Source organism: Electrona antarctica (assembly GCF_951216825.1).
Source record: "Electrona antarctica genome assembly, chromosome: 15".
NCBI lineage: Eukaryota > Metazoa > Chordata > Actinopteri > Myctophiformes > Myctophidae > Electrona > Electrona antarctica.
Window position 1 is genome coordinate 26,145,989 of NC_136796.1, and position 288,358 is coordinate 26,434,346.

Sequence of the window (288,358 nt, forward strand, 5' to 3'; positions counted from 1 at the left end):
ATTCCATCCTGATTGGCTAAGATTGCAGGAGTGCTCCATTTTGAACAAAATACCTCAAATCATGAAGACAGCCTGCAATTTCCATGACATTTTGCACGCACATTCCCACTAGGCCGAGGAAGAAAGGCCACTTGAACAATTTCAAATCAGTTTGTTTTGACTTTTAACTGCACCGATCTGTGTAAAACACTCCCTAGATGACAAGATGACTAGATGTGTGTGTGTGTGTGTGTGTGTGTGTGTGTGTGTGTGTGTGTGTGTGTGTGTGTGTGTGTGTGTGTGTGTGTGTGTGTGTGTGTGTGTGTGTGTGTGTGTGTGTGTGCGTGTGCGTGTGCGTGTGCGCAACAGTGACACTTGGTTGTGAAAACAAACCAAACGCTATTTTCCTGCTCGGACAGACCCACCCAGGGACAGACCCACATAGCTCCTTAATGAATTGGTTGCACCACTTAAAATCCTTTGCCCTGCAATTTTCACATCTGCCTTTTATAGCGCCACCAGGAGGCAGATTTATGTAATCCAAATTTCACATATGATCTCTATAGTCATGTGATCGAGACAGATCTGTTAGATTTTTCATATTCTATCCTGATTGGCAAAACATTGCTGGTCCACAATAACCTACCTGACCTGGTGGAGACCTTTGCCCCGAGGAGCACTTTTTTCTAGTTGGTGCTCAACTGGTCTTGCACTTTGACATCGCTCTAAGTAGAATCTCATTGCAATGCTTTACCATGTCACGGTGCGATGCATTGTGAGCTTTAATCTTTTTTTTCCACATTTAAAAAACGCTTTGTTTTTTTGGTGGTTGTTGACATTTTTTTCACCTATAATATCATGCCCAAAATGGAGACGACACCAGATTGAAACTGGATAATGAAAAAATAAGATTGACCTTCCTATTATATCAAGTAGACCTCTGCAGTGCTATGCATTGTTTTTGTTTTTTTCATCCACCGCACATGGCCATGACCTTGACAAAATGGGACCATGACCCAGTTTTGAGTTGTAACTCACTCGTTGAGAAACCGTCTGAATGTAACACTCCCTCCTCCAAGTTCCACTGTGGCAACATTTCAAGTAGAAATGTTGAAATATCTAAATGTTCCACACGATGTATTCACGGAAATAATTAGTTAATGTATGCGGTTTGTTTCATTCTGTGGAATTGATCCAAATTTTCCTGATTGCTTTGTAAACACCAAGGCCCCAAAGTATGAGAAAGTGATAACACGCACATATGTCTGTAGACTGTAGCACATTAGATGTGAGTGGGTGCTGTTATGTGTGATTTTACCTGGCTATGTAATGTGTCCAATAATGTTGTCTCTGATCAAACTTAAGACATCCAACACACTCCAATGGATATTTTATTTATTTACGGTAGTGTACGTTGCATAGAGATGAAATAAAAACATTATTTGTTCTTAATTAATGCTAGGTGTGCATCTAAACAGATACCTGTTGGCTCAATAGCAATATGATATCATGATACAATATTCATATACAGCATGATTGAATAGTTGTTACATTAGTTTGAAACAATCTGAAATGGATCCACAAAATGAATAAATGGCAAGTCTGAAATAGACAATAGATTAGCAACATAAATTGTATGACCTTTTGGCGATTGTCTTCAGAACTGAATTCCAGCATGTGGTTGTGTTATCAAACTGGGGGGCCCTTGAAATAAAATACAAAAGGTTGAGAAGTGAGAACCAGTGTAGTAGGAGGTCTTTCAGTGTGTTAAATAGAATCAACTTAGAAACCTCCTTGTGGTTGTAAACTGGATGAAGTCTGTCAGGATATGGATCTCATTACATACATGTTATGGGCATGTTTACATTCTTTTACACACATGCATGTACAATACACATATAAACTGTGCCTCTCTGCCCTTCTCCTTTAAATACATGCACACAAACGCATGCACAATCATGCATGAATGCATGCAAGCATGTCACATGCCACCCTGATCAATATCATTGCCAGCATATGCGAGTATGAATAAAGTATTTTTCCACACTTTACACACATTCAATTTCCTCTTTGAGTGGTTCATATTTGTAGTCCATTTCCTCTGATATCTATTTCCCTGTTGAAGATGACTCCCAGACAGCCTTTCCAATCACAGTTTCCTTGCAGGAAGACCCCATACTGTACATGTACTGTAGCTGTTCCAATATGTCTTGGAATCCACACTCATCTCAGTCATTTCCTTCAGCTGTAGTGACTGTAGTCTTTGAGTGTACAGTATATTGCCAGTAGATAGATAAATAGATTCTTTATTTATGTGTCATGCACCCGAGGGGCCCAGCCCACATGGACTTATAGGACACACCATACAAATCATTGCTTTACTATTGCATAAGTGTACAATAAAATGAAAACATTCTTTTCTTCTTTTTTTACACAAACAAAACATTCAGCCTTTTTTCCCACGCTTTGCATAAAAAGTCTGCTAAAGCAAAAATACCTTTCCTAAAGCAAAAGTTTTTAGTAGTCCTCATACCATCTCCACAGATGGTTGTCATTTTACAAAATAAAAATATGTCTTAATTCATCATATAATGGGCAGTAAAACAAAAAATGAATTTCATTTTCAATTTCTTTCAAATCACTCACTAAACACAGAGTACCAATGAATCTTCCTGTTCATCTTCCCGTTTCTATGGTATATATGGTATCTCTTCACTATTGTCAGAATCTGTGTAAATGTCACTTAATTGATTCCTAATGCTTAATTTATACATCATTTATACAAAAACTATATACCAAGCTTGTAGATTGGCTATTTTTGTCATCCAATAACAAACTCTAAAATCAGGCTTTACTTTCCCACAGTTAGGAAATCTGCATAGAGAAGTGAAACTTGGATGCTGTAAGAAAAGAAAATAAGTCCTTTCACTTTTTGTTGAGATATAGGCTATTGGCAGCAGAGGACAATTCCCTTTGCAATTCAATCAGTTCAGGAAGCAAGTTTTCTTCAGCATTCAAAAGGAATTGAACTGCTGTTATCATAATAATGTTTTTATGTCCAAAGGTAGTTCTTTCTAAGTCAACTGTTCCCAATCCTGATTGACAGGGTTGTTGCTTTTGGTCGGCTAACATTTGTAAGTTAGCTACAGCATTTGGTAGAAACCGAGTAATGTCAATTGACACAGTAATATAGCATTGACTGGAGTTCCGCAGGGGTCTATACTAGACCCCCTCCCTTTTCCAAATATGGTTCATTTATGTACATAATACACGACACCATCTATTCTACTCCAAATCCTTTTGCTGAAAATAGCCCTTTTTGCTGTCAATGTTTGTTTTCCTCTTAAGTTGATAGCATGATGATAGTAGTCGCCTAATGCTGTGGTTTAACCCATTAAAACTGGGAAAGCATCTGTGTCATTAGCTTTGGCTATTCAAAAATAGCTGATAAAGTGACGCGATGTACGCTTGTACATCTGCTATTTTTGAACATTTAAAATAAAATCTTGAAAGTGTTGAATCATTTTGAATTACAAAAAAGGTTTGAGAACTACTGATTTAAGACTGAGTCTTAATGGTTTAAACCAGGACAACTACAGTTATTGTTGCTCCAGTCAGGGTTCTCTCAGCTTTAGAGGTGTGGTCTTCTGGCATCAAACTTTACAATCTGCCGTCATCCTGTTCTGGGAATAACACATGGTTTTGAAGAATACAATATTGTGTAGGCCTAAGTGTAACCTTTTATTATTATTTTCTTTTAAGCTGCACATAGCCATGCCCATGATGCGCCAAACCTGTCAGTTTCCCCCCTGTGTAATCAGAACTCGTATAACCTTCCATGTAGTCATGCTCAGTCATATGCTCCTGCTGGTGTGCACTGCAAAATCCTCAGTATCGATTTAACTCTGAAGGTTCCATTGTTGCACTCTCTCTGAGTTAGGTTAACTGTGTAGCCATGTGTGCCTTTCTCTTGTTTTGGGGTGGAGCTGAGTTTGTGTGTCTGTGTGCGCGTGTGCGCGCGGGGGGAGTTGCATGGTGCCTGTGTCTCTCTCCTAATATCAGACCCTGTGGTCTGTGAGTCTCTGTGCCTTTAAGGAGGAGGGTTTGACGTGTGTGTTGGTATTTCTCAAACAGAGAGGAGGGGTGCAGTGGTGGTAGTGGTGGTGGTAGTGTTGGTGTGGTGGAGGTGGGTGGTGGTCCGGAACTAAATCCACTGCTTTAGAGGGAATACTCTGTAAGTGAGTGTTGGTCAGAGAGAGACAGACAGACAGAGAGAGAGACAGAAGGAAGGGACAGACTGAGAGACACACATGCTGACAGACAGACAGACAGACAGCAGGGCTGGGTGATCTCAGAGCAGAAGGGCAGCAGTTAGAGTGAGTTGGGGAAAGTGAAAAGTTAAAGAAGTTAACGGAAGGACCCGGCGACTTTAAGGACAGAAGTGGTACCCAGACTGTCAGGCCATTATGTCCATGTTTGACCCGGGCCAGCGTCTCCCAGAAGAGCAGGACTATGTGCAGGCATACGAGAACGTCAGGGAGAAGTATAAAGGTAACAACACCACACATGCTCCACCATGACCACCTCTTCCTTCTCTCTCGCTCTTTCTCATCACACCACACCTCCACCACCTCCTCTTCTGTCAGCCTTCAGTGGCTGAACTACTGGTAAATGGCATGTCAATGAGAATCATTTAGAAGTGTGTGTGTGTGTGTGTGTGTGTGTGTGTGTGTGTGTGTGTGTGTGTGTGTGTGTGTGTGTGTGTGTGTGTGTGTGTGTGTGTGTGTGTGTGTGTGTGTGTGTGTGTGTGTGTGTGTGTGTGTGTGTGTGTGTGTGTGTGTCAAAGATCATACTTTACTTAGTACATACTTGGCTAAGTGGGAGGTGTGTATGAGAGAGAATAATCTTGCAGGGCTTGCAAGTGGGAGGTGTGTATATTGTATGTGTGTGGGGGGTTCTAAAACCTGCCTGGCTGTCCAACATTAATTGGTTCCATATTGATTTGCACAGATGTACTCTATTTCAGGAGGGCCCTCAGTCAAATGGGAACCATGATGCTTCTGTAATGGAAGTGACATTACATACAATGAATAGTGAAATGTTTGTAATGGTAGCAATGCATGAATAAACTTGGGTAGTTCTGTTAGTTTGGTAGAATCTGCAGGAGAGGAGAAGCACATGCTTTTTTTTTTTTTTAATTATTCTTTATTTACCCAGGGAAGTAGCTGAGCACAGGTGCTCATTTTCAGCAACGCCCTGCACATAGAAACACAGACAGACACACACACACGCACACATTAAAACCTGGGAGCTGACCAGTACAACCACAGTCTTATACTGTTGGCCACTAAGCAGCTCCAGGGGGAGCAGTTGGGGGTTCAGTGCCTTGCTCAAGGGCACTTCAGCGGTGTTGGGTGACTGATGACAATCACTTCCCCACCCAGATCTTTCCTGCCCGCCCGGGGAATCGAACCGGCAACCTTTCGGCAACAAGGGCGCTCCTCTAACCCTTAGGCCACCGCTGCCCCCTTTGCCCCCTATGCTCTGAAGGAAAGATATATAGGTAAAGAGAGAGAGAAGGTAAACACGTGAAAGTACTACCGGCCAGTTCTGTGTCCGAAAAAATATCTCACAGGGTTTGCTAGACTTTACAGTAAAGTTGTCATTTAACCAGGGGTCTATCCTAGGGACCTCCTTTTTCGTTCTACACCAAATCTCTTCACCAGAATTATCAGAATTTTCACCCCAGAATGGGGTCACCAGAGGAGCGTTGATGCCAGTATTAGAAGCCGGCCTGTGTATCTATAGCACACAGAGGAATCCTGTTGCGCCTGATCTGGTTTTGTTTCTACTATCAACCTCACATGTCTCAGTGGAATCACTGTGGCTATGTGGGCACAGAGAGGTGCTACATTTGTTTCCCTGGTTGAATGGCACAGGGCCCATGCCCACAGCGCACTTTAATTAAATGGAGAGTCTTCAACGAAGGTAGCACATACTGTATCTGTGTGTTCACCTGATAGTAGTTCTGTGAAGGTTAGCATTATTTATTGGCTGGGTTTGCTGTCTGTTCAGAAATGTATAGGGACAGACAGTTGTACTATCACTTGTTAATGGATATTTCAGATTAATTTACCGTAGGAATGATTTGTTTTCTACTAGTGGAGCTGCACCATGACCAACATGTTCCAAAAAAATATCCAATCTGGGAGCATGTATAACTACAGTATATCAATTCAAAATGGGGCTTTGGATTAAAACCAAACGAGCAAACATAACAGTCAACAGTTATGTTCAGTAGAGATAGAGATATTTTACAACTGAAACAAACAAGTGATCTTGGCCTTGAATCTGCTGTGCTACTGCTGGGAAACAGAATCCATCCATGCAGTTTCACTGGTCTAGTCATTTTCTTCCCATGCAATCCCCCACAGTGCAGGTCACTGTGGGTGACAACCCCTCAGAGCCCGTCTGGAACCAGTCTGTTGTTCCATGTCCCCAGTCAGACCCTCTGCTCTCTGCCAACATCTGACTTCCTGCTCCTCTTTTTGGTGGTTGGTTCATTGCTGCTGAGAGAATTGTGAGCATCCCACACCACCATCCTACACTTGCACCTGATGCTGTTCCTGCCTTGTAAAAATTAAATAATAACAAAGCGCATGCTTCTCTTTAGCTCTCCTCACTGAGTCACTTCTGTGACGGGAGCTCCTGCTCTTCTGGCAGCCGCTGGCCCAGGTCAAACATGGTCACAATGTCCTGACAGTCTGGATTGCCATGGAATGGCTGTTTGTCATAATAGTAACTGTAGACATCTGTTCATGTTAAGCATGGCTTGGCTTGAAATACTCACCTCAAATATATCATTTGAGTTTAGCCTGTCACTTTTAAAGTTATTCTGGTTGAAAGGACATGACATCTAGGTCAGGTATCTCACGTAGAGAGACTGTAGTTTTCAGATGGCAGTATGAAAGACTGTGAAGATAGCAATGAGACAAGAAGTTGGTGTCATCATACAGAATTTAATTCAAACTTGTGCAGCCACAATCCGTGAGTTTCTCACACAACATTTAAGCCTAGTTTAGTCCAAAGATTCACAACAAGACCAACATTTCCGGTATGTGAGACCTTCGTATGAATTAAGCATTTGAACATTGAGGAGAAACATTGAAGTTGTCCGAGTTTCCCCATAGTTGAGTTTCCCCTTAGTTGCAGTACCTACGTGTGTGTGTGTGTGTGTGTGTGTGTGTGTGTGTGTGTGTGTGTGTGTGTGTGTGTGTGTGTGTGTGTGTGTGTGTGTGTGTGTGTGTGTGTGTGTGTGTGTGTGTGTGTGTGTGTGTGTGTGTGTGTGTGTGTGTGTGTGTGTGTGTGTGTGTGTGTGTGTGTGTGTGTGTGTGTGTGTGTGTGGTACTGCACCTGCCAACCATTAATTCCAGTGACCATAGCACAGTGTGGAGATGACCCCCTGAGTGGGGTTATTTCAGGTCTTACCAGATATCCTCCCTGATGATGTCATCCCTCAATATGCTTAAGGGTCAATGTTTCAGAGAAACACCCTGGGAAAAACACAACATCATTGTTGTTGAAACCGGTTGACGTTTGCACTGTGATATCTACTAGAAATGCAGCTCCACACAATTCCACATCTTTCTTCGTCATTTTTACACAGTGATAAGTTAAATCTTAGAGTCTTAAGGTAACATTTTCCCACAGGTCATGAGTTTATTAGACTGCCTTTCTCTGCAATTCAATAGCTTTAACCTGAAATAGTCTTAAAGGGAACAATGCAAACTATATTTTTGAGTAATAATGGAGGCCAACCATCTGCAGAACCTAAGTTAACAGAAGACCCATTGCAGAACCTACCTGTGTAAGTGCTTTGTTTACGCTGGATGTGGATTAAAAATAAAATAAAATCAGACCCGTCTGAAGTGAGTGGTACTGTACTGTACTGTACTGTACTGTACTGTACTGTACTGTACTGTACTGTACTGTACTGTACTGTACTGTACTGTACTGTACAAGCCCTCCTCCCTGGCCTGTGTGTGTTAGGCTGTGCAACAGTGACACAGTGGCTATAACTGTCCGAGTGGCTTTTGCACTCGGACACATTTTCGTGCTCGGACATAGACACACACACACACACACACACACACACACACACACACACACACACACACACACATAGAGGTCTATAGGAGTGGTTGCACCACTCAAAAATTTAAGCACCTACAATGAGTGAAGACATTTACACATCATGCAGCTATACCAGACGCCTGCTTAGCAGAATGCAATGCATGCATGTCTGAAGTTATAGAGATCACTTCTAAAAAGGTTACGAAAAACTTGTCTGATAAGCCACTGTCACTACAGAGACCCCACCCTCCCTCCACTCTTTACTTCCAGTACATTTTCAGATCGGTTTCATGCAACATGACCTGGCATTCATAAATAGAATCTCAGTTGTGCATGTTCATGCACTGTGTTATACAGTGTATGCACAAGTACTATACTAGTACTAGTAGTAATAATAGTAGTAATAATATGCAGTACACGTGGCAAACATACACACAGCTGCTCTTTGGGGAATGGAGTGGACTTATAGTGAATCTGCACACACAATGATACACGAGCAGCTCTTTGGTTGGCTTGGATGGGCAGCAGTAGAGAGGAATTAGTCTGAGGATTGCAGCTTTAAATACACAGTGAAATCCTCTGGGTTCATTTCACAGAGAGTATACAAATGTTACCAAATGGGTGGGCGTGTTTGGTTACACTTGTATACTCTGAGTTATTAATGGATAAATTAACAATTTACTGTGTACACAGAGAAATCATGTGTTAGGAATCGGATATTATTATTTTTATTATTACTATTACTATTTGTAGTACTATTTGTGCGTCTCTGTGCAAGTAGTTTATATAATTGCCCTTTGGCCAATGGGCCAACAACTTATAAACTATTATGGCTGTAATATCGTGGCTTAATATATTTTGTTATTATATTTATATACTGTTGTTAATATACTAGAATAAGGCCATCACAATAAAGTAGTACTGCAATGCCCAGTTGCTTAAAACCTGGCTTTGTCCCATTTTAAAATGCAATACAAAAGTACTTATATTCTTCTCACAGTGATGGCAATTGTGACTAAAAATCTAAACGCACAACTTAGTCAGTGAACTTGTCAACAAGTTCACTTGTCAACAGGTTCCTGGAGTCCATGCTGCTCCTTACACCCAACTTGAAATTGGTCTACATTTGTGGCGATAGAAGAAAATCCATCAGGTTACCAGAATTAGGGGTGCACGATTATGAAATTATGACCAATATCCGATCTCCGATTATTTGCAGGGACATATCTGCCGATACCGATTCTGACCGATTCTGATATTATACAGAGGACCACAATGGAAACAAGCCTAGGCCTTATAGGGGCTTGGCCCAAAGTGACAATAATGTATTCAATCAATAAATAAATATACTCTTTTTCGAGTTTTGAGAGTACACAAATTAAATGTAGAATTTAGCCATTGACGGTCACATTATTATTGCATCATCAATATCGGTGAAAATAATATGGATTATTTTGAGACCAATCCAATACCGATATGGTATTTATATGGCCGATTCCTATTACACTACCGATTATATTGTGCATCTCTAACCAGAATACGTATGGTTCATCCTGGAATCTGCAAAGATATTTTGGCATGAGGGTGGTGGAAAGGCGCCACCAGCAGTATCTTTTGTGAACCTATCCATTTAGTTCATTCATCAGAGACTTAATAGTCCTGATGGTCAGTCCTATTACTGTCAACCATGTATACAGAAAGTCAGAAACCCATGAATGAGTCCCCAGTTAATAATGGAAAAGCGTCACATGTCTTTTGTGAGTGGGCTCCAAGCCGGCCAATCATTTGCTGACATAATCCCATTAGTATCAACAGAGGCAGTGTTCTGACATATTGTCTGGTGCAGACACTCACAGAAGAGATTGTCATACATCATTTTCACTTAATATTCACATCTAGACTCTACCTAAACCTTGGCCCAAGGTGCAGCACTTTCTCAGATATGGGTGACTGTCCAGAGTTACCTGAATAATGGCTGTCCTAGGATTTATAGGGGCCTTCTCACCTATGTGCTATTTCACATAGTTTTGTAAGGTTCCCTGTTTTTGTCTCCATTTGTTCATATGTTCGACTGATGTGTGTTTTACCACATAATTCTGTCATTTTGTACTATTCATGGCTACACAGCACTGGAGGGTCTATTATATTGTGAGCATCTGTGTTTCCCATGCTGTAATGCTTGTATTAGTCTGAACAACTCCTGGGCAAAGCTGAGCATGGTCACACCACTTTACCTGGCAGTAGTATCACAGTCTTTCATCAGGTCACAAGCCTTTCTGAAGATAAACTATACTGGATAAGTTCATTTCATTAGTTTGTTTGTAAATAAGACTCCAATGAAATACCTAGACAATCTAATTGTTCAAAATAAAGTCTTGGCAAAGCCTCCTTGGGGTTAAAAGTAGACTGAAAGTTGAATTGTATTTGCAGTGGCCTCTTTCCAAACTCAGAACGACAGTAAAGGGTTTGTTTCCCTTGTTTGCTGAAATAGTTTTGACATGACAAGAAGTATAGTCTGACACATCTTTTAGCATGGCTTCTCAGAAGAATGCTGAAAGCAAACAATATTATTGATGTCATTTTGTTGTTATTTATTTTGCATGTACTGCATTTTGGACCACAATTGGAGTATTTATACAGTAGGTGACAGGTCTGACCTACATATTTCTTGTTGTGCACAATGTACATTGTGGTGCAAATTATTTCTTGTTGTATGTTTCTGTTTGCTACCCATTCTGTCTGATATGAACAGAGCACTGATTATTATTTGAGTGTACTGTATCACCTGTGGTGTACTATAATTAATTTTGTGTTGGGGTTAGGCATCAATTAAGACGTCACCACTTCTGTCCAAAGTGTCTGATGGTGATTGTCTTCAACGGAAGCAATTAGGCAAATTAACAATTAACCTAATGATGCATGAGTGCAATCTCAGTATTTACTTTCCCACAGTGTGCACGGAGAAATAGTTGAAATGGTTGTTCAGTGTGTGCTACGCTGCTCTGTTAGAATATTGACAGAGAGTGGAGGTGACTCAGGAAGGGATGTCTTTCTAATCTGCCTGTGAGGGTGATGTCATAGATAGACAGACAAATCTGTCTGTGCACTGTGCAGTGGGAGATTCTGGTCTCCAAGCTACAGTTGGGCACAAACTGTTATTGTAGCCAAACTAGCCATCTAATCCTCAGTTCCGCCAGGCTGTAAAAGGTGATGAGTAGATACTTTGATAGATTGAACTATCACTTGAAAAAGTAGGTTGTATCTAGAGGCAACCATAGACAGTGAAAGTGGTTAATTTCAGTAGAATGTGCCTATATATTGGGACATCTGCAAACACAAGTGCTGATGTAATAAATTACAAAATAATTCATAACCTTCTGTATAGTTGTATTATATAGAAATTTCACGAAATACCTTTCGTTTATGGGTAGGTTTCCTTCAAAACCTAGCTGCAGCTGCAGAACATTATTTTATGTACTCCCAGGACAGAAAATTCTAGAATTTTCGCTGTCCTGGGCTCTAAGGGTGACGTAGGAAGCCACGCCTATCCCGTATAGATACCTGCGTGGCTACGTCAGCCCTCATTCAACTTTTCTTCTGCTAAGCTGCGAGAACGAACTTTAACATTCCAGTGTGTGCAGGGTAATATATCTCGCAAACTCGGCCGAGAGATTAATTCTTTAGGACCGTGAGATCTCTGGCACACTCTCGAAGCAAACAGAAGGATACTTCTCGAGAAAAAAAGCCGAACTTCGACACAAGTGAGTTCTAGGCAACCCGTTGCTACGCTAGCTTGTCGAAAAAACAGCTCGCGCCTCTTTTTCTCTCTCGCTAAAGCTAGCGTTTGTTAGCTTAAAGCTATCCATAGTTAGCTTAGCGCTACTAGGCAGATACGCCTGTGGTCTACTATTACACGCCACGAGGAAGATAAACCTGTGGCTGTTAAGCACTCGGACTCCTCTCTCTACAAGCAACCATGTCGCTGACGAGGGAGACCCAGCCCGGGGAAAGACGCCATCGAGGACAGCCGGTGCCCGCCGACTGTCAAGAAGGCCCCAAACAAAAGACGTGCTCCACCTGGGGATGCGGGAACACGATGTCGGGCAAAGACGGGCATCACGAGTGCATGTATTGTCTCGGCCTCACCCATACCCGTGAGTCCATGGAGGAAATCGGTCCCGTTTGCCTCCATTGTGAGAAAATGGACGACGACGTCCTAAACAACAGGCTCGGACGTGTCCAAAGGTATTATGACAACTTTGCCGCCCACGGACTCCGAGAGAGGAGCCCCACTCCTCCCCCGCGACGAGCTCGCATACAAGTCCCGCCAAGGGGACAACGAGCTACCCCGAGACAGAGGCTCGACTACTCGGGCAACAGAGCCCCAACCGGAGCCTCTTCTTCAAGAGCAGCACCTGCCGGCGCTAGCCGAGACAGGTACGCTACTTCAGCCTCTGCAACCAGGGCTCACGAGGCCACTGATTACGAGGCTCATGGCGCGAGGCCAAGGGATACCTTCGCACCGCGCCGCTCTTCCCCAGCTCCACGTGCTCGACAACACGTCGTGCAGGCCACCATTGAGTGCCCGCCCAGACATACAGCTAGACGCAGACAGCCTGCTGTTGCACCCAGCTATATGGTGGACCGCCTGGACCCTTCCCCAGACCGCGCAATGTCTCCCGGTGGGGAGCATTGGACTACCAGGGAGGAAGGGGAGCTTCGTGATGACGAGCTCCCTTCCTTCCAGGAGCAACTCCAGGACTACCACGTCCTGGACGAGGCCTACGCGGACGAGCGAGATGGCCATGATGACCTCTCCCCCGGGGACTACGTCAGCACCACTCGTCGCCCCTTCGACGACCTGGATGCCATGGAAATACAGGAGCACCAGCAAGCCAGGGCTCCTGTCCCCCCGCCTCCTGTACCCCCCATGGATGACTCCAATATTTACGAGATATACAGGAAGGCTAGTGCACGTTGTAACCACACATGGCCTAAGTCAACTGTCAAGGTACTACCATGGGAAGGCAGGACTGATGAGTCCGCCCCCCCCCCTGCACCTAGAAGACAGAAGCTCCCTATGGCACAGGGCTTCGAGGAGGCCATGATGCACGCCTGGGACGAACCCCTCCTGAAGGTGGATTTTCCCAAGGCCAGCGCCAAGGGGCCCAACGACATACCAGATAAACAAACCCTCGCCATAGACTTCATGCCAGCTATGGACAAGGCTATAGCGGCCTACCTGGCCAACCCTGCAGCTCCTAGAGTGGATCACCACGTAAAGGAACCGCAGCTCCTGTCCAGCAGCGTGAGGGAAGCCTCAAAACTGAACAAGTGGCAGTATGCACACATGTCATTCGTGGCGAAGGCCCTCAATGCAGGAGCACTTCTCCAGGGTTCCATGAAGAGCCTCCTCATTGAGATGGGACAGAAGTCCATTAAAGTCCAGCTAGCGGAACTGCCAGAAGACCTGGCCGAGTTACGCCGCTTGAATCACGAGATGGCCACCCTCCAGAGGGACTCCACTCTCCACAACGCCAAGGCAATGGCATGTTCCATCCTCCAGGAGAGATGGCGTTGGGTCGATCAGACCAGCGCCATCTCCCTGGAGACAAAGAAAGAGTTTGTGGCTGGAAATATCCACCCAGACAGTATGTTTAAGGACGCTCTGGCCAAAATGTCAGAGACCATCCAACAGCTCGAGTCCTCCACCAAGACGATGAAGGCGCTCGAACCGCTGGCCAACCAGGCCGCCCCGGTAGGCCGCCCCAAGGCTAAGAAGGCACCCTGGAAGGCCAAGACCGATGACAAACCCAGGTCCCAGGACCGGAGCGGAGATAGACAGCGACAGCCTGCAGGCCGAGGCAGAGCAGACCGCCGCACCTCTCCGCCGCCCTACAAGGCCAGGAGCGCTCCCAGAGGCCGAGGCCAGGGGAAGCGCAAATGACCTGCCCGGGCCGGGTCATCTTCCCCACCACACTCAGAGTTCAAGGCCAGAGGTGGGGATCACAGATCTCACCTCAGAGCCTGCGCTGAAGCGCTTAAGGGGGCCTGTACACAGTGCTGTGAGCACCGTTGTACAGACCCCCAAAATTGTTATGTGCAATTCACATGTGTATGTTTTTCCACGTTGTTCAATAAAGAAAACAAAAAAACAAAAAACACAAAAAACAATAAAACCAACTCTGAAGGGCATAGGCCCAGTGGGAAAGATAACCCACACTGTGACAGCTTTAGCTGTCACATTGGCCAATTGGCCAGAGCGTCCTTAAACAGCTTTAGCTGTCACAGTCCAAAAACTCCACGCCAATTTTTTCCAAACTCAATACCGAAAAAATTCACTAGAGGGAGACATTTCACACAAAGTAAGTCTTCCCCTAGGCAGGCAATGCACCACGCTGACAAGCACAGGGAACCCTTTGTCACGTCATCTGTCACAATGGCGGATATCCGGGGCTTCCCCGTGGATAATCCGTACAATTCAGACAGGATACAGGCTTCAGTTCGCCTCGAAACCGCCCACTTCCAGGAAAATTATTTTCTCAGAAGCGAGCGGGCAAAAGGCCGCCATTCTGCAAGAGGAAATCAATTCATTAATGCAGAAAGGCGCCATCACAGAGGTGGCCCTCGACCAATCAATGAACGGTTTTTACTCCCGCTATTTCTTGGTAAAGAAAAAGGGGGGCGGACTCCGTCCCATTCTAGACCTGAGGGCATTGAATCGTCACTTAAAAAAGCTGCGATTCAAAATGCTTACTCCACCAGTCCTCCTACGCCTAATTCGCGAAGGGGACTGGTTTACGTCGATAGACCTGCAAGACGCATATTTCCACATTCCGATTTACCCGCCGCACAGAAAATTTCTGCGCTTCGGGTTCAGAGGAAAAGTGTACGAGTACACAGTCCTTCCCTTCGGAATGTCACTGAGTCCCAGAGTCTTCATAAAGTGCACCGCGGCAGCTATCGCTCCGCTCCGACAGCAAGGGATCCGTCTCGCTACATACGTAGACGACTGGATCCTACTTGCAGACTCTCCACGAGAAGCACTGTCGCACACACATCGTGTGCTCAGCCACCTCGACTCGCTTGGGTTTATAATAAACCACGAGAAGAGCATGCTTATGCCAACACAGTCAATAGACTTTATAGGCATAACACTGAACTCAATCTCTTACACGGCCCGCCTGAGCCAAGAGAGAATAGACGCAACACTGCAGTGCGTGACGTCATTCAAAAGGGGACGCTCGATTCCTTTTCATGCATGCCTCCGGATGGCGGGGTTAATGGCCTCTGCGGTCTATTTAATCCGCCTAGCAAGGCTACATATGAGACCTTTCCAACGATGGATAGGCTCTCTACATGTACCAATGCACCGTCGGCACCAGAAGGTAACAGTAACATCACAATGCATACTAGCCCTTCAATGGTGGTCAGACAGGAAAACCCTCTCAGAGGGCGTCCCCATGGGAAAGCCTCTGATCAGGAAAGTCATCACTACAGACGCCAGCATGACAGGCTGGGGAGCCACGATGGAAGGACTCACAGCCAGAGGTTTATGGTTGGGGCCACTACGTGCCCTTCACATAAATTACTTAGAGCTCATGGCAGTCTTCCTCGCCCTGAAACACTTCGAGCAGCGCATCCTGGGTTGCCATGTCCTAGTCAGGACAGACAACACCACGGCCATGTGCTACATCAACAGACAAGGTGGACTCAGGTCCCCTCGTCTTCATCAACTGGCTCAGAAACTGATCCTGTGGTGCAACACACGCGTCCTCTCAATAGTAGCGTGTCACGTCCCAGGTCTTCTGAACACAGGGGCAGACCTGCTGTCCAGAGGACCTCTCCGCTACTCAGACTGGTCACTACACCCTCATGCAGTGGCCCAGGTCTGGAGCAGGTTTGGGAAATCCAAGGTGGATCTCTTTGCCACAGAGGAGAACACGAAGTGTCCCCTCTTCTTCGCAATCAGGGGACCATCAACGTTGGGGCTAGACGCTCTGTCACACCAATGGCCCAAAACCCTTCTCTACGCCTTTCCCCCGCTATCCCTCATCAGCCCCACTCTGGACAGAGTGAGGACTCAGGGTCTGAAGGTGCTCCTAATAGCCCCGTCGTGGGGGGTCTGGAGGTCGGAAATAACCCCTCTCCTCTACGACCAGCCGTGGAGAATTCCCCTTCGAGCGGATCTCCTCTCTCAAGCGAGGGGGGAGATCTTCCACCCTCACCCCCAGGACCTAGACCTATGGGTCTGGCCCGTCAAAGGGTGATGTTGACTGCCGTGGGTCTACCTCCGAACGTAATCGAAACGATTCAGAAAGGCAGAGCCCAGTCAACAAGGGACCGTTACGACACAGCCTGGCGCGTCTTCGAGCATTGGTGCTCACGAAGACCAGACCAAACAGTCCCCTACCAGGCCTCAGTGATCGACGTCCTGTCATTCCTGCAGGAGCTCCTAGACAACGGTCTAGGCCTCTCCTCAGTCAAGGTCCATTTGGCGGCAATCTCTGCCTGCCACCCAGGCTTTGATAACCAGACGGTGTGGAAGCACCCGCTGGTAAAACAATTCATGAAGGGTGTACGCAGGGAACATAGGACATGCAGATCCCTCGTTCCCTCGTGGGATTTGTCCCTGGTTCTAAAGGCGCTGGCTACAGCACCCTTTGAACCACTACAAACCGTGAGCCTCAAGCTCCTAACCCTGAAGGTGGCTCTCCTGATCGCACTCACGACAGCAAAAAGGGTCAGCGACCTACATGCGCTCTCGATCTCTCCAGACTGCATGAGGTTCGATGAGGGGTCGACCAAGGTCACCCTAAAGGCAAACCCCGCCTTCATTCCCAAAAATGCTCTCTCAGTGTGTGTGCCAGTGAACCTACAGGCTTTCCATCCCCCGCCGTTCTCCTCTGACGAAGACAGCAGGCTTAATTGCCTCTGCCCAGTCAGAGCTTTACGCATATACGCGGATAGACTGGCTCCCTTCAGACAAGGAAGCCAACTCTTTGTGTCCTGGGGTGCCAGGACCAAAGGAAAGCCCGTCACGAAGGTCACTATCTCTAACTGGATAGTGGAAGCCATCCGTCTGGCCTACACTAGCCAAGGCGTGGATTCCCCTCAAGCCCTGAGGGCCCACTCCACAAGAGGTGTGGCAGCTTCCTGGGCACTCTACAAGGGTGTCTCCATTCAGGAAGTCTGCACAGCAGCAAGCTGGTCTACACCCTCGACTTTCGCCACATACTATAACCTAGATGTGGCAGCGCCTTCGCTAGCGCACGCGGTCTTGGGGGCCGCTGCTCAGTAAGGCATCAGGGCAGCATAGCGCTGCCTCCTGCCCTCCACAAGGACTAGGTTCTGGACCCAAAAGGGTCCGAGCCCCTCCCAAAAGGTTTACCTGGGACCCACTGGAAGTTCAGGTCACGGGAGTTCATAAAGTCCCATAAACGAAAGGTATTTCGTGAAATTTCTATATAATACAACGTTAAAGGTTACTTTAGTAACCACGGTTGTATATATAAATTGAACGAAATACCTTTCGTGGAACGCCCTTCTGTTCTCTAAAGCAGAAGAAAAGTTCCGAATGAGGGCTGACGTAGCCACGCAGGTATCTATACGGGATAGGCGTGGCTTCCTACGTCACCCTTAGAGCCCAGGACAGCGAAAATTCTAGAATTTTCTGTCCTGGGAGTACATAAAATAATGTTCTGCAGCTGCAGCTAGGTTTTGAAGGAAACCTACCCATAAACGAAAGGTATTTCGTTCAATTTATATATACAACCGTGGTTACTAAAGTAACCTTTAACGTTGTATTTCAATAGTGTGTGGTTGTGACAAAATACCAAGGCACACTTGGACTAGTCTCATGGCATACCAGTAAGTGAACCCATGCACACTGTGTGGGAACCAATGGACTAGGGCACACATCCCTGTTTCTATGTCTATATTTTAGCCTCTTTGTTTATCAGCCAGGCTTGCAGGGTGCAGCAAGTCAGAGACATCCTGGCTTCGCTATGGTTCTGGGATGTAGAACAATAGTACTAACACCCCTGATGCTGGCATGCTAAACCAGACTAATGCCAGGAATGTCATGTCAAGTCTGTTGGCACATGCTGTATGTTGGTACTGGGCCTGGGCTGGGGTGCTATTGGTAAAGTCTATGTGCCCTGCCTGCTACTAGTGCCAAGATGGACACTAGATTATGGGCTTCTACGTTATGGAGTTTATTACAGTAGCAACATTGAAAAATATTTTTGTTTTGAGCTTATTTCTACTGAGATAGAGAGCCTGATGAAAACTTTTTTGATATTTAATATGATATTAATGCCATTTGATTCATGATTAAGTCTGACATAGTCTGCTACTCTGCAGACCTACAAGCTCGTAGCGCGCCACCGAGTGGCGCGCTACGAGCTTGTAGGTCTGCTATTTTTGACAAATCGTAAAAATGCGGCGCAAATCTTTGGATATATATTCTTTCAGAGCGAACGTTTTTTTTTATTTTGACGTCAGGTCTGAATGGGTTAAGTAAAGTTTATGCATGTACTATGTGTACTATGTAAACTCTTCATTTCCATTTTCCAGCCATTCAGTTGCAAAAACCCCCACCCCAAAAAAACATAATTTTTTATAATTTGGGAACCTGTCATGAGTGTATTTGTCCATACAGAATAGATGTGCAGGTACAAAACATTGTTCCTGGTGACCCTAGAACAGCCTCTAGTGGAGCTTTGTTAGTGTTACAGTACACACTCAAACTTTTAATAGTTATTTATTTAACCAGGGCAGTCTGTCATAGATGGAGAAGCAATGATAAACAAATATTTTGGTAATGGTCAGAGGAAGATTCCCTCAGGCTCTTCGTTTATTTGTGGGCAGATGAGACGGAGCAACTGTGCTGGGTTTTTAATATCACTTTAATAAAGTTAGATTGTGTGGCATACAAGCAGTTATCGCCTGTCTCTCTCACAGGCTTCTCAGACTGTCTAGCACAGTCAGGGAATCCAATGTCGAAGCTTGGCGTGTCCAGCATCCAGACACCCCTACTCTCAGAAGCTTGATAGCGTGTTGGGCCTAGTCCAAGTTCTAATGCTGGAACCCCACTGGGTGGAACCACATTTCCATCTGGGGGGTTAATGGCACATCATGTCTACTTCTTATGATGTCGTCACTGTCTGGTGGAAACTTTGCATTTCCAAACGAATTCAGAAAATGGAAACATAATCCAATTGAGTTAGAATCCATGGACAGACTTAGTCTGGTGTCCCTATTTTGGGCATGTAATTATACGTGAAAATATAGGTTTAAAATAATTGTCAAAAATAGAGAAACTAGCCAGTCTACAATCTTGTGGAGCAACACATTGAGAGCTTCCAGATTTTTAGTTTTCACTACTTTGACTTAACACTGTCATAGGACAAATTATAAAATAGGGCATTCATTCATGAACAAAATATGAAAAGATGAATATGGAGATACAAGGTTTCTGCCTGTGAGTGATGATATGCCCGTGGCAGAAAGAAAATTGGCAGTGTTTCAGAGTGAGTTTTGATACCAAGCTCCTCAACAGCTGCATGTAAACAGCAACATCGACTGACCAGGCAAGGGAGTCATGTTTGCTGCACTCAATGCTATGACATTTCATATACAGATCATTTCAGGGCATTTCTTAGGTAATATACCACGGGTGACCAGGGTGAGTGACAGGAAACGAAATATATGCAACAAAGGTAATGAGCCAGTTTCAAACCCAACAACACTGCAAGTGCCCGCCACGTATCCCTAACATGCTATACCTCCAGGATGTATGTATGTGATAGCTCTTCTCTGTCAGTCTGTTTTCTATCTCATCAGCTTAGACTGGGTTACGCAAGAAAGCACATTTGCCATAGCAACATCCCACTGATTAAGATAATATTTCAGGTGTTGCCTTCCAGTTGCTACATTAGATTTACCATCTGTCATCACTAGAGGGTTTATTTCCTTGGTCTGAAGCCCTGAGCATTAGTGGAGGTCCTCTGCAGTGCTGTTTTCTCGGCATGGATACTTTGGGTGTGATTCAACAGGGGCATGTAGTTCCAGTAGTGGAACTGTTAGTAACATCCCGTTGCACATTGCATCACATAATTGATGAGTTATTATCACACATGGCAGGATAGCTTCAAATGCATTTCTGTGCTGTCTTTTTGGTGCAACATTTGTGCTGTTGAGAGAGACCTCATGAAATTCGGTGTGTGGGCACATTTGCTCTGAAACTATTGGTTTCTTGAAAATGCAACGTTTTACCTATCCTATGACACTTTTCTTTACACTATAGCTTTTCTGTATTGCATTCCATCGCTGTCAGGCGGAAACATTGTAATGTAGTGATTATTTAGCCACAAGCTCTGGTTAATTACCTATTGGCCTGAATATAAGACTGTTTTTTTTCCAATGGAAATATCCTAAAAAAACAGGGTTGTATTGTATGACATTGTATGACATTCAATGTTATTTTTCCACAAATGAGTCTTGAAAAATGGGGGTTGTCTTATAATCAGAGTCGCCTTATATTAAGAATCCACAGCGGTGCATTGGGATCTTTTTAATCTACTTTTTTGCTACTTTTGTGTGACACTCAGTCATACAATTTTACAGTATGAAAAAAAAGGTGAAATATAGATAAGGTTTCTGCCTGACATCCACTGTAACTGCATCTGTGCAACAACCTCTTCTTGATAATCAGTTATTGATCAGGTATTGATTGGAGGAGAAACAGTGGTTCCTCTCTCAATCATTTCTCAGCTGACTTGTGGTGAAGGATGTAACGTGCACTTGGCTAAATAATCTGTTACTGTACACAAACACGTACAGTCTGCTCACTGAATCATCCATGTGGACAGAAGGACAGGATGAGAGATCAATGTTGAAAGAGGTGAAGGTCACAGTGACTGTTGAATTCAACACGGCCCTGCGAGAGGATAAAATAGGATTTTTAACCAGGTGGCCCTTGAATTCTTTTTTTAAAGGATCTGAAAAAATGAAAGTAAAGCCTCTATCCTAGCCTGGAATCAATACCATTTTTGGTTTTCTGATCCCTTCTGGAGCAGATGCCATGCACCTCCAAAATGATTTCCCTAGATTAACCCATTTTGACCTGAGATCAGATTCTAAAAATGTCTTCTACATCCTGACAGTTTTCTGAAAAAGCTATGTTTCTATGTCAGTCGTTCTTCGATTTTTCAAAAATAGCAGACCTACAAGTTCGTAGCGCGCCTCTCGGTGGCGCTCTATGAGCTTGTAGATCTGCTATTTTTCAATAGCTAAAGCATAACATAATGCTAACACCAAAAGGGGTTCCCGCCCAAAATGGGACATAAAATGTGTTTAGTTTGGTATAATCGTTTTGTTTTCTTTGTTATAATAATTGTTAGCGTGACTAGCCGCGAGACTAAACTAATATTGATCTGGACAAAAAAGCAAGCGAAACGCACCACCAGAACACGGTTTGTTTTCTCCCTTTTTATAAACTGAATCACACGACTCAATGAATACCAGGCTTTCGTCTGTGGTGGCAACCCTGGTGAGGTGAGGTTAATGCTTTCCTAACTGAAGTCCAACTTTATAAGGCTTGCATTGACTGAAGTCCTCAACTGACTGTCTCAAGTCACTTAGCTGACGATCAGACCCAAAGTGTATAACAGGCGTTTCAAATTGTTATTTGCCTCAAACAACTCGGCTTTGTTTTGCTCATCATAGCCTATAAGACAGTGGTAACTTACGAAATCCTATTATAATTTGGGGTTATTTAGTTGGTTTCCAAGCAATGTGGAATATTTCAGTTATTATAATGAAAAGCAGCTGTGAAACATTTCTCTTTTGGGATGTTATAAAACTTAACCATACTGAGTACTGTAGTTACAATCTACACAGCATTTAATCATAACAGCTTCTTTTAAAAGCATTGGCCTTTAGTGGTCTGACCTACAAACACTTAATTATGTTGATAATATACTGTATATCCTTGACTATGAGTGCTATACAATAATGTTCAACTCCCATTCATTCTGAAAGAGATTTGTTTGAACTTGATACTTTATTGTAGGTACAGTATCTGCTTCTAAGACAACTAGCAGGACACTAGCAGTTTCGATGTCAATACATCTTCGTCACATCATGTGACTCAGCTGTCACCTGGCCCGCCTCAACCTGGGTCGAGGTGCGGTGGACCTCTAAATTGGCAGGTTGACAGCAGTAACTGTTATCGTGAAGGTCCAGATCTTGATTTTCACTTTTTCAGTAACACCCTTACACCACATCCGAGCCAAGTCCCAGAGCCACAGTCATTTTGATTTGCCAAGTGTCATCATGGAAATAAAAAAATACCCTCAAACCATTGCTGTAGTGGAGCAATGATTAGGATAAATAGCAAACTATTGTTTTATCCTGATCAGATTGGTAGGGTCTACTGCAACTGAAATTTGGATAATGTGTGGTGTGCTAATTAAATGGTGCATTTATACAGCACCTTTATCCAAAGCTCATTCACACACTGACAGCAGAGTAATCCCTCAAGACAGATTCTGCTAACATCATAACCTGTCAGCACCACTGCCTTACACAGGTAGTGTTTAAGGTAGGATCAAGGAAGCTTACAGAAGGAAGGGACATGGTCACGTGACTGGGCTGCGCCATGACACTTTCATGGACACTTTCATGGGAGGCAAATCTCGCACCGGAAGGTCAATGAATACATGGCAGTGAATGGAGCCTGCTGGACCAGCTCGTGAACAAACACTATTTCTGAACAATTGAGACCTTTGTCATATAATCGGTTCAAGAATATAAAAGAAGACGTATCACAGGTTGTTTCCTAATCACTTGCTTTTCAATGTCCACATTTTATTCAGCATCTAAACAGCCCACCCTTTAGGGCAAGGTCGCTTCTCGCCCTCAGGGCGTCTTACTGGTAATTATAGAGATGGGCTTACCAAAAAGTGTTACCAAATAAAATAATTAAAGCAACTGGTATTACACGACCCACTTTGGCAATGGCATTTTTGGTGCTCCCAAAAGTTCATACTGTGTAGTAGTGTGTACAAGTGTCCCCGTTGCCAAATTAATGCCTGTGATCTCATTTAATGTAAGTGTGCCAAACGGTATTAGAAGGATTAGCTTGTGGTATTATGTGCCAATGAATAGGCAGTTGTTTTGAGGAATGCTACTTGGCCCCTTTCTATTACTGCTGTTCATTGTTTAAATACCTGATTAATATATGTTGCCTGGTTAGAATAGCATATGCCGCCCTCACATACTGTACACAAATAAGTTATGTGTTGAACATTTAATTACACAGTTAATTGTCTTTGTCTGCATGATATAAATGATGCTTACAGTAGGTTTCAACTTATCACTTGAACCTTGTCAAGGTTCAAGTCAACATCACTTTCACTGTCATCTGCTGAACTGGGAATACATTCTGCCCCATAAACATAAACTGTCGTAGGATATGGGGGGGATTAAATACATTAGACTTTATTATTTAAATTTTTTTTGTGTACATTACGTATATAATTTAAAGGTGCAGTAAGTGATATTTATTTCTTAAAGTGTTCACCGCTCTATATTCTGTGTTTGTTCAGTAACATGGGGTCTTCCTTTATCTCAAGCTTTTCAGTAGGCCTACAGTATACAGAAAATGCATTTTCAGGTCAGCATAACAGTTTTATCCAACCAGGAGAGATAACTCATACAGGATAAACAAGTGAAATGGAAGGGCACAAAATTGTAACTAGAACACAACACTATACAATGAAGCTGATAAATGGGTGCTCTCTTCTAATTTAATTAAATTGGCAACCCACCTGAAAATGTATTTTATGTTTATTAAAGAAATGGAGAGACGGAGAGACGCCAGCTACTGAACACACACTATAGCAATGATTAAAATCCGAATATAGAGTTTTAAAGGGATAGTTTTGTCTATCAATTACTCACCCCATGGAGACATGAATTCATGGATTTTTTCATGACCAGCAGTGGTTCCCTATGGAGACACAAAGGAGACTCTTTGTGTCTCTATAGGGAACGCTGCCTCAGCACAGCCGGTTATCAAATTATTGGCTTAGGAATGCGACAAAAAAATGATATCCATGAATTCTCTATGTGGTGTGTAATTGATAGAAAATAAGTAATGTTTTGGGTGAACTACTCCTGTAACCTTTTAACAATATACGCTTTGTTTTAACCAAAACATTGCACTACCTTTTTATTTTGTTTATTTGAATTGATCAAATAACCAAATTATTAGTTGTGCTGTATTGTCACAAAATCACAGTATTGTACTGTGATCTTATATCACTATACTATTGATTCCCTTTACCTGTCTTTATTTGGCTTTGTTTGTAAAGATGAAACCTTCCCCCCCTAAAAAAGTGCTGTGTCATGATCCCCACTTACGTCAAGGTCCTTTCCCTCTGCAGCACTTCTATGAAAAATTGAGTAGTCTCAACGCTCTGTGCACCAGTGGTGGTAGACTGTCTGAAGCACATGTATTCCTGACTCAGATTGTGACGCTGTGTATTTCAAACTCAACATTGTATTTGATTTTTGACTGACACGATGGGTCTATACTTGGTCAGCTCCTTTTCCCCTCTACACCAAATCTCGTTTAGAGAAAATAGCCGAGCTACAAGCTCACAACGCAAGCTTTTTTGCGCATTTATAATTTTTATGTTCAGACTTGGTGTTCCCTCCTAAGGATCAAAATGCATTCTTCACTTTACAATAGCCGCATTGGCTGGCCGGAGCCAACTCGTGTTCAATGTGATGTGATGGCTGAGCGTGACTGTTATTGGTTAAAGGCACCTCCCTGTGAACCACGAGAGGATGGGTTGGGATGGGACAACATCAGGAAGGGAGGGGGGAAGTGTGCTTTTTTTCTTTCACAGTTTTCTCTCGGCTGACAAGGATTGTGTGTGAGAGAGAGAGAGAGAGAGAGAGAGAGGTGGGTGGGAAGACAGAACAAGCGGCTGAGGGAGAGAGAGAGAGGACCCAAACACGAAGCTGTCAGCTACTGTAGCAGCAGCAGTAAAACGGGAGGCGTACAGAAAATAAACGGCTGCAGTTTAAGAGAACAGAGAGGGTTTCCATCCTCTGACGTGCTGCTGCCTCAGGGCTGTGTCTGCAGCACTCTGCCGCCACTGACCACGGCCTCAGGGATTGGAGCAGTGAGAGCGAGATCATGGACTCCGGGAGGTCTATTCAGCATGAGATCACCTCTCTCAAAGGTACCCCTCTCCTTCAGTTTTCGTCCTCAAGCAGACATCTGCATGCTTGTCCGGGCCGCCTCGGTTTCCCACAATCCCCTTGCTGTCTTGAGGATGTGAGCTGTTCAAGGATGTGAGCTAGGAAAAAGAAAGACAACTTTTAGTTTGAAAGGGTTCCGTGCTGACGTTTGAAATGTTGGAGGAATTCTAATCCTCTGCTCTCGCCCTCTGTTTCTGCTGGTTGTTTTGGATAAAAGGAATGAAAGGCTTTTGTTCCCTTTTGTGCCCAAGCATGACCGCAGGGGCTGCGGCCAGCCGGTTTGGTCGTAGGGGGTCAGTGGCAGCGATTGTGTCAAATGTTGGTTTTATGAGCGTGTGCGTTAGAGCTGGGTGAGTGCTGTGGGAGACTGGTGCTGCATGCGGCACACTGAATGCGTCTGCGCTGGGAACTGCAAAGTGGCTGCGATGCTGCATCACCGCGGTAACAGTTGAGCTGAGCGTAGCCCTGCCCCTCTGCTCAGGATGGGACCGTGGTTGGAGAGAATCGCAGGATAAAGAGAGCTAGTGGGACAGTAGTTGAAATGAATCAATGATACGTTTCACATATTGTATTCTGCCCTCTATTATATCATCCCTCCCCCTGCATTGTAAAACTTTGTTTGACTACCTTGTTGACATCATTGGAGTTTACTCTGCCACAGCCATTCCTGTTGGACTTTTAAAATACATTATATAATAATCCAAGATGGAAAATTTTCAGGAAATGAAAAATATTTTTTTTTCAGGAAATGAGAAAACCTTATATTTTTGAGTGGTGCAACCACTCCAAGGAACAGCTTTGTCCCTATGTCCCAACCTACGGTATGTGACTATGTCCTAACATATGTGACTATGTCCCGATGTTTAGAGTACCGATAGGGTTGCACCACTCGCTTCAGACTGGTCTGATTTTTAAACAATACGTTGGTGTTGTGACTATATATATTGTCAATGATTTGCATGAGCGGGGGAGATGTGGTAGAGTTGGATGTTTTTTTGTTTTGTTTTTCGGCTTTCGCCTTTTATTTTATATTTTTTATAGAGGGACAGACAGTAGGCTGACAGGAAATGGGGGAGAGAGATGGGGGAGTGACATGCAGTAAAGGCCGTCGGGATCGGGAGTCGAGCCCGCGGCACACTGCCAGACTCGGACTACCGGCCAAGGTGCCTGTACCCCTGAGCCACGGCCCAGGCCAGTTCAATATATTTTTAACCAACACAGAGACGTAAAGGGTGTTCAATGGCAGTGATCTTTAGGAAAAATATCTAAAACTTCAAAAATTGAGTTAGGTGGTTTCCTCCCGACAGCAATGATGACAGTAGTGACACTATTCAAATATCTTTGCTCTCAGTTCAAAGCAAAACAGCTGTAACATGAGCGGTGCTGTAGAAATCAATATTTGTCTGGAAGATTAAATGTGGTATGTTGAACATTCATTCACTACATTCACTGGGACATTCCAGATTATATTAAAAATAAATATGTTGAACATTCCTTCAGTACATTGGCTCACTGGGAGTCTGGGACATTCCAGATTATATTAAAATAAGTATGTTGATCATTAATTGATTAATTACATTGGCTCACTTGGACATTCCAGATTATATTAAAATAAGTATGTTGAACATGAATTAATTAATTAATTGGCTGAGATCACTGGGACATTCCAGATTACTGGTATATTAATTGCCCGGTATCTTAATTGCCCACTTGCAAATGGACAGGCCTGAATACAATCATGTAATTTGTAGTTAAAGGGGAAAACCACCCATTTTCAACATTTTACTATACCTTAGAGCTGTTGTGTGGAAATAATAAAAAGTCCCCCCATTTTGTGTTTCCTAGAACTGTAATTATGAAAAAAATCATTAACATGGTGAAACACATCTTGATGATGTCATCAAGATGTGTTTCACCATGTTAATGATTTTTTTCATTTTTTTCAGACCTCTAGTTCTAGGAAACACAGAATGGGGGAACTTTTTCTATTATTTCCACACAACAGCTCTAAGGAACATTAATGACATAGTAAAATGTTGAAAATGAGTGGAATGCCCCTTTAAAGTAAGAAATGTCCATAATAGCCCTAAATTATGAGCTGGCAGCTACTCAAGGCCTTCTGGCTACTCCCTGGTTGAATCAGGGTTATTGTACTTAATTAAAAGTAAAACTCTTCTCCTCTCTTGCCATTCGTATCTGGGGAGGATTGCTAGGTAGTAATCTCATTCTCCAGTTGTTTTGCTGGTATTGCTGGCTTATTAGAGTGCTAGAGTGCTAGAGTATTAGAGTGCTTATTCATGCAATGGCAAACACTGCTCCTTGTATACATTTCTTTTTATTATTAAATTGTGTCAATGTAGGTATACCACAATGTAGAAATACTCTCTTACAAGTACAAGTTCTGCATTCAAATTTGAGTAAATGTACAAAAATATTGCCACAAACATAAAACCCCTTTAGCAGAATGTTCCATTTCACAATCATCTTATTGGAATGTAATTAGTAGTACATTAGAGTTCATGAATGTTTCAGCTGGTAAAGGTAGGGCTGATTTGAATCACTTAACCTATAATAATACATCGTCATTCATCAGTTAATGTATGTTTTTGAATTAATAAACAAAATCTGCAAACTAGTAACAAAAGCTAGATAGAGATAGAGTAGTAAAAAAAAAAGTACAATATTTTCCTCTATGATGGAGTGTAGAAAATGGAAATACTCAAGTAAAGTAAAAATAAATAAATATACACTTTATTTTCTACCACTGCCTACATCGCCTGACTAACATTTTACATGGACAAAGCCTTGCACACAACTCAATGTGCTGACACAGCCAGAAGGGAGAGAGACACCTTCTAAAAGCTTATGGTGTGTGGTGCTGAATTTTGTCTGTTTTTCTTTTTTTTGCGGCATGGCAAAATGTTTGCACCAGTTTGGCTGCAGTTTTTTCCATAGGGAGGGGCATTTATGAGACCCTGAAGAGGGATGGAAGACAGTCCTACTGGTCTGAATAGGGCTGAGAATGTTTCCCCCTGTGTGGTCAAGACAAAGGCCTCCCTCGCTCCGTTGAACACTCCCAATGGAGTTACTTAATATGTTTGACACCACTACTAAACAGTCAGTCTCAGTTCATTGGTAAGCATGTCCTCACCACAAGACCATTGCTTTTGTTGTCCACTATTGTCAGCTATATTCAGGGCATTCTGTGTACAGAAGAAGCTCTTTTTCTTAATAATCATTATCATCAGAAGGTCAGAACCTCTGAAATGAAACTAAACATTGTCAAATTACCTTGCTGTTAGATATGATTTGACCAATTTCTGTACGTATGTCATGGCTGACTAGGACCATATTGACCATTAACATGCTGTTAAGGTGTTTGCATATAGGACGTGTTTTTCAGGACGAATGTCGGAGCATGGAAAGAAATAATCAACCTCACATAATGTCAATCACGTTTGCACACTGTCGCCGAATATTGTGTCTGTATAAAATGTTTTGTGTATTTTATCCGTTTTCCGCAACTGTCTTTCACATAGCTAAACATGGTCTTTTACCCTTTGAGCAGTGCTTTTCGGATTCAAAATGCAGCGATAAAACACATATTGAGTGCAAATACTTTCTGTACATTACATTTTGAATCAATATACAATATTTTGCCCCCTCTCCTCATACAGACATGTGAATAAGCGTAGACATGCTGTGGCCACAGTGGGTGTTGTTCTTGATTCATCCGATTCCTGTGTTTCTAGTTTTGGAAATGGTGTCTAATTAATAATGAATTGCATTTTTTATAGCGCTTTTCCAAGTGCGCAAAGCACTTTACAATGGTTCATTTATTCATACATTGGGAGGTGAAGCGGCGAACAGTCGACACCAGCGTCCTCACTTCCCACATTCAGACACCAATGGTGGCAAGCTAACACTGACCAACTCATTGGAGGCAATGTAGGGTTCAGTGTCTTGCCCAAGGACATGTGGACAGGAGGAGCCGGGATTCGAACCGCCGACCCAGGGATCATTGGACGACCTTCTCTACCTCCTGAGCCACAGCCACCCGATTATTAATGCTATTAAAGCGATTTCCAGTGTGGGTGATGGAATTAGAGCCACTTCCAATTCCTGTATGCAGAAATTAAGCTTTCTTCTTTATTTTTCTTTAGTTCTCTCTCTTGTTACAATAACATAGCAGCCCAGTTCATACAAGCACACACAGACTTTCTCACTTATACGCGCATGCATACATGCACACACAACGTTATCCAACTCTCTCCGCCAACACGTACAGTAGCTTATCTATCAATGTGCCGGCACTCTTAACCTCCATCACCCTTGACCTTTCTGGGGCCCTTCCATGAGTTGTGTCTGTCTACTCTGGGTAAATGACCCTCCCGTACTGTCAAATCTCAGTCCTGACAGCTTGTCTTTTCTTGCCTCAGCAGTATTGATTTCTAGAGCTGTTGGTCACATGGTCATCAACTGCACTACTCCATGTTCAAGTCATATACAGCAGTGATTTCAAGCACCCCCAGTTTGATATGAATTTAGTTAGGCCATGGACCCTCATTTGATACTATTTATTTTTTACAATGTGTGTTCTACCGTTATGCTATATACGTACTAGTATGTTGTGCCGCAGGTTTTGGGGGAAATGGCGTATACCGTCTCCTAACCATTTCATCCTGAAATAAATAGCCTATACGTGTGCAAGGTTCCGCCGGGAATATTTATGGTATAACGTCTGAAAATTCCTAGAGCACAGTACTATCTGGAACCCCATGCAGTCTACACTGTTAAATCCTCATTTTTAGTTTAATCCTGAATGTGGACCCTTACATGTCCATTTGTTTCCTAACTATGAATTATTTTACTGAGACTGAGAACCACTGGAATTCACCTTATTCCTGGCCACGCCCACCGTTTCCTAACGTAAGGGGGTGGGAGCCTTATATCAAAGGGTTTCCTGTTCACCATTATTGCCATGTCTGCTTATTCTAAACGACTTTGGGATTGTTTTTCTGTGAAGTCTCTCTGTGAAATTGTGGTAGTTCTGTGCTGCTTGTTGGGCTGGCTAATAGTTCTTTCCATTTGATCCTAAAATTAATAAGAATTTGTATGAGAACCCCATCTGAAAATATTTTGTGCCAGGGACCCCATACCACTGGTATGTCCTCCACGGCTATATACTGTACTAGGTCCACTCCTTCTTTGCCCAAAGCTTCTTTTCCATACCAAAAATAGCTTGTACAGTTGATTGCCTATTTTCACCGGATGTTTGCCCAAGAATAGGGACTAGGAGTTCAATTAGTTTTAATCACTATCATGCTTCCAGAAGAAAATATACTGTTCAATATGTTTGTACGTACTTTGTTTGTACTTTGTTTTGTTTTGAGATAATACTACTCATTGTGCTTAGTGCTGTTTGTTAATTAAATCTGTAGTTATGTGTATATTATTTAAGGTTAGCTTGCTCATTTTCTACAAGTGAGCTTGTAGACTGGCAATTTTCTGCAAAGGTATTTGGTATAGAATGAAAGGAGCCGACCAAGAACAGGGTTGACCCCCGTCAACTAAGTAATAGTTTACAGTATAGAGGGTTTAAGTGACCAGCGTTGCAGGGTTGGACTCATTTTCCATACATTTTGGTTTACAGTTTTTGGTTTAGACTAGTCATTGGTTAGACCAGTCATTAGTCCTACAACTACAACCTATCTCAAACCCTCACACCATACCTAACCTCCCACGGGACAGCACACCTAAACCTAACCTTAATCTGTTCATCCATCCATGTCTATATAGAATAAAAAAAACATCCAGAATCACATCACAGATAATTTTCAGTTTGTGAGTTGTGAGTGAGATCCACTTTCTGAATAAGGACCCCATCACTGCAGCATGTGGTGTCATATGAATGCTGAGGCCTTGGCAGGAAGTAATCCATGGTATTTAGTAGCCTGGCTAATAAGCCAGACTCAAATCACACTGTCGTGTGGTATTTGAGTCTGGAGGTGCTGTGTATGGATCTTGTTTCCTGGGGGGCGGGTTCAAACATTTTCTCTTTGACGCAATTGGTCAGAGCTACTGTCAGTCAAAGGTCTCAAGCATTGAACGTCACTGTACCAAAGCCCGCCCATATTGCATACCGTGTCCCGATTGCCCACACCAGTTCTCTGGTGTAGGAAATGGGCGTACAATTGAGCCTCTCCAGACCGTAATCCGCCGGCAGGCAATTATTTTTTTGCCAACGGCTGATGTATGAGAACCCCATCTGAAAATATTTTGTGCCAGGGACCCCATACCACTGGTATGTAATGTCCCCCACGGCTATATACTGTACTAGGTCCACTCCTTCTTTGCCCAAAGCTTCTTTTCCATACCAAAAATAGCTTGTACAGTTGATTGCCTATTTTCACCGGATGTTTGCCCAAGAATAGGGACTAGGAGTTCAATTAGTTTTAATCACTATCATGCTTCCAGAAGAAAATATACTGTTCAATATGTTTGTACGTACTTTGTTTGTACTTTGTTTTGTTTTGAGATAATACTACTCATTGTGCTTAGTGCTGTTTGTTAATTAAATCTGTAGTTATGTGTATATTATTTAAGGTTAGCTTGCTCATTTTCTACAAGTGAGCTTGTAGACTGGCAATTTTCTTAGTTGACCCCCGTCAACTAAGTAATAGTTTACAGTATAGAGGGTTTAAGTATAGAGGGTTTAAGTGACCAGCGTTGCAGGGTTGGACTCATTTTCCATAAATCTTGGTTTACAGTTTTTGGTTTAGACTAGTCATTGGTTAGACCAGTCATTAGTCCTACAACTACATCTCAAACCCTCACCCCATACCTAACCTCCCACGGGGCAGCACACCTAAACCTAACCTTAACCCATGTCTAACCACTGACTATTCTAAACTAAGTACATTTCAGTTTTCCTATCTGTTCATCCATCCATGTCTATATAGAATAAAAAAAGGACCCCATCACTGCAGTGTATGTGGTGTCATATGAATGCTGAGGCATTGGCAGGAAGTAATCCATGGTATTTAGTAGCCTGGCTAATAAGCCAGACTCAAATCACACTGTCGTGTGGTATTTGAGTCTGGAGGTGCTGTGTATGGATCTTGTTTCCTGGGGGGCGGGTTCAAACATTTTCTCTTTGACGCAATTGGTCAGAGCTACTGTCAGTCAAAGGTCTCAAGCATTGAACGTCACTGTACCAAAGCCCGCCCATATTGCATACCGTGTCCCGATTGGCCACACCAGTTCTCTGGTGTAGGAAATGGGCGTACAATTGAGCCTCTCCAGACCGTAATCCGCCGGCAGGCAATTCTTTTTTGCCAACGGCTGATTCGGTCTGGCTTATTAGCCAGGCTAGGTATTTAGTGCAATGATCCGCATGACATCATTGTTTTGAAGGAGGCTGAGACTTGAATTGAGGATGACTTCACTAGCATCAGAAGGATGCTGGTGAAGGATACATGTTATTCACATGTTTGCCCAGATGGTCATGATGAGCGTTCGGGCAGGGGCTGTTAGAGGTTTATGTTGCTCAGGGACACTTTGACACATAATGGGCAGGCCGGGAGGCTATTCAGTGAACTTCTGATGACCTGATGGCCTCTCTACCCACTAAGCTACTGCGACCCCATAAACTACAGGAGTACAGTACAGTACATACAGTATACAGGCTTTTCTATAAAATATTCTTGAGAGTTCATATACTCTGACTGTAGATGAACGTGTTTGCTCCTTTTATATTAGTCTCACAAAAAGAGTCTGCTATATTAAGCACATGACATGTCAGCGTTACAGTCGGAAGTCTGGATGATCATGCTGGGGAAATGGTTCTGTAAATCAGGCCTTGAGCCACAGCCCCTACTTAGCACCCAGCTGGCCTGGCACACACACATGTCACTCACACACGTGCACGCACGCACGCACGCACGCACGCGCACACACACACACACACACACACACACACACACACACACACACACACACACACACACACACACACACACACACACACACACACACACACACACGCACACATTTACAGTGTACATTGCTACTGGTATAGTGACAGTGCCATTTCTTCTTCGTCAGTGTCGAGTGTGACAATAGCCGATCTACAACAATTTGTTGTAATTTTGGCACGCAACCCAGTATAATTCAGTCATTACAGTGAAGACAAGCAAATTAGCAAGTCATCATGGCTAACCGCATGCCAGATGAACAAATATGGCAATAGGATATCTAGTAGATAATCTAGATTTAGTTTTATACATTTATAAGTAGAAGGTACAGTATGTGCCTCTCTTGTTTTGTTTGTTTGTATGTATGTATGTTTATGCTATTTTTTCGATATGTTAATTACTGGACATACATTCTTGAAATGCCTGTAAACCAAAAATCTTAATAAACAGATTTAAAAAAAGAAGGTATGTGCCCCGCCCCCAAAATGTAAGTCCCGTCAAGCATACATACTGTTTATGATGCCTCTATGAGCCCTGTGTCATCGTTCACTGATGATCTAAAAATACGACATTTGGCTGAGAATCTACAAGCATGGTCACAGGCTACAGTAGCTGTGCATAATAATCTGTAGTCATTCTCCACTTGCAGCCAGCAGATAAGTCCCCAGTCTAGTCCAGTATCTGATCAGCTCTAGGCTTTTCTCTACCACTGCAGTTCTTTGCTTGCCAAGTGCTTTACCAGCATAACACGAGAGGACAACACAACACTGGGCTGGATGACTGCTGTCAATGGGACAAAGCTGAAACACGTGCGTGTGCATGTGTGCACGCATGTGCGCAACGCGCGCATACACGCACTATAAAACATGCAGACATGTATAGCCTATTTAGAAACAGGGTTTACAATGCCTAATCGTATCTATAAAAAGTCAAAAAACATATGTTTGCCCAAAATTAATTTTAGGCGTGAGAGAGGTGGGGGGATGGCGCTCCCCCGCGTCCCCGTCCCCCCGACTACACCCCTGCTTTTAAGAAAGCTGTCTGTGTGTACTGCAGGCGTTGACACTAACGGTTGCCAGACTGCCCGTGGCAAGTAAATAAAATGTTCTGGCAGGTGGAGTTTGCTTTCAGGTTCCCAGGTGGGCAAGTGCGTTTGAGTGGGGAAGCAACTGTCTTTAGTTCGCTATAAACACAACACAATATGTCAGAGGAAGAGGTTTGCAAATAAAGTTGTTTTTTTAAATGAACGGTAATTCAAATTTTACCTATCACAATTTACTTTTTGGGTAAGTGGACATGACCTTTGGGAAAGTAGAACATGACCTGTACTTAAAGTGCCTCTGAGACCTTAGTTAGGCCTTAGTTAGTACCTTATGTTAGGCCAGAGGGTGAAAACAACTTAAAATGCAAAAATGTAAAACATGTTCAAGTCAAGTACGCAACCCTATTAGACCCCGTTCAACAGAGTATGGGTTTTAAGTGTTTAATTTATACCCCAGAGGCTGAACAGGATTAGTGCAATTACCTTCAGAAACATTTAAAGGCTATTGCAGGGTAATCATTTCTCAGATTCCATACCTGCTTCTCTCTGGAGATATGATCCTTCCAGAAGGAATGTCTAGTGTCATACACTGTAAGATCCTGAGTGTTCATTTATTCCTTGTAGTGTACAGTACAAATGTTGTACCTAGTTCCTTGCTAGTTGTTTGACAGTACCTTCAGTACTGAACGATAAAGAATATGTGTCAAATACTCCAACTCATAATTACAGAGCAAGATTAATAAATACAATATGCTGTTTTTTGGGGGTATTATTGGTGGTGGTCCTAAATATGATCAGTTGTAGCATGTAAACTTGTACCACATCAAAAGCCTATAGTATAAAGGCTTTAGTTTACACACACCGTCCAATGCATTTTTTAATTGATTTTAACACATTGATTTAAAAAATGCAGGAATTGTGTTCAAACTGTGTACTTTTTCATAATTTGGACTCTGTGCAAGGAGAAGATACTGTATGCTATGCAACTTTCCCTTTTACTGACCTCTATGACCTATTGTAAAACTCCTGTATGGCTTAAAATAAGTTCAAAGAGGAATTCTCTTTGCTGTGAGCTATCTCCCTCCCACTGCTGAGCTCCTACAGTAAATGCAGTGAGTGATATCAATAGCTGTGCACAGTTGATCTATTTTCAGACTTATGAACTTGCATATCGCATAACAGCAAGACACGTGGGAAAAAGTCCAAATGCATTGTGGGTAATGTATAGGTGGCCTGTATATGAGCACAGTTAATTTCTGGAAATTACATGGTTGCTTGAGCAAACAACAGCACTTCGTAGTATATCCTTTAAGCGGAAAACCGTAAAATCAGTAACTCTTTCCTGATTATTATCTCTATCTATGGAGCAGCTATTAAAAAAGTATAAGCTTTTTCTACTTCTGGAGAAGTTGTTCATGTTCATAAATAATTTAGTTGACAGTAGAATTAAATGACATACAAACAGTAAAATATGATGATGTTCACAAAATTGTAATGTGTGAGTGTGAATAGCCTACTTGAATAAAAGCAAAATCAGACATTCTTGCAGCATTCCTCTTACAGTTAGCAGGCCATGTGGGTTTGACATCTGCCAATGTCTCCTTTTACACATTCTTACACCCACAATTGAGAGCTATCATGCTGTATGTGTAGAGTACAGTCTAGTAGTGTCTTTAAACAGATTTGGGTCTTGTTGGTGTATAATCCGGTTAGTAATTGTCTTTCATGTTGGTTGATATGTCTGGCCACAGTCTCAGCTAGGTGCATTCCTAACGTATACTATAGATGATTTGATGTGATTACCTAAATCTCATTAACCCGAGGTTTCCTGCTCTGTAATTCGACACATCCTCTGTTAATCCTCTGTCCGATGGGATATCATTGTGTACTTTGTTCTCCTTTGCCTGGGAGAGAGAGAGTGGGATCAATTCGGGAATGAAAACCAGGTGACTGTCAAAACTAACACTTGTTGTAAGAGTCTGAAGACATTGAACAGCTGGGTGTCTGAGTGGAATTTTATCTGAAACGTCCATCAGGTGGCACTGTTAGCAAAGCCACAGCAAGCTGATTTCCAGCTCCTCAGACTGAGCTAGTTTATGGTTTACTTTTTTCAGATAATTCATGAAGCGAAAATGTGATGGTATAGGCCTACACAGTGTTAAATCTCTTATTTCAGTTTCCTTTAAGTTTCCATTGCCATTTCTGAGAATTCTTTTTCCACTGGTTTTTATAGTTGGCACATTTCACTGGGTCAGGGTGTGTATATGTGGTGAATGTTATAAAACATATTTTTTTCCATTAGAATTGCACCGTCCATTAACACTTCAATAATAGCACTTTCATTAATTTCACTGTTAGGGTGCTGCTTGCAACGTGGTTTTCAGAACCAGAACCAGACACATAAAGACATATTAAAGCTTTTGAAAACATTGTTATATTCCAAACCACTATAAATACCTTCTTAATTTTTCTTACTGTAACTCACTGTATGTTTTCTTTCTTGTCTTTTTATTCCTTCTGTAGGTAAGGTTCCTGTTCCTGTTCTTTGTGTTGTTTCACCGTGCTGGTAGGGTGGGAGCTTCTAAAAAGGTAAAGCAACTGTGGCTTTATATTGTTTTCACTGGCTTATTTATGCTGAATAACTTTCTGATGTCTGATTGACATTTCAGGCTGGTGGGTGGCCTATATGCTGATACTAGATTCAAAGAAATGTTTCACGGTTTGCATATGACCTGGAACTACACTGAAAGTTCCAATCTGGTTGTAACTCTTGAATACATAGTGAGTGGTGTGTAGTGGTGCTCAGTAGCTTGACTGACAAATGCGGCCTGGAGACAAATTTCATACCTGAATTGTATTATGAATGGCCTGCACAAAAGTATGGGACATTTTTACATTGAAGTTTTGTATTAACCTTTCCCAGAGTATAATTTGTCAGGATCCCTTGATCCTTGTTGTCTCATTCTGAAAGAGTCAAAGGCTATTTTATTTGTTTTTTTACCTTGCACATCTGGTTACATTTTGTAATGTAAAATAAGGCTGAAGGCTGTGTTATGTCTCTCATTGGTACGTTGAGTTGTCAATCAAAAATTCACCAGGAAGTGAAGCGATGCTCGATGAGTTCTCCACGTTTGAGCTTTTATTTCACGGAATATTGCCTCTGCTAGTGAAAAAGAATTCTGTATCAATTAGTAATTAGCTCTTCGCTAAGTCCCACCCAAGCCCGTTGTTGGCCAATACCACGTTAGCGACGGTTACTAAGGTAGAAAACTGGTCACGCTTGCAATGCTGGTCAAAATGTTTAAGCAGTGTCAATAAATATATTTGCTGTACAGCATGTGTGGACCTCAGAAAGAGGGTTTGTTTTCTTACCTTGTTATGAGCAAACTAGTCCGTTCCATGAATTATTTCGCTCCGTTGTGCAGTTTAATAGTACATATTAGAAATAAAAATAGGCTCTCATTGACTTCCATTGTAACGGGGGAACAGCTCTCAAAGTCACTCTTTTAGAACACTAAGCTGATTCTGACCGTTTATGACATCAGGAAAACTCACTCACTTTTATTTTTAATAAAAAATGTCAACGTTGTCTTGTCTGTTTTTGTTTTGACTTCAGTGTTGCCACATTGTGTGAGAGAAATAAGCCAACCCACCTCCAAAAACAAGCCAACTCTTAAAGCCAAATCAAGAAAAACAAGCCAAAACAAACACAATAATATGACCATATATAATCATAATAAAAAGATTGTATGCATTTATCATTATAAATACTATGTAGGCCTATGTCTATGATAATTAATGTTTTGGTAATGTATTACATACACTAATTATTAGCCTTAAGCCAAAAGTAGCGGGAAATAAGCAGACCTGGCAACCCTGACAAGTTAGTGTGGAAAGAAGTTCCGGTTTGCCTACAAAACGATCTGATTGGTCCAAATCTGTACACACACTTCTGAAGTAGCCTCGGTCTAGCCGCTGCCACACTATGAAAAGAGCTGCGCACGTTCTCGGCTGCGCGTAGCTTAAAGCTTGAGTTTTTAGACAGCTGGTGGATGGAAAAGAAGCTCCACCTCCGCTGAAGACTTGAGCGGAGGAGAGCGTTTCCGGGAATCTGGCCGTCGCGCAAGAATTCAGCGGAGGTGGAGCTTAATTTCCATCCACCAGCTGTCTAAAAACTCAAGCTTTAAGCTGCGCGCAGCTTAAGAAGTGCGCAGCTTAAAACCTTTTTGCGCTCAGGTGTGGAGACGGTGTCTAGCCGCTGCCACACTATGAAAAGAGCTGCGCACGTTCTCGGCTGCGCGTAGCTTAAAGCTTGAGTTTTTAGACAGCTGGTGGATGGAAATTAAGCTCCACCTCCGCTGAATTCTTGCGCGACGGCCAGATTCCCGGAAACGCTCTCCTCCGCTCAAGTCTTCAGCGGAGGTGGAGCTTCTTTTCCATCCACCAGCTGTCTAAAAACTCAAGCTTTAAGCTGCGCGCAGCTTAAGAAGTGCGCAGCTTAAAACCTTTTTGCGCTCAGGTGTGGAGACGGTGTCTAGCCGCTGCCACACTATGAAAAGAGCTGCGCACGTTCTCGGCTGCGCGTAGCTTAAAGCTTGAGTTTTTAGACAGCTGGTGGATGGAAATTAAGCTCCACCTCCGCTGAATTCTTGCGCGACGGCCAGATTCCCGGAAACGCTCTCCTCCGCTCAAGTCTTCAGCGGAGGTGGAGCTTCTTTTCCATCCACCAGCTGTCTAAAAACTCAAGCTTTAAGCTGCGCGCAGCTTAAGAAGTGCGCAGCTTAAAACCTTTTTGCGCTCAGGTGTGGAGACGGTGTCTAGCCGCTGCCACACTATGAAAAGAGCTGCGCACGTTCTCGGCTGCGCGTAGCTTAAAGCTTGAGTTTTTAGACAGCTGGTGGATGGAAATTAAGCTCCACCTCCGCTGAATTCTTGCGCGACGGCCAGATTCCCGGAAACGCTCTCCTCCGCTCAAGTCTTCAGCGGAGGTGGAGCTTCTTTTCCATCCACCAGCTGTCTAAAAACTCAAGCTTTAAGCTGCGCGCAGCTTAAGAAGTGCGCAGCTTAAAACCTTTTTGCGCTCAGGTGTGGAGACGGTGTCTCAGCCTTCCATCCAGGCCGTTGGATGTAAACAAATGTATTTGATCTCGTCCACTTGTCGCAAACACCATACACAATTTTGGACGCGTTTGAGGGAGACACTTTAGGAGAAATGTCTGGGACTGCAGCTGGGTGCTCAAACAGCATGGAGACTTGTTTACAAACGAGAGTTGGGAACACCAGAACCGCTTCACTGTATATCTCCAACCAAAATAGTTACTTTATAAATCTATCAAAAGACGAAAAGTTTTCCTGATGTCATAAACTGTCAGAATCAGCTTTTGTTGTGTTCGCTTATGTGCTAACTGACTGACTTTGAGAGCCAGGTATTTGACCAGCATGCAAGCGTGACCAGTTTTCTACCTTAGTAACCGTCGCTAACGTGGTATTGGCCAACAACGGGCTTGGGTGGGACTTAGCGAAGAGTGAATTGTTGCAGCAAACAGTGTTGGAGACACTTTGCATTATAAGATTGAGGTTTCTTACATGTGTTTATGGGAGAAGTACATTAAACACGATGTTGGTGGTCAAGTAGTTTTCTAACGAATGCAGGGAGACATATACAAACCATTTGTGTAGAGGGGCCATTGTGTAGAGGGGCCAAGATGTACCCAAAACAATTAATGAATACTGTGTGTGCCATAGCAACTTGACTCTATGATATTATTCAGATGGTTAGATCATATGAGGCCAAAGGTGAACAACATACAATAATAATAATAAATAATAAAAACAATATCTGGTGTAATTAAGTCCCCCACATACTACATATTACAATGTCCCCTTTTTTGTCGACTTTCACTAGCATGTTTCCCTGGGGAATATAAACACTAGAGTATGAGGAGGAAATGGAAATCCATTAACACCACACTGGAACATTTTATCTTAAAGTTGTTCCAAACATTGGAAACCTTTGTCAATCCTGGTCTAAAGTCTTCTCTCTGTCTTCTCTCTTTCTTTTTTTCTCTCTCTCTCTCGCTCTTGTCCTGGAATCTTTACTGACAGTTTAATCCCTCTGCTGAGACAGCAGACTAACTTCTGCCAGTCTCAAGGCATTTAAAGGTCACAGGGTCAAGCAACATGTATGATTACTGATGGATTGAATTTAATCTTTGTCATCTTCCTGTTGATTAAAGATGGAGTGCAGTGATTTTTTTCCCACCCTAAAACATGATCATCAGGTATTATTATATAAGGAGGAAGATTCTTTTTTGTACAGTATTTGTTAAAATGTTGTTTATATGTGGACACGCCCACCAGTTCATTAAGTACGCCTGATTTGCCTTGTGGGTGGTGATCCACCTGAACTGAAGCCGCACCCACAGCTGTTGTTGTATGATAAAGGGGGAGGAGTTAGGGGAGCGGATGATATTGTGATGTCACTCTATTACAGTTTTTTTTTAAATTGGCACGTTTGACTGTCAAGGTTTCAGCTTCCAGGAAAACACCACATAACAACCACACAAGTACTGTCACCTCATGAGCACATGAAAAACTGGAAAAAAATACAAAAATCATGGCACTCCATCTTTAACATTAAATTAATGCGTGTTGTATGTAATCAAGTCTATCGGTTAGACTGCCTGCAGTTTGGTAAATGGTGCATTTATATAGCGCCTTTATCCAAGGCGCTTTACATAGATTGTGCATTACATTCACCCATTCACACACATATTCATACACCGATGGCGGCGGAAACCATGCAAGGCACCAACCAGCACATCAGGAGCAATTAGGGGTTCAGTGTCTTGCTCAAGGACACTTCGACACCAACTCTGGGGGAGCCCGGGTTCGAACTGGCAACCTTGCGGTTACTATCCAGCCACTCTACCCCTGAGCCACCGCCGCCCCCAGTTTGCAAAAATAACTCCAACATCTGATGTTTTCTACATATCTTATGTGTTCTTTTTGCAATTATCTAGGCCAGCTGTTTTTACTTCTAATCTCTTATAAGAGGTTTATACATGCTGTGTTGCATCACATTTGTTTTCAATTCCTCCTCACTGACATTTCAACTTTCCCAGTAACATTTAAATTTATATAGCCTTCATCCTTGTGCCATTTCCAGCACTCGACTGGCATGAGATGAAGTTATATAAGCTTTAGGGACTGTTTGTTTGCCAGCCTCAACCACATGTGCAGCATCCGGCAACAGCCAGGGAGGCGCCCCAGCAAAAGAAGTTGTTTGTGATGCCTTCCCACTCTGCTCCTATGTTCTGGAGCATAGGCTATTGTGGCGCAAAGTCTGGGAGTGAACTGCAAACGAAGAAGATTAGGAGAGGAGAGGTATTGGTGCAAAACATTGCTCAGTAGAAAAGGAGGTAGGCCACTCAGTGAAAGGGCTTTCAAACCAGGGGGCTCTCTCACACTGTTAAGGCTGGGTTTACGAGGAGGGCAAACTGTTATATATGACCCTGCCGATTTATGGTCCCCCTACACACAACATGCCTATAAGTAGGCCACATGGACATTCCTACAGCATGAGCGTAGCATGCTGTCCAGGGTTCTTCCAATTGTGCTCTTTCGCCAGTCTAACATATGTGGTCCACCATGGTAGATATATGACCCACATTCCCTTGATTTGAATCCTCAAGTTCACTAGAGTAGTAGTAGTAGTTTTGTGTTTACGTCTACTGTTAGTGTCAATACCTCTGGAGAGAGATGATCTCTGATACAAAGACTGGGTCTGTTTTAATGAGCCGTGAACAGATTCCCAGTGAAGAGAGAGAGAGACAATGAAGGCGGGTCTAAGGCAGTAGTAGCTCAAGTTTAAACTATGTGCTGTGAAAGATATACAGTACCAGGACGTAAACAGACACCGAGGTATCTGCTCTGATCTGTATGACTTCTGCATGATTGAGCAGTTGCTGTAGTTTTTCAACCTACAATGGTAACTGTTAGTCTTCGACAGAGTTAAATTGCTAAAAAGAAAAGTACCCTGCTGTTGTTAGAGTGAATTTATGTGTGGGATGTGCCTTGCTGAGTGTTTTGCTTTGTGCTATGTTCAGGTTTGCATTATTTAGTTAAAGGTGATTGTATTCCTGAAGAAGAGTGATTGAAACGTTTAATCTTAAAAAAACAGTGGAGCTAAGTTTCTTTAACAGTGTTGCAGACTCTATTTTTTCCTATTATTCTATTATTTCCCCTTTCTATTATTTAGTTGCCATTCAGATTTTTGGACCACACAGACGACTTAGTCTTCACAGCTAATTAGCAGAGCCAGCAGGGTAATGACCCTTGACCACGCTGAATGTATTTGAAAGATTATGTGAATGATGCCTGCCCCCTATATTTGAACAAAGTCATCTGGGTGGACTTTAAAGACATAAAGGGGAGACGGTGTGGTTCGCCTTGCAGTCACAAAACATGGAAAAGTCTTCTTTCCCCACCTGAATTGTATTGATTGCAGGAGAAGTCGGTATAATGCTTATTAAGTAAGTAGTAGTGTATGGTAGTGGTTTAACATTCCACAAACGTATAGAGTACGTACACAAACTCACCACTAGAGCTTGACCCATGGCAGATTTTCGGGTCCGATCTCCATTTTCTTCTTCTCCCTTCTGGCTCCAAAACTATGGAATGCACTTCCCATCACAAATAAAACTGCAGCCTCACTCCCAATCTTCTGCCGTAGTCTGAAAACCCACCTTTTCAGACTCCACCATGGCCCGTAGCACTTGCCCTAGCCCCTTAGATAGCACTTTATGTAGACTTAGATAGCATTTTAAACAGACTTATAGCATGTTACATAGACAGCACTAGAATTGCATTCTATGTAGTCATAGCACTTTATAGTACATATGTATAATATAATATAGTATAGTATGTATAGTTTACATACTGTATATAGTTTCATGATATAGATAAGCATGGCATACTGTATGCCATGCTTTTTGCTATTGCTTAATGTAAATTGCTCTGGATTAAGAGCGTCTGCTAAATGCCTAAATTGTAAATTGAAAATTGATTTTAGAAAGTCCTAGGCATTGCTGATGTTTGACCGATATTCCGTTAAAATAAAACTTATATATTATTATTAATATATATTTTTAAATAAATGTTGCTTGCGGAGTTAGTTCAGTCAGATAAACTCGAGGGGTATCATGTTGTGCTCAAGGGCGCATACATATACTCAAGGGGTTAATATGCTGCATTACTATGTGGGTGTATTCAGTGTCTGCAAGACCCACATGTAATTCGCTGATGTGGCAGTCAGCTGACCAATTAGGCGGGGTACTTTAGCTCACTAGACGGCATGCTTTGAAAGTGGTTAAAAACAAACAGATCGGCTGCATAATGGCCAATACCAATATTAAGTTGTATTGTTGTATACAGAGTTGTAATGGGAGGTAGGCCTCCTGTGACCTTTGTATCAATAACATTTTAGTGGCAGTCAATCTGGAAACCCATACAAAATATATTGTTTTCCCTCTGTTTTTCCCTCTGGGGGCACCACCTCCTTTTTCGTGTAGAAACCGGAACTAGGTTTGGCTCCTCCCCTTTCTTAGTCCACTTCTGTGCTTCAGTGTTTATTCCTGCTAACAACATGTTTAGGGCAGTGATGGTGACAGATTTGGCTTTAACATCTGTCTTGAGAGATTAAGTGGCAGTTAAGACAGTTGTCACATAATGTCAAATGTTAATTCATTGGGGCTTCAGTTGATTTTGATAGTCATAGTGGAGAGACAGGAAACACAAAGAGAGAGTAGAGGAGTGAGCAGCAATGGCCAGCTTGGAATGGAACCGAGGACTTGCTGTCAAGCCCATGTGGTATGCGCCCTAACCCTCTGGTCGCCCCCGTGTTTAAGAATGGGCCAATTTTACACTTCCAGTGTTGAATCGACCCAGTGGGCTGAGTGTCCGATCTCTTGGACGGTCTGTCTACTCTGCACTGCTTTTTGATTCATTTATTGATTTAAAGAAGAACATTTTAGTCAAAAGGATTACACAAGAAAACTCAGTTTATTTCAATTGTGGTCCCGCAATGCAGTACAAATGCATGAATGACTTGTGTGAAAAAAGAATTGCTGGACAGATATTATTGTGTGGTCCCATCAGGAATTTCAACCTGTTGTTGCATGACTCGTGTGAATTGCTGGGGGGGGTGGTTGGCACTGAGTCTGTGCATGTGCAAATTCTATTCTGAAAGGCCGAAATTTGGGGAAGGTTTTCCCAAACCAAAGCTGTGACTTTGCTGAAGCTAAAACTCTGCCAACGTAGTCCTGTGTTCCAGCCACATCCTGTATTGGCACAGCGGGTCCATCAACAGTTAATCAAGGTTGTATCAGATCAGATCATGATGAGCTATCTGAGTTCTTCCAGGAAGAGCGGGTTTGTATTTCTTTTCTGTTGCCATTAGTAACAGAGAAAGTCTGTCTCTGACCACTGTTCTGGCCTTGTACTGTATTTAAACACATTTTGTGGTGGGTCATGTTGCCAAGGTTACAAGGGAATCCTTAAGCACTCCCTTGTTAGTGCTTTTGATGACTCATCCCAGTGACACACACACATGTACACGCACGCACGCACGCACGCACGCACGCACGCACGCACGCACGCACGCACACACACACACACACACACACACACACACACACACACACACACACACACACACACACACACACACACACACACACTGTTATCTCACTCTTTTTCTTTTTCTTTCTCTGACTCTTTTTACGATAATATTGAATATAATAAGACATTTTCACTAATCTGAAATTGTTGTGCCACTCTGCTCTCCCCTGTGGGGAATAATCTAGAATAATCTAGAATCTAGAATGATTCATCAGTTTTGTAGAACGTCTGACCTCATCATCAGGCATCCATTAGCTGCTTGTTTTGTCCACCATTTTGTCTCAAATACAGTTAAGTGTATCATAAAAATATTGGAAGTATTCCAGTTATTTGTCAGTCTCTGTCACTCAGAAGAACTGCTGTTCTCATATCCAAAGGGCTAAAATACTATTTCAAGTGTTTCACAACTTGTGGCGTAGGATGGTGATCACACTTTCACTGTTTCATTTTCTAGTCATACAATGTTGCTCAAAATGTTATTTTAGAAGCAGGATATGGATTATGGAAGTAAAAGTTCATATCCGTGTGCTCAGCAAGGTGTTCGGTGCATGATTTGATATTTGATGAGTTGATTATTGTAATATGTTGAATGATGAGCCGGTATAAATTAGGGCATATTCTGTTGAACTGTTGAGTATTACAAAAGTCGTTTTTAAGGCAGCACACATCAAAAATGATGAATTATCAGATTGACAGGCTGGGAAAAATATGTATTGCGAATCAGGGAAACATTCTTGACTTCACTGGGCATGTGGCATGCACATGCATGCACAGTACAGGCTACATAACCTGTTTTGGAAAGACTAGATAAGAGAGATATGAGAGATACTGTAAAGCTACTGTATGGTCTTTGATACTAGCCTATTACTCTATATCTATACATAATCGAGCCTATAAAAATAATGACAGAGAAAACGGACATGGAATGTATTATGCACCTGTATATTATATTATTACGTGTACTTTGCATTCAAGCATATGTACACGTGTACACCCTCATGGGTGTGTGTACATGCTTATTCTGGTGGATGTTGGGTGTGTGTTCATGTGTGATGGTTGCAGGCATGTAGCTGTCATCTAGTGTGAGCTGACTGTGGGAGTAGACCCTGCCTGGTCCCCTCCAGCATGTTCCCCTCCACTGTTCTGTTCCCAAACATCAAAATGCAACATTCTGCAAATGGCTTCAAGGCTTAACAAACTGGAAGACAGCCTTGCAGCCTAAATAAATGCTCTCTATGAAGCGTACATTTGTATGTTAGAGCGAAGCTGAAAGAAACCATTTCTGTAGAACTGGTGCGATAAAAGCTCCTTAGGAATCAATGTGACAAAAACAAAATAACTTGTCATTCATGAAAAGGAACCTGTTGACAGCAAACTCAATTTCAGTGAAAATACTGACCAGATTTTTAAAACTTGTAACCAACGCCTCCACCTACTACGCAAGCTCAACTCCTTTAGAGTGAGCAAGCATATCATGGAAACAGTCTATAAAAACCTGATAGAGGGAATCTTGACCTTTAACATGGCAATGTGGTATGGCAATCTTAATGTAAAAGGAAGAAGCAAGTTGCAGCGAATAGTGAACCTAGCCTCAAAAATCATTGGGAAGAGACAGAAACAACTAGAAAAAGTGCCCTTCTGGGCACAGGTCTCCACCAGGAGGATAGGAGTGTGTGTGTGATGTTTGGCAAAATGTTTAGGAGCAATATAAACGTGTGTGTGTGTGTGTGTGTGTGTGTGTGTGTCGCGGCTTGGCCTGTTGTAGCGCCACCATGAGGCTGATTTTAAAACGGTCAAGTGGCATTTCTTCCAAAGCCTAGTGGGAATATGCATGCACAGTTTCACCACAATCGGACGCTGCGTTGAGTAGTTGTGGCGATTTGTACAAAACGGGTACAAAGCGGGCTACTCCTGAAAAGTTTAGAAGCCAATCTTAGCCAATGAGGGTGGATTATGAGAAATCAAACAAACCCGTCTTGATCACATGACTATGGAGAGCATGTGTAGCGATTTGCGTGAAATTTGGATAAAATCTGAAGGAGTAATATTAGAAAATGTGTTTTACATATGTCGGCCTCCTGGTGGCGCTATAAAGAGCAGATGTGAAAAATTCCAGGCAAAGGTTTTTCCTTGGCCTCTAGGGAGTTGGCATACAAAGTTATCCACAGATCCGTGCAGTTAGAGGTAAAAACACTTTTCGGCCAGTTATAGCGCCACCATGAGGCTGAGTTGAAAATGTGGCATTTCTTCCTCGGCCTAGTGGGAATGTGCGTGCACAATTTCACGGAAATCACACGATGTGTTCATGATTTGCAGCATTTTGTTTGAAACTGAGCACTCTTGCAAACTTTGGAAGCCAATCTTAGCCAATCAGGATGGAGTCTGAGAAATCTGAAAGACCCGTTTCGTTGAATGGCTCTAGAGAGACTGTGTACCAATTTGCGTGATGTTTGGACAAAATCTGTAGGTGTACTGTCCAAAAACCTGTTTTGCACAAAGCGGCATCCTGGTGGCGCTATAACAGGCCGTTCTGGAAATTTTGGGGCAGAGGTTCATCGTTGGCATCCAGGGAGTGTGTGTGCAAAAGTTGGCATCGACCAGGTTAACGGTGCCGGAGATTAGCTGTTCACAGACGGACGGACACACGGACGGACGGACGGACACACGGACGGACGGACGGACGGACACACGGACGGAGTGCAAAACATACTCTCTCCCCATGCCTTCGGCCTGGTGGAGACAATTAGGCTGTATCTACAAGGAGGTACTTCGTAAAAAAGCTGTCAAGATAGCAAACGACCCCTCTCATCCACTCTGCAGGGAGTTCGAACTACTTCCATCTGGTAGACGGTACAAAGTACCAAAAGCTAACCGTAACATTTTTAAAAAATCCTTCATCCCAAATGCCATTAAGGCACTAAATTATACCATGTCTCGCTAGATTTGTTGTTGTCTCCACCAGGCCGAAGGCATGGGGAGAGAGTATGTTTTGCACGGGGAGAGAGTATGTTTTGCCGTCCGTCCGTCCGTCCGTCCGTCTGTGATCAGCTAATCTCCGGCACCGTTAACCTGGTCGATGCCAAATTTTGCACACACACTCCCTGGATGCCAACGATGAACCTCTGCCCCAAATTCCAGAACGGCCTGTTATAGCGCCACCAGGAGGCTGCTTTGTGCAAAACAAGTTTTTGGACAGTACACCTACAGATTTTGTCCAAACATCACGCAAATTGGTACACAGTCTCTCTAGAGCCATTCAACGAAACGGGTCTTTCAGATTTCTCAGACTCCATCCTGATTGGCTAAGATTGGCCTCCAAAGTTCGCAGGAGTGCTCAGTTTCAAACAAAATGCTGCAAATCATGAACACATCGTGTCATTTCCATGAAATTGTGCAGGCACATTCCCACTAGGCCGAGGAAGAAATGCCACCTATAACTGGCCGAAAAGTGTTTTTACCTCTAACTGCACGGATCTGTGGATAACTTTGTATGCCAACTCCCTAGAGGCCAAGGAAAAACCTTTGACTGGAATTTTTCACATCTGCTCTTTATAGCGCCACCAGGAGGCCGACATATGTAAAACACATTTTCTAATATTACTCCTTCAGATTTTATCCAAATTTCACGCAAATCGGTACACATGCTCTCCATAGTCATGTGATCAAGACGGGTTTGTTTGATTTATCATAATCCACCCTCATTGGCTACGATTGGCTTCTAAACTTTTCAGGAGTAGCCCGCTTTGTACAAATCGCCACAACTACTAAACGCAGCGTCCGATTGTGGTGAAACCGTGCATGCATAACCGTGCATGCATATTCCCACTAGGCTTTGGAAGAAATGCCACTTGACAGTTTTCAAATCAGCCTCATCAGCCTCATCATCAGCTACAACAGGCCAAGCCGCATCTCTCACACACACACACACACACACACACACACACACACACACACACACACACACACGTTTATATTGCTCCTAAACATTTTGCCAAACATCACACACACACTCCTATCCTCCTGGTGGAAACCTGTGCCCAGAAGGGCACTTTTTCTAGTTTTTCCAATGTATTTGCCACTGTTGTCCTGCACTTTTTTGCCATGAGAAAATAATTGTGTAAGTGTTGTTGCTGTTGTTGTAACTGTTTGTTTTTTACTGTTGTTGAGACCGAAGACGAATTTCCACACGTGGGCAATAAATGAAACTAACTAACTAACTAGTTTCTCTGTTCTCAAGGGCTTTGTCACCTACACGTTCCCAACGTTTTCCTTGCCAAGGAACCCCAAATAGGATGTAATAGCCTAAAAAAGAAGCAGTGCTAGATGAACTCTGAACTTGTTATTCTTATTATAATGTGCAGCAGGGTGGTCGAGTGGTCAGAGACCCTATCCTAGGTTGGACCTTTTGCCACAAGTAACACTGAACCCCAAACCCTCACACTCATTTTGGACAAGATCAGATAAACGGTTAAGCTGCAAATGCTTGTTACATGGATGGATAGAGTTGTTGATCTAAGTGGTGTGCCCTGAATTATGTCCACACTGTGTTTTGTTAAGGGCCATATTTGTGATTTGAAGCTGGTACTGTAGGTCTTTGACGCACAGGCTGACTGTTTCATTCAGGACAGGATTACATAGAACCAAAAAGAGATCTATTGTTACTGCAGCACTGTTTGAATTGGAGCCACAGCTCAGGTAATGCAGAACACATGGAGATGAAGCATCCACCGAATCAATTCAACATGTTGATTATTCCACTGTTCCCTCCTTAGTTAAGAGATAAAGATTGAATCGTACAGTAATGGAAACCCCTTTCAACTATAGCAATATATAAAACCTTTAGTGCATTTTACATCTATTTTCTGTGAGTCATTCTTCTAGATAATATTGCTCACTTCTAAATGTAAAATATTAAAGATCATGATGGGCTATGAAAATTCCAAAGAACTGAGCTGTAGTCTTTCGGTGCAAATCCCAGTTAAAGGGTAATACCACTCATTTTCAACATTTTACTATGTCATTAATATACCTTAGAGTTGTTGTGTGGAAATAATATAAAAGTCCCCCCATTCTGTGTTGCCTAGAACTGGAGGTCTGCAATGTGATCAGTAACATTATGAAGTACATCTCAGTGACATCATAAATATGTACTTCATAATGTCACTGATCACATTCCAGACATTCCAATTCTAGGCAACACAGAATGGGGGGACTTTTTATTATTTCCAACTCTAAGGTATATTTATGACATAGTAAAATGTTGAAAATGAGCGGTATTCCACTTTAAGTCAATTGCTTGGATGCATTTCTTGAAACTCTTAACCTCAATAATTGAACAGTGCATCAAAACCTCACACATTAAGGCAATTAGCCAATACACTATTCACGCATTCATACAGAATGCAAAATTCTAAATACAATGTAAATGCTGTTCTCATTCCCCTTTGACATTCCGGTCAAAATTCCAGTTCTCAATTGGCTATGTACAGTACATTCCCATTCATATTGACACAGTTGGTAAATCATTGAATGCTAAATAGTGTGTACAATGAGCATTTTGCTTGTAGAAAGGACATTGAAGAGACAATTGTAGAGTAACACAATACTCGCTTTTGGGTGGAAATATGTCCAAAACCTTTCAGGACATTGAAAAAAGAATCGATGGAGTGTGTTCTGATGGATCCAATGTAACTATTATTTTGTTGCAAACTAATACTTTTCATTGGTTCAGTACACAGTTATACATATTAAAAAAAAACTAAATACGAGTAATCCTGTCAAGAGATGCATACAAACATATACATACTGTACATACATACAACTTACAGCACATAAACGACCTTAAACTGACTTTGCCACTCATTTCGCCACTCGATTTGCCACTCCTTTTTTTGCATGCGCATACCCTCTACCTACACCTACCCACCTGCCTACACGGCTACACCTACATACCTAGCTACAGTACAGTATGCACACACACACACACACACACACACACACACACACACACACACACACACACACACACACACACACACACACACACACACACACACACACACGCACATGCACATGCATATCCGAATTAAAAGTTTAAAAAAAGAAACTATTGAAACGATAAAGGTAGATTTTGATGTTCATACGTATTTATACAGAAATATATCTATAAAGAATTAACCTCGGAGCCAGACAGAATGTTTAGTTTCTTGAAAAGAGGAACAGATTGTTCAAATCAATCTGAGACATCTTTTTGAAGTAATTGCATTTTTTGAAGATGAGTTCAAATACTGTGTTGTTCAGTATCCATTGCATTGTACTACAGTATGTGAAAAGACCCACCCATGTCCTCTAGGGTGTGTTTAATCAATCAAATCCATTATAGTTACTAGTACTGTAAGGCCTTATGACAGTAGTTCTCAAACTGTTTTGTTCCAAGGACTCCCACATTGATGTATATTTGGCCAAAATGTTCAAAAATAGAGACGCTTTGAGCTTGTATATCTTCAATTGTTTAATAGCCAGCCCAACACATGAATGGATAAAGTGGTTCAAATGATAGTGATTATTTTGCTGGGGACCCCCTGGAACCCCCCAAGGACACCACTTTGAGAACCAATGCCTTATGTCTCCTGTCCGTACAGTTCATCCTGGTGTCTAGTTCTGGAATATCACTACCAGACCAGTAGATACAAGTGGCCTGTTTTATATTGACTGGAGCCTTCAAATGAGTCCTGCAGAGGCATTTTATTTAATTATTTTCTGCAATAAATTGATTTTGGCGACACACAAACATGCTAAATGTGATTTTAGTTATAGGAGGACTGCAAGGATGGATAAATCATTTGAAAGGGGCTAAATGAGTCAGTTTGGCAACGCCAGATGTTCTCTGTTTTGTTGTTGAACCTTGAACTTCTTGTGTTTATTAATATGAGGCATTGAAGTAGTTTTGGGCACGGTCTCTACAAGCCATCTGCAGATGGCAGTACAGGTTGGTATGTATTGTACTGTACCCTGCTGTAAATTAAGCTTGGGCAGGACAGTCAGTACCATAACTTGAAATAAATGGAAAATCAAATCTCAATTTTCAGAGTCTGAAGTTTCTATTTTTAGCCCCTGAGATTGGTAACCGTAGCATTCCTGGGCTCCATGTTTCTTTCCAGTCTCGAGTACTCTCACAGGAGGCTGAGTAAAAGAGAATTAAACACAGGAACCATTGTCCTCTCTCTGAATGAAAAGAAATGACATTATGACTTTTTTCCATTTGCGTTTGCACACTTGGAAAGTGGGCTACCGGTATTACTGTTAGTGGACCAAGGAGGGAGACAAGGGAATATAGATTTTCTCTTAAGAGTTTGACCTTTAGAGTTGTCATATCGTTGCTTTCGGGCAAAACCTCATATTTATACTTTTTTTTGGTGTGTATGTGTGTGTGAATTAATGGCCACCTGACAGTGACGATATGTTACAGTAAATTCAAAACAAATCCAAGAGCTTTGTTGTGCAACTCGTTCAAGAAAAATAAGTAGTGAAACTAGCAGATCTTCAAGCTTGTAGATCGACTATTTTCAGTTTGGTCCGTTGAGAAATCAAATTTCTCATTTGGGTCTTGAGCTTTGGGAACAACGGGTCTAAACAATTGTCTTTGTGCATTTGTAACCATGCACTTGTGTTTCTGTCTGTGACTTTTAATATTAGCTTATTTTTGTTTCGTATTGATTCTTAGACAATTGTAGATATTGTCCTTGTGTACAGACAGTGGTTTCTCCCTTAGGCCTGTTATGTCTTTGACAGTTGCTTAAACCCTCTGCTACCTATCAACTTTGTTTGTCTGTCAACTCCCATCATTCCCTCTTCTTGATACAATTAGTTTTCAGTTGTGGTTTTGCAAACAAAGAGTCAATTGTACAGTATGCTAGTGTTGCTTTTGTTTTTTGTTTTATTCTCAGATTTATTATAGACTGAATTACTTGAATAACTACTTATTAATAATGTAATTAATGTACTTAGTAAGTACTTAGAAATGTACGCGTGCGTGCATGTGTGCGTGCGTGCGTGCGTGCTTGGTGCATGGTTGCAATAGCAGATCGCTACAATATTAAAGTAAGGCTAAAGATAAAGAATATGTACTGTCCATTAAAGTAGTAGCTAGCCTACATACATAAACCAGTAAGCGACCAGTAACCTGTAAGCAACCTTGCCCTAAAGCCCTAACCACACCAAAGGGTCAAGACGGTTTTAGCGTTGGCCCAGCGGTGTGATATGTCCTGTTGCACGTTGACCCACGTCGTCCCACGTCATCCCAAGTGATTCAACTGGTTGAATTCAATGGCCCAAACCTCACCATGCAACTCCTTGCAACCGTTTGTACCCAAGGAGTTGCATAGCGACCCTTTGGCTTTAATGGTGAGGTCGCATGCACACATCCGCCTGGGTGACGGCAGAGTGCTGGGTGAGTGCTGGCGCTTTGGCATGAGGGGTCAGATCAACATATGGAATGAATTCTGTAATGGCCATATATGGAGCGTCTTGAGTGTACAGGGTTTTATGACATCAGATCAACATATGGAATGTCAGCTCCATATATGGAGATCTAAGGGTTGCAGTGGGGGCAGTGTCTTGAGTGTACAGGGTTTGATGACGTCAGACTGACGGCCATATACGGTGGCGTGACGTGTCACGAGGCGTGAAGTACTGACGGCCATATATGGTGGTGTGACGGATGAAACGACAGACGGAACGACGGACTGACAGGTTTAGCAGGTTTTCATAGTAATCTGCAACCTACAGTCGCAATAAACCTGGTAGGTTAATTGGAGTAGTCTACTGTCTACAATTTGTGTAGACTCTACACAAACAAACCTACCACTTTTATCTGACTCCAGATCAGTGGAGCCGTCAGGATTCCCGGTCTAGGTCTGTACTGCGAGCTCAAACTCTTTGCTTTAATGCAACATTGTGCAAATGTGTTGTGATGGAACCCAGTCGCCTCCATTCTCTCGCTATCAGTGTTTTGTGTGTAATCGTCTGGCCATATTGCGATAAGGCCTTCTATCCCTTCATTAGACCATGTCTGTAGTCTGATGAACATCTTTTCGCTGCATAAGGCCTTCTCCTTTCTCCTCATGTGTCAAATACCAACTTCTTCATCCCACAATGGCACATTATTTGGTTAATCCCCTATATTTGATGTGATTGCATTCACACGTCTGTGGTGATCCTAGAATGTGTTTGTTTGATCCGCACCAGAATTCGAATGAGCCTTCACACCTGCCAAACGAAGCGCACTTTCCGCCAATACGCAGCAGGATATTTTTATCGCAGTAAAACATCCTGGTGTGAATGCGACCTTAGTTATACCAACATTTGACATGTTTTCATTGTCTGTCTTCCACATAGCACCTACGGACACACACATGGGGAGAGTGCAACAGAAAGAAGCAGAGAGAGAGAGAGAGAGAGTTTTGACTGCTCTAGCGGTGGTGGGCGGGTACTGGCTGCCAGAACACAGAAGTATGAAGTGACAGTCTGTTCACTGTTTGTTCAGTTCGGGGAGCTCAGCCAAACCAAACTGACACTTGTTGTTCTGGTAGTATGCAGCTATACGCATACTACATGCCATGTTAGGGCATCAGCTTCCATGCTTTAGCCTTTTATGTTGGCCAAGCTTTGTCTGTCATTTTTGCCGATGTACCAATATAAGTGGCAATGTGTCCATCATTACTCCATTCTTTTATAAAAAAATATTTTAGTTTAGTTTAGGTTAGTTTAGTTTAGTTTGCTTTTTATATGAGATGTTGCGATGGACGGTGCATATGACAGAAGGACCAAAGATCAAATATTATCCTCCTGCTGTGGTTATTGGGCACAAGGTGTACTCGTTTGGAGGAAATGACGTGGCCGGTCTGATTGCGGTGCACGTCTTCAACACAGTGTCTCTGCGTGGGATTAAGTTGCCCCCAGTGACAACTGAGAGAGGACAATGTCCCCCTGAGGTCCCCTCCATGTGCACAGGCCACACAGCTGGCCTAATAGAAGGTAACATCTATATTTGGGGGGGCCGTATTTACTGCACAGGGGAGGACAGCAATGTGCTTTATGCATTTGATGTTGACACCCACAGATGGTTTAAGCCCAAGGTTTCTGGGACTGTTCCTTGGGCGAGGCGCTACCATTCGGCCTGTGTCTTGAGGAATGTCATGTATATATTTGGAGGATTCAATCGCATGACTCAATGTTCTAATGACATCTACAAGTTGGACACTACCACAATGTTCTGGTCTTTAATTAACACCAGAGGAACTCAGGCACCTGCTTCAGAATGTCACTCTGCCACCATTATTGGGACAAGGATGTTTGTATTTGGGGGCAACAATAACAACAACATCAGTGTGTTTGACACGAAGACTAATTTCTGGCTGAGTACACCCTCTGCACAGCTTCTTACAGAACAACGTGTGGGTCGTTTAGCCTTTGACTACAATGGAGAGCTGTACATAATCGGTGGTTACCACATCTTGAACTGGATCTTCATTGATTTAATATGGAAATTCAATCCAGAGACCTTCTGCTGGAAGAAGATTGAGCCAAAAGGAGAAGTCCTGTGTCCATGGATGTATAGGATGTATTGTTGCAGGGTGGGAGATCGTATCATTCTCTTTGGGGAATATGTAAATGATGTACAGGTGTACATTTTAGACTTGAGTCCTAGTTTGAAGACGTTATGCAAGCTAGCGGTAATTCAGTATGGTCTGGAGCAGTCAGGACTCACACACAACATCAGGTGGGAACTGGAAGCCATGACGGGGTGGGGCGGCAGCGGCTCAGGGGTTGAGCGGCTGTTTCGAGCCCGGGCTCCCCCAGAGTTATTGTCGAAGTAGCCTTGGATACCTACCGAGGTGATTTTGTGTCCTTGAGCTGTCACTGAACCCCTAATTCCTCTCGATTAGCAGATTGGTGCCTTCCATCAGTATACAGTATGAATGTGTGTGTGAATGGGTGAATGTAATGCACAATTTTTGTAAAACTGCTTGGATAAAGGCGTTATATAAATTCCCATTTAATGATTTACCATGATTGCTAACAGGACCAACAGAAGAAAAGCAACATAGCCCCCACTTAAACTAAATGTATAAACAAAACAGTGAGCTCACAAAGATAATAATACAAAGTTAATTAAAATAGATTAAAAAATAGATGCCAATGATAGAGAATAAGATCCAGGCTCTAGTAGAGATTGCATAAGTAGGTGGAGTAATGTTTCACACTTTGCCACAGTTTACCACACCACCTCAGCACTGGTCTCCCAGCTCAGAAATGGCTTCATCTAGCACAGCCAACCCCTATGGATTGCCCCCACTGACACAGCCCTCAGAGACAGATTGTCATGACCATGCTTATAAGTTGCATATAAGTGTGAAAACCTTCCTGTTGAAGCAAGGAACTCTCCCACCCCAAGAAAGTAGACAACCAGTGCAACACTGAGGACTGAGGTCCAGTGCGTAACATGCTGTGGTGTGATGTCTTAGTATCTTCCTGCAAAAGGAGACCGTTATATTAGAATTCAAGCAAAAGTCACTTGTTTAAACAGAAATAAGCTTCTCAGTTAGTAATTCATATCAGTAACAAAATCCATGTTCTCAGCAAGCAAATGATCTGATCTCATCATTTATATCAGTGGTTCTCAATCGTTTTCATTTCAAGTACCTCCAGTTTGATGTGCATTAGGCCACAGACCATTTTCTTTTCATCTCTGGGCCCCATCTACACTGTACAATCTTCATAACTGACATTAACTGACATTTACAGTGTACAAATGAGCATCCATGTGTATTGTGTACACTCCGAGTTACAGACCGCCGGGTCCATTAGGACCCCTGGTGGTCCCCGGACCCAACATTGATAATCAGTGATTTATATAATTGCTTAAAATGAACATATAGGTGTCTATTTAAATTATATTAGTAATATGTGAAGTATTACCAATGGTTGGATAACAAGGGCGACAACGGACAGCGGTTCATAATTTGTTTATTTATGACATACACATACGGTATCTTTATTTATTCACAAAGACAATGGATAGATGGCATTGAACCAACACTATGACATAGATAGATATTTGCATTGTACTGAGCTCACCTTTATAGCGGGGATTTTGCCTCTCATGTCCATTTTATTAGTTTTTATTTGATTTATTTGTATTTATTGTTGTTGTTTTAATTGCTTTTATTTTATCATCTGTTTTATTTGCTGTTTTGTGTCTTCATGGTTGTATTGCTGCTCCTTTGTACCTTGTTCTCTAAAGCACTTTGTTACCCTGTTTGGAGAAACGCCATAGAAATAAGGTCCAAAAAACCTAATTAATTCCTGCAAGGACCAACTTTAATTAACATTAAAATAATAGCAAAAACATAGTGCTATAAGATATTTTTTGAGAATGGAAGTGAGGACTACATTACATGTTAAAAAGGAATTGAATCTGATTCTGAAGTACAGTAGAGTTGACGAAGTGACAGATTTAAATGTCATTCAAAAATGACTACTTTAGTTTTATCAGAGACTTTTAACGATACTGCTCATACATTTCATAGTTAGCATGAAAGCTCTAGACTTGAAACTTTCAGGAAGATGTTTCAGTAATGTCGTCCAGATGGCAAATCATCCCTTAACCACTTAAATCTTATACTTTATTACTGAGCCCCCAGGGGTCTATACTTGAATCCCTCCCTTTTCCCTCTACATCGAATTGCTACAAGATCGCAACACGACATGCTGTGAGCTTGTAAATTGCCTATTTTCACAGAATGTTCAGCTATTTACCCCCAGAATATGGATGCTAGGGATCATGTAGTTAAGGCTCATGAACTGTATACTGTACCAGTGCTAGTTTGTACTAAGGCGTTTTTTTGTTTTAGTTTTTGTTGTATTAATTTATTTTATTTATCTAAAAAAGCATGGCTTTGCTTTATAGTATTGCTAAAGAATGTTAATTTAACTCAAAAGAGTGTACAAATGGCACTTACATGCCCATATTCCTTCTGAGCATTGTGAGCTTGTAGATCTATTTTTTCCTTTTTTAATAAAACGTTTTTGAAATTCTTTGCCAATGATGACATGCCCAAAATAGGGGTGCCAGGATCAAAGTATTTACACATTCACTGCTGTGAGTTTTTAAAACTTTTTTACCATTTATACTGTTCTACCCACTGACACCTAGTAGTGGCTCCGTATTCCGTATAGCCACGGTCGACATCCACATTCCACACAACTGGAGATGTTTTAGTGAACAGGAATCAGGATAAATAGATATCGAATAGAATCACATTTCTAAGGGGAAAAAAAGAACAAGACTGAAAGTCCCAAAAGTGGCCCCTAGAGGCTACGCTGCTCCTAAAACCGAGTAACTGACTGACCACTTTGAGCCATTGTGAGACACTAGAATCGCGTCTAACGCCACGCGGTCCGTGTTGTTGTTTCTCCATGAATATCGTGTGTCCGAGTGACACATACACACACACACACACACACACACACATACACACACACACACACACACACACACAAACCGTACATTTTGAATGAAGGCAGACGGCGATGTGTGTTTGGCCACTGACCGTGTTGATTCCGTGTTGTTCCGTCAGTGTTTCCCCTATCTGCATGTTTGTGTGGCGGGCCGCCACACAATAAATCAGATTTATTTATTGATTTATTGATTTGTTTGTTTGTTTATTTATTTATTTATTTATAGTGCCTTCATAGTTAACGATGGAAGATGGCTGTGACCATCATATGTCTTTATAAACTAAAACAGCATTTTACGCTCCGGACACTTCATGCCCTCTGATGGGGAGTGGAATAATGATACAACACCGGCCGGTACACACAGAGAGAGAGAGAGAGAGACTCAGAGAGGGTTGTCAAAATGCTATTTTTGTACTAAAACACAAAGATTTATATAGTACATTTGTGCACAGTAATGACTAATTAGCAGGAGAATATTTGCCTAGTTTACATAACTACGAATTGCAAAGTGTGTGCACGCTGGGAGTCCCCACCACACAATCAGCTTCTGGCTAGGGGAAACACTGTGTTATTGTTTTTTCTCTGTGAATAAGAGAGAGAGTGATAATCCAAGTGCGTTGTTTCACCGCAGTTGTGGGAAAGCCCCGCGGTGGCCACTGACCGACATTTGTCCATGCTTCCCTTGTTCGATGCAAGAACATATAAACGGCTCTTTCACACTTTCACTTTCAACACCAAGCGAAAAAACTGCAAAATCTGGGTGTAGGAAAGCCGTGCTCTGATTGGTCAGTAGTCGCAGACTCCACAACGCTGGGTTGAAGAGAGGTCAAGACAGTGACGTATCACAGCAACAAAGCACAGGTGTGAACGGCACTTCCCCCTACTCTGCATACCTGGTATGACTTGGTCACCTGAACATGGGCACAAATATGTGGCCGTGGAATTCTCCCAAATGTAATTATAGATTGTGACATCATTAGAGCCCTGCATTCTCAATTGCGGGTCCAAATATATTCTCTGAAGGATTAACACAAACAACAGCAAAAGTTTAAAACAAATAGAATAAATATTAACGAAAAAGCCTTTAGAAATGGTAGCCTTAACATGGTGCTAGAGCTAGAGGAAAGGCCACAGGGTCACCAAAGTCAAGAAAGATCCATCCTGTAATCTGGTCATTACATTTTCAAATATAATCATTGTGATGTGACTAATGTGAGCTTTAGTCACATTTCAAATGATATAGGCAACCCTTCATGTACCTATATTGAATTCACTGTGAGCGAGGAGGGCATGAGAATGGAGGAGGTTATGACTAGAGCATTGTGACACTTAAAAGGAGATATGATCTCCATTACTCTTTCTCTCCATACTGTCTGTCTGTCTGTCTGTCTGTCTGTCTGTCTGTCTGTCTGTCTGTCTGTCTGTCTGTCTGTCTGTCTGTCTGTCTGTCTGTCTGCTCGTCTGTCTGTCTGCTCGCCTGTCTGCTCTCCTTTGATTGGTCGACTCCTCTCCACATCCGCACCCAATCATCTAAAGCTTTGCTGTTATTTACTGCTGCCATATCAGCATTCTTTTATCTACCAAAAATAGAAACGGCCAAAACCAGTCCATGCCATCAGTTTCAGTTCCATGAGATTGCTATATTGCACTTGAATATCAGAGTCACACATTAAATGTGAATATATTATCAAGGGTGTATCAGGCTACTGCATCTCAATGTTTAGACCTTAGTGGCATGTTCTAAATAACTGGCTGTTTCAAAGAGTGTTCAGGTTTTTTACCAAACAAATGTGCACAGCACAGTACTAAAGTATACAGTACACTACACCCCATTTATTATTTATTCAGTAGTGGATATACGTACATGTCCTGTATTTCACTGTTCTGAACATTGTCTGAAGCCATCATCTGTCCCTCTTCATCATCGTCAATCATAAACCACATTTTTATACTTAAAGTTTGGCGTATATCAGCGGCCACTTTTAACACAAATAACATAGCAGCCAACGTCTTTGACTTGCAAGCATGTCCGGCGAGGACTTGCTGTGATTTGCCAGTCTTCGCTTTGACTGGCAGTTCTGCCTTGGTGCTTTGGCAAATGCCAGGATGAAACTCATAGTCTCCACTATACATACAGTAGTAATACAGCCAAGCCCCTAGCAAGGACCCCCCTGAGTCTATGCCAATATGCCATGCTCAAGCGCTCCCAGTCCCAGCTGAGATGGGCTGGCCATGTCTGCCGCATGCCAGATGAACGTCTACCAAAAAGGCTACTGTACGGCGAACTACAACATGGCAAGCGATCACGCGACGGCCAGCGGAAATGCTATAAGGACACCCTAAAGGCCAGCCTCAAGAGCTGCGGTCTAGATCCTGAGACCTGGGAGGCCGATGCCCAACACTGCTCCAACTGGTGCTCTGCAGTCAGACATGGAGTAGAAGAGTCTGAAAAGCGCCGCATCCAGGAAGCCAAACTGAAGTGTCAGCTCTGAAAGACCAGAGCCAGTTCCTCCCTCTCACCTAGACAGCCCCCAGACATCGCATGCCCTCACTGCAATAGAACATTTCGTGCACGGACCAGCCTCATCAGACATCTTCGCACCCACAAGACATGAAGTCAATATTGGTCATCTTCGCTTGCGAAGGACGAACATGAACATTTATGGAAGGATGATTGCATAAACATGTAACTTTATCATTTTGTGGGTTACGTTGCAGCACAATGGGAAGAAGGAAATTGCGGGATTTGATAGCCTCCACTTCATGTTTCAGCTGTGTTTTTAAACCCAGTATTGTGCCCTTCACATGTAGTAACGGATGGGTTATTATTATTATTTGTTGATATTTTGATTAGTGATTTTATTGGAGCAATGACAGTGTCCTGAATTCTGACTGTAACATGCATTGGGTGGGAAAAATCCATTCAAGTCCATTCAAATTTCTAACTCTCCCCCAAATTCATTAGTGCAGCCGCGCCCTGTTCTCAACAGGCCCGAACATTAAGGCCCGGCCCTTGGGCCCTATTAAATCAAACCCTGTACAGTGTACACTCAAGAGAATGTCCCCGCTACCACCCTTATATCTCCATATACTGTATGGAGCTGACCTGTTCTGACATTCCATATGTTGATCTAACCTCATCAAACCCTGTACACGCAAAATACATGCTCCTTATATGGCCAGTACAGAATTCATTCCATGGTGATTTGCCCCCCCATGCCAAAGCGCCAGCGCTCGCCCAGGAGTCTGCTGTCAACGAGGCGGATGCGTGCACGTAACCTCAGGCGAGGTCGCTTCTCACCCTCAGGCGTCTTTACTTACTTACTTACTTACTTACTTATTTACCACAGTGTACCAACGGTCCAACGCTTCCTCTTATTTGTTTATCTTTGTCTCCACCAGGCATGGGGAGAGAGTATGTTTTGCACTCCGTCCGTCCATCCGTGTGTGTGTGTGTGTGTCCGTCCGTCCGTGTGTCCGTCCGTCTGTGGACAGCTAATCTCCGGCACCGTTCGATTGATCGCAGCCATACTCTGCACACACACTCCCTGAATGCCACAGCAGAACCTCTGCCCCAAGGTTTTCACATTGGCCTCTTATCTTGTGCAAAACATTTTTTTGGACAGTACACCTACAGATTTGATCCAAACATCACGCACATTGGTACACAGTCTCTCTAGAGCCATCGTTGTATGCCTAATTTATAGTCTGTGGTATGATGGTGTCCTAAACCAAGAATAGCTGATCTACAAGCTCACAACACATGGCATGTGGTTACCCAGTGAATAATGAACACACATCAACATAAGCCAAATGGACTTGTTTTACATACGGTGTCTTGATGTACACCATACAGTAGAAGGTTTCAATTACTAATGACCTTTCATAGCCATCCCAAAGGTTTTCATACTTGGGTGTTCCAAGTGACCTTTCAATGGTTCTATTTCTGGTCGGGATCATCAAGTTTTTGTTGCATTGCATTTTTTATAAAGTCATTCGTCATCACATGGCTGACATGTTGACCGCCCAGCAATGGAGAGTAGCAGGGCCACAACATGCGTTTGTCATGTATCCATTTCAGCAGCACGAGATCATGAATGCCTTTATTGTGCTCATTGCACTGGCTCTGAGCCAAGTACAACTGCCGTCCCTTGGCCAGTTCTTATGGTATGGTATGGTATGGTATGGTATGGTATGGTATGGTATGGTATGGTATGGTATGGTATGGTATGGTATGGTATGGTATGAATGTGTTGCCGATGTATAACAGCAGCTCCTCCTCATGATCCAAGTTATTCAAATGACACATGCTTTTCCACTTTAAATATTCTATACATATCCTTCAAGGGCTTTCCTGATATCCAATATTGGTCCTCTAAATATGCGTGCAAAGTTTACTTTAGGAAACTGTAACTGCCATTGACAACTGAATTTCCCCCGCAGGATAAAATAGAAATTCAGGTCTATCAAGCTAAGCATTAATGCCTACAACCTGAGTGACATATCCTTGATTACCATGTATCCGCTTAAAACTGTTGGAAATGCGTTTGCTAGAAGCATTTACCATTTACCATATACTAGAAAGCACCAAGGGTTCAAGAATCCTGAACAGAACCGGTTTTAGAATCAAAGTTATTTTGGTGGAATAGGGGTCTGAGTGAAGCATGTCACCTCTTCACAATCTCACTATCTTTCCCAAGTTGGCCCAGCGATTTGAAATGTCAACCATCCAGTTGCAAAACTCGCAACTGTTTGCTCCCTCTGCGATTGCAACAGCTGGACTGTGGCTACTGTTTCAGTTACAAGGCCGTTTGGGAAATGCATTTCCTTTAGGGTACTTGATTGGTTGCCAGCTTTCTCCCTTACCATGAATATATTTTTGTTTCAAGCCTGAATAGTACACTGTTAAAATGTACTCAAATGTATTTGGCATGGGTTATATTTTAATAGCTGTTTATTATCTGCTTTCAGACATAGTAAATTACAAAATAGCAAATCTGTTGATTTTGAAGTAAACCTGTAGGCCGAAACGTCATCAATGAGGTTAATGCATATGGACCTAGAGTGTGCAACACGTTTTTCTTCTTTTAAGTTCATTCCCAGTCATCAGCACCTCACCATAACCGTGTGTTACCTGCTATAAGGACACGTACGAGTAAGCGCCACCTTGGCAAAATCTTGCCTCTAGCCTTTGGTTAAATGAAGGCCTCTCTCTGGGAAGCCAGGCACAGTGGTTGGCATGGGTATGCAGATTCCTATTAATTACCAGAGGTCAGAATGAGCAGCCTAGTGTGCAGAAAAGAGGAATTGCCCCTGGACCTTTTTTGTCATAGCAAATGTGGAAAGGAATTACATAAATGTGGAGAAAAATGGAGTGCAGTTTAAAAAAATACAGTATGTGACATCCTGATTGTAGACTGGCTTTTAAAGTCATTCCCACAATGGGATATGTGCTGGATCTGTTCCTTGTTTGCGATTAAAAGTCTAGAAGTCAGTGTAATATAATGTACTTTAGTAGTCCAGTATAGTTAAGCAAACCAAAAAACACATGCTAGTTGTCCACGTGTCAAACGCTTGGGATGTGTTCAGACCAGTTCAACAGACAACATGGAACTCTCTGACATTCTGCACACAGCCTGTTCTGTAGCATATATTTGCATAAGTGAACACATTATCTTCAAGTTAAAATGTGAACTTGAGATTAGCCAAGCTGTCAGGGTCAGCATATGTGAAGATAATTCCCTTCTCCCACCCTGAACAAGTATATAGGTATATCAGGAATCTATTGCACACTGTATGTCACTCTCAAGATCAATTTGTACTTATGTTATGAGTTGACCTAATAATCAGAAAAAGGATTATGAACTTCCATATAACACCAAAAGTATTTTAAATGTAGGCCTACATTCAGTATGAATTCCCCCAGTTATAGGGTTGGGAGTGGAACATGCTGTTCCACTGAAGAGCTCACATGTGCTTGCACTGACATACATGTGCACATGCATGGACACTGTACAGTACATAGAGGCAACTTGTTAGCATAGTGTTGAGGCAAACTTTTCCCAGTTTCATAAAGTACCACAGCTTGTATTTTCCCACCTGCTCTGTAAACAGAGAGTTTTCCCCATTGTTGAAACTGCTTCAAACTTCCTACACAATGGACATTTCATTTCATTTTAACTTGGCCTGTTACTTAAGTTAAGTTATCAAGTGCAAAAAAAGATTCAAAGTTAACTCTGATAATGGTTGTAGGGAACTGAATTGTGAATATGTGCTACTGTTAAGCACAGGACTTCTACTGTATATGTGAGCTTTATTCGTGTTTGGACTCCTGCCCATTCTGCTCGGGGCTCCCTAAAGGGGGTGTGTCAAGGCAGTGGAGGGGGAGGGGTTCCCCTTTAGGTACACAGTGTACGAACACATGTGCTGTAGTGCTGAGGGGGTGTGTCACACTCTCTACCTCTTTTGCGTTCTCTTCCTGCTTGGCTCCCTTCTTTTCTATTGCTTTCCATACACATACTTGGCTTCTCCCCTTTCTCTCTCTTCCGTCTCGACTCTTGTCCAGGCTGCGTCTCCTTCAATCGAGACACATAAAAAGGTAGGAGGGGTTGTGAGAATTGCTGTTTCTCTGTGCTGACTCATGTGTTTTGTAACTTCTGATAGACACTGATTGAAAAATAATAATTCCAAGAATTTTCGTCATAGAGCATATATAGAGCAAGTATTTGTATGAAAACTTCTTTATGTTGCAAATGTTTGATTTGTTTTTGTGATGTCTCAGGACATTGACAGCTATAGGTTTTGCTAGCCTATATCTGGGTGTGACAAGTTTGTTTTCTTCTGTTTTGAAAGTTGATCAGGCCCTTGAAGAAATTTTAAGAAGACAAAATGGTGGCCGGAATGGTAATGCCCTTAGTCGACTTGAGGGCCATCTATGAGCTCCTCTTCCGGGATGGCGTCATGGTGGCGAAGAAGGACAGCCGTCCTCAGTGCATGCATCCTAACCTGGAAGGCATTGCCAACTTAAAGGTGATTCGTGTCATGGGCTCACTCAAGTCCAGGGGCTATGTCAGGGAGACCTTCGCTTGGAAACATGCTTACTTTTATCTGACCAATGAGGGCATTGTGTACCTGCGTGAGTACCTTCACCTGCCCCCCGAGATCGTTCCTTCCTCCCTGCAACGTGTGCGTCGCCCTGCCTTCACTCTGGATGTGATGCGACGGGCTAATCGGGTGGGGACTCAGACGGTGGAAGGCCCCACATCCTATGTTCCCAAACCCAGGGCGGAAGTTGGAGAGAGCCAGCAGGGCATGATGGACCGTCAACGCTACCGCCACAAGAGACCCGGGGAAGAGGAAGAGGAATCTGACAAGCCCCCAATGAGGTTCAGGGGCTCCTACCAGTCCCGTGCCCCTCCTGGAGAGCCTGGTGCTCAGACCCAGACTTTCTTCAGGAGAGGCCAGGGCGGGGGCCAGGGCGTCCGTAGAGGCGAGGAGCGCATGCCCGAGGAGGGCCAGAAGAGAGGTTTCAGAGGCTCTCAGTTTTCTTCTGAGAGTAGAAATGCTGCCCCAGTTAGAGAGCCCAAACCACCAACCTCTAGAGTCCCAGTGATCCCCAAGGAAGTTCCAACTTGGCCTGAGGTTCAGCAGGTCACTGAACAAACCCTGCCACCACCGTTCATTCCTGCGGTCAAGCCAACTCCTGAAGTCCCTGTCACGGCTCCCATCATTCCAGAGGTACCTGAGGAGGTTCCAGTGGTCATTGAACCAACGCTTGCTCCTGTGGTCACCCCGGCAGAGGAGCCAATCCTTGAAGTGGCTGCCAGCATGCCAGAGATCTCAGAGGAGGTTCCTGCTGTTCACCAGGTCCTTGAATCAGCCCTGGCTCCAGTATTTACCTCTGAAGACGCAGAGGAACCAATCTCTGAGGTCCCTGTTGTGACTTCCAGCACACCAGAAATCCCTGCAGATGAACCAGTCTCTGAAGTCCCTGTTGAGGCTCCCAGCACACCAGAGATCCCTGAGGAGCTGCCACAGGCTCTGTCTGCGGTGGAGACAGAAGTGGAGCCAGAGGTGATGCCAGAGGTCCCAGCTCCAAGTGTGGAGGACGCTGTGGAGGACGCTGTGGAGGAAACTGTGGAGGACGCTGTGGAAGAAGCTGTCGAAGAAGCTGTGGAGGAAGCTGTGGAGGACGCTGTGGAGGAAGCTGTGGAGGAAGCTGTGGAGGACGCTGTGGAGGAGGAAATAGTTCAAGAGGTTGTTTCTGCTGAGCCACCTGAGGTCGCTGAAGAGCCTGAGCCTGTAGAAGAGACAGTATTGGAAGAAGAGGGGGCTATAACCCAAGTGCATTCAGAAGAATTGATCCAAGATGTGTTGGAAGGTGGCAAGGAAGAGGAAGAGGAAGCAGATGAAGAAGAAGATGACGACGATGACGATGATGATGATGAGGACGACGATGATGATGATGATGATGAAGAAGATGAAGAAGAAGATGAACCTATGCCAGTTCTGCAGGAACCTGCTGAAGTCACTGAAGAGATCATTACTGAAGTTAAGCCAGATGAACCTGTGGAGGTAGACTCCCAACCAGCCCCCTTGGTTGAAGAACCCAAAGTAGAGGAACAGGATGTTGTTAAAGAAGTGGTCACCGAGGCAGTGTCCACTGAAGATGTTCCTGTTGAGGTGCTATGTGACGCTGAGATTGACATCCTGGAAGAACCCAAAGAGCTTGTGGACAACGAGTTAGAAACCCACGTTCCTGCGGCCAAAGCTGAGACCCCTGAGTCAGATTCCGACTATGAACTACCAAGCCCTCCATCGCCAGTCGCAGATGACTTCACAAACCTGTCGGAGGAGACAGGAGTGAACCATAATGCTGTTTGTCCTGAAACGTCCAGTATGCAGATTACGCAGGAAACAGTTACAGTAGTGGAGGAACAAAATGACACCGAAGTCATCTCCCAGTCACATACCTACATACAGATGTCCTCCTCCTCAGTAATGGTTACTGACATGGTACCTGAGCTTGGACTCGAGCAAGAGAAGGCTGAGGCCTTTGAGGCACATTTTGCCAGCCCCTTTGTCTCCTCTGATAGCCCCATCGATGTCCTGAAGACCAATCTGCCTCATGGAGATTGGGGCTTCCTCACAGAAGACCCCGATGAGGAACAAGAGGTCAAGAAGGTCTGGCCAGACTCCCTGGAAGGTTCGAGCCCAATCTAGTTCCTTTTCCCTCCTCCTGTCTATTCATTCCTCTTCCTGTCTTTTCCTGCAGCATACAGGCGTTGCTATGCATACTCTTTCTGTTTGTGAATGCGTGGGAGGGTGAACGCGGGATGATTTGATTTAGTAGTGATACAAATAATGGGCTTGTCATTTTCGATAGAGCTTAACAATAACCAGCAGTCTGCTAATTGAATGTCATCTTTAGGAGGAATGATGAAGGGAATTGCACTGTTCTGCTACTGCTTGCTTGCATGCTGCATGGCTAATGTAAAATGTTTATATTTTATATTAAATGTTAACAGTTTCTCACCTAATTCTATTTACAGTACATTATCATTTGCCTTTATGAATTGCCTTATAGAATGTGCTTGTACATTTTTTAATTGTGTTTCTATGATGTCTCAATGTTCAGAGGATTGCCAAGATGCTGGAGCTTTTCTACACATTTTCTCCTCCTGCATATATTCAACATGCACACACGCACACACACACACACACACACACACACACACACACACTTTGAAATTCGCACAGAGGCCAACCTGAAACCATCGATACAATAGCATAGCACCGTGCTGTATAGTACTTTTATTTCTGCATTTGGCAGTGCAACTTTGTCTGTTTCAGTGGCCACGTGCATACAGTAGCTGTGCTCAAAAAAGGAATGGAGCTTTAGTGTAAGTTGAGCTGTGCTGTACCGTACTGCACTGCTGTGTACTGTACTCTGGGTTCGATTTGCTGGGGGGATGGGGTTAAGTCCATGCCTCTTTTTTGTATATCCCCCCTTGGTTAATCTTTTTTTATTGCTGGGTGAGATATTTTAGTCATACTTGTGGTCAGAGTGAATTAAATATATATTTTTATCCTGTTGTTTTTACTTTTTGGGAAATATATGTCTGATATGTTTCATAGAACCCTGCTGTCCTTATCTTCAGCAAATTTAAAAAAAATCTTAAACATTCTTCACTTTTTAAATATAAAAAAGGGAAAATTGCTGATCTACAAGCTCTCTGTCTGCATTGCAATGCGACACATTGTGAGCTTATAGATCTGCTATTGTTGTATAACAATGTATATAGGGCATACGTGGATAAGAAAATGCCCCCCCCCGGGCCCCCCCATATTCCCTCTGTTTTCTTTGCAAATCGAACCCTGACTGTACTGTGTGCTGATCCAGTGCCCCCCCCCCCCCCCCCCCATGCATCTGCTCCTCTGTGTGCCCAGTGATGCTACAAGTCTGTTCTGTCTTATGTACACTGCAAATATTTACAAAGGCATACTTTCTCCTCGCTACTCTATACTCCTGCTCTCAGCTGAGTGGGGGAATGAATTACCGGTAGAAAGCTGTAAAATGCATGTTATGTAATCAGTGCTAGGTGCTAGATCGTTTGTCAAATAATTCTACAGATCTTATCTTACTTGGAGCTAGAAAGATCTTTTGCACGCCAAGTGTGAATGCTATCGGACAAAAGAAAAAGACCTTAAGGGTCAATGCAAAAAACAATCCTGCACGCTCTCTTCACTTTTACTGTAGGCTAGTTAAAGGACCACTTCACCACTTTTCCTCACTAATAATCATGATTAAAATGCCACCATTTTTTCCTACTCTGTCTGTGTCTCATGGGCAGTTCAGAAACCTGTCCACCAGTGACATCATCGATGGGGAATCCAAGCTAATAGAAACTGCAGGCTTTCGAGTCCTGAAAAGTTGCAATGCGAAAATGGAAGCCATCGTTCTCACTATAACAAAAATGTAAACATTTTTGTTTAAAAAATATTCTGCCTAACGATGATGTCACTGGTGGACGGGTTTCTGAACTGCCCACAGCCCTGAGTAGAAAAAATGGTGCCATTTTATCATGATTATTAGTGAGGACCTATTATATGAATATAGGCCTTTATAGGCGTCAAAGAGAATTCTTGCCTGATGGAGGTCTATCATACTCCTGATGGCAAGAAATACATGCCACATTGAGTTTGTGGCATGAGCACATCTTTGATGATTTACGTGCAAAGATGCAGGTGTGACCTATCAATGACAGTAATAGAATGAGTCAATGACAGACTGGTTGCTTTGCAGTTTGCACTATAATCGCTTAATGGAATAAAAACATTTGATTCTGTAAAGAAGAAAAATAAATCCACTACCAGAATCAGAATAGGGTTGACGTGGTGTCTGGTTGCTAGTGCCGAGCTTACCAGCACTCCACTTGCCTCCACACTTCCACAGACTATTCATAAGTACTCTGCCAAGGTTCTACGCTTATTATCCCACCCTCAATGTCTACACATATTTTACAGTTAATATATTATTATTATCGCATCATTATCGCAAAAACAAAGGGTATTTATTAAATATAGTATATATAATTAAATATTTATTTATTTATTTTCTATTCTTGGGAGTGAATGAGTTAAGTGCACGCCTGAAACGTAATGGACGATTCATTACATGCAGTATGAAGTTATTTTCACTCATCTTTAGAATTTGCATAGCAGGAATGCAAATTCCACTTGCGATGCATGACAAGTGACATGCTATATCACTGTGATCCTATTAGTTTCTGCTGGGTAGTGTGTGGACATTATTTTCCCCCACAATCTGTTTATTGAACATTTTTAATTTACAAAAAGGACATGAAACAGTGAAAGTGATCAAGACACTATGACTACAATTAACAACAAACACACACAAACTGTATAGGCTATAATGCAGTACGCTGTATACTGTATATATTACAGGATAAGCACAACCATCTCTGTAATATATGGAAAAACATGTTCACAGTACATGCACAGTATCTTAAAACCTATCTTTTAAAACTCTTCCACAACTTGCTGTCCCAGGTAAATGTAATCTAATCTCATATTGGTTATTGGTGATTGATCTCAAAGGTTAAAACGTCAGTGTTCACACTTCACACTGTATATTTTAACTCGCAGTTTAATAAGATATTGCCTGAGAAATGCTTTATCTTGAGATGAGTTGCACCTCAAAATCCATTTCTTTGTGTTAGAAGTAGAACTGAATCAAGGCTTTTGTCAAGTCAGATCCACAGACAGATTTTTACTACAGGTCGTAGAAACTACAACACATTCTCTGTCGAGGTCTGTATCCATTCCAGATAAACAAGTCTTGTATGGTATATGGTTGTTGCCTATTCTGATCTGCATATTTCTAAATTCCAGTAGGGATGATTGAAGATGTGATGGCTGTACTGCTGCCCTCTGCTGGGAAATTAGCACATATACTTTACTAGAGACCACAGTGCCTTGAAGCACATGGTCCTGGCTGTAGTACTGTAGTACACAGTGTACAAATATACATATAGTATACTCTGCTTACTTGTACAGTATGTGGCAGTTGCGTGAGGCACTATCAGACCATTTTTATTTACAATTTAATTATGGTGATGTTTTTCTTTTAGTTTAAGGGCTTTGGTGTGTATGTGAGAGGGGAGGGGCATCGAACCTGTGGCTTACTATAAGCACAAGGCCATCCTATTGTCAGAAACACAGTATGGAATTTCCATGTTGCACTAGTTTGGTCTCTTTTATGAATGATTGTAATGATGAAAAAGTGATGGTTTGTAGGCTGCAGCATTTAGCCTGTTCTCAGACCCTCCCTGGGTGCACAGCCTGCCTGAGAACTTTCCATTCTCAGGGCTGATATATGACTAAGCAAAGATCGGGAAATGTGAGTCCAATTAAGCCACAGTCAACTTTTCCTTCCTCCCGTGCCTCCACGCGAGAGGGCAAAGCTGCAGAGCGTTCCAGATGGGAACATGTGGCAGTTGCCACCTTGAATCTGGCCTGCAGTACTCCCTGTTTAAGCCCAGCCTGCTGAACGTTAAACCCCAACATTTAGAAGGGCTGTGCATACTGTACATGCAGTGACAACAGTAGCACATAGCAGAGCTTTGGTTAGTATCATACTTTCTGATACATGTACGTATGCAAGTGATAGGTTAATTCAGAGAATTCAGCGCCAAGAAGCATGACTGCTAGGATGGAAATGACTCATGTCATAGATATCATGGAAGCATTGATCCAACAGGGCCAAGGTAGGAAGCAATTACTGTCCGTACACTTCTGTCTTCTTACCAAGAGATGTCACCACAGACCTACCTTATGGATAGTGTTGCCTTGGGATGAGATACTGTAGGACCAGCGAGCATGGCACAGGTTTGGGTGTGCCTCTTGGATCTAGTGTATCAGTTATAAATATGGGCTTATATGTAAGGGCTTTTGACAAAGCATGTGATTTTTAGACATCCATAAATGTTTACTGTAGTGCACATTTGTAATTTGTAACTCCCAAATAAGTTTCCAATGCATGCATGCATTTATTGCAACCGTAGACTTACTACATATAGGGAGTGAGACTGAAGCAAATTATAGCTCGTAGCTTTCTAAGACTTGGAGTAAAGACCCACGCTGTGTCTGTGGGTGTCTGGGATCATCATGTTCCCTGGTGTTTAACGCAGGGGGCGTGGGCAGGGGGGGAGGCCCTGACTGGCTGGTCCCCCCCCAACCTCTCTGCCAATAGCAGTCTGCCCCCTCCCTCATCATGGGTGATTTGCCTGCATTCACGAAAGTGAGGGTCATTCCTATAGGGTGCCATATATAATATAATGTACAGTTTATAAATAGCATGCCGACAATGACTAGCATCTGTTGCCTGGACACACCATTACAAGTTTAATTGTTCATTATTTCTAATATAACTTTTGATTATATAAAGTAGCACTTAATTAATCCCAATTTGTAAAGGGTTTTTGATCACTTGTGCCGATTTAAATACATTGATGTGCTATTAAAGCCCTCAAGCCGTGTACCAGAGCCACTGCTCTGACCAGCACACAGTACATTGTGATTGGCTATTCTCAGCACATTTTCACTCATTTCCTAGGTTTTTTAAATGTCTCCCACAGACAAACCTTTGTTATGGTAGCTGGCTGGCAAATCCACATTTTCCGCTCTTTGTCTCCATCCTGTAAGAAAATGAAATGTGTCCCCTAGTATTTATACAGCCCTGCAAATGGCTCTCGCCCAGTACTGTTCGTCACAGCACCCGAGATATGCAGTGCTTTCCACTGCGAACGGAACAAATTAAATCCAACTTGCGCGGCTGTCTAGTTTTTATTTCCCAACCCCACTTCCAGATTTTTTTTCCCTTCTTTCTTTTTTCTTCCTTCATTCCTTTTCAAGCACGCCCCCCTGGTTTTCATCAGTGTGCAGTGTCTTGAGGTCAGATGTGAATCCTTGCAGTATTAGTTCAGAATAATGCTTGAAAGACACGAACGGGCAGAGTAAAGATGGACGTTTGCTGTTGTTCTTGTTGTCGAAAAAGACCACATGGTAAGTGGATTGTTTTATCTTTTGTAGTAGGGACAGGCCCTATTGGACTTTGTATCATTGCTCGTAAGGATGCTTTGAGATGGTGACAGTAAGGAAAACGTGGTGATGCATGTCACCTGTCCCATTCCCTTTATTGGTATGTTGTTTAGAGCTTATTATTGTTTTGATATTTTGACTGATGTCAAAATAACTTTTTTTGTACTACTCACAATACTTGCAGTCAATGTGAGAAGATAGGACCTCTACTGCCGTAGGGGGTGATTGAACAAGCATCCTACCATGTGAGGACAGTAGTAGTGGGCGGACTCCACCCTTGTGGGAGTGGTAGGAGAGGTTAAACTGCTATAGCCAAACATCTGTATTTATTGCTTTTATTCCACTGCTTGATATTCACACTGTATTCTCTTTCATTATCACTTTTATTACGATCCAGATATTTGGTTGACATGTATATGCACAGATCAAATGAGATCTTCCTGATTATGAACTGGCGAATTAACACGGTCAGCGTCAAAGCACATGGTCCTTGAAGCATTTGTCGCTTCTTAATTCTTATTTATCTCAACTGATATGTTTCATGTTCGTCTGAGATATAGTTTCTAAGTGGCCCAAGATGTTTCACAAGTATCTTTTTGGTGGCACATGCTTTACCTGCATTAACTGTTTGCTAGATATTTGGAAATGTCATACTATAGTTTGTTGAAGGTCTACTCTTTGTGGTCAACCACTGTTTTGTTTATACACTAACATTGAGCACGACACATGTGATGTCATTAGATCTATTTGGGCTTTTTTAATGGGAGACGGCTGTTATGTTGCATTGTGTCGCCATCCCTTTGCAACTATGACACTAGTCTTGGTGCCAGGTTTCAGCATGGTATTATGGGTGTAATTGACACTCTGCGGTGCTGAAGCTAAAACTCTCCTGGCTCGCTGGCTGTGTTTTGCAAATTGAGGCAAATGTCAGTTTGTGTACTGCGTAAAGCTTTTGATCTTGGACATAATGTATATGGGTGTGTGCACACAGCTTAGGGAGGGTCAGTAGATAGGGTTTGTTTGTTGAAAGTATATGCACCAAAAGCTTTGCCTAATAATGTAGTGTCTCTGTACATGATGTACAAAGGTTACAGAATGAGTCTGTACTGTATAACCCTATACAACTACAGAATAGTGGTAATTTAGAAATTTGCAGTACAGAAATACATGGTTACAGTTACAGAATAATTGTATTGATGATGCACATCAAAATAAGGAGAGAGAGATTTAATATTATTAATATTACTGTCTACTGACTATTTAATTTTAATAACAGGGGATGTCCTAAAAAGAATGGTATAGGGTAAGCCTATTGACTGAGTGACGGAGAAGGTTTCAAAGAGATTATTTTTAACCACCATTACCATTTTTATTTTGGTGGCTTTTCACTGGTTGGTGGTCAAACACTATTCATTTATGCAGGCTTCTGGGAAGGTTATGGGCAATGGGCATGCCGCATGTGCTATGCTGTCCCAGCATAAGGAAGCAATTAGCATTCAGAAAAGTTCAAATTAAGCCACACGATGAAACTGGATTGATGGCGAGCTGTCTGTCTATACTGTGAGGGAAAATAAAATGGGAGTCATGGTTTAATACAAACACAGAGAAAAGGGGGAAGGACTTGGATCATACATGACTCATAAAGTGGGTTGGAAAATAACTGCAAGGGGCTTTGTCAAGGGGCAAAACGTTCTATATGGACTTTTTTAACAGTAAACTTGGAAGCAAGGTTTATGTGTTCTGTATTTGATCTCCTTATCAGTGCTGACCTTATCAATGCTGACTTGAGAGATAGAGATATGTGTATGTCTGTGAGTGTGTGTATTACACAAAACAGCCTCATATATTATTAACTGCTGCAGATAGGCTGCGGGAAGCTTGGTACTGGGAAATGCAGAGAGCCTCTCGCAATGGCCAAGTGGAGTCGCTAAAGAGGACTAGAACCTGCTATTGAACACTGCAAAGCGCTTGTAATTAGAGAAAAGTTGTGAAGAAAAAAACATGTTTTAAATAACTAAGAATAAGAATTATAGAAAGAAAAGAACGTTCCTGCAGGGAGAAAAGAGAGCGAGGGTAGAGGGAGAAAGAGGGGAGGGAGCTCAGCCACTGCTGGAGCCAGAGAGGACTGACTCACTGGCAGGGGGAAAAAGAGCGAGGGAGGGAGGCGGGCTGCACTGCTCGCTCCACTCGGCTCACTCTTGTAAAAGTCGCGAGCAACTTGGCCACCGCTCTTGTTTTAAAGTCCTGGATGGCACCACACCCCTAGACGCCCCCCTCCCCACCTCCCTTCCTCCACCCTCCCTCACCTTTCACCCCAACCCTCCCACCTGTCCTTGGAGCCTGTGAGTCTCCATTCTGTCCCAGGCCCGATGCCGGCAAGCCCCCTTGGAAATGTGTTCCCAACCCTGGTGGTTGTGGGACACGTCGTTACTCTATACATCTTTTGGCAGTGGAGACTACGTAAGAAGCAAGGTAAGACAGGCTTAGTTACAAGTCTTACTTAAGGAGCGCTGCTGGTGCTAGTATTTTGTGCCTGGTAGATCAAAGTAGTTGTTTTCCTCTGTGGCAAACCGGTACCCAATGGTTGTCTTCAGCGTTTGTGCCTCCTCTCTCGTTTCTCTCTCGCTGTGTTTTGTCGTGATGCACACTCCCCTGTATCTCTTCCTCACCCCCTCGTTTTTTTTTCTCCCAACACTCCCCTCTCAGTTTCCTGCCGTGTAGAGAGTGGTGTAGTTAACCCTGTAAATGCTGGTGGAAATGTGATGACGTAGGATTTTAGGATATTACTTACACTCAACTATGTTTTGATGTTTAGGTCTGTCTGATTGTAATTTACTTTGCATTATGTCTTAAAGACGTATATAGTATTTCTACTTTTGTGTTCATGTCATTTTGTATGGAGCAGGATTTAGCAGGATGAATCTTTAATGCAGGAATTGTTTGACATTTGAGACTCTCTCAACAACAGTTGTGCTCACTCTGGCCTGTTTATAAAAATGTTCAACAGGCCCCAGCTGGCCTATACCCTTTCACACAGACAATCTGTCTTTAGGGGAGTGGGAGATCAGAATGCAATCTGCTCACTTACCAACCTAATGGTTACCTCTCAGGTATGTGGTGTTTAGCGACAGACACACCTTGCTGATTTATAATTTACTGTTGACAGAGCTCGTCACGATGGTGGCCTCCAAATAGCTCCAAAAGTACAGTACATGCCCAGTACATCTGTGGCTGCAGGTAACCAAATCAGCCACACCCCAAGGCAAATTACAGGATGCCTGGGTGAAAGTCTGCAGGTGTGGAATGAGGACAATAGTAGTCCTCTTCCCTCCCTCCCATGTTATGGTTGTGCTGTCAGAAAACCTGTTTAACAGACACTGTACATAGTTAGAAAATGCTTAATCATTCAGTGAAGTGGCATATGATAATAACGCAACTTAACATACATCTATGGCATCTACTACTAATTCTAAAACTAGACATCACCTGAGGCCAACTTTAAAGGATAAAAGTGTTATTTGAGAGGACCGTTGCCTTCAGTTTTATTTTTGGGAGATAACTTTATATTGTTGAACAATGCCCAGGTATTGTACACAGGCAGTGTGAAATGGCTTTGGTGTAGTGATGACAGGTTTATCATTATGAGTCTCTCTGGTCTCTGCATAAGCCCACCCATGCGCATACGCACACACGCACGCACGCACGCACGCACGCACGCACGCACGCACGCACGCACGCACGCACGCACGCACGCACGCACGCACGCACAGGAAGTCAAGGAGGGCCCGCCTAAAGCTGATGTTATGGCATGAGAGGTAACTTTCAAAACAATGACTAGGCAGTGCAACTTGAGGAAAGGATCTGCGCAGTGCGCACTGTTGAAAAAGGAAACGTTCACTTCAGTGCTTATTAGGCAAAAAAGAGAGAAAATAAAATGTGCTTAGATGACAAAGAAGAAAAGAAAGGAGCTATGCATCAATTTGCTGTTAGGGAATCTGCACTGATCAGAACCATACAATATGCCTAACTGTGGTTGTGGCTGATAGAATGTGACCAGGAAGAGAGGTTTGACTGGTAAATGGCAGGCAAGCTTTGTGTTGTAAAGTAGGCAGTAGGCACAATGCCATCTCTACACTATGTTGATATTCAGCTGATTTGCATGTGAAGAAACCAGGTTTCATGATTGGACTCGTAGCGATCGAGACTTACTGTTGCACAATTATATTGCCATTAAATGAGTTTGAGCCATGTTTTTACTTTGTCATAGAGGTGGTAGACAGCAGTATAGGTTTTCTGTTGACATTACACGTTCAAACAAAAGGAAAGGTGCGTAGAGTGGATGTCACGTGCTGCATGACATTGGGCAGACAAAACCTGGCCTGGCCAAGAGTACTTGTGTAAAGCAGCAAGGCTGTAGTTTGTTGTAACAAGGTGCCTTTGGTGTCGTTCATTAAGGGGGAAGGTGGCTCTGGGGCAAAGGGGATTTACCAGCCAGGTTAAAAAAAGCACACAGAATGATCTGCAGCCCTGCCACACGCAAAGGTCAGGTGATGATGGTATGGTCAACACAGGAAAGAGGTGGGGGTTGGGATGTCTGTGTATCCTGGATACAGACATAACATAACAAACTTATAGTTGCTGCTAAGCTGTGTCCACGTGTTCCCGATCTGATCCTCAAGACCTCAGAAACAATCAGAGTAATAATTTGTGTGTGTGTGTGTGTGTTTGTGCGTGTGTGCGTGCGTGCGTGCGTGCGTGCGTGCGTGCGTGCATGCGTGCGTGGCTGAATAAGGAAAGAGTAATTTGCTCTGAGCGTGTGATTGTAATGATTGCAGCTGAGAGTTTGTGTAGTAATTTAAGTAGCAGACCATAATGACCATACTGTAGGTTGTAAATCATCTGCTTTCAGTTGATTTGGGCCCCTCCTCATCTGTGTTCTCCTAAACTGTGGGATAGTATATATTGTAGTGTTGCCTGTGCTTAATGCCTGTGCTGCAACCTGAAAAGGAATCCTGAAGTCTTCTCTCCACACTTGTTGTGCTTTTACTGTTCTTTTGCCTTGAGATTTCCGTCAACAGTATTTTATTAGGCTCTCTAAGGTCTCGGGAGATTAGAAGATTGCAATGCACTTTTATGGAACCATTCTTGATTGTGAATTTAATCCGTCCTTCCAGGAAGACACACCCAAGTTGGCATCAAACATTAGAGCAGTGGAGGGCACTAGAGACAAGGTGGCTCGGTCTGGTGAACGCCAAGTCATTATTTTGAGTTGGCATGGATTCAGGTTTAGGCTTAAAGCCTGATACATTAGGTATTACTCTGTTGCTGTGTCTCTTAGGTCGTAACTTGTCTGTATAACTATAATGAGATATTTGAAGAGCACGGACCGCCCATTCAGGGACAACCATTGTATCCTGACCTCCCGCCATGCCTTTCACAATGACCTACTGACAACAAAGACATGTGCACAAATCCACACATACACAGGTGCAACACAAGGCAACACACTCCTGAGTGTTAACGCTCCATCGATCCTCTCCAGCAACTTGGCATGTCTTCAAGAATAAATGATACTGCATGTGCTTTGCTTAAAGTGTCAATGCTGATACAGCGTCTGAGATATGTCTGATTATGTTTCATAGGGTGAAGAGCCGGCAGCCTTGTCACATCAACTCCCTTTTCTGATCAAAACTGGCTCTCTCATATCAGGGAAAATACCACCAACTACCTCTGCCAAAAACAGGACTTTTTTAAACCATCTCCATCAACCAAACATTCAAGGTTTTACTACAGGACAAATTGAGGGTGACTTTTGGTTAGAATTAAATTTTCTGTTTTGATTAGTTTGAATACTTTTTTTGAAAATGTGAAACTCAATTCTCATAGTCTTAAGCATAGGTTTAGTTTTAGGAATTTCATTTTTGTTTCATAACAGTGTGCAATTGTGGTCCACAGAATTCAACAGATGGACTCATAATCACGATTGATAATATCAGTACTGTACTGGTATAACACTGGTATTACACATACATGTTTTTAAAATATATAACATCCCAAACAAATACTCGCTGTTTTTGACAGAAACATTGTCTCCCATTTGTTGGTAAGTTTTTAACAATGATTATTTTTTGTAATGAAAAAGGGTAAAATAAAACAATTATACAATATTATTAAATTGTGAATGGTTTCAAATTAAGTGAGCTTTATGTAGGCCTATACTTAATTTTATAAATGTATGGTGTGATTATCAGTCTAGTAAAGTAACCTGGAACTAATCTGGGTCACTATAGCTGAGAATAAAAAGTAAATTTGGAACTATTGGGCACTATCAATAAATCAATATCCTTAAACCCCACAACTGACATTTTCCCTCATCTACACTTTTGAATGGTCGACACGTGTTTGGGAATGAATTCACCCAATGTTTGTTCTTCTATTCTTATTAAAATACATTTGGAGTACAAGTCTGATTTTCTTTTTAATCCACCTTTTATTAAAAAAAGGAATTTAATACGTAGTTGAATTTGTTTAATTGTGATTCAGATTCTGAAGAGGGGTCCCCATGGTGAATAAAGAAACAGGTGCCAACAGTGTATGTGCTAGAACAAATACTTGGCTTGTATTGCAAATAATGTGGGGATGCTTATCTTCTCTATTGCACAAATAAGGGAAGGGGGGGGGGGGGGGGTATTTTACTGTATGTCTATGAAATGCTTCCAATGTCATGGAAAAAAGTGAAAACAAGCCTGCTCTGTTCAGATTATTTATGACACACAGCTGTTATGAATGTGCCTAAAGTATGATTTATCACCCATGGCACATGCTGTAGGCATATACACATAGTTTGCTGTGCAACCGAGTAGTCAGTAATGTAATCTGTAATCACTCACTATAGGCTATCTGGGTGACAGTTAGACACAATAAATAAATTATCGGATATTTCTGACCGTACCTTGACATCATGTGATAGGCCTAATATATATTTTATTTTATTAATGTATTTACAATTGTTTCTAAATAATAAAATCTAGTCTCATATCACGAAAGTAGCCTATATAGGCTACTGTATAGCTACTTGCCCAGCCCACTGAGCCCTGCAGTCGAACCATTACAGTTGAGGACTATAATAGCCTATTCCTATAACTCCCTAAAGTAGCTATAGTAAGTAGGCCTAGAATGAGTGAATTATATCGGTTTCAGACACGGGCACAATAGGCTACAGTTGAAATATGGAAGAAAAGGTATAGAGGGCGGGGTCTGGTAGTGATTTGAATAATATTATACAGTAGGCTATGAACTGTCCTGCCAAAAGATCGGTCTTCAGTTCATTTCTGTTTTGAAAGCTATTAAAACATTCCATGGTGCCTTATGTAATGTTTGGTACCGCCATGCTAACGTAGAGGCGGACAACTCGTGTGGAACTAAAACAGTGTGTAGCCTAAACTGCTCCAGACGGAGGCAGGCGGTCTAATCTGGGATGTCTTCTTGTTCCATGTTATCATGTCCAACAGCAGCAGCACTGAGCGGGCACGCGGCAGAATGGAGGAGAACAGCGCTCACTCCTTCATTTCATTAAACACAGCTGTGGGCCGGGCTTTCTGGAAAGGGAAGATTTGACTCTTTGCAATCCGATACGACACTTTTTTCTCTCCTTCATGTGGCTTCGGAGAAAGGATTCCTTTTTTTTGTCTGAGGGCTGAAACACTTATCTGAACTCAGAGGACAAACGCGTGCGGGCGGCAGCATACTGAACATAGCCTACGTTTTGGGGTGTGGGGGGTTTAAAGCGTGTCCACAGCGGTGGTGGTGCGTATTTACGCACAGCAGCGCGCAAACAAAACAAAACAAAACAGGATGGCTGAACTTGTCACAGATACTGCCATCGCAGCTAACTCTTCTTGGTATGGCGCCTTCGACCGGGAAATTATTTATGGACGCGCTAATTACATCCACGAAATGGGTTGTGGTGAAGTGGGATCCCATCTGTACAGCCGCATGTGTTGCGCAGGTAAGATAAGCAGCGCTGTCCGAATTCGATTATCAACTGTCTGTCTGTGACTGTCCATGCGTCTCCGTGTAATAGGAGGAGTTCTGAACTTTTGCGAGGGAGGGTTGGGGGTGGGTGGGTGTGAGTGAGTGAGTGCGTGTGCGTGGGGGCTGATGCATATGCTTGCATTGCATGATTGGCATGCAACATTACGCCGAAAATAACAAATCTACAAGCTCACAGTCGCATTACTGTGCGCTTGTTGATTGGCTTTCTTCGAGCGTCGACACCGTCGTACGGCCAAGTATACATCAGCGATAACGGTACAGTTAATTACAGACGAGCGTCAACCGTCAATGAATAGTTGTATGGGCTACTTGTACGGTAACGGCACAGCACTGGGGACAACGAGACGAGTCAACGATATTGCCTATTATGCCTAATGCTGCGTAGGCTACCACTTGCTCTTTCATTCCACATGAGGACTGCTTTCAAGCTATGAGAAAACAGAATAATATGCAGCCTACCCTCAACTAATTAATAATATTTGATATTATTGATAATATCCTCAGCGTATTATACATTTTAGGTTATTCATTTTAGTAGCCCTACTTGTGTAGACAAAAATGTCAATCACAGTCACTTTTTTATTCACCATGTCTCATAATATAGATTATCATTATATGACGATTGATTGATTGAATACTTTATTAGACAGAAATGTATACAGTGCGAGATACAGTCAGACATTTGGGCTAAAAGACATAAAAACATTAAAAAGTCCCGGGGACTTGTTTCCATTGTGGTCCTTTGTATTCAATTAATCAACATCAGTAGGCTATAAAAATAACACCAAAATACAATATCAACAAGTAGACCTAGCCCTAATATTTGTCTTGCAAACACCCATTGCTCTTTGCAAAGTAGTCTTAAGTGCACCAAGAAACGTGTACACAAGAAATGGGCGTTCATAGGCATATTGGCCAAATACCTTTGTTCTATTAAGATTCAGAACAACATTTTTTATTTTGGACAGCCTATTTTTTACATTCAGTATATCAATGGTGCTGCAAGAAATCCTTTGTCTGAAAAAGTATAGGCAACTAACTGTGACCCTCATTCATATGCAACAGCTTAAACATTAACCACATCTCTTATCGCATCCTTCTTCCACTCTAGTCATGTAAAACATTATGGTTATTATCGTTATCATTGGACTGTATAAAATCTAACGGGGCCGCTCAACATTCCCCACAGTTTTCTTTTTTTCTCCCTGAAGTCCCCTTTGCTCCAGACAGAGCAAGTATTTTCTTTAGCCAACAACAACTCACGTATAAATAATACGTCAATGGACTCCCAGCTTCTGTGTGTTTTGGTATGTTGTCCTGGAAACGAGTCTCACATTTCATTTTACAGCAATCGAGAGTGACTGTCCAACAACACGAGCCAAAACCCTGTTGGCCACTGTTGACCTACTACTTACTACTATCCACAGTTGTCATAATAACTCTTGACTATAGGAGGTGGAAAGAAAGACAGAACATCACCAGTGACATATTTACATACAGTTTCTAGACAAATTTTTAATTTGCCTGGTGATAAATAATTGTAGATAAAATTTGAGATGTGAATCATTAGGAGTACAGTAGTATCCCTATTTCAACAGAGGAGGGAGACAAACATCCTCTCCTCCTGGATTATTGGCTGTCACTACCACAGCTGAAGAACCCCTCTCATCTCCATCCAAATTACCCAGTGATACCATGCTTTTGTAACCACAAATGAATGAACAAAATGTGTTCCTAATATATTCCATTTGGTGTTTGGGTGCATATTCCTGCAGCAAAAATGGTCACATCTGGTGTCATCTGTTAATTTTGTTCCATGTTGGATGCGCGGAGACATTATAATTAGGGCTGCAAATATTGACTTTTTTGATTAATCAAATTATTCAATTAAATTTGTTTTATATATCAACAAATCAATGCAATACATTTGTATAACTCATGAGACAATTAGTCTGATTAAGCACTTTTTTTTATACTTGCGCATTGATGTTGTACAACAGTATTATTATTATTGTGACTGTAGGTCACAGATTACTATGAAAACCTGCAAGTCTGTGACGCCTTGTGACACGTCACACCACCATATATGGCCGCCAGTCTGTCACGCCTCATGAACACGCTCCATATATGGCCGTCTCCATATAGGAAGATCACAACACTGACCTCATCAAACACTGGACACTGACCTCATCAAACCCTGGCTAGCCATACATGGAGAAGACTGGATCATCACCTAGATCTGCATATATGTAGCCGGCCAGCAACTCTACATCTACGTCCTTCCTCTTTGATGTCTCCTTTTTGACTGATACCTGTCCATTCAAACTCTAGACGGGCCCGCCCCAAAGTTATTAGTGCAGCCCGGCACCCGGCGAAAACTAGAGTTCTCAACAGGCCCAAACACTGCCCCTGCTGCCACCCTTAGATCTCCATATGTGGAGCTGACCTGTTCTGACATTCCATATGTTGATCTGACCTCATTAAACCCTGTACACTCAAGACACGCTCCATATGGCCAGTACAGAATTCATTCAATATGTTGATCTGACCCCCCCATGCCAAAGTGCCATCGCTCACCCAGCAGTCGGCCATCACCCAGGCGGATGCGTGCACACCACCTCGCCAGGCTTTAGGGCAAGGTCGCTTCTCGCCCTCAGGCTGTCTTACTGTACTGGTTATAACAGTTATTATTATTGCGACCATATGGCCAATACAGAATTCATTTCATATGTTGATCTGACCTGACCTCATCAAACCCTCATCAATATTAAGCCCATATATGGGAAAGTCCATATATGGATATTGTGTCTCATGATAACCAGTGTGGGTGCCATGACCCGAGTCACACTTGCAATTGAACCAAGTTGGTACAACACATGGATCTCCATTATGTGGAGCTGACTATCATCACCTGGATCTCCATATGAAGATCACAACACTGACCTCATCAAACCCTGGATAACCATACATGGATCTAGATCTGCATATATGGAGCCGGCAACTCTACATCTGACCTCGCAGACACCAGATTTATAGCTTAACTCCTGCTTCTTAAGTGTGTCGTATTAAGAAGCTCTGTTGTTTCAGATCTGTACAGATCTATATTTTCTTTAGGCCTAATTGAGTATTGATTCTTTTTTATATTGATAACATTTATTAGTTCGATTAACTGTTGCACACCACCCTAAAACAACACAGCTTTGTAGATCATATTTTTTTATAATGGCCTCTTTATTGCACTTTGGGATCTGCTGCCATAATGCCCTTAGAGCTTCCATTCCATGTCTTCTCTATGAGCCCACTGAACCATCTGCATTCACTCCATTACTCCTTTCTTATCAATCAGATCATAAACCATGAAGAAAGTTTTATTTTATTAACATTCCTTTCCTCTAAAGGGCCAGTAGTGCATGCTATCATGTGCACAGAGACAGATAGGTGGGTGAGGTGGTGGGGTTATCGCAGGGAGCCGGCTCCCCCTGTCTGTGTGGTGGATGGGTACGCCCCGACCCGAGTAGGAATGCTCAGGAAGAATACACAATAAAATCCTGAGTGTTTAGTTTTTAGTCAGTTTAACTCTCTGAGAGTGTACAAATTTACCCTTAGGGTTGATGGTGTACAAGCTCCCTCCCCTTCATGCCAAAGCTGTCATCGTAAAACATGATATGTGCTCTTATGCGACTTATGGCTCATCCCTGCAGCATTACAGTATGCTACAGGGGGGGGAAAGTCCCCCGCTTAAATTAAACCAAAATGTGTTCTAACTTAAAATAATACAAAAACGGTGACTGATGGTATTTTTATATAACATTACAATGGTGTTGTTTTTATTATATAATCTGGCATTAGCCTTTAATAGCAAAAAAACATAATATTTCTATTGACTGTGTATTCCTATTAAGTTAAAAGAAAAAATCTATTAAAAATGTTACCTCTTAAATGTGGCGATTGATTAATTAATGTATGCTAATTAATTTAATATACAGTATGGGTTATAAAGGCAAAACAAATTATACTGTAGCACTTAGTTTGCAGTTGATGTGAACATTCCTCAATGTTTTGTTATCAGGTTATCAAGTTCATATTTCAGGACGTTATTTGATTTTCAAAGAGACACCATGCATGCACTTCCGCAATAGACAAAACATACAGAAAACATGTGTGTGTGAAACACATGAAATCAATAATGAATTATGCACCGTGCATATTTGTAATAGACAAAAACAATTGCAGAAGACATATGTGAGACACATGAAATGAATGATGAAAAATGCAGAAAATGCTATAAAAGTGGGAGGGCTAGGAGCATAGTCTGTTGAGCATTTGAGCAGCTTTGGTCTCCTTGTGTTATTTTACATGCATTTCACTTTGAAGGCTTGGGCTATGCTTGGTGTTTTTGGCATGGTTTTGTCTTTTGTAAGTCGTAAGGCATGTATTATGATTAGGGCTACATTCAAAAGAAATAAGGCAACTAGTATAGAGTAGAGGTAGTATCTATCAGCAACTTCTTCTCATGTCCCAACAAGCCACCGCCCAGTGCAGGCATCCAAAGAATCCCTCTCCTCTCCAAGATCTTGTGTCAGTGTCTCCTTTGAAAGAAGAAGATGGATGCTGCTAAGGGTGAAAGGTGTCCCAGGTATGTTGGTGCTATGTGACACATAAATGAAGGTGCTAGGCTACAGTACTGAAGAGGCCTTGAACCAGGTTGTGACCATGGCTCAGTCAAATAGCCCCCGCCCCGTATTCCCTGAGAGCAATGTCTGTATTGCATATGGCAGACGTTGCCTAATTGTTTTGATTATTTTCAGACTACAGATGTGAAGAGGTGATATGCTGTATAAACAAACAAAGGGCTGATGCGTGAGTTACGTGTGGAACATACTGTAGACACACCGCTCACCTCAGTCTGCCTTGGATTTGATACTCTATTCACACAATAGCTGCATTGTGGGCGAACTAATTTTTCGCAGCCTGCTGGCATGTCTTCCTGATGCTTTTGTTTGTCTTTTATCGGTTCCAACTCCAGAAAATCTAAACCAAATGGTTGAAAGAAATCATTTGTCTCAGACAAGAATGCCCAGCAATGTTCTTTTTAGAAAATCTCAAAATAGTTACATTCTTGTTGGCTTTGGATTCTTGTTCATCCCCCAAAGTATCCTCGCCTCACACTCACTCACTGGAAACAACCTCCCCTGTAAGATCCCTGTAATTGTGCCCTGATGGAAGAACAAAATATATAGTCAATGTGCCCTGTAATTGTGCTCTGATGGAGTCAGAAAATTCATACCCTTCCTAGGGTACTGGGTGAATGTGGTACAATGTTCTTTGTGGGTGAGAATTGGTTTCCATTGTATACGTTGCCTCCTACCCTGGTCTTCTCTGCTAAAGAACAGGCCATTCATTCAGTGTGCTGTGATGTGTGGCGTGTGTCTCTCTGCCTCGATCTCTGCCTCTGGCCACACACTTGGAGTTGGTGCCTTGATCATGTCACGTAGTGCTCAATTAGGGTCAGTGGGCACTGGTGGACCATTGTGGTTAAGCATGGATCATTTTGGTGAAGCTGGACAATAGGGATGCCCAACCACTCACATTAATGGTGTTTTTGTTTGTACTTGGACCGATAACTCACTCTGTTCACACTGAGGTGAGCAGAAGCAGGCTATTAAATAATTACAATAGTTGGTAGAACCACTAAATGACAAACATATCTACATATTAAATGTGTGTCATTTAGCTGATACATATTTAAAGCTTGCTCTAAGACAAAGTTGCATATACAATTCATCTGTTGCTTTTTTGATGGCTGTTAACTTATGTTTAAAGGGATAGTTCAGATTTTTACCAGCTGCTTCGTAGAAGGTTAGTGTTTACCTGGGAAACTTGCGACCGGTAGACGGACACCGCTAGTCTTTCTGCTGAGTGTTGCCAAGTCTGCATATTCCAGCCTAACGTGGATTCATTCACAGTTGCTTGCCTGGTTTGGTTTTTGGAGGCTGCTTAGCTTATTTCTGTCACGGCAGTTGCCACCACTGGCAACAACCCATAACATCCCATCGTCTGCACGGCATGGCTAGTCGAGCAGTTCTGATTGGCTGCCTCGTCTCCAGCCATGTTGCCTCAGAATTCTTTAGGGTCACTAATTTGAGCATAAAAGCGGAGCACAGCTAAAGCTAAAAAGTGGCATAACGTCAGCAGCAGACCCACAGATAATAATAATGCAGCTGGTAATTAATTTATTTAATACATTTGGGCTTGTTTAAAACTTAAGCAGCAAGCTGTATGAAATACTTGCCATTAATATAGTGGTTGCAACTGTTGCAATTGCCAGAGTCCCGTGGTGGGAGTTCTGCTCTGGTTTTGGTCAATATTAAGTAGTTCTGGTCATTTTGTGGGGGGCACTGGGGCCACACAGTAAAAGTAAATTTATTAAAGATGGAGTGCCATGATTTTTTTCCACCCTAAAACATGATAATCAGGTCTTAATGTTATATAAGGAGGTATAATGTTTTCAAAAAAGTGTACAGTATTTGTTAAAATGTTTTTATGTGGGCATGCCCACCAGTTCATTAAGTATGCCTGGTTTGCCTGGTGGGTGGTGATGGGTGGTGATCCACCTTTATCATACAGCTGTAGTTGTATGATAAAGGGGGAGGGGTTAGGGGAGGGGCTGATAGTGTGATGTCACAATATTACTGTTTATGTCATTGGCCCGTTTGACTGTCAAGGGTTCAGCCTCCAGGAAGAAACCCTAATACAAAGTTAATACACCATTGCACTTAAAAACGACTCCAGGGTGTCTAATGAAGTACTGTCACCTCATAGACACATGAACAACTGGAAAATACAAAAAATGTGGCACTCCATCTTTAACAAAACTAATGTAATTTGTATTGTTGACCTATTTCTAAAATATTAGCACAACTTTCGTTCAACTTTGACCCCTCTATCACATGGAAAAAAAAATTGGGCGTAGTGATATGGACACAAAAAACATAGTTCCGTGTGATAGAGGGGTCTAAAATGAACTAAAGTTGTACTAATATTTTAGAAATAGGTCAACAATACAAACAACGTTAGTTTTGTGGATTAATTTACTTTTAATGCGTTGCCCCCTGTGCCCCCCACAAAATGACCGGAACAACTTCATATTTCACCAAAACCAGAGCAGAACTCCCACCACGGGACTCGGGCAATCAATTAATACAGTTGTAACCACTATATCAATGGCAAGTATTTCATACAGCTTAAGTTAAAAACAAATCTGAACTATCCCTTTAAAATTAGGAATGAGGTGTGAGTTTCACAGTATTTTAATGTTTTACATTTAACTTGAAATTTTAAGCATTATTCCATATTTCATTGTATTGGCTTATTCAACTAAGCAATTGAAGCTAAACTAAATGCTTAAAGCTAAACACTTGAGTGTCAGCAAATACCTGAGTGACAAACAATAAGTACAACAGTGAGATACGCCTGAAGGCCCATTTGGTGCTCACGTATGCCAAGTTATGTAACTGTGCTCCTCTGCTGTTGTCTTTGCAAACTTCTTCCACTGATTTGTTGCAGAGGTTGAGGGTTGTCTTTGTTAAGGCATGGCCTGGGTGGAGTGCGATGGGCTGGGTTTGGGTGTACGGGGTTGGGCTGGGCCGTGCCTTGAGGAACAGACTCTCCCCCTCTCTCTCTACATAGACCACAGTGTTGTGAATGACAGGTCCTGACATTGTAGCCTGCAGGCACGCATTTTGCAAGACTAAAGAAGAAGAAGAAAAAGAACAGTATGTCAGAGTCAGAGACAGCAAATGCTGGAAGAATGGAGAAAAAAAGTGCTGGGACTTTATTGGGGGCTTGAACACTCCTACTTTTAGCAGCACACCCCCTTCGAAGTTCAACCGTGCAAACTGTCTACAGTTGTCTGTTTGTTGTTTCTTGCATTGAGTCAGCGGCACCGATCTGGCCGTGCAATGGCAATGCACCACAGCTTCAGAAATTACTCCTCTGACAGCGTGACTAGTGACGGAGTCTTCATAGAGGACTCAAACTACCAGGGCAGGCTTAAGGCCACTAACTACAGAAAAGGTAGAGTTTTAATTCCAGTCTTTGTTTCTAACGCCACAGTTTTATAGTATTCTTCCCCATACCCTTGTTGTTTCTGTGAAGTCTGTAATAGGAAACATATGTGCTAATAGGAAATATATGAGCTTTGAACTACATTTTTTTGGTGGACATTTGCTTGGTTGCAATTTGAGTTTTTTCTGCATTGAAATCGGTCATGTTGGTGTGCAGGTCTCTGTCAATCTTTTTCGTTATGGAGTGATTTGACAGTTGTGTATTTTTGTAAATGTGTACCTTCTATACATTCTGATGTGAGGTCAGTCTATCATATCTACTGCCTCTCAAATGAGCCACACCCCTTTGTTGTCATGGTTACTCCTAGCTCCGTTTAACCACTCCCTATGTTATGTTATAGGTGAACATTTCTCGAAATGTTTCTATTTATTTCTAAAATAGCTATAGGTACAAGCTCACACTTGTCGATTGTAGATTGTATTTCTAAAATAGCTATAGGTACAAGCTCACACTTGTCGATTGTAGATTGGTTGTCTCCAAATAGTCCAAGTATAAAATAGGTCAATGGTTAGCTATCATAGTAGCCTACATTTTGATAAGGGGCCCATTTAACACAAACAGAAATATGCATGAGACAAATCAACATTTTACTGACTTTTGGTTGTCTTGTTTGAAATGGTTTGTCTGGAATGTGTTTTGAGATTTGGAATGTTAATGTCAAGTGTCAACTCTCAGGTAGCCCCCGACCTTTGCTGCCTTAAGGCTTATACTTTATTGCACATCCCAACTTTGCTGTATAAAATAATCAAAATTGAAACGTATTAACAACCTTTTCATCTTAAGTGAAAACACAGAGAAACAATAATAACAATAATAACAGGCAATAATAACATCATAATGACGGCCTACTGGTAGGCCTACATTATGTGTACATGATTTTCTCTCTGTGACATATTGTGCCATAAAATCAACACTCACATTGGCATATGCTGTAGTATAGCAAATGTTGCTTTGTTACTGCCTTTATTTACATTGTAAATGCTGAAAGAAAGAGGGCATACAGCAGGTTACAGCTGCAGGGGTGGGTCCATCAGTGTATTTTGTTAATGACAAGATTAAAAGATTACGGAAGAAATTCTGACATTCTTCGCCCTTCACTTCTTTTTATTTCCAATTTTCTGTTAAAATACACATCTGGCATTCAATACAATATTTTGTTGAGGGAAAAAAAAGTAGCCTAACCCAAATATCAAATGAAGCAGCCATGTTTCGTGTCAAGATGTGTAGCTGTAAACTGAGAAATAACAAAATTGAGGTAAATTAAGATGCCCATTTGGATATGTAGCAGAAATGCCATCATCATTTTATGTTGTATCCTTTGACTGTTGACTTGAATCAGATGTGAACATCTACTACAGTATAGGGTAGACTATACAGTACAGTATCGTCTTCTATTCTAGCCTTTATTTTCACTGTTGGCATGTTTGTGCCATAATGGAAAATGGCAGAGTGAAGGAAGACATAGGTACAGCAAACACAAAACAAAAGTAAACATACTGAAATGTGTGTGTGTGTGTGTGTGTGTGTGTGTGTGTGTGGGGGGGGGGTTATACAATAATTTAGCCATTCACGAGTGCATGAGTATGAGTCACGTTGGCACTGGAGTTCTTTGGTTGCTTTTTGCTTCAGCCTGGCTTTGATATGATTATCGTATCTTTTACACAAGACCTGCATTGACAAGCTTGTGTCCTGGGAAAGTAAGAAAGGCTTCGGATTTCACTTGAGATCTTTGTATCTTTGAAAATATATTGGCTTTACATTCAATCATAATCACTAGCAAGTTATTCACTGGTTAGCTGCATGCATTTCAAGAAAATGTACTGTAGAGTTTGAAATGGAATGGAAATCAAGTAGTTCAATTTACAGAAACATTGTCATCACCTATGTGCTATGGGCTTTAACAACAAATACCTATCATCAGTGATGAGCCTGATGACAGTCCCGGTAGTGCTGTAAATACTGTAAACAGCAGGGAGTGAGAACTTTAATGACAACCGAGTTTCCACCTGGTTTTAAAGTTGTGTAAAAACAATATTGCACAACATGTGGATGATGGTATGTGATAAGGTGACCGATCTGCTTCTTACAACATTCAAAAAAAGCGTTGAAAGACACTGACTTGGATTAATCAGACTGTGGCATCTATGGCTTTTGCTAGTTGGAACATGTTCTTTTAGAGGTGTTGTTTCAATAGTACTAAAATGTTTTACCAGTTGATTTCTATAGTACAGTATCTGCCACCTGTGTCTCTTTTAATACACCTGTTGAAATGCAGGTTCAAGCCTAAGTTTGGTGAAAGGCCTTTCTGTGTGGAGTTTGCATGTTCTCCCCGTGTCCCCTAGGGTAGGTATATACCCTCACAAAAATCATGCAGTAATCCTGGTTTCTACCTCCCCCTGGCCAGCCGGGGCGCCTGATGGAGGGGAAAGGAACTTGTCGGAATAACGTGTTCCTTCCACACGCTACTTCCGGCTGGGAAAACTCTCCCGTCAGGTGAAAAGAAGCAGCTTGAACTCCTCATGCATAGAAGGAAGCATGATTGAGGTCAGTCCGCTGCCCCCCCCAGGGTGGCAGAGGAAGTGGAGCGCCCAGGATTACATTAGATAATTGACACTGGGTGAAAAGAAATGGGTTTTCAAAATCGTGGGATAAAAAAAAGCCTAAGTTTTATTAATTTTGGATAGGTGGCTTTTGTTGACAGACAGTGTATTCCATTGGAATGACATTTATGTACACTTCAATAATGTATGGTATCTCTGTAAGAGGTATTTTGGTGTAAATTAATATGTAGGCCTAGTGCTAGTGATACACCTGTACTAATAACCTCCCCCCCCCCCTATCTGCCTTTACAGATGAACGGGACCGGGTTCAGAAAAAGACCTTCACAAAATGGGTGAACAAGCATTTAGTGAAGGTAAGACTGCACCACACCACAACAACGACCACTAATAACAATTTTGAGCTTCAGGCAAAAAATAAATTAGTATTTTCAGTAAGCCGGTAATACAATGTAAGTTTAGTAGTTTACGGTGCCAATAGAACAAGAAGCTGCAGCTCATTAGTGGCTTAGTTAATAGCCCAATGGTAAACTGAATGGTAAAACGATGTCCTGGGATGACTCTGTGAACAATATACTGTGGTAAATATCTACAGCAGTAGTACATATTTACAGAAGTTGGGGAAAAACTATCGTGCTAAATCTCAATTAACTGAAAAGAAAATGCAGAACAAAATCCAGCTTGGACCCCATAACGCTAATAAAAATAATGTGAAATCTCTTAGAGAAGCAAGCTACAATGTACTTGCTTCTCTGTAAAATGTAAAATAAATATATCAGCTACACTAGTCTGCTCTTCTCAGCTCAATAAAACACACACATGCTATTTGCGTTAACCATATGCCCGTGTGAGAATGAGTCAGAAACACCTGGTGTCACTTTATCCGGTTCAGAAAGGCTGCAGCATCGCTGGGGCGGGCTGGAGAGCTGGGCAGGGCTCAGGTTTCCACATCTGGTTTCCAGACAGCCAGGCGGTCTTATTGAACTCATTGCTGTGGGCAGATAGAGACCATGGAAGAGCCAGAAGGAACCCACCTTCACCCACAATGCTTCTTTTGCTAAAATAGTAGGCTGTGGTTTATGCTGTTATGTTATCTTATGGTGATCTCTTTGAGATCTTTGCTGTAATTGTGGTGATTATGGTTCCATTTGGGTCCATTGGAGAGATTGTTTTGTCACTTCAAGAATTGGATTCTCTGACGCAAGTTCGTAATTGACAGGTTTATCTAGATGTGTTCGGCAACAGTCCTGTCATAATTCAAAGTTATTCTGCCCCCAGATGGTCTGCATCCTTGTTAGTACTGTATGTAATTACATTCCAAGAATGAAGTAAACAGTGCTTATTACTGAAAGGCGTCCTAAATCTTACAATCATGGTTTAACAGCTTTGAAGATCATAAAATCATAAATTTCCTCATCAACTTTCAATTCAAGTTAAATGAAAAACAGCATCCAGACTGTTTGTGTGTTTTTTTTGTAAAAAGAAAACCCTCCAGTCTCAATTCTATTGCAGCAGAATTCTAGGCAATGGTCTGGTCTTATACTGAACAAACAACATATCTCCTCCTGGAGTGTGTTGTCTGCTATTTGCTGCTGCTGAGCCAGCATGGTCAAGGTGATGAATCTTTGTCCCCAGAGAACTGAAGTGTGGGCCGCTAAACTGTGTGGAATTCCTGGTGTAAGCCAAGCATGAAAGGGGCGGGGGTGCGGTAAATGTTCTCTGGGTGACTCGGAGGCTTTTATCATTGTTATTCCCTTGTGAGGGAGTCCCTCTGATCTGGGCCCAGAAGAAGACGTGCACGTGGAGGTCAGAGTATCTGGCTGGCCTCCAGACTTTTGCCTGTGATTACAACAAGCAGAATCATGGGAAAGAACTGGGAAACATGGCCACAGGAATGCTTCATTCCTGAGGGCCTGTTGTTCCAAGTGCCCCCTGCTGTTGTACACTATTGCACTTCAACCCTAGCATCCCTATTGTGGGGGTGAAAATTCAGTGACAATAGCAGATATACAAGCTCACAACGCATCGCGTACAACCAACGCAAGCTTGTAGATTGGCTATTTTTGGCGGAAATAGTGTGGAGCGAAAAGCGGAGGGACCCTAGTATACAACCATGGGGTACTCCGGTCAACTACGTATAGGGTTTAAGTTGTTAATTTATGCCCTGTACTGCGATGGTGTCGCTTGCTGAAAATAAAACCAATTACACAGGCTTGAATTCAGGACATCAATAACACATGGTTTCTGACACAAGGACCAAAGTCGGAGATACTTCAAAAAATTCAGCCGAATATATTCCAGACTCAGAGTAGCTAGATCTCTGCATCCATCGGGCCAAATGAACTCTCTGTTCTCTGTTTCCTCTTACTTCACATGCACTTTCACTCATTTTGCTTTCCTCTTTCCATCCTTCCTACTGTCCTCCCATCATCCTTCTTTTCTCCATCAGCACTGGAGAGCAGAGGTAGGTGTTGCCTTTGAGTGCTGAGTGGACACACATTCCTTCTATTCTGCATGTCTCACTCTCTCTCACTCTCTCTCACTCTCTCTCACGCACGCACACACGCACGCACGCACGCACGCACGCACGCACGCACGCACGCACGCACGCACGCACGCACGCACGCACGCACGCACATTTTAATTGAGTGCTTTAACCGTTAATCTCTGTTGTTACTAGTCCCTTTTAACACATGCTTACCTCAGTGTTAAAGTCGTACTGTGTAATATTTATTTTAAGTTTTTGGCGACGCCTCTGGTGACATCCCGGTCTTTCAGCGTTTGTCTATACAAATCTTACCACTCACAAACAAATGCTGTAGTGTCCTAGCACCGACTGTATTTCATAAACGGTATAAATTAACTGTAAAATACATAAATAAATACATTTCAGGAAAAGTGTGTTTGCGAGTGTCGGAGGCAGGCACGTACAAATATGTTAAAAAATGTTCACATTTTTTGAAAGTTTGCTAAATGTTTTGTATGTGAAAAGTACAGTATACCAGTGAAAATGTACATCAAAAATAACTTTTGTTTAATTGAAAACCAGCGTGTGTGTCCGTGGACACAGAAGAACAGGTGTTCTTCACAAAGCGGTTTGGCGTGGTGCATTGTGCCTTTCGGCAATGACAGGTGCACCAAACAAAGCCAAGAAAAAGATTAACAATGTTTATATTGTCAAGTCTGAACAGAACCTCATGTTTGACCTGGCATTTGCTTCTGTAGAATGCATATAGTAACCATAGCTCACTGGCTTAGGTCCCTCCCTTTTAGATGCCTGTGTTTATTCTGAACTGTGTGGGTAAATCCTCAATTTAATCCGAAGACTCACTGGTTTCCTGTGGATAATTATGCGATTGCGATTGGTGTCATATTACAGTGCAGTACTTCATGTAACATCGTGTATAGACACAAAACCGATGCTACAACGAAGACCTGCTGATGTTACATGAGATTGTGTTGTGACTTGTGATCCAATATCAGTCATTACTCCAGTTACTTTGAAATCAGTCTCTTCCGTTTACAACGAAGCATCCTCAAAATACCCTGTGATCCAAGAGGATATACAGTTGAAGTCTTAATGTTGAGTCCATAAAAGTAAACAGCTTATGTGAACCAACCTTTAAACATCTTAAACCTGGTGTGACGTCCCTATTTTGGGAATGTCATTATAGGCAAAATAAAAAAGCTGATCTACAATACTACAGATCGGCTAATTGTTGCATGAGAAAGTGTTTTCTTTTTTTCTATTCTAGCTTTATTTATACAGGTAAATGCCATTGAGATTCTCTTTTACGAGGGAGCCCTGGGTAGCAGCAATACAAGAACAATGTTTAATTCAGGTAGATGAACTCTGTCTCAACCATCCTCTCTAAATCCATCCTCAGGCCCAGCGGCACATCACAGACCTGTACGAGGACCTACGAGATGGACACAACCTCATCTCCCTGCTGGAGGTGCTCTCTGGAGAGACACTGGTGAGTCTGTCTGTGGCTAGCTGGACCTCTGACCTCCCCGATGGTAGGACCTCTGCTTCTGCTGTAAACCCACCTTCCTCTGCCACCCTGTCCCACAAATCCCCCACACTATATCTCTCCCCCATCCTCACTTGATTTGCTTTTCCAGGTCATTCTACTGTTCAGCCTACTCATTGTGAGTTTTTTCCTAACACACTCAAAACTGCTGTATTCTCTGAACCATGTCTAATATATGTAACCTAAAGGGTCACACGTTGGCACTCATTTGCTTTCTTCTGCACGCCTCACATTTGAGTCTTTTCGAGATATGAAGACAGTTCAGTACGTGTTGAAGTACAGTAATGTTTTTTTTCTTTATCCTAGCACTGGTCTTTTTGGTATAACACACCTATTTGGTGATGAACTCCATAGGCTTAAAGGGAGTGTAAGTGATGTGTTTTTGTTAAAGCTCTATATTCTGATCATAGTAATTATTGCTATAGAGGGTTTTCTCAGTAAATGGGGTCTCCTCATCTCTTCAGCTCTTTAGCAAACAGAAAAAGCGCTATAACATTTTCAGGTCAGGGTACCAATTGTGTCCTATCAGGACAGAGAACCACACAAAGATCATGTATCAGTTTCGATTCGATAGTGTTCCAGTTCTTTTGTCTGCTCTTTTTGGTTTTGTTTCATCACTTGTTTATCCTGCATACTCTTGTATGAGGTCTCTCTACTGATTGGATCAAATTGGCATCCCAACCTGAAAATGTATTTCCTGTTTACTAAAGAGTTGGAGACACAGGGAGACCCCATAACAAACACTTTTATAGCCAATGATTGAATATGATCGGAATATGGAGCTATTTAAGTCATTTTAACAAAACAATATCACTCACACCCCCTTTAAAAACACTAATTTCCATTCTTTGCTTTCATCTCGTAACCGTTCTCTGCACTGACTTGTTTGATCCCTTTTCCTTTCTATCTAATTCCTGTCTGCTGACCTTTTTGCCCTGACCTGTCCCCCTTCTTGCCTCCGCCTTCTTCTCTTGCGATGCTCTTGCCTTGGTAGCCGAGGGAACGTGACCTTGTGAGGAACGTGCGGTTGGTGAGTGGCACCTGGACCGTGGCTGGCCGCCTCCTTGGGCGTGGCATGTGTCACCACCCCAGGTGGCTGCTGGGGTGTGCATGATGTCACACTCCCTGTTACTGTCCCTCGCTCTATCTGTGTTCAACATTGCCCCCCATGCCCCACCTTCCATTTAGTTTTTTTGAGGTGTGAGCAAAAATATCCCAAATCTGTCCTCCAGGGTCAGTAGTTCTTAAGTTAATGAGATGAGGGTTATATTGAGTTGTGATTTGACATGTTACCTGTTACCTGTAGTCTTGGTTACAAAAATAAGCTATTTTACAGTGGAGTGAGTGTTTCATGAGGAATTTAATAACAGTACACAAGAGTGTATAAGAATTGTATTGGACGCAGTCTGTGTGTGCAGTGGTGTGGGCATTTGAGAAGAATTCTTATAATGTGAAAATGAAGATTATACTGCAGCATACCGTATGCAAGTTTGAACTGTATCAGGTTCATTCACTCTATTGAAAAGCGAAGGACTAAGTAGCATTGCTGCAAGCCAGTAAATGTTTTACTAATACAACAGTAAAGCTTGCGATTGGCTTAGAGCTTATGACATCTTGGCTCCAATGCATGACGTGGTTAGCCAGGTGCTGCGTGCTGTATGTTAACTATCAGTTTCTAGTGCACTTGAGAGACTCATTTAGCAGTGGTGGATGCATATGACATTTGGCTTGACCCATGAAAGTATAAGGCCTACCTAGCTAAATGTTGTAAAGTTAGAACTTAATTGTTTTGTACTGTATGTAACAGTATCGTAGAGACTATGTAGAAAGCAATGGTGGTGACTGATCATTGGAGGAATCTATTGCTGCTGTATCATTACCATGCATTCCCCCTCAAACATCATGGCTGAACTCCAGTTCATTTCAGAGACATACTGTATATGGAGAGATCCAAATGAAAGACTGTCAAATTAAATTGTGCTCTGTTCACAACTAAACATAATTTGAGTCAAACCTCAAATAGCTTTTCCAATCATTTGTTTTATATTTTGTTTTTAAGACCATAACTGTTTAAAAGATGAGTCTACTTCTCTAAGTACAAACAGTGTCAGTCAGACACTGCCATACCTGTCCTCAATCATAGGGCCTTTACTATATTGCTGAGGATTTATTGCCAAATATTTTTTTTCCTCATTAAGTTTCTGGTCCTCTTGTTCTTTACAGCCACGGGAGAAAGGGCGGATGCGTTTTCACAAACTGCAGAATGTACAGATCGCCCTGGATTTTCTTAAACATAGACAGGTACACAACTTATGATTCTTGTTTCAATAGTTTTTCAATTAAAATAAGGAGATATTAAACATACAGTTTCCATATTTGAACAGGTCAAGTTGGTCAACATCAGGAATGATGACATTGCAGATGGAAACCCAAAGCTGACCTTGGGGCTAATATGGACCATCATCCTTCACTTCCAGGTAATGTATAACAATTACATTGGTTTATTTATAGATTCAATACAAGACTTTATATAGACATACCTGTATCCACAATGGAAAAACTGAGGGGAAAAAATCAAAGGAACAAAATAAAGTGCACTTGGCACTTCTGTAGGCCATCTAGATCAGTAACATTCCTTACCACAGATAATAAAGTAAAAATCTCTCCAGACATCTGGGGAAACTGCATTACTCATCGGTTTTGCCTGAACATTTTCCTTGTCTGTTGTCCATCTTTGCAACTCTTCACAAAGGGTTTATCATGCACATGCTTCTGTTTGTTTCATGTAATGGGATTGTGGTTGGTTTGAGTTTTAATCAAGTGCGGTTTGCTGAGTTTACTTACATTAGAACATGATTGATTCACTTCTGTGATGTCGGGGTAGAGAAAACCACAGTGTTGTGCTCTCTGACTAGGCTCACTAATCAAACTCAATGCAGCCCACCCACTGATGTTGACATAACCATTACAGCACAAGTCCAATAGTTCTTCATCTCACCTGGATCTAATTCAAGATTTGGCACTACTTAATCTATAGCCTACTAGCCTACAATCTCTACTGATTCCCATGAATTCACACCAACGAGACAGTGTGTTTTCATTCTCTGTACTATAGGGTCTAGTGCAGTTGTTCCCAAACAGTGCGCCTTGGTTTTTGTGACAACCACACACTATTAATGCAATATATACAGCTAAACAAAAAGTATTTATTTTTTCAGTAGCCTACTTTGTGCACACTAATTTCTCATTGTTTTATACCCTTAATTAATTGATGATGCTTTCCCACACCAAAAATAGCAGATATACAAACTCATTATGAGCTTGCAGATCGGCTGTTTTTTTCTAGGAATACAGGTGTGCCTTGAGAGTTTTACTTGCCCATTGGGGCGCATTGGGCATTCAAAAAAAACCCACACATCTAATTTTAAACCGATTATTTAGACAACGTGGATGCTTCATGGGTGTAAAAATTGTGGTGTAAAAAACTGCATCGGTTAGAAAATAGCAATGTGCTTAGTGCTGCCTTCGCCGTACAGAAGATACAGTAGGGCCCACAGTGTGTTTGAGCAAGAATTAAATTCACTCACTGTGACGCGCTGTGGATGATGGTATCATCTTTAATTTAAAATGAATGTTTATGTTTGGGAATTGGTTTACCAGATGGTGACTTTTGAAAATGTGGAAAAAGGGAGAGTAAAGGAACATTCTTTGATGCTATAATGGATGTGAAGGTCATGGTGGTAGGCAGAACCGGGTCCCCTGCCCTAGCCCTGCATGACTCAGTGATTACCATGAGAAATCTGGGAAGTAAAATGGGTGTGACAAGCAGTCAAGTTTATTCCAGTACTTTGCTTGCTTCAGGCTCAGTGTACAACTAGATTTACAGGTCGATTTAATCCTTAACATAGCTCATAAAAGTGCTATATGAATCTAAGGTCTAATAGGTGTGCTAATGACTATGACGCTTGTTGTCGTTAATAATATTATCCTTGTCTGGTAAATGTTTCAAGAACTTTCAACAAACCCCTCCAATTCTTCTTTTCTGTTTGCATGGTCCTGACTCCTGATATGCTGTCCGGTTGAAAACCTCAACTGTTAAAACCTCATCCTTGAGGAAGTACTTAATCATCTGGTGCCTGCATGTTATTTTTTCCAAACAAAGTAAACTCTTGCAGTGGCAGATGGTAGTCATCATAAACAAAGGCAGATTTCCTTTGAGCTCCCCATGGTCTAGTTGATAGTTTATAGACGTGCAAGTGAGTGGTTGAGATAATATACCTCCTCTGTGAGGGGGAGGAGGCAGGAATTTCTCTGAATTTAGTAGAGAAATAAAGTAGATTTCGTCCTAAAGGGCGGAGGGCCTGTTTCCAGTTCCACTGGGCTTGTGAGTCACTCGGTGCCCACGCACGTACAGCACATGGGGTTCCCCTTTCTGCCCTTCTGAGAAGGGTGTTTGTCCTCATTTTTCCTCCTCCACCCTTTCCTCTAAGGCTTCATTCACACGTACCAAACACCAATCAAGCAATGTTTGGTCATTTTTTTGTTTTTTTGGGCCACCACAATGCTTTTCCAATGGGAGTCACATGGTTTGATCAAACATTTGTGTTTGATGGCTGATTGCTGATTGCTCCCCCCTCATCAAACAAAAATGTTTGGTCAAACCATGTGACTCCCATTGAAAATGAATTGGAGCAGCAATCAAAAAGCAATCAGGCATCACACACGGACCGAACATTTGTTGTGTAGGTGTGAACTAGGCCTTAGAAAGCCTGGAAGTGAAATTATTAGCACTTCTGTGACTCATCAGCATGACCAAAGAAATAATGTTACTTTTGTAATGAAGCCCCTGCTTGTTCTATTGAGGGCCTATAAATAATTATGTCTCATGACTTGAACATCTGCAAATTCATTTTTGTTTTGCTCAGTTCGGTGTGTTTCACTCTAATCTTTCCAGCTCTGAGATGGTGTTACTGTATTGAATCATTGCATCAACACCATTACTTAAACACCACCTATCTGGCGCTCACAAGAAGATTAATGCAATCACTAAGAACTATTTGCAAATACTATTTGACCATACAAATTATAAAGAGATATAGATAGATATGGATCAGATCATAACCAGTATGGAATGGATCATGTACTCAATATGTGGATTGGATTACATACAAAATAGACATCATAGATAGACATAATACATTTAAAATAGCCGGCAGCTAGACATTCTGTCAATGAGCCACAAAGGTAAACAACACAGCATTGGCATTCAGCTTACATCTTTAAGGCGTAAAGCCTCCTGTGTATTTAGTTGTGTCTCATCTTTCATGAGTGAGAGAGAGAGAAAAAAAGGGAGTTCTTGTGACTCATTACATACAGTAGACTGCCAACTGTTATAAAAATGAATCTGCCAATGGAGGTTTTGTGACATGGAGACGCCAACATTAATTTTCAGTCTACTTTCTGGCAGATTTAGCTTAGTTTAATTTTGCTGTTGTGGATCTCATGAATCGTTTTGGTTTTCTTCCAAACCAGTAAGTGCAAAGGATTTCATATGCCTTCCAGATACAGCCACTGGCAGTTAATGAAGGTTTGAGATGTGAGTCATCTAAAGTCTGGAAGAAATCAACTAGTATTTTGAAAAAAGGTTTCCCTTCTGTCAACCAACAGAGTAGTGCATTTGTTTAGTGTATAGCAGTGGTTCCCAAACTGTGGTGCGTGCACCCCTTGTGGTGCGCAAGAACCTTCTAGGGGGTGCGTGACATGAAAAGGCTAATGGTGGTGCTATGGTTTTATTTAAAATATATTAACATATTATGCCAATATTGTGGCAAGTAGGCCTATATGTATAATATAGCCTATGCTGCATATATATGCCATATTCAGGTTCATATGATGTGCATATAGGAAATATATGTCTCTATATAGCTTATGCAATTTTTATTTCCATGTGGGGGTGCGTCAGCTAGGTCAGGAGGTAACAGGGGGTGCAAACAGAAAAGTTTGGGAACCACTGGTGTATCGCATTGAACAAGTAATACATTGATTTTGGATTGGCTATTTTTATGGCACCAAACCTCAAAATTAAATTCAATCAAAAACAATATAGAATTAAATAAAAACACTTCACAATATTTAGTAATGTTCTTTCACTTTGTTCCACCAGATCTCAGACATTCAGGTGAATGGCCAATCAGATGACATGACAGCCAAGGAGAAGCTGTTGCTTTGGTCTCAGAGAATGGTGGAGGGATACCACAGCATGCGCTGTGACAACTTCACCACCAGCTGGAGGGACGGCAAGCTCTTCAATGCCATCATACACAAACACAGGTGAGATGCTACAATAAACTGGTCTATGTTTAGCCCAGCAGGCAGAGAATGCAGCCTATCCAAGAGTTGAGACTCATTCATTTTCTGTCGAGCTCAAACTTTGCATTATTGCAACTGGGATGTCAGTGCTAAAAATGCACTCATAAGACCTTGAGAACAAAGGCCAACGCGCCTCAAGCCTGGAACGGCTGGTCCGGTGCATCACAGGAACACGGACACATGTTGCAAAAGGAGGAGATGTTTCACCACAGATAAAGACATCAATGTCACATCAACAGTATGAATAGTTTTGAAGCAAAATACTCGACTTTCACGTCTTTTATTCGTCAGGCTCCCGGTCTGTGACGACCTCAATAGTTAAATGAACCCTGACGTGTAGTATAGTTATGTAGTATAGTTGATGGAGTAGTCAAAAAATATTTTCTTTAGCTATTCCGACCCATTTTATGATTGCCCAAGCTTGCCCAGTCCTGGGATCTTGTCATGCTGCAGGGTATACAGTAAAGACACTGTCACTGCTGCATACCTACAGTTGTACAGTTAGATTAATATTCTCCTCAAAATACTTGTCAGGACATGTCAGGACAACCATGTGGTCAATCACCACTAGTCAAGTATCAAGGAGATGCAATTTGTGGTTAATTTGTTAAACATCATTCACAATCACACCAATCAGTCATTATGTATTTAAAATAACATAATTTTCTGTCAACACGCATGGTATTTGCCACAAGATTAATTGACATTAATTGACATGGTATTTATTTTGTACTATAAATACTATAAATAAAATAAACTGAACTGAAACTATATGGGTATTTATGTTTGCAAATGCAAAAAACTTGAAGGATCCCTCAACACACTACTGTACCAAAAAACATATATAACCTGAGTTGGCCTCATTTGCTATAAATTACAGTAAGAGTACGTTTTTCTTTTTTACTGTGAGGGTGTATCACGTCAATTTGTGAATAAGATACCCTAGGGGCATGTGCTCTGGAGACTCTGCAGGTTGCAGCAAAACACAAGTACGCTAACCATTCTGCCATAGATTCTTTGTGGAGGTAGAGCAGGATGGGCTCCACTGTACCATAACACATTTGAAGCTGCAAGGAGCTTTCCGATCCCTCAAGTAGAGAAGAACAGCAGAGAGCAAAAGAAAGAGGAGGACAAAGAACGTGGAATTGGATGCAAGTCACCGGAGCCAGAATGAGATTGTTCTTGTTAAGTTAGAGTAACTATGATCCTTTAAATTTTTCATGGCTAGTAGTTTTATCAACGTCGGACCATCTGCCAAATACTAGACAGATGCATTTGTAAAGGACACAGGATAAAAGGAAATCCACAGTGCATCACAGCACCCTCGACCCGTGCTGCAATGAAGAAGATGAAGAGAAAGTTCCCTTCTCTAAAGAGACTGAACAGTGCCTCCAGCAGTGTGGCTGGCTCCGCCAGCGACCTGGAGGACAGGGTGGTGATGCTGTGCGAGGACATCCCGACCGAGAAGTATCTAGACTCGCGCAGGGGGCCCCAGAGCCCAAGGGCCCGCTCTAGCAGAGGATCTCAGAGCGACACGGGATCAGAGCCGCACTTTGTGAGCAGGGATAGACTGTCCTACAGAAAAGCATGCTATGTGGACAAGGAACCACCCCGGGGTCATGGGGAATACTATGTGCAGAGAATCGTGCAAGTGTACGGTTATTTATTTATTTATTCTTTCCAAAGGTGGTGATTGGGATGAACTTTGATGCATGTACATTCTTATTACTTCTCACACAAACGGTGTAAGACTTCTATTCTATGTTTAAGAGATTAATGTCCAGCATCAAAGTTAGAGCTAATATCTGCATTCAATGTTAAAGTTATTTGGTGTTCACTATGTTCCTTTTTGGTATTTCTAAACAAAGTGGTGCATTTTACTTGCTAATTCTTTATAGTAGCTGAGGTGTTTGTTAACTGTGATATGCATCCATTTTAAGTGTATAAAATTCCCTCGGGGCTACTTGTATCTGCATTCTACTTGACTGTGATCACCTTCTTGGCAGTGTGCGTGCAAAGTCTACTTTCTTTCTGCACAAATTAACAGGGGAATATTAAGCACAGCTTTTAGCAAAGACTCTTTTTAGACTCGTTTTTGCCTGCCCTGTCTGATATCAACTCCCCATCAAACTTCAGTCATGATCAAAATGCCTCCAGCAACAAGCATGTGGAAAATGATGACTGGCAGGTGCAACATAAAAAAAGTGTAATTATGTAACAATCAGCTCAACAGCACGGGGGAAGGAGAACCAAATAATAATTAAAAATCTATTTGTGTTTTTATACAAATACAAATTTCCCAGCTTCAGTCAATCAACTCATTCAACAACATTCTTTAAGTGATTGACAGGCATAGTCATTTTCAAGTAGTAGTAGTTGTCATGTATTATTTATGATCTGTCTATCTGATGTCCCCAGGCCAACTCTGATTGACATGGGCAACGTGTACCGCCAGAGTAACCAGGAGAACCTGGAGCAGGCCTTCAGTGTGGCAGAGAGGGAGCTGGGTGTCACCAGGCTGCTGGACCCAGAGGGTAAAAGAAAACACTATTACTCTGATTCATTTACAAAAGCATACCAAACAAACGTCTGGTGTGTGGCTTGCAGGAAAAAGAATAAGGTTAAAAAAAATCATTTTGGTTCAAAACCTTGCTTGTTGGCCAAAACAAAGATACATTTGTTATTTTGTTCCCTGCATTTATTAAAAAGAAATCCCTTTAAAAAATGTCAGTTGTTGACAACTGTCTCCTTTCTGCCCCGTAGATGTGGACGTGCCACACCCAGATGAAAAATCCATCATTACATACGTCTCCTCTATGTATGACGTCATGCCCAGAGTACCTGATGTTCAAGATGGCGTGAAAGCTAACGTGAGTGCTCCTTTTGTGCCAAAACACTGATTCTGCCTCAGTGACCAGTCGTCAAAGGAAATGTAACCTGCAACATGACTGGCTGTTTTTCTCACTTAATGGTCTTGTATTTGTTGGGCATTCTAGTATTGAAGTATATGAACAAACAACAAGTAGTACCCATGGTACCATGGTGGTATCTGATTACAGTACATAGTTGAAAGTTAAAATAAACTCTGTTCTCTGTTTGCATCTTCGCTTTAGGAGCTAGAGCTGCGTTGGCAGGAGTATTACGAGCTGGTCACCATGCTGTTACAGTGGATCAGACATCACATCCTTGTCTTTGAGGAGAGGAAGTTCCCCACCAGCTATGAGGAGATTGAGGTGAGTGAGCTCTCCTTATCTTCAAGATCAGATTTTGATACAATCAGAGTGTCTGGTGATGGTGATCATGTTGGTGATGTTAGTGCAGATCTGGTTCAAATCTATCCTTTTCTAACACACAGGTTCTTTGGCGGCAGTTTATGAAGTACAAGGAAACTGAGCTCCCCGCCAAAGAGGCAGACAAGAACCGCTCTAAATATATCTACAAATCTTTTGAGGTCAGTGTCATCGTACTGTATGTGTAGTGTGATATTTATTGCCTGTTATAGACACAATATACTTTTACTACACTGCCCCTTTATTTTTGGGTTATGCTTCAAACCATCACCTGTACATTGCAGTGATGATTTTGTAAACATATCACTTACAGTAGTTGTGGATGTTTGCTTTGTAGGGTGCAGTCCAGGCAGGCCATGTTAAAGTACCACCTGGGTACCACCCCATTGATGTGGAGAAGGAGTGGGGCCGTCTACACGTCGCCATACTGGAGCGAGAGCGTCTGCTTAGGACCGAATTTGAGCGGCAAGTGGTGTTTGTGAATCTCATCACATATTCTTGTTGTCAAAGCAAACGCTAAAGTTTGTTGCCAATACCTTATGAACAATACTGGTAAAATACCACGGGGCACAAGAAATGAGTCTGGCGCTCTGGAGCTGAGGTTTGTGACTCATAAACCAACTTGTAAAGCCTGCATTGGCTGAAAAGGAAACTGAGTCTGCATTGTGAGGTGAAAGTAAAAACCACATTATAATTCATGGGTACAGATACAGAGTAGATACAGATCCCAATATTATGGTCATTTTGCAGAATATCCTAGTTTATTTCAAGATTTGTTTTCCTAATGATGAGCTATTGCGGGGCGTAACATATTATCACAAGACTCACAAAAAGATACTTCAGCGCTGACTGTGATTCACCATTCAGTACATCAACTTCAACATCAGGCAGAGCTTGAAAGGACCTGTGGACAGAAGATTTCATGATGGCCTTTATGAATCATGGCTATGTGTTAAATGTCTTATTTCGCCAGCAGAGGGAGTGAGTGCTTCACTTTTTCAACATTTTCACTTTCATGCTTTCCAATTAGAGAAAGTACACTGGTGTGTATGGTATATTATGCTGATTGTTTTCTTTTTTTTTTGAGTACAACAAAAACCTAGCATCACCGTCTCACTATACAATTTAAACAGTTTGTACTCATAGCCTGTGTTATTAATTGAATGAATCAGATGAAGCAGCAGACTCATTGATACTGTACATACAGTTTGTGGTGTTGCTTCTCTGACCTGTCCACCCTCACCGCAGGCTGGAGCGTCTCCAGAGGATTGTCAGTAAGGTTCAGATGGAGTCTGGGGTGTGTGAGGAGCAGCTCAACCAGGTGGAGGGCCTGCTACAAACGGTGAGACACATTCTTGATGATGCTCTTGCAGCTCTTGCATATAATCACAATCAAGATTTACATTTATTATAAATAATAAATTACATTTATTGACTTTATTGACTTTTCCCCCATTTACACCAGTTTTCTTTGTCGAAAATACCTAATCTATTTCCACTGAATGTTTGCCTATTTTGACTGAATTGCTTATCATGACTTACCCAGAATTGGGACGCTAGGATTCAAGTGGTATGAGTGATATTAAAATGATTTAATGCCTAATCAGCCAAACAAAGATAACAGAAAACAAACGGCAAAAAAATCAATCCATTCTCCCATGTTTTCTGCAGGACATGAGGATGCTGAGTTCAGGGAAGCCTGCTCAGCACGCAGGGGAGATGGAGACAGACTTGGAGAAGGCGGAGGGAATGATCAGATTCCTCTTCAACGACGTTCAGCTGCTCAAAGACGGACGGCACCTTCAAGCTGAGCAAATGTATCGCAGGTCTGAAATTCGAATGACCGTAGATTGTAATGTTGGATTCACCCGTACTATGGATGTTACAGTATAGGATTTAGCTACAACCTCACAACGTGCCTTAACACAACGCATTGTGAGCTTGTAGACTATTTCCACTACTCTGAATGTGCCGAAGAATAATACTGCCGTCTGCCGAGATTGTAGTTATTTTTCTTTCATCCTACTTGCTAAGAATCTTGTGTAAGTTATATGATCACTGGCAGAGCCATCTATGAAGATATTAAACCCATCAATGGGATCAATGGGTTTAAACAAAAATTATAATCTATGATAGATGATTGTCTCAAACCCAATATTATACAGGTTATGCACATCATCATACCTGGAAGTTATGCGGGAACGTCTACTGAGTGGCAAAAAAGTACTTTCTGGCCTTGACAGCCCATACATCCAAACAAAAAAGTCCTATCTGATTGCATTAAACGACGCTAAACAACGTTAAACTCACTTTGCCACTAACTTTATGCGCATACCTTCCATAGTATAGTTTGAAAAAAATTATTGTTGATAATTTTTCCTCCCATTTGCTCCATCGTTCACTCTGATTGATGTGCTGTATTGTTCTACTGATGTGTCCAGGGTTTACCGCCTTCACGAGAGGCTGGTGAACCTGCGCAGTGAGTTCAACCTGCGCCTCAAGTCTGGTGTGAGCACGGCCCAGATCCCCATGGTTCAGATGGTTCAGCAGGTGCAGACTCAGAGCTCCCAGACGCTGCAGCAGGCCGCCATGAGGGTGAGGCCGGAACTGGATGAGGTGACCCTGCGCTACATCCAGGACCTGCTGGGCTGGGTGGAGGAGAACCAGCGACGGGTAGACCAGGGGGAGTGGGGAAGTGACCTGCCCACAGTGGAGTCTCAGTTGGGAAGCCACCGTGGTCTGCACCAGTCTGTGGAAGAGTTCCGCTCCAAGATCGAAAGGGCCAAGGCTGATGAGGTGTGCTCCTCTGAGATATATTACACCGATAATCACAACCAAGATAAGAAAACTTGAAAGATTATATCAGAGCCATATTTTCACCAATGACAAAAAAGCAGTATTTCTTTAATATAACAGACCAGCAAGCTCACGCAACACACGGTTTAGTACTTTTGATCTAGCATAGCACAACCAGATCCTTTGCACCATTGGGTTTGCATGCTTCACGGTTACTTTCAACAAGATGATACCAGCACATCCATTAAATATGGCAAAACATAGATCATATAGACTTTCTAATGTCGCCATGGATCACCTGACTGCTTGACTGACACAGTGAAGTCAAAAAGTGTGTTTACATTTGTTCTAATTGTCTTTTCTCTGATCCAGAGTCAGGTCTCGCCTGTGAGTAAAAGTGCCTACCGTGACTATCTGTCCCAGCTCGAGCTGCAGTATGGAAGACTTCTGGTAAGTTACAACCTTAAAAACTGATCAATGATCAAAGTTGCAAAGAAGCTGAAAACATCCAGTAGACTAGGAGAATCGGTGTTTAGCGGTTACAATAAACAGAGTTGGCTTTCTACTTGGACCGATTCCCCCCCACCCCTCTACACCCTGCGACATATTAGCGTCATAACCCATGTCCAGGGGGTGTACTTGTACATCAAGCTGCCTCGACAGGAGATAGGCTCCTGAGTCCTGCCCTAATGGCTCAGCAATGCTTACTTACACCAAATCTGTAAACTTGTAGATCGGCTGTTTTTGGTTAATGTTCCCCACAGAACATGGATGCAGGGGTTCAAGAGTAAATAAGTAAACTCCCCACAAAAAGTTCGGAAACGTAACTTTGTTCAATTATATCTCCTTTACAACGAGGTATAGCTTGTAATGATAGGGCATTCGTGGAATGAGCAACACAGTTAAACCTGTGGGTAGCGCCCCCCAAAATGTGCCAAAATGTCTAATGGTTGGTATTCAACCCTTGCTTTGAGTTGCTTAGTGGATTGGATGATTGCACTCACAGTAATAAGGAAGAAACAACACATATTGGCCAATTTTACACTCAGGGAACAGAACTTAGTAGCGTGTGGAAGATCCATACATAGCCACAACAGCTTGGCACCCCCTCCTCATGCTGGTAATCAACCTCGGCACATTTTGCTGTGGGATGGCATCCCATTCCTCAACCAGGAAGTCAGCCAACAGGGTTATGTTGGTCACTCTAGCATGTACAGCACGCCCAAGCTGATCCCACAAGTGTTCAATTGGGTTAAGGTCTGGACTCACGGCAGGCCATTCCATCCTCTCCACTCCCACATTTTTAAGGTTCTCTGTGTTTCTTTATTTTCCGCCTAACCCGTTTCTTCTTCTTGATTTCCTGCAGAACGCTTCCAAGGCTCGTCTGCGCTACCTAGCAGAGCTTCATGCTTTCGTAACCGCAGCAACCAAAGAGCTGATGTGGCTGAATGAAAAGGAGGAGGAGGAGGTCAACTACGACTGGAGCGATCGAAACACCAACATGACAGCTAAGAAAGACAACTACTCGGTACGCAGGATTTATCAGTGTCACCTAACAAAAGTTGTAGAATAGTGGAAAGTTAGAATCATACTATTTTATCTGCAGTATAATACACCCACATTACTACTGTAGAAGGTTCCCTTTATTTGGCATTTACAGCTGTAAATTACACTTATTTCAAGCGATGGACATCCCATTTTGTATTAAAACCCTTCATCATCAACTATCATGCTGAATGATGCTTTCTTGTTGTGGAGCAGGGTTTGATGAGAGAGCTGGAGCTACGAGAGAAGAAGACGAACAATGTGCAGACCACAGGAGACAAGCTACTGAAGGACGGACACCCTGCCAGGAAGACCATAGAGGTAGAGCTGATTTATTGTCTTAATCTGTGTAACACAATAAATACGAACAGTTTCACTCTACGTTGGCAGTACATTACTGTATGCAGTAGTTATGTCATTTGTATTAGTATATGTTTGGTGTTTTTACTATAGGTTGTATAATGTATATGAAATTCCTTATATCTCATTCAGAATCATTAGTAGTACTATATATTTTCTAACTTGAGTTTTATTTACTTTGTTTGGTATGTATTTACTTGGGTACGGTATGGGTCTGTGTCGTGCACTGAAAATAACTGATCCACAATCTCATCCTTCTCTCCTCAAGGCTTTCACTGCAGCCCTCCAGACCCAGTGGAGTTGGATCCTTCAGCTGTGCTGCTGTATTGAATCCCATGTGAAAGAGAACACAGCGTACTTCCAAGTAAGTCCATTAACGCACACTTGCCTTCTGTCCAGAAAACATCAGACCCCTAAATTGATACAAATTAGGCCATGGATCCCCATTTGAAAAGTGTTTGTGCCAGGGTTCCCTATAAGAGAAGACTTTTGTTGATAGATTTAGTACATAATTCTGTAACTGTAAGTACTTCAATTGTGAGTGGAATTGAGGGAAACCTATGATCTGAATAGTTCTTATACATTATCTCATTGGGATAACGTCTTGTGAAATATAATGCAATTAAACTGTTACTTATTTGGGGGTCTCTAACCCCAGATCTTCTAATCTAATGAACTTCCTGAGTTTATCTTTTACTTGTCTAGCATTTTACCAGCTAACCATGAAGAGTTGTGTAAGTGATTTCATATGGTTTGTGTTTTACTGTTTAATGCAGTGGTTTCCAAACCACTAGAGAAATGTCATATGTCTCCCCACAGGACCCAAACTAATGAAAATAGCCAATCTACAATTAAGCTCACAACATGTTGCGATGAGACTTGTTGTGAGCTTGTGCTGTTTTCACTACTTCTTTCCCTCTAATTAATGTATTTTTTATTTTATGGAATTCTTTAGGGTGGAACATATTTTGGAATATTAATTAAAAAATAAAGTAGGAAACAAAAAAAACGACCCGTAAAATGAATAAGGGTAATAATAATAATAATTGAATAATAATAATAATAATAATAATAATATATTATATAGTAATAATAATAATGATTATTATTATTACTTGTCTAAATAGTTCTTCAATGATGTGAAAGAGGCAGAGGAGCAGATGAAGAAGATGAATGACACGATGAAGAGGAAGTACACGTGTGACCGCAGCATCACTGTCACTCGACTGGAGGATTTGCTACAGGACGCAGCTGTAGGTATACTAAGGTTAACAATAAATAGGATGATTGATTGTATTATGTACATATCAGCATATGGTTAGTGTTTAGGAGCTATACATTCACTCTCTCTGTGCTATTTTAGTTACAAAACTAAATTACAAAACTAAATTAATATATTCTTCTGTTGCTTGGCCAGCCCCAGCTAAATGCATAGGCTTCAGGCACTGCAGCCCTGGGCACCAAGCTCAGGGAGGCACCCTGCCTGCCCGAAAAAACAAAATTATATTTAACCCATTTAGACCTGGAACACCGTTGTTATACCTTTCTTGTTGTTATAATCATTCATTCATTCATTCATTCATTCAGAAACCCTCAGATGTAAAAGGATTTCGGTGTTTTTAGAATCGGCCTCAGGTCTAAATTGGTTGACAGTACATTTATCAATATGATCTATGCATTATCTATCATTATCTTTTCTATGCTTGAACCTATGATTTTTCTTCATTGTCCCCTCTGCAGGATGAGAAAGAGCAGCTGAAAGAGTTTAAAACTCACCTTGAGGGTCTGAACCGTAGAGCTCAGACCATCGTGCAGCTGAAGCCACGTAACCCTGCAACCCCGATAAAGGGAAAGATGCCTATTCAGGCTGTCTGTGACTTCAAACAGATGGAGGTGAGAAGATCACATAACATTACTGTACTGTGTGCCATATTTTAAGAAAGCTTTTCCCTAACATGTTTTACTGATTATGATGTTGCTTACGCTTCTTTTATTGTATTTTATTTTATTTATTTTGCCATGCTTTTAACCTTGTAGCACTTTGAGATTCGTAAGAATGTAAAGCGCTTTATAAATAAAATGCATTATTATTATTATTATTATTATTATTATATGGTGCATACAGTATTTATTCCCTTTGTACCGTATGTACTGTATGTCACATGGTGTCGCTTTTAACAAAAGTGACTCATGCCTGATTTATACTTGGTTGCACGCCGTAAATAGCTGATGTACAAGCTCTTAGAATGGTTATTTCCGGTATGCAACACTGACATGCCACTAATAGGAATAAATCAGACTTACTGTAACAGTACCATGAGTACCCACACATTGTTAGTATGCATGACCTCAATGGGAACCAGCTCCCTAAACCTAGCAGTGTAGGTCCCGCATAAGTCATTATCATCACACATTATTGTCTCCACCAGTCCGAAGGCATGGGGAGAGAGTATGTTTATGGGAATGATTCGATAATGTTTTATCGTTAAAATCTCATTTACCACCTGATCCAGGTAGCGATAGTGATCATAGGAGAGAATACAACTATTAGCTTTTAGACAATGCTGATGAGATTCAGCTCCACATTCAGTTAACTTGAAAGAAACACAGTATCAGGCACTGCCTTATCTGAAGGCTTTGGTTCTATTCTACACACATCTGCCACACCATGTCTTCTGTACCTTGTTGTAGATCACGGTTCATAGAGGGGATGAGTGTGCTCTGCTGAACAACTCTCAACCCTACAAGTGGAGGGTGCTGAATGACCAAGGCAGTGAGGCCACTGTGCCCTCCATCTGCTTCCTGGTTCCACCAACCAATAAGGAGGCTGTGAACAGTGTAGCTAGGTGAGCTAAGCAACTCATTACCTTGTATATTCAAAAGCAAAACTGTTACTTTTCAGGAAATTAAATGGCTGTAGTGGATGCAATGTAGTTATTATTTAATCACAAACTTTTGTTAATATTCATTAATTCATTCATTGGTTCAGTATTGATAAAAGCACTTTCAATATTCCAAAATGTTCATAAATAATGTAGCACATCTAGCATATGGCATATCTACAAGCTCATGTGTCACAATGCGTGTTGTGAGCTTGTAGATTTATAGTTTTTACATTGTGTCACTCTTGTATGACGAAGTAGGGCATTCATTTAGAGAGGTTTCTGCCCGACAGCAACGACATTGATAGACTGTACTTAAACACTGAATAGGCAATAGGCATGCATATTTTGTACACAAGTGCATCAACCTCTCCTCTCTTCAGTTTGGACGGCAATCTCCAGAGACTTCAGACAATGTGGCAGACGATGAATGTGGACATGAGGAGCCTCCTCTCATGGCAGTATCTAATGAGAGACATCCACATCATCAACTCCTGGAACATCACCATGGTAAAAGCTACGAGGTTCCCTAAAGAAGCCTTCAAGCCAGTTGCTCTTAATTAAGTCGAGCACAATCTTCATAATTATCTCATCACCCCGTCCTTTTATATCACTGCAGTTCAAGACCCTTAAGGTGGAGGAATACAGGCTGTCACTGAGGAACTTGGAGCAGCACTATCAGGGCTTCCTCAGAGACAGCCAGGACTCCCAGCTCTTTGGGGCGGAGGACCGCATGCAAGTGGAGGCCGGCTACAACAAGGCCAACCAGCACTACAACTCTCTGGTCAGCACTGTGGAGCAAGGTACAGTACATTCCCACTAATTACACAAGAATCTGTGGCAATTATGTTCTTGACAATGCATTACATACATTATTGTGGGATCATTCAGCTATCCATTGGTAAACTTATGTCTTCAAACATTTTATTAAATACAATACATTTCATTTTTTTGGTTGCAAAGACAAGGCATCTTTAATTCAATTAATTTTTACTCATGGCCATTTTATCTTTTAAATGTCATTGACTGTTTAATTCACATTGCAGGCTACATTGCACCCACTGGAGGTAAGGTGCTCTGGTTACCTTGCCAGACTCAGTAGCTTTTGTTGAGTACAGTAGAGGGCTGTGTGTGCTGTCAAGGCTGTTTTGCTGTGGCATTTCATTTCATTCCATCAAACTTCTTCCAATCACAACCTTTTCAATCTATATCTTCATTGTTTTTCTTACTGGTCTCAATGTTCTGTTTATATGCATGTCACTGAAGTGTGTTTTCTACTGTATGAGAATGAGTGTCAATGATTGAAACAACTGCTCAATAATAATCCTTAATGGAATGAATGCATGAAGCAGTGATTTGAGTGTGCAATAATTCAAAATGTTGTTAGAAATGCTACTAATACACAATCAGATGCAAATGCTGTTCTCTCCCTCTTTAGGCAAATCACGAGAACTTGATTTTAATATGAAAGTAGAAAAATTGTGTATTTGAGGGGTTTCATTCTAAAAACTTTTTTATGTCCAGCATGCTAAAATGTTGCCTGGTGTTTGCAGTGCACTATTCCCAAAATACAAATGAATACATTCTGTAAAATATTTTATAACCAAGGAGAGCGAGAGCAAATAACCATAATAATAATCACAATTTATGTCACTTTGACAATGTGCACCTCGAAATTATGAAATGGTGGACGTCTCACTTTGGAATGAAACTTGTCATTTATACTTGATTTAGGAGTCAATCCTGGCTTTATCTGGCTCTACCTTTGTTCTGTCCTAATACGGTACATCCTTTTTCTAATTGTCTCACCTAAATCATCTTTTCCCTCACCTCTCCAGGCGAGCAGGATGAGTCTGTGTGTAAGATCTACCTAACGAAGCTGAAGGACCTGCGTCTGAGGTTGGAAGCCTGTGAGAATCGGACCGTCACACGCCTCCGCCAGCTGGTGGATAAAGAGCCACTCAAAGCCTGCGCACTGAAGACCGCAGAACAGATGGTAATGACTGAAAGTTCAATATTTATACTGTATGTAATTATGAAGACACAATTACGTTATGAATAGAAGGACTGGGAGTGAGTAGAGAAGTGGAGAAGGTGTTGCACGTTTGGTTGCTGTAGTTACCTTTCAGTGCATATTTAGTAATTTATCAGAGATGTCCCCCTGACATATGACCGCATGCAGAAGAGAGAAGCAGTTCTGTGCGGTGTTTATTTGTTGCGTGTTGCAAATGGAACGGTGAGCTACAGAACACAGTCAAAATCCGGACAAGATTTCCTGGAGTTTATTTTGTGAAGTGGAACTTAAAAGAAGAGGAATTTACTTTCATTGGGATTAAAAGGAACCTTGATTATTTTTGGAGCTTTAATATTATTTTCTTGACAGTACGTCACAGGGAAGTTTTGAGTTACCCGGAAAATGTTTTGTGGACCACTTGGGGGTCCGCGGACCACCTGCCTATTAATATTACTATTTATTTTGTGCCCATCCCAACTTCACAAGCTCCTTAACAACTCCCTCCCCCAACCCCAGACTGAGTAGACCTCTAAATACATACATCCACAACATTATCTATTAAATCGCATTAACAACACTGTACGTAATTTGGTGTTCATATATTTGAACGGGTAAGGACTAGTATGTGTATATAAAATATATATAGTGTGTGCTCTACTAATTCTCTCCCCTCTTTTCTTGAAAACAGAAAGTGCAGTCAGAGTTGGAGGGATTGAAAAAAGAACTGAACAGCATGGCTGAGAAGACAGAAGAGGTTCTGGCCTCTCCCGAACAGTCCAACACTGCTCCGATGCTGCGCTCTGAGTTGGATGTTACCCTGAAGAAGATGGAACATGTCTACAGTCTGTCCTCTGTTTACCTGGACAAGTAAGTTACCATGACGATTATTTGGACTATTATTGATTTGCTGATTCCAAGATTCACTTCAGTCTTTTTAGAGGAATCTTTTTTTCCCCAATTGAACAGTGATTTTGCTAACCATTTAACTAATTCAGGTTTATTAGCATTCACGTGACTGTGACCCAAACCATCCTGAGGTTTCTAACGCAAACTAGAGCTATGAGTTAATTTCCTTAACGCAAACTAAAACCATTGTCAGGCTCCTTAAGCCTCAAAACGAGAATATACATTAGACCTTACAGAATCCATTTTCTGCCTTCAGGCTAAAGACCATTGATGTAGTGATTCGCAGCACAAAAGATGCAGAAGATGCTCTGAAGAATTACGAGACCCATCTATGCGATGTCAACAAGGTGCCCACAGATGAAAAGGAAGTGGAGAATTATCGCAACCAGCTAAAGGTATTACCTCTTGGCAAAGGAAACCCATTGTTATTGTTTATCTGTGCATGGTTTTATGCATAGGATAGAATTGGTGGACACTTTTATCCAAACCTGTACCGTGAAGGCAGTTTTAAGCACCGGTAAAACACAAGTGGATGTTGAACAATTTGAGATGTTCTATCTGTCTTTGTTAATGACACTGTTCTTTCTCTCAACTCAACTCAACTCAAACTTTATTTATAAAGCACATATTACAACGACCAATGCCTGACCAAAGTGCTGTACAGGTTTAAAAACAAAGAGCAACAACACAAACACAATTAAAATGCATGGTACAAATTGAAGGAAAAACTAAGAATAAAAGGAGCTAAGAACAATTACAAAGCTACACAACATATACAATCAAGCAGTGTCAAAGAAGGCCATAGTGAAGAAATGTGTCTTTATTATTATTATTTAAAGGCCTCTAATGAGTGGGCAGAGCGAACATGGATGGGTAGGCTGTTCCAGAGTCTAGGACCATGCCGCTGCAAAGGCCTGGTCACCTCTGGTCTTACAGTTAGTTATGGGAAGATTAGTCAAAAGCAATTTGTCAGCTGACCTAAGGGGTCTGGTTGGGACGTACGGTTTTGTGAGTTCGGATAGGTACATGGGGGCGAGTCCATTTAGGGCTTTAAAAACAAACAGCAGGATCTTAAAATCAATTCTAAAATGAACGGGGAGCCAGTGGAGGGAGGATAGGACTGGGGTAATGTGATCACGTTTCTTTTTGAGAAAGAAACCCATCTCTCTTTCTGTTTCTCTCTCTCCAACAGAAAATGCGCAGCGAGGCAGAGGCCGACCAGGCCATATTTGACCGCTTGCAGGACGACCTCAAGAAGGCGACAACCGTCAATGACCAGATGACGCGGGTGCACAGCGAACGAGATGCAGAGTTGGACCACTACCGTCAGCTTGTCAGCAATCTGCTGGAGCGCTGGCAGGCTGTGTTCGGCCAGATCGACCTGAGGCAGCGGGAGTTGGACCTGCTGGGGCGCCAGATGCACTCCTACCGTGAGAGCTATGACTGGCTCATCTGTTGGCTCACTGAGGCCAAGCAAAGGCAGGAGGAGATCCAGGCCGTTCCCATTGGTGATAACAAGGCTCTCAAGGAGCAGCTGGCACAGGAGAAGGTAGGCTAGGACTATATCCCAGCTTTCATTGTTAAAACTGGGTAGAATCAATACCGTAGGCTGTTGGTATAAAGAAGGAAATCCATCATAGTTATTTCAGACAGTTAAAGATGATATTTTGTTTAGATTTTAAAACAAAATTTCACCATGTGATTGTAGTTCATTTTGTCATGAGAAATTATAAGTGAATGGGGATTTTCTTGTGAATGATTGCAACCAGGAGAGGGAGCTCTTTGTCACTTTTGTATGTACACTGCAGTACACTTTGCATAATGAATTATGCTTTCCTTATTTGATAGTTTACTTTCACATTGTCCTGTATTAATACAGAAACTCCTAGAAGAGATTGAGAAAAACAAAGACAAGGTTGAAGATTGCCAGAAATATGCAAAGGCATATATTGGTGCAGTCAAGGTATTTACATAAATCATCACATCTTATAAAGACATTTTTTTTTACAGTATATTCATTTTACTAATTCACTTTTCACGTTTTATTCTTCCACAGGATTATGAGCTCCAGGTTGTGACCTACAAAGCACTCCAGGAACCCATAGCATCTCCTCTGAAGAAAGCTAAAATAGAGTCTGCATCTGACAATATCATTCAGGAAGTATGTGTACAGATTTGCGTTCCTCATCAGATACCTTTATCTTTATAACTGACAATAGCAGAAATATGTTGGATATTCTGATGCAGTCTCAGATTCAATCAATTACTGCTGTAGAATAGGGTCCTAATGGTCTGTAAACCTGGAGGAAACTCTGATGTTGATTAAATGTGTTAATGAACTAGCTATAAGAGAAGCTTACATGTACTACTGTTAACTTAGAAAAAATACATATCTTCTTTCAGTATGTAACTCTGAGAACCCGATACAGTGAGCTGACGACTCTGACCAGCATGTACATCAAGTTCATCACAGAGATACAGCGCCGCCTGGAGGATGAAGAGGTACATTGCACACATTAAACAGAATGCGAGCTGCAGGCTGCAGCCGCCCTCTGTAACATAAAACATTATACTAACTAAATGAAATCCACAACAAAAAACGCTTAAACCTATTCAAATGATTGTATGGGAAATCATTTGTCATTTTCTATGAAACTACAGAATGATGGCACTCAAAATTCAAAGATTCTGAATCCATAATGAATTTAAGAATGCTAATTAAATCTACAGTGTAGTATGCAAAGTGTTGAATACAACTTTTGTTAATGTAGCGCAAATAGTTAACATTTTATAGTGCTAGTGTTGCAGCTCATCTGCCCTCAACACTACCTGTCTCTCATTTCCCCCCACACTGTCTATTTTGTCACAACATAACGTGCCTCTGAATTAGAAGCCTTTACGTACATTTAATGCTGATTTGGCACTGGCATTAGACACTCTCAGTTATATTTTTCCAGATGCTTGCAATACAGTTTTTTTTATGTTATTTATTCCTTTACTCACACTGGTGGTTGAGATGCTTCAGGCTGGCTTCTCGATCGTTCCCTCAGACTTATTCTGTTTCAAATGAATGCTTTATTTACCCCCTTCCCTTGCTTTTCTAACCTTGTATTTTGTTTGCTTTTTTAAATTTATTTTTTATTGCTTGCCAGTGCTTTGTCATGATGAATAGAAATCATGTTTGGGCTCTTAAGAGGTGAATTAACCCCAAAGCACCAGGTATTTAAAAGAAACATCCCCTCTTTACACTCTTTCACTTTCTGTTTTAACATCAGACCCATGTCTATCTGTCACTCATGTGTGTGTGGTCTTTGGACAACGACATACTGTCATTATTTTTGGCTCTTTTACTGTGGATGACAAATAACACAAACTCTAAAGAACAGAATGTATACAGACTTTGCCATGAGAAGATTGCTGCCAAGTGAATACCACTTTGTAATACATTCTGCATCCACAGTACTTATAGTATGGAGCCAAACATCAAACAGTATGCAGCTATCATCATATACTTAGGGAGCTCAGCTCACTATGTCACAGTCTTACTTAAGATAAATACGCATCATCTCTTTATGTTTAACTTGTCTGCTTCTCACACTGGGAGCAACGTGATCTTGGATTATTATCTTTAAATGGCATGAAGTGCCACCTTACTCCAAGGTCATTTTGCACATCACGTTATGAAGATCATGCTGCATCACTATGCTATTCCTCATGGTAAAGGTATTCCAGATTGGTGTGCTTCAAAGCAAAACTACGAATCTGAATCACTGCTAACTAATTCCATACAAATCCTTTGATATAAATATATTTTAATGATTGGTTATTTTATAATTGTTGTTTTGCAAAATCATTTAAAGCTTACCCACTATGCATAATACACTTTGCATGTTGCTAATTATTACGCCTCAATCTCTCTGTCTTTTCGCTCTTAAACACTATCTGAGTTATTTTGAGGGTTCAGGGTCCATCCAAAAACGTGCCACTTGATTTCAATATAAAATTATACAGGTATGATCAATCAGCAACATCAATCAGGAAAGATACCTCAGCTGCATGAAGCCATTCAAGACCTCTAAGTCTCCTGTTTTGTTGTGACGTAACGTGTTGTGACGTAACGTTTCATTCTGTATGCCATACATTGAATAAACATGACAAGCATTTCCCAATACAGTATTTCTTTCTGTCGTTAAAACAATATGTTTTAATTCCCTGATTACCTGTAAGCATAACATAATATTCTCATGTATTTACATGTATATGTACCTACATGTTTTACAACTAATGTATTTTATTATCTAACATAATTATAATAAAATAATAACATAATATAACATTTTCCTTTATCTCCTCTACTCCCTCATTGCTTCTACTAATACAGAAAGCTACTGAAAAACAAAAAGAAGAGGAGAGGAGAAAGATGGCAGAGATGCAGGCAGAGTTAGAGAAACAAATACAGTTAGCAGATGCCCATGCTAAAGCTGTGGCCAAAGCAGAGCAAGAAGCCCAGACACTAAAGCTCAAAATGGAAGAGGAGGTTAACAGGCGGCAAGACGTCGCTGTGGATGCTGAGAAGCAGAAGCAGAACATACAAGTAGAGTTGCACCAACTGAAGAGTCTCTCAGAGCAGGAAATCAAATCTAAGAATCAACAGGTAGAAGAGGCCCTCTACAGCCGCACCAAGATAGAGGAAGAAATCCACATCATCAGAGTCCAGTTAGAGACCACGCTAAAGCAGAAGGCCACAGCCGAGGCTGAGCTGCAGCAACTCAGAGACAGGGCTGATGATGCTGAGAAGCTCAGGAAAAGCGCTCAGGAGGAGGCAGAGAGGCTCCGCAAGCAGGTCGCTGAAGAGACTCAGAAGAAGCGAAATGCAGAGGAGGAGCTGAAGCGCAAATCCGATGCCGAGGAAGAGGCTGCCAAGCAAAAGCAGAAAGCCTTGGATGACCTGCAGCGATTCAAAATGCAAGCGGAAGAGGCAGAGAGGCGCATGAAACAGGCTGAGGAGGAGAAAGACAGGCAGATCAAGGTGGTTGAGGAGGTAGCACAGAAGAGTGCTGCCACCGAGCTACAAAGTAAAAGAACATCATTTAATGAAAAGGCGATTAAGCTGGAGGAATCGCTGAAGAGGGAGCAAGGTACCGTTCTGCAGCTGCAAGAGGAGGCAGGGCGACTCAAGAAGCAACAGGATGAGGCCAACAGAGCTAGAGAGCAGGCAGAGAAGGAGCTTGAGACATGGAGACAGAAAGCCAATGAGGCGCTCCGCTTGAGGCTTCAAGCGGAGGAAGAAGCCCACAAGAAAAGCCAGGCTCAGGAGGATGCAGAGAGGCAGAAGGTGGAGGCTGAGCGAGATGCCAAGAAAAGGGCTAAGGCTGAAGAAGCTGCCCTTAAACAAAAGGACAATGCAGAGAAAGAGCTGGAAAAGCAGAGGAAAATGGCAGAGAAAACAGCCCAGCAAAAACTGTCTGCAGAGCAAGAATGTATCCGTCTCAAGGCCGACTTTGAGCACGCGGAACAACAGAGGTCTCTGTTGGATGGTGAGCTCCAGCGTCTGAAAAATGAGGTGAACGCTGCGGAGAGCCAGAGGAAACAGCTGGAAGAGGAGCTGGCTAAAGTCCGACGTGAAATGGATGAGCTTCTTCAGTTAAAGGTGATAGCCGAGAAGGACACGATGTCTAATACGGAAAAAAGCAAGCAGCTCCTTGAAACTGAGGTGCATAAAATGAAGCAACTCGCCGAAGAGGCGACCAGGCTCAGATCAGTAGCAGAAGAAGCTAAAAAGCAGAGGCAAGTGGCAGAGGAAGAGGCAGCTCGGCAAAGAGCTGCAGCTGAGAAGATACTCAAGGAAAAACTGGCTGCCATCAATGAAGCAACTCGCCTGAAGACTGAAGCTGAGATTGCCCTGAAAGATAAACAGGCAGAAAATGAAAGGCTGAAAAGAAATGCTGAGGAGGAGGCTTATCAGAGAAAGATTCTGGAGGACCAAGCAGCACAGCATAAACAAGATATAGAGGAGAAAATCACTCAACTAAAGAACACCTCTGACTATGAATTGAAGAGGCAGAAAACGATAGTGGAGGAAACGCTTAAGCACAGGAAGGTGGTTGAAGAGGAAATACGTGTCATCAAACTCAGCTTTGAGAAAGCATCGAAAGGCAAGCTGGATCTGGAGCAGGAGCTCAACCAGCTAAAGGGCATTGCAGAGGAAACCCAGAAGAGCAAACTCAAAGCAGAGGAAGAGGCGGATAAACTGAAAAAGATTGCTTTAGAGGAAGAGAAGAAAAGGAAAGAAGCTGAGGAGAAAGTCAAGAGGATCACCGCCGCCGAGGAAGAGGCTGCTCGTCAATGCAAAGCTGCTCAGGAGGAAGTTGAACGTCTCAAGAAGAAAGCTGCAGAGACCAATAAGCAGAAGGAGATGGCTGACAAACAGGCAGAGAAACAGATCGTTCTGGCCAAAGAGGCAGCTCAAAAATGCAGTGCTGCTGAGCAGAAAGCACAAGAGGTTCTCATCAAGAAGAAGGAGGACGGTCTTGCTCAGGATAAGCTCAAAGAGGAATTTGAAAATGCCAAGAAACTTGCACAAGCTGCAGAGAAAGCCAAAGAGAAAGCAGAGAAAGAGGCTGCCTTGCTCCGTCAAAAAGCTGAAGAGGCTGAAAAGCAGAAGAAATCTGCGGAGGAGGAAGCTGCCAAACAAGTCAAAGCTCAGAAGGATGCAGAGAGGCTGAGGAAGGAGGCAGAGGAGGAGGCCTCCAAGCGAGCAAAAGCTGAGGCAGCGGCTCTAGAACAAAAGAAGGCAGCAGATACAGAGATGAGTAAGCACAAGAAACTAGCAGAACAAACCCTTAAACAGAAGTCTCAGGTTGAGCTGGAGCTGTCGAAGGTTAAACTGAAACTGGAGGACACAGATAAGCAGAAATCTGTTTTGGACGAGGAGCTGCAGCGACTGAAGGGTGAAGTCAATGATGCCTGCAAGCAAAAAGCTCAAGTTGAAGAGGAGCTCTCTAAAGTCAAGATTCATATGGAGGAGCTAGTGAAGCTCAAGCAGAAAATTGAGGAAGAAAACAAGCGCCTCATAAAGAAAGACAAAGACAACACAAAGAAAGTCCTTGCAGAGGAAGCTGAAAAAATGAAGAGCCTGGCTGAGGATGCAGCCAGACTAAGCGTGGAAGCTCAGGAAGCAGCACGACAGAGAAAGATAGCTGAAGCTGATCTGGCAGAACAGAGAGCACTTGCAGATAAAATGTTAAAGGAGAAAATGCAAGCCATTCAAGAGGCTAGTAAGCTGAAAGCTGAAGCGGAGGAACTCCAGAAAGAAAAGAACCAGGCACAGGAGAAGGCTAAGAAACTATTGGAAGACAAACAACAGATGCAGCAGCGCCTCAGTGCAGAGACTGAGGAATTCCAGAAGTCACTGGAGGCTGAGCGCAAGAGGCAACTTGAGGCTTCTGCTGAGGCAGAGAGGCTAAAACTGAGGGTGACAGAGCTCAGTGATGCTCAGACAAAGGCAGAGGAGGAGGCTAGAAAGTTCAAGAAACAAGCAGAAGACATCAGAGCCCGCCTGCAGGAGACAGAGAAAGACACAGTAGACAAGACTGTTGTGAAGAAATTGGAGACACAGAGACTACAGAGCACCAAAGAGGCTGATGATTTACGCAAAGCAATTGCTGAGCTTGAAAAAGAGAAGGAGAAGCTGAAAAAAGAGGCAACAGAGCTTCAGAATAAGTCTAAAGAGGTATTGCGATATAGATAAAAAACGTGAAGATATACTGTATGTATATAAACTGTTTAAATTAACAATATTCTTTTACGAGTACTAACTTTTCATAGTGGCCCATTTCTAATTATAATGTACGTTGCAGAGACTGATAATAACATGTTCAGCAACTTACATTAGTGTTATTATTACTAAGTCTTATTGTACTTTTGTTTTGTGTACTTAATTATTAAGCCTACATACACAGGTGACATTGTCATTGCCATTTAACTAATATTCTTTTCTGCTGTCCCTATCAGATGGAAAATGCCATGGGGGTGCAAATTGAGCAGGAGAAGACCATCCTGCAACAGACTTTCATCACAGAAAAGGATGCATTGCTGAAAAGAGAGAGGGTCATTGAGGAAGAGAAGAAGAGGCTTGAGAAACAGTTTGAGGATGAAGTGAAGAAGGCCAAGGCGCTCAAAGATGAACAAGAGCGCCAGAGGAAGCAAATGGAGGAGGAGAAGAATAAACTCCAAGTTAGCATGGACGCTGCCCTCAAAAAGCAAAAGGATGCTGAAGCGGAGATGAAGAACAAGCAAAAGGAAATGGAGGAACTTGAAAGGAAAAGGCTTGAGCAAGAAAGGCGTCTGGCAGAGGAAAACAAACAGCTCAGGGAGAAACTTCAGAAACTTGAGGTCGCTCCGCAAGCAGCTGCAGCCCAAAACAAGGAAATGGAAGTCCAAACTGATAAGTTTACTGAAGAGCAGTTAGTTACAATGACAAAGGTAGTTACCACAAAGAAGGTTTTCAATGGTTCTGTTGAAGTGGATGGTGTGAGGAAAAATGGAGAACCGGAATTAGCATTCCATGGAATTAGGGAGAAGGTTCCTGCAGAAAGGCTCCATGACATTGGTATCTTGACCAAGAAAGAATATGACAAACTGAAAAAAGGTAAAGCCACTGTGCAAGACCTGGGAAAGATAGACAAAGTGAAATCATGTCTCCAGGGCCAGAACTGTGTGGGAGGCTTATTGACCCCATCAAAAGAGAAAATGAGCATCTATCAGGCAATGAAAGAACAGAAAATCACTCCTAACATTGCTACAATGCTGCTGGAGGCCCAAGCAGCATCCGGTTTCATTGTTGATCCAATAAAAAATCAAATGTTCTCTGTTGATGAGGCTGTTAAAGAAGAGCTAATTGGCCCTGAGCTCCATAACAAAATGCTTTCTGCAGAGAGAGCAGCCACTGGCTTCAAAGATCCCTACACTGGAGCCAAAATATCTGTGTTTGAGGCAATGAAAAAGGGACTTATTGAGAAGGACCAGGCCACCAAACTACTTGATGTGCAGCTTGCAACTGGCGGAATTATTGACCCTGTTAATAGTCATAGAGTACCCCTTCAGATAGCCTATAAGCAGGGTCAATTTGATGCGGACATGAACAAGAAGTTAACTGACCCCAGTGATGACTGCAAATTATTCATTGACCCTAGCACTCAAGAGCAAATCACTTACAAGCAGTTACTGGAGAGATGCACCAAGGATGCAGAGAGTGGCTTACTCATCTTACCAGTAACAGAGAAAGCTGCCCAAAGTGGGACATCATTCACAGATGAGGAGACTAAAGATGTATTCAGTAAAGAAAATGTCAGTGTACTGTTTGGCCGGTTCAAAGGAAAAACAGTCACCATTTGGGAAGTGATTAATTCTGAGTATTTTACCGATGTGCAGAGGAGGGATTTGATTCGCCAATACAAGACAGGCAAAATCACAGTAGAAAAACTCATCAAGATTGTAATAACGGTCGTGGAAGACAAAGAGAAGAACAATGGAAATATGTTTGATGGCCTGAGAACTCCAGTCTCTGCCAGTGAACTCCTAGATTCCAAGATCATAAACAAAGACTTGTTCAACAAGTTGAGCAATGGCAAAGTAACAGCTAAAGAAATAGCTGAGATGGATGATGTTAAGAAGGCACTTAAAGGAACACATAGCATTGCTGGTGTGCTGAATGAATCATCCAAGGAGAAAATGCCATTCTATCAAGCTATGAAGAAGGAGATTCTATCACCAGAGACTGCAGTAAATCTCCTTGAAGCTCAGGCAGCGACTGGGTTTATAATTGACCCTGTTAAAAATGTTAAAGTCACAGTTGATGAGGCTGTTAAATCAGGTCTTGTTGGCCCAGAGCTGCATGAAAGACTTTTGTCTGCAGAGAGAGCTGTCAACGGCTACAAAGACCCATATACTGGAAAAACAATATCTCTATTCGAAGCAATGAGCAAAGGCCTTATAAAGAAAGATAATGGCATACGTCTTCTTGAAGCACAGCTCTCAACTGGGGGAATAATTGACCCCATTAAAAGTTATCGCATCCCACATGAAGTTGCCTGTAAACGTGGCTATTTTGATGACGAAATGAGCAAGACTTTGAACAAGAACACTGATGAAACAACAGTCTTCTATGATCCTAACACACAGGAGGGTGCATCTTATTCGCAGCTTTTAAAGAAATGTGTCACAGACAAAGAGACTAGTCTGCCGTTGCTCCCTCTCTCAACAAAGGCTTTAAAGTCAAAAGAAGACGGTCAAATTACGGAGGTCAAGACCAAAGAGGCTTTGAACCAGGCAACCATGGAGTTAGATTATGGTCCTTTCAAGGGAAGAAAAGTAACTATCTGGGAGATCATACACTCTGAGTGCATCACTGAGGTGCAAAGAATAGAAATTATACGACAGTATCGAATGAGACAAGTGACAATAGAAAAGCTAATAACCATTGTGATGACAATGGTTGAAGAAAAGGAAGACAAAACAAAACCACTAAAAGAAAAGGCCTGTTTTGAAGGCCTCAGGGCACCCGTCACTGCCAGCTCATTGCTTGATTCCAACATCATTGATAAGGCAACCTTTGATCAACTCCAACAGGGTAAAAAGAAACCTAAGGAAATAAGTGACACTGACATGGTCCGGAAATATTTGCAGGGCACAGATTCCATTGCAGGAATCTGTCTGGAAGAGCCAAAGGAGAAACTAAGCATATATCAAGCAATGAAGAAGAACATCCTGCAACATAAGACTGGCCTTGCACTACTGGAGGCCCAAGCAGCAACTGGTTTCATAATTGATCCAATCAAAAATCAAAGATATATTGTGGATGATGCTGTAAAAGTAGGAGTTGTTGGCCCAGAGCTACACGAGAAACTTCTCTCAGCTGAAAAGGCAGTGACTGGATACAAAGATCCATACACAAGCAACAACATTTCCCTTTTACAGGCCATGAAGAAAGAGCTAGTGCTGCGAGAACATGCGATTCCCCTTCTGGAGGCTCAGTTTTCCACAGGAGGGATAATTGACCCAGTTAGCAGCCATCGTGTTCCCAGTGATGTGGCCATCCAGCGGGGCTACTTCAGCAAGCAGATGGCCAAGTCCTTCAATGAACCCTCAGGAGATGTTAAAGGCTTCACTGATCCCAACACTAATGAAATTGTTACTTATAAGCAGTTGCTGGAGAAGTGTGTAAAAGATCCGAACTCTGGTCTGTACTACCTGCCTCTGTCAAAGGTTGAAGAAGCCCCTGCCGCCCAAATTGAAAAGTCCTATCAGTACACAGAAGAACAGGCTCAGACAGACCTAGCTAACACTCAGGTTGATATCCCCCATGAGAGATTTGCAGGAAAGAGTGTCAACCTATTGGATGTCTTGAACTCAGATTTACTTCCAGGGGAGGAAAAGCGTAGGCTTATGGAGCAGTATCGCTCAGGAAAAATCTCAAAGGAGAGAATGGTTTTTATTATAATTGAAATCATTGAACACAGAGAGACTGTAATGATAGAGCAGCAGGGCATGTCATGTGATGTAATACGAAGAAGAGTTACCATTGAGGAACTTTACAGTGCCAGGATCATTGACCTGCAAACATATAACCTACTGAAGCAAGAAAAGATGACTATTCGTGAGGTTATGGAAATGCCATCAGTGAAAAAGTATCTATTCGGTACTGGTTGTATTGCTGGAATTATGTCAGTCAATCCCCCAAAGCTCAGCATTTACCAGGCAATGAAGAGAGGGCTCATTAAACCTGAGATTGCATTAAATCTGCTTGAGGCCCAAGCTGCCACTGGATTTATCATTGACCCGGTGAAAGATGAACTTCTAACAGTTGATGAGGCTGTTCGCAAAGGTCTTGTGGGCCCTGAGATCCATGATAAACTCCTATCAGCTGAGAGAGCGGTTACAGGCTACAGGGATCCATACAGTGGAAAGGTTATATCTATCTTCCAGGCAATGAAAAAAGACCTTATTCCAGAGGCCTATGCCCTGAGGCTCTTGGAGGCCCAAGAAGCTACTGGGGGATTAATGGATCCCGAATACTTCTTCCACCTCCCCACAGACGTAGCCTTGCAGCGTGGATACATCAACAAGGAGACACATGACAGAATATCTGATCCTAATGGGGATGTGCAGGGTTACACTGATCCAACAACAGATGAGAAACACAATTACGCCCAGCTCCTGAAAAGATGCAAAGTCGATAAAGAGAGCGGCCTGCGTCTGCTTTCACTGGCAGATAGAAGCCTTCTCTTCAAGGGTCTCAGAAAGCAAATCACTGTGGATGAGCTTCTTCGGTCTGGGATAATTGACCAAAAGACCTATAATGAACTCACTGAGGGTCTCATTACAGTAGAGGAGGTAAGCAGAGATGTGAAGAAGTACCTTGAGGGCGCCAGTTGCATCGCTGGAGTGTATGTAGAATCCAGCAAAGATCGCCTGTCCATCTACCAAGCAATGAAGAAGAATATGATCAGACCAGGAACTGCGTTTGAACTCCTTGAGGCTCAAGCAGCCACCGGATATGTCATTGACCCCATCAAGAACTTGAAGCTGAATGTCAACGAAGCTGTCAAGATGGCAATTGTTGGCCCTGAGTTCAAAGACAAGCTCCTCTCAGCTGAGCGTGCAGTCACAGGCTACAGGGATCCCTATTCTGGCAAGATTATTTCTTTATTCCAGGCCATGAAAAAGGGTCTCATTCTAAAAGATCATGGTATTCGCCTGTTGGAGGCACAGATTGCTACGGGTGGAATAATTGACCCAGAGGAAAGCCATCGGCTGCCAGTGGAAAAAGCATATGAACGTGGCCTCTTTGACGAAGAAATGAACGAAATCCTCACTGACCCGTCCGACGACACTAAAGGTTTCTTTGATCCCAACACTGAAGAAAACCTGACTTACTTGCAGCTCATGGAGAGATGCATGATAGACCCTGAGACTGGACTCGCTCTACTACTGCTAAAAGAAAAGAAGCGCGAGAGGAAGACGTCATCAAAGTCATCCGTGCGCAAACGCAGGGTAGTCATTGTCGACCCAGAGACAGGTAAAGAAATGTCAGTGTATGAGGCTTATCGCAAAGGCCTTATTGATCACCAGACTTATCAAGAGCTTGCTGAGCAGGAGTGTGAGTGGGAAGAAATTACAATCACCTCATCTGATGGCGTTGTCAAATCCATGATCATTGACAGGAGGTCAGGTCGGCAATATGACATTGATGATGCTATCTCAAAGGGACTCATTGACAAGTCTGCACTTGAACAGTACAGGGCAGGGACTCTCTCCATAACAGAGTTTGCTGACATGCTGTCTGGAAACACGAGTGGCAGCAGATCCAGGTCATCCTCCTTTGGGTCCTCCTCATCTTATCCCATGAGTCCAGTTCCTGCTCTGAAAACACCAGCAACAACATGGAATGACCCAACTGAGGAAACTGGCCCTGTGGCTGGAATCCTGGACACAGACACACTGGAGAAAGTGTCTATAACAGAGGCCATGCACAGAAACCTTGTGGACAATATTACAGGTCAACGGCTACTAGAGGCCCAGGCCTGTACGGGAGGCATCCTCGACCCAAATACTGGGGAAAAGTTCTCAGTTGCAGATGCCATGAACAAAGGACTGGTGGATAAGATTATGGTTGACCGTATCAATCTAGCCCAGAAAGCCTACAATGGATTTGAGGATCCTAGAACTAAAACCAAAATGTCAGCAGCCCAAGCCCTCAAGAAAGGCTGGCTGTACTATGAGGCTGGACAACGGTTCTTAGAAGTCCAGTATCTCACTGGTGGGTTGATTGAACCAGATGTTACAACCAGAGTACCCATAGATGATGCTGTAAAGAAGGGCACCTTAGATGCGCGTACCGCACAAAAGCTACGGGACGTCAGTGCATACTCTAAATACCTCACATGCCCTAAAACCAAGCTCAAAATCTCGTACAAGGATGCTATGGAGAGAAGCATGGTTGAAGAAGGCACTGGACTGCGGCTACTAGAGGCATCATCTCAGTCAAGCAAAGGACAATACAGTCCATATAGCGTTAGTGGGTCAGGCTCAGCTGCCGGGTCACACTCCGGATCAAGGACTGGCTCTAGGTCAGGTTCAAGGCGAGGTAGCTTTGATGCCACAGGATCCAGTTTTACAACTACCTTCTCTTCCTCCTCGTATGGATCACCAAGTTACACCCGCCGATACTGATAGCTTAAAGGACAAATATTGAACAGAAGACAACCACAGTGCCCATAATTCTCAAATGAATAAAGATTAATATTCTGCTCTGCATGTGGTTGCTAAGGGACCTTTAAAAGAACAGTTATTTTACAGGCTTAAAATGTTGTCCATAGCATATTTCATGTTCATGTCCAAATTATGTTGGCAACATTTAAGATATCTTATCAGAATAACAGCACTTTCTACAGTTGCATACAGAAAAGCTGCATTGCCTTTTTTGAAGTTAAACTATATGACAAAGTATCAAGTGATAAAGTATATCATATATTTTATATTTTTCAATTTTAATGTCATTAGGACTGTAGTCCAATATTTTGTTTTTGTCCAGTATATTTTTTCTGCTATAGCCTATTATATCCGTAAAAGTGTTCATTTAATTTTTATTTTATTTTTTTAATCAAAAAAACAAATTGGGTTTCAAACAAAGCTGAGAAGTGTCTGTAAATGTGTGTATTTACAATTTGTAAAGTGGACTAGAGTTTATGTCCAGTATAAGGATCAAGGCCACTCTGCAGAGCAGAATTAAAGCAGAATAAACTTGTTACAATTATTAACACTGGGGTGTGATGCAAGAATGCCAAGCTTCAAGATCTTCCCTCCATTCCTGCTACATTGCCACATTCTACCAATGTCTTGTCTAAATCCATCCCTGCTTCTCTTTCACAATACTTGGAGTAATAATGATGAAAAATCAGTCTCTCCTGGATCATGGGAATTGCCTACAAGCTAAGCCTCACAGCCAAACAGCCACTCTTCAATTCATTTTGCACCTTTGCAAATGGACAAGAGCCTCATATACTGTAACTGCACATCAAAACATTCTCAAACAAAAAGGAGCAATAAAGCATAATATGGAAGGATTCATGTTGACCATTAGGACCATAAACACCATCTGACGGCTGTTGACTGATAATCCAAACTCCACAAGACACCACATAAAGGCTGACTGGGACCCTCAAAGTTGTAAGTACATGACATTGAAAGTCACATTTAATGAATTAGTTAATGTTTAAATTGTCAAATTAATTTAAGGTCTACGTTTATTTTATTTTAATTATTTTGTCATTATTGTATAGTAGCCTACTCTACTTCTAGATGTTGTGACTAACGTCTAATTGCTTTCCTTGGCATTGTGCTTTGTACATTTTTCAGATACTTCCCTCAAGCCATTTCCTGTCCAAACTGTTAGCCTGATGTCTTCCTGAGGTCCACCGGATGCACCCGGGCTGTGCTCTTACTGCTCCAGTCTGCACAGCAAAACCCTGAGTATTAGTTTAACTCTTTGAGTGTAAAAAAGGGACCCTTAAGATTAACCTTGTACATTGTACTGTAGGCGTTAAATGAATACTCAGGACTCCGGCTGTATGGATTATAATCAACCAGACCTAAGATTTATGGACTGGTCTCGACTGGTTTCGTAAAGTGACACGATTATTATATCTTACACGGTTTGCATTACGTTTGATGCCTATGGACCATTCTGGACTGTATGACTCATCTTAAACTAAAATAAGGTTAACCTTATAAACCTTGCTTTTGAGTGCCTGCATAGCACCATAACATGTCTGTGTGTGTGTATATATATATATATATATATATATATATATATATATATATATATATATATATATATATATATATATAGTACACACACACACACACACACACAGACACAGACACGCACACACACACACACACACACACACACACACACACACACACACACACACACACACACACACACACACACACACACACACACACACACACACACACACACACACACACACACAGGTATATAGAATATTAAACTAAGCTGTAATTTGATTGATGCATGGCAGAAAGAACATTACTCAATACTCCTGACTTTACATGAAAACTGGGGAGACCTTCTTTCACAGGCAAGCTGTATGGCACAATATAACCTCAAAACAATTACCATCCTCGATCAGTGTCACAAGTCACAACATACAGAGGCATAAATGTATGGACTGAATTATCAATAATTGTCGCTTTTAATGAATAATCCATCTATTTTTGGGCATAGGAAATCTTGAGACAATTAATGTTATATTTCATGTAAACTACTGCTTAGATAAAGCATTATTGTTGAAAGTCATGGATTCACATTTCTTTGAGAAAGATCTTTAAGCTTTGCCACTCATTTCCACCAGACCCTAGTGTTTGTACCACCATGTTGAATTGTTTTGATGTTAATTTTCCTTTGTAAAGCATCACATTTTATGGATTTTCACTTTATTTTCATATCATATATTTTGCCTTGCATGTTTTACTAATATTAAGAAGATGCAATATAAAATTGTTTTAATCCATTGCAGTTTCTCTTTTCTGTGTTCACATTTTAGAGGGCGTGAACGATTATTTTGAGTGAATTGGGTTAAAGGCCTTGTTTAAAATGGTGTATTTATAGTTAAATGGTGATAAGAAATTTTAAATGTAACACTTACATAATGTAAATAAACTTGGAAATGAGATACCCAACCAACTCTTATGTAATATATTATGATTTCACAAGTGGAGACAAGTTATGCTACATGCAGTGAATCTGATTATTTTGATGCTAATGGATAGATAGATGCACACTATGTTTTACAGCTCTGGTCACTCAAACAACTTTAGTATCCCCAATGCCATTTTTTACAGAAGCAAAAGGCAGTACTTTGTGTATATATATATGTATTGAATTTATTTCTTGAAAATAGATAATAAAAGAAAACCCATTGTGTTGTATTATTGTGTGGGCTAAATTCCTTGTGGATATTCCTTAGATATTTAATGAACCAACTGGAAACGAAACTATGAAAATAAGTAACTGTACCTGTAGGACACTTCAGTAGGTGCTGGCAGTTTTGTGCAGACATTATCAAGGCTTAAAGATGGAGTGCCATGATGTCTTTCCACCCTAAAACGTGATCATCAGGTATTATTATTATACAGTATAAGGAGGAAGATTTTTTTTCAAAAAAGTAAAATGTAATTTTTATGTGGACAAGCCCACCATTAAGTATAAAGTATTAAGTATGCCTGGTTTTCCTGGTTGGTGGTAGCCTGGGCAGCATTCCTTTTCGGGTTTATGATCCGGTCGAGAGTGGATGATATCGCTACATCATGTTGTAGTCATTATTTGTAGCCCATCAATCTGGAACTTCCTTTTCCCTCAAACCGATTTTTCTCGATAAAAGCCGCAGGCTACGAGAGCTTTTATTGTTATTCTTCCGGTTTGAGGGAAAGGAAGTTCCAGATGATGGTTCCTGCCTGATGACTACAACATGACGTAACGATATCATCCACTCCAGACCGGTTCACACGGAAACTTTGTAACACAGACCAGACGCAAGGTTAGGTGGGTGGTGATGGGTGGTGATCCACCGGAACTGAACCCACAACGCACAGCTGTGGTTGTATGATAAAGGGGGAGGGGTTAGGCACGCAGTTGGGCAGATTTGAACAGTTTTATTTCCCGTGTGATAACAAAGTGGCAAAAACAAAGGAGACTAAATCCAAATATCACCGTAGAGATTGATAGTAGCCTACCTGCACACCTTGACAGACAGGACAGTAGACTGTCAGAAAAGTATAACAGCTCACACTTATACACCCCATGGCCCCTCTCACCAGACAGAACCATATAACTAGGGTTTTCCTTGAGATTGTTTGGCCCAATTTGGCCCCAATCAGTGGTTGCAGGTGTGTTGCCTGGACTGGAGGCAGCATACTTTGATAAGGCCACTTTGAAGCCAGCGCACATCACAGTCCCCTGCAATAACAGGGAGAGGTGTCTATAGCGTTAACGCACCAACAGCCAATATAATCGCATCAGGTTTTCCCCTAGCCCTGGTCCAGTGTGTCAGCAAGTCTCTCACTGACGCACTAGACCAGGGCTAGTTTTCCCCAAGCAAGGCAGCAAGTGGAGACAGCATATAGCTTGATAGAGCCACTTTGAGGGGCAGCACACATCACACATATATAACTGGCCACCAAATGGTGACAGTATTGCACTGTAATAACAGGTAAATAAAGCTTTGCTATTACACACTATAGTTACTATCCACTCCTGCCCCGCGAACGGACGGCCGGACCTGGGTGTGGCGTGCAGCAGGGTCATCCCTGTCCATCATGGTAGTAAGTGATAATCAGTCATGCTTCACCCTATTTTGCAATATATGTAAATTATTTAAATTAAATATACACAATATACAAAACATGGGGTCAATTTCCTTCATTTCATGAGTCTGAAAAGGAGATACAGTGTTGGATTATCCCGTTGTCAAATTATAATATGTTGAGTTTGATTGACTGATTGAAAATTGTATTCAACAGTTTGTAGTTTCATTTCAAACGAAAGGCGCACAAGTCAATACAAAAACTGCTATAAGAATAAAACCAAACCATAAGAAGCACTAAGACTTGTTTGCATCAGAGTCCTCCATTTTCAATTCATCAGAACATTTAAAGATGTACAAATATATATACACTTCTATTAAAAAAGAGAAAATCATCATACAGTTAAAGAAAGTAAAAAAGAGGGGAAAACGTGTACAGTATGAATTATGAAAGTATGGGTCTGTGGTCTAATGCCTTGTCTAATGCCTATCAAAGTACCAGCAGTGTATAACCTATCAATAAAATAAGAATAAGCATAAAATCCTAAAGTGCAGTGCATTAAAACTGAGCAGCATATGTAAAACACGTTTTTGGATATTACTCCTTCAGATTTTATCCAAATTTCACGCTAATCGGTGAATCAATCTCTATAGTCATGTGATTAAGACGGGTCTGTTTGATTTCTCATATTCCAACCTGATTGGCTAAGATTGGCTTCTAAAGTTTACAGGAGTGGCCCGTTTTGCACAAAATGCCAAAAAACGTGTGTCCGATTGCGGTGACGCTGTGCATGCATATTCCCACTAGGCTGAGGAAGCAATGCCACTTGACTTTAAAAAAAAAAATTATGTTCTCTGCAGTTTACAGTTTGTTTCATGTGTACATTTAGATGCTGCATGCATGGTGAAGGGTATGTGAGTAGACGATTGCAATGTGACAATATTTACGTAAGCCAGAAAACAACAGATTAAGCACAGCCTACTGGAGAGGATGGCTTTGTAGAACTGGAAGAGGCACATGGTTTCAGCAGACTTCTGTATAGTAGGCCTGGGACCATACACTATATAATAGGAGTAGGAGTGACCTATCATGCTTAGTTTCCCTTGACACTGCATACTGCCCAACTTCTGCCCTTTCCCCTTCTGACTGTGTAGCCCCTCCGGCTTCAAATCATCCACCATTGTTCCATTGCAGAAAAAAGCAAGGTGACCTTACATGATTGGCCCCAACCCTTGTTTCATTGATGGATTTCATATCTAAGCCCCCTTTAAAATGTGGTTTCAGTCACTCCCCATGCGCGTGAGTGAGATGCACGTGTGTCCCTCTGTACATAATGGGAAAGATGTGATTGGTGGACCCAATTAGGTCCATAGTATGGGAAGCTGTTGCACATAAACTCAGCAACAAAAGCTTAATGTTGGTCCATTATTTCTCCACTTTTATAATACCAATTGGTATTGTCATTGTCATATCATTTTAATCGTTGATTAGTCACCTTTACAACGAGGTATAGATTGTAAAGATCAGGCGTTCGTGGAATGAGCAGCACGGCTAAACGTGTGGGTAGCGCCTCCAAAATAATAATAATAAAGGGGGGGGGGGGGGGGGGGGGGGGGGGAATGTGTTGAGGTCTGGACTCACGGCAGGCCATTCCATCCTCTCCACTCCAAAATGCTGGAGGTAGGCTACTCTGTGATGATCCTGGCTCTGTGGGGGCGAGCGTTGTCATCCTGGAGGATGGCGTTAGATCCCAGATTCTGAAGATATGGGATCGCCGCTGGCTCCAGAATCTTATCCCCATATCTCACTGAATTGATATTGCCTTCAATGATGACAACTTCAAGTTCTGTTTTGCCTGTGAGAGAGATACTGCCCCAAGCAGCCCCATACCATACCAAGCTGTTGTGGCAATGTGGCTGCGTATCGATCTTCCTCCCGCTACCGAGTTCCCTAACACTGAGTGTAAAGTTAATAAAGTGTAAAACTGGCCAATACAGTATGTGTTTTTTCCACTTATTACTGTGGGAAGTGGAATCATCCAATCCACTAAGCAACTCATAGCAAAGGGTTGAATACCAAGCACTTGCCATTTTGGCAAATTCTTTGGAGAATCTACCCACACATTTAGCTATATGTTGCTCATTCCACGAACGCCTGATCTTTATAAAATAAAATACCAATTGGTATTATAAAAGTGGAGAAATAATGGACCAAAGTTAAGTTTCCGAACTTTTGTTGCTGAGTATATATGCATACTTCAGTTCAGTTGCACATACCTCACTTGCACAGTATACATACTTCACCTGCACAGTATACATATACAGTACATATCTCACCTTGTCTTTTGTGCTGAAACGTACTGTAATTCTGCAAACTGTTAATATACTTCAATCAATCAAACCTGCACACACATACATAATTCACTTGCACATATATAATTACTTAATTCACGAATATATAAATACTTCATTCACGCAAATGGCTTTAGTTTTTCATGATTTTCATCAATTTGTTTTTATTGTCGAAAATCATGAAAAACGACATACTATAGTAAGTCATTGAAAACCATCAAAAACAAATGGACATTAAAAGTGAAATAAAATTTCTGTTCCAATGCTTAACTAGAAAAAGTGCCCCTCGGGGCACAGGTCTCCACCAGGGCAATTTGATGATTTGAGACATTTTCTTCCAAAAATGTGTTTTGCAAAAATCCACCTGTTGGTGGCACTATAACAGGCCAATGTGAAAAGGGTGGGATATATTCCTCAGCCTAGTTAGCCAGGGAGCCAGCCATCCAAAATTTGAGAGGACTTGTGATGTCATGCCATACTTTTTATTTGTATTTTTTCTATTAATTTGGTCATTATAAGGTCCACAGAATGAGAGGTCTGCTCTGCCGGAAATATCGCGAAAAAAAGGTTATGGCCATTTTTGTATGTACCCCACCATAGACAACCAATATAAGGCACAATTTCATCATACTTTAGGTAGCATGTGACATGTCAAACTTTTTCATGATTCTGAATCCATTCCAAACATTAGTTTTACACGAAAATTCGAAAAACACTCCTTGGCCTAAATTCGGCCATATCCACTTGCCCAAATGTGCTGACCTCAAGGAGTGTTTTTCGTGCAAAACTAATGCTTGGAATGGATTTAGAATCATGAAAACCCCCTAGTTTGACATGTCATGCTACTTAAAGTATGATGAAATTTGGCCTTATATTGGTTGTCTATGGTGTGGTATACAAAAATGACCATAACCTTTTTTCGTGATGTTTCCGGCAGAGCAGACCTCTCATTCTGTGGACCTTAATGACCAAACGAATAGAAAAAATACAAATAAAAAGTACGTCATGACATCACAGGTTAATCCTTAACCGTTGAGCTTTTGGGTCTATGGCTCCCCGGCTATAGTAGGAACGTCTGTGAAAGATTTCACGTAAATTGCACGCTGCGTTCATGATTTGAGGCTTTTTGTTCAAAACGGGTAAATCCTGTAAACTTTGAAAGCCAATGTTAGACAATCAGGATGGAATATGAAAGATACTATAGAGATACTGTGTACATATTTGCGTGATTTTTGGACAAAATATGGAGGAGTAATATAAAAAAAGGCCTCCTGGTGGCGCTATAACAGGCCGTTCTGGACAATTTGGGGCAGAGGTTCATCGTTGGCATCTAGGGAGTGTGAGTGCAAAGTTTGGCATCGACCGGGTTAACGGTGCCGGAGATTAGCTGTACACAGACGGACGGACACACACACACACACGGACGGACGGACGGACGGACGGACGGACGGACGGACAGAGTGCAAAACATACTCTCTCCCCATGCCTTCGGCCTGGTGGAGACAATAATATACATTTCCATAACTGTCTTGGTTGATGGGGCTGATTTGGGAATCATGACATTTGCCATTTTATTTCTCCTATAGGCTTTGTTCACATTCACAATCAGGTCATTCACAACACCTGTGAAAAAAGTTTGATTGACTATGTCACAGTGCTTTTAGGCTGTGATAATAAAAGATCTGTCGGAGAAGCAAACCACGCCTACTTAGGAGATCATTAGGTTTTAGAGGTGTCGTTGCTTGTTGTTCTCACCAGAGAACAATTGTACACTAGTACAGGTAGCCTATATATTCGGAAACTGCTTCCTGTTCTGTAAACTGCACTTCCTTCCAGGTGATTTGATACCTGGTGGCTGAGAACAAGCTGTGAACAACTAAGTGGTATGAAAAAAGACACAGAATTATCATTTATTATTGATTATTTCCATAATGCATAAGGGCCGATGAGCCATTCTCTTATTGGAGTCTAGACTTTGATCCTGAAGCAAAGTAAAGATAATTCAGTCAAGTTTAATGTTGTGACACCACACTAGGCCCAAAGCCTGTTGTTAATGCTAACCATGTCATAACATACTTCATTTGCTTGTTTGAGTCCAGATACTTGATAAAAACCAACTGGGGTTGTGAGAATGTTGTCTTGGTGTTTAATCGTACTTTAGTGCAACACTGTAATGTTGTAGTGATGTTTATGAATAAGTTTGATGCTAACCATAAGCTAGCTAGCTGCTAGCCTTGGTTACTGAGGCAACAGCAAATGGCAAAACATAAAAGGGGACATTCTGCTTATTTTGTTGATATGAACACCACTTGTTTGAGTGTCTTAAGACGCTAATGGTTTGTTGTAGTCAGTGGTGTAAAGTAACTAAGTACATTTACGTACTGTACTTAAAGGGATAGTTCAGATTTTTTGAACTTAAGTTGTATGAAATACTTGCCCTTAATATAGTGGTTGCAACTGTATTAATTGATTGCCCGAGTCCCATGGTGGGAGTTCTGCTCTGGTTTTGGTCAATATTAAGTAGTTCCGGTCATTTTGTGGGGGGCACTGGGGCCACGCAGTAAAAGTAAATGAATCCACACAACGAACGTAATTTGTATTGTTGACCTATTTCTAAAATATTAGCGCGACTTTCGTTCAACTTTGACCCCTCTATCACATGGAACTATTTTTTGGGCGTAGTGATATGGACACAAAAACATAGTTCTGTGTGATAGAGGGGTAAAAAAAGAACGGAAGTCGCGCTAATATTTTAGAAATAGGTCAACAATACAAATTACGTTCGTTTTGTGGATTCATTTACTTTTACTGCGTGGCCCCAGTGACCCCCACAAAATGACCGGAACTACTTAATATTGACCAAAACCAGAGCAGAACTCCCACCACAGGACTCGGGAAATCAATTAATACAGTTGCAACCACTATATTAATGGCAAGTATTTCATACAACTTAAGTTCAAAAAATCTGAACTATCCCTTTAAGTACAATTTTGAGGTATTTGTACTTTACCTGAGTATTTCCAATACTTCTACTCCACTAGAAGAGGCAAATATTGTACTTTTACTCCACTACAATTATTTGAAAACTTTGTTACCTTTACCTTACTTATTTTAGCTTTTAGTTAATTATCTTAATTAATATACGATTTTGGTTGTTAAAAAGGTTTGGCATTGTTTTAATAATAACTGATCTAAATATGGACCCATAATAGGTTTTTGCCATAATCATGCAGCTCTAACAGTGACAAAGCCATGAGAACAATGATAATTTTTTTTTTTAAATATTAGGCTATATAGGCTACAGTAGTATTTATTTTATATGACATATTATTTAAGTTATTTTATATCCCTTTGACTGAGGGGTCATGCCTATGTTCCCTTAGCCCCTTTCGGGACCCTCGGTTAACTTTTCTGAATTTTGGACGTCGCTACCCTACAGCTTATTCCACCCTCCATAGGATGCAGATGTACATACTCTCTGTTCACAGAGAGCGGCGGTGCCGCTTGAGTGTTTGTGAGATGTTTCAAAGATGCATAACATGTAGGAGACCGCCTTTTTTTGAAGTTTTGGCTTCTCTGAAATTCTCTCTTCCTCACTTCCCATGTCCCGCCTCCCACGACACAACAGCATTACAAACATCCTGCATGTACGCGGTCGGCCAATCAGTAACTAGAACGTGCAGCTAGCCAGTCGCCGCTCGGGAGGCGGTACAATGGGAAGTCAATAAGGAAGTCAAGGAAGAGAGAGGAGAGAGAAGTTCAGCGAAACAAAACTTAAAAAAAATACTTAACGGCATCGGCGGTTAATGCCATTTCGTACACGTTACGGCGGTCTTCTATAGCTGTGCTATGCATCTTTGAAACATCTCACCAACACTCAAGCGGCACCGCCGCTCTCCGTGAACAGAGAGTATGTACATCTGCATCCTATGGAGGGTGGAATAAGCGGTCAGGGACCCTAGGGTAGCAACGTCCAAAATTCAGAAAAGCTAACCGAGGTTTCCGAAAGGGGCTAATGTTCCCTCAGCCCTATGTTCCCTCAATCCCTAACATATAATTTTATCCAAAGCCCTATGTTCCCTCAGCCCTCAACCTGATAAGTGCAATAGTGTAATGGTGTAATGGTGTAATAAGTGTAATAAGTGTAATAAGTGTAATAGTGTAAGTAAAACATACTTAATCATAAATCTAACCCTAACCAGGATGGCCTGTCTAATGCACCAGCCATTTATTTCTAATTCCAAATCAAATTTTAATCATGCTGATTGCAGAGTACACCCAGACCAGAGAAGCCATGTGTCCCACCAGAGAAGCAGTGCATCTACCCCTGGCCTGGAAGAGAGAAGCAGTGCATCTACCCCTGGCCTGGAAGAGAGAAGCAGTGCATCTACCCCTGGCTTCCTCCCGACAGTGATGATTATACTTTACACATTGTTTTGGTCTTTAGGCTACCATTCGTGTAAACACCACAGTAACTTTTACGTGTATTACCTCGTCACTTCTACCCTAAACTAATACGAATTATTTCTCACAAGGAAATAAAGCCTGGAAAAGAACTACTGCCATCTCTAACCACGTAACCAGAAGAACAGGAAGAGGAAGTACAGGGCTAAATATGTCCAGATGACTGGAACTTCCTGGTATTTCCCAATTTTGGCAGTAGTTCTCAGTTCTTGCCAATGTCCAGCCTACTTTTATCCTGACTTAAAACTTCAGTTTGGGTGGAACTGAACTAAAGATAGCACATCTTTTATTTGTTATTCATATATTAAAATTATTCATTTATTGTTCTAATTGCACTTACAAATACAATGATAAGAAATGTATTGATTTCAGTTTTTCTTATAATATGAGCAGTGTTTTTGAAAAATTGCTACTTTTTATGGCAGTCAAACCAAGTTTCGATTGTATTTCTTTTTTAAATCACAATGAATGGCAGAATCACATTGTATTGTTGTTAGTTGTATTTTGATTATTGCTTGTCAAACCAACGTTTTAACTAGCCTATTTAATGTGATTGGTAAATGGCTCTGCATGGTTGCTGATTTTATTTATTTTGGGGCGCTCAGCCGGCCCCACCCTGCCCGGCCCTTCTGGCAAATGCCAGAATTTCCAGACCGTCCAATCCGTGCCTTCATAGGGCCACCTGACTCCTATAACCGGCACTGCCTGCAACAGACGCAGTGCATCTACCCCTGGCCTGCAACAGAAAAGCAGCACATCTCCTGGCCTGCACCACAGAAGCTGCACCACAGAAGCAGCACATCTCCTGGCCTGCACCACAGAAGCTGCACCACAGAAGCAGCACATCTCCTGGCCTGCACCACAGAAGCTGCACCACAGAAGCAGCACATCTCCTGGCCTGCACCACAGAAGCAGCACATCTCCTGGCCTGCACCACAGAAGCAGCACATCTCCTGGCCTGCACCACAAGCCGTACATCGATAGGCTGCATGGGAGGTCAAGTTTATTTATATGTCCCAAGCTGGGCAATTAATTTTACAGCAGATCATAAAAGCTCTAAAAACACAATACAGTAAGACATACAAGCAACAACAGAACTAGTGCATCCCCTCACCACAGAAGCAGTAAATCCCATAGCCTGCACCAGAGAAGCCTGGGCTGCACCAGAGACAGAGCCACTGATAAGGAAACCATCACCCGGCCTTTGTTTATGTAAGAATATTTAATTGTATTTCTGGGCAGACTGATCTGCTGTCTGCTCTGCTGAACACATTTTTGTAGAATCAGTTGTTTAAATACTAAAACCCTTAATTTCAAAGCAGTCCAGGGACTGAAATCGATAACTGAAGAAGAGATAGGTAATTTTATTTTTATTTTTTCTATTCATGCATCTCCTCCACATGCATCTCCACCCATATCATGTACAGTATATCTGCTGCTATGCTCACGGTCATGGACCTTATGTCTGACCTCAGGTATATGCCGCACCAGAGATATACTATGTGTAAATATTTAGATGTATTGTTGTTGTTTTTTTTAGATGTATCTTTTCTCTCTTCTCATTCTGACAGGTGTTGAACCAAACCTGCCACCATTAAATGATGCCCAAAGCCAATCCCTTGAAAACCCGAAAAAAACCCCTGGAAAAATACCCCTGAGCTCAAAACACAACTGGTAAGAATTTCAGGGTTCTACTCGGGGAACACACGCACATGCACGCGCACACGCACACGCCCACGCGCACGCGCGCATGAAAATGTCATGTATGAAAATGTTTTCATTTAGGTTTAAACAGATCATCTAATATTCTATAACAGCCAGTTTGACAGTTTTGAAACTACTATGAAAGTAGTTGAGACCATGGAAATTGTACAGCCATGTAAAATGTATGTTTGCTATTTATTTCAAAGATGTTTGAAAGTGTCAGGGAGGAGGAGGGTGTCTTGGACGATGATCAACTAACAAATGTCAATTCACAGAGAGTGTACTGGCTCTTAAAGGAGGAGAACAAACTATCTGGCGAAGAACCTCTGACCTCTACACCAGCTGTGGAATTGTGGTGAGATTAGAGACATGACTGTAAGTTACCAAAGTCCTGAAGGTACCATACAGCTGAGTTCTACTAAGTCCTGGCGGTAGCAAGTTGTCATACAGTGGAAGTTTTACTCATAGTGCTGGAGGCACCACGGTCATTGTGTCATACAGTGGAAGTAGTGCTGATGGCAGCTGGAGAAGGTGTCATACAGCCGAATTCTACTCAAAGTTCTGGAGGTCCTGAAGGACTGACTCTGTGACATGGACATTAAGCGAAACTAGGGCTGCATTTTCTTAGTGATTATTTCATAAATATTGGATTAGTAGACCACTGCTATGTTTTTTCACAATTACAGTATTCCAGCTAGGGATGTTAATTGTTATGTCTGTGTAACTAAATCTTTTGCTTTTATTTATTTTTTTCTGGGTTGCCTGATGGATCATGAGGACACCTCTGACCTCTACACCAGCTGTGGAATTGTGGTGCCATGAGAGACATGGACCTGACACTGTCATCTGTGGAAAATGTCATCTGAAGGATGCCACTACAGAAATGCATACATCTAATAGAAATACACTGCATAATTGTGATATGCTAGCTTATCCCCGTAAATAAAAAGTCATGTTGAGAGATAAGCTATGCATACAAAACACAAAAATGTAAAAACGCATCACAGGAAAACACTTTAAGGAAACACTTTTTGGGTCAGTGAAATCTAATTTCATTGAGGCTGAACTGTAAATCTGTAAAAAGTCATTGTATACTAAACTATGAAAGTCATGAGACTCTCTATGAAACCCCCTCACTCAGAAACTATTACTATGAAACTCTATTACCACCGCGCACTCCCATATCCTTACTACTGCGCAAGATCATGGTCAACCGGTAGGATCAGGACGTGTTTGTTAGTGGCATGAGGCTTGCATGAACCTGTAAGTTGTTCGCCGTAGCACAATGCACAAACTTCAAGGTACTTTTCTTTACCAACAGCAACATCACTACCTTAGCCTGATTAAGATTTCCGGGTGCTTTTATCTTTCTTCTAAGTAAAGTTTCAGAGTAAAGACCAGAGTGGGATTTGAACCCACAACGTCTGGATCATGTGGACAGACACGTTGAGCTACCAGGCTGTCTGTGTTCTTTCATGGTTTCTCCTCTGTATTATCTGATTAACATCCATGATAACACTTAAAAGCACTATAGACACCTTGGCTGCACAGCAAACACCATTAAAATGCTCTGTACATGATCCCAATGCCCCATTTGAAAAGTGACACCAAGAAGAACAGAGAGCTCAGTGGCACCCTTAAGATGACAGCCATGTGAGCCAGAGGTGAGTTCAAATCCATCTGAGTTTCTCCTACTTTCACTCTGCAGCATGTTTTGGAGAATAACATCCAGAAAACACTGGAAAGAGATGGAAAGCTGAGCTGAGCTGGTCATGGTGGCTCTCTGTGATAAGCTGCTGTCTATGTAAGCCACAGGTTGTGGGTTCAAGTTAGCCCATGGCCTCGGACGGCATACTATAGCATGCCGTTTTTCATCATTTTTGAGGATTTGAAAAAAAGATGAAAATCATGAAAAAACGACATACTATAGTCCATGGTTTGGGACGGCATAATATATTTTGTCATATTTTCATGATTTTGGGACACTATGTCAGAGCCAGGACTTGAACCTGCAGCCTCCTGATTCCCAGGCAGGCTCTGTAACGAGTGAGCCACTGTGCATGCTGTCCTTAAAAGGCCGAATAGATAATGACAGAAGAGCCAGAGACTTGTTTCCATTGTGGTTCATAAACATTCGAACGTCTAGAGATAAACAACAGCAAAAGAAACAATAGACAAATCTGTTTTTATTTTTTGTATTTTATTTTTGTATCAATGTTGTACTCAAAGGGAACAGCAGACTTTGTTGTGGCAGGTAGCAAGTAGATCAGTGACTTAGCACACTGGCTGCATGATCTGGAGATTGTGCGTTCAAACCCCACTCAAATCTTTACTTGCCAAAATCTGCCATTGACCCCCATTCTGAATTTCTCAAATTTAAAAGCACTATATTTCTAAAACGATGAAACATTTCAAAGATTCCTTTTCAGGCAAACATGTCCACCGTAAGATGAACCTAAATAGGTTTGAATGGGGTTTCTAGGTGTAAGTATGTAGGACTAGTAGCATGCCAAAGTTTGTGCTATTGCCATTGGGAATGCATTGGGCGTTTAAGTTAAATAACTCAGAAACTACAAAACATTTCAAAGTAAAAAGTTCCAGCATGTGTCTCCACAGAAAGCTGAATTATAAAAAGTGTGAATGGAGATTCTAGGTGAATGATCTTTTGACGTGCCACTATCTGCCATTATACATTTCTCAAGTTTAAAGCACTATATTTCTAAAACTATGAAACATTTCAAAGATTCCTTTTCAGGCAAACATGTCCACCGTAAGATGAACCTAAATAGGTTTGAATGGGGATTCTAGGTGTAAGTATGTAGGACTAGTAGCATGCCAAAGTTATAATTTTTTTCGGACGGCATACTATAGCATGTCGTTTTTCGTGATTTTGGACTATTTGAAAAAAAGATGAAAATCATGAAAAAACGACATACTATAGTTCATGGCTTCGGACGGCATACTATAGCATGTAGTTTTTCATGATTTTGGAGGATTTGAAAAAAAGATGAAAATCATGAAAAAACGACATACTATAGTCCATGGTTTGGGACGGCATAATATATTTTGTCATATTTTCATGATTTTGGGACACTATGTCAGAGCCAGGACTTGAACCTGCAGCCTCCTGATTCCCAGGCAGGCTCTGTACCCAGTGAGCCACTGTGCATGCTGTCCTTAATAGGCCGAATAGATAATGACAGAAGAGCCAGAGACTTGTTTCCATTGTGGTTCATAAACATTCGAACGTCTAGAGATAAACAACAGCAAAATAAACAATAGACAAATCTCCTGTTATTTTATTTTTTGTATTTTATTTTTGTATCAATGTTGTACTCAAAGGGAACAGCAGACTGTGTTGTGGCAGGTAGCAAGTAGATCAGTGACTTAGCACACTGGCTGCATGATCTGGAGTTTGTGGGTTCAAACCCCACTCAAATCTTTACTTGCCAAAATCTGCCATCTGAATTTCTCAAATTTAAAAGCACTATATTTCTATAACGATGAAACATTTCAAAGATTTCTTTTCAGGCAAACATGTCCACCGTAAGATGAACCTAAATAGGTTTGAATGGGGTTTCTAGGTGTAAGTATGTAGGACTAGTAGCATGCCAAAGTTTGTGCTATTGCCCTTGGGAATGCATTGGGCGTTTAACTTAAATAACTCAGAAACTACAAAACATTTCAAAGTAAAAAGTTCCAGCATGTGTCTCCACAGAAAGCTGAATTATAAAAAGTGTGAATGGAGTTTCTAGGTGAAAGTGCTTTTTTGACGTGCCAATGTCTGCCATTGAGCCCCATTGTGCATTTCTCAAATTTGAAAGCACTATATTTCTAAAACTATGAAACATTTCAAAGATTCCTTTTCAGGCAAACATGTCCATTGTAAGATGAACCTAAGTAGGCTTGAATGGGGTTGCTAGGTGTAAGTATGTAGGACTAGTAGCATGCCAAAGTTTGTGCTATTGCCATTGAGAATGCATTGGGCGTTTAAGTTAAATAACTCAGAAACTACAAAACATTTCAAAGTAAAAAGTTCCAGCATGTGTCTCCACAGTAAGCTGAATAATAAAAAGTGTGAATGGAGTTTCTGGGTGAAAGTGCTTTTTTGACGTGCCAATGTCTGCCATTGAGCCCCATTGTAAATGTCTCAAATTTGAAAGCACTATATTTCTAAAACTATGAAACATTTCAAAGATTCCTTTTCAGGCAAACATGTACACCGTAAGATGAACCTAAGTAGGCTAGAATGGGGTTTCTAGGTGTAAGTATGTAGGACTAGTAGCATGCCAAGGTTTGTGCTATTGCCATTGGGAATGCATTGGGCGTTTAACTTAAATAACTCAGAAACTACAAAACATTTCAAAGTAAAAAGTTCCAGCATGTGTCTCCACAGAAAGCTGAATTATAAAAAGTGTGATTTGAGTGTCTAGGTGAATGATTTTTTGACGTGCCACTATCTGCCATTATACATTTCTCAAGTTTAAAGCACTATATTTCTAAAACTATGAAACATTTCAAAGATTCCTTTTCAGGCAAACATGTCCACCGTAAGATGAACCTAAATAGGTTTGAATGGGGATTCTAGGTGTAAGTATGTAGGACTAGTAGCATGCCAAAGTTATAATTTTTTTCGGACGGCATACTATAGCATGTCGTTTTTCGTGATTTTGGACTATTTGAAAAAAAGATGAAAATCATGAAAAAACGACATACTATAGTTCATGGCTTCGGACGGCATACTATAGCATGTCGTTTTTCATGATTTTGGAGGATTTGAAAAAAATATGAAAATCATGAAAAAACGACATACTATAGTCCATGGTTTGGGACGGCATAATGTATTTTGTCATATTTTCATGATTTTGGGACACTATGTCATAGCCAGGACTTGAACCTGCAGCCTCTTGATTCCCAGGCAGGCTCTGTACCCAGTGAGCCACTGTGCATAATGTCCTTAAAAGGCCGAATAGATAATGACAGAAGAGCCAGAGACTTGTTTCCATTGTGGTTCATAAACATTCGAACGTGTAAAGATAAACAACAGCAAAAGAAACAATAGACAAATCTCCTGTTATTTTATTTTTTGTATTTTATTTTTGTATCAATGTTGTACTCAAAGGGAACAGCAGACTGTGTTGTGGCAGGTAGCAAGTAGATCAGTGACTTAGCACACTGGCTGCATGATCTGGAGATTGTGGGTTCAAAGCCCACTCAAATCTTTACTTGCCAAAATCTGCCATTGACCCCCATTCTGAATTTCTCAAATGTAAAAGCACTATATTTCTAAAACGATGAAACATTTCAAAGATTCCTTTTCAGGCAAACATGTCCACCGTAAGATGAACCTAAATAGGTTTGAATGGGGTTTCTAGGTGTAAGTATGTAGGACTAGTAGCATGCCAAAGTTTGTGCTATTGCCATTGGGAATGCATTGGGCGTTTAAGTTAAATAACTCAGAAACTACAAAACATTTCAAAGTAAAAAGTTCCAGCATGTGTCTCCACAGAAAGCTGAATTATAAAAAGTGTGAATGGAGTTTCTAGGTGAAAGTGCTTTTTTGACGTGCCAATGTCTGCCATTGAGCCCCATTGTAAATGTCTCAAATTTGAAAGCACTATATTTCTAAAACGATGAAACATTTCAAAGATTCCTTTTCAGGCAAACATGTCCACCGTAAGATGAACCTAAATAGGTTTGAATGGGGATTCTAGGTGTAAGTATGTAGGACTAGTAGCATGCCAAAGTTTGTGCTATTGCCATAGAGAATGCATTGGGCGTTTAAGTTAAATAACTCAGAAACTACAAAACATTTCAAAGTAAAAAGTTCCAGCATGTGTCTCCACAGTAAGCTGAATTATAAAAAGTGAGAATGGAGTTTCTAGGTGAAAGTTCTTTTTTGACGTGCCAATGTCTGCCATTGAGCCCCATTGTGCATTTCTCAAATTTGAAAGCACTATATTTCTAAAACTATGAAACATTTCAAAGATTCCTTTTCAGGCAAACATGTCCACCGTAAGATGAACCTAAGTAGGCTAGAATGGGGCTGCTAGGTGTAAGTATGTAGGACTAGTAGCATGCCAAAGTTTGTGCTATTGCCATAGAGAATGCATTGGGCGTTTAAGTTAAATAACTCAGAAACTACAAAACATTTCAAAGTAAAAAGTTCCAGCATGTATCTCCACAGTAAGCTGAATAATAAAAAGTGTGAATGGAGTTTCTAGGTGAAAGTGATTTTTTGACGTGCCAATGTCTGCCATTGAGCCCCATTGTGCATTTCTCAAATTTGAAAGCACTATATTTCTAAAACTATGAAACATTTCAAAGATTCCTTTTCAGGCAAACATGTCCACCGTAAGATGAACCTAAATAGGTTTGAATGGGGATTCTAGGTGTAAGTATGTAGGACTAGTAGCACGCCAAAGTTTGTGCTATTGCCATAGAGAATGCATTGGGCGTTTAAGTTAAATAACTCAGAAACTACAAAACATTTCAAAGTAAAAAGTTCCAGCATGTGTCTCCACAGTAAGCTGAATAATAAAAAGTGAGAATGGAGTTTCTAGGTGAAAGTGCTTTTTTGACGTGCCAATGTCTGCCATTGAGCCCCATTGTGCATTTCTCAAATTTGAAAGCACTATATTTCTAAAACTATGAAACATTTCAAAGATTCCTTTTCAGGCAAACATGTCCATTGTAAGATGAACCTAAGTAGGCTTGAATGGGGTTGCTAGGTGTAAGTATGTAGGACTAGTAGCATGCCAAAGTTTGTGCTATTGCCATTGAGAATGCATTGGGCGTTTAAGTTAAATAACTCAGAAACTACAAAACATTTCAAAGTAAAAAGTTCCAGCATGTGTCTCCACAGTAAGCTGAATAATAAAAAGTGTGAATGGAGTTTCTGGGTGAAAGTGCTTTTTTGACGTGCCAATGTCTGCCATTGAGCCCCATTGTAAATGTCTCAAATTTGAAAGCACTATATTTCTAAAACTATGAAACATTTCAAAGATTCCTTTTCAGGCAAACATGTACACCGTAAGATGAACCTAAGTAGGCTATAATGGGGCTGCTAGGTGTAAGTATGTAGGACTAGTAGCATGCCAAAGTTTGTGCTATTGCCATAGATAATGCATTGGGCGTTTAAGTTAAATAACTCAGAAACTACAAAACATTTCAAAGTAAAAAGTTCCAGCATGTGTCTCCACAGAAAGCTGAATTATAAAAAGTGTGAATGGAGTTTCTAGGTGCAAGTGCTTTTTTGACGTGCCAATGTCTGCCATTGAGCCCCATTGTAAATGTCTCAAATTTGAAAGCACTATATTTCTAAAACTATGAAACATTTCAAAGATTCCTTTTCAGGCAAACATGTACACCGTAAGATGAACCTAAGTAGGCTAGAATGGGGTTTCTAGGTGTAAGTATGTAGGACTAGTAGCATGCCAAGGTTTGTGCTATTGCCATTGGGAATGCATTGGGCGTTTAACTTAAATAACTCAGAAACTACAAAACATTTCAAAGTAAAAAGTTCCAGCATGTGTCTCCACAGAAAGCTGAATTATAAAAAGTGTGATTTGAGTTTCTAGGTGAATGATTTTTTGACGTGCCACTATCTGCCATTATAAATTTCTCAAGTTTAAAGCACTATATTTCTAAAACTATGAAACATTTCAAAGATTCCTTTTCAGGCAAACTTGTCCACCGTAAGATGAACCTAAATAGGTTTGAATGGGGATTCTAGGTGTAAGTATGTAGGACTAGTAGCATGCCAAAGTTATAATTTTTTTCGGACGGAATACTATAGCATGTCGTTTTTCGTGATTTTGGACTATTTGAAAAAAAGATGAAAATCATGAAAAAACGACATACTATAGTTCATGGCTTCGGACGGCATACTATAGCATGTCGTTTTTCATGATTTTGGAGGATTTGAAAAAAATATGAAAATCATGAAAAAACGACATACTATAGTCCATGGTTTGGGACGGCATAATATATTTTGTCATATTTTCATGATTTTGGGACACTATGTCATAGCCAGGACTTGAACCTGCAGCCTCTTGATTCCCAGGCAGGCTCTGTACCCAGTGAGCCACTGTGCATAATGTCCTTAAAAGGCCGAATAGATAATGACAGAAGAGCCAGAGACTTGTTTCCATTGTGGTTCATAAACATTCGAACGTCTAAAGATAAACAACAGCAAAAGAAACAATAGACAAATCTCCTGTTATTTTATTTTTTGTATTTTATTTTTGTATCAATGTTGTACTCAAAGGGAACAGCAGACTGTGTTGTGGCAGGTAGCAAGTAGATCAGTGACTTAGCACACTGGCTGCATGATCTGGAGATTGTGGGTTCAAAGCCCACTCAAATCTTTACTTGCCAAAATCTGCCATTGACCCCCATTCTGAATTTCTCAAATGTAAAAGCACTATATTTCTAAAACGATGAAACATTTCAAAGATTCCTTTTCAGGCAAACATGTCCACCGTAAGATGAACCTAAATAGGTTTGAATGGGGTTTCTAGGTGTAAGTATGTAGGACTAGTAGCATGCCAAAGTTTGTGCTATTGCCATTGGGAATGCATTGGGCGTTTAAGTTAAATAACTCAGAAACTACAAAACATTTCAAAGTAAAAAGTTCCAGCATGTGTCTCCACAGAAAGCTGAATTATAAAAAGTGTGAATGGAGTTTCTAGGTGAAAGTGCTTTTTTGACGTGCCAATGTCTGCCATTGAGCCCCATTGTAAATGTCTCAAATTTGAAAGCACTATATTTCTAAAACGATGAAACATTTCAAAGATTCCTTTTCAGGCAAACATGTCCACCGTAAGATGAACCTAAGTAGGCTAGAATGGGGATTCTAGGTGTAAGTATGTAGGACTAGTAGCATGCCAAAGTTTGTGCTATTGCCATAGAGAATGCATTGGGCGTTTAAGTTAAATAACTCAGAAACTACAAAACATTTCAAAGTAAAAAGTTCCAGCATGTATCTCCACAGTAAGCTGAATAATAAAAAGTGTGAATGGAGTTTCTAGGTGAAAGTGCTTTTTTGACGTGCCAATGTCTGCCATTGAGCCCCATTGTGCATTTCTCAAATTTGAAAGCACTATATTTCTAAAACTATGAAACATTTCAAAGATTCCTTTTCAGGCAAACATGTCCACCGTAAGATGAACCTAAATAGGTTTGAATGGGGATTCTAGGTGTAAGTATGTAGGACTAGTAGCATGCCAAAGTTTGTGCTATTGCCATAGAGAATGCATTGGGCGTTTAAGTTAAATAACTCAGAAACTACAAAACATTTCAAAGTAAAAAGTTCCAGCATGTATCTCCACAGTAAGCTGAATAATAAAAAGTGTGAATGGAGTTTCTAGGTGAAAGTGCTTTTTTGACGTGCCAATGTCTGCCATTGAGCCCCATTGTGCATTTCTCAAATTTGAAAGCACTATATTTCTAAAACTATGAAACATTTCAAAGATTCCTTTTCAGGCAAACATGTCCACCGTAAGATGAACCTAAATAGGTTTGAATGGGGATTCTAGGTGTAAGTATGTAGGACTAGTAGCACGCCAAAGTTTGTGCTATTGCCATAGAGAATGCATTGGGCGTTTAAGTTAAATAACTCAGAAACTACAAAACATTTCAAAGTAAAAAGTTCCAGCATGTGTCTCCACAGTAAGCTGAATAATAAAAAGTGAGAATGGAGTTTCTAGGTGAAAGTGCTTTTTTGACGTGCCAATGTCTGCCATTGAGCCCCATTGTGCATTTCTCAAATTTGAAAGCACTATATTTCTAAAACTATGAAACATTTCAAAGATTCCTTTTCAGGCAAACATGTCCATTGTAAGATGAACCTAAGTAGGCTTGAATGGGGTTGCTAGGTGTAAGTATGTAGGACTAGTAGCATGCCAAAGTTTGTGCTATTGCCATTGAGAATGCATTGGGCGTTTAAGTTAAATAACTCAGAAACTACAAAACATTTCAAAGTAAAAAGTTCCAGCATGTGTCTCCACAGTAAGCTGAATAATAAAAAGTGTGAATGGAGTTTCTGGGTGAAAGTGCTTTTTTGACGTGCCAATGTCTGCCATTGAGCCCCATTGTAAATGTCTCAAATTTGAAAGCACTATATTTCTAAAACTATGAAACATTTCAAAGATTCCTTTTCAGGCAAACATGTACACCGTAAGATGAACCTAAGTAGGCTATAATGGGGCTGCTAGGTGTAAGTATGTAGGACTAGTAGCATGCCAAAGTTTGTGCTATTGCCATAGATAATGCATTGGGCGTTTAAGTTAAATAACTCAGAAACTACAAAACATTTCAAAGTAAAAAGTTCCAGCATGTGTCTCCACAGAAAGCTGAATTATAAAAAGTGTGAATGGAGTTTCTAGGTGCAAGTGCTTTTTTGACGTGCCAATGTCTGCCATTGAGCCCCATTGTAAATGTCTCAAATTTGAAAGCACTATATTTCTAAAACTATGAAACATTTCAAAGATTCCTTTTCAGGCAAACATGTACACCGTAAGATGAACCTAAGTAGGCTAGAATGGGGTTTCTAGGTGTAAGTATGTAGGACTAGTAGCATGCCAAGGTTTGTGCTATTGCCATTGGGAATGCATTGGGCGTTTAACTTAAATAACTCAGAAACTACAAAACATTTCAAAGTAAAAAGTTCCAGCATGTGTCTCCACAGAAAGCTGAATTATAAAAAGTGTGATTTGAGTTTCTAGGTGAATGATTTTTTGACGTGCCACTATCTGCCATTATAAATTTCTCAAGTTTAAAGCACTATATTTCTAAAACTATGAAACATTTCAAAGATTCCTTTTCAGGCAAACTTGTCCACCGTAAGATGAACCTAAATAGGTTTGAATGGGGATTCTAGGTGTAAGTATGTAGGACTAGTAGCATGCCAAAGTTATAATTTTTTTCGGACGGAATACTATAGCATGTCGTTTTTCGTGATTTTGGACTATTTGAAAAAAAGATGAAAATCATGAAAAAACGACATACTATAGTTCATGGCTTCGGACGGCATACTATAGCATGTCGTTTTTCATGATTTTGGAGGATTTGAAAAAAATATGAAAATCATGAAAAAACGACATACTATAGTCCATGGTTTGGGACGGCATAATATATTTTGTCATATTTTCATGATTTTGGGACACTATGTCATAGCCAGGACTTGAACCTGCAGCCTCTTGATTCCCAGGCAGGCTCTGTACCCAGTGAGCCACTGTGCATAATGTCCTTAAAAGGCCGAATAGATAATGACAGAAGAGCCAGAGACTTGTTTCCATTGTGGTTCATAAACATTCGAACGTCTAAAGATAAACAACAGCAAAAGAAACAATAGACAAATCTCCTGTTATTTTATTTTTTGTATTTTATTTTTGTATCAATGTTGTACTCAAAGGGAACAGCAGACTGTGTTGTGGCAGGTAGCAAGTAGATCAGTGACTTAGCACACTGGCTGCATGATCTGGAGATTGTGGGTTCAAAGCCCACTCAAATCTTTACTTGCCAAAATCTGCCATTGACCCCCATTCTGAATTTCTCAAATGTAAAAGCACTATATTTCTAAAACGATGAAACATTTCAAAGATTCCTTTTCAGGCAAACATGTCCACCGTAAGATGAACCTAAATAGGTTTGAATGGGGTTTCTAGGTGTAAGTATGTAGGACTAGTAGCATGCCAAAGTTTGTGCTATTGCCATTGGGAATGCATTGGGCGTTTAAGTTAAATAACTCAGAAACTACAAAACATTTCAAAGTAAAAAGTTCCAGCATGTGTCTCCACAGAAAGCTGAATTATAAAAAGTGTGAATGGAGTTTCTAGGTGAAAGTGCTTTTTTGACGTGCCAATGTCTGCCATTGAGCCCCATTGTAAATGTCTCAAATTTGAAAGCACTATATTTCTAAAACGATGAAACATTTCAAAGATTCCTTTTCAGGCAAACATGTCCACCGTAAGATGAACCTAAGTAGGCTAGAATGGGGATTCTAGGTGTAAGTATGTAGGACTAGTAGCATGCCAAAGTTTGTGCTATTGCCATAGAGAATGCATTGGGCGTTTAAGTTAAATAACTCAGAAACTACAAAACATTTCAAAGTAAAAAGTTCCAGCATGTATCTCCACAGTAAGCTGAATAATAAAAAGTGTGAATGGAGTTTCTAGGTGAAAGTGCTTTTTTGACGTGCCAATGTCTGCCATTGAGCCCCATTGTGCATTTCTCAAATTTGAAAGCACTATATTTCTAAAACTATGAAACATTTCAAAGATTCCTTTTCAGGCAAACATGTCCACCGTAAGATGAACCTAAATAGGTTTGAATGGGGATTCTAGGTGTAAGTATGTAGGACTAGTAGCATGCCAAAGTTTGTGCTATTGCCATAGAGAATGCATTGGGCGTTTAAGTTAAATAACTCAGAAACTACAAAACATTTCAAAGTAAAAAGTTCCAGCATGTATCTCCACAGTAAGCTGAATAATAAAAAGTGTGAATGGAGTTTCTAGGTGAAAGTGCTTTTTTGACGTGCCAATGTCTGCCATTGAGCCCCATTGTGCATTTCTCAAATTTGAAAGCACTATATTTCTAAAACTATGAAACATTTCAAAGATTCCTTTTCAGGCAAACATGTCCACCGTAAGATGAACCTAAATAGGTTTGAATGGGGATTCTAGGTGTAAGTATGTAGGACTAGTAGCACGCCAAAGTTTGTGCTATTGCCATAGAGAATGCATTGGGCGTTTAAGTTAAATAACTCAGAAACTACAAAACATTTCAAAGTAAAAAGTTCCAGCATGTGTCTCCACAGTAAGCTGAATAATAAAAAGTGAGAATGGAGTTTCTAGGTGAAAGTGCTTTTTTGACGTGCCAATGTCTGCCATTGAGCCCCATTGTGCATTTCTCAAATTTGAAAGCACTATATTTCTAAAACTATGAAACATTTCAAAGATTCCTTTTCAGGCAAACATGTCCATTGTAAGATGAACCTAAGTAGGCTTGAATGGGGTTGCTAGGTGTAAGTATGTAGGACTAGTAGCATGCCAAAGTTTGTGCTATTGCCATTGAGAATGCATTGGGCGTTTAAGTTAAATAACTCAGAAACTACAAAACATTTCAAAGTAAAAAGTTCCAGCATGTGTCTCCACAGTAAGCTGAATAATAAAAAGTGTGAATGGAGTTTCTGGGTGAAAGTGCTTTTTTGACGTGCCAATGTCTGCCATTGAGCCCCATTGTAAATGTCTCAAATTTGAAAGCACTATATTTCTAAAACTATGAAACATTTCAAAGATTCCTTTTCAGGCAAACATGTACACCGTAAGATGAACCTAAGTAGGCTATAATGGGGCTGCTAGGTGTAAGTATGTAGGACTAGTAGCATGCCAAAGTTTGTGCTATTGCCATAGATAATGCATTGGGCGTTTAAGTTAAATAACTCAGAAACTACAAAACATTTCAAAGTAAAAAGTTCCAGCATGTGTCTCCACAGAAAGCTGAATTATAAAAAGTGTGAATGGAGTTTCTAGGTGCAAGTGCTTTTTTGACGTGCCAATGTCTGCCATTGAGCCCCATTGTAAATGTCTCAAATTTGAAAGCACTATATTTCTTAAACTATGAAACATTTCAAAGATTCCTTTTCAGGCAAACATGTACACCGTAAGATGAACCTAAGTAGGCTAGAATGGGGTTTCTAGGTGTAAGTATGTAGGACTAGTAGCATGCCAAGGTTTGTGCTATTGCCATTGGGAATGCATTGGGCGTTTAACTTAAATAACTCAGAAACTACAAAACATTTCAAAGTAAAAAGTTCCAGCATGTGTCTCCACAGAAAGCTGAATTATAAAAAGTGTGATTTGAGTTTCTAGGTGAATGATTTTTTGACGTGCCACTATCTGCCATTATAAATTTCTCAAGTTTAAAGCACTATATTTCTAAAACTATGAAACATTTCAAAGATTCCTTTTCAGGCAAACTTGTCCACCGTAAGATGAACCTAAATAGGTTTGAATGGGGATTCTAGGTGTAAGTATGTAGGACTAGTAGCATGCCAAAGTTATAATTTTTTTCGGACGGAATACTATAGCATGTCGTTTTTCGTGATTTTGGACTATTTGAAAAAAAGATGAAAATCATGAAAAAACGACATACTATAGTTCATGGCTTCGGACGGCATACTATAGCATGTCGTTTTTCATGATTTTGGAGGATTTGAAAAAAATATGAAAATCATGAAAAAACGACATACTATAGTCCATGGTTTGGGACGGCATAATATATTTTGTCATATTTTCATGATTTTGGGACACTATGTCATAGCCAGGACTTGAACCTGCAGCCTCTTGATTCCCAGGCAGGCTCTGTACCCAGTGAGCCACTGTGCATAATGTCCTTAAAAGGCCGAATAGATAATGACAGAAGAGCCAGAGACTTGTTTCCATTGTGGTTCATAAACATTCGAACGTCTAAAGATAAACAACAGCAAAAGAAACAATAGACAAATCTCCTGTTATTTTATTTTTTGTATTTTATTTTTGTATCAATGTTGTACTCAAAGGGAACAGCAGACTGTGTTGTGGCAGGTAGCAAGTAGATCAGTGACTTAGCACACTGGCTGCATGATCTGGAGATTGTGGGTTCAAAGCCCACTCAAATCTTTACTTGCCAAAATCTGCCATTGACCCCCATTCTGAATTTCTCAAATGTAAAAGCACTATATTTCTAAAACGATGAAACATTTCAAAGATTCCTTTTCAGGCAAACATGTCCACCGTAAGATGAACCTAAATAGGTTTGAATGGGGTTTCTAGGTGTAAGTATGTAGGACTAGTAGCATGCCAAAGTTTGTGCTATTGCCATTGGGAATGCATTGGGCGTTTAAGTTAAATAACTCAGAAACTACAAAACATTTCAAAGTAAAAAGTTCCAGCATGTGTCTCCACAGAAAGCTGAATTATAAAAAGTGTGAATGGAGTTTCTAGGTGAAAGTGCTTTTTTGACGTGCCAATGTCTGCCATTGAGCCCCATTGTAAATGTCTCAAATTTGAAAGCACTATATTTCTAAAACGATGAAACATTTCAAAGATTCCTTTTCAGGCAAACATGTCCACCGTAAGATGAACCTAAGTAGGCTAGAATGGGGATTCTAGGTGTAAGTATGTAGGACTAGTAGCATGCCAAAGTTTGTGCTATTGCCATAGAGAATGCATTGGGCGTTTAAGTTAAATAACTCAGAAACTACAAAACATTTCAAAGTAAAAAGTTCCAGCATGTATCTCCACAGTAAGCTGAATAATAAAAAGTGTGAATGGAGTTTCTAGGTGAAAGTGCTTTTTTGACGTGCCAATGTCTGCCATTGAGCCCCATTGTGCATTTCTCAAATTTGAAAGCACTATATTTCTAAAACTATGAAACATTTCAAAGATTCCTTTTCAGGCAAACATGTCCACCGTAAGATGAACCTAAATAGGTTTGAATGGGGATTCTAGGTGTAAGTATGTAGGACTAGTAGCATGCCAAAGTTTGTGCTATTGCCATAGAGAATGCATTGGGCGTTTAAGTTAAATAACTCAGAAACTACAAAACATTTCAAAGTAAAAAGTTCCAGCATGTGTCTCCACAGTAAGCTGAATAATAAAAAGTGAGAATGGAGTTTCTAGGTGAAAGTGCTTTTTTGACGTGCCAATGTCTGCCATTGAGCCCCATTGTGCATTTCTCAAATTTGAAAGCACTATATTTCTAAAACTATGAAACATTTCAAAGATTCCTTTTCAGGCAAACATGTCCATTGTAAGATGAACCTAAGTAGGCTTGAATGGGGTTGCTAGGTGTAAGTATGTAGGACTAGTAGCATGCCAAAGTTTGTGCTATTGCCATTGAGAATGCATTGGGCGTTTAAGTTAAATAACTCAGAAACTACAAAACATTTCAAAGTAAAAAGTTCCAGCATGTGTCTCCACAGTAAGCTGAATAATAAAAAGTGTGAATGGAGTTTCTGGGTGAAAGTGCTTTTTTGACGTGCCAATGTCTGCCATTGAGCCCCATTGTAAATGTCTCAAATTTGAAAGCACTATATTTCTAAAACTATGAAACATTTCAAAGATTCCTTTTCAGGCAAACATGTACACCGTAAGATGAACCTAAGTAGGCTATAATGGGGCTGCTAGGTGTAAGTATGTAGGACTAGTAGCATGCCAAAGTTTGTGCTATTGCCATAGATAATGCATTGGGCGTTTAAGTTAAATAACTCAGAAACTACAAAACATTTCAAAGTAAAAAGTTCCAGCATGTGTCTCCACAGAAAGCTGAATTATAAAAAGTGTGAATGGAGTTTCTAGGTGCAAGTGCTTTTTTGACGTGCCAATGTCTGCCATTGAGCCCCATTGTAAATGTCTCAAATTTGAAAGCACTATATTTCTAAAACTATGAAACATTTCAAAGATTCCTTTTCAGGCAAACATGTACACCGTAAGATGAACCTAAGTAGGCTAGAATGGGGTTTCTAGGTGTAAGTATGTAGGACTAGTAGCATGCCAAGGTTTGTGCTATTGCCATTGGGAATGCATTGGGCGTTTAACTTAAATAACTCAGAAACTACAAAACATTTCAAAGTAAAAAGTTCCAGCATGTGTCTCCACAGAAAGCTGAATTATAAAAAGTGTGATTTGAGTTTCTAGGTGAATGATTTTTTGACGTGCCACTATCTGCCATTATAAATTTCTCAAGTTTAAAGCACTATATTTCTAAAACTATGAAACATTTCAAAGATTCCTTTTCAGGCAAACATGTCCACCGTAAGATGAACCTAAATAGGTTTGAATGGGGATTCTAGGTGTAAGTATGTAGGACTAGTAGCATGCCAAAGTTATAATTTTTTTCGGACGGCATACTATAGCATGTTGTTTTTCGTGATTTTGGACTATTTGAAAAAAAGATGAAAATCATGAAAAAACGACATACTATAGTTCATGGCTTCGGACGGCATACTATAGCATGTCGTTTTTCATGATTTTGGAGGATTTGAAAAAAATATGAAAATCATGAAAAAACTACATACTATAGTCCATGGTTTGGGACGGCATAATATATTTTGTCATATTTTCATGATTTTGGGACACTATGTCATAGCCAGGACTTGAACCTGCAGCCTCTTGATTCCCAGGCAGGCTCTGTACCCAGTGAGCCACTGTGCATAATGTCCTTAAAAGGCCGAATAGATAATGACAGAAGAGCCAGAGACTTGTTTCCATTGTGGTTCATAAACATTCGAACGTCTAAAGATAAACAACAGCAAAAGAAACAATAGACAAATCTCCTGTAATTTTATTTTTTGTATTTTATTTTTGTATCAATGTTGTACTCAAAGGGAACAGCAGACTGTGTTGTGGCAGGTAGCAAGTAGATCAGTGACTTAGCACACTGGCTGCATGATCTGGAGATTGTGGGTTCAAAGCCCACTCAAATCTTTACTTGCCAAAATCTGCCATTGACCCCCATTCTGAATTTCTCAAATGTAAAAGCACTATATTTCTAAAACGATGAAACATTTCAAAGATTCCTTTTCAGGCAAACATGTCCACCGTAAGATGAACCTAAATAGGTTTGAATGGGGTTTCTAGGTGTAAGTATGTAGGACTAGTAGCATGCCAAAGTTTGTGCTATTGCCATTGGGAATGCATTGGGTGTTTAAGTTAAATAACTCAGAAACTACAAAACATTTCAAAGTAAAAAGTTCCAGCATGTGTCTCCACAGAAAGCTGAATTATAAAAAGTGTGAATGGAGTTTCTAGGTGAAAGTGCTTTTTTGACGTGCCAATGTCTGCCATTGAGCCCCATTGTAAATGTCTCAAATTTGAAAGCACTATATTTCTAAAACGATGAAACATTTCAAAGATTCCTTTTCAGGCAAACATGTCCACCGTAAGATGAACCTAAATAGGTTTGAATGGGGATTCTAGGTGTAAGTATGTAGGACTAGTAGCATGCCAAAGTTTGTGCTATTGCCATAGAGAATGCATTGGGCGTTTAAGTTAAATAACTCAGAAACTACAAAACATTTCAAAGTAAAAAGTTCCAGCATGTGTCTCCACAGTAAGCTGAATAATAAAAAGTGAGAATGGAGTTTCTAGGTGAAAGTGCTTTTTTGACGTGCCAATGTCTGCCATTGAGCCCCATTGTGCATTTCTCAAATTTGAAAGCACTATATTTCTAAAACTATGAAACATTTCAAAGATTCCTTTTCAGGCAAACATGTCCACCGTAAGATGAACCTAAGTAGGCTATAATGGGGCTGCTAGGTGTAAGTATGTAGGACTAGTAGCATGCCAAAGTTTGTGCTATTGCCATAGATAATGCATTGGGCGTTTAAGTTAAATAACTCAGAAACTACAAAACATTTCAAAGTAAAAAGTTCCAGCATGTGTCTCCACAGAAAGCTGAATTATAAAAAGTGTGAATGGAGTTTCTAGGTGCAAGTTCTTTTTTGACGTGCCAATGTCTGCCATTGAGCCCCATTGTAAATGTCTCAAATTTGAAAGCACTATATTTCTAAAACTATGAAACATTTCAAAGATTCCTTTTCAGGCAAACATGTACACCGTAAGATGAACCTAAGTAGGCTAGAATGGGGTTTCTAGGTGTAAGTATGTAGGACTAGTAGCATGCCAAGGTTTGTGCTATTGCCATTGGGAATGCATTGGGCGTTTAACTTAAATAACTCAGAAACTACAAAACATTTCAAAGTAAAAAGTTCCAGCATGTGTCTCCACAGAAAGCTGAATTATAAAAAGTGTGATTTGAGTTTCTAGGTGAATGATTTTTTGACGTGCCACTATCTGCCATTATACATTTCTCAAGTTTAAAGCACTATATTTCTAAAACTATGAAACATTTCAAAGATTCCTTTTCAGGCAAACATGTCCACCGTAAGATGAACCTAAATAGGTTTGAATGGGGATTCTAGGTGTAAGTATGTAGGACTAGTAGCATGCCAAAGTTATAATTTTTTTTCGGACGGCATACTATAGCATGTTGTTTTTCGTGATTTTGGACTATTTGAAAAAAAGATGAAAATCATGAAAAAACGACATACTATAGTTCATGGCTTCGGACGGCATACTATAGCATGTCGTTTTTCATGATTTTGGAGGATTTGAAAAAAATATGAAAATCATGAAAAAACGACATACTATAGTCCATGGTTTGGGACGGCATAATATATTTTGTCATATTTTCATGATTTTGGGACACTATGTCATAGCCAGGACTTGAACCTGCAGCCTCTTGATTCCCAGGCAGGCTCTGTACCCAGTGAGCCACTGTGCATAATGTCCTTAAAAAGGCCGAATAGATAATGACAGAAGAGCCAGAGACTTGTTTCCATTGTGGTTCATAAACATTCGAACGTCTAAAGATAAACAACAGCAAAAGAAACAATAGACAAATCTCCTGTTATTTTATTTTTTGTATTTTATTTTTGTATCAATGTTGTACTCAAAGGGAACAGCAGACTGTGTTGTGGCAGGTAGCAAGTAGATCAGTGACTTAGCACACTGGCTGCATGATCTGGAGATTGTGGGTTCAAAGCCCACTCAAATCTTTACTTGCCAAAATCTGCCATTGACCCCCATTCTGAATTTCTCAAATGTAAAAGCACTATATTTCTAAAACGATGAAACATTTCAAAGATTCCTTTTCAGGCAAACATGTCCACCGTAAGATGAACCTAAATAGGTTTGAATGGGGTTTCTAGGTGTAAGTATGTAGGACTAGTAGCATGCCAAAGTTTGTGCTATTGCCATTGGGAATGCATTGGGCGTTTAAGTTAAATAACTCAGAAACTACAAAACATTTCAAAGTAAAAAGTTCCAGCATGTGTCTCCACAGAAAGCTGAATTATAAAAAGTGTGAATGGAGTTTCTAGGTGAAAGTGCTTTTTTGACGTGCCAATGTCTGCCATTGAGCCCCATTGTAAATGTCTCAAATTTGAAAGCACTATATTTCTAAAACGATGAAACATTTCAAAGATTCCTTTTCAGGCAAACATGTCCACCGTAAGATGAACCTAAATAGGTTTGAATGGGGATTCTAGGTGTAAGTATGTAGGACTAGTAGCATGCCAAAGTTTGTGCTATTGCCATAGAGAATGCATTGGGCGTTTAAGTTAAATAACTCAGAAACTACAAAACATTTCAAAGTAAAAAGTTCCAGCATGTGTCTCCACAGTAAGCTGAATAATAAAAAGTGAGAATGGAGTTTCTAGGTGAAAGTGCTTTTTTGACGTGCCAATGTCTGCCATTGAGCCCCATTGTGCATTTCTCAAATTTGAAAGCACTATATTTCTAAAACTATGAAACATTTCAAAGATTCCTTTTCAGGCAAACATGTACACCGTAAGATGAACCTAAGTAGGCTATAATGGGGCTGCTAGGTGTAAGTATGTAGGACTAGTAGCATGCCAAAGTTTGTGCTATTGCCATAGATAATGCATTGGGCGTTTAAGTTAAATAACTCAGAAACTACAAAACATTTCAAAGTAAAAAGTTCCAGCATGTGTCTCCACAGAAAGCTGAATTATAAAAAGTGTGAATGGAGTTTCTAGGTGCAAGTGCTTTTTTGACGTGCCAATGTCTGCCATTGAGCCCCATTGTAAATGTCTCAAATTTGAAAGCACTATATTTCTAAAACTATGAAACATTTCAAAGATTCCTTTTCAGGCAAACATGTCCACCGTAAGATGAACCTAAATAGGTTTGAATGGGGATTCTAGGTGTAAGTATGTAGGACTAGTAGCATGCCAAAGTTATAATTTTTTTCGGACGGCATACTATAGCATGTTGTTTTTCGTGATTTTGGACTATTTGAAAAAAAGATGAAAATCATGAAAAAACGACATACTATAGTTCATGGCTTCGGACGGCATACTATAGCATGTCGTTTTTCATGATTTTGGAGGATTTGAAAAAAATATGAAAATCATGAAAAAACGACATACTATAGTCCATGGTTTGGGACGGCATAATGTATTTTGTCATATTTTCATGATTTTGGGACACTATGTCATAGCCAGGACTTGAACCTGCAGCCTCTTGATTCCCAGGCAGGCTCTGTACCCAGTGAGCCACTGTGCATAATGTCCTTAAAAGGCCGAATAGATAATGACAGAAGAGCCAGAGACTTGTTTCCATTGTGGTTCATAAACATTCGAACGTCTAAAGATAAACAACAGCAAAAGAAACAATAGACAAATCTCCTGTTATTTTATTTTTTGTATTTTATTTTTGTATCAATGTTGTACTCAAAGGGAACAGCAGACTGTGTTGTGGCAGGTAGCAAGTAGATCAGTGACTTAGCACACTGGCTGCATGATCTGGAGATTGTGGGTTCAAAGCCCACTCAAATCTTTACTTGCCAAAATCTGCCATTGACCCCCATTCTGAATTTCTCAAATGTAAAAGCACTATATTTCTAAAACGATGAAACATTTCAAAGATTCCTTTTCAGGCAAACATGTCCACCGTAAGATGAACCTAAATAGGTTTGAATGGGGTTTCCAGGTGTAAGTATGTAGGACTAGTAGCATGCCAAAGTTTGTGCTATTGCCATTGGGAATGCATTGGGCGTTTAAGTTAAATAACTCAGAAACTACAAAACATTTCAAAGTAAAAAGTTCCAGCATGTGTCTCCACAGAAAGCTGAATTATAAAAAGTGTGAATGGAGTTTCTAGGTGAAAGTGCTTTTTTGACGTGCCAATGTCTGCCATTGAGCCCCATTGTAAATGTCTCAAATTTGAAAGCACTATATTTCTAAAACGATTAAACATTTCAAAGATTCCTTTTCAGGCAAACATGTCCACCGTAAGATGAACCTAAATAGGTTTGAATGGGGATTCTAGGTGTAAGTATGTAGGACTAGTAGCATGCCAAAGTTTGTGCTATTGCCATAGAGAATGCATTGGGCGTTTAAGTTAAATAACTCAGAAACTACAAAACATTTCAAAGTAAAAAGTTCCAGCATGTGTCTCCACAGTAAGCTGAATAATAAAAAGTGAGAATGGAGTTTCTAGGTGAAAGTGCTTTTTTGACGTGCCAATGTCTGCCATTGAGCCCCATTGTGCATTTCTCAAATTTGAAAGCACTATATTTCTAAAACTATGAAACATTTCAAAGATTCCTTTTCAGGCAAACATGTCCACCATAAGATGAACCTAAGTAGGCTAGAATGGGGCTGCTAGGTGTAAGTATGTAGGACTAGTAGCATGCCAAAGTTTGTGCTATTGCCATAGAGAATGCATTGGGCGTTTAAGTTAAATAACTCAGAAACTACAAAACATTTCAAAGTAAAAAGTTCCAGCATGTGTCTCCACAGTAAGCTGAATAATAAAAAGTGAGAATGGAGTTTCTAGGTGAAAGTGCTTTTTTGACGTGCCAATGTCTGCCATTGAGCCCCATTGTGCATTTCTCAAATTTGAAAGCACTATATTTCTAAAACTATGAAACATTTCAAAGATTCCTTTTCAGGCAAACATGTCCACCGTAAGATGAACCTAAGTAGGCTAGAATGGGGCTGCTAGGTGTAAGTATGTAGGACTAGTAGCATGCCAAAGTTTGTGCTATTGCCATTGGGAATGCATTGGGCGTTTAAGTTAAATAACTCAGAAACTACAAAACATTTCAAAGTAAAAAGTTCCAGCATGTGTCTCCACAGTAAGCTGAATAATAAAAAGTGAGAATGGAGTTTCTAGGTGAAAGTGCTTTTTTGACGTGCCAATGTCTGCCATTGAGCCCCATTGTGCATTTCTCAAATTTGAAAGCACTATATTTCTAAAACTATGAAACATTTCAAAGATTCCTTTTCAGGCAAACATGTCCACCGTAAGATGAACCTAAGTAGGCTAGAATGGGGCTGCTAGGTGTAAGTATGTAGGACTAGTAGCATGCCAAAGTTTGTGCTATTGCCATAGAGAATGCATTGGGCGTTTAAGTTAAATAACTCAGAAACTACAAAACATTTCAAAGTAAAAAGTTCCAGCATGTATCTCCACAGTAAGCTGAATAATAAAAAGTGAGAATGGAGTTTCTAGGTGAAAGTGCTTTTTTGACGTGCCAATGTCTGCCATTGAGCCCCATTGTGCATTTCTCAAATTTGAAAGCACTATATTTCTAAAACTATGAAACATTTCAAAGATTCCTTTTCAGGCAAACATGTCCACCGTAAGATGAACCTAAATAGGTTTGAATGGGGATTCTAGGTGTAAGTATGTAGGACTAGTAGCATGCCAAAGTTTGTGCTATTGCCATAGAGAATGCATTGGGCGTTTAAGTTAAATAACTCAGAAACTACAAAACATTTCAAAGTAAAAAGTTCCAGCATGTGTCTCCACAGTAAGCTGAATAATAAAAAGTGAGAATGGAGTTTCTAGGTGAAAGTGCTTTTTTGACGTGCCAATGTCTGCCATTGAGCCCCATTGTGCATTTCTCAAATTTGAAAGCACTATATTTCTAAAACTATGAAACATTACAAAGATTCCTTTTCAGGCAAACATGTCCATTGTAAGATGAACCTAAGTAGGCTTGAATGGGGTTGCTAGGTGTAAGTATGTAGGACTAGTAGCATGCCAAAGTTTGTGCTATTGCCATTGAGAATGCATTGGGCGTTTAAGTTAAATAACTCAGAAACTACAAAACATTTCAAAGTAAAAAGTTCCAGCATGTGTCTCCACAGTAAGCTGAATAATAAAAAGTGTGAATGGAGTTTCTGGGTGAAAGTGCTTTTTTGACGTGCCAATGTCTGCCATTGAGCCCCATTGTAAATGTCTCAAATTTGAAAGCACTATATTTCTAAAACTATGAAACATTTCAAAGATTCCTTTTCAGGCAAACATGTACACCGTAAGATGAACCTAAGTAGGCTATAATGGGGCTGCTAGGTGTAAGTATGTAGGACTAGTAGCATGCCAAAGTTTGTGCTATTGCCATAGATAATGCATTGGGCGTTTAAGTTAAATAACTCAGAAACTACAAAACATTTCAAAGTAAAAAGTTCCAGCATGTGTCTCCACAGAAAGCTGAATTATAAAAAGTGTGAATGGAGTTTCTAGGTGAAAGTGCTTTTTTGACGTGCCAATGTCTGCCATTGAGCCCCATTGTAAATGTCTCAAATTTGAAAGCACTATATTTCTAAAACGATGAAACATTTCAAAGATTCCTTTTCAGGCAAACATGTCCACCGTAAGATGAACCTAAATAGGTTTGAATGGGGATTCTAGGTGTAAGTATGTAGGACTAGTAGCATGCCAAAGTTTGTGCTATTGCCATAGAGAATGCATTGGGCGTTTAAGTTAAATAACTCAGAAACTACAAAACATTTCAAAGTAAAAAGTTCCAGCATGTGTCTCCACAGTAAGCTGAATAATTAAAAGTGAGAATGGAGTTTCTAGGTGAAAGTGCTTTTTTGACGTGCCAATGTCTGCCATTGAGCCCCATTGTGCATTTCTCAAATTTGAAAGCACTATATTTCTAAAACTATGAAACATTTCAAAGATTCCTTTTCAGGCAAACATGTCCACCGTAAGATGAACCTAAGTAGGCTAGAATGGGGCTGCTAGGTGTAAGTATGTAGGACTAGTAGCATGCCAAAGTTTGTGCTATTGCCATTGAGAATGCATTGGGCGTTTAAGTTAAATAACTCAGAAACTACAAAACATTTCAAAGTAAAAAGTTCCAGCATGTGTCTCCACAGTAAGCTGAATAATAAAAAGTGTGAATGGAGTTTCTGGGTGAAAGTGCTTTTTTGACATGCCAATGTCTGCCATTGAGCCCCATTGTAAATGTCTCAAATTTGAAAGCACTATATTTCTAAAACTATGAAACATTTCAAAGATTCCTTTTCAGGCAAACATGTACACCGTAAGATGAACCTAAGTAGGCTATAATGGGGCTGCTAGGTGTAAGTATGTAGGACTAGTAGCATGCCAAAGTTTGTGCTATTGCCATAGATAATGCATTGGGCGTTTAAGTTAAATAACTCAGAAACTACAAAACATTTCAAAGTAAAAAGTTCCAGCATGTGTCTCCACAGAAAGCTGAATTATAAAAAGTGTGAATGGAGTTTCTAGGTGCAAGTGCTTTTTTGACGTGCCAATGTCTGCCATTGAGCCCCATTGTAAATGTCTCAAATTTGAAAGCACTATATTTCTAAAACTATGAAACATTTCAAAGATTCCTTTTCAGGCAAACATGTACACCGTAAGATGAACCTAAGTAGGCTAGAATGGGGTTTCTAGGTGTAAGTATGTAGGACTAGTAGCATGCCAAGGTTTGTGCTATTGCCATTGGGAATGCATTGGGCGTTTAACTTAAATAACTCAGAAACTACAAAACATTTCAAAGTAAAAAGTTCCAGCATGTGTCTCCACAGAAAGCTGAATTATAAAAAGTGTGATTTGAGTTTCTAGGTGAATGATTTTTTGACGTGCCACTATCTGCCATTATAAATTTCTCAAGTTTAAAGCACTATATTTCTAAAACTATGAAACATTTCAAAGATTCCTTTTCAGGCAAACATGTCCACCGTAAGATGAACCTAAATAGGTTTGAATGGGGATTCTAGGTGTAAGTATGTAGGACTAGTAGCATGCCAAAGTTATAATTTTTTTCGGACGGCATACTATAGCATGTTGTTTTTCGTGATTTTGGACTATTTGAAAAAAAGATGAAAATCATGAAAAAACGACATACTATAGTTCATGGCTTCGGACGGCATACTATAGCATGTCGTTTTTCATGATTTTGGAGGATTTGAAAAAAATATGAAAATCATGAAAAAACGACATACTATAGTCCATGGTTTGGGACGGCATAATATATTTTGTCATATTTTCATGATTTTGGGACACTATGTCATAGCCAGGACTTGAACCTGCAGCCTCTTGATTCCCAGGCAGGCTCTGTACCCAGTGAGCCACTGTGCATAATGTCCTTAAAAGGCCGAATAGATAATGACAGAAGAGCCAGAGACTTGTTTCCATTGTGGTTCATAAACATTCGAACGTCTAAAGATAAACAACAGCAAAAGAAACAATAGACAAATCTCCTGTTATTTTATTTTTTGTATTTTATTTTTGTATCAATGTTGTACTCAAAGGGAACAGCAGACTGTGTTGTGGCAGGTAGCAAGTAGATCAGTGACTTAGCACACTGGCTGCATGATCTGGAGATTGTGGGTTCAAAGCCCACTCAAATCTTTACTTGCCAAAATCTGCCATTGACCCCCATTCTGAATTTCTCAAATGTAAAAGCACTATATTTCTAAAACGATGAAACATTTCAAAGATTCCTTTTCAGGCAAACATGTCCACCGTAAGATGAACCTAAATAGGTTTGAATGGGGTTTCTAGGTGTAAGTATGTAGGACTAGTAGCATGCCAAAGTTTGTGCTATTGCCATTGGGAATGCATTGGGCGTTTAAGTTAAATAACTCAGAAACTACAAAACATTTCAAAGTAAAAAGTTCCAGCATGTGTCTCCACAGAAAGCTGAATTATAAAAAGTGTGAATGGAGTTTCTAGGTGAAAGTGCTTTTTTGACGTGCCAATGTCTGCCATTGAGCCCCATTGTAAATGTCTCAAATTTGAAAGCACTATATTTCTAAAACGATGAAACATTTCAAAGATTCCTTTTCAGGCAAACATGTCCACCGTAAGATGAACCTAAATAGGTTTGAATGGGGATTCTAGGTGTAAGTATGTAGGACTAGTAGCATGCCAAAGTTTGTGCTATTGCCATAGAGAATGCATTGGGCGTTTAAGTTAAATAACTCAGAAACTACAAAACATTTCAAAGTAAAAAGTTCCAGCATGTGTCTCCACAGTAAGCTGAATAATAAAAAGTGAGAATGGAGTTTCTAGGTGAAAGTGCTTTTTTGACGTGCCAATGTCTGCCATTGAGCCCCATTGTGCATTTCTCAAATTTGAAAGCACTATATTTCTAAAACTATGAAACATTTCAAAGATTCCTTTTCAGGCAAACATGTCCACCGTAAGATGAACCTAAGTAGGCTAGAATGGGGCTGCTAGGTGTAAGTATGTAGGACTAGTAGCATGCCAAAGTTTGTGCTATTGCCATAGAGAATGCATTGGGCGTTTAAGTTAAATAACTCAGAAACTACAAAACATTTCAAAGTAAAAAGTTCCAGCATGTGTCTCCACAGTAAGCTGAATAATAAAAAGTGAGAATGGAGTTTCTAGGTGAAAGTGCTTTTTTGACGTGCCAATGTCTGCCATTGAGCCCCATTGTGCATTTCTCAAATTTGAAAGCACTATATTTCTAAAACTATGAAACATTTCAAAGATTCCTTTTCAGGCAAACATGTCCACCGTAAGATGAACCTAAGTAGGCTAGAATGGGGCTGCTAGGTGTAAGTATGTAGGACTAGTAGCATGCCAAAGTTTGTGCTATTGCCATAGAGAATGCATTGGGCGTTTAAGTTAAATAACTCAGAAACTACAAAACATTTCAAAGTAAAAAGTTCCAGAATGTGTCTCCACAGTAAGCTGAATAATAAAAAGTGAGAATGGAGTTTCTAGGTGAAAGTGCTTTTTTGACGTGCCAATGTCTGCCATTGAGCCCCATTGTGCATTTCTCAAATTTGAAAGCACTATATTTCTAAAACTATGAAACATTTCAAAGATTCTTTTTCAGGCAAACATGTCCATTGTAAGATGAACCTAAGTAGGCTATAATGGGGCTGCTAGGTGTAAGTATGTAGGACTAGTAGCATGCCAAAGTTTGTGCTATTGCCATTGAGAATGCATTGGGCGTTTAAGTTAAATAACTCAGAAACTACAAAACATTTCAAAGTAAAAAGTTCCAGCATGTGTCTCCACAGAAAGCTGAATTATAAAAAGTGTGAATGGAGTTTCTAGGTGCAAGTGCTTTTTTGACGTGCCAATGTCTGCCATTGAGCCCCATTGTAAATGTCTCAAATTTGAAAGCACTATATTTCTAAAACTATGAAACATTTCAAAGATTCCTTTTCAGGCAAACATGTACACCGTAAGATGAACCTAAGTAGGCTAGAATGGGGTTTCTAGGTGTAAGTATGTAGGACTAGTAGCATGCCAAGGTTTGTGCTATTGCCATTGGGAATGCATTGGGCGTTTAACTTAAATAACTCAGAAACTACAAAACATTTCAAAGTAAAAAGTTCCAGCATGTGTCTCCACAGAAAGCTGAATTATAAAAAGTGTGATTTGAGTTTCTAGGTGAATGATTTTTTGACGTGCCACTATCTGCCATTATAAATTTCTCAAGTTTAAAGCACTATATTTCTAAAACTATGAAACATTTCAAAGATTCCTTTTCAGGCAAACATGTCCACCGTAAGATGAACCTAAATAGGTTTGAATGGGGATTCTAGGTGTAAGTATGTAGGACTAGTAGCATGCCAAAGTTATAATTTTTTTCGGACGGCATACTATAGCATGTTGTTTTTCGTGATTTTGGACTATTTGAAAAAAAGATGAAAATCATGAAAAAACGACATACTATAGTTCATGGCTTCGGACGGCATACTATAGCATGTCGTTTTTCATGATTTTGGAGGATTTGAAAAAAATATGAAAATCATGAAAAAACGACATACTATAGTCCATGGTTTGGGACGGCATAATATATTTTGTCATATTTTCATGATTTTGGGACACTATGTCATAGCCAGGACTTGAACCTGCAGCCTCTTGATTCCCAGGCAGGCTCTGTACCCAGTGAGCCACTGTGCATAATGTCCTTAAAAGGCCGAATAGATAATGACAGAAGAGCCAGAGACTTGTTTCCATTGTGGTTCATAAACATTCGAACGTCTAAAGATAAACAACAGCAAAAGAAACAATAGACAAATCTCCTGTTATTTTATTTTTTGTATTTTATTTTTGTATCAATGTTGTACTCAAAGGGAACAGCAGACTGTGTTGTGGCAGGTAGCAAGTAGATCAGTGACTTAGCACACTGGCTGCATGATCTGGAGATTGTGGGTTCAAAGCCCACTCAAATCTTTACTTGCCAAAATCTGCCATTGACCCCCATTCTGAATTTCTCAAATGTAAAAGCACTATATTTCTAAAACGATGAAACATTTCAAAGATTCCTTTTCAGGCAAACATGTCCACCGTAAGATGAACCTAAATAGGTTTGAATGGGGTTTCTAGGTGTAAGTATGTAGGACTAGTAGCATGCCAAAGTTTGTGCTATTGCCATTGGGAATGCATTGGGCGTTTAAGTTAAATAACTCAGAAACTACAAAACATTTCAAAGTAAAAAGTTCCAGCATGTGTCTCCACAGAAAGCTGAATTATAAAAAGTGTGAATGGAGTTTCTAGGTGAAAGTGCTTTTTTGACGTGCCAATGTCTGCCATTGAGCCCCATTGTAAATGTCTCAAATTTGAAAGCACTATATTTCTAAAACGATGAAACATTTCAAAGATTCCTTTTCAGGCAAACATGTCCACCGTAAGATGAACCTAAATAGGTTTGAATGGGGATTCTAGGTGTAAGTATGTAGGACTAGTAGCATGCCAAAGTTTGTGCTATTGCCATAGAGAATGCATTGGGCGTTTAAGTTAAATAACTCAGAAACTACAAAACATTTCAAAGTAAAAAGTTCCAGCATGTGTCTCCACAGTAAGCTGAATAATTAAAAGTGAGAATGGAGTTTCTAGGTGAAAGTGCTTTTTTGACGTGCCAATGTCTGCCATTGAGCCCCATTGTGCATTTCTCAAATTTGAAAGCACTATATTTCTAAAACTATGAAACATTTCAAAGATTCCTTTTCAGGCAAACATGTCCACCGTAAGATGAACCTAAGTAGGCTAGAATGGGGCTGCTAGGTGTAAGTATGTAGGACTAGTAGCATGCCAAAGTTTGTGCTATTGCCATTGAGAATGCATTGGGCGTTTAAGTTAAATAACTCAGAAACTACAAAACATTTCAAAGTAAAAAGTTCCAGCATGTGTCTCCACAGAAATACATACTAATCTTTGAAATGTTTCATCGTTTTAGAAATATAGTGCTTTCAAATTTGAGAAATGCACAATGGGGCTCAATGGCAGACATTGGCACGTAAAAAAAGCACTTTCACCTAGAAACTCCATTCACACTTTTTATAATTCAGCTTTCTGTGGAGACACATGCTGGAACTTTTTACTTTGAAATGTTTTGTAGTTTCTGAGTTATTTAACTTAAACGCCCAATGCATTCCCAATGGCAATAGCACAAACTTTGGCATGCTACTAGTCCTACATACTTACACCTAGAAACCCCATTCAAACCTATTTAGGTTCATCTTACGGTGGACATGTTTGCCTGAAAAGGAATCTTTGAAATGTTTCATCGTTTTAGAAATATAGTGCTTTTAAATTTGAGAAATTCAGAATGGGGGTCAATGGCAGATTTTGGCAAGTAAAGATTTGAGTGGGCTTTGAACCCACAATCTCCAGATCATGCAGCCAGTGTGCTAAGTCACTGATCTACTTGCTACCTGCCACAACACAGTCTGCTGTTCCCTTTGAGTACAACATTGATACAAAAATAAAATACAAAAAATAAAATAACAGGAGATTTGTCTATTGTTTCTTTTGCTGTTGTTTATCTTTAGACGTTCGAATGTTTATGAACCACAATGGAAACAAGTCTCTGGCTCTTCTGTCATTATCTATTCGGCCTTTTAAGGACAGCATGCACAGTGGCTCACTGGGTACAGAGCCTGCCTGGGAATCAAGAGGCTGCAGGTTCAAGTCCTGGCTATGACATAGTGTCCCAAAATCATGAAAATATGACAAAATATATTATGCCGTCCCAAACCATGGACTATAGTATGTCGTTTTTTCATGATTTTCATATTTTTTTCAAATCCTCCAAAATCATGAAAAACGACATACTATAGTCCATGGTTTGGGACGGCATAATATATTTTGTCATAGTGCTTTCAAATTTGCGACATATACAATGGGGCTCAATGGCAGACATTGGCATTGATTCAGCTGGAGGGGCACTTCCTGACGAGGGAACCTCCTGAGAGCACTTCAAGTCAAGGGACTGGATTCAAAAAGGGGGCCAGAGTGTCACAACAGCAAACCTGCTCTCTGGACGAGGGACAGCGAGTGCATTCTCCGGCAGCGGCAGCAGCCACGGCGCCGCCGCCAATTGCCGACAACAGCCGTGGCAGTGTTTCCTCTGCTGTGGCAGTGTTTCCTCTGCCACCGGCAAAGCCTCCTAATCCGCTACAGACCGGCGGCTGCCGGCAACTGCCGCTTACCACCGGCACATGCCGGCACCTGCCGGCATATGTGCCGGCACCTGCCGGCATATGTACCGGCAGTCTGCCTACCTGCCGGCATATGTGCCGGCTCCTGCCGGCACCTGCCGGCAACTGCCGGCACCTGCCGGCACATGCCGGCATATGCCGGCACCTGCCGGCACATGCCGGCACTTGCCGGCACATTCCGGCACGTGCCGGAACCCTAACCCCTAACCCTAACCCCTAACCCTAACCCTATGCCGGCAGTTGCCGGCAGTTGCTAGGAGTTGCCGGCAGTTGCCGGCAGTTGCCGGCAGTTGCCAGCAGTTGCCAGGAGTTGCCAGGAGTTGTCGGCAGTTGCCGGCAGTTGCCGGCAGTTGCCGGCAGTTGCCAGGAGGGGCAAGTTGCCCCTCCTGGCAACTGCCGGGAGTTGCCGGGAGTTGCCAGGAGTTGCCAGGTGCCTAGAAACCCCATTCAAACCTATTTAGGTTCATCTTACGGTGGACATGTTTGCCTGAAAAGGAATCTTTGAAATGTTTCATCGTTTTAGAAATATAGTGCTTTGAAATTTGAGAAATTCAGAATGGGGGTCAATGGCAGATTTTGGCAAGTAAAGATTTGAGTGGGCTTTGAACCCACAATCTCCAGATCATGCAGCCAGTGTGCTAAGTCACTGATCTACTTGCTACCTGCCACAACACAGTCTGCTGTTCCCTTTGAGTACAACATTGATACAAAAATAAAATACAAAAAATTAAATAACAGGAGATTTGTCTATTGTTTCTTTTGCTGTTGTTTATCTTTAGACGTTCGAATGTTTATGAACCACAATGGAAACAAGTCTCTGGCTCTTCTGTCATTATCTATTCGGCCTTTTAAGGACAGCATGCACAGTGGCTCACTGGGTACAGAGCCTGCCTGGGAATCAAGAGGCTGCAGGTTCAAGTCCTGGCTATGACATAGTGTCCCAAAATCATGAAAATATGACAAAATATATTATGCCGTCCCAAACCATGGACTATAGTATGTCGTTTTTTCATGATTTTCATATTTTTTTCAAATCCTCCAAAATCATGAAAAACGACATACTATAGTCCATGGTTTGGGACGGCATAATATATTTTGTCATAGTGCTTTCAAATTTGCGACATATACAATGGGGCTCAATGGCAGACATTGGCATTGATTCAGCTGGAGGGGCACTTCCTGACGAGGGAACCTCCTGAGAGCACTTCAAGTCAAGGGACTGGATTCAAAAAGGGGGCCAGAGTGTCACAACAGCAAACCTGCTCTCTGGACGAGGGACAGCGAGTGCATTCTCCGGCAGCGGCAGCAGCCACGGCGCCGCCGCCAATTGCCGACAACAGCCGTGGCAGTGTTTCCTCTGCTGTGGCAGTGTTTCCTCTGCCACCGGCAAAGCCTCCTAATCCGCTACAGACCGGCGGCTGCCGGCAACTGCCGCTTACCACCGGCACATGCCGGCACCTGCCGGCATATGTGCCGGCACCTGCCGGCATATGTACCGGCAGTCTGCCTACCTGCCGGCATATGTGCCGGCTCCTGCCGGCACCTGCCGGCAACTGCCGGCACCTGCCGGCACATGCCAGCATATGCCGGCACCTGCCGGCACATGCCGGCACTTGCCGGCACATTCCGGCACGTGCCGGCACCTGCCGGCACATGCCGGCACATGCCGGCACCTAACCCTAACCCCTAACCCTAACCCCTAACCCTAACCCCTAACCCTAACCCCCAACCCCTAACCCTAACCCTAACCCCTAACCCTAACCCCTAACCCTAACCCTATGCCGGCAGTTGCCGGCAGTTGCCAGGAGTTGCCGGCAGTTGCCGGCAGTTGCCGGCAGTTGCCAGCAGTTGCCAGGAGTTGTCGGCAGTTGTCGGCAGTTGCCGGCAGTTGCCGGCAGTTGCCGGCAGTTGCCAGGAGGGGCAAGTTGCCCCTCCTGGCAACTGCCGGGAGTTGCCGGGAGTTGCCAGGAGTTGCCAGGTGCCTAGAAACCCCATTCAAACCTATTTAGGTTCATCTTACGGTGGACATGTTTGCCTGAAAAGGAATCTTTGAAATGTTTCATCGTTTTAGAAATATAGTGCTTTGAAATTTGAGAAATTCAGAATGGGGGTCAATGGCAGATTTTGGCAAGTAAAGATTTGAGTGGGCTTTGAACCCACAATCTCCAGATCATGCAGCCAGTGTGCTAAGTCACTGATCTACTTGCTACCTGCCACAACACAGTCTGCTGTTCCCTTTGAGTACAACATTGATACAAAAATAAAATACAAAAAATAAAATAACAGGAGATTTGTCTATTGTTTCTTTTGCTGTTGTTTATCTTTAGACGTTCGAATGTTTATGAACCACAATGGAAACAAGTCTCTGGCTCTTCTGTCATTATCTATTCGGCCTTTTAAGGACAGCATGCACAGTGGCTCACTGGGTACAGAGCCTGCCTGGGAATCAAGAGGCTGCAGGTTCAAGTCCTGGCTATGACATAGTGTCCCAAAATCATGAAAATATGACAAAATATATTATGCCGTCCCAAACCATGGACTATAGTATGTCGTTTTTTCATGATTTTCATATTTTTTTCAAATCCTCCAAAATCATGAAAAACGACATACTATAGTCCATGGTTTGGGACGGCATAATATATTTTGTCATAGTGCTTTCAAATTTGCGACATTTACAATGGGGCTCAATGGCAGACATTGGCATTGATTCAGCTGGAGGGGCACTTCCTGACGAGGGAACCTCCTGAGAGCACTTCAAGTCAAGGGACTGGATTCAAAAAGGGGGCCAGAGTGTCACAACAGCAAACCTGCTCTCTGGACGAGGGACAGCGAGTGCATTCTCCGGCAGCGGCAGCAGCCACGGCGCCGCCGCCAATTGCCGACAACAGCCGTGGCAGTGTTTCCTCTGCTGTGGCAGTGTTTCCTCTGCCACCGGCAAAGCCTCCTAATCCGCTACAGACCGGCGGCTGCCGGCAACTGCCGCTTACCACCGGCACATGCCGGCACCTGCCGGCATATGTGCCGGCACCTGCCGGCATATGTACCGGCAGTCTGCCTACCTGCCGGCATATGTGCCGGCTCCTGCCGGCACCTGCCGGCAACTGCCGGCACCTGCCGGCACATGCCAGCATATGCCGGCACCTGCCGGCACATGCCGGCACTTGCCGGCACATTCCGGCACGTGCCGGCACCTGCCGGCACATGCCAGCATATGCCGGCACCTGCCGGCACATGCCGGCACTTGCCGGCACATTCCGGCACGTGCCGGCACCTGCCGGCACATGCCGGCACATGCCGGCACCTAACCCTAACCCCTAACCCTAACCCCTAACCCTAACCCCCAACCCCTAACCCTAACCCTAACCCCTAACCCTAACCCCTAACCCTAACCCTATGCCGGCAGTTGCCGGCAGTTGCCAGGAGTTGCCGGCAGTTGCCGGCAGTTGCCGGCAGTTGCCAGCAGTTGCCAGGAGTTGCCGGCAGTTGCCGGCAGTTGCCAGGAGTTGTCGGCAGTTGCCGGCAGTTGCCGGCAGTTGCCGGCAGTTGCCAGGAGGGGCAAGTTGCCCCTCCTGGCAACTGCCGGGAGTTGCCGGGAGTTGCCAGGAGTTGCCAGGTACCGGCAGATGCCGGCACCTGCCGGTGGCAAGCGGCAGGTGCCAGCAGCCGCCGGTCTGTTTGCCGGCAGTTGCCGGCAGTTGCCGGCAGTTGCCAGGAGTTGCCGGCAGGTGCCGGCAGGTGCCGGCACATATGCCGGCAGGTAGGCAGACTGCCGGTACATATGCCGGCAGGTGCCGGCATATGTGCCGGCAGGTGCCGGCATATGTGCCGGCATGTGCCGGTGGCAAGCGGCAGGTGCCAGCAGCCGCCGGTCTGTGATGGATTAGGAGGCTTTGCCGGTGGCAGAGGAAACACTGCCACGGCATAGGAAACACTGCCACGGCTGTTGGCGGCAATTGGCGGCAGCGCCGTGGCTGCTGCCGCTGCCGGAGAATGCACTCACTGCTTATGCTCTGGACAGCATGCACACAGTACTGAACAAACTGTGACACACTGCCAAGGAGCACAGGTGAGAACACTTTTTTAGATAGAGGACTGATGGGCAGCCCTCTGCTGATGATTGGTCCAGTCTTGATTGGAGGCAGCCAGAAACAGCAGGTAGTTCTCCTCCCACACACAGCACAGCAGAACCTAGAGTAGACTGAAAGCTGCAGTCAGTACTATGCCCAGTAACAAACTACATACTTGAACACACAAGTATGTAACAAATATTCAGAAGAACACTGGAAAGAGATGGAAAGCTGAGGAGTTTCTCAGAGAGCATGGTGGCTCTCTGCAGTGGCGTGCACAGATGGACACTAGGGGGTGCTAGAGCACCTCCTGCCCTTTTCCCTCTGGGCAAATGTGCCCTTTTGGGGAAAATAAATGTTTTTTTTGTACAGTGTACAGTGTACAGTGTACACTTGATAACATCTATAAATCTCACACTATTAAGGCAACTGGCCGGTTCCACGCGCTGCACAAGGTGCCCTTTTTTCACTTGAGTACCTGTCCCTCTAAATGTCTGTGCACGCACTGGCTCTCTGTGATAAGCTGGCCGGTCTATCAGTGTAAGCACACCTAAGATTCCATGCGTGGACAAAAGAAGCTGTCTGCCGGCGTCTTCCGGGTTTTTAGACAGCTGGTGGATGGAAATGAAGCTCCACCCACGCGGCAGATTGCCGCGTTGGCCAGATTCCCGGAAAAGCTTGCCATTCTGCCACGTGGGTGGAGCTTCATTTCCATCCACCAGCTGTCTAAAAACCCGGCAGACAGCTTCTTTTGGCTGCCCATGGAAGTTCAGGTGTGCCCAGGCTGTGAGTGAGCCACAGGTTGTGTTCAAGTCTAGCTGAGGTCCTTCTACTCACTGTGGACAGCATTTTGGAGAATAACACCCAGAAGAACGATGGAAAGCTGAGGAGATTCTCAGAGAGCATGGTGGCTCTCTGTGATAAGCTGCTGTCTATGTGAGCCACTGGTCGTGGGGTCAAGCCCATGTCCTTCTGCTCAACACATGTTTTAAAGAGTGACCAAGAGTGATCCAGAAGAACCCCCTAAAACTGTGGTAGGTTACAGCTAGAGAACATGGTGACTCCCTCTGTTAAGACACTGTGTACACTGTATATGATCCTCAGGTTGTGGGTTCAAATCCAGATAAGGCTGTTCTATATGAATGGGGGTCTGTGGCCAAACACCTATCATTTGGATGTCCTTAACATATACCTTTATTGAAAGGATAAGCCCCTTGAGATGTCACATCTCATTTTAGAGGGGGTCGTCAACACAGATACATTGTACAATACAGTTCACAAAACAATACAACAGTGTAACCATACATACAGACAGGACAAAAGAAAAGAAAAGAAAAGAAAAGAAAAGGAAAAAGAAAAGAAAAGAAAAGAAAAGAAAAGAAAAGAAAAGAAAAGCTCTCCCAGAGATAGCTCCCACCGCACTGTTTCAACCCTAAATAGCAGAGTTCATATGGGAAAAATATACCCATTGCACAATACATCCATGTTACTAAGCAAAAAACAAAAACAAACAAGCAATACCAGCATGCACATGTGATAATAATGAACAGCAGCACCGAACCAGCAGGGAACACATATGAAGTTACATGAAGTTACATGCAGATCAGTCAGTATGTTATGTTTATGGAAAGACAAAGACAACTGCCAAGAAGAGTACGTTAATTTAGAAGCATGAGCACGGTGTTAGAAGGTGTATGAAAATTGATTCCTTAAATATATTGAGGGAAGTGATTGATCTAAATGGTACTTGGTAGGTCATTCCAATCAGATGGAGCTTTACATTTAAAGGCACGACGCCCACTTTCCTTTTTTATCATTGTGGGGACTGTAAAGTAGGGTGGTGTGTATGGCAAGAAATTGTTTCAGGTACTGTGGATAATTAAAGAAAATACATTTAAAAATAAATTGTAGCCAATGTGAGTGTCTTCGTGATTTAGGTGAGTTTAGAGACTCATACATGGAGCAGTGGTGGGTTCTATATGGGCATCTCAGTATGAATCTACATAGGTTATTATAGGTGACATTGAGGGGGTAGAGGTTTGTATCGGTGGGGTTCTGATATATGACGTCCGCATAGTCTATTATTAACATGTTTGAAGATGTTTGAGGATTATTGTGTTTATAAGAAGAGGCAGCTGAATGGGTAGAGAGGCTGCCTGGCAAGCAGAAGGTCCAGGGTTTGAATCCCGGTCCCGTCAATGTGCCAAGCCCTTATCTGCTCTTCTGTGGGAAGTAAAGTGAAGCTGAAAAATCACACCCGTGTGAAATAAGTGGTGCAACTCCTTATGGGCATCCCCGGGGAGTCCCCGAATGTTCCAGACCCACAGGAACGCACCTAGGGTGCCGGCCCGGTTCCGGCAAGCCGCCCAGTGTCCGAAACGGTTGAGAAATGACAGTTACCGTGTGGGGGGTCCCTGTACTGTACTGTCACACCCAAAATGAATGTGTGTGTGTGTTAGGCTGCGCAACAGTGACACTTGGTTGTGAAAACCAACCAAACGCTATTTTCGTGCTCGGACAGACCCAGCCAGTCAGCCACAGACACACAAAGCTGCGTAAGGAAGTGGTTGCACCACTTAAAAACAGAGCTTTCCCTATGGCATTAAAGCAACACCACTGTATGTAGTTTGGGGTGTCAGTGGCCACTTTGGACACAAATAATGGCAGCCAACTTCATTACCCAAGAGTCTCTGCAAGCATGTCTGGCAAGGACGTGCCACCCCCCAGTCTTTGCTTTGACTGGCAGTGAAAGTAACTGTAACATCAGTTAACTTATTAACGTTCTGACATTTAACAAGGAGTGAAGCAATGCGTGCCAAGTTGGCAAGTTTCGTTTATAATTATATAGGCCTACATATAACTCGCGCTGTTTGCTTGAAGATCTGTCCGTGCAGAGACCCGCCTGTCAAAATTAACTGCTCTACAAGCTCATTGCGGTTCACTGTTGTATAACTTGATCTGTGCAGGCTATGATGACGTATTTCGATATTTCCTGTTGCCTTATCCTATGGTGTGGAATGGGTGTGGATGTTCCATCAAACCAGGCGACACCAGGCGAATCACTTGGGAAAAATGGGGAAAGGGTACGCGGGCGATCCGCACAAATGAAGTGATTACACCAGGTTCCCTGAATAACACGGGAGCTAATCGTAGGTTGATCGTCCGGATAAATACGATATCATTACGTATCTCATTTACACTGTGGCGTATTTCTCCTTTGTGAATGTCCTCTGTAACTATACATAAATACTTTATATTCCATAGCGCTGGATCACACATGGGCAAATGACATCAACTTGAAGGGCGGTGTCACTGTCACCCTTGACTAAAATATGAACTATTAAGTAAATCAAATATTTAAGGTGTTTTGCTTATTAGCCAGGGATCCTTTTAATGAAACTATTGGTAACTTTCACCTTTCCCCATATTTTTTGGAGAAACATACAGAGATTGCAACATTGGGCTGAAGATTGCAACATTATTTGGAGCATGTGGTATCAGAGGACCTCACTCTGGAATGGCAACTCACTAGCTCTGTTAGACAAACAATTGAGACAAAGAGGACCTGGCAGTGGCACAAAATAGCTTAATAATTACTGAAACTAGAGTATGCCAGTGCCACACCGTCTAAGGCATACTGTACATACTGTATTGACTATTTCTATGCACAGCATCATGAAGTGACAATAGTCTCTTTTCTAAGTCTTGCATGGCACCTTACACCAACTGTGAGGTCATGTTGTCCCTGTCATGCATAGATCAATAAGCATTGTTTGGTACTTGAATCATGGATATGGCTTTGTGCCAATGTCACACATTCCTATGCATTCATTGTTCTTATCGAACTAACAGATTTTAAACACAGATAACAGTTTTCCAGCCACAATTAGGCTATAAAACAGGATAAAGTTATTATTGACAGCAATGCCGCAATGTAGATATACTCTGTTTAAAGTAAAAGTTTTACTTGAGTATCAAGTATCAAAATTTGGAAAAACTCAAAGTAAACATACCACAAAGTTGTACTTGAGTAAAAGTACTTGTTACTGTTACTTTCCACCACTGTTGCTGGAAGGGAGACCTGGGCCCACTCGTGGCATCACTATGACATCATCAGGGATGATAGTAAATCAGGGATCATATCATAGTAAATGCGACCTGCTGTCGCAATTAAGCCCATATATGGAGATCCCTGATATTAAGCCCATATGTTAACTATGAAATCTTGCGTTTTTTGTCACTCAAAATCCCCATACATGGGGAAAGCCCCCATATATTGTGCACAGGTCTCGTGACATCACTATGACATCATCATAACCATACATGGGGAAAGCCCCCATATATTGTGCCTAGGTCTCATGACATCACTATGATATCATCAGGGATATTAAGCCCATATACAGGAATGTCCCCATATATGGTCACGCAAATATATATCCATATATGGGCATAACAGGGATTGACTGATACCTGTCCATTTAAACTCTAGACAGGACAGGCCTGAAAACAAAAAGGTTTGAGAACCATACTGATTACAGAAGGAGTTTGGTGTACTGTGTCTCTTGTGCAGCTAGGTGAATGAGTGATGCAGGTCTCACCGGACAGCTTTGAGGGAGATGATCCTCTGTGCCACAGTAGACTCGCCCCAACTAAGTTAATAAAAGTCACTCTCCAGCCGTGAAGGATAGAACGTGATTATATATAAGGAGAGCTGATAAGGACAGGTGAGAGGAATGTGGATTGACAGGGTCTACTTGAGAGGAAAGAAGTGAAGCGATAAGGAATACTGATTGACAACTGAGGATAGATGTGAGTCGCTAATCTGCTGTTGTGGCTCTTTGGAATGAGGGCGTGGGTGTGGTCGTGACACCTAGACAAACATTACTGCTTGTCTAGGTGCCGGTTTCATGGTTTCATTTTCTCCTGTTCACCTGTGCTGAACAGGCGCTCCCATTAGCAAGACATATAGACCTAATGTACTTTGTCGCACACACCGGATTTGATAGACTCGAGCAGGGGTTGGCTATTTTCACTATTGACGTACAATGGGGGGTTAAATTGTTTTGGTGGAACCAGGAGATGAAAAAAGGAGAGGATAGGGTTGTTGACAAAATGCAACCACAAATCCACCTGCCATTCTCAAGGTTTTGGGTTTAATACAGTGTATTGGTTTATGCAAAACTCACATAATTCAGCTTCTCACCGTCTCACGTCTCATCACTAATCTTATAGACCAAAATTTCCACAGTCACTGAGTCACACATGACAATCTATTGGGTGGATTGCCATGAAACCTGCTGAGTGCATAAATGCTCCATAGCCTAGGGTGAACCCTATTCATTTTGGGGTGGAAGACTTTTCAGGCGTCCCACAAATTGAGACCCTGTCCCACATTGTGACTGGCAGGCATCATAGTTGGCTTTCTGTTGTAAAGCTCTCTCATAATTGTCTCTTTTCCTGCTAGATGTGTTTTTAAGTCTACTACAGTACCAAGTCGGCCATACCACCCATGACCAAAATTAGCATTTTAAAAGGTCGAAAATGGGCCTTGGCTCAGCGGTCCGCAGGCACCTTGGCCGGTAGCCCGAGTCTGGCAGTGTGCCGCGGGTTCGACTCCCGATCCCGACGGTCTTTACTGCATGTCACTCCCCCATCTCTCTCCCCCATTTCCTGTCAGACTACTGTCTGTCCCTCTATAAAAAAATATAAAATAAAGGCGAAATTAGCCGCAAAAAAAAGGTTGAAAATGACATCAAGGCATTTAATAGCAACTTAGGTAGTTAGGTCATGCGTTGCTAACCCGTCCTGTCCCCCCGTCCCACTTGTCCCACACAAGCAATACTTCTGTCTCTCAAATGAACTGTTTGGATATGGTCACCCTAGGTGGATCTGGTCACCTAGGTCAGCGACAGCGTCATTATTCTGACGGTGCATTATAGTTTTCCACTTTCGCACAAGATAATTGGCAGATTGCAGGATGAACCGTACTGATTTGGGTGACATCATGGCTTATTTCTAACCTTAGCCTCGGTAAAACGGTGCCAAAACCTAACCCTATTCCTGAATTTAACCTCAGTAAAACGGTGTCAAAACCTAAACTTATTTCTAACCTTACTCTCAGTAAAACAAAATAAAGAATACAAGAATTGCTGCACCGAGTGGTCGGCAGGTCAGCGAAAAGAAAAATAGGGCGAGATGGATTATGGGCGACGGTACCTGTTACCGTTGTCTTCACAAGAGCAATCAATCATACGGGGCCTTGCCACCAATCAATCAATCAATCCTCGGGTACCCTATACGTATTGGATGCAACTGTTCTTTCCCTCAGGGGATTCCGTTATAAGCACCAAATCTGCAAGGTAAAAGAAAAGATAAGTGTCTGGTATATTAAACTGCTTCAGGCTGTCCTGGAATGTATGCAAAGACTACTATCTTTACAAGAACAAACGAAAACAACCAGCATCCATTATATAATTTAAAGCTATTATATTGTGGGTATAATGTCCTGGAATGTTTCCCTCTGTCAATCCATTGGGTAAAGCAAATGAGATAGGCTACCCCCTATCATAATTATGGAATCTGAATAATATATTAAAATCAGTGGCCTAGTAGTCCCGCTCATGATGACCTTTGCTGCATGTCTCTCCACTTCTCTCTCCCCCTCTTTCCTGTCTATATTCACTTGTAACTATCAATAAAGGCAAAAAGTAAATACAAATAAAAATATAAAAATAAAAATAAAAGATCTTAAAAAAATCAGGGTGGGAGGGTGGATCGACCATAGATGTAACACGTAACACTGAGTCACACCGTTGCTCCTATCTGCACCAAACGTTGCATAAACCACCCATTCGGATGCTGTCAATGCACTCGCACTGAATGGGACATTATCACATTTATCAGACTATTGATTGGTCTAAGTAGGTGAGATACTGACCTATACTGACAAGCAGGCAATAGCCACAACAGGGGCCACCGGCCACGTATGGCCCCCGGGGGCCTTCCACCAAACTCCAATCCGGACCAAATTTGGTGCGGATTGTGTGTGTATGTGATACTATGTGTGTGTGTGCGTGTGCGTGTGCGTGTGCGTGTGCGTGTGCGTGTGTGTGTGCGTGTGCGGGGGAGTAAAGACATTCAGAACCACACCTTTGCTCTACCACACATAACTCATTTACCCTACTTTCCACTCAGAACAATAAACTCCTTGGTGGAAATGGGGGTAGGGAGAGGTATAACCAATGGGAACAATATTGGTAGTTAACTATAAGCTTTGAAACCACTGCCAGCTGCAAGATTTTGGGTTTAATCCAGCATGTTACCTTATCCAACCACTTGTGGTTATACAAGTGCCAACCAATGAATCAATCACCTAACACTTATGACATTTGGCTCCAATTTGACTCTCACATCAGCAATCACAAAACAAATAAATCAAATGTATCACTGGCATCTTGTTTACCAATTTGTGTGAACAAACGCATATGCATAATAAGTCACCAGCATTGTGTGGTTTCTGTTCATGCACAGTATAATTTTGACTTTAAATGGAGGCCAAATTAAACATAGGCTTCTAAAATTATGAACACCTGTTTCATTTGTTCTGCTGACAGATTCATCTATTTCGTTAGCAGATGTAGAATATAAGGAATGATCACTATTTAGTTCCTACAAAACAGCTGACAGTGTAATCTCCTGCTGACAGTGTAATCTCCAGTGCCAAAGGCACCGTCGTCACTTGCAGTCACTCCTCCAGAGTGAGTACCCACTTGATTCATGTATCAACAGTTTAAGGCTGTTGATAGATGAATCAAGTATGAGGTATGTATTTATGATGTATTTTCTCTATTATTAAGGTTATTGTAGTGGTCAATTTGTATTGGGGGTGGGGAGGGGGAGGGGCGGGGCGGGGCGGGGGTTGCGAGACATGGCCAAAGCAGTTCCAGGGGTCCCCAGCCAATAACTTTGAGAACCCCTGGTTTAAGCAACAGTTCTTTCACCTGAGTGAAATCTTGCATCCATCTTTCCACCTCTGCTGTCAGTAGGTTTCAGTGTGACTAATAAACTGGTTCTGGTTCATACGTGTTTCATGATGGAAAAAACAGATGGCAGATCCTTTGAGATGCCATTGATTTGTTTTATTGTGAGGAGGCCAGTCACGACACTACCCCCCCCCCCCCCCCCCCTCTCGCCAGACTAGAGCAGGGCAATGACACAATACTCTCTCCACCCAACCAGGCCCAATTAAGTTTCTCCTTGTCACCACCTGATGCAGGTATAGATTAGAAAGAGAATGCTACCCCCACCCGTTTATTGTCTCCACCAGGCCGAAGGCATGGGGAGAGAGTATGTTTTGCACTCCGTCCGTGTGTCCGTGTGTCCGTCCGTCCGTCCGTCCGTCTGTGACCAGCTAATCTCCGGCACCGTTAACCCGGTCGATGCCAAATTTTGCACACACACTCCCTGGATGCCAACGACGAACCTCTGCCCAACAATTTTCAGAACGGCCTGTTATAGCGCCACCAGGAGGCCGCTTTGTGCAAAACAAGTTTTTGGACAGTACACCTACAGATTTTGTCCAAACATCACGCAAATTGGTACACAGTCTCTCTAGAGCAAGGGTTTTCAACTGATTATGAACCAGGGACCACCACCCTGACTGAGAATCAACCTGGGGACCACCACCCTGACTGAGAATCAACCTGGGGACCACTACCCTGACTGAGAATTAACCTGGGGACCATTGTTGTGTTGGGAGGGGGGATATGGGCGTGGTGTGGGGGAAATAAATTAACCTTCCATATTAAACTCATGTTGCTGTTCATTGTAACTTACTCTATGAGTAAGGAGACACTCAACCAGGCAAACCGGTACGGTTTCCCTTGACATTCTAACTCACCTTTCTGTGGAAGTAATCAACAAACTAGTTTAAAAACTTGTCATCAAACATTGGCCAAATTGTCAAATATTATAATAGACTTGGCTTGATTTCAGAAAATGTGCTTATTTAAAGTGCTGAAGGCAAATCGTGTTAATTTATTACATACATGTTTTCTAGGGGTATTAAGGGCTGCTGAATCCAAATCTGCTGTATGTATAACTCAAAAATGGATGCTAAGCCCTCAAAATTGACCATTTAAAGATAGCGGCCACCACTATACTGAAATATATTACATAGCATCTTTTTGACCAAAAAAGGTACAGAAACTTATTATTATAATTTCTTTAGGTTTTCATATATTGGGAATCCAATTAAATATTCAGATTTCAAATTAAGTGTGAGTAAATTGCGTAAAACTCATATATGTTGTTAAAATTGTCATTTATTGGTGAATATTTTTTAACATTATCCGATAACTTATAATATGTTCCCAATTATTGTATACATAAATGTGTCATTATATAAAGGTAACCAACTCCATAATACTTGCTCAAAAAGCATATAGCAAGCACTTAACAGATGGCCTAACTCAAATATCAGCCACTAAAGGTGGTTGCACACCGGCTGTGTTTTTCGGAAAACCGATGGAGAAACGCCGCTTAGAAATCCGAATTCGCGCCCAGTGTGTGGAGACGTTAACACCTTGCTGCTTCTCTCAGAAGGAGCTGAACCTCACAGAAAGGCTGCTCAGCTGCAGAAAAGAGAAACAATACAATTCATTCATGTGATTAAAATGATAAAACAATATATAGATAAGGTTTCACCTTGCTATCAGTTCAGAGTGATACAGAGAGAGGTGGGAGGTCAGAATGAAACTGAAAGTGTTTATCTTTTATGAAGTAATAACAGGTAGACACAGCAATGCTGCTGAAGACCTTTCTGTCTGCCGTTAACCTTTATTGAGTTTTATTGGAATTTATTCTGCACTGTAATTGTATTCCCCCCTTATTTTGTCTTTTAATATATGTTTTTTTCTTTTCTTATGTTTTAAACAGTACTAAAATGTCCTTTTATAATGTGTCTAGTGTTCTGCCTCTCAATGTGTTGCTTAATGCTTAATGCTTAATGTGTTAATGTAAAGAACTTTGTTAACCTCTGTTGTACTTTCACAATTAGATCTGATAATCTGATATCATAATGATGTGTGACTGAGTGGCATACTTTACTCCCCCAGTTTTATGGTTTTATGGTTTATAGTTGTAAAGAGATAAGAAATGTAGGTTTATGATTTGCATGAAACCATGTGGTTTCAAGAAAGAGGCAAATATTGTGAAAATATTGTGAAAATACCAGATCTACAAGCTTGTCCCCAGTTTAAATATGAGTATCTTGGGGGTTGAGAACCAGGTACTGTACCATCAGATCATCACAAAGGAGGATCAATGCCAGCGGGCGCCGGGGGCTTAAAGAAGAGGGCCCCTTGTTCTGTTTGAACAGAATCATTAAGTAGTGGCTTGAACACATGAGTGACATGTACTGCCCCAAGCTAAGTAAGCATTTTACATTAAAAACACGACAAATTATTGCAATGCTTGTTTTGACCTGTATATGTCTGCACAGTGTCTAAGGAACCATTTATCTTTTGTACTCACAGAAAACAATGGACTTGGCCAGAGGAAATCCAGAGGAATTCCTGGCATTCAGGGTTCAATATAGAGGGAGAGAGAGAGAATCCTGCCGGTAGCACTCCTTTATTTGAGGAAGGGAGGTCTTTCCATGGAAAGGGAGGTGCCTCACAGCTGGAACTTTATATGAAGCAGGATCCGCATGTTTTACCTCTGAGCTGTTAGGAACACTCCACGAGCTGTCATTCAAATCAGAACAGACTGTTCATTCAGCAGTCCCTAGCCTAGGCTACTCCTGTAGTTGGTGAATTCCTGTACACTCAGGTAAGTCAGGGCTTCTTTCTATGAGTGATAATGTCATGCTGTCTGGAGCCAATATTTAGTTTTTCACCCATTCTCTAATAACACAGGGAAAGTTCATGTAGCAGTTAGTTTTTTTTGTCCATTGTTTAACTGCTGTTTATTTTTCATTGAGGTGTGGTCTTGAAATAGAACAGACTGGTAGAAACCACATCAGTGAAGAAATAACATTACGTATTCTGCACTTTGGGCCAACTCCCTCCTGATAAATGTGAAAGTAAACATTCCTGACAGATTACCTTTAACCTTTTATCAACTTTAACCGAAATGCGTTCTATTCAAAGTACACTTATTAAAGCATACACATCAACCAGGGACAAAAGAGGCATTCAACAACTGTAGCCTATAGTGTACAGACACATAATATAGTATGCAGTAATTACTAGTAGCCTGTAGATATAGTCTGAATGTCTGCCACCTTTGGTTCATAAACTGAGATTATGTAACATTCAAATGGAAATGCCATTGGCTCATTTTTTCCTTTTATAGCCACTTGGTTTATAGGCAAGTTAAGTTTTGTATAGCACACTTCAATAAGGCAATTCTACTACATTAAATGCAAAAATGAACACATAAAATGACTTTTGAATACAATTAAAAGTTTAAGAGTTAAAATAAGAATATGCTAAATTAAACAGATACCACTGCTACTGTAATTATGCCAGTATGTTGCACCTTGTTCCTGTATCCCACATGACAGTTAACACAAATAAGGGATGATGCTAGGACTAACAACTTTACAACGACTTTACAACGACTAATAACTTTACAACTACACTAAAGATAAGAGTGTATAAGTGATAAGATAAGTTCAGATGCTTTTCTATCATAAAACCTTATCATTCAAACAGTTTTGTATCTGTGTCTTTGGGAGATAATAACTAAACTAGATTGACCTGATAGGTGTGACATACAATTGCAGAAACACACAAGGTTGTATTCCGGTTTAGTAACTGTTATTGTCATCAATGAAAAAGACCAGACCAACATACTGCTATAATGTTGTCTGCTAAATGACATATTCTTGTATATCTGATTATTGTACAGTATATTATTGTGTTGCTGACATAATTGTCTAAGTTCTAACCACAATTACTATGGGACCGTTAATGTTAGTATAAGTGTCCTTTAAATCAGTGGACAGTAAGTAGACTACATGCAACATCTTTTTCAAGGAACACAATGTTATGAGGGTCAAATTAGTACCAGTAAGTGTGTTCTCGCATGAAGGCTACACAACTAAAATCACACTGGAACCCCAACACTAGCACTTTCATGCAAGGAGTAGTGTCTAAGAAATGAACGTACAGTAGGTACTGTACTTAAAACCTTTTTAGTGGTCACTGAGATTATGTTATTATTGGCACTCTTATTCGTCCGTTGGATGTAGAAATTAGAAAGATTTATCTGATGGGGGGAGGGAGGGGGCACCAATGATTTTGGATGCACCGTTTATCAGAGGCGTGTCCACCCATTGTCCTAAAGTTAAAGCAGAAATATTTTAAAACTGTTTTTAATATTTAATATCATATTGTCTATGTCCCTCAAACTTATTTCTAATGGTTTGAGCCTCAATTTAGTGGTCACTGAGATTATGTTATTATTGGCACTCTTATTCGTCCGTTGGATGTAGAAATTAGAAAGATTTATCTGATGGGGGGAGGGAGGGGGCACCAATGATTTTGGATGCACCGTTTATCAGAAGCGTGTCCACCCATTGTCCTAAAGTTAAAGCAGAAATATTTTAAAACTGTTTTTAATATTTAATATCATATTGTCTATGTCCCTCAAACTTATTTCTAATGGTTTGAGCCTCAATTTAGTGGTCACTGAGATTATGTTATTATTGGCACTCTTATTCGTCCGTTGGATGTAGAAATTAGAAAGATTTATCTGATGGGGGGAGGGAGGGGGCACCAATGATTTTGGATGCACCGTTTATCAGAGGCACTGTGCCACCCATTGTCCTAAAGTTAAAGCAGAAATATTTTAAAACTGTTTTTAATATTTAATATCATATTGTCTATGTCCCTCAAACTTATTTCTAATGGTTTGAGCCTCAATCACCACTCTGATATAACCAGTCCTTGTCATTTCTTTCTGGACTTTGAAACCCGTTTTAGCAGCAATACCACAATGTCCTGAGGTGGTGGGGGTGCTGATATGCAGATTATTTAATATTTTAGTCATTATAATACTGATGCTAGATAAAACCAGGCTTGTTTCCATTCCATGTTAGCTTGGAAAATCAACAATGGCGGACATTGTAAACAAAGTGGAAATGCAAATTTGGAACTGAAGACTGAAGAAGAGGAATTATACAAAGTAGGGTGACATTAATGACGATGAGGACAAAATCAGTTGAGCTGTTCCTGAGAGCAATTGCCATTAAAGCAAATATGAAAGCCTGATTGTGCGTGCGTGCGTGCGTGTGTGTGTGCGTGCGTGCGTGCGTGCGTACTTCATGGTACCATCCTTGCATAAGTCAGTACCCCACTTGAGCCACCCCAGTCAAATTAGTGTGGAGATGCCACATACTTTTGTGTATCTTGTCTGAGGAAAATACAGCCATAATAGCCAGGTTTTTCAGAGATTTTGGGTCGCACGTAGCTTGCGCAGGAGTGCAGTGTATGCCCTCTACACCGCACACAGAAGCCTGTGTGCGGCCTATGGCAGCCAATCATGTCCTTTTTAAGAAACACGACAACATAGACATAGATAACCTAGACACAGCCGTACTGTACATGTCCTCATTGTGCACGTAAGGCCTCCTGCATGCATGAATTTAGAAGCAAACCCGTTCCCTGAAGCCTTTTTAGCCTACACACACGCCCGTTCCCTTTGGGAAACTCGGCCATTGTTGTGCTTTGCTGGTAAGTCCTCTGCATGAGTATTTCATTTGAAGGATTTATTGATATGAGTTCCAAGGAATTTGCAGGGATAGTCGTCAATGTGAACAGAGGTTTTATTGTTTTTTCAGATGCAGATGTCTATGATTATTTCCTTGGTTTTGAGCAGAAGGCCAATTTATTTGCACCAGGTGACCACAGCAGGGTGACCACAGCAGTTCTCTGTCTTGTTATTGTTGGTGATGTATTCAGTTATTGTAACGTTGTCTGCATATTTGAATATGTTCACAGTACTGTGAACAGAACTGTGACCAGTCTTCTTCACGGTATTGAGGGACATACAGTATCATCACAATGACCATTAGACTCAGACAGACAGACAGACAGACAGACAGACAGACAGACAGACAGACAGACAGACAGACAGACATCATTTCTATATGACTCAATACCCTACAGATCCACACTGAAGAAATACAGTACATAATTATAATGTATGTGAAAACCACACAGTCACATTTTAAGCTGTAAATGTGTTTGCCTGGACGACAAGAAGGTCTGCACCATATATTACAAGTAATGTTCAACATAGTCAAATAGCAGGCAAAGCAGGCATCAATCATATCACATTGTACAGTACATACATTTACTGTAACTAGGCAAATACTGATGCTGATACTTTTTAACTGCTGTTGACATTACTGTGCCTACAGACAGGTGTTCAGTGTAGTCACTGAGATGGATACAGCAGATAATTCTATTTTGGATATCATTGGGATTGTGGTGGCAGGAAGGCAGCTAGACTACTTCCATGTGTTCCATTGACTGTAGAGGATGTTTGTCCACCCCTATACCATATTGACATTAACAGTGTATGATTTAAGAGTAAAGTTAATTCAATTTCAGTTCATATATTATTGACATTATTTACACTGTTTACATCTACCTCTGTGGTTTTCCTCACCTTTACCTTACTCTACCTTAGTTCAGTCAGACAACTCAAGAAGGATGTAATATATATTTATTGAATATAGATGAGCAATACAGTATATTCATTATGGTTTGGCGATGTATTGGATCTGCTTTTTAGGTACTTAGATCAAGCGCATCAGTCCCGACCATAGGGACTCTGAATCCCCCGTACCTAAACAGTAGATCCAAAACGACAGGTGGTAGCTGGGGTGGAGGTGGGTAAGCAGCAGTTGTATACAGCAGCACGCAGGTATACAGTATAGGCAGCAGCAAGCGAGCAAGCAGGAGGAGGAATGCAAACCTCCGGTTGAAGTAGCCGGTATGAAGATGGAGTGAGTGTGTGATTGGCTGAGTAAATCATGTGGATGAGAGCATGATGCTGTGGTGGCCCAATTACGGCCAGCAGCAACTGAACTGAGGTTCCCTGACTGAACTTGCTCTGCGCATGTCTACGACAGGCGCAAATGCTCATAAGTCATTCTAAGCCTCTGATTGGTTAGTTCTGCTATGTGTTTTAGAAACAAGGGTGTGTTGTGAAGCTGACTAAAGTGCTAATAAGAAAGTTATCATAATCTCCTTCCTGCTGTTTCTTCGCAGTGATCATCCAACCACCACATATCGAACACTCATGCTGCAACAGCAATGGGAGAATATAATTTTAACACATGCGTGCATGACATCCACAATTGAATGCCACAGACGAAAAAAAGTCCACACTATTTATCCATAATGTATAAATGATAGATAAGGGGTCAGGACAACGAGGCCTTTTCGTGGAGGGGTCAGAATGAAATTTGGACTGGATAATAATTATTCAACTAATTATGTGATTTTGTTAGATTTGTGCCTCATGTGGCAAAGCATTTCATTGACACAATCCTGATGGCACACATACTGTAACACCTTGTTACAGTATACTGTAAGATCTTGCCAGGCCCTACAGCGGTTTCATCATCATAAATTACCTCAATGTTCTTTTTGTCCTCCACACCCTTTTTGTAAGGGGGAGTACATTTACACTCTCTCCTACAGAGGTTGATGATGTCATCTGTTGTGTCACAAAAGTATTGGCAAGTAGGCTAGAATGTTCCTGCAGTAACTACTAATGGGCTGCATTCCAGTTCTTTGCATGCACATACATATTGGTATGACATTAGCAGCAGTCTCTTGGTATTTTTATACATTTGTTTTGATGCTCAATAATATAATGTGATTGCTTGTCCATTTTCTTCTTCAGTAACAAAAAGTGGACTTCTTGCATTATGCGTAATGGGGAAAAAGTGTGGAAATAACTTAAAGAAGACTAAAAAACTTTAAACTTTAAAAATACTTATTGTCTATCAATTACACAACAACACACCATTAAGCCTTGAATTAATGACATTTTTTTGTTGCATTCCTAAACCAATAATTTGACGACCTCGTCATCAAATTATTGGCTTAGGAATGTGACAAAAATAAGAAATCTCCATGAATTCAAGGCTTCATTCAAGTCGTTTGGTGTCTCTTCCATACAATAGGATTATGTTGTTGCTTAACCACTTAAGCCTTATTGTCATAATGATGAAAAATAACGTGATGCGTGGTGAGCTTGTAGATCTACAAATAAATTAGGGATGGCAGTTTTAATCTGTCTAATTGTTTTATTAAGATCAGCAGTCTTATTATGTATGCAAGGGAAAGTAGTAGCCAAACAGTGTGTCTTTCAAATTGAAGGTGTTTCGTGATTTGTTGCACTTACAGTACAGTGCATCTTGAAGTTCTGACATGCTAAAGAAAACAGAATATGTTTGTGAAACATTTATAATGGACTTGCAGAGGGTGGCATTTCATTTTGAGTCTTTGCCAGGACTCAATAAAATAGATAGTTAGATATGTGTAAATGTATGAATTTAAAGTTGCAAGTGAATTAGGGGGTGGGGGGTTTGGTGATTTTCTTTGACAAAAACCAAACATTTAAATTTGCTAGTGGAAGATGGGGGGGGGGGGGGGGGGGCAACGTGAATTCTGAGATCCACGATTTTACATTGATCTCTCTTGACGGGCGCTAGCCCCTCCAACGTCTAGCTTTCAGAAATTATGTCATTTGGCAGGCAGCCACAGTTTCTTACACACATATTATTCTAGGATTTAGCTTTTAAAAAAAATCACACCCAGCTTTGTGTGTTTGTACCACAGACATTATTTGATTGGCTGAGCACAGAATGTGATAAGAGCGCCCCTCACTTCACACAAGTGTGATTTTTAACCAGGGTCACTTTAAACAAACATTAAAAGTCCACAGACTTGGCTGCCACATGGCGTAATTTCGGAAAGCCATGCATTGGAGGGGCTAGCGCCCCTCAAAAACAATCTACCACTACTTACTTATTGTTGATCATCTCTACTAAAAAACACTTAACGCAGTGGTTCTCAAACCTTTGAATAATAAATGAACCTCAGAAATCTGAGAATATACAAATGTGAGCTCGATCTCACCCAAACACGGTGAAATAATACGAATTGGCAATTCCGTACATACACTACTACAAAACCCCAAAATCTGTACATATTACACTACTGATGTTTTACCGTGGTGGAGGCATAGCTTTCACCCCATTATCTCAGTTGGGGCAAATGCGCTCCCCACAACATTATTTACGATTCTGTGCCTATCAGGTTGCAACTCAGATGGTGCTCAATCAAACGTCGCAACGTTCGCCACAGCAACTTGCTTGCTTTAGCTCACTCGGTGGTGGCTCTCGTTGCTCAAGTTCGCTTGAGACAGCGCCCCTCTGTCACGGTCTATGGGAATGATTTCAGTGTAATATGTACGGATTGATTTCAGTGTAATATGTATGGATTTGGGGGTTTGGTGAGATCAGGTTTAAAAATGTACACTCAGATTTACGGACCTGTAAGGGTCTATTTGGAACCCCCCTCAAGAAATCCTGAGGGTCCCTAGAACCCACTTTAAGAACCACTGACCTAATGGACAAACAAATGATATGCAATATAACTTATAAATGGGAAATTAAACTTGATCTACTACATATACAAGTATGAACTGAAGACTTAAATGTATTTTTTGGGGTTTTAGGACAAGATGGACCTTGACCCTCAACAGGCGAAGCAAAATGGCCATGCACAGTACAATGGCCCTGTGGCCGGAATATTTCTGGAGAAAACAAAGGAGAAAATAACCATATACCAAGCAATGAAAAAACGTCTACTGAAGCCAGGAACAGCATTAGCTCTTCTTGAAGCACAAGCTGCAACAAAGTTCATCATTGACCCAGTGAAAAACCGAAAACTTACCATTGAAGACGCTGTTGAAGAAGGCATCATTGGACCTGAGATGAAAGAGAAACTCCAAGCAGCAGAAAGATCTGTCAGTGGCTACACAGACCCTTACACCAACCAAAAGATCTCTGTATTCCAAGCTATACAAAAGGATTTGGTCCCAAAGGATTATGGCCTTAGGCTGCTGGAAGCACAGATTTCTACACATGGCTTGTTTGACCCAATTGAACAGCAATACATTTCAATTGAATCTGCAATTGATAAGGGCTACTATCAAAAGGACTTGCTCAATGACCAGATGGAGGAGCTCAGAGTGTTCTATGACCCAAACTCACAAGACAATCTCAACTACCACAACCTTTTGCAGAAATGTATGGTGGAAGCTGAGACAGGCTTGCTTCTGCTCCCAGTTCGCATCACTTTCAAAGGCCTACGCAGAGGTGTTTCCTCCACCGAACTCCTGGAATCACACATCATTGACAAAGAAATATATGAGAATTTGCAGAAAGGGAAAACCACAACGCAGGACATCATGCTGATGGAAACAGTGAAAGAATACCTTGAGGGCAAAGGCAGTATCTCCGGTGTAGCACTGCTCTCAACCAATCAGAGAATAAGTATATTTCAAGCCATGAAGCAAGGCATACTGATGCCTGGGACGGCACTGGTTCTGCTGGAAGCACAAGCTGCAACTGGATTCATGATAGACCCTGTTGGGAACAAAAAGTACAGCGTGGATGAAGCCATCAAAAACAAACTTGTCGGGCCAGAATATCATGCAAAATTGCGGGCTGCTGAGCGGGCAGTAACAGGGTACAAAGATCCATATTCAGGTGAAACCATCTCCCTGTTTCAAGCATTGTCAAAGGATCTCATCGTGAAGGAACATGGGATCCGTTTACTTGAGGCCCAAATCGCTACAGGGGGGATAATCGACCCAATCAATAGTCACAGACTTCCTGTAGAAGTGGCCTACAAGAGGGGTTACTTTGATGAACATATGAACACCATACTACAAGACTCAGGAGATGACACCAAAGGCTTCTTTGACCCAAACACAAAGGACAATCTTACCTATATTCAGCTAATGGAAAGGTGTGTCATTGACCCTGCCACTGGGCTCTGCCTCCTCCCCCTCAATAAGTCAGATGAGCTGAATTCCATCTTCATTGACTACAAAACTAAACTGGCTCTCAAAGACATGAAGGTGAAGGTGGCATGTGGAAAATACATGGGAATGACAGTATCTCTGTGGGAACTGCTGATGTCAGAATACTTTAATGAACAACAGAGGCAAGACATCATTCAGGAGTACAAAGAGAGGTCAGTCCCGATCAATGAAATCATCAAAACAGTGCTGGAGATAATAGAGAAGTCTGTTAAAACTACTATGGTTGTCTTTGAAGGCATCAGGGAGACTGTTACCGCAAAGCAGCTGGTAGAGGCAGATATCATAAGTGAGGAGGTCCTGGAAGAGCTTAAAATGGGAAAGAAGACAGTGAAGGAGGTTACTGATGATGACAATGTACACATGTACCTGCAAGGGAAAGACAGCATTGCAGGTATTATACTTCCAAATTCTCAAGTAATGTCAATCTACCAAGCCAGACAAAAAGGTAAGCTGATGCCAGGAACTGCTCTAATTCTACTGGAGGCCCAGGCAGCAACTGGTTTCATTATAGATCCCATTGGAAACAGACGATTTTCAGTTGATGAGGCTGTGAAGGCAAAGATTGTGGGGCCTGACATTTATCAAAAACTATGCTCAGCGGAGAGAGCAGTGACTGGCTACAAAGATCCGTATGATGGCAAAAAAATCTCTTTGTTCCAAGCCATGCAGAAAGAGCTCATCGTACATGATCATGGAATTCGCCTGTTGGAAGCACAGATTGCCACTGGTGGAATCATTGATCCTGTAAACAGCCATCGCATCCCTGTCCATGTGGCCTATGAGAGAGGATATTTTAACAAGGAGATGAACCAGATCCTACACGATCCAAATGATGACACCAAAGGATTCTTTGACCCCAACACTCATGAGAACCTGACATACTTGCAACTCAAGGCCAGATGCATTACAGACCCCAGCACTGGTCTGTGTCTACTGCCTCTCAAAGGCAAGAGCACCAAAATCAACATAAGTGATAACATCAAAGAGAGATTCAGAACTACTACAGTCATAGTCAAATATGGACGATTCAGCAGCAAACACACAACACTGTGGGATGTCATCAACTCAGAGTACCTTTCAGAGGTCAAAAGGCAGGAGTTATTCAAGCTCTATAAATCACAGAAAATCACAATTGAGGAAATCATTAGCATCACTTTGGACATCATTGAGAGCAAAGAGATTAAACAACAAGCTGAGCTGAACTTCAAGGGACTCAGAGGAGAGATATCTGTTGTTGATCTTTTGAACCTAGAAATTGTGGATGAAAAAACATACAAAAGTCTGATAGAAGGCAAACTGACAAGCAATGACGTGATGAAGATGGACAATGTGAGGACCTACTTGCAAGGAACAAGCTGTGTGGCTGGGGTGATTCTCTCTTCTTCAAAACAACAGCTAAGCATCCATGAAGCACAGAAAAGGGGCATTCTAACACCCGGTACTGCCCTATGTCTACTAGAGGCACAAGCAGCCACAGGATTCATTGTCGACCCTTTGAGGAATGAAAAGTTTACAGTGGAGCAGGCTCTGAAAGAGAAGTTAATTTCCCCACAAATGTATGAAAAGCTCTTGTCAGCAGAAAAGGCAGTCACCGGTTACAGTGATCCATATAATGATACAAAGATTTCAATTTTCCAAGCCTTGAAAAAGGACCTGATTGTGAAGGACCATGCTATCCGTTTACTTGAGGCCCAGATTGCCACAGGTGGAATCATTGATCCCCTGAAGTGCCTTCACATACCACTAGAAGTTGCTTACAGGGAAGGATACTTTGATGCTGAAATCAATCAGATCCTGTCAGACCCTAGTGATGACACAAAGGTTTTTTTTTACCCAAAGACACAAGAAAATCTGACATACATGGAAATGCTGGGTCGATGCATAAAGGACCCGGAAACCAATCTGTTACTTCTGCCACTGGATGACGAGGCGAAAACTATGGACATGAAAGAGAAAGTGTATACTGACACAGAAATAAAGCAAGAATTTGAAAAGACAATTGTGAGCATATCAGTGGGTCAATATTCAGGAAAATCTGTTTCACTTTGGGATTTGCTTCACTCTGGATACTTCACGGATGATCAGCGACTAAAGTTAATTGAGAAATACAGAACAAAGATTGAAACCATACACAGCATGACTGCAATTGTGATTACCACCATTACCAAGCTGGAGCAGAGTGAAGCCCTTAAAACAACAATGGGTCTGAGGAAACCAATCTCAACACAGCAACTTTTGGACTGTGAAATCATTGACATAAATACATTTAACAGTGTAGAGGAAGGGAAACTGACTCTTGAACAAGTAAGTCAGAGGGATTCTGTAAGAGCATACCTCAAGGGAACTGGAAGTGTTGCTGGAATTCTGATTCACCCATCTGGACAAGTAATGAGCATCTATGATGCCAAAGAAAAAGGATTGCTGACACCTTGTACTGCACTGGTGTTACTTGAAGCCCAGGCAGCGACAGGATACATCATCGACCCTGTCAAAAACAAGCTCTACTCAGTTGATGAGGGAGCAAGAGAAAATGTAGTCGGACCGGACATGCATGAGCCACTGCTCTCAGCTGAACGAGCCACCACAGGCTATGTGGATCCTTTCACAAATGCAACAATCTCACTGTTTGAAGCTATGAGTAAAGGTCTGATTGAAAAAAGACATGGCACTCGCCTACTTGAGGCACAGTTAGCTACAGGAGGCATCATTGACCCTATTCTAGGACATAGGCTTCCCATTCACATTGCCAAGATAAAGGGTTACATTAATGAAGAAATGAGAAAGGTTTTGACAGATTCCAATGATGACACAAACGGATTCCTCGATCCAAACACCAAGGAAAGCCTCACTTACATGCAACTGATAAAGCATTGTGAGAAAGACCCAAAGACCGGTCTTCTACTTCTGCCCCTTTATGGAGAAGGATCACAGACCTTCCACACAGATGAGCAAACAGAGCTAACTTTCAAAAACGAAATGTTGGTTGTAAATGCAGGGAAATTTAAAGGCAAGGAGGTGTCATTGTGGGAAGTGTTACTATCTCAATACATTTCAAAACAAAAACGGGAGCAGCTTCTACAACAATATAAGACAGGAGCTTTTAAACTACAAGAAATCATCGAGGTAGTAACTGTGATCATTACTGAGATGACATCAAAAGAGAAGAAGTTTAAAGGGTTGAGGAAGCAGGTCTCAGCAAGTGAACTCTATGAATCAAAAATTATCTCAAAAGAGCTCTTCACACAGATTATAGGAGGTGAAGTAACTGATGAGAATATTAACAAAATGGAATCAATTCAGAAGTACCTTGGGGCCACCAACTGCATTGCAGGTGTAAGGGTTGAGTCAACAAAAAGGGTCATGAGCATCTATGAAGCAAAGTCCAAAGGTATTCTGACACCAGGTACTTCTCTGGTTCTCCTGGAGGCCCAAGCTGCCACCGGCTTTATCATAGACCCAGTCAACAACGAGAAACTCTCAGTAGAAGAAGCTGCAGCAAAAGGGGTGGTTGGCAATGAGTGGAAAAGAAAACTGCTTTCTGCAGAAAGGGCAGTGACCGGATACAAAGATCCCTACACAGGAGACACCATCTCTCTGTTTCAGGCGTTAAAAAAGGATCTAATTGTGAAGGTTCATGGCATCCGCCTCCTTGAAGCACAAATTGCCACAGGGGGCATCATTGATCCGGTGTACAGTCACCGAGTACCTATTGAGGTGGCATACAAAAGAGGATATTTTGATGAGGAAATGAACCAAATTCTTAATGACCCTGATGATGACACCAAGGGCTTTTTTGATCCTAACACACAAGAAAATCTCACCTATCAGCAGCTGGTTGAGAGATGCGTCAGAGATCCCATTACTGGCCTCAGCTTGCTGGTCATTGTCAAGAAGGGAGAGCTTTACTTCTTTGTTGACGAGGAAACCAAACTCCTTATGAAAAATACAACTACCACCAAAGCAGGTGGAAAATACCAAGGAGAGACTGTGTCTTTGTGGGATCTGCTTTACTCCAAATACATCACTGAGGAGAAGAGAAGAGAGCTTGTACAAAAGTACAAGTCTGGAAAGATCACAATTGAACATTTCTTGGAGATCATTCTGACCACCATTCAGCAGGAGACGACGACAACCTCAAATGTTGCAATAGTCCAACACCAAACACTTGTAACCAAATCAGAAAACCACTCAACGAAAACCACTTTTAGCACCAGTACAACTACAGAGACGGCTCAAACTACCTTCCATGGAATAAGGAAGGATGTGACTGCCCAGGAACTCCTTCAATCAAAAATCATTGATGAGCATCTCTACAAAGATCTCAATGCAGGAAAAATAACAGCAAGTGAAGTGAGTGAAATGGACTCAGTTCGCAAGTATCTAGAAGGAACCAACAGCATTGCAGGAGTGTATGTGCAGTCCACTCAACAGACCATGAGCATCTATAAAGCCAAGTCCAAAAGCCTTCTCACACCAGGTACTTCTCTGGTTCTCCTGGAGGCCCAAGCTGCCACCGGCTTCATCATCGATCCAGTCAAAAACAACAAACTCTCAGTGGAAGAAGCTGCAGCACAAGGCGTGATAGGCAATGAGTGGAAAAAGAAATTACTTTCCGCAGAGAGGGCAGTAACAGGATATAAAGATCCCTATACAGGAGACACCATCTCCCTGTTTCAGGCCTTACAAAAGGATCTCATTGTCAAGGATCATGGCATCCGCCTCCTTGAAGCGCAAATTGCCACAGGGGGCATCATTGACCCAGTGCACAGCCATCGAGTACCTGTAGAAGTTGCTTATGAAAGGGGCTACTTTGATGAGGAAATGAACCAGATTCTGAATGACCCTGATGATGACACCAAGGGCTTTTTTGATCCCAACACGCAAGAGAACCTCACCTATCTGCAGCTTGTTGAGAGATGCGTCAGAGATCCCATTACTGGCCTCAGCTTGCTGGTCATTGTCAAGAAGGGAGAGCTTTACTTCTTTGTTGACGAGGAAACCAAACTCCTTATGAAATCTACAACTACCACCAAAGCAGGTGGAAAATACCAAGGAAGTACTGTGTCTTTGTGGGATCTGTTTTACTCCAAATACATCACTGAGGAGAAGAGGAGAGAACTTGTGCAAAAGTACAAGTCTGGAACCATCACAATTGAACATTTCTTGGAGATCATTCTGACAATCGTTCAACAGCAGACCATGACAACCTCAGAAGTTTCAGTGATCAAACAACAAAAGCATGTGCCAAAATTAGAAAGCAGCACAACCAAAACCACTTTTAGTACCAGTACAACTACAGAGACAGCTCAAACTAGCTTCCATGGAATAAGGAAGGATGTGACTGCCCAGGAACTCCTTCAATCAAAAATCATTGATGAGCATCTCTACAAAGATCTCAATGCAGGAAAAATCACAGCAAGTGAAGTGAGTGAAATGGACTCAGTTCGCAAGTATCTAGAAGGCACCAACAGCATTGCAGGAGTGTATGTGCAGTCCACTCAACAGACCATGAGCATCTATGAAGCCAAGTCCAAAAGCCTTCTCACACCAGGTACTTCTCTGGTTCTCCTGGAAGCCCAAGCTGCCACCGGCTTCATCATCGATCCAGTCAAAAACAACAAACTCTCAGTGGAAGAAGCTGCAGCACAAGGCGTGATAGGCAATGAGTGGAAAAAGAAATTACTTTCTGCAGAGAGGGCAGTAACAGGGTATAAAGATCCCTACACAGGAGACACCATCTCCCTGTTTCAGGCCTTACAAAAGGATCTCATTGTCAAGGATCATGGCATCCGCCTCCTTGAAGCGCAAATTGCCACAGGGGGCATCATTGACCCAGTGCACAGCCATCGAGTACCTGTAGAAGTTGCTTATGAAAGGGGCTACTTTGATGAGGAAATGAACCAGATTCTGAATGACCCTGATGATGACACCAAGGGCTTTTTTGATCCCAACACGCAAGAGAACCTCACCTATCTGCAGCTGGTTGAGAGATGCGTCAGAGATCCCATTACTGGCCTCAGCTTGCTGGTCATTGTCAAGAAGGGAGAGCTTTACTTCTTTGTTGACGAGGAAACCAAACTCCTTATGAAATCTACAACTACCACCAAAGCAAGTGGAAAATACCAAGGAAGGACTTTGTCTTTGTGGGATCTGTTTTACTCCAAATACATCACTGAGGAGAAGAGGAGAGAACTTGTGCAAAAGTACAAGTCTGGAACCATCACAATTGAACATTTCTTGGAGATCATTCTGACAATCGTTCAACAGCAGACCATGACAACCTCAGAAGTTTCAGTGATCAAACAACAAAAGCCTGTGCCCAAATTAGAAAGCAGCACAACCAAAACCACTTTTAGTACCAGTACAACTACAGAGACAGCTCAAACTAGCTTCCATGGAATAAGGAAGGATGTGACTGCCCAGGAACTCCTTCAATCAAAAATCATTGATGAGCATCTCTACAAAGATCTCAATGCAGGAAAAATCACAGCAAGTGAAGTGAGTGAAATGGACTCAGTTCGCAAGTATCTAGAAGGCACCAACAGCATTGCAGGAGTGTATGTGCAGTCCACTCAACAGACCATGAGCATCTATGAAGCCAAGTCCAAAAGCCTTCTCACACCAGGTACTTCTCTGGTTCTCCTGGAAGCCCAAGCTGCCACCGGCTTCATCATCGATCCAGTCAAAAACAACAAACTCTCAGTGGAAGAAGCTGCAGCACAAGGCGTGATAGGCAATGAGTGGAAAAAGAAATTACTTTCTGCAGAGAGGGCAGTAACAGGGTATAAAGATCCCTACACAGGAGACACCATCTCCCTGTTTCAGGCCTTACAAAAGGATCTCATTGTCAAGGATCATGGCATCCGCCTCCTTGAAGCGCAAATTGCCACAGGGGGCATCATTGACCCAGTGCACAGCCATCGAGTACCTGTAGAAGTTGCTTATGAAAGGGGCTACTTTGATGAGGAAATGAACCAGATTCTGAATGACCCTGATGATGACACCAAGGGCTTTTTTGATCCCAACACGCAAGAGAACCTCACCTATCTGCAGCTGGTTGAGAGATGCGTCAGAGATCCCATTACTGGCCTCAGCTTGCTGGTCATTGTCAAGAAGGGAGAGCTTTACTTCTTTGTTGACGAGGAAACCAAACTCCTTATGAAATCTACAACTACCACCAAAGCAGGTGGAAAATACCAAGGAAGTACTGTGTCTTTGTGGGATCTGTTTTACTCCAAATACATCACTGAGGAGAAGAGGAGAGAACTTGTGCAAAAGTACAAGTCTGGAACCATCACAATTGAACATTTCTTGGAGATCATTCTGACAATCGTTCAACAGCAGACCATGACAACCTCAGAAGTTTCAGTGATCAAACAACAAAAGCATGTGCCCAAATTAGAAAACAGCACAACCAAAACCACTTTTAGTACCAGTACAACTACAGAGACAGCTCAAACTAGCTTCCATGGAATAAGGAAGGATGTGACTGCCCAGGAACTCCTTCAATCAAAAATCATTGATGAGCATCTCTACAAAGATCTCAATGCAGGAAAAATCACAGCAAGTGAAGTGAGTGAAATGGACTCAGTTCGCAAGTATCTAGAAGGCACCAACAGCATTGCAGGAGTGTATGTGCAGTCCACTCAACAGACCATGAGCATCTATGAAGCCAAGTCCAAAAGCCTTCTCACACCAGGTACTTCTCTGGTTCTCCTGGAAGCCCAAGCTGCCACCGGCTTCATCATCGATCCAGTCAAAAACAACAAACTCTCAGTGGAAGAAGCTGCAGCACAAGGCGTGATAGGCAATGAGTGGAAAAATAAATTACTTTCTGCAGAGAGGGCAGTAACAGGGTATAAAGATCCCTACACAGGAGACACCATCTCCCTGTTTCAGGCCTTACAAAAGGATCTCATTGTCAAGGATCATGGCATCCGCCTCCTTGAAGCGCAAATTGCCACAGGGGGCATCATTGACCCAGTGCACAGCCATCGAGTACCTGTAGAAGTTGCTTATGAAAGGGGCTACTTTGATGAGGAAATGAACCAGATTCTGAATGACCCTGATGATGACACCAAGGGCTTTTTTGATCCCAACACGCAAGAGAACCTCACCTATCTGCAGCTGGTTGAGAGATGCGTCAGAGATCCCATTACTGGCCTTAGCTTGCTGGTCATTGTCAAGAAGGGAGAGCTTTACTTCTTTGTTGACGAGGAAACCAAACTCCTTATGAAATCTACAACTACCACCAAAGCAGGTGGAAAATACCAAGGAAGTACTGTGTCTTTGTGGGATCTGTTTTACTCCAAATACATCACTGAGGAGAAGAGGAGAGAACTTGTGCAAAAGTACAAGTCTGGAACCATCACAATTGAACATTTCTTGGAGATCATTCTGACAATCGTTCAACAGCAGACCATGACAACCTCAGAAGTTTCAGTGATCAAACAACAAAAGCATGTTCCCAAATTAGAAAGCAGCACAACCAAAACCACTTTTAGTACCAGTACAACTACAGAGACAGCTCAAACTAGCTTCCATGGAATAAGGAAGGATGTGACTGCCCAGGAACTCCTTCAATCAAAAATCATTGATGAGCATCTCTACAAAGATCTCAATGCAGGAAAAATCACAGCAAGTGAAGTGAGTGAAATGGACTCAGTTCGCAAGTATCTAGAAGGCACCAACAGCATTGCAGGAGTGTATGTGCAGTCCACTCAACAGACCATGAGCATCTATGAAGCCAAGTCCAAAAGCCTTCTCACACCAGGTACTTCTCTGGTTCTCCTGGAAGCCCAAGCTGCCACCGGCTTCATCATCGATCCAGTCAAAAACAACAAACTCTCAGTGGAAGAAGCTGCAGCACAAGGCGTGATAGGCAATGAGTGGAAAAAGAAATTACTTTCTGCAGAGAGGGCAGTAACAGGGTATAAAGATCCCTACACAGGAGACACCATCTCCCTGTTTCAGGCCTTACAAAAGGATCTCATTGTCAAGGATCATGGCATCCGCCTCCTTGAAGCGCAAATTGCCACAGGGGGCATCATTGACCCAGTGCACAGCCATCGAGTACCTGTAGAAGTTGCTTATGAAAGGGGCTACTTTGATGAGGAAATGAACCAGATTCTGAATGACCCTGATGATGACACCAAGGGCTTTTTTGATCCCAACACGCAAGAGAACCTCACCTATCTGCAGCTGGTTGAGAGATGCGTCAGAGATCCCATTACTGGCCTCAGCTTGCTGGTCATTGTCAAGAAGGGAGAGCTTTACTTCTTTGTTGACGAGGAAACCAAACTCCTTATGAAATCTACAACTACCACCAAAGCAGGTGGAAAATACCAAGGAAGTACTGTGTCTTTGTGGGATCTGTTTTACTCCAAATACATCACTGAGGAGAAGAGGAGAGAACTTGTGCAAAAGTACAAGTCTGGAACCATCACAATTGAACATTTCTTGGAGATCATTCTGACAATCGTTCAACAGCAGACCATGACAACCTCAGAAGTTTCAGTGATCAAACAACAAAAGCCTGTGCCCAAATTAGAAAGCAGCACAACCAAAACCACTTTTAGTACCAGTACAACTACAGAGACAGCTCAAACTAGCTTCCATGGAATAAGGAAGGATGTGACTGCCCAGGAACTCCTTCAATCAAAAATCATTGATGAGCATCTCTACAAAGATCTCAATGCAGGAAAAATCACAGCAAGTGAAGTGAGTGAAATGGACTCAGTTCGCAAGTATCTAGAAGGCACCAACAGCATTGCAGGAGTGTATGTGCAGTCCACTCAACAGACCATGAGCATCTATGAAGCCAAGTCCAAAAGCCTTCTCACACCAGGTACTTCTCTGGTTCTCCTGGAAGCCCAAGCTGCCACCGGCTTCATCATCGATCCAGTCAAAAACAACAAACTCTCAGTGGAAGAAGCTGCAGCACAAGGCGTGATAGGCAATGAGTGGAAAAATAAATTACTTTCTGCAGAGAGGGCAGTAACAGGGTATAAAGATCCCTACACAGGAGACACCATCTCCCTGTTTCAGGCCTTACAAAAGGATCTCATTGTCAAGGATCATGGCATCCGCCTCCTTGAAGCGCAAATTGCCACAGGGGGCATCATTGACCCAGTGCACAGCCATCGAGTACCTGTAGAAGTTGCTTATGAAAGGGGCTACTTTGATGAGGAAATGAACCAGATTCTGAATGACCCTGATGATGACACCAAGGGCTTTTTTGATCCCAACACGCAAGAGAACCTTACCTATCTGCAGCTGGTTGAGAGATGCGTCAGAGATCCCATTACTGGCCTCAGCTTGCTGGTCATTGTCAAGAAGGGAGAGCTTTACTTCTTTGTTGACGAGGAAACCAAACTCCTTATGAAATCTACAACTACCACCAAAGCAGGTGGAAAATACCAAGGAAGGACTGTGTCTTTGTGGGATCTGTTTTACTCCAAATACATCACTGAGGAGAAGAGGAGAGAACTTGTGCAAAAGTACAAGTCTGAAACCATCACAATTGAACATTTCTTGGAGATCATTCTGACAATCGTTCAACAGCAGACCATGGCAACCTCAGAAGTTTCAGTGGCCAAACAACAAAAGCCTGTGCCAAAATTAGAAAGCAGCACAACCAAAACCACTTTTAGCACCAGTACAACTATAGAGACAGCTCAAATTACCTTCCATGGAATAAGGAAGGATGTGACTGCCCAGGAACTCCTTCAATCAAAAATCATTGATGAGCATCTCTACAAAGATCTCAATGCAGGAAAAATCACAGCAAGTGAAGTGAGTGAAATGGACTCAGTTCGCAAGTATCTAGAAGGCACCAACAGCATTGCAGGAGTGTATGTGCAGTCCACTCAACAGACCATGAGCATCTATGAAGCCAAGTCCAAAAGCCTTCTCACACCAGGTACTTCTCTGGTTCTCCTGGAAGCCCAAGCTGCCACCGGCTTCATCATCGATCCAGTCAAAAACAACAAACTCTCAGTGGAAGAAGCTGCAGCACAAGGCGTGATAGGCAATGAGTGGAAAAAGAAATTACTTTCTGCAGAGAGGGCAGTAACAGGGTATAAAGATCCCTACACAGGAGACACCATCTCCCTGTTTCAGGCCTTACAAAAGGATCTCATTGTCAAGGATCATGGCATCCGCCTCCTTGAAGCGCAAATTGCCACAGGGGGCATCATTGACCCAGTGCACAGCCATCGAGTACCTGTAGAAGTTGCTTATGAAAGGGGCTACTTTGATGAGGAAATGAACCAGATTCTGAATGACCCTGATGATGACACCAAGGGCTTTTTTGATCCCAACACGCAAGAGAACCTCACCTATCTGCAGCTGGTTGAGAGATGCGTCAGAGATCCCATTACTGGCCTCAGCTTGCTGGTCATTGTCAAGAAGGGAGAGCTTTACTTCTTTGTTGACGAGGAAACCAAACTCCTTATGAAATCTACAACTACCACCAAAGCAGGTGGAAAATACCAAGGAAGTACTGTGTCTTTGTGGGATCTGTTTTACTCCAAATACATCACTGAGGAGAAGAGGAGAGAACTTGTGCAAAAGTACAAGTCTGGAACCATCACAATTGAACATTTCTTGGAGATCATTCTGACAATCGTTCAACAGCAGACCATGACAACCTCAGAAGTTTCAGTGATCAAACAACAAAAGCATGTTCCCAAATTAGAAAGCAGCACAACCAAAACCACTTTTAGTACCAGTACAACTACAGAGACAGCTCAAACTAGCTTCCATGGAATAAGGAAGGATGTGACTGCCCAGGAACTCCTTCAATCAAAAATCATTGATGAGCATCTCTACAAAGATCTCAATGCAGGAAAAATCACAGCAAGTGAAGTGAGTGAAATGGACTCAGTTCGCAAGTATCTAGAAGGCACCAACAGCATTGCAGGAGTGTATGTGCAGTCCACTCAACAGACCATGAGCATCTATGAAGCCAAGTCCAAAAGCCTTCTCACACCAGGTACTTCTCTGGTTCTCCTGGAAGCCCAAGCTGCCACCGGCTTCATCATCGATCCAGTCAAAAACAACAAACTCTCAGTGGAAGAAGCTGCAGCACAAGGCGTGATAGGCAATGAGTGGAAAAAGAAATTACTTTCTGCAGAGAGGGCAGTAACAGGGTATAAAGATCCCTACACAGGAGACACCATCTCCCTGTTTCAGGCCTTACAAAAGGATCTCATTGTCAAGGATCATGGCATCCGCCTCCTTGAAGCGCAAATTGCCACAGGGGGCATCATTGACCCAGTGCACAGCCATCGAGTACCTGTAGAAGTTGCTTATGAAAGGGGCTACTTTGATGAGGAAATGAACCAGATTCTGAATGACCCTGATGATGACACCAAGGGCTTTTTTGATCCCAACACGCAAGAGAACCTCACCTATCTGCAGCTGGTTGAGAGATGCGTCAGAGATCCCATTACTGGCCTCAGCTTGCTGGTCATTGTCAAGAAGGGAGAGCTTTACTTCTTTGTTGACGAGGAAACCAAACTCCTTATGAAATCTACAACTACCACCAAAGCAGGTGGAAAATACCAAGGAAGTACTGTGTCTTTGTGGGATCTGTTTTACTCCAAATACATCACTGAGGAGAAGAGGAGAGAACTTGTGCAAAAGTACAAGTCTGGAACCATCACAATTGAACATTTCTTGGAGATCATTCTGACAATCGTTCAACAGCAGACCATGACAACCTCAGAAGTTTCAGTGATCAAACAACAAAAGCCTGTGCCCAAATTAGAAAGCAGCACAACCAAAACCACTTTTAGTACCAGTACAACTACAGAGACAGCTCAAACTAGCTTCCATGGAATAAGGAAGGATGTGACTGCCCAGGAACTCCTTCAATCAAAAATCATTGATGAGCATCTCTACAAAGATCTCAATGCAGGAAAAATCACAGCAAGTGAAGTGAGTGAAATGGACTCAGTTCGCAAGTATCTAGAAGGCACCAACAGCATTGCAGGAGTGTATGTGCAGTCCACTCAACAGACCATGAGCATCTATGAAGCCAAGTCCAAAAGCCTTCTCACACCAGGTACTTCTCTGGTTCTCCTGGAAGCCCAAGCTGCCACCGGCTTCATCATCGATCCAGTCAAAAACAACAAACTCTCAGTGGAAGAAGCTGCAGCACAAGGCGTGATAGGCAATGAGTGGAAAAATAAATTACTTTCTGCAGAGAGGGCAGTAACAGGGTATAAAGATCCCTACACAGGAGACACCATCTCCCTGTTTCAGGCCTTACAAAAGGATCTCATTGTCAAGGATCATGGCATCCGCCTCCTTGAAGCGCAAATTGCCACAGGGGGCATCATTGACCCAGTGCACAGCCATCGAGTACCTGTAGAAGTTGCTTATGAAAGGGGCTACTTTGATGAGGAAATGAACCAGATTCTGAATGACCCTGATGATGACACCAAGGGCTTTTTTGATCCCAACACGCAAGAGAACCTTACCTATCTGCAGCTGGTTGAGAGATGCGTCAGAGATCCCATTACTGGCCTCAGCTTGCTGGTCATTGTCAAGAAGGGAGAGCTTTACTTCTTTGTTGACGAGGAAACCAAACTCCTTATGAAATCTACAACTACCACCAAAGCAGGTGGAAAATACCAAGGAAGGACTGTGTCTTTGTGGGATCTGTTTTACTCCAAATACATCACTGAGGAGAAGAGGAGAGAACTTGTGCAAAAGTACAAGTCTGAAACCATCACAATTGAACATTTCTTGGAGATCATTCTGACAATCGTTCAACAGCAGACCATGGCAACCTCAGAAGTTTCAGTGGCCAAACAACAAAAGCCTGTGCCAAAATTAGAAAGCAGCACAACCAAAACCACTTTTAGCACCAGTACAACTATAGAGACAGCTCAAATTACCTTCCATGGAATAAGGAAGGATGTGACTGCCCAGGAACTCCTTCAATCAAAAATCATTGATGAGCATCTCTACAAAGATCTCAATGCAGGAAAAATCACAGCAAGTGAAGTGAGTGAAATGGACTCAGTTCGCACGTATCTAGAAGGAACCAACAGCATTGCAGGAGTGTATGTGCAGTCCACTCAACAGACCATGAGCATCTATGAAGCCAAATCCAAAAGCCTTCTCACACCAGGTACTTCTCTGGTTCTCCTGGAAGCCCAAGCTGCCACCGGCTTCATCATTGATCCAGTCAAAAACAACAAACTCTCAGTGGAAGAAGCTGCAGCACAAGGCGTGATAGGCAATGAGTGGAAAAAGAAATTACTTTCTGCAGAGAGGGCAGTAACAGGGTATAAAGATCCCTACACAGGAGACACCATCTCCCTGTTTCAGGCCTTACAAAAGGATCTCATTGTCAAGGATCATGGCATCCGCCTCCTTGAAGCGCAAATTGCCACAGGGGGCATCATTGACCCAGTGCACAGCCATCGAGTACCTGTAGAAGTTGCTTATGAAAGGGGCTACTTTGATGAGGAAATGAACCAGATTCTGAATGACCCTGATGATGACACCAAGGGCTTTTTTGACCCCAACACGCAAGAAAACCTCACCTATCTGCAGCTGGTTGAGAGATGCGTCAGAGATCCCATTACAGGCCTCAGCTTGCTTGTCATTGTCAAGAAGGGAGAGTTTTACTTCTTCGTTGATGAGGAAACCAAACTCATTCTGAAATCTACAACCACCAAAGCAGGTGGAAAATATCAAGGACAGATTGTGTCTCTGTGGGATTTGTTTCACTCCAAATACGTCACTGAGGAGAAGAGGAGAGAACTTGTACAACAGTACAAGTCTCGGGCCATCACAGTTCAAGACTTCTTGGAGATCATACTAACAATCATTCAGCAGAAAACCATGACATGAATTATTCAAACTAGCCCTTACCCGTTGTGAAATACTTGCCGCGGGGGTACTGCACCCTGGGTGCGTTTTCGCATTTTTAATTCACTAATAAATTCATTATTAATTTATAATTTGTTAAATTGGAAAAAGGGCTTCGTTAAGACGTCCATATTATTATGGTCAATGCCTGTGTGAAAAGTGGGAGTGATTGGTGCAGGCAGTGAAGAGCTACGGCAGTGTTTCTGACACACAGACACACACACACACAGACAGACATTTGGTTAACTATAGTATGATATGATATGATATGATTATAGTATGATATGATGATGATGTCACCTAGGGCTATTTTATCCCAACACACAAGAGAACCAACCTGCAGTTGCTGGAAACATACAGAGATCATGTGAATGGCCTCTCCTTATTTCAACAGAGAGTTGAACACAAACTATTTTAATACTTTTAATACAAATACTTTTAATCTGTCAATTTGATCTGCTTTCTTCAATTGGGGTATTAGTAGTAGAGATCTTATATAATAACATGCAAATGTCACTTTTTTTTCTTCACTCTTTCAGAATAAGTGGAATACATTTTATATTCATATAACATACTTTCATCTTTTGAAGTTAGTCATAAAAAAAACATCTTTTGAAGTTAGTCTCATACAATGTATAATGTGTCAACAAATATATTTCACCTTCAACTCATCTGTTAAAAAATAAATGCATGAAGTAAAATCTAAATCAATCTGGTTTGTGTTTTATTTGAAAGCATTGACTAGAATTTCAAGCTAATACATACTTCAATATAAAGCAGCCACATTAAAGGTAGGGTAAGTGATTTTCTTTGGTTGCAAAGGTTTGGTTGTACTGTAAGTGTTAATTGTAAGTGTAAGTGTAAATAGCTCTATATTCTGATAGTAGACCTACTCGTTAAAAGGAGTCTCCATGTCTCTCCAGCTCTTTATTAAACAGAATGCATTTTCCGATCAGATACCAATTTAATTCAATCAGGATAGAGAATTTAGGATAGGCTACAGATTAAATAAGTGAAATTGGATACAAATAAATAAACAGACAAAATTGATCTCTTAACACTATGAAAATGAAGGTGATCAGAAGTGCTTTAACCTGATAACTAAAATAAATCACTTACTTACCACACCTTTAATCATGTTCTATAAAAATATAATATAGAGCAGTGATTCTCAACCTGTGGTACTTTGTATGTACCACTGGTAGTAGTTGAGAGACCCCCTCTGGTGGTACGCAGAGGAGTCGCCCCAAAAAAGAAGAAAAAATTAGCATGACAGCACAGCTGTCACATAGTTAATAGATTTGAGAACGGATTAATCACATTAGAAGAAATATCATTTGTGCTGATTTGACAGTTTCATCAGAGCAGCAGCATTATTGATTTAGGAATGGAACAAAAACAAAACAATTCAAGAAATAAATTACAGGGGCACAGTGGCAGTCGGTAGTGCTGTCGCCTCACAGCTAGAAGGTCCTGGGTTTGATTCCCACTGGGGACGCTGTGGGCGTGTTATCTCCTCCACGTCATCAGACAGAAGGCCCTTTCTGTCTGATGACGGAAAGGGCCTGAAACAAAAAGGGCCTTTCTGTGTGGAGTTTGCATGTTCTCCCCCTCACAAAAAACATGCAGTAATCCTGGTCTCTAAACTACCTCCCCCTGGCCAGCCGGAGCGCATGATGGAGGGGAAAGGAACTGGTCGGAATAACGTGTTCCTTCCACGCGCTACATCCAGCCGGTGAAACTCTCCCGTCAGGTGAAAAGAAGCAGCTTGGACTCCTCATGCATAGAAGGAAGCATGAGGTCAGTCCGCTGCCCCCCCAGGTTGACAGAGGAAGTGTAGCACCCAGGATTACATTAGATAATTGACACTGGGTGAAAATGGGTTGCAAATTTGTGGGATATATTTTTTTTTTAAATGAATAAATTACATTTTTCGTGTGTTAACATTGCATACCTGAATAGGATGGGGCAGGTATTTTAACATCAGTTATTTTATTATGATGGTACTTCGAGAGCCAGATATTCTTTTTTAGGTACTTGGTATAAAATGTTTGAGAACCATTAACCTTTATTTAAACCCAACTCCACCTGAGAACCGTTCACTAAGGGAAGAACCAAGCACGGGCAACAGGACTAACACCTGATCTCCTGGATGAAAACTGCGTTCAACTGCATTTCTGTCATGGTGCAGTTTTATTTTGCCCTGGCTGGTAGTTGCCTTTGACAAAGAGAAAGCATGGTCGAGTCATTCTCGACACTGAGTGACCAAATCCAACACATTAGATAGTTTTGGGTAAGGGACCAATGCACATGAACGGATATGAACTGTTCTTTTAACACCTTTAAAAGGGCCCCGGCCAAGTACAATTGAGGGGCAGGCCCTCATTTTCAATGTAGCTGAGATACAAAAAACAAAATCAACAATATACATTTGAATACAGCAATATCAAATATATGAATCGGAAGACGGAAAGTAAAATAACGGAACAGATAGACAGAGAATTAAAACAGCTAAAAGTGCTAGAATTTCCCTGAATTGACCCGAGATATAGAGTACATAGTTTGAGAATTCAAATAATCATCCGATTCCAAGCATTTTTAAAGCAGTTGATCATTGGGCAATCAAACTTTCACAGCATCAAATGAACCCCAATTTATTTAGCATCATATTACTTCAACACATCAGTGGCAAAAGGTCATGTAAGATAACCCTATAAAAACTTAAAAGAATGACATTTTTCTGGATCATGGTAAAATTTAACAAAAGATGTGTGTCATGTAAATGAATTGCCAATCACAGCACTATAACTATAAAGATAACTATAACTACTGTATATCGTTCACGGTCACCAGTGAATTGTTTTATAGTCTGTGTAAAACTATATTGGTATAGTTAGTGCTCAGTGTGAATGGCTCTTTAGTGTGAATTTGAACAATATACTTTTTGGAGAAAGAAAATCAAACATTAAATGTATTTACTTTAAAGGTTTACAATGTTATATAATCAGATTACTTAAATTTGCCATACACCAGCTACTTGCCAACAGCCAACCTAGCCTACATCTCAATGTCTCTACTGTTGCTGGGTTCCAACACTAGGTCTAACCCAAAAGTATAAAAGTATTGTATATTGGAGAAACAAAATATGCCAAAATCTAGGTACAATGATTTCATGTATTTTGGCCATAAAGACTATACATTAAAAGCTGCACGATGTAACTTTCCTCTTCTATCCCAGATTTGAATCCATTCAAAGAAAAGTTTCATAACTATAACATGTCCAGGTTTTGTCTTGATGACATACGAGATTATTGGTTTTCTGGTTTCAAGCTATGTGAAACGGCTTCCATCTTCAGCAAGTGAATTAGCTGGTGGATGTCTTCCTGTCCACGGTAAACCCTCTTTAGTCCTCTTGGAAAATGACGGCAGGATGACAAGTTGAGGTAGTTGAGAGCAGTAGACTGGCAAATGACTAACCTGGAAGCACAGTACAAAAACACAACATGCTCAGAATTACACTGGTAATAATGCCACATTTTCTATACAATTGCCATACTATGTGAGTGCTATCTGTAAGCTCAAAAGCTTAATAATTAAAAAATATATAAAATAAAATAAACAGAAAGAAAATGTGCTTTACACAGCACAGCAAATTCCTAGATTTTTAGTAGATCAGGTGGATGCTTATTGCTTACATGTAAGCCTTGCCGAGCCATGAGGCCCATAGGGCAGGAGTCTACAGTATCTCCTGTTTCTGTAGCGTGAGGCAGATTGATGTAAAGTACACCCTCTGGACATGATGCTAGTATGTCGCAGGGACTTTGTTACTCCCAATCCAACTCTTGATGCAGAGTGCCAAGCAGGGAGGCACTGGGTCCCATTTTTCAGAGTCTTTGGTATGACCCGGCCAGGGATCGAACCCCGACCTCCCAGTCTCAGGGCGGACACTCTATCCACAAGGCCACTGAGCTGGCTTACATGTAGTTGTACATCAATCCTTATACCCCTAGATGTAGATGTCACTAAACCACAGTGAGAACAATTCACTATCCTGGAAATGTGAGTCCATAGTTCACCTACCCAAGGGCATGTGGTGTGATCGTTGTTCCACAGAGACTTAGTGAGCGCAAGGAGTCTGTCTTTTCTGTCTGAGCGAGATGCCTCATTGCCATCTCTAGGTCCTCCTCTGTGAAGAGGTGATTTGTGATATCCAGTTCCTTCAAGGTCCCACTCCATTTTTCCATCAGCATGTGAATGCCCTTCTTGGGTGACGGCAATGCCAATTTGCTATTGAAGTATAGTCCCCAGAACAGACACTCAAGTTCTTAAAGAAAATAAATATACAAGTTTGTTGATTCTGATGTTAAAAATTTCAAAATATCCTCCTTAAATGTAATATGAATATTATTATAGTACGTCATTTAAAATTGCAGTGTGTAACATTTGTTTTAAAAGTACAGTTATGTGCCATTTTTACTGTATTAGTATCATAAAATAACATTTTGAAAATCAATGCTTGAAATTAAATCTTCACAACTCAAGTGTACCACAATCTCAGAATAGACTGCCTTGTGTTGACATGCAACCTCTAGAGATCATGGCATCATAGTGCTACTAGATCATTAAGATGTAGACAATAAAACCCTTCTTCAAAAAGTGCATTGACAAGAGAGAAGAATCTTGGCATTGCAGGGAATGAACACGGAGTTGAGGGTAAACACGAAGGGGGAGCCCACTGCTTATGCACTGTACTTGGTAGCATTAGTTTGGTATACATTTCAGGCAAATAGATCCAGGTTATTTATGCTAACACAGACACAGTATACACGTTAGATATTGTAATTTTATTCTTTACATTAAAATAATTTAATCAGAAATGTGAATTTGGACAGCACTTTGCCGCTACCATTTTTTGTGTGCCATATGTATTGATATTTTGATATTTGGGCCATATGTAAATGTGTCATAATAGAATTTTACTCATCAATCTTAAATCATAGCTCACCAACACAGGGTAACTCAGCAAGGCCAGCAGGTGTGATTCGAGTACAGCCCCGCACGTCCAGAACCCGAAGTTTGGGAGAGCCAAAGAGAATGTCCCACAGGTCTTTGTCAGTCATGCGGGAAATTGAGGTCGTGGCCATGCACAGCTCCTCCAGTAACGGGAAGCCTGACGTAGAATTTGGTCCACATCGCATCACTTTGGGCATGGGTATGACGTTCAGCATCCGGAATGTCTGAACAGAACCAGAGTCACAATCTTATCCATGGGTGTTCAGGGGTCCTCACAGTTGCAATGGGGGGGTTCCATAAACTTGCATTGAAGACTTTGTCCAAAAACACAGTTTTATATACAATATATGTAGTTGGAGTTCCTGCTTTGTCTTTCTCTCTCAACTAAGGGGTCCTTGGCCTGAGAAACATTGAAGACCCAAGATCTCAGAGGTACTTGCCTGTCGGGGTACTTAGTTGCAAGTACAGGTCATGTTCTACTTTCTCAAAGGCCATGCACACTTGTCCGAAAAGTAAATTGCCGAAAAGTAAAATGATAGGTCAAATTTGAATTACGGTTCAATTCAACAAATTTTCTTTTCTTTCTTTCTGGGGCTGTGAGATAAAAAGAATGTCATAGCTCAATTGTTATGCCAAATAGCTATGAATAAGACTATGGGTTCCCACACTAATTTTAAGTGTAGCAACAGTGAAAACAGCACAAACACCTCTTATTTTACATTCCACAGACCAGAAGACTGGCCATGTTCAGGTGTTTAGACAGATATCTGCGGTTGCCACTCAAACGAGCACTTGCCCAGTCAGCCAACCTGTAAGCAAACTCTACCTGCCCCAAAGTTTTATTTATCTGCCAGGGGCAGATGGGCAACTGAAGTGCAATATTTTTTTCTGTTTAAAACTGTATGATAGTAAATGTACATTTTAATAACATAATGATTTGGGGTATTTTCTATATTTATTTAGCTCTTCTTTCTTCATTCCTTTTTTGAACCCCACTTTTACCTGGCATCCCCAATCTGGGCAAGTCATTATAAGCAAAATGTTTAGCTTTTTACCTTTAGCTTGGGACATCCACTTTGTAGACCTTGAATGTAGATGGGAAGTTGACAATATCCACTGTCGAGCTTTGTATTGATCTCAAGCAATTCTAAATCCGGACAGCTTCTCTGGGAAAACAAAAGAATAATGTATATAATAAATATGGTGTGTGTCTGTCTGTCTCTGTGTGTGTGCGCGTGCGACGTGCGTGTGTAATGTCATTGTGCTCATTGGAACTCATTGCAGTAAATATAGTAAGTAAATACAGACTATAAAATACATAAAAATAATAACGATAGAAGGCCTTACAGAAATAATAGCAAGAATTCTCTCATTCTTGGATCCATGGGTATAGAGGAGCTGTCTGATTTGGCTGCCATGTGTTTCCAAGAAGATAACAAGACCTTCCACCTGAAACTACAAAAGGGCATATTGTAGTTGAGAAAGATATGCATATGTCAATCAATCAACTTTATTTATTCAGGCTCAGGTCCAGATAGAAACAGACAACATAAAATACTACATACAAACAGGAACACCCCATCCCATAAAAACAGCAGTTTTACAGTAAAAAAAAAAAAGAAAAGCAGGCCGATACCTAGTAGTACTGTGGCTGGGGTTACACAGCAGCATAACTATAGAGTTCTTGAGACTTATTTAGTCTACCCCTAAATTTGTACATCAAGTTTATCAGTAATGCATGAAAAGTGTACACTCCCACACTACAGAATAACTCTGCACCGCCTGTTTTTTTCAACAATATACACATGCAATCATTATAAGCAACCTGCAGTTTATAAATACTTGCTTTCCTGAACTTCACCCACAAGGGGGCAGTAAGGGCAAGTAGAACTTCCGTGAACAGACTTCACTATAGTAGCCTTTTCATAAATTATATTTGTACTTCTAGGCTGTCTGCTGTCGTGAAAGTTTAGAGTGAATGTTTCCTTTATCCTTTTGTTGCGCTTCTTTTTTCGCAGAGGTTTTTTATTTTTAGTCCGTTGTCCTTCAAGTTCCACAGCCGTCTGCTGTCCAGCCCCTCCCACCCCTCACTGGGGACAGTTCTGAGCCGCTACCTTCTGATAAGCTGCGCTATAGCTTGGAGCCTAGGACCTCATTGGCTGTAACTCCAACAGCATCACTACTATTCATATGCATAAAACTTTCTGCAGTCTCAATCTTTGGGCCATCTCTAGGTTGTGATTTCTAACAGCTACAGTCAGTGTCTCCTAAAGCTTCCCATCTTATTTTCCGAAAAGTATGAGTAAATATTAAGAAATACATGATGAGCCATGTGTAGTAGTAATAATTAATTATATGAAACTGTCATTATCAATTCTTATGGGTATCCGTGTATGCCGTACCTCAGAATACTGCACATTTATGCTATCCAGAGACCGGCTGTGTGCACTGAGGCTCTGGAAGGTCTTCTCCGTCACACCATTGCAATATGAGAGTTTGAGGGAGTGTAGATTTGGACAGAACTGGGACACAACCTTCGTTGAACAAATAACACATGAAACAATATTTCAGAAAAACACACAAGATATACGGTACTGGGTGGAGTTTCCTCCCCCAAGTCTGTTATTCAATTTCCTATACAGTGCATTGTTTTGCATACAGTGAGTACAGTAACATGGCCTATATAAAAAGTGCCAAATAGGTGGACGGTGGGTGGGCAGACCACGGCCATTGGGGGTCAGGGCAGGGGCTAGAGGTTCCCCCGAACCTTCAGTTGAGAAAAATAGTAAATAAAAGCTACTGTTGTTTGTACCCATTCAGGACGGGAACCCCTTTTGGGGTTCTTATATAGCAAAAATCGGCATCAGTCCTAAATGGGTTAGCATACCATGAGCAAAGATGTAGAACAGTGATTCAACCATTTACTTGGACTATGTTTGAGGTGTCTCGATAGGCAATATTAATGAACAGACAATCAGAAACAAATACATTCTGTGCCCACAGCCCACCTGTATACTACAATATGCATTACATTACTTACTTCTACAGCATAGTCCACATTCTTTTTCCAGTGACAAAGGGAGAAGTCTCTTAGCTGGGAAAATCTAGTCAACAGTTAGATGATAGGACATTTGTCAACAACTGCACTAGATCATAATATTATAGGCTACTACTTGGCATTTGACAAAAATAATAACATGGACCTGTTTTGTGCCAGCCAGTTTAGAGTGTCCTTAATTTTCAGCACTGTTTTAGGCAACTGTGTCTTCCCAGGATCAATCCAGCAGTGCCCCACAGTCACACGGCGCCACAGCACAGGACTGGATGCAGCAGTATTCCATAGATGACACACCCTTGCCATCCTTTTTCAGGAGGAAAATGAGATTTAGTTCACAATAGTTCCATCAACACCAAGTATGCTCATACAGTAATTCAAACATGCACTCTCAGTTAAGTTGTTGAACATTTCAAAAGGGTAGAAGGTTCAAAATGAATAGTGCGGCCCCGCAGACTTGATGAATTGATCTTAGTCGGTCAAGATTTTTTTGTTGATTTATTAGTGTTTTTTGTATGCGTTTTCCATTCTAAATGAACTACTGGTACTTGATGAGACATTTCTAAATATATAAGACTTTAATTCTACCAGTCTTTAGTACCAATAGATGGCAGCTGTAGTGAAAGGTTGAGAATAGAGCACCGGAGTCTGACATCAATATCGGTAGAGGGCGCAAATCCACAGGTTCATGTACTTTTTATTTGCATTGTAATCCCCATAGGGGGATTTTAGATCGCCTCATATAATAACTATATATATATATATATATATATATATATATATATATATATATATATGAATATGAATATGAAGAATCAACTGACTGAGAGAAAACGATTTAGTTAAATTTTCGCTAGAAACAGGCATATATGAGTGACTGAGCAAACGATACAGACACCTCCCTGACAATAACACAGAGACAGCTTGTTTATTTTTGGACCACAATGCTTATATGAAACGATTTTAAGATGACCCCATGTTATTCTCCATAGAGAAATTACTTCCGTGAACCAGGGGAAACTAGGGGATGAGCGAGTGACGTCAGGACTTCGGCGCTCTATAGTTCTCATCAACCTCACCTATCTGAAATAGCTGGTGTCTGCCTGATTGTATGCGGAAAACAAGATTGAAATGATCTGTCAATTAGTTGACAAATCCCTATGACTAAGTCAAATAAGAATGAATTTAGTCAAGGATAGCCCTAACAACAAGCACCTACATGTATCAAATTAAAAGCCACATAATTCTTACCTAATAGGAATTTGTCTAGGTTAGATTTGTGCATGGACATGATATCACGCAACGTACTGATGTAGTTACAGTACATACATATAAACAGGGTCAACGAGGCTTAACATGGTGTTTAGGGCCTGTTTATGTTGTGTATGTATGACAAAAAATATATATAATAATCACTCTACACTTTTTGTGATGCCTGTAATTGTGTTACCTGCAAAGAAATGGTACTGCACCATCGTGGATGACAACCATCTGAAAGATTTTGATTAACACCTCCTCAGGAAGACCGTCTCCCCATCTTCTCTCTGTGCCAATGTCTCGATGATGCACCAGAACCTTTTGTTCTACCGTCTTACTCTCTGGTGGTTTAGTCTTAGCAGGGAGTGTTTTCCTCCTTTTAATTTGACCAGCCTTTGATTTGCCCTTAGCAGGCTTCTTTTTTCTGCTTATTTTCTTCTTCGGACGCCAGGCTAAATTATCATACTGGTTTGCGTTGGATATTACAAGGAGCATATCCTCTCCCTCTTGAACGGTGTACCCAAGCTTGGCAGGTCGGTTGACCTGGGCCCTCTTTTTTTTCTTTGGCTTGGCATGTGCAGGCACATTGGACTTCCTCTTCAAAGACGGCTTCTTTGCAGTAGACCCACATACAGCTGGGAGACTCAAAACTGTTAGGACAATATTTATAGCCAAATGTCAATATATGTCATGGCTCTGTAAATGACGATTAAAAAAAAAAGTTTGGAAATGTGTTTGTTTTTTTCTGTTACTAGAATAGAAACATTGTTTGTTTTACTTATATCAGAATAGAATATAAAATTGAGTTATATATTTTTGTTTTGTTTTGTTTCCTTTGCTTGATGTTTTGTGTAAAGCAAACTGAATTGCCTTGTTGTTGAAATTAGTATAAGTCCTTCTAACGCTATACACCGGAGCACATGACACACCTTATTCCTCATTTGACTTACCTAATGCACATGATGTAGCATCACTAGTTCCCTCACTGGAACCTTGAGCTACAACTTCAGAGTCCATATTTAGGCAGTGCCCAGTTCCAAGACAAATAGACAGCTGCCACAGCCTTCACTCGTCCACATCTATATATTAAACATAAAATAAACAAGTTTTAATTGTATAGTCATCTAGTTACATCAGGGGATGGGGGTCTGAAGATAATAATGTGTGGAACGTCAGACACTAATGTTTCAAAGCATGTTTTCCTCTATATGATATTTAGCTGGACCACTTTAAGAATGGAAACAAGTAGACTTCAAATTCAATACTGATTTCTCTGTACGCAGAATGTTTTTATTCCATCATTGTTTTTAGTGTTACCCATAGTTAGCCTAAAATGTAGTCTTGTAGATGTATTTATCGATTCTGACATACCGGTAGATTGAAAATGTCAGAATCGATAAATACATCTTTACGAGACTACATTTTAGGCTAAGCCATAGCTGATCATTGGGCTAGCTACTATAGCTACCTAGCCATTACAGCTTTTTTTAATGAAATTGCAATCTTACCTGAAGAAATACACAATATATTTTCAATATCCAGTTTTCGGAACTTGGTGTTTTTTATTTGAGTATTTCAGGATGTTTCATCATGGCATTAATGTGCGACATTACATACATTTGGTCTTGGGTCTGCTACATCGGCTAAAGACAACAAAAACAACAAAGCGCTAACAACTTCCCACAATGCACTTCGATATGACTCGTGCGATTGGTGGAAAAGTCACAGATATCCCACCTTCTTCCACTCGGTTCTGCAAACTGAGAAAAGCACATCATATTAGGAAAGGCATAAAATAATATTACAGTACAGTATATCGTAGATTTTTTTTACATTGTTATTACATTATAATGTAAGTATAGGCTACTCCGATACAGTAGGTGGCAGTATGTACATGCAAGCATTGCAACCAACCTGCCGCCATAACACTAAAAGAAGGATCTGCGTCTGCAATGCATTCACCATTCATGCATTCCTGCTGCTGCAAAGTTAAGTTAAATCCAGTGCACTGCTGACGAAGTGAGAGAAGGGTTGCCTACCTACATACACAAAGGGATTTTGTTGTGGTAAGTCGTAATGCTGAAATATATAAGTATACATTATAGCTTACGCATGTTTCGCGATAAATGCATTTTACATATGTGATGTATTCCCATGCTTTTTGTTCTTGCTTAATGTAAATCGCTCTGGATTAAGAGCGTCTGCTAAATGCCTAAATTGTAAATTGTACATTCAAAACCATGTGCAAATAGTCAGGGACCCGGTGCTGGAGATGCTTATTAGTACGTAACTAAACTAACATTAATAGTAGAAAAGCATGCAGCGCGATCGCTTACTGGTGAGAAATGCTAAATGCTAAACGACGGCTGGTTACATTCCTACAACTACTATGTTTACATTACACTCGTAAACTAACGTTAATTTGTACTTTAACAGCGTCATGCTGTACAAACACCCGACAACCTCACGCTACCACACTAACTTTAATTGAATATATTATTCACCACAGTTAATCATCATGAATGTATCTGACTTTGATCATGCATGTGTCTTTATATGGTTTAGAAACCTGACACCGTGTTGACACAATGGAGGAAGACCACGACATTTCTCTGTATGGGAAGTTAGCTGTGGCTGAGGAGAATCTGAGTAAGTTTACGTGTGTGTGTGTGTGTGTGTGTGTGTGTGTGTGTGTGTGTGTGTGTGTGTGTGTGTGTGTGTGTGTGTGTGTGTGTGTGTGTGTGTGTGTGTGTGATCTAATGTGTAATCTATTAAAAGGTTGAAAAACATGCAGGGGGGCACCCTAGCCCAAACATTTAGACTCTCGTAGAGGTTTTTTTCGATTCTGACGAATCTCTCAACGAGAGTCTAAACGACTAGGTCCCCTTTAAGAGGGCTCGTGTTTACGTTTGTGCCTCAAAATCACTCTTACCATGTACAAATGCAAAATCTAAAAATAATCAAGATTGCCCCACATGTCCGGCGGGTGTTCGGAAAACAATTACTTCCGTACCGACCGTAGTTTTCAATAAAATAAAAATATTTTAATCCACTCCGTCCATACTAAAGTCCATACTCTGTCTCGGAATCTGGCGGCCATCTTGGTTTTCTCTCCATTGTAAATGCGCAACAGAACCCTGGCCACTAGGGGCGCGGCCAATGTTCTGTTGCGCATTTACAATGGAGGAGTATGGACGGAGTGGATTAAAATATTTATTTTATTGAAAACTACGGTCGGTACGGAAGTAATTGTTTTCCGAACACCCGCCGGACATGTGGGGCAATCTTGATTATTTTTAGATTTTGCATTTGTACAAGGTAAGAGTGATTTTGAGGCACAAACGTAAACACGAGCCCTCTTAAAGGGCTCTCGTTGAGAGATTCGTCAGAATCGAAAAAAACCTCTACGAGAGTCTAAATGTTTGGGCTAGGGGCACCCCACCCACAGCTCAGCCCGCAGTAGCATGAACAAAGACTTGCAAGTTAGGCTTTCACTCTCCACAAAACACCTCACTAAGTGAGGTGCACCAATCACATTTCTGATCAAGTGAGGCTCACTTGATCAGAAATGTGATTGGTGCATAAATGCAGAGGATAAGTAAATTAGTTTTTTGTATTTATCTTAATTTTGTTATTTTGGGCTCTTATTCTTATTTCCTTATATAAACTGAAAACATTTAATTTTCAGAAACCTACGTTTTTATATCAGTTGTCTTGTCAAATAACCTCCAAATTGATACTCACTAACCAATATCTTTGTTTTTCAGGAGATGACAAGTTTTGGAAACTTACTGAAGACTTCTTTGGACCTCAAACAGGAGAAGTTTTAGAGCTTGACAAGTCAAAATGCAAAAACAAAGTTTTGATTCAAATAGGACTTATGAGAGAGGACAGTCATCTTTCTTGGATTTCTGTGATTGAATGGTTGCAGAAGATTTTCCCGGAGCATAAGTCTGCCGATTTCCGACGTTTGATTGAAACGGGCATTGCAACAACATTGAGTTTAGGAAGTGATGCTAGACAATCCTTCCTGGAGTCAGCTGTGAACTTTAATTTTGTTGGCCCAATATGCGACAGCATTGGAGTTGAGAGAACAGATCTATTGGAGATGAGAGATTTTGCAGAGCGAGCACAGTCTATTGAGGTGATCACAAATGGTTTGATCCTTGAGTTGACTAACTTTGTTACCAGGGAAAAACTTGACCCAGTAATCTTGGTTACTTGGCTCAAAATTTTTAATCCAGAGTTTTGTCAGGATGGGGATATTCAGAAGGCTTACAAATCCTTAAGGACAAAAATAAAACGATTTAGACTCCTATATCGGAATTATGAGACCAGAAGTCATAGGAGAAACACAGCAATGGAGAACCTACTTCAAACTCCATTTGAACTCGTGCCAAGAAAAGTTGAAGGCAATGGAGGCCGACGATTTGGTGCAAAGAAACGCATACAAAACGAAACATCTGACTATGAAAATATGATAATGAAAGATGATTGTGAATATGTTCCCAGCATGGAAGAACATTCAGATGACAAGCCTATAACAGAAAAATGGGAACGTGTCTCTGAAAAGGAAATTGTCAAAGAAAATGACTCCTTGGGGGATGTAGGCAATCAACCCAATAATGGGGAAGGCTCCCAAGATAATAAAGAGGAATCTTTAACACTCCTCGACATCGCTATGCTCAATGTGCAAAAGCTTGAAGAAGTGTATGGTGGAAAAACTCATGTTTCCAAGAAGTCATCTCTGGATCTTCTGAAAAAGCACTATGTGCTAACATCCAAACATCACCCAGAAATTATGGAGTTGGAGACAAAAATCACATCAGTTTCAGAAAACATTACACTGGCACCTCCCTTGAATTTTTTACACTACAATGCCCATTTCCTTGTTGACATACATGATGCAATTGAGCTGCAGTTGATGAGCATTGAAGAGGAAATAATGCAGGAAACAGGAAAGAAACTAGGCCGCGATGGGAATCCGAAATTCAAGACCTTAGTGAACTTCTCTGAAACTGTAACCTCACGTTACATCCATATGGCCTCTGATGTCTTAAGCCCTCACGCTCCGGCCGAGCAAAATTACAGAAGGCACTGGGAAGCTTTCTGTAAAGAAAAGGGAAATCCATCAAAGCTGGCGTTGGATATGTCAAACGAGGTCACCAAATACTTTGACGCTGCAGCAGGCCTTATTCACCACCACCAGGAGATTCCCCTCTTCTTTTCAGACTTGCTTGAACTGGAAATTGATGACTGCCCAAATATTATTCTGGAGAGTGTTGTCGCTGATGCCAATGATGACGTACTACAGAGCCTTGTATGTGTTCTCGGCATCATTTATCTCAAAATTCTGGGTCCATACTGGCAGCTCCTGAAAAGTGGAGCTGAATACACACTCTTCAGCCAATACATACTCTGCCTCTACCAAAAGCTCACTGAATGGTGTCAAGATCCTTCACTACTCCTGGAACCTGAGGCGATTGCGAATGTTTTCCTGCAGTTCCCATTGCAAGAAAAACATTTTGATAGGGTATCACATTATCTTTGTCAACCACACACAAATTTGGAACGCATAAAAGGCTGTTTGCAGAAGATACTCAAGGTGATTATTGTTGTTACAGAAGAAAACTTGAAAGATTTTCTGCCAGGAGGAATATATTGTGAAAGCCCAACACCACACACGTGCCAACAATTGTCGGCTTGCATGTTTGCCATTTTAATGGCAGAATATCCCCATGTCTATAGTCATGATGACGAAGACAAAGACGAGAAGAAAAAGCCTGATTATAAATCCTCTGATTTCTCATGGTCGAGTGACTCGGAGGACAGTAGTCTTGATTCATTTGGAGATGATTCACCAGATTTTCACCCAAGCCGCGCAAGACGAAACCGCAGCTTCAAATGGGGTGGAAAGACCACTCGCCCTCGTCAAAGACATGCTATACCATACCATTTAAAAAGGGCAGGTTTAGATAAAAGCAAGATGAACGAGAAAGTAGGGGGAATTACTTATGTGCATGATAAAAACAAGATGAAGGAGAAAGTAGGGGGAATTACTTATGTGCATGACGATCAGGGAAAGCACCTTGCAGATGAGGAACATACCTTCCTAAGCCTTCCTATGGACAGAGAGGTAGTAGTAGCTACTGTGACTAAAAATGGAGGGCCTTGCAAGACACAGCAAGATGTTGATAAACTGTTGCTCCGTTTTGATGGAAACACCCGTGCTGAAAAACGGAAAGCACTCCACTGTGAGATACTGTACCAAAAAATGGTGCTTGACAACAATAACCCAAACTTGAATTTAATTTGCCACTCGCACACAGATATGATTAATAGATTGAAACTTGCGCTTCCCCGTGTTAAACCAAGTTACACCTTGGTTCTGGCACCTAGACTGACGCACAAAAAAGGCCCCTAAACTGACACAAATTATGTTCATATACCACCAGTAGGGCTGGGCGAGTGGGCGATATGAAGTTATGAACATCACATCAGTGTCGTGAGACTGAGAATATCAAATTTCTTACATTTTTCAAAAAATGTTTTCCCAAAGTAGAAAAAAATAGCAGATATACAAGCTCACATTGTATGGCACCATTGTGTGTAAGCTTGTAGATCTGACTGCAATTTTTGTTTGTGTACAAAATATGGCTTAAGTGATTAAAACCAGGGGGGGGGGGGGGGGGGTCATTTTTGCCATATCATGACATCCAAAATGCCAGCTGTAGTCTCATATCAAAATATTGAGATACTATAGATATATGAATTGTCCAGGCCTACAACAGAGGCTCAAACTCATGTAGCCAGGAGAGCAACGGCTTGAGAGATTTTGTATTTGGCTAGTAGAAGAAAGCCCCAAATCCTCTACTGTGTAATATGACACTGCATTGTCAGATAAGAAAGTAATTTGATTCAAGAATTGAAAATGTAATTACTGTTAAGCTAAGTGCTCCGTGACTTCAATGTTTGCCATTGTTATTCTTTATTTCAGATAGATAAGTGTGTAGAGATACAGGAAACAAATAGCTGACAGAGGACAGACTGGTTGGTTTGTCCTCGAATCTAAAAGATCAGATTTTGTAGTTTAAATGTTGCTCATGGTCAGAGTGTAATCTCATTGTATTGGAGGAAAGTTACTATGTTTTAGAACATTTTGTTTTATCATTGTACCGCAATATTAATGTGTGTCAAGTAATATACTTTTTTTTTATGACTGCAATGTGCACAATAAAATATTAACTTTCTAATTTGTTGACTTTTTATTTTAGATTAGATTTGTCAATGATAGAAAAATCTGAGATTTTAAGTATTGAAGCAAACGACTAAATATGTTGAGCATATACATTGATTATTTATTAAACAGTTATAAATGTCATGGAAACAACACTTGCTGTAACCATTTTTAGATTAGATTGTTAGCTAAAGAAGCTGTATAATACTGTCCAATCATTGAGGGGTTCAAGAAAGGACAGGCAATCCGGGTTCTTCTTATATAGCTCAGTGGGTTACAGTCGGGGGTTACAGTGCCAGAAGTCACAGTACTTCGGTGTTGTTTTGCTTATGTCAATACGAGGACCCATTGGACGGGGCTTTTTGAAGGGAACTTGTGTTGGGATACGTGCCCTCTGCATCCGAAGGACATTGAAAACGAACGCACCCATGTTCGAGTGCCCGCCCCCCTGGTCGTTGAACACTCCGACTGGCTGTGTTGTCAGGGGCGGAGAGAGATTTGCACAACTGACAACTCCATGTCTCCATCGTTCATTTGTTTTTCGGCCTGGCTGCAGTGCTAGTGCTACCCGGCGAGCCATGAATCATCTGTTAGGAAATACTGCTGCTCGTCTGTTGTGTCAGTTTCACATAAGTAACACGTTTAACTAGGTCGATATAATAAAACACCGGAGGTAATCGGTTGCAGTCTGTCAGAGCAGCACGATGGCAGGCACCTGGTGGAACAGTGCTGCAGCGACCCATGTTATGGTGGCTCTGTTCGCTATGGGCTCCTGGATATCCGTCAACTGTCTGTGGCTTGAACTCCCCGTGGTTGTCAGTGTTCTGCCTGAAGGTCAGTGTGACTGTCTTGTATGACAGTCTGTGACAGTCTGATAATTCACGTTAATTGTGAATTGTCAATCATTATCAGATGCGATGGACAATACCTAAAATTAGCTAACGCTTCTTTTGATCTAAAGCTAAAGCCACAATTAGGCTGAATGATGGTGATGGACGCCTTTGTCTGAGACAAGTGCATGCAGGTTGTTGTAATCCATGCGTGCTGTACTCCTTGAACTGTCGGTCGGACTTTAGAAATATATTTTACTGACTGACCATAAATAATAATAATAATAAATAAACCTTCTACTGTTCATTTTTACTATTAATTTATTGTCACATCATAGACTAAAGTTCATGGTGAATGAACCTCTGAATTTGCCATGATATCAGTTATAAAGTTCTAGAACTGATAATCCAGTCATAAAGGAGCCATCTGTGTGAATGAGAGTACTACACCATTGGTTATTTATTGACATGTGAGCCAGCAGCTTTTACAGCATTCTTGTTACATGTGTTAACACAGCCCCTTTGTTTCCAGGGTGGAACTTGCCAGCGTATCTCTCTGTGCTGATAGCATTTGGGAACCTGGGTCCAATTGCAGTGACTGTTACCCACCACTGTGCTCCGGGAAGACTGAATGAGCGCCTGGTCATACACTTCATCCAGATTTTGGCAGTGGTGACATCTGTCTTCCTGGCCATCTTCTGGGATCGTAAAATGGAAGTCGCCGGAGAGGAAAGATCAGTACCATTCCTGCTGTTCACCTTTCTGCTGTCGCTTGTTTGCTGTACGTCCAATGTCACCTTCCTGCCCTTCATGTTCCGTTACCCACCTCAGTACATTCGCACGTTCTTCATTGGCCAGGGCCTCAGTGCCCTGTTCCCTAGCATCGTAGCCTTGGGGCAGGGTGTGGGGAAGGTGGACTGTAAAACTGAGAATGGCACGGTGCAGCCCGTGTACCTGAAAGAGAACTTTCCTGCCCAGAACTTCTTTTGGTTTCTGTTTGTTATGCTGTCCATCTCAGCCCTTTGCTTTCAAGCACTTGTACAAAGACAGACAGTGCCACAACTGAAGCAGCTGGTTCCGACTAAGCTGGAGCCAGACTCTATCGCAGTGGTGGAAAAGGCAGATGTGGAGGAGACACACCCGCTACAAAACGGAGGAACGCCAGTGTCTGAGGATCAGGTGGAGTTGGAGGTGCAGCCACCTGTTCAGACTTTTTGGACGTCACACAACATCTACCTCCTGGTGCTGCTTGGGGTCTCCAACGCACTAACTAACGGAGTCCTGCCATCAGTCCAGAGCTTCTCCTGTCTGCCTTATGGCACCATGACCTATCACTTGTCTGTTGTCCTTGGCAACATTGCCAATCCCCTGGCCTGCTTTGTGGCCATGTTCGTTCTCCTCAGGTGAATAAATGTGGTTGTCAAAATAGAATGATTACAGCAGAAGTCACCCTCTGTGCCAGACAGATTTGCAATTTGTAAATATTTACAAATTTATATAATGTCTATGGTTTTGTCTTGTCCAGTGATAATTTAACTCCCTACCTTCCAGGTCTTCTGTGGGTCTTGGGTTCATGTCTTTGGGAGGAGGGGTGTTTGCTGCATATCTCATGGCATTAGCAGCACTCAGCCCCTGTCCCCCTCTCCTGGGGTACGCTGCTGGAGTGACCTTAGTGGTAAATGAACATGCCATTTGTTACATCATTAACACAACTGAAGCTGTTTTGTTTCACATCTTAGCTTATATAATTTTATGTGGATACATCTAACTACTATTAGAAAAGGGTTCACAGCTCACCTTGAATGCTCCAAACTTCAATATTGTGAGCCCTTCCCTAAATTATTTCACTGCCCTTATAGTTTGGCTCAGCACCAAAATAGGTGGATGTGTGTTACATATTGTTCTAACTACTGCCCTCTCCCGCTACACAGGTTATATCCTGGATCATCTTCACAGGGCTCTTCTCCTATCTGAAGGTGGCGATTGGGACTTTGCTACACGAGGCAGGCCACGTCGCCCTGCTGTGGTGCGGCATCTCCATCCAGGCCGGCTCGCTCATCGGGGCCCTCACCATGTTCCCCCTTGTTAGCGTGTACCATGTGTTTGAAAGGTCTCAGGAATGTGTGAATAACTGCAGTTAAAGCACCATTATACTTAGCACCAAAAATAGAGATCTACAAGCTCAATAGTGTTGCAGCGTTACACATTGTGAGCTTGTGAATCGGCTCTTTCTCTAAGTATAAACCACCCTTTAGTGGCAAATGTGATGAATAAGGTTCTCCTAGTTCGTTTTTTGTTTGAGGACATAAACCCCAATTGGTTTATAGTATATAATTAATAGGATATAGGCTAATTATTTCTCCGCTTTTATTAAATCTATTTTGAGCGTGGTCCAATGGTCCATAGTCAAGCACCAGACAGGCTAAATCTTTCTTCACGACCATGCCATGGGTTAAGCATCACTTCCAAAACCAAAGAGGCACTATGAAAGCCCTGGGAGGTAGGAGCTAGTAAAATAAAACATTCCAAGATGATGGGTGCATTCAGCTGCTGTGCATTGGCTGTTGGGATGTAAAATGCCTATGCCACAAGTGCTTGAAGCATTGATAGCGATTTGTATGTATCTTATTGAATTCCTTACAATTACTGACATACTGTAGCTGCTGTTTTTCTCCTCCCTGATATCATGTGCAAAGTATGATTTACTCAGGGAAAGAATCACAAACTTTTCATCCACACTGGTCAGTGGTTGCCCCATGATCTAAGAAACATTAACATTCAAAGTACAGTAGTACTGTATTCTGTTGCAAGAAAAATATCTTACTTCATCTACTGAATTAGTAAGACTTAATTTCCACTTTGAAAAGGCTGGGTACCTCTATTATTTTCAATATTTATATTGTTCAATTTAACAGCATTTGTATCCAGATACGTTGAATGTTTAAGTCTGTAAATACTGTAATATAATTTAAAATGCAATGACTTAAGGCAAGTAATTTTATATCTAGATTAGATTTATTGCTTACATGCAGTGCCATTCATGGATTTCCTGTGAAAATTATGCCTGAGAACTGATATGCTTGCTTTTAAGATTTTGCAAGGCAAATTTTGTACTAATATTTTAACTGATACTAGTTAAAAATGTAATCATTCCAAATGTGTAGACTAAGCTAATGGTGCCTTAAGGGAAGAGTTTTTGGATTTGCTATTAGACTAATTTAGTTGTGAACAAGGGATTGTGCCATTTCAGTTCTTGTTAGAAACGTACATTGTGTTTATGATATGCACTAGTACCTGTATGTACATTTTTGTTGAACACGCTGCTACAGTACCTCAATGCCATGAATGTCAAATTATTTACAATTATGATGAAATATTTATACATTTGTTTTGTACGGATTTTCAATAAGTCAAATGTGGTAAATTCATCATGTCACTTGCCTTTTAGAATGTTACCAGCTATTTTGTCTGGATTTGTATCATTTTCCATCAGCTGATGCTCATGCAAGCATCATGGACAACGGCTAATGGATTGTATTTCTTTATGGTTGCTAAAACAAAGATTTGTTGGAAAACAAAGACAGGCACTTGTTTCAAGTAGTTTTTCTGTTTTGTAGGCATCATGTTTACTTTGGTTACTAAAGCCTGGGGGTCTGGGTCACTTCTATTCTCAGTTTCAACTAAAACATCTTCAGCATAAAATATTTGAATGTGTTTCAATTTTTTTAATCTAGCCTACATCTGATGCATGCATGTTCTTGCTTACAGTGAGAAGTTGAAATTGTGCCAAGCAAACATCAAGCTGGTATTGTTTTAATATAAATGCATCATTGTATTTCTAGTAGTAGAAGCAGAGTGAAATCTGGGCAGTATCCCTCTAGTCTATACTTAGATGGTACTAGCGATGTCTGACTTGCTTTAGGCTATTATTACTCTCGACGTACTGCTATAGACTTACTACATTTTATAATTTCATAATAGAGCACAGTGGTTCTCAAACGTTTCCATGCTATTAAGGACCCTCAAATTACTATTTGTTGCCGAAAATGTGCATCCTTCGTGGCACTGACGGACCATTTCACCCTTACTTATTTTACTTTTTGAGTGGTGCAACCACTCCATTGCGGAGCTTTGTGGCTGGCTGGCTGGCTGTTTATTTTGGAGAAGGCTTCCATGCAACTTGATATGTGGATTTCAAAGCTAGCTCACCATATTTAGCTGATTCTAAGATCCTTTTTTCCACTGCCAGAAAAGTAACGGTTTTAGATATGTACAGTACTGTTAATCTGTTACTGCAGGGGTTTTCAATGTTTTTCAGGACAAGAACCCCTTAACTGAGAGAGATGAAGCAGGGACCCCCCCTACTACATAATGTGTAATAATATGTCAAATCGTTTTACAGATTTAAATTTTCATAGAAGACTTGTGCAATATCATCCATGTTGTGTAAATTCAGATTTTTCGTCTGTATGTTGGATTCATGTTAATGTGCATTTTCAGACAGTACCTCATAGAAATCTGGCTCTGTACTTGGTGTGGCTTGTACATCTTCTATTTTCTGATAATGTTCCCTACAGAATAGGGATGCTAGGGTTCAAGTGGTTAATACATATATATAAATATCATCACACCCGTGACCCCAGGTGGTCCCCGGAAATTCCAGACCCACAGGAACGCGCCCAGGGTGCCGGCCCGGTTCCGGTGAGCCCCCCGCGTCCGAAGCGGTCGAGAAATGACGAGTTACCGTGTGGGGGGTCCACCAGAACATTATTATTATTTAGTTTTCTTACATATTTTTTCTATTCAATTGTACTGTCAGTAGGATGCTGGTAGTACTATAACTATGTAGATTGCTATGGTCAGGCATGCTCTGTGTGTGTGTGGTGTGTATGTGCGTGTACAATACGTGCGTGCGTTGTATTTTTATGCTTCTTCTTCTTCTTCTTTCGTGTATCATCCTCAAATGTCCAACTCAGTATCGAGTAGCCACGCCCTTGTCTCTGGTCCCACGTGGAAAAGGCCGGCCTCCGAAGGAGGTCTGTACAGGGGGCAGGTGTTAATTATGTGGTCGGCAGATTGCTCAGGCTCGCCGCACTCGCATCCTGCACTGTCCGCCAAGCCCCACCTCTTCATTGCTGATTTGAAGCAGCCGACTCCAGTGCGCAGGCGGTTCAGTAGGGTCCACTGCCGGCGTGGCAGGTCCTCTCCTTCAACACCATCACCCGGGTCAAGGATGTAGTGGTGCATACGGGAGGGCCCAGCAGACTCCCACTCCTGCTTCCAAGATGCCGCCAGCCATACACTGGTGGATGAGTCCTCCGGGATGGAACGAAACATGTCTTGTGCCGCCTTGTTGTAAGGGTGGCGGGACTTGAGTCTGTTTGGAGGCTCTATTTCCACTGTGGTGTTGTGTAGGATGTGCCAGTCGTGTTTTTTGGCTTTCCTTGCTAGGTTGATGGTAGCAGCCTGTCGTCGGAGGCCGGCCGGGGCGATTCCTGCAAGAACTGGCAGGTAGGACACAGGAGTGGGCTTCAGGCAGCCAGTTATGGTACGGAGAGAGTTGTTAATGACTGTGTCCACCTTTTGGACATGTGGGCTCCTACACCAGACTGGAGCACAGTATTCAGCTGCAGAGAAGACCAGGGCTTGGGTGGAAATCCGCAATGTGTTGGCGGAAGCTCCCCAGGTCGTACCAGCGAGGCGACGGATAAGTGAGACCCTTGATGTGACCTTTGCCCTCACGTCTTCAAGGTGTTGCTTGAATGATAGAGTTCTGTCCAAGCGCACCCCGAGGTATTTTGGGGCTTGTTGGAACTCAAGGCGCTTGCTGTCAACAAACACGTTGATTTCCCTCTTAGCCTCCCTGTTGTTGAGGTGGTATGCCGCCGACACTGTCTTGCCTGTGCTGAGCTGCAGGCGCCACCTAAGGAGGTAGGAAGCCAAGATGTCCATGTCCTGGTTGAGACCATCTTCCATTGCCTTCCAGGTCGGTCGTCGTAGCATGATGGCCAGGTCATCTGCGTACCCATACTTCCTTGATGTTATCTCTGGAAGGTCGTAGATATATATTGAACAACATCGGGGAAAGGACAGAGCCCTGGGGGACACCGTTCCTCAATCTTCTCAGCCTGCTTTGCTGACCATCGCTGGTCCGCAGGATGAAGCTGCGGTTTGACAGCATCTCCATGATGAAGTTCACCATATGGCGATCTGGAATTGTCCTTGAGATGGAGTCCGCGGTGCCAGACGGTGTCATACGCGGCTGTCAGGTCGAGTAGCACCACCCCAGCTTTCTCGTTGGCCTGGAAGCTGTCCTCGATGTCCTGCGTGAGCAGTGTGACCTGGTCCAGTTGACCTGCCCCGACGGAAACCAGCCTGTTCCCTCGGGAGCTGTGGGTCCACCACCGGTTCAATGCGGCTGTGGATCATCCTCTCCAGTGTCTTAAATGGGACGCAGAGCAGTGAGATGGGTCTGTAGGCCTTGGGGTCATCTGCAGATATTTTTAATCACCAACCAATCACCCAGCTGGAAGACTGAGGCGTAAGAGGCCGGGAGGGCGCAGGTCCACACCAGGACGGGCGTCCATCCCGACTGTCGAGCACCAAGGTCTTTCAGTGCTCCAACTCGTATTTTTATGCTGTAATACTTTGTTGTTTTTTTATATATTATTTTCTATTTTTTGATAATGAACTGACAGTGAACAATGCTGAAGCGTAATTTCTAATTTACAAAGCGTTTATTGAAAGCCAAGAGAGGGGAAAACCTTGATAATGTGAATCAGGAGATTCAGGAAATTCCTGTCTAATACACACAGCACACAACACAGGTAATCCAACACCAACAAAGTTCCTGGCTGTATCCCAGGTGCCTGTAACGGCTGCAGAAATGGGCTAATTTAGTGTTAAATGGCTATTTCTAATGGATTACTGTCTCTTCAATTGATTACAATATTACGCTGAATATATTTATCGCTCTTTGACGCGCGCACACATGCATGTACTAACTTGTTTAAAATGAGGTCTTCCAACTCTCCATGAGGATGCAAGGAAGTTCCATACACAGCCTGCAGCACATAAAGATTCAGGGTTACAGGCTTAAGCCCTAGGTGGAATGTGGCGCACCACCCGATCTACTATAGTACATCGACTGAATACTGGACAACTCACCCCGGTGAGTTGTCTTCACTTTCTGACATGTCGGGGTGAGTTGTCTGTACTTTCCGCTGGGGCGAGTTGGGCGAGAAAGTACGGACAGCTCACCCCGAAAGTCCAGACAACTCACCCCGGTGAGTTGTCTTCACTTTCTGACATGTCGGGGTGAGTTGTCTGTACTTTCCGCTGGGGCGAGTTGGGCGAGAAAGTACGGACAGCTCACCCCGAAAGTCCAGACAACTCACCCCGGTGAGTTGTCTTCACTTTCTGACATTGCAGGGTGAGTTGTCTGTACTTTCCGTGGCACCCATTACAGTAGGCCTAATTCAATTTCGGATCTAACTATCGGTTCCTACAGACGTGCGCAGTCACGGCTAATTATTTATTTATTTAACAGTAAAATCCGGTGAAACACGTAAGTAAGGAGTAGAGCGTCTCTCTCTCTCTCACTCTCTATGCAGCATTGAGGGGGGGGGGGTCGTTTGTGGATAATGTTTGCGCTTCAAAGGCAGAGTCTCACGGCTGTACAAAGTTGCTAATTAGACTGCACTCCCAACGCACGCATGATCAATCAATCACAGTTCTAATAGGCCTACTTATACTGACTGAATTACATCTGAATAGCAAAGCAATATTGACCCCCCCCCCCCCCCCCCCCCCCAACAACGATGATGATATGGCTACTGCTAGTTATACATTTGCATGTGAGAAATTACAAGTGACCTTATATAACCATTCAGCCATCTGGAGTAACCAAATTAGGAGGGGTTCAGTTCACATTTCTTCAGAAGTTTAAAACACACACACACACACACACACACACACACACACACACACACACACACACACACACACACACATCTCCATTTTGGCAGGAATATGCTTGGAAGATGGAAACAATGTTGCACATTCATCTAATCATATGGGTAGGCTACTGGGCCTACATACAAACAATAATGTTTGTATTTGTAAGGTTTATTAAATGTATGAATTTGACCTTGACATACTTAAAGGGGAATAGCACTCATTTTCGACATTGTACTGTGTCATAAATATATTTACATCTGTAGCCTATATTGTCATTATGCTATCATGCCTTGACTTAATTATACTTATATATTATTGTAGAAATTGTTGTTGTTGTTGTAAAGTTCTGAAAATAGACTACTTCAATATAGACTAGTTCTAAATTCACACCTTTTTTCCATTACTGGATACATTTTTCCCTTTATTTATTTAGTTCTTTATATGATGATTTCCTGTTTTCATTTCATAGAAGTGTATATCTTTACGTCTGTAAATGTTCTGATAAATTTAAACCGAATGACCCTAATGTAAACAAGTCTTAGTGCTTTTTGGTCTGCTTTTGTTTGAAATGTACCCTAGTGTGAAATAACATCATAATAATGTATGATCAATCAATCACAGTTCTAATATTCAGTAAAGTATTATTGTGCAATATTCAGTAAAGTATATAAAAGAGCTCAAAGGCTACATATTCAGTCAGACAACTCACCCCGAAAGTGAACACAACTCACCCCGAAAGTGGCCGAAAGTGAAGACATCTCACCCCTGAAAGTGAAGACATCTCACCCCTGGTGAGTTGTCTTCACGTTCGGGGTGACAACTCACCAAAAGAGGCAAAAGGGGTGAGTTGTCTTGTTACCCATCGACTGGATGCACTGTACCCCACCAACCTGTTCATGACTTGTATTTGGAAAGACACGTTTTTGGTCATTCATAATATACTACGCTTCAATTACCGTATACGTAATGTATCATCAAGCTACAAAATCAGTTGTCCAATTACTATTAATACTCTAAACATGTATGGATTATGTTGAGTACAGTATTCAGGTCATGGAGCATGGCTGGCCGGGCATAATTATGTGATGCTTTGGGTTTAGGGTGTAGCAATGCTTCTGCATAGAGAAGTAAGGGGCCATACCTGGGCCACCTCTCTGCTGCAGCACACATTCCCTCTGGGGGACAGTATTTCACACATTTACTAAATTGATTATATTGGTAATTGTTAGCCTATATATGAGCAGGACAAAATAGTTGATCATAAAGTTTTGATCACAAAGTTGTGTTATACCAATCTCTGTCACCTATGTGCCAGTCCCACCATATATAGCTTCACCTCCGACAGCTCCATCCTCTGCCTCCCTAGCTTGAAGCCAGAGATCACCGCCCACCCAACTTCTAGACCAATCAGTGAACGGCACTGATTGGTCTATAGAATTTGGGTGGCGGTCCCCTTGGTTTTGCAGCACAGAGTTTGCGCATCTGAACCAGAGGGATCGGCAGGGTCAATGATTAAGGACCTCACGCGAGTATGATGGCCTCGACTCGTATCACCTACGAGTATGAATGGGCCTTTAGCGACCCACCACTGTCCTCCATGGCATGGAGGATGCAGCGGAGGAACCTGAGATTCCAGGGGGAACACCATATTATCTGGATGTTGTCTCCGGTAGATTGTAGATGTAAATCAGCATTGGTGAGAGGACAGACCCCTGTGGAACCTCATTTCTCAGTATTCCAAGCCTGCTTCGCTGGCCATCATTGGTCTGTAGTGTGAAGCTTGTGGCAGCGGTGGTCGAACGGATAGCGGCGCGGTCTTGATACCGGAAGGTTCCTAGTTCGAATCAGCCGTCCGACACGTTAAAATTACCACCGCTGAAGTGCCCTTGAACAAGGCATTGAACCACTACGATGAAATGTGTTCTATGAGCAGGGCCTGGCTGGAAACAAGTTCTTGAGCTTAGCCCAGATACCCTGGGTAAATATAGATTTCATTTCATTTCAAGCTGCAGTTTGACAGCATCTCCATGATGAAGTTCACCATAAGGCAATCTGGGATTGTCTTCTTCAGTAGCTTCAGAGGGCTACCAAAGTACCAGTAGCTTCAGAGGGCTACATTTTCCACAGATGTTTAGCACAGCACAAGTATTTTCCAGATAGGCCCATACATGGGCATGCCCATATACCGATTACATCAGGGATCTCCATATATGGACATGGACAGACAGATATAGAGATCTCCATATGGGGACAAAAGGGACACAGAGGCAGATGGTTACAACGGCTACTCTGACAACGGGTATAATGCGTATTACTAGGTAGACTGTATCTTTGTGAGTGAACGCAGCATCAGAGACACTCCAAAGAGTATTCAGTCGTCATAAGATGTCAATTCAGTTAGTTTGAGCCTGCTCCAAACTAGAGTGTCTTGTATGCTTAATGCGTCAACGACCGTAAAATCCACAGTGCAAAGCTGTTACACGTGTGTATGGCTGCAAGGAGAACAGTAAAAGGGGAAAACCCAGCATCAAGCCTCTCATTCTTTAATATTCGAAATTATGGGCCTAAAGTGCTATTCTGGCCGACACATAGGTGTGAATTTAGCCATCAAAACTGCAAATCAGTGCCCAGATTCAGCATAGCCATATTCCCTTCACTACAACTGGTAAGCAGTGAACATCAATTAGCGGAAAATAAATTCCCCAGAAATAATATACCTTATAATATATCTTTTAATAGCAATCTGCAAGTTGATGCCATGTATTGTGAGCTTGTAGATCTGCTATTTGCAGTATTTGTTATACGAAGTATATGGTAGGCTAATTTTGTTCACAAATCGAACCTTACAGCATACAGTACAGTATATTGTTTTGGTATGACAATAAATCTTGTATCCACGTTTCAGTCAGTACAGTACGTTTCTGCCAGTGGAATATGTATTATGCAACTGCGAAAACAATAGTTTTTCACCCCTTAGCATAGTCCCCATGATCCCCTTAAGCAGAATTAATTAAATCAGTCATTTCTAGAATTGAGTTGATCAGAAGTTGTTTTCCACAGAGGAGACAAAGGAATCGTAGGTGAGAATGTGACTGCTGATGTTCCTTCCGAGGGTCCTAAAGAATACATTTATGGGTTTAAAAAGGACGACTAGTCAGTGTGTGTCTTGGTTGGCTAAAGACTATCACACACCCACCCCCTCCAGAAGTTATAATCCGTCGGCTCTCACATGGGATTTAACGCACGGGACTTTGGCTTCTTTCTCCTATACAGACCTCAAACTGTGACTGATCTGCATGTGAGTAGTACGTCTTCAAGGATGCATGCCATCCTCCTTTTTATTTTACTTTATGCAAATGAAATTATATCAAATCATGCTTAAATTTGTTACAGGGTAAAGGTCTTTCTGGAAAGCTTAACTTAGCTTATTTGTTTTTATTTCATAAATGTCTTCTCCCTTGTATAATTAATGTTTCTGCAAATATAGCCTTTAATTTAATGCATTACTTAATCAATTATGTTATTTGATGCTTTACATTTATTTTAATAAGAACGCATACTTGGAGTGGCACAGTTTAGTAATCATTTGTTATGTTTTTTATCTTGCTTGCTTTAACCACTTGAAAACATTCGCAGAAAATAATAATAATCAACAAGCTCACCAGGCATACATTTACTTAATTGAATATAGAACGAAAAAGGCATTAGAGCCCTGGGACTCCACTCAACATGGGTGGTTAATGTTTGTTATGTTGTCAAAAACATTTATTGCTGCTATTTTGGACAGGGTTCTCAAAAAGAATAGATCTTGTATCTCAACAGGATTTACATGGATAAATAAAGTTCAAATATAAATGTAAGAGAAAATTGTATTATTTTAAGTTACCACAGGGCATCTGTTAACTAACTTTGTTTTTCCCTCTTCCATTTTATATGCAGTTTTGAGGACCTGCATGCATTCAATTTCTTGTATTTGCCATTCTTTCATTGATCAAAGACTCTCCAGTGCATGCCTTCCTTCTGGTCAATAAACAATGCTATATCAGATGTTTTCTTAGGTTATGTAATACTTGTGTAAGCTACTAGTGTACAGTAGGTGGCCATGCTTACCTTACCGGATTCTTGATATCTTAAGCCAGTTTAAACAATACACTTCCCTGTAAGGAAAAGGAACATGTTATTGATCTTTTAACGAGAAGGGATGTTGGTACATCACACACATGACAAGGTTCAAGGTTCAACTTTATTTGTCAACAATACCAATTACAAAGTAAAAGGCACATGGAATTCATTGTGCACTAAAAAACAAACAAAGCCAACACATCATCCACATGGCCCTGTTAATTATGATGCCATGCTCCGTTTAAACATTTGTACAATTCACGTGCAGCGTCAGAACAAATGCCAATAACAAAAAATAATAATTCCAGAGTACATGCAGCCGTGACTTTGCTTTCCTGGAACATAGAACAAACATTAACTAGAGTAGGAATAATTCACAAAGCCTAAACAAGAAATTGGTAGAGAACTGCATGCCTGCTCGTAACATAACAATAACAATAACAATGGCTTTCACCTAGAAGACTCTGGGCTGGGATAACATTATAGGTCCTAGACTAGAGTATGCTCACAAGCTCACACAGCTTGTATATCCATTTTAGAAAATAAGATGATTTGCCCAGGCGCCTTGCTTAACAGACAGCGCCTGAGTTCTTTTAAGATGTCAGTCTAATCACATCTGCACCTATTACCGGTAGATAAGAAGAGATCTTTTATTGTCACTGTATGGAAGCACCTATTAGATAAGAAAAGATCTTTTATTGTCACTGTATGGAATACAATGAAAATGTGTTTAGTGCCTCCATACAGCAGTATCAGCAAAGAAAGAAACACTGATGGAGCAACACCATGTCATAAACTAGTATGTCATAGTCAAAACATCACAGTGTGTTGTCAATACAAACATCCATGATGTATACAAAATCACAGTCGCGTGACATGAGGGGCGCCCCGATGTTTGGGGGCATGTTGATCTTCTCATGTCCTTGATAAATTAAATAAATGAGTACAAGATGACGTCTTAAGTTGTCATTGTTGTGACTGTTATTTTCTTTAATTAAACCCTGTAACTGTTAAAGTCAAAGTATCAATACTGCAATATAGAAATACTGTGTTACAAGTATTAAACGTCCGGAATTCAAATTAATAGTAAATAGTACAAAGGTACTACATTTACTACATGCATTACATTCACCCATTCACACACACATTCATACACCGATGACAGAGGAAACCATGCAAGGGACCAACTGCACATCAGGAGCAATTATGGGTTCAGTGTCTTGCTCAAGGACACTTCGACATAACTCTGGGGGAGCCCGGGTTCGAACTGGCAACGTTGTGGTTCCCATCCAGCCATTCTATCCCTGAGCCCATGACGCCACAAGTTCAAAATGTATACAAATCTTTTGAAAATAGCTATACCATTTTTCATAACGTTTTTCAAAACGGTATACCATTTTCGAAACGGTATACCGTTCTTCAAAACGGTGGAGTATGCCATCACATTAGCAACATGGGGTCCCGTTTGGCCCCACCAGGGACCCCTGGGTGCCACAGGCACACCGTTGTTCCGATCCGCACCAATTTTGGCAATAAAGCTGTTCAGGGGTCTACCATCACATCGGTTTATATATCATTTTGAAAAAACACTTTTGGAGGTCCTCTAGTCTAGTGCATGTGTGCTCTTCAGACACACACACCTCCTGCTCCAACCAGGCGCAGCACACACACACACCAGCTCGTCCCAACCCTCAACCAATTATACGCTTAGAAAAGTGATGGAGGCAAGAAGTAGGCAAGAAGGAAAAAAAATAAAAAACTTGAACTATTAAACCTTTCATTAACTATTGAGGTTAAATTGACTGCCTAATGCTACTAATTACGGAGTTCCCCTAGGATTCTCGAGAGAATCCATATGAGATTTAAAAGACTGTATAGTATAGGTGGCTGGTTAGTGGAGGCGAGCAGATCACTTTGCTTGAGCCCGGGTTGTCGTATCGTCAGGTAGCCTCTGTTATATTATTTGACATTTATATTATTTGTTATTTAATATTTGGAGTCGGCCAGTATCTATGAGGCTTTATTATGCTCTGTTAATTGGTGAGTTGACACTTTCTTGACACTGCTTCTGCACTTATCCACTGCTTCTATTAAGGCTGCACAATATATCGTTATCGTATCGTTATCGAGGTATGAACATGCGTATCAGTATCAGTATCTGATACACGCGTATCTGATACACGCGTATACATGCGTAACATCAGTATCTAAAAATGCAATGGTATTGCATAGATATGATATATCGTCAATATATTGATATATCGTTGATATATCGCGAGTGATATTGACTTGTTATTATGCTCTTTTTTAATAATGTTTAGTTTTCAATGTTGCAACACTTAAAATATAGAATAGGCCTATGACATTTTAACGGTAATATCGTATATTGTATCGATATCGCAATATGACATTTTGTCCATATCGTACAGCCCTAGCTCCTATCCTCTTTGTTATGTGGTGGTTTATATATGGCAACGCTATCATTCTGCCAAATTAGGTGCTTTCATGCTGGCCGTCATTTCCGTCTTAACATTACCGTTTTGAATCATTGAATCACATTTTCCAGGGGTTACACATTCTTTTAATTTTTAATATGTCATAGGCCTACATATATAGAGTTCAGTTTGAAACGCTGAGGAAGGCATGCGTGCCGAAACACGTTCGTTTCTCTAGGTGGACTGCTGCTGCATGTGATTTCATGAAATAAAGAAACTCAAACTTTATTAATTAAGAGAGTGCGGATATTCCCCCTTTTTCCTACATATATAGAGGCCACTTGTCTTGCAATGATTAATTGTATGTTTGCCTCATTTAATTTTAGATAATCCTGCCACGTGGCCACCCACCATGTCACTTCTCACACACCTGATGGCATGCCTGTTTGGCATGGGCTCCTGGGTGGCCATCAATGGCCTGTGGGTGGAACTGCCTCTGATTGTCCCCCATATCCCAGAGGGTTGGTACCTGCCCTCCTACCTCTCTGTCATCATCCAGATGGCCAATGTGGGACCCCTCTTTGTTACCCTGATTCATCGCTTCCAGCCGGGTGTGCTGAATGAGACTGTGGTCATATATGTGATCATCGCCCTGGGTTGCATAGCCAGCTTCCTATTGGCATTCTTCTGGAAGGAAACCATGGTGATGGCAGGCGCACCGCGCAGCATAGCTCTCCTCATCCTGACCTTCTTTCTCTCAATGGTTGACTGCACCTCCTCCGTCACGTTCCTGCCTTTCATGATGCGCCTCAAGCCCCAGTATCTCACCACCTACTATATCGGAGAGGGTATGAGCGGCCTGCTGCCAGCCCTAGTGGCTTTATTCCAGGGTGTCGGGGTGATGCACTGTGTGAATGCTACCCACTCTCTGAACCACAAAGTAAACGGCTCTGACAGCGCTATGACCTATGACCTCCAGGCCCAGTACCAGCCGGCCAACTTCTCTGCTGAGGTGTTTTTCTTCTTCCTGAGTGCCATGATGGTTGTGTGCCTTCTGGCATTCCTGCTGCTGAACTACCACCCGACTATCGCCAGGGAGCGTTCCGATTGTCAGTACACCAACGGTGTAAAGGAAAATGGCAACGCAGCTCAGAAACAGAAGAAGTTGACTGAGCAGAAGCCCATGATGGATCTCTACAGCAAGCCCAGCAAGCCCAGGAGCAGCTTTGGCAATGGAAATTACAGCTATGTCCAGGTGATCTACATCTTCTCCATCCTCGCCTGGGTCTGTGCCTTGTCAAATGTTGTGCTTCCTTCGGTGCAGTCCTATTCATGTCTGCCCTATGGGAATAATGCCTATCACCTTTCAGCCACCATGGCTGCGGTGTCCAACCCTCTAGCCTGCTGCATCGCCATGTTCTTCCCAATAAGGTTAGTTGGAGTTCTATTGTGGATTTTCAATGAAAAACATTAGGAGAACATATTACCTAACACTGAGTTACAGTAGGTGATAAACAGGCCTTACATTATGAAATCAATTCAATGACAATCCCTGTTGAGATTTCAACTTTCAACTAATTAACAGAACCTAACTCACTAAGATAAATTAAGCTTGTTGACATACTGTATAGTCAATTGCATAAAACTATGTACAATATAATGTCTCTTTCTTGTTCACAAAGGTCCCTATTGTTGATGGGAGCTCTCACAATCCTAGGCAGTGCATTTGGAATGTACATCATGACCATGGCAGTACTGAGTCCATGTCCACTACTGATCAATGACACAACAGGAATTGTACTCATTGTAAGTCTATATTCTTGCTTTTGGTACAAATCAAGTACAAACCATAGTTACTATACAAATGTTTATATAATATTTGTCCTATATTATTTGTCCTACATTCATCATCCAATTACTAAAAAGAAAGAAAGGAAGACATTTCTTACCATTTTGTCCAATGTTGCCAGTTTTAAAATTCATAATAAAATGTTTTCTTTTTCTGCATATTTTGAGATTGGCTTACGTTTCACATGGTGGGTTTCTCAACTCTTTCAAAACTAAAAAGAAGCCTCACTTTGTTTGCTTTCACAGGTGTTGGCTTGGGTCCTATTTATTCTTACTCTGTCCTATGTGAAGGTGATCATCGGAGTCATCCTGCGAGATGAGGGCCACAGCGCTCTTGTGTGGTGTGGTGCTGTGGTGCAGTTAGGCTCTCTGTTGGGCGCTGTGACAATGTTTCCACTGGTCAGTGTGTATAACCTCTTCTCATCAGGAGATCCATGCAACACTAAATGTCCTATATGAGATAATTATCCATTATTGGACACTGGATCCATACAGGGTATGTTCATATAGCAGGTAATAGTTGAAGACATTTAACAAGGTAATGTAGCCTTCATACTGCCATAATGGCATTAAAAAAATGCAAAAAAAAGGAGAAGAAATCATGTCCTGAAACTGCAGCTGAGAGCTGAAAGAAAGAAAGAAAGTCATTTGTTGTGGTGGAGATTCATGAAACTGTATCTGATTAAGTTGAGGATGGATAATGATTTCCAACAATGTGGGGAGGGATCATGTGAGAACAAGGAAGATGCTGCTGCAATGTCTCAGTTTTGTTGGAGTCTGAGAACTGTTAAAGATCACTGTTTCCCGCTCTGTGTTTTGGTTCCCCGATAAACTCTAGTGTCTCCATGGGAACATGTCTGTTCCCCTATAGCCGTATACGTTTCCTGTTCCCTCAGCCCTATGTTCCTTGTTCCCTCAGCATACCCTTTTGTGCAGCCTACAATGTTGACCATTGACGACTTCATATGGAAACCATGTGCAATTTTGAAATAGATTAATATCTTATGCAACTGCAACAATGCTGAGTTGACGGCTCAACAGCTCAAAGCCACTAGCCTACTGTCTGCCTTGTTTTCATTGCCAACATTTGCATTGAGTCTACATGGTCCATGGTTATGCATTCCTTCTACTTTAACATGTTATGCAAACGGCTGCCCCGATAATGGGTTTATGCCCACTCAGTTAGTAGTACGAGGCTCTCGCTTGCTGAATGCTGCGCAATAGGAAACAATAGCAGCATTATGCCCATTTACTGACAGGAGGGGAATGATGTCCTATTTGAGTGCAGATAGGTCATTGCCAAACGTGTGTGTGTGTGTGTGTGTGTGTGTGTGTGTGTGTGTGTGTGTAAAATTCTGTTCAGTGTCTGCAATAATTGGCAGTCGCCATATATGGAGAAGGCGATGCTTTCTGTACCCTGTATCCTGAAGCACTTGTTGTAGAGTTTTTTCAAGTTTGCGCATCCACTATTGTTTGTGTTAAAGACATTTCTTGTAAAATGTGAATGCAAATTGTGTGTGTGTGTGTGTGTGTGTGTGTGTAAAATTCTGTTCAGTGTCTGCAATAATTGGCAGTCGCCATATATGGAGAAGGCGATGCTTTCTGTACCCTGTATCCTGAAGCACTTGTTGTAGAGTTTTTTCAAGTTTGCGCATCCACTATTGTTTGTGTTCAAGACATTTCTTGTAAAATGTGAATGCAAATAAAGATGTTGTGTGTGTGTGTGTGTGTGTGTGTGTGTGTGTGTGTGTGTGTGTGTGTGTGTGTGTGTGTGTGTGTGTGTGTGTGTGTGTGTGTGTGTGTTTCAACTACTACAACCTGAACCTTGTATAAGTGTGAATTATGGGAACTACTTTAATAGCATTAACATGTATTATTACATGGAGCCTGGTAGCTGATGCAGGCCACAGGGTGTCAGTATACCTAAGCATATCCTCTATTCAGAGTAACAGCAGAGAAGTTCCGTTTAGCCGTGGCCTGCATATCAATAACCTTAGCCAATAACGTCAAAAAAGAAGAATAAAAATACTAATCCTCTAATAATGGCAGTGATTGAGCTAAACTTTGACTGAATTGATTATAAAATATTATTGATAATGACAAACTACAAGTTAATTTAAGTTGGGGGTGAAATTGTGAGGTGTTAATGGCTAATAATCATTTCAGAATAGAGAAAACTAATGAAGTGAAATCATAGCCGAGAAGGAAACCCTTTTCAACAAAATTGTCCTTGGTTTGATCATTTTAGACAACATTTACAAACAAGATTTGTGAAGCTGGGATTTAATAGAGTAAGACATTAAAAGGAAGGCCGAATGTTTACTGTGCAAACTGGGCACAGGTTCATTGGATGATTTGACATGGATTTGACCACATTTTCTGTTTGAAACTGAAAAGAAATTAAAAAATATTTTGAAGTTTGTCTCCTGTCCCTTTTATCCTGCATTTATTTAAAAGTGAATTATAAATTGTTTATAATTTATGGAGATTTTTTAAATCTAAAATCCGTAAATCTAATCCCAAGCAATGACCAATATTATGAATGTGTTACAAGAATAGAGCTTGTTGGGAGGTGGAAATCCAGACTCGACTCCACAAACTCAATGTCAAGTTATCAGTTATCAGTGGGGAAGCTGTCAGCATTCACACATCACAGATCAGAGCTACGACTACTGTACTGTAATGCATTGTTTCGGTCGCTTCAGCTGAAAATATTCCTCTTCACAATTATATTCAAAATTACCCAATAACAAAAGGGAATTTATAATATTAACTAGTGGTGGGAAATAACTAAGTACATTTACTAAGTACTGTACTGTACAGTACTGTACATGAGTAAAATTCATTTTTGATACTTAATACTTCTACTCCATCTCAGAGACAAATATTGTACTTTTACTAAGAGGGTATGCGTGTGACATCATCATCATATCCAGAAGTTATGCGGGGACGCCTACTGAGTGGAGAAAAACTACTTTTCTGGCCTTGACAGCCCATACATCCAAACAGAAAAGTCCTATCTGATTGCATTAAACAACATTAAACTCACTTTGCCAAGTCACTTTGCCACTCGACTTCCCATTCACTTTATGCATGTGCATAACCTCTATACAAGCAGTTAATAGCCTCCTCCTTCCTGTGGTTCATTTAGTATCTTATAAAGCAGTAACTCACAGACAACCTATAAGAGATGATGACTATTTATTGACAATACACAACATAGTTCACAAAGCAGAATTATGGAGTTGTCCACTGACAATAATCCTTTCAGTAAACATTTTACTATGGCTTTGTTCATGCCCTCCCATTATATGGATTAAGACTTATAAATACATATAAATATGCAATGCTAATGAAAGAACCTGGAAATAATTGCTGGTAGTCACAAAACTACAAAGGCAGGTAACAAATGTTTCTCATGTAGGCCCATTCAGCCCTCCTAAGTATGCAGAGCACCCTAAATTAATTAGTAGGTAAACCACAGTACAGTATATAGAATAATCATTTAAAAGAAGCTATATGCTAAACATGAATAACAATAAACAAAGCACATGCTAAAAGAATAAATATATTAATACAAAAAGAACATGAATTCATACATATTGCTTTTCACCATCGTTAACTTCTTTGGATTCTTCGTTACAATCTTGAATGCATACATTCTTTGAGAGACTAATCTATACCTGCCTAATATTGCATAGCTTCCAGGTATCTATAATATACAAACTTGAGATGATTTCATTTTCAGACATTGATCAAGCCATTATGGTGAACAGCTGACTCCAGAACTCATGTTTACTTACAAGCTTAATAAGAAACTACAATGTTCACTATAGTCATACCATGGCTATGGTATTTGCTATTCTAAGACACCATTACGAACAAAAGAAAGGAGTTTGTTTGCAATATCCTGCAACTACATCGGCTTTGTGTATGTGAACAGTTTGTAAAGGCTTAGCAATTGTGGGCTGTGAGCATCTGAGCTACTGTATGTATAAACTGAAAACCATCACATTTCTTATGAGCATATCCCTCAGAGCTCAGTGTGTGATATTAGCTCACTCCTCAGAAGGCACTAGCTTGTTGTCCCCCATGGTATAGCTGTACATTCAGATACAGTTCTGTTGGGGAAGTGATTAATGCTGTTTGCCAACAAGGCGTCCCATTTCATTACATTAAAACTTGGATCTCTCCTGTTCACATACAAGGTACAAGTTTAGTTTTTGTCTTGGTTCACAAGGTTAAAGGTATAATGAGTAGGGTTTTCAGATAAACAAAAACAATGTAATACAAAGACAATCGCTCTCAGTCATCACTTATGATGACCAATTATTACACAGCTTGGTTGAATGCTCATGATTGGTCAATCATGGCATTTGGCTGCTATAAATAACAGACTGTTAGTATGGAGTATGGATGTTACATTAATAGACTGATTAGCTGGATCATCTCAAGGCGCAGATAAAAGTCCAGGACATGTTTAGCTTTAATAAACAGCTCATTAGCAACTGTAGAATCTAATGGACTATTTTCTTTAGTGGAAGCAGAGCAATCATTTTAAATCAATAAAATAATTTTGGTTGTTATAGGTTGTGTCAAATGATTGATTTCTTTAGTAAGTATCCATGTAATAAGCAGTATAATGAACAGTGAGGGGGTCATTATTGAGAAATAAGATTCAAGAACCCTCCTTCGTATTAGCATCATGCATCACCCTGGACTTTATTTCTCAATAATGTTCATTAACCCTTACCTAAAAGTGTGGGGCAGTGTCTGTATCTGCAGCAACCCTTCCCTTTATAAATTCCCTACATTTCTGAGCATCAACCTTTGTCAGTAGATGTGCACTATGTCATAGTGAGAAGAAAGGGAGGGGACAGCTTTGAATGTTGTTGTGCTTACAAATTGCATCTGAAAAATCCCACTCATTATACCTTTAAAATTAAAGAACTGAACTTCTAGTCAAAGGCACTTATGTTTTTTATTTTCTGACTACAAATCCTGAAACTGAAGCTCTACTGATATTTACATGACACACAGGCACTGTATAATTTACAGAACACACACACACACACACACACACACACACACACACACACACACACACACACACACACACACACACACACACACACACACACACACACACACACACACACACACACACACACACACACACACACACACACACACACACACACACACACACACACACACACAGCTTGGTCCTCTAAAAGTATACTTTGGGTGGGGCTGGGGATGGCAAGTTGGAGTGCTACATACCTGATTTACATGTGTACTTACAAGAGTCAATCTCGTGATTGATATCTCTATACAGGAAAGGCATATACGAAATATGACAAGGCACACTCTGGTCTCTGGTCCATGATAAATCTCTTTGCTCGCCATGGATTTCCTTTTTGCAACTTCCTGCATACTGTAGTCCAAGCACACAGAACGTACTAGTGTCTTTGTCTGGTATTTCCCTTTTTCTGTTTTAGGTCTTGCTTTCGGGGTGACGGTGGAAAAGCTACGCTTGACTGTGGACGGAGATGCTCGACAGGTCATTCCTGATGATCTCATTGACTGAAAAGGAAAGGGGGGAAAGGGTTGGTCAGTATCTCAGTTACACAGAGTGTGAGTAAACTGTAACAACATAATACCATTTATAGACACTTTTAGGTAAAGAGCAGGTACATTTCTTAGCATGAGTGCCCCTGATTGGAATGGCATCCTTGACCCTGAAAGTGTTAGCTAGCCCTATTCTCTATCCACGCAGTGGGAGTACTACAGAGAGATTCACTAATGGAGCCATGTAGTGTAGGTGTTTATGTCAGAGATGTCAGACATTTCTTTTGATTCACCAACCTCCTGCCCACTCCTAAAGGATCAAGGTGCATTGATCTATCTCTTTTTATCAGCTGTGTTCTTTGGCAGATGGAAGGGAAAGGAGCCATTCTAACAAAAGCATTGTGGTTGTGGAATACCTGACTGAAGGGGGTGACATGTGAATTTGCCTAGCATAGTATGGTATTATCAACAATTAATTGATTTACATACATAGATTTTAACACACTACACTCAATTTAACATCATTATTTGATATCATTATTCTGCCTTGAAGCAAAGTTGTTTAGTAGAGATTGCAATTTGCATGACATAAACCCCACAGAATAATAACGATTAAACGCCAGTGAATTCACAGTACAAAATAATTGTATCAGAGTCCCTGCCTATTTCATCAACAAGGTTAAGAAGTCATGCTCCAACGCTCAGGTTCAGGCAACCTTTCATCACTCTCATAGGGAACGATCATAGGAAATGCGAGAGGGGAAGGGAACACCCCTGGTGCCTGAATGTGGAAGCCGAGCCAGCAGACCTTCAGAGGAATTCCCTCTGACTGGACAGTGGCCCTGCGGCACCGCTGCAGCCAAGAGAACAAACTGGGCCTGGAAAAGCATCCTGGAAATCTGAGATTCCCCTTCACACAATGGAATGGTGTTTTTTTTTTTTTTACTTCAGCTCAGGCAATGGCGCAGCCTTTCCCTCTTTGACCCTGCAATCACACAGGCACTTCCTTGCAGAAATCCCGCTCACGTCCTCTCGTACCAAAGGGTGATATAGGGAGTGCCACACAACCTTTCAGCCTGTCCTGAAGGAGAACCTTCAAGTTGTTTACCAGCGTATGACAAGGCATATCAAGATATCACCACATGTATGAGGAAGCTAACTGAGAAAGGACCTACAGTAGCCTGAGCCCATCTAACTATAAATGCAACAAGTCTCTGTGCGTACGTCTGTAATCCACGTAACTCGAGAACCGTTTGCCCTACCGACTCAATCGGTAGGGCAAATTAGACACACGCGTTCCACACCCCCACAGGGAGTGCAGTGCCCGGTGTTGAGTCTGTTGGATAGCCGGTAGTCCAGAACCAGTACAAAAGCCTCGGCCCGGGCTCTGGACCTGATCACCCCTATATCTCCATATATTGAGCTGGCCTGTTCCGACATCATTCTGACATCTGCATAGACACCATATTTGGCCATGCCTGACAAAGAACTCCATATATGGGCATAAAAGGGACACATTAGTGTGGTTGCCCGCTCTAAAGGCTCTGGACAGGGCCCAAATTAGCCAATTGATCAAACCTGATCACCCCTAGATCTCCATATATGGAGCTGGCCTGACATCTGCATAGACTCCACATTTGGGCATGCTTGATAAAGAACTCCATACAGTATATGGGCATAAAAGGGACACAGACATAACTAGAACTGCACTCTGTCGAGTGCCTACTTGCAAGCAGAGCACACAAGTACTGTCAACCACTACGAATTTTCAAATCTCAGCCTCTCTGTAAAACATTGAAATTAAATACTAAAGTCAGGTTATAACTGGCTGTCAATGGTGACATAATTACGACACGTTTCAATATTGGTTGGGTAACAGGTAACGTATGTGTATATATGTATGTAAGTTGAAAGTACTATACTGTGGTCGGCTGGATAATAAAGATAGGTTTCAGATTACATACATGTATAGATACAGACATTACCTTTAATTCACCCGACACTGAAACATATCCTAATTACGTCACCATCGACAGCCAGTTATAACCTGACATTGAAACATATCTTAATTACGTCACCATCAACATCTAGTATATATACCTCCGAGCAAACGCATAAAAAAGCCAGCACGACCACAATACTTGCACGCTCTGCTTGCGCAATTAATAACTGGGTAATTGGTTATTCCAATTATTGTCTTTTCCATGTTTGTATATGATGTGTAGCCTGCGGAGTTAGTTCACGCAGACATACTCGAGGGGGTTCATGCCATGCTCAAAGGCGCATACTATATACTCAAGGGGTTAACATGCTGCATTACTATGTGGGTGTATAAGTGTGTGCAAGTCCCACAGGTCATTCGCCGATGCGGCAGTCAGCTGACCAATTGGGCGGGCTACTTAAGCTCACCAGACTGCATGCTCTTCCTGCCTTCCTCTGCATATGGTTCCTGGTTGTTATGTGATGTTTGCTCCCACCACCACCACCCCAGCACCACCGGTGGGCTCTGTTATTTATGCTCCCCATGGGGGTTTTATTGTATATATATCTCCCTGCTCTTAATGTTTTATGATGGTGTTTAATCGCAGCGAGCAGGGAGAAAATGCAGCAGAGCCGAACGCCAAGTCTAATATCGTATGCACACTTGTATTCTCATTCTATAATAAATATTGGTCAAATCTATTCGTGAGTTGTCTGACTGAACTATAATTATTACAAAATAATATAGAAGCATGTTGACAATCCATTTTCAATAATCATGTTTTAGATAATCAAGTCTCATGTTTTGTTCTAGACTTCTTCTGTATACTATGCAATCATGTCATCTGTTAATAATATGTATATTGCATTCAAATCATATTTTTAAATGTTTGGTTCTTGTACACAGGTTGAGGCCTCGTATAAGCCCTTTGGGCTTCTTGCCTCCTCCTAGCACTATCCTTTTTTTTATTTTCTACGTATTTCCCCTTTTTGTATTGTTTTTATACTGTGCTAAATCAAATCAAATAAAATCAAGCATACCAAATAGATAACATCAAATAACACAGTGCAGTGTGATGGTTGGATAAAGATTGGCAAATAGGTTGGGCATGCAACAATAATAGCTAACAGAATGGTACATCAACCAAGATAATTAACTATCGGTATTAACAATTAAATCAGGTAAGCTACCCAGAAAATGGGTGCCAAGACTTGCCAGTTCTGATCGTAGCCGTTTATTATACTTCACTCGCCCTGGGACCCGTCAGACTGTCTAGACATATAGTTGATGCGTTTGGCTCTCTGATTGACTCCTATTAATAAGGAAACAGGAAGAACAGAGTGTTGGATAACTTATGGTGCAGAGATCTCACATGAATGTGTCATAGAAATACATGGACGCAGTGAACCTGCTGTGTGACGGACGACGAGCACAGGGTGTATCTCACAACAATATGTCTTCATGAAGAACTTGGCACAGGGGGTAGAAGATACTTGTCAAGGGAGTAATGACATTTATATTCAGGTGCACTCGTTCGCTCTTCCTTTCTTGATGTGGCTTAACAGAAGGCCAGGGAGAAAAAATAGCTTTACCTCTTCAGTTTCCAAAGGCACACCTAAAGCGCTTTAGTTTTATCTGTGCAATACATCACGAAACAGAGGCCGTCCAAACCCATCTTTTAGATATTAGCACGCTGTAGGAGGAAAGGCATATAGGACATGCAGACTATCTGCCAACGGAGACCTTGAAATCTCTCCCTCCTGAACGAGGCTTAGAGAAATAAATCTCTGTCGGGAGAGTTGACTTCACCAGACTTCAGCTTCAATTTCACCCCGATCGGTAACAACTTAGTTATGATAACAGTAAGATTAGAAAAGTCTAAACGTTCCTGTGTGAATATGGTAAAAGATACTCAGTCTGTCAAGTACTTTATCCGAAAATCACAGTTGGTCTCTTAGAATGTGAGAAAATGACCAAATTGCAAACTTAAAAAATAACGGAATCTTACTCATTGTAAGATGTAGGCTAAAGGTTAGAGTGGCGTTTTTTGTAAAGTTGACAGCTTTATATGCAAGGCTTGGGAAATGGTGAAAGTGAATGAGTAATTAATGTCTGATCAACTAACTTTGAGCTCTATGCCAACCCTCTTTGTCTCCATTCATTGTGTATACAATTCTTTGCTAACTCTCTCTGTATTCATTGTGTATAGTCTACTACAGCTCTATGCTAACTCTATCCATGTGTTGAGTATTTAGCACTATGTTACCGTAACTCCATATTCATTCATTGTGTATGTACTGTAGCATAATTATTATCTTTATAATGTATGAAGTGTGAAACAGAGCATAATACATTGCCATCCTTTACTTCCACTGATGTCACAACAATGATTGTTTGCATGCCCGTTGTCAAGGACTACATTTCATTGTGCTGCCACATTTTAAGTGAAGGGTCTAATTGAAAAAAATAAGAATTAAATTAAGTCATTGATATCTATGTATATTTATTTACAGACAATCTGGACTCTATGGCCACAACAGAAAATAGGGTCGACACCAACATAACATGGGTGTAAAGTAGCTCTGGTCACAGGACAGTCATAGATACCTTTTGCATCAGGATAGAAATCATGCTATTGCCTGATTTATACTTTGTCGTATGCTACTGTTGTGCTGATAATAGCCGATCTACAAGCTCACAAGTCACATTGGTGCAGAACACCACTGTATGGCTAAATATAAATATGGATTGGGGCGCCGGCTGGCCAAGTTGTCCAGGTGCATGCCACATAGGCTCTGGCCTGACAGCGCGTTGCGTGTACGAGTCCCGTTCATGACGACCTTTGCTGCATGTCTCTCCCCTTCTCTCCCTCCCACTTTCCTTCTGTCTTCACTAATAACTATCAATAAAGGCAAAAAGCCAAAAAACAAATCTTTAAAAAACAAATATATATATATATATATAAATATGGCTTAAAAGGACAGGACTCTTCACAGCTCTAACAAAATCTAATATAATAAACAGTTACTGTATATAAATAATGTTATTGCTCTACCTCTTGACCTAATGTTACCTCCATGACAGCATGGTTCACTTCACATGAAGTTAAGTTGCTGTATGCATAGTAAAAGAAATACATACAAGGGGTGTATAAAACTGGAAGGTAATCAAACCCAACGCTCAAATCCAGACACACATTATTATTCTGACACCGCTGCTACAAGGAATTACCTTATTAGGGAGAGTTATTAGTTATTGTACGTGTCTAACACAGCACTCCGGCATGCAGGAAGGGTAGCGATGGATATGAAGCAATTGAGGAACCTGTTTCCTGTCACATCGAGTTCCATGGCAGCTGGGGCTGACTGATATAGATTGCCTTTTCTAGCAGGAAGGCCCAGGACAAACGAGGAACTCCCAAACAATTAGCAGGACAACTCTGGTTGACTCATTAAAGGGGTTCAAACGCGTCAACAGAATCCGGTCTCGCAATGACAGCCTCTTTTAACACAATAACACCGGGAGAACCGCTACACTGTCAAGCTAACAGCCATCTTCAAAATCTATAAATAAGCTAACCAAACGATGGGGGATAGGAGAAGAACCACAATAGTAACTACCCCAACACTTTATATAAATTATGTTATTGTTCTACCTCTTAGTCTTGACCTAATGTTACCTCCATGACAGCATGGTTCATTACACATGAAGTTAAAAGTTGCTGCATGCATAGTAAAATAAATAAATACATATACAAGGGGTGTATAAAACTGGAAGGTAATCAAACCCAATGCTCAATCCAGATACATTATTCTGACACCGCTGCTACCGGAACAATGACAGAATAAAGGATGGGGGATATAGGAGAAGAAGAACCACAAATCCCCTCGGTTTACTACAATGGCAGGTCCGAGGCCACAAGATGTTCTTGGCCTTTACTAAGGTTCCTGCTGGTTTACAGTAAAAAGCCCAGCTATACTCAGTTAAGCGCCAGTGTCACACACTGAAAATAGCAGGTCTACACAACATGTTACACCGTGACATGTTGTGAGCTTGCAGATCTGCCATTTTCAGTGCATGCCACAGCCAGCACACATGTCGTCCCCCAGCAGTGATGAGACTGTCAATAATTGGTGAATGTAGGCTACTTAAAGTATGGGGGATCAGGATGTTTCCTGCTCCAAGTTATATCATCATGAAATGTATCATTTTAATAGTCGAGTTTGTATGCAATATGCCAGACATTAAGAACGACAATAAGGGGGCACCCGCTGGCCATGTGGTCCAGGAGAATGCCACATATAGGCTCTGGCCTGACAGTGCGTCGCATGTTCGAGTCCCGTTCATGACGACCTTTGCTGCATGTCTCTCCCCTCCTCTCCTTCCTACTTTCCCGTCTGTCTTCACTAATAACTATCAATAAAGGCAAAAAGCTAAAAACAAAAGAACGACAATAAGAAACAATATAATTTATACATTCGACAAAGTACTCAATCACAGTACTTAGTAAGTCAAAGCATAAATACACCTGGTCAAATATCACTCAACTTCAAATGCAAGTTTATCTGTCAAATTTGTATTCGAGTTAGGCTGAAGTAGGCTACTTGCTTGAAAGAAATACTTTTTCAAAGGGTTGCCAAACTTGCCATGCATCACAAAACCACGATTCAACATTTGAATCGAGTGACTGACCCAAGCAGACACCTCACAACCACTGATGGCCACTGATGGCTCCCTCCAATGCTCCCTCCATTGAGTACAAAACTCTGATGCTGGCATTCAAAGCAACCAAAGGTATGGCACCACCATATCTTGCAAGTCTGATCGCACGCTACAAACTTGGCACTAGTTAGGTGCCAAAGTTTCCTTTTGACGACATTACACTGGTGACGCTGCTGTTGCAGCGACCCCACAATAATTAAAGGTAGTGTATGTAATATATCATTTATTTGTTAGTTTTTTTGTTAAAGCTCTTCTGCAATCATTGCTTTAGAGCTTTTGTTAAATTTCCAGGTGTGTTGCCAAATTCAGCCAATTGGGAGAGAGTACCCCTTTATCAGCTTCATTTGAATAGTGATCTAGTTCCAAATGTCTGCTCACTTCTTTGTAACCTCACTTCCAATTTCACTTGTTAATTCTGTAAGCTGTATGATATCCTGGTTTGATTAAATTGGTATCCTGACCTGAAAATGAGAAAGCAATGGTTAAAATGGGAATATAATTTACATAAACACTTATTTTAACAACAACTAAAATTGTTACTAAAAACGTAGTGCACCTTTAAGGTTTTAGAATGATGGATTCACTGATTCAGGACAATTCATATGTTTACATACACTGCCAATCACACAAAACTATACTAAATAGTCAGCGATTGTTGTATTACCACAATACATTATATTACCCTACTGCAAACACATTCTCACTTGTGTTTACCTCACCTCTCAACACACAACTTGTGCAGTAGAAGTTAAATTAATCAATTTTACTTTGATGACTCCTCTGCATTTCTAACTATTCTAACTATTAGGAGCAATCGGAAGTTACTGTCATAATTTACATCTCAGTCCAAATTCTTCCAGCATTTCTCTGAGCCCAAAAGACAAACTCCAAACCTTACTACACAGCAAGTTGTATTGCAGCATGGCCCTATTCCATCTCCCTTAGCCACAGGAGCACAAGGCTAGACCCTGCTGCCTATAGACCAGGCTCCGAGCCAGTTATGCTACATGGTCTGGGAAAAAGTGACTCACTACCAGTTACAGGTCAATATATTGTATCAAAATATAGTGTCAAATTAAATGGAATCAGTGTCAAATTATTCGTAGTAAGTGCTTCACCTCAATAAAACCATACTAATAATGCTGAAGCACATAACAATGGTGAAATAATTCCTTATGTTAAATACTGCATATTCTGATAGTAATCATTGCTATAGTTTATAGTTAGTCAACATGTGTTTCCCCATCTCTACAGCTCTTTCAAAATATATTTTTATAAAGAATGAAAAGAAAAAAAGTTTTAATACAAATATATTACTTACAGCACCTTTAAAATCCCTAAGCTCCCTAAAAATCTCATATTTTCTTGTGTAAGCTTTCACGAGCATGGCTGACAAGGAATTACAGTAACACCACACCTGAGTGAGCCTGTGAAACCAAAACCAATAGCAATCTTTGCCAAACCTATTAACAGAGTGTGAAGCCACATTAAGTTTGGAACGCATAAGAGACATTTCCTTCAATTTGCCAATGAAAACAAGTGGAGGGGGGGAAATCCTAAGAAATATATACAATTGTTCTAAATGACTGTACTATTTAATACTTCACTTCACTTTACTATACCTACTTCCAGTTTGAACTCGACAACCCCCAGGATATGTGCACAGCAGTGATACAACAGTTTGAGGGAAATTATAAATAAAACCGTACTATTGACAGTGTCGTGTGCCCCCCCTCCCCCGATAATTGGGTTTTAGTTTTATATTATTTATCCAGACGGTTATCAGGAAGTGGCATGAGAGCGAGGGGAACCATACATCTGTAGTCCTGGCACCATCATCAGGAAGTCAGTCTGTTCAGCTGGGGCTCTGGTAACACATCAAAGCCCTGACACTACTCTCGCTCTCTCTATGTTGAACCGATAGCTGCTGGTTAGTGCTCCTTCATCGACTTGCAATGACAGAGCAGGTTTCCTCCATGTGATTTACTGTGTATGGGGCCCAGGCACTGTTGTCCTGCCCCAGGGAAGCTCATTTATCTCATTTATTTCGAATCACTGCAGTGCAGTACGTACGTTACAGCCCTCAGAACTTCAGTCGTGAATGCAGAGGCCCCAAACCAATGAGATCATAAAGTCTCTCTTCTAGCCGACCTAAGATAAATAATAGAGTTGCAAAAAGCTGCACTTATTTTATCAGCGAGGTCTTGAACCTGGCTGCCTCGTACAGGATTTAAGGCATGATATATTAATCAGGCCTATCAGGTTCCTTTGATCTAGTTACCATATAAGTTACCACACATGACAGGCTGACAGCAATCGGGGGGAAAATAAACTATAAATTGGTGTTAAAGACAAGCTATATCATTCCTTAACAAAAGCACATCATTATAACAATATGAAAAATGGCAACTGCTTGGGGAGGCCTTGTTGACGTCTGCACCGTATCTAGTTTTATGTCATTGCCATCATTTCGTACTCACCATCATCAAGGTACATCTGGTCTAGCTCCTGTGGCTCCTGTTTGATGTTAATGGCCAGTGTGGGGGGGCTGGCCCCTTCCTGCAGGGAGGAGCGGCCTCTCTCCGACACCTTGGGGAGCGGCCGTGCCACTGGGCTAGTGCTGCCACTGGCTGGCATCAGGGAGAAGGGGGTCTCGGGGCCTGTGCCAGGTGTAGACGACTGGGAGGTCGGGGAGGAGGAGGCACTGCTGGCTGTGTAAAGGTCCGACGGCTGGTGGTAGCGTCCGGGGGTCTCCTGGATGATGGACACGTGTGGCACCGGAGAATGTGGATTCTTGGAGAAGTGAGTGGGCGAGAGATCGTGCAGTTTAGGGCTGGTGCTGGGGGAGGATGAGGAGGATATCGAGGAAGGCTTGGCTGCCAGTCTCTGCTGGGCCACGGGGTATCGGAGGTCAGAGGGCATCATGGGAGTCATGACTTGCGGGGTGAAGTATGGTTTGGGGTGCAACGCCAGGCCAGTGCTGCGCTGAGTACAGACCAGATCGTAGTCGTCGTGTGGCTCTGTTTTTATTGTCGGGACTGATAATAGAGGCACACAGAGAGAGAAAAAGAAGAAAAGAAAGAATAAGAAGAAAGAATCATTAGTAAACATACATCTCGGCCCCCTTTGCGAGTGTGATCGGGAGAGTAAGTGTGTGAGTGAGTGGGTTTGTGGCTAGGATACCCAGTGCCAAACAAACAGTCGCATCAATGAGACTCTGTGTCTAGGCCCTGAGCTCTCCCACCCGGGCTGAAAATATTCACAAAACAGGGAAAAAAAGGGATGAATCATCACCACAAGAGACATCCAGCTGGTTCTATAATAAAAGGGCCTATTTTCTTTGGATCCTTCCCTGGCGCTAATATCCTCTAAATGTGTAATATGAAATATGCGGCTGCCGTAGAAGCTTCGTACTCAATGGGGTTCTGCAATTTCAAACAAATTATCGCATACTGCATTCTAAGAGAGATGCAGGAGAGGTTTCAACTCAATGTAAAAGTGTGTGTGTGTGTGTGTGTGTGTGTGTGTGTGTGTGTGTGTGTGTGTGCGCGCGCGCGTGCGTGCATGCGTTTTAACATAACCGCTTAGTTCAAGGCATGGCTAAGTGAAACAAAATGGTGGAGTGGTGCGCTCGAGGCTTTGCGGACTGTGGTGATTTTACAAGCGGGGACCATGGCTGGAGCTCAGACAAGCCGGGTCTTTCTCCGCAGCCTTGTTCTTAGTCCCCAGGACTTGGCCACCCGGCCAGATTCCAGCATAGCTCATGTTGAACATAAAGATTTGAAATGAGGGCCCTCAATCTGCTCCCGTTTATGATACAGCATCAATCTTATATAACAAGCCACGCAGCGCTGTCCATCTATAGGGAAACGAGTGCAATGTTCTCAGCCCCAGTTTCATCACCGCATCAGCTTTCTTTAATCACAGTAAAAGGGGATCTATCACTTCTTTTCATGGATGTGGGGATTGAGAAGCTGTTTCACATTAGGAAGAGAAGCGTGTGCTTGGGTTCAGGGTTAAAGCAGTAAATAACTCTTGCTTTATTCTTTTTACAGCGTGTCTTATTGGACGTTCTCAGTTTGTTTTGGCTACCTACAGTCAACCGTTTTTATTCGATTTTTATTTTGTCTGTACTTGTGGAGGTTTGTGCAATCTGTGTTTTGCCAGGTTGCTTGTCTTCTTAGCCAGGTCTTTTGAGAGTCTTTATTTTCTATCGCAGCGCGACTGGCTGGGTGACCACTTGAACCATTAAAACCCTATACTTCATTGAAGTTTGTTGGTTGGGAAGACGAGATGCGTGACACCGCAATCACTTCACTTCCATTTTCTGGCGACGGTGAGTCGCAGACAGTATGAATACTAAAATCTGTGAGACTACACGTAGTGCAACGGATTCCTGGACACACTAACCCATAAATATATATTTTGGGGGGGGGGGATCATGAGTAAATATCCCTTTTTGTTTGTGTTTCTTACAATTTCTTTAAATGATTATTTACCCCCCCCCCCCCCCCCCCCCAAACAAAAACAAAAGAATTTCAGAAGTTTCCATAAATTAAAAAAAGAAATAGTTATATCTCGCAACGCACGGCAATGTGAAATAGGCATTGTGAGGTTCAAGGGTTGTGCTTTATTGTCTAGTACAGGTACATTAGACTAGAGTAAACCTTTTTCTTTTTTTTGCTTCCATCAGATATAACAAAAACAATAATGATAAAACCATAAAAAGATATTAAAAAGAAAGTACGAGAGTGCAAGAAGCAGCAAAACAAATCGGTCAGTGTATACACCAGCGTATGTACACATGCATATAATCATGGTATACATAATATACACCAACAGCATTTTTTCAGTAGCTGCCACCTAACCTTATGTAAACAACTTATACAATATATTCTATATACTGTACAGCAGAATAGATTAGGTAGGAACAGTTCAAGCATAAAAGAAGAAGAACTTGAAAATAGTCTATTTTCCCTATAAGTGGTAAATTCAAAATGTATTGTTTGGGGGTCAAGAGCTGAAAGGTTTGTGAAACACTGGCATGATAGAGCACACTGCCGTCCAGCCCTCCCTCCTTCCTCTGTCAACAACTCTATAGCAGGAACTCTGATGAGACGCCTTTACACCAACCACAAGACTAAAATAGCAGGCGCACCCCTATTTTCGGCACAGCCACAGGAAGCGTGTCTGTTAGTGGAGGACAGACAGATGCAGAAATCACACAAAACGAGTGGGAGAACTGCAAATGTTTGTCTTTGCCACAAAAAACCTTGTGAGAGTGCACACAGTAAAACTCCAGTGTTACTTTAACGCTTGCCAAAAGGCTACAATTGCACACTCTCACTCTATAGCGTGAAAAGTTCTAGTCAAGGTATGAATTAAAATATGTAAACAAACTGATTCAGAATCCGGCGGCATCATTATTCATTTGCACATCTCTGCTTTTGATATCATCCCTCTGAATTAAATACATGCACTTCCTTTTGGGAACACGTGGTTTCATTCCTCAGAAAAATCTCTCTGATCAATAAATGTTCATATTCACCTAGTTTTTTTTTGCACCCAAAAAAAGGTGTTTTATAGTACCTCAAACCTGCCTCTTTGCCCTCATTTAGCATTTCAGGATCTATTGCTTAATATGCCAATATGTCATGTTGCATGCACATCGCACCAGTTTTCAGTGCTGGTCTGGAAACCACATTGTTGGAGGTACAAATCCATATGAATGCTTTATGCATAGTGCCAAAGACCACCAGGATCTTTATGGGTAAGCTTCAAAAACATAGTAACCACACACAAAAACATTATTCTTTAAATAGCAGATGTCTCCACAACACAGATATACAAACTCACAATGTATTGTGAGCTTATGTGGTTAATAAAATAAATTACAAATTGAACCCTTTCTTTTTTCTTTTTTTTTTACTGTACTGTACACATTCACCAGATCTGCCACTTGTACAATAATGTTCTTCCTGATTCTCAGCCGCTTGAGACATCAACCATAATATGTCCACCACCTCACTTGTACAACAATGTTCTTCCTGATTCTCAGCCGCTTGAGTCATAAACCATCTCAGCCTGCATGCTTCATGAAATGTACATCCTTTCTAGAAGACAGTGACCAGACTGGCTGTCCCCTGCTTCTGATTGTCCCCTGCCAGACTCTCCCTCACCAGCCTGCAGGACAATACTCCACTTTCACAGCAGGGCGCTGTGGCGCCCACATACAGGGCAGGGCCAGTGCCGTTGAATCACAGCTTTGAACCACCCTGGATGCTCGCTCCAACTCCCAGCGGCAATTAGCAGTGCTTTTTTTTCTTCAGCTGTTGGGTCAGCGGTTTTATTTAGTCTGGCAATAGGTTTGCTATTCACATGACAGGCCTTTCCCATAGCCTTGCATTTCCCCGCCCTTCTATGCCCCATTCATAGCAGAGTTCCAACAGCTACAGGTATGGAAAAGAACAAATTTTATTGAGATAGATTTTTACAATGGAGTAATAATAGTGTTGCTTTGTTCCTCCCTTGCAAACCACAAGACAAGGGGAACACAATCGGTTTGTTCTCGTTCTCAGATGTAAAAAATGGTGGCTAAGATCATTCTCATTTTGTCTAGGATCTGAAAGGACAAAGGGCAGACAGAGTTGGATTTGGCATTATAGGACCACTTCACCACTTTTCAACCTATCTTCATATAATTGGTCCTCACTATATGATCATGACAAAATAGCACAATTCTTACCAGCTGCTGTGTGAAGCACAGCGGAGCTGGTTTATGAACGATCGTGTTGCCTTTCTGGACTAGCAAGCTATCTCTCTCATTGGCTACCATGGTGCCCGTAGTGCCAGTACTAGCAAGCTATCATTTTCATTGGCTGCCTCGTAGTGCCCGTACTAGCAAGCTATCATTCTCATTGGCTGCTGTATTGGCTGCCTCGTCTCTAGGCAACCAGACACTTTTTGCCTCTAGCCGACCTCTCAGCCATGGGATGCTAGCTGAACAGCCATGAAGTCAAACCATCCGACACTACTTTGATGAAACTGGAACCCGCCGCCAATGCCTCAGAATTCTTTAGGCCAACTAATTTGAGCATAACAGTGCAGCGCAGCTAAACAGTGCGTAGACCTGCATGAGAGCACACCCGCTGATTTAATGGGTAACAGTAACACATTTGAGTCTCAGTCTTGTCACTGTACCCGTGGACCCCCACGCAGACTACCGCGGACCCCCGCGCCGACCTCCGTGGGGACCCCCGCTGTACCCGCGGACCCCCACGCAGACTACCGTGGACCCCCGCGGTTTTGACACATGAGATGTTCTTTAATACCTGCCAAGCCAATGTCAACACTACAACAGACAGCTGTGCGTAAGCTGCGAAATATAATGGTTTGGAGAATGGCCTACCTACCAAATATATTTTAAAATAAATCTTGTTTAAAAAAACATCTGCCTGAATAAAATATTTGATCATGAACATTAGTGAGGACCAATTATATGAAGATAGGTTGAAAAGTGGTGAAGTGGTCCTTGAATAACTAAAGTGAGGGTAGAATTTGATTTGTTTTAAAAACATATACGCGAAAAATGGCTGATCTGCTATAGAGGGTATGCGTGTCACATCATCATACCTGAAAGTTATGCGGGAATGCCTACTGAGTGACAAAAACTACTTTCTGGCCTTGACAACCCATACATCCAAACAGAACATCTGATTGCATTAAACAACGTTAAACTCACTTTGCCACTCGATTTGCCACTTACTTTATGCATGACATACCCTCTATTTTGAAATTGTTTTGAAATTGTTAAATTGTGATATTATCGAACAAATAGGCCTATCAAACATATCAGACAGTCTACAGTGATGAAATAATAATAATATATGTAATAATAATTTTAAAAAAATGACCAGAGGGGGATATCAAAAGCAGAGGTATGAATCCCCCAACAGCGTCAGTAAATGCCTAAGAGTGAAAAATGAATGAGTCAGAGAAAGAGAATTTACCATTGGCAGGCACATAGGTGAAACGCTGGTATTGGCTTCGTTTCCTCTTGCCGTTGCATACGTAGAAATTCACTTGGACTGGGGTGGATAGTCTCTGGTTCCGATAAGGAGGGATTTCAACCAGAAGTGAATTCTGCAACACACACAGAGATAACATAAGCCCCCGACACTATAGCTCAGACATATTGGTCGGATCGGATGTGCGATGTAGGTGTGAGGGCCGCGTAGCAGCCCGAACCTCTAGTGATTGAAAAGGACGAACAAATATCTCTTATAGAGCTCGCAACACTGTTGTGTGATGGAGAATAGGTTAATAACTTAACCCCTATACTTACTGTATGACACAAATAACAAAAATAGCCGATCTACAAACTGTGAGCTGTTTTTGTGCTATTGTTTTGGCCAAAAATAGGGATGCCAGGTGTAAAACAGAACAATTATGGGCAGGGATATCTTTAACTTTTCCTCACAGATCTCAGAGTCCCAATTAATAGGGTTGTATAGGGTTGTGTTGCTAAATATGAACAGGCTAGGTCAAATGACATAGACTCCTCTCTTGACAATATCTTTGACTAAACCCAGTCCTTACAGTCCCGAATAAATAAATCAAATACACTCAATGCCGAGTAAGGATATTACCAGAGCCAGGAAGCAATGAAATGACCATAAATACTATTCTCAAACTGATTTTGATTTCCATTTTCCCATATACCCCTAAGCCTAGATATAAAAAACTACTTTTTTAAAAACAGATTATAGTCCATATGGGAGAGACAGTGAGAAGCCCTGAAATAAGGTCATAGTAAACTATGGTTGTTTTCATGGCGAGTTACTCTAAATTCAACTAGGGAGGATCCAGACAGTTTATTTCCCCTGCGCAGCTCCCTGCTGTCTCAGGAGCGAGCACAGAGCCACGAGAAGCCAAGAAACCGGGTTCAACCCCTGGCCATGTAAACTACACAAGATATATGTGTTTATATGAGTGGGTGGAAGTTACGCTGCGTGTGTGCGTGCGTGCGTGCGTGCGTGTTTTAGGTGAAGGTGTAGATGTTTGTTTGCTTAACCCATTAAGACCTGAGGCCGATTCTACAAGTGCCTAAATCGGTAGTACTAAAACCTTTTTGTGCCAAAGACCTGCAGAATGTTTTGGCCGCAAAAACCCCCCAGAAGAGATGACTTAAATCACTCCGACGAGTGTTAAAAAAAATTTCAAACTAAACTTCAAACTAAGCGGCATGAAGTGACTCGCTGTGAGCTATTTTTGAGAAACGCAATTCTATTTCCTAAAAGTTTTCTGAAAATCTCAAATCTCAAATTAATGCAATGTAATGTAAATTTGGGCCTAAGTGCAGAATTAGTAGATTGCGTGTCATATTGTTATATGAATGCGAGTATACGTGTCAGTATGAAGCCCCATTTATAATTCTTACAGTAAGAGAATATTGAAACACAATGTGAGCTTATGGATCGGCGTGTGCAAGACCATTTTAGGTCGTACAACAGAGTATAAATCACCTCTGAGTGTGTGTGTGTGTGTGTGAGAGAGAGAGCGCATGTGCACACGCACACTATTCAGTAGCCAGAAAGGAAGTCATCTGTCTGAGTATTATGGTTTGGAGGAAGGCTAACTCTGACAGGTACAGGTGAGACATGACACACGATGAGTTAAATCAATGCAGTCATAAAGTCAAGTGAAGCCAGATGGGGCACTTCACCCACTCTTCCTCATTGCCTTCCAAACTGCACTGCACAACACAGGAAAACAGCCTTCTGAATCTGTCATCCGCTAGCTTAAATTATAAACTGTGCATATACCGAGCAGAAATATGGCCATCGGTCACTTGAAGGAATGATGAGGCTATGGTTATCATTGTCATACTCATGGGGGTTCCCAGTCCCACACTCCCTCTCGACGTAAGAGCAAAATGAGAATAAGGTAAATGTCCTGCTTTAATTTTATTAAAGGGATGGGGAATCGCACAGCTTAAAAATATATAAAGTTCCAGCAGGTTTAGCGATACTCTAAATGCATTAAACATTTTGCCGTTCTTTTTTTGCCATTTTGGGTGATTTGGAGATACATCTTCCTAATACTGTGTCCTACTGATGCAGCCAAGTGTATTAATTATTAATGCAATATTGCTCAATGTCTCCTGAAAAAGAAGTGAGTAAATGATTTTTACACTCTTTCTGAATAGCTTCTATACTCTCATTCGATTTCCCTGTGGTCAATCCCTTGCTCCTGAACTCTTCAAATCTCTTTCTCTCTAGGGATGCAGGGGATGCTGAAATTGTCAGCCTCATAGACTGGTACACCTGCAGTCGTAGTTCCAGCACCAGTTCTGTTCTGGATTCTTGGAACCTTGGTGATTTCTAGCAAACCGGTCCGCGAAATGAAAAATACGTTTTTCACACTTTTAGAGCATATCTGTGGTCATCATATGGGCATACCTAACAATCTATGCCAAAACAATGGTAAAATGTCCATCTTTGTGTATTTTAACTATTTTTATATCAAAAGTCCATAAGAATCACATTTGAATTACTTCCTTTGAAAGAAAACGTGATGCGTGTCGAGTCCTGCAAGAATCAAAATGAATCTTGATTTCATTCACCTGGTTTATTCCCATCGCTGCGTGACCTCCAAACACAGCTGATTTTTATTACAAACCTAATCTCATTCAAGATGACATCCAGACAGTGTATTACTCATTTTAAACGTAATCATCACGCTAAAATATGTATGAAAACATTATAGGTTAGAAATAAGCCACAACCTTTGCTGCCCGTCTCTCTGTGACATGTAAACAAACCAACGCACGCGCATGTAGCGGAGCTACGTCAAATACCCTGAAGGGATGCAACATTCTGATTGGTTCAAAAACACACAGCTTTCTGTTTCAGAGTGAAACTTCAAAATAGAATGCTTGCACAGGGTCTTTAACAAGAGCCATCGTAACCAATCAGCTCTAACCCGCATAGTGTTAGCAGTGGTGGAAAAAGTACTCGGATGTCTTAACCGATGCCATGCCGCCACTAGAGGCGGTATCCAGTCAAATGCGTGAAAAACCAAAGAAGAAGAAGATTTAAGACCTTGGCCCACCCATAGATGGGCCCACCAGGCAGTGATGCAATCCTGCTCTGTAGTCAGGGGCTCACAACACAACACGGCCGATCGCTGGGAGGAGGAGGATTATTAGCACGATCATGGATTCAAGTTTTAAAGCTTCTAAACATCCTAGTTTGTCCCATTTTGAGCAGAGAAAGACTAATAAGTCACATTGTACATAGTCTATTTTCAAATGGCCGAAATGTAGATTGTCTATTTTTAAATGTATGTTTTGTAATAATAATCAAAATCCACAAAGTAACTAACGTTTTCAAATAAATGTAGTGGTGTAAAAGTACAATATTTGCTTCCTAAATGTAGTGGAGTAGAAGTAAAAAGTATTGGAAATTGGAAATACCACCACTGAATGTTAGTCTATCGATTGATTGATTGTTAATAATACTGTATATGAAGCCCTAATTTGCAGTAGCCCTCAGTAACAGTAGGCAACAACATTGTCCCAGATTGGTAAACACCACTGATACATTCTGGTCATGTAATTAGACAACACGGAAAGTGATAACAAACTTTTCTATGACAATATTTTGGTTAGGTGGGGACTTAACAGCAATGTAACTAAGACACATTGCTCGCTTTCGCCATAGTTTACACGGCATCGGCATCTTCCAACCTGTAGAATATTGACACGCCCACTTTGGTTCACAGTTCAAGGCATGAAAAAACAAACTTTTAGGCTTACGATTCGGAACCAATTTGTTAGAAACACTCTGAACCAGTTCTAAATTAGGCAGGAAAACAACAACGCAAATAACAACCGGTTTCACACTGGTGGAAAAGGGGAGACTAAACTAAGTCCTCTTTTATTCATCGGATATTAAAAAATACTAATAGCCATTCTAGGCTCACAATGCATTGCAATACGAAGCGGTGTGAGCTTGTACATTGGCAACAACATTTTCACCTATAATGACATGTGCAAAATAGAGACGCCAAGGTTAATGTGGTTAAGATACTATCAAACATGTTTGACTTTGTTGGAAAGGTCAAAACGAGAACAACACTGCAAGACCCCACCTGAGAGTCATGGTGAAGCACGCACCAACTGAGTTAAGACTTTAAATCACTTCAAATATAGCCAAGTGTAAGGCCAGCATTACGCACTAGAGGTTCTTATCTGACAACTGCAATTTGTTTTATTTCGTAAGAATGAAGAATTGACCATGTGGGGGAAATTTGAAGACAGGTCTATAGAGAGTCTAAACCCCCAAGTAATCTGAATCATCAGACCTAATGAAACCTGATGTAAATAACTATTCTAGATCACCATTTAATCCCTACCTTTTCCTAAATCTAGTTTTTAGAGGAAAGTCCGTCCTTGACAATGACAGAGACGGTGAGGTATTCCTGAATGTGCAGTCTGCTTTGCTTTGTGGTGCAATAGAATAGGTACAACCTTTGCCAAGGCACTGTCAAGTGTTTTAAATGGGACAAGTCCAGGAGACTGAGGCTGAGAGAGCAGGGAGCCCTTGTGTGTGTCAGAGCATCCCACAGCTGTCTACCTGCTGTGTGTGTGTTGTGTGTGTATGTGTATGTGTATGTGTATGTGTGTGTGTGTGTGTGTGTGTGTGTGTGTGTGTGTGTGTGTGTGTGTGTGTGTGTGTGTGCGTGTGCGTGTGTGTGTGTGTGCGTACGCGTACACATCTGTGCATATGTGTGTATATGCTGTGGGGAGACACAGGGAGCAGGTGCAGTGTCTCATATGTAGACACCCTCTAATCCCCTCGTCCATCTCCCAGACTCCCAGAACACATTGCTCACTCTCACTCCCTCACTCCCTCTCTCACTCTCCATCTCAGTCCTCGCAGCATCTCCAGGCTTGCCGCCCAGCTATTCTAGGCCAAAGCAAGGACACTCTTTTACACTTTCAAAGTAAAATTAACACTCTGGATTTTGCTGTGCAATATACAGCAGATTCAAAGCAACTTAACCCATCTCAATAAGATTTCTCAATAAGACAGGCAGGCAGTATAGGAATATAGTACTTATTTTTGATACTAGCACACTAATCTACATATTTTTGTGTAGATTCTTGTAAAAACAGTGATTATATTGCATTTATATGTTGGCACATTATTTTCTTTTGTTATGTCCTGTATGGGTGTCACATACAGTATATTGTAAATACGTCATTATTTTATTTGATGTATGCCCTGAAATCCTGAATAAACAAAACTGAGAAAAAAAAGACAGACATAGCAGTAGTCGTCCTCAGAGTAGTAGTAATAATAGCATGTTCCACTGGAAGGAGACGGCCAGGCAGACCAAGGACCAGATGGGGGTAACTTTCTTGCCATTATTTTTTTTTTTACTATTTTGAAAAATATCTTAAATTTGTTCAACTGATCTACATCGACACATTGCGAGTTTGTAGATAGGCTATTTGGACTATTAAAAATTGTTTTTCAATATAGTAAAATATGGCAAATAAGTTTAGGCATAAAGGGTAAGCACAGCACAAGTGAGGCTTCAGGCAGCAACGCATCACTCTTCTATGGGCTATATAGACCGTAAGGCTATGAAGCAATATAGCACTGGTCATAACGGGCAACGGATAATGGATCTCAAAAAGGCAATGCATGTGGCACGGTGATTGGTTTCATTATTGTAACGCCAAACAACACATATGCAGTGTTTTAGGGATTTAGGCAGGTGACCAAAATAGCCACTTTAGTGGGGTAACGCCCCTTCCCCAATGCTAAATCCCCAAATAGTGGCTTTGGAAAGCTCGGATGTAAATAGAGCCCTATGTAGAAGAGAGAATTGGACTGACCCCGTGAAGTGAACGGAGTTGTTGTAACTCTGTCTTACTCTATGGCTCTGCTCAAGCCATGCAGTGAGGAAGCAGGTGCTTCTTACAAAATGACAACAAAAGACGTCAGGGAAGTTATATTATATCATAGGATAAATATGTTGATATTAACGTTAAGGTAACGCTTTGGTTAATGGTTCAAATTTGGTAAAACAATCGAGTTGTCATAGCGTGTTGAACTTTATGCTCGGCACTGTCGGCAGTGCAAAGGCGGATGGAAACTCCAAGCTGAAGATATAATGATAAACAACTGGTGCAACATAAATTAACGGTGGATTAGCAATGGCTAAGAAGACACATTTACACATTTATTTTTTTATTTACAAACTGCGCCCACACCGCAATGATTGACTGGGATTTACGTGGCGTGTCATTCATGTCAATGAGCATGTAGCGGCGCTGCAGCACCACCAACAGCGGGCTGCGTTTTAGGAACTCTTAATAATGTACATAATGATATTATGATAATGACGGCATTCGGTCATTTCGGGTCCTCAGGTTTTGTACGGGTAACGGTCCTCATATTTATTATAATAGGCGGTTCTGTTCGGCTCCGGTTCCGACAGCTCTCGGTGCTTTTTGGGCTCTGAGACAGAATTCTCTCTGCTGGAGCTGTTGCCTCCGCGACCCAATTCTGGATAAGCGGTTGAAGGTGGATGGATGGATAATGATACAAATACTTATACTAATACTAATACTAATACTAATAAAAATAATAATAACTTAATTACTTACAGACTTCGAGGAATCCCTGTCAACCTTGGCCTCAGTCTCCCAAAGGTGGTGACCATCTAAAAAAAAGGAGCAAAGAAAATAGTGAGACATTTCACAGTATAAGCCATTACCAAAAAAAAAAGGGAAAAAAGTACAGCCTACTTGGATTCCCATTCAACAATGATGAAATCATTGTTGAAGAAATGCGACGAGTGTTGTTATTATTATCTGTTACATCAGTGATATATAAAACAGCTGTGGAGAGCCAAGGCTATCGCAAACGTCATTTGTCTGACCCAGAACTCATGAGCTCATATCCTTAGTCTGAGTCTAACTCCGTAACTAACAACTGTATGGGGAGGGGGTAGCAGACAAAAAAAAAGTTCAGATCGAGAAAGTTCAGATCGAGACAATTATAAAAACAGAGGAAGACAGAGGAAGACACAAAGACAGAAAGAAACTGAATACTGCTAAGAGACAGAGTCAGTCAGACGGACAACGTTTACAGATGGATGGCACAGACAGACAAAGCCGGATGGGAATCTGATGCAATTCTCAACACTGAGAAAGAAAGAGAAGAAGAGTGACGTCGTTGGTGGATAGAAGAAACCTTAACTTCAATCCTCTGTGCATTCCCAACACGCAGAACCGATTCCGACTGGCTCGGCTCGTTAAAAGAGCTATAAAATAAGGATTCCGATAACCAGTGGGCAGAGGATGACTGGAAACTGACGACTTAATCCTCATTTTTCACCATTGTGAAGGCTCCTCAGTCCTCATGCATACACACACACACGCAAGCACGCACACACACACTCACATGGACACACCAATATCAGCCTTTTCTGTCATCCTTACATAATAATGTTTATGGTAAAAAGGCCCCATCAACTTAAACCTGTCCCAATAAAGCAGCTTTCCCCATCAGGCAATAAAACTGGGTATTTGTTAGAAAACATGTGTCCCTCACTGAAACAAAAAAATAAGAAGCTTTTCTGAAAAGAAAGACATTTTCACAATTTTCCCACAGTTTTATGACATTAAGGAGGAAACCATTGCACTTTTTAATAACTTTTTTCTTTTTCTTTACAAGGCTCGAAAACAGACGTGAAATCACTGTGAAAATGCCCTGTTGCATTAGGAGACGGCAGCTGAGAACTAAATGTCTGGCTGTGGCCATTCTGCAGACCAGCTTCATTGAAGGAAAATTAACTGAGATGGGTATCGTACTGTGCTCAGACGAGAGGATGCCTGCATGGTATTTGATGGCCAGTTAGAGTTGCATAGACAGCGTGATGGATGGGGTGTCGTCCCTGGTCTGAGCTGTGAGGTGACAGAGATACAAGGCACATGATGATGCCTCCTATTATGTGTGAGGCACCATCAATTTATCCTGGCTAATAAGCCAGACCGAATCAGCCGTTGGCAAAAAAAAAATTGCCTGCCAGCGGATTACGGTCTGGAGAGGCTCAATTGTACGCCCATTTCCTACACCAGAGAACTGGTGTGGCCAATCGGGACACGGTATGCAATATGGGCGGGCTTTGGTACAGTGACGTTCAATGCTTGAGTCCTTTGACTGACAGTAGCTCTGACCAATTGCGTCAAAGAGAAAATGTTTGAACCCGCCCCCCGGGAAACAAGATCCATACACAGCATCTCCAGACTCAAATACCACACAACAGTGTGGTTTGAGTCTGGCTTATTAGCCAGGCTACCATCCATTCACCTCCACCTCCTCTGTCTCTCTCCATTTACAGTATCCTCTCGTTTAATTTACTACCATCCATCCATCCACACAGTATAATAATTTAACTTTTTTAATCTGCAAGGGTCTGTCTGTCTCTTTTTAACTGTCTCTCTGCACCGACTCGTTCTTTGTCTGTCTGTCTGTCTCTCCACCAGAATGGAAGCCCTTAAGGAATACGTATATCAACCCACAGGAGATAAACATGTTTTTCAGATCATCCTGTCTCTATTTTTGTTTCAGACACAAGTACACTTTTTTGCAGCACATATTAGTGCAGAAGCAAAAAATATCAAACGGAGCAATTTGTCCTCTTTTTTGCCCCCCTCCTTGCTGCCAGGAAAATTGTTTTCCAGAAATGAAAAAAAAAAGAAGCTTTGGGACTTAAAATGCGTGGGCTACCTCTGTTTGAAAAGAGTGTACCGGATAGCTGATAACCACAGAATGTTCCAGAGCCATGGCAACATCTACACATCACTTCCACCAATTTGGTGAAAGAAAAACACAATAAGGTTGCGAATACAAGCGGCCAAAAAGAGTTTTCTCCGACGGGTGGCTTAGAGATAGGGTGAGAAGTAGGGATGTTTTTTGCTCCCAATCCGATTCCGATCATTTTATTTTGAGCATCTACCGATACAGATTTTTCCCGATCCGATATTTATATTTTATAGAACACGTTTATGCCATATCACAATAGTACAATATCGCAAATCACAGACAATTTCCAGTCTAATATCATGATATGGATATAATATTAATACTAGGGCTGTCCCAATCACCCGATCCGACCGGGACAACCCTAGTGAGAAGTTCAGTCACGCGAGAGAGACTCGGAGTAGAGTCGTTGCTTCTGTGCCTGGAAGCTTAGGTGGCTCGGGCATCTGGTTAGGATGCCTCTCGAGCGTCTCCCTAGGGAACGCCTTGGGATCCCCCAGGAGGAAGTAACTAATGTTGCCCTGGAGAAGGAAGTCTGGAGCTCTCTGGTGGAGCTGTTTCCCCCACGACCCAACTACAGATAAGCGGTTGAAGATGGATGGATGAAAAACACAGACAAACATCAGTTACAACAAAGTCTCTCTCTCTCTCTCTCTCTCTCTCTCTCTCTCGCAGACAATATCCAATATTTTATCGAAGTTTGCTAGACCACTGTAAACCCCCCCCCCCCCCCCCCCCACTCCCCCCCGAAACCACCTCAACCATATAAACCCTGCAGTACGCCTCTTAGTACGACTCACTCAGTGCCCAAACCCCATTTGACTTGGCCACATCCCAGAGTTGCAGTTGAAGACAAGTCTGATAATTCACATTTCTTTAGCTGTGGTCTATACAAGTCATTACCGTTGCACGGACAGACATAACACAGAGCAGCCAATGACACAGCAGGATTGGTGTACTGTACACAGCCAAGGCTGGCTTGTGGGGGGGAGGGATAAACAGTATACAATACGGCTATTTGTCATGCAGGGTTTATAAAGGGAATCAAACGGCTCCTTGTGCTCCTTAATTGGGGTTGGGGTGGAGTAACTCTGGTGCCCAGAGCGAAACAGCGGGGTGGCATGTGCCCAAATCCCCTATAACACACGGTAAATATAAACACATGCGCAGCCTGGGCCCATGATGTGGCACGTTGAAAGAGGTCCCTTGTCCTCCTCATCTGATGACTGAACCTTCTTCTTCCCATTCCTTGGTGCCCTCAGAAAACATAAGTATCATGGGTGTTGCATGCACGCAGTTGCAATTGAGACAAGCCAGCTCTCCAAAACTAGCTATGATAAAGGCCAGCCGCAGAGGACATACTCAAATACTGAACACTCTTCGGCACAGTGCAGTGTAGCTCCTTAAGGTGGTGCTGTCTCTGCACAATGTCATCTGCATATTGTGTCATAAATCTAGCGGCTATTCATCAAACATTGACCCCCGGGCTTCCACCATCAGGCCCGTGAGTTTATGAACCACACAGTGTAATTGATGAAACTATGAAGACTCTGTTTATGCGACTATAATTTATTTGTTTATGAAAACAACCATTGTTCTCAGAAGTGTTGGGGAGGCGGCCAAACCGCTAAACGGCTTCAAGTGGAAATCATTGTTCTATGAATGCAATGAATCCGATCCAAAGCTCTACTGACCATGTGCATCACCAAGGGGAAAGCGAACCCCCTCCCACCAAAAACGAAACCATTTCTCTAAGGAGACCCACAAACCACTAGCAGGCAAAGTATACATCTTGCTCTCGTGTGTGTGTGTGTGTGTGTGTGTGTGTGTGTGTGTGTGTGTGTGTGTGTGTGTGTGTGTGTGTGTGTGTGTGTGTGTGTGTTCTCCAAGAAGAAACCTCAAACCTCATTCACTGCAGCATTTACAGTGCTTTCATCTTGGTCAGGCTCTTGCAGGTTTTGCCTGTTAAAAGGAGGATGGTTATCTGTAATTTTCTACGGGTAATTCCAGACAGCACCTGGCAGCTTCCATGTGTACTGTGTGATAATCTTTGCGCAATTCAATTTTAAGGTCCTCTTACTTGCACGGTTACAGTGGCCAAGAACAACTAGACAGAGCTGCCGGGGAAAGCCGGTCAGGAATGCATTGGAGAATCACGGGGCAGGCCCCTACCTGCTTGGACCTTTCCTGCTTTGGCTCACTGACACAGAGACAGTGAGACTGGGGTCACAGGTCACAGAAAGAGACACATCCTGGGCTGGCTGGCTAAACTGACTCGGGGCCTTCAGTTCAGAGAGAGACCATGAGTTATTCGCCATGATACTGACTGCTGTGGAGTAGGCAGGCAGCCATCCAGAATGCCTGGCCAGATGTGAAAGCGTTCTTTTCATAAGGGTGTTTCTCAATGTCTGACTCCTCCGCAAGGATTCCCTTCAGGCTCTTGCAGTAATTTTCAGCCATTATCCACAATGGTAGAGAAATACTGAGCAGAATCCTGACTGTACATACTGTAAAACTTAGATATACGAGGATGTTACACAAAAAATAGCCGACATCAAGCTCACAACATGTTGCAACACACTGTGAGCTTGTGGATCCGATATCGTCTGTGTACGACACCCCAGTGCAACTATAAATCTACAATCTTGCTCTTTCTGTCCGTCTGTCTGCATGTGTGATTGTCACATCCAACCAATTGACCTCAAACTTCCCGTGTGTGTCCCAGATGACCCGGGGGTGCAGTGCCTAGTCGAAATTTGGTCAAACCAGCTGGTTTCCGACAAACAAAAAAACACAAATATCTGTGTCTGATTTTCCGTGGGTCTGTGGAGGCTTCACCGATTGGCTGAGCTTAGCATTTTTCCAGCTTTTTTGCCGCTGGTCCAATATAAGTGGCAGCATGCACAATGGAACTCCAGCCACATAACCTAATGTACGTCAACAGTTCTTGCTGACATCAGGGATCTCCATATTTAGCAGATTGGTCGTATGGTAGTAGGTACCCGTTAGCGCACTGGGTACGCCAACGGGTGCAAGGGGTAGTCTGATACAACAACTACAATGGGTATTGCATAAACGGGTGGGGCATGAATTCCCAACTTGCATCGTTCCTGTGTAGGCCGGTGCCCGCGGTTACCATACTTGGCACTCTAACAACGCGTACAGCAAGTACTCCAATAGCAGGTACAATAGGTATTCCATATCCAACTGGGGCATGCATTCCCAACTTGCATCGTTCCCGATTCACATTGTTCCTGACTTGCATGATCCCGAGTAATAATAACTTAATAATAAGTTAATAAGTAGTAGTAGTAAGTAGGTCAGAGAGGCTTATTGTCGGTACATTGTCGGACATTGAGGCGTGGGAGTCTATCCCCGCTGCAATGCACTAGACCCCTATGAAATGGATTGCTGAGGTGGAGCGCAAGCTTCCAGTACTTACCGCACGACTTGTCGTAACCAAGCCGTGCTACTCATACGCCGAGTGTGCTGTGCTTGGGATCAAACCCATGACCTTGTGGTCCAATGGTGATACCTCTACCGACTGACCTACCCAGACACAAAAGTTATGATGTATGGGATATTGTACTGCGATGCTATAGAGGGTATGCGCATGCATAAAGCGAGTGGCAAATCGAGTGGCAAAGTGAGTTTAACATTGTTTAATGCAATCAGATTTTTCTGTTTGGATGTATGGGCTGTCAGGGCCAGAAAGTCGTTTTTTGCCACTCAGTAGGCCTTTCCCGCATAACTTCCGGGTTTGATGATGATGTCATGATGTGAATACCCTCTATATAATCATACACAATACACAGAGTAATATACATTTTTCATATTTCATATCCTTTTAATACTATAATATATCGTGACAAATACTGTTCACATTCTTCAGACAATAACTCGTCTTTGCAAAAGTAACAGCACACATTTTGGGGACATTAAGTTCAGCCGCCTACGACAACTACACATCTGGCTTAAAGGTCACTGTAGGAACAGAGATATCCCCCTATGTGGACAATTTTACTACTTTCCTGAACCAGACTGGATTGCTGACAGGCAAGAGATTGGGGGTGACACGCAGTAAAGGTCGTTGGGATCAGGAGTATTTTCACTCAGACATATCTACTTTTTGAATAGTATCCCTATCTTTTTATGCCTTGACACACATACTTTGTTTTTCTTCCTATTTGCACGATTTGACTATCGTTCTTTACCCAACTGTCCAGTAGAACCTTAAATACCTCAAACACCAAACCACAAAAGACCAGAGGTGAATAAAGGACATGTGCAGAGCAAACCCTAATTTCCCAAATGGAAAGACTGGGTTTAATCAGTGGCAGCATCTTTTGGGCAGGCTGGGACAGGGAGAATGAAAGGGAGGTCAGGTTGAGCGAAGCTCAGATTACAGTGCTGATGTCTGCAGTACTACAGTATAGTAATCGCTTATGACTTATTGGCTGTAACCAGGAGTGACAACTGAGCTGATGTTATCATAGATCTCTGTGTTGAGAGACAGGGAGGGGCAGACGAGGATGACTGCTATGTATTTTGAGGCTGGTTGCAGACTTGGGAGCAGGTGGTAGCATGGACTCTCTCTTGCTCTCTTAAGGGAGATAGGGATTCCCTTCTGTATGACGCGTGGAGAGCAACAATCACACAGATGCACACAACCACACCCACACAAACACACACTGATATGTATGTATGTTTATTTCACATCCACATTGACACACACGCAAACAGAAATGCATGGTTGCAGTCATGCAGACACTGATTCATACAAACGTCCAAGAGTGTTAACTTGCCTTGTGAGACTTGTGGGTGTTATTTGCTGGAATATATAAAGGAAAACTGCACATTGGTAAGATAAATGATTAAGCTCTCGGCAGCAGAGTCCACTACTCTGGATTTATGAGGCTGATCGTTAAACAGTTTCTCAGTCCTCTGCTTTTGGCATGAGCAAAACAACAATATAAACAGTACGATCTAAAACTAAGGCATGTAAAACAAATCCTAAGTCTGTACACAGTCACTAGTTCAAATATGTATAAATACCTATGGGACATGTCTCCATAGGTGAAATAGTATGTTTCTGCAATGGATACCATGTTGTGTTGCTTTAATTCACTTTATCTTTACTAGTATCTCATGACGATGCCCTGGTTTCTCCCCGAGGAATGAAGAAACCATCTACTGTACCTATTTGTCTGTCTACTTGAAGACCAGCTGTACAGAAGATTCAATGGGATCCATAGGGACCTTACAGTTTACAGAGTTAATGAACTGGGATATGGAGGCACATCAGATGCAGCTTGGATAAAGGGTTGGAAGGATTTGGAAGGGGGGGTGTATGGCAGTGGTGGAAGCCTGGCTTAAGGGTGTTTCCATGGTAGGTTTGCCCAGGAATCCAATGTGAGTGCCAGACGTGGGGAAACCCTCATCAAAAACAAGGGAGCACACCCACCATCAACAACAGCCGGCCTGCAGAAGCACAGCACCCCGGCCCTAAAGACAGTTGGCTTCAGAGCTGTTCATCGTTAACCCGGAGGAATTCTGACCCGCTGCGGACAGACAACTGAGGAACTATTGAGCCAAACGCAAACACGTCGTATAGAGTTCTATTGTTCGGAAAAATCGTTCACCTTCGTCGACACAGAGTGAATAGATCATCTCCCTTTCCTTGGGATCTGGTTGAGAGAGGAGAGGCGATAACAAAGCCTTCCTCGCGCACAATCACTTCTTGTTTTGATAAACAACCCCACTGCTCTATTGTGAGTCCCCCCCACAGGACTTTTCTTTTTCACAGGTGGAACAATGTGACGGCTTCCCTCTCCACTGGGTGACTCACCGGGGGCTGATAGCATCGCACGTGTTTACATCGCTCAGCTTCGGCCCAAACGTTGCTTGTCTAAAGCTAATCAAGGAAATTGCTGTTTGTAAACCACCTCGAATCAACATCTGGGAACACTTGCCGCTCCCACCAAACCAGAAGGGCTTAGAGTAAGAAAAAGAGAAACAAATACTGCTGGGGGATGACAGACACACACGTGTGTGCACGCTCGCTCACGCATGTGACTGCACAAACACGCACTCACCGCACAAACACATGTAGCGTGTACATGCATAGGGCACGTGCATGCACAAAATACACACGCACGCACACACAGCATATGCTGCGTTTGTGATCCATTCCTCCACTGAACAGGCAATGGAAACTTCTGCAAATGTAAATGTGCTGGGTTAAAAATACAGCGCATTAATGTGCACCACATGTGGCACTCTGGCAGCATGGAGGATATTTTGACGGCGGGGGAAATAGGAGGGAGGGGGGGAGGGAGAGAGAAAGAGCGAGAAAGAAGTCCTGGGGTTACTCCAGTGACAGAGAGGGACACTCACACTCACACACACTCACACTCACACTCTCACACACTCACACACATCTCTTAACAGCTCAACATTCGCTCCAAAATACCCTCCTCTACCTTGGGCCTTTTCCACGAACACCACCTTGGAGTCGTGCTGGAAGTTGTGTCCGTTAAGGAGCATCCTCTCCCCACCGGGGGCAGGGCAGGTCTCCAGACTCTGCTTGTCCACCAGAGGCAGCTCCTGGGCCGATCTCTGGGCTGTGGGAGGAGAGAGGAACTGTCCTCAATGCTCAGCTAATACACACCCACTCCCCATGCAGACCCGAGCATCCCGATCCAAGTTAGAAGCTTTCAGGGGGCCGTCGTTGCTTCTGCGGCCCTGCCCCCTTTTCAGTAAAGAAATTAGACTCTCCTTTGCCGTTAAGAGAGAGAAATGATCTGTGTCGTTTTTATTTTTGTTATTCTGGTATTCGGTACAAGAATAACCTTTTCCTGAAATTATTTCTGTGAATTGTATTCATTGTTTTTTCTGTCTGCTACTGCGGAGTTGACTGCATCTCATTTGGAAAACTGATGATTCATTTCACTGTGACTAATATGGATAAAGGTGAAATATAGTTGTAATTAATTTTGTCAAGTCTTTGGAAACAATATAATATCATTCTGCACAAACGTTTTGGTCAAAACTGTTGCTTTATGGCAACAGTTTAACAACTAGACCAACAATGGTCTATTTCAAGGGGCTGAGTTCATAGTTATAGCACTGTTTTTCAGTTACCTCATAAGACTTGATCTGTATGGTGGCTATCAGTGCCAGAACCACATGACACAGAAGCTGATCTGCTGGGGTTTGTCCCAGTTCACTGAAAGGTTGTACAGCATGAAGTCAATAGACGTTATTGAACAAAGGCTAATTGACCATTAACGTGGACAGACATTACAATGATGATTTAGAATGATGCATGAGCCCACAAGGAAGAGCCCTGTGGAAGTTCATAAGTAAAACTGTATTTAAAATGTGCTTCTTAAATCCGTGGTCAAAGTGCTTTACAGTGGGTTACCGACTGTGCAATACAAAATGAGAATGGTACATAACACTACTACAATAAAACATTTACCATTTTAAAAAAAGACAGTACAAATGGCCTAGTTAAATCTTTGGGGTAATGCAACTGCAAATTGCTGTATTTACATTTATCTCTGCTGTCAAGAAAACATTTTTAAAACAAAGCAATACTGCCTCAAACTTTATATATTGTCAATTACTTGCATGAGAGGGGGAGAGGTCGTGGAGTTAGCTGCTTTAGCAGAGAGTTTGAGGGTCCAATGGAGTTAAGAGGTTTTGTCCGAAGCGCTATTTACAACTTTTCATTGGTTCAATATTTTTGTTAACCAACACACAGACGTAAAGGGTGTTCAATAGCACAGATTTATTATTTTTGCCCGACAGCAACGATATGCACACAGTGGTTGACAATAAAGAGAATGTTGTTGTGGCGGGTCACAAGATGATTAGCCTGGAACAGAACTATGCTTTCTATGGCATAGGGAGCTCCCGGCAGGATCCGCCAGCAGAATCTAGACACACCTGCAGCAGATGAGCCTGATTAATTAGAGAGACGGAGAGAGAGAGAGAGGAGTGTGTGTGTGTGTGTGTGTGTGTGTGTGTGTGTGTGTGTGTGTCAATTGAATAAGGCTGCAGACCATCAGTAATTTGCAGATAGAGAGAGAACAGTTGTATGCCACAATTGAATGGGCTTTTGCCCAGACTTTTTTTCTTCTTCCTGGAAATAAAAACGTCTGGGTTTCCGAGGCTACAAGATGATATACTCTGTACAGTATGTCAGTATGAGTGTACGGTATCGTATATACTCTGTACAGTATGTCAGTATGAGTGTACGGTATCGTATATACTCTGTACAGTATGTCAGTATGAGTGTACGGTATCGTATATACTCTGTCAGTATGAGTGTACGGTATCGTATATACTCTGTCAGTATGAGTGTACGGTATCGTATATACTCCGTCAGTATGAGTATACGGTATCGTATATACTCTGTCAGTATGAGTGTACGGTATCGTATATACTCTGTCAGTATGAGTGTACGGTATCGTATATACTCTGTCAGTATGAGTATACGGTATCGTATATACTCTGTCAGTATGAGTGTACGGTATCGTATATACTCCGTCAGTATGAGTGTACGGTATCGTATATACTCTGTCAGTATGAGTGTACGGTATCATATATAGAGAGTTGTACACAACATAATCCTTAATTTATTTAATTTATCCATTTATCACTTCCGAGTCCATTTGTAAACCATTTTAAATATTTGGCATCCACATTTGGGCATGTAATTATAGCCAAAAAAGATATTATAATTTGATAACAGCCCAGCAAGCCAAATTACGTCATGATGACGTTATGATGATGTCCTCGTGTGACGTTCAGGTCGTTCAGGACTAGGCCAGATCACAGCCCATATGGGGATGATCTTTACGTCATTTCCAGGACGTCTTCACCAGATCTGACTAGTTACGATATGACTTGATCGAGACATCACTAATTCGTCCAGGTCCTGACCGTACTTGCTGGGAGACATGCAACTACAAACTCACAACAATTTGCGATGCAAAGTGTAGTAAGCCATCAGCTATTTTCACCTAAATAACCTTAGGGCTCACTGTAAGTTTGTTAATACTCACAGCATTCGATGGGGTTGGATGAGGCCTGCAGGGACACAGTCCTGCCTGTGGGGTGGCTGATGTGCACCCGGAACACCATCCGAACGCGGGTGTTCTTACGCCCAATGTCAGTCTCGCCCTTGCGGAGCTCAATGTCCGAATTACGGAGTTTCAAGATCCCTGCGCAGTCAATTCTGGATGGGAGACAGAGATGGAAAAGTTGAGGCAGATGAAAACCTGTTATCAACCTTTTAATCCATTAAGACCTGAGGCCGATTCTACAAATGCCTTCGGAATCAGTAGTTCCCACAATTTCGAGATCAATCTTTTTTCAATGTGAGCTTGTACATCTGCTATTTTAATCTAAAATGACAGAGATGCTTTCTCGGTTTTAACAGGTTAATCAAGTGTGATTTCACTCCCAAGACCAGCAGGAGATTAATACACAACAGAGATTTCACACTCTCCAATATAGCCAAAATCAATCCACTGTAACAAACAAACAAATAATGGCTTCATGAATAGCTTTTTAATGGTACACGAGAGAACCCCTGTGGGAATTTCCCCCAATATTGGTCTCTCTATAAAAGGTCTCCCTGGCCAAGGAACCATATTGGCTATAATTAAAAATGTATAATTGTTACAGTCCCTACACTTTTAATAAACACGCCACCCTCAAACCCCGCTCACCCTGCTCTTCGGTCTATGCCCCATTGTCATCTAAGGTTTTACACCTAGCTTATCCATACTGAATTTGAGTTATTTTCCATCTCCTTGTTATTCGATGCTTCATTCCTTGTGTGTTTGTTCAGTAACAGCGGTCTCTCCATTTCTCCAGCTTTAGTAAACAGGATACCAATTTTATCCAATCAGGAAGGAGAACCCCACAAAGATAGTTAGTCAATAGTGCTCATTTCTTTCTTTCTTCACATATAATTTCACTTGTGCATCTTGTATCCTGCATGAGTTGTATAAAAATGGTATCCTGGCACGAAAATATATTTTCTGTCCTAAACTGTTAGCAATCTCATTGCTATTAGAGAATAGTATTGGAACATAGAGCATGTAGATAACCAAGGAAACCAAAGAAAATATCACTCTCCCTTCAGTATAATAAGGTCTGGTTAACTGACAACCTTTATACTTATTCTAACACACCCTGAGATTCTTCACCAGACATTGAGGTCTCTGCTTTACTGGAGAAGCAATCAGGTGTTGATGCTCGGACCCCAGCTGTTCAGCTCGCCGCCTACGTAGACAACCGCATTCCGAGGTGTCTATTCAAGGCTTGACAAAAAAAAAAAAAAAAGGAGATTCAAACGGCACAGTGCCAAAATGAGAAGAAACAACTTATTTTTCTCATTCTAGATCCATTGAAGGCCCGATTTCGAGTATGAGTTGAACGGATTCGTTCTCCGCTCTCAAGCGTGCCAGCAGCTTTTGTGGCCCTGCGCCAGAAAAGCTGGAGAAAAACTGAAAGCGAAGTTGATTCATGGCACAATTTAATACATGCCTCTAATCCTGACGGCCTAAATCACGATGAATGCACATTTGTGAAACATCACAATGCCTCTATTCTGTGCTGCGCCACCGAGCATCTATACGTCACGTTAGAATGCATGTCAGAATTAATAAATCTCAGACAAATCCCTTGCCTATACCGTAACCACTCTGAGGCGTGTCCTCCCTGAAAGAAAGAGGAAACCCTATCCTGAGCTGCAGGAGTTATATAAGGGGAGCCTATGTGTTACATCCATTAAAACGTAGAGAAAGTGCTGAGGCTAGCAGGCTGCTACCGCCTGGAGCTCAGACACAGCCCAGACCTCCGTTAGCCACTTTGAGGTTCCCTCCAGTAATCTGATCGCAATGGCTTATAAAAATGGGAAACCCGCTCTTCTGTGTGCAGAGGGCAGTGCGCGCACGCACGTACACACGTGCACGCACGCACGCACACAGATCTCCCCCAGAACAGCTGGCTCGCATTACAGTAGGTGTCACAGACATAACTTTTCAGATAGTCACTCCATCATTGCATGGGGGTAAACCGGGGAGGTCCTCTATCTATATCCACTCACATGGCTCTCATGTTGTTCTCTGGCAGCAGGGGAATCTCCAGGACTTTGGTGTTGTTTTGCAGAGCCTCGTGGCTGGGCGTGGACACCGTCTTGCCCGTGATGCGGTGGACCTGGTAGAAGGCGTGCGGCCGCAGGAGCCGGTCGTCCGCCGTACCGATGAACAGCTGCAGCGTCAGGGGCTCACTCTCCATGTAGCCATGGAGCTAAGGGGCAGAGGGGAGATGTCATGTTACTGTGCATGGCTCAAACCAAGGTTTCAATGTTTTTATTGGACAGGAATACAGGTAAGCGAGGAAGTAGGGCTGCAACTATCAATGACTTCATAAGATATTGTAGAAATGGTCAAAGAGACACATTCAAACACATTATTGCTCTTTTATTCAGTGTGATTTACAATAGGTGCAATAATGAAATGAGCATCAACTCCTAAATCCATCCCTTTGCAATCAACTGGGGGTTAGGACTACAAGAGGGAAACCTCAAGTCCCCAGTTAATATTCATTTGATCCCTCACAGGGGATCAAATGTCATTATTAGGTTACAAGAACAGAGATGAAAGCTATGAAGAGGGGCATTGGAAAACTTGTTATACCCACTTAAAGTTTCACTTTAAAAAAATACTTTTGTAATTTTACCGTCTACTCAGGCTTATGTGAACACCCCAGACAGTTAAGTTGCTTGCTTCAGTATTTTGATATGTGATATTCATTTTAGCTGCCCCGCCCCCTTTTCTATACAAACCCATTGTAAATTCAAATTTTAACCATTCATTGAAAACACACATCCTTTTTTTCTGGTGACTGATATTGTCCTTCTAATACCTGAGGGGGCTGTGTTTTTTCATATACTGTTTATGCATTTTTAATACTTTTTTAGAAAAGAATGAAGAGGAGGAAGAGGAGGATGAGCATGAGACTAAAATAATATTTAAAAAAAAAACAGCCTGCGTGGGGGGCCCCGGCCTACTGACATCTCGTTACGCCACTGAAGGGTTTGTATAGGAAGGGGCAGCTAAAATGAATATCAAATATCTAAATACTGAATCAAGCAGTCTTGGGTGTTCACATAAGCCTGAATTTCACATAAGCCTAAGTGAAATACTCCTTTAAACCCTACAGTTACAGTATATACTTAGTTGACAGTAGTCCCCGAAAGTTCTATACTAGCCTCCCTCCTGTTTTTACTCTGCACTAAATAAACATGGATATATATATATAAATGCAGTAATATTAGTCATGCGCATCCTTTCATTCTATATTGAAGAAGCCATGCTCTATGGATGAAGGTTTTTAAACAACGTATCCATTTAGGAACTTGGTAATTGGTATCAGTCCCATTCTAGTTTATTCCTTAATTTACCACCAAAGACCCATATACACTTTCTCCATTAACGTCAGTCCAATTCTGGACTGATTGACTGTTGGTCCTACTGTAGTTGGATCTCAAGGGCAAGTGCTGCTACAGACCAGTACAAAAAAAAACTGAAAAATAACCTTTAAGTACAAAACAACTCTGTGATTTGCGAAGGCGGTCAATGCCCACTGACAAGACCGAGCCAGTGTTACAGTGAGGGGAAGGTCACGTCAATTACACAAAGCCCCCAGCTAATCAGGGTCAAGGAAACATCTCGGTGCTGACCCCCCGCCTCTGATTTTTATCAGTAAGGTGATCCGGGACAGGATGCATGATTTGGTTTGCAGAGGTGCTCAGAAAGAAAAGCTCTCTGACTGCAGAGCTGGGGGAGGGCTTGGCTCGGCGGTTCTAAGAACTCCCAGATCGCTATAGGTGTTGCTTGACAGGAGGGCCCTCTGCCAGGATGACCTCAACCACCCAGACTGCGGAGCCACGGCATGGAGCC

The 288,358-nt window shown here is 41.7% G+C and overlaps 6 protein-coding genes and 2 long non-coding RNA genes across 21 annotated transcripts in view; 6 read left to right on the forward strand and 2 right to left on the reverse strand.

The window, feature by feature from the left end:
- Positions 1 to 4,204: 4,204 nt before the first annotated feature.
- Positions 4,205 to 132,005, forward strand: pleca (plectin a). 9 transcript variants are annotated; one of them, XM_079523071.1, is made up of 36 exons: positions 4,205 to 4,530; positions 92,268 to 92,329; positions 94,423 to 94,437; positions 95,861 to 95,950; positions 97,002 to 97,037; positions 98,231 to 98,308; positions 98,392 to 98,484; positions 102,171 to 102,337; positions 104,795 to 104,910; positions 105,140 to 105,246; positions 105,490 to 105,609; positions 105,732 to 105,827; positions 106,004 to 106,138; positions 106,922 to 107,008; positions 107,338 to 107,492; positions 108,108 to 108,462; positions 108,835 to 108,912; positions 109,829 to 109,990; positions 110,224 to 110,328; positions 110,636 to 110,731; positions 111,495 to 111,620; positions 112,108 to 112,260; positions 113,059 to 113,213; positions 113,633 to 113,759; positions 113,869 to 114,052; positions 114,296 to 114,316; positions 115,088 to 115,245; positions 115,952 to 116,130; positions 116,426 to 116,564; positions 117,362 to 117,718; positions 118,049 to 118,132; positions 118,226 to 118,330; positions 118,573 to 118,671; positions 120,551 to 123,901; positions 124,183 to 131,397; positions 131,587 to 132,005. In XM_079523071.1, exons 1-35 carry the CDS (start codon positions 4,446 to 4,448, stop codon positions 130,399 to 130,401), a joined length of 13,695 nt encoding a protein of 4,564 aa, XP_079379197.1. In that variant the 5' UTR covers positions 4,205 to 4,445; the 3' UTR covers positions 130,402 to 131,397; positions 131,587 to 132,005. The 9 variants fall into 9 exon arrangements, with proteins under 9 accessions (XP_079379197.1, XP_079379198.1, XP_079379199.1 ...); XM_079523067.1 differs by lacking the exon at positions 4,205 to 4,530 and adding an exon at positions 80,905 to 81,241; XM_079523072.1 differs by lacking the exon at positions 94,423 to 94,437.
- Positions 132,006 to 138,635: 6,630 nt separating this feature from the next.
- Positions 138,636 to 144,177, forward strand: LOC306938776. Of its 4 annotated transcripts, none has more exons than XR_013791766.1 (8): positions 138,636 to 138,793; positions 141,182 to 141,320; positions 141,446 to 142,370; positions 142,494 to 142,586; positions 142,694 to 142,732; positions 142,946 to 143,048; positions 143,354 to 143,453; positions 143,856 to 144,177. It is a non-coding gene; the product is annotated as an uncharacterized lncRNA (long non-coding RNA). The 4 variants fall into 4 exon arrangements; XR_013791767.1 differs by having other exon boundaries at positions 141,446 to 141,550; positions 141,980 to 142,586; XR_013791764.1 differs by having other exon boundaries at positions 141,446 to 142,586.
- Positions 144,178 to 189,219: 45,042 nt separating this feature from the next.
- On the forward strand, positions 189,220 to 213,192 carry eppk1 (epiplakin 1). Its single transcript, XM_079523066.1, has 2 exons — positions 189,220 to 189,299; positions 196,236 to 213,192. The coding sequence occupies exon 2, from the start codon at positions 196,242 to 196,244 to the stop codon at positions 212,478 to 212,480; it is 16,239 nt and encodes a 5,412-aa protein (XP_079379192.1). The 5' UTR covers positions 189,220 to 189,299; positions 196,236 to 196,241; the 3' UTR covers positions 212,481 to 213,192.
- Positions 213,193 to 215,136: 1,944 nt separating this feature from the next.
- On the reverse strand, positions 215,137 to 223,544 carry fbxl6 (F-box and leucine-rich repeat protein 6). 3 transcript variants are annotated; one of them, XM_079521780.1, is made up of 12 exons: positions 223,332 to 223,544; positions 222,774 to 222,902; positions 222,017 to 222,473; positions 220,715 to 220,873; positions 220,552 to 220,615; positions 219,914 to 220,045; positions 218,859 to 218,966; positions 218,567 to 218,677; positions 217,504 to 217,735; positions 216,776 to 216,822; positions 216,579 to 216,736; positions 215,137 to 215,975 (listed from the first exon to the last, which is right to left on the reverse strand). In XM_079521780.1, the coding sequence occupies exons 2-12, from the start codon at positions 222,838 to 222,840 to the stop codon at positions 215,807 to 215,809; spliced, it is 1,704 nt and encodes a 567-aa protein (XP_079377906.1). In that variant the 5' UTR covers positions 222,841 to 222,902; positions 223,332 to 223,544; the 3' UTR covers positions 215,137 to 215,806. The 3 variants fall into 3 exon arrangements, with proteins under 3 accessions (XP_079377906.1, XP_079377905.1, XP_079377904.1); XM_079521779.1 differs by having other exon boundaries at positions 216,579 to 216,822; positions 222,017 to 222,458; positions 223,332 to 223,537; XM_079521778.1 differs by having other exon boundaries at positions 216,579 to 216,822; positions 223,332 to 223,536.
- Positions 223,545 to 223,598: 54 nt separating this feature from the next.
- LOC306937810 lies at positions 223,599 to 229,105 on the forward strand. Its single transcript, XR_013791658.1, has 3 exons — positions 223,599 to 223,889; positions 224,389 to 224,472; positions 225,591 to 229,105. It is a non-coding gene; the product is annotated as an uncharacterized lncRNA (long non-coding RNA).
- Positions 229,106 to 229,583: 478 nt separating this feature from the next.
- Positions 229,584 to 233,595, forward strand: slc52a2 (solute carrier family 52 member 2). The gene is made up of 4 exons (XM_079522750.1): positions 229,584 to 229,894; positions 230,423 to 231,293; positions 231,442 to 231,565; positions 231,822 to 233,595. The coding sequence occupies exons 1-4, from the start codon at positions 229,765 to 229,767 to the stop codon at positions 232,029 to 232,031; spliced, it is 1,335 nt and encodes a 444-aa protein (XP_079378876.1). The 5' UTR covers positions 229,584 to 229,764; the 3' UTR covers positions 232,032 to 233,595.
- Positions 233,596 to 244,818: 11,223 nt separating this feature from the next.
- Positions 244,819 to 246,713, forward strand: slc52a3-2a (solute carrier family 52 member 3-2a; the record flags this gene model as incomplete). The annotated part of the gene is made up of 3 exons (XM_079522576.1): positions 244,819 to 245,837; positions 246,089 to 246,212; positions 246,501 to 246,713. The coding sequence occupies 3 exons, from the start codon at positions 244,819 to 244,821 to the stop codon at positions 246,711 to 246,713; spliced, it is 1,356 nt and encodes a 451-aa protein (XP_079378702.1).
- Positions 246,714 to 251,484: 4,771 nt separating this feature from the next.
- nfatc1 (nuclear factor of activated T cells 1) overlaps positions 251,485 to 288,358 on the reverse strand; it is a 44,504-nt gene continuing 7,630 nt past the window's right edge. The window contains exons 4-10 of the mRNA XM_079522739.1: positions 286,501 to 286,703; positions 284,447 to 284,619; positions 281,855 to 281,995; positions 273,212 to 273,267; positions 266,538 to 266,670; positions 261,009 to 261,566; positions 251,485 to 251,840 (exon numbers count right to left, since the gene is read on the reverse strand). Coding sequence (XP_079378865.1) covers positions 251,785 to 251,840; positions 261,009 to 261,566; positions 266,538 to 266,670; positions 273,212 to 273,267; positions 281,855 to 281,995; positions 284,447 to 284,619; positions 286,501 to 286,703 — 1,320 coding nt within the window. The 3' untranslated portion in view covers positions 251,485 to 251,784. The remainder of the gene's footprint in view (positions 251,841 to 261,008; positions 261,567 to 266,537; positions 266,671 to 273,211; positions 273,268 to 281,854; positions 281,996 to 284,446; positions 284,620 to 286,500; positions 286,704 to 288,358) is intronic.

Coding starts and splice junctions, on each gene's coding strand:
- fbxl6 (XM_079521778.1), bottom strand. CDS start 222,840: ATGGACTCTGAAGTTGTAGCTCAAGGTTCCAGTGAGGGAACTAGTGAT. Junction 218,967..219,913: donor TAAATGTGCAGTATTCTGAG/GTACGGCATACA, acceptor GCCCTTTTGTAG/TTTCAGGTGGAAGGTCTTGT. Junction 218,678..218,858: donor GAATTCTTGCTATTATTTCT/GTAAGGCCTTCT, acceptor TTGTTTTCCCAG/AGAAGCTGTCCGGATTTAGA.
- pleca (XM_079523067.1), top strand. CDS start 81,088: ATGGCTGAACTTGTCACAGATACTGCCATCGCAGCTAACTCTTCTTGG. Junction 98,309..98,391: donor ATTTTCTTAAACATAGACAG/GTACACAACTTA, acceptor ATATTTGAACAG/GTCAAGTTGGTCAACATCAG. Junction 102,338..104,794: donor GCCATCATACACAAACACAG/GTGAGATGCTAC, acceptor TGATGTCCCCAG/GCCAACTCTGATTGACATGG.
- slc52a2 (XM_079522750.1), top strand. CDS start 229,765: ATGGCAGGCACCTGGTGGAACAGTGCTGCAGCGACCCATGTTATGGTG. Junction 229,895..230,422: donor TGTCAGTGTTCTGCCTGAAG/GTCAGTGTGACT, acceptor CTTTGTTTCCAG/GGTGGAACTTGCCAGCGTAT. Junction 231,294..231,441: donor GCCATGTTCGTTCTCCTCAG/GTGAATAAATGT, acceptor CCTACCTTCCAG/GTCTTCTGTGGGTCTTGGGT.
- eppk1 (XM_079523066.1), top strand. CDS start 196,242: ATGGACCTTGACCCTCAACAGGCGAAGCAAAATGGCCATGCACAGTAC.